Source organism: Pelodiscus sinensis, chromosome 13, assembly GCF_052426305.1.
Source record: "Pelodiscus sinensis isolate ZL-2025 chromosome 13, ASM5242630v1, whole genome shotgun sequence".
Taxonomy (NCBI): Eukaryota; Metazoa; Chordata; order Testudines; family Trionychidae; genus Pelodiscus; species Pelodiscus sinensis.
The window spans coordinates 23067567-23333365 of record NC_143064.1 but is presented as its reverse complement, the minus strand read 5'-3'; the positions used below and the strand labels follow the sequence as shown (position 1 = coordinate 23333365).

The 265799-nt window shown below is 43.1% G+C and overlaps 2 protein-coding genes across 8 annotated transcripts; one reads left to right on the top strand and one right to left on the bottom strand.

Moving 5' to 3' along the window:
* Positions 1-27071: 27071 nt before the first annotated feature.
* Positions 27072-47109, top strand: FGF16 (fibroblast growth factor 16). Its single transcript, XM_006136186.5, has 3 exons — positions 27072-27666; positions 34992-35095; positions 44825-47109. The coding sequence occupies exons 1-3, from the start codon at positions 27393-27395 to the stop codon at positions 45068-45070; spliced, it is 624 nt and encodes a 207-aa protein (XP_006136248.2). The 5' UTR covers positions 27072-27392; the 3' UTR covers positions 45071-47109.
* Positions 47110-51979: 4870 nt separating this feature from the next.
* Positions 51980-255870, bottom strand: ATRX (ATRX chromatin remodeler). 7 transcript variants are annotated; one of them, XM_006136189.5, is made up of 36 exons: positions 255701-255869; positions 229049-229161; positions 216168-216241; positions 212199-212251; positions 210192-210316; positions 207322-207441; positions 175143-175252; positions 170070-170137; positions 167882-168924; positions 166031-167800; positions 155945-156023; positions 149356-149486; positions 148689-148868; positions 143086-143179; positions 140828-140936; positions 133462-133641; positions 132735-132876; positions 132372-132481; positions 128922-129068; positions 128531-128708; positions 127564-127701; positions 126667-126842; positions 120640-120757; positions 114874-115004; positions 114472-114560; positions 114113-114285; positions 103142-103295; positions 102719-102822; positions 96667-96775; positions 85916-86093; positions 84021-84215; positions 60579-60728; positions 57432-57557; positions 56648-56743; positions 55964-56092; positions 51980-54886 (listed from the first exon to the last, which is right to left on the bottom strand). In XM_006136189.5, exons 1-36 carry the CDS (start codon positions 255718-255720, stop codon positions 54614-54616), a joined length of 7185 nt encoding a protein of 2394 aa, XP_006136251.2. In that variant the 5' UTR covers positions 255721-255869; the 3' UTR covers positions 51980-54613. The 7 variants fall into 7 exon arrangements, with proteins under 7 accessions (XP_006136251.2, XP_006136252.2, XP_006136249.2 ...); XM_006136190.5 differs by adding an exon at positions 253743-253842 and having other exon boundaries at positions 166031-168924; positions 255701-255852; XM_006136187.5 differs by having other exon boundaries at positions 166031-168924.
* Positions 255871-265799: the final 9929 nt, after the last annotated feature.

The following is a 265799-nucleotide window of genomic DNA, read 5'->3' as shown; positions in this document are numbered from 1 at the left end:
ACACAGCCCCACTGTAACTGAAGCTGAATCCCAGGAAAGCAATTCTCTGTGTTTTAATTTGTTTTCTCAGTTGCTCTATAACACCTAGCAACCCAGTATGCTTTACCAAGTATATCTTTTCATTTTGTTAATAAAATCTCCTGTTTAAGACTATGAACTGACTCTTGTGCCCTGGAAGGTAATAGGAGATCTGTGTATGCTTGCCTAAGACTGAGAAATTGGCTATCATAGACTATAGTTTGTTTTTATTAAGCTCTCTTATGGTAAAAGAGGTTGGGGTACCTCTCTAGAAGAAGTTCCCAAGTGAATCTTCCTGGGTTCAAGAAGAAAGTGTTGTTTTTTTCACATGGGTGGTAGCAGCTACCTCCCAAGGTCAGGGAACCTGTGACCTTGGTGAGTTTTTAAAACAGAAGGGTCTAGAGACAAGGTATTTTAAGATCTCTTACAGGCCCCCACCTTCTGCACTCAAAGTGCTAGAGGGGGAAAAAAGCCTTGACAACAACTAAGATATGTTTGATGAAAAAAAGACATGGTATGGCACCAGAATGAACATACAACTTGAGTTATTTGCAGAGCAGCTTATTCAACTTATAAGATAAAATGGATAAACAAACTAATAATCAGCTATAAAAGACTTTCTCTATGGTACAGCCAGGGATGAAGGCTTTGGGGTACAGCAGGGGACTCTGAGCTGGGACATAGTGTTTGGGGTTTAGGGTCCCAGAGGTGTTTACTGGGGCTTCCAGGAAGCAGCCTACAGGTCCCTGTAGCCCTTAGGCAGGGGACTAGGGAGGCTCTGCATTCTGCCCTTTAATCTACAGGTGCCACCCCTGCAGCTCTGATTGGTCATGGTTTCCAGCCAATGAGATCTGTGTAGCTGACACTGGGAGCAGAAGTAGAGCACGGAACCTCACTGGCTGTCCTGCACCTAAGGTTTGTGGGCATCTGCACCCACTTCCTGGGAGTCAAAGTAAGCACCATCAAACCCTGCACCATATCCCAAGGAGCTAAGGAAAGCAGAGAACCTGCCTAAGCCCTGGGCTCCCACTGTGACACTAGATGGATTTTTAATGACCCAGTCATCTGTGCCAACCAAAGCCATCAGAGTCCCTTTTCAATCAGGCATTCCAGTTGAAAACCAGGTGCCTGGCAACCCTACTTAGCTTGCAGTCTCTTTCTGTGAAGTTGTTCCCTGCCAGCCCCATGTTGTTGCCAGCCTCCTGACTTTATAGAAGCTAATCCAGTTCCCTCATGGGTAAGCTTCCTTCTAATTCTGCCCTCCACACAACCTAAATCTCCCCTGTTTGCATCTCAATCAGCTGATTGGGCCCATCTAGCCTAATTAAACTCTCTAAGGTAAGGTGTGTGACCACAGACAGCAGTGTGAGATTAACATTACAGAATCTGGAAAAAAGCCAACAAGTTAACTAACTTGCAATCTAGAATACCTCAACTCTCCTATTATACATGTAGTCCTGATGTTAAGAATACTTATTCCTATTACAATGCCCACAACATCCATCATCCCGCGGTGAATAAGTATAAGTTCTATTGACATGTCATCATATTGTACCGAAGAAATAAATCACATTATATGCTTCATTGATGTCAATAGGTTTTGAACAGAAAAGTATGTGCGCTGCAAAGTCTGGACATGGATTTCAAAAACCTCAAAGCTCAGAAAGTATTCAGACTGGTGGCAGGTAATGGGCTGGTTAATTTCACTTGCTTTTGAAATCCTCAAATACATTATTTTTTGGAAGAGAAAATAGCAGCTCTAGTTTTTCCCTTTATCCATCTGTGCTTTTGTCTTCTTGCAGTCAGACATAGGCCACATTTTTGCAGACATCTTTATGACCATCTCTACACATTTCAGAATACCACATAGGCTGCACGATTTCAAACCATATTTGAGAATGAAGTTGTTTTAAGGCCAGCCAAGTTACAATATTTTATTTAATCTTTCACGGCAGTGAGTTCATCTTCTATTGCCAAACTAATACGATAATCAAGAAGAGCCCATCTTCTAAGGAGGCTATGACTGAGGCATTCCTTCCATCTGCCTTACTGCCCTGATCCTTCTCTCATTTAATTCAATGTCAAAACTTAATGAGGCAGCATCCTACCCTAAATTATAATCTCTGCAATATTCAGAAAAAATATAAAAAGGAAACAGCCACTTTCTACTTTATCTCAAAATTCATTCCAGAAATAATGAAATGAGGAAGGAAATCAGGCTGGTTTAGCTGATAAAGGATCTCCATGAGTTCCAGTTCAAATCTTAGCTCACGTGTAGGAGTTTATTTCTCTGATTTCCACTATGGCCCATTTGCACTAAACTCAGCAAATAATTCATCTGAGCTACTCCAATGCACAGAACAGGATGAAGTGCAGGATGCCTCACGATCTTCCAGATGAAGGCATTAGTCTGGCAATCTATGATGAATTTGCACTGCAGATCTTTCCACCTGATTTGTGGATATAGTTTCCAGGTTTTCTCAAACAAAACACTCACCAATCTGCACTGAGAAATATATGGTTGTAATTAACAACCTCATCTTACTGTACATAAATCAGGAAAAGGGAGAAATCTCATTAAATGAAGAGCGCTACCAAAGGAATTATTTTGCTTCCTATGAGGTATATAAGGAGTAAACTTTTTCAATGACTGGCTTCCATGAGTTCTTCCTAGTTTGTTTTGTGGAAGTCTGCAGATGGTCCTTTGTTAATACGGAGCTTAGTACAATGGTTAATTTAGAACTCACTTCCATACTCCATAGGATTATGATTTTAACTAAAATGATTTGCTAGCAACATCTTGCTGTTCTCTGACTCCTGTTGCTAATTAACTTCTGATCAGTTTGCTGAGCACATTCACTTTGCAAAACTACAAGATAACAAGGAAAGTTTATGAGCTGGAAATTAGACAAAACTACTGGCTGTTGGATAACAGTTGATTTTTCTAAAAGAATAATTAACTGGACATATCCTACTTTCCTGTGTTCATCTTTAGTAGTTACTTAGCTTGCAGTTACATTTGATACATGTTTTCCTCCTTTTCACCTTTTTGGTCTTATCTGTCAAGTGTAACAGGTATGGTTAAGTTGCATGACATGCAATGGGAAGTCATGTCTAGCCAATATTTGAAGAATGACTGACCTCCGAGAAGCACTGAAGTATGCTGTAGAGAATGGTACAAGTGATTCAGAATGGGGCACTCTTGCCTCCATTTCAGTAATGAATAAAAAATGCTGCTATAGGTGTTATCTTTAAGAGCAGATGTACAATAATGGACCTTTCCACTGATGGACATTAATACAATATAATGTTATTTGGTAAACCATCTTGCATACCACTTGCATCCCAAAATGCTTTACAGAACTAAACAACAAGAAAAGACTAAACCAAAGATCCCAGATCACTTTTTGCAAATGGGAGACAATTACAAAGTCTTAATTTTGAATTTACATCTTTTTAAACTTGCCCCCACCAGTTTTAGTCTGATGAAGTACTCTAATTCACTACCGTTATAGCAAGACTAATAAGGCAAGGTTGAGAGAAGAAAGGTGATAGCAGAAGAAACAATGAAAAAACTCAATTAAAAATAGCTGAGAGTCAATGGCCATTGAGTCAGCAATGTTTAGTTTGCAAAGACATCCAGAGAACTCAACACAAAGGGTACGTCTAAACTACACGCCTCTGTCGGCAGAGGCATGTAGATTTGTTTGTTCAGCAAAGGCAAATGAAGCCGCGATTTAAATGATCACGGTTTCATTTACATTTACATGGCTGCCGCGCTGAGCCGACAAACAGCTAGTCAGCTGTTTGTCGGCTCGCGCGCTAGTATGGACATTCCCCCTGTCGACATCAAAGCCCTTTGTTGGCAGCCCCGGTAAACCTCATTCCACGAGGAATAACGGGGCTGCCGACAAAGGGCTTTGATGTCGACAGGGGGAACGTCCAGACTAGCGCGCAAGCCGACAAACAGCTGATCAGCTGTTTGTCGGCTCAGCACGGCAGCCATGTAAATGTAAATGAAGCCGCGATCATTTAAATCGCGGCTTCATTTCCCTTTGCCTATGTGTCTAATCTACATGCCTCTGCCGACAGAGGCATGTAGTCTAGACACAGCCAAAATGAGCAGCCATCCAGCTTGCATGCAGCATTCACCACAAATATGCAATGGGTTGTCTGGGATGCCTCGGGCATTGATGGCCTTGGCACAGCAAAACATACCATATCTGAACTTGTTAAGCTGGATCCAGAAGTGGCGTGGGACTCCAAAGCCAGGTAGTCATGGTCAGGTGACCATGTGGAAATTCATGGTAGAGACTGAGGCTTGCTCCCAGTCTGCCCACCACAAGAAGCTGATGGAAAAGTATGCAACACTATTTGGATGGAAAGTATGCAACATTCCCCAGACAAAATTTCTGGGGTGGAATCGGTGAAGAGGTGCATCCCACATATCACTGAAGTTTGTCATTTTCTGTACCTTAGTGATCAGTTTTTGGCTGCATTCAGACACTAGATATTAGGTGGAAGATTATTGTCTAGGACTGGTAACCATAACATTTGTTGGCTTCAGCGTGCCTGTGATAATTCTTAGGGAATGATTGAGACATGGTGTGTCTACTATTACAGCTTGGGCAGATTATTAACTAAGGGTATGTCTACACTACCCCGCTAGTTCGAACTAGTGGGGTAATGTAGGCATACCGCACTTGTAAATGATGCCCGGGATTTGAATTTCCCAGGCTTCATTTGCATAAGCGGGGCGCCGCCATTTTTAAAACCCCGCTCGTTCGAACCCCGTGCAGCGCGGCTACACGGGGCACGAACTAGGTAGTTCGAACTAGGCTTCCTAGTTCGAACTACCGTTACTCCTCATTCCACGAGGAGTAACGGTAGTTTGAACTAGGAAGCCTAGTTCGAACTACCTAGTTCGTGCCCCGTGTAGCCGTGCTGCACGGGGTTCGAACGAGCGGGGTTTTAAAAATGGCGGCGCCCCGCTTATGCAAATGAAGCCCGGGAAATTCAAATCCCGGGCTTCATTTACAGTGCGGTATGCCTACATTACCCTCCTAGTTCGAACTAGGAGGGTAGTGTAGACATACCCTAACTGAATTGTACAGAGCAAGCCCCCAAATATACAATGTTGGCACATTTGCTACCTAGATAGGCCCTCCCAATTGTTCAAGAAAGTTTCTGCTCCTGATCTTTTGAACTACTATAGTAAGATGGTATTTGTATGTGAGTGTGCACATACCCTAAATACAGACCCTAAATACAGAGTCTTTCAAGCATGTGCCAAAAAGATAAGCTCCAGTTGGCTCTGAGCATGGTGTCAGTGAACACATGTTGGCACGGTTTTGGATGTACCTGGTTTCAATCACTATTTCTTGCACTAGTCTTCTATGACAACCACATCATGGTTCAGGTTCTCTTCAGTCTTTTAGAAATCATGGTCTCTTCAGGCCAAGCTGCTATCATTATCCATATGAGCGGCCCGGATACGTGTTCAGTAGATCATGGGTGAATATGTTAAATTGGTGCCAGACTCAAGATTTGTAAGAGTCTCTTCTTCTGGACTCTCCAGGTGTTGGTTTTGTGGTTCAGACCCAACTGAAAATCTCTGCAGGTATGTCTACATTACAGAGGGTTTTTTGGAAAAATGGCCTTTTTTCTGAAAAAAACTTCAATTACATCCACACTGCAATTGCGTTCTTTTGAAAGAACAGAGGGGTTGTTTCCGATGTTGGTACTCCTCTTTCTATAAGAAAGAAGCCTTTTTCCAAAAGAGCTCTTTCAAAAAAAGTCGTGTATGAACAGGGAAGAGGGAGTTATTTCAGAAGACGATGAAAGAGGAAAAAAGCACAGGTGCTCTGGTGGCTACTCCATCCATAGTAATCACAGTTTAAATGCGAGATAGCGTCCATTCAGTGTGGACACTATATTTCGAAAAAGCAGATCGCTTTCTTGATGTGCTTTGACAGAGTGGATGCACTCTTTCATAAGAAGTTTTTTCAGAAGATCTCTTCCAGAAAAGCTTCTTCTGAAAGAAGCCTGCAGTCTAGATGTAGCTTGCTTTGGCACATCAGCTCATTTTCCACAACTACTCATAATGAAGAACTGCTGACATCTTGTACAACAGACCAATGTGCCAGATGGTGTCATTGGCTACTGTAAGGTCAAAATAGATAAGCACTAGTTTTCTGCATATTTTGAAATTTACTCTCCATGTAAATAGTAAGTGCTACCACTGGGTCACAGATGCTTCAGTTTGCTCATAAACTTGCCTAATCATCACTCATCATTCAGAAGTTGTTCTGTCTTGGGCATAATTGTCTGTACGATCATCAGCTTGTTGGAGTTTGTAGCTACAATTAAGGAATGATATTTGGTCAATAGTTGGCTAGTAAAAAGAGTGGGCTTTACCAGGTTTTGGTAAAGCAATAATCTCAAATTTTCACCATATTTTGGGTGCCATTCTTCTGTATGATGAAGGTCAGGAAGGCAAACACCACCAAGTTCATCCCATGTGTCTGCCAAAAAGAAACAATATATGATATACAAGCAGTCCCCGGGTTACGTACAAGATAGGGACTGTAGGTTTGTTCTTAAGTTGAATTTGAATGTAAGTCGGAACTGGTACATATTGTAGGGGAAACTCTAGCCAAACATTTTTCCAGAGCTCAGTTTTATTCTCCCACACCTCACTTCCCTCAGTCTTTTATTCTCAAGCTGAGGTGTCTGCTGAGAAAAGCCGCTCCGCGTCTCCCTGGTCTGCTGGAGGGGGGCGCTAGCTTCGTGTCTCCCTGGTCTGCTGGGGGGAAGCAGCTAGTGCAGGGTTGCCTCACCCCGTTTGTAAGTAGGGATCTGATGTAAGTCGGATCCATGTAACCCGGGGACTGCCTGTATGGACAAAAACCTGCAACCTCCTTAAATAATAAGAAAAATCCCATGATCCAGAAATGGACAACCACCTTCTCAAAGCCTTAATGTAGCCGAAAGAGCACACTGGGAAAAAGCAAGCACAGACATGGACGTGTCAAGATCTAGCATGAAAGCCTGGACAGTCATAAGAAAGTTTAGTGCAGCAAAAATCCAGTAGGTATGTAGCAAAAGAGGTCTTCTTACTTTCCATCCTGAACAGCTAGGAACTGAGAGCTATTAAACAACTCGACTACGTCTAGACTGGCATGATTTTCCGCAAATGCTTTTAACGGAAAAGTTTTTCCGTTAAAAGCATTTGCGGAAAAGAGCGTCTAGATTGGCACGGATGCTTTTGCGCAAAAGCACTTTTTGCGGAAAAGTGTCCGTGCCAATCTAGACGCGCTTTTGCACAAAAAAGTCCTGATTGCCATTTTCACGATCATGGCTTTTTTGTGCAAAACAAATCTGAGCTGTCTACACTGGCCCTTTTGCGCAAAAGCTTTTGCGCAAAAGGACTTTTGCCCGAACGGGAGCAGCATAGTATTTCCGCAAGAAGCACTGATTTCTTACATCAGATCGTCAGTGTTCTTGCGGAAATTCAAGCGACCAGTGTAGACAGCTGGCAAGTTTTTCCGCAAAATCAGCTGCTTTTGCAGAAAAACTTGCCAGTCTAGACACAGCCCCTGTGATTAAACATGAGCTCTCTTCTCCAGCTTGCATTACATGGCATGAAGTAAGAGAGATTGTTTTACCAAAGGAGAGCACAGTAAGAATTTTTGGCTGTTATGTTGTAGCTACATTCTATTTGGTTAAATCCCTCTTTATTTTGTTAAATTACTACCAATTTTTCAAGGTTCTATCACACAGCTGTTCAGCACCAGCCTTGGAAATCTGTGCTGAGCCTCAAGAAGTTAGTGCCCTGACAATTTCTGCCTTCCAGAGATAAACTGAGACATGCCTTTATGCGGCACCTGCTGAGGGCTGGGCACCTTTTATTGCTTTCATAACATGGAACAGGAGTTTGGCCTCAAGGGGATACTATGGCTATAGTTATTTGCTTACCAATTAACTTGTTTCCTGTGGGAGTTATGAACAGGCCAACTGAGAAAAATTTGGGGCCTCGGTATGTCATGTTGTCTGGGGCCTCCCTTTCCATTCTTCCCCACCCCCATTTCATCCCAGTTACAACTTTTTGTGGGGTCCCTGAGCTCAGGACCCCAGTACAGATGTCTTCCCTTTCCCTATCCCTATCCATGTCAGCTCTGGCCAAGAGGATGATGTTTTTGGCCCTAAAAGACTCTTGCTTTAAAATGCCCAAAACTTTATGACCATATAATGTAAGTACAGTATTTTGTACTCACACTTTTCATCATGCACCCCAAAACTCTTTACAAAGGTCAGTTTAAGTATCATTATCTCCATTTTACAGATGAGCTAACTGAGGATATGTCTACATTGCATTCCTCTTTCGAGAGAGGAATGCAGATGCAGCCAAGCGAAATTGCAAATGAAGCGCGGATTTGAATTTCCCATGTTTCATTTGCATAATTGCATCTGCCCGCTTTTTCAAAATACCCTATTTTGAGATAAAAAACACTGTGTAGACGCGGTTATTTGAAGAAAAAACCCTTCTTTTGAAATAACACTTACTCCTTATAAAATGAGGTTTAACATTATTTTGAAAGAAGGGTTTTTTCTCAAAATAACTGCATCTACACAGCATTTTTTATCTCGAAATAGGGTATTTCGAACAGCGGCTGGACGCAATTATGCAAATGAAGCACAGGAAATTCAAATCCGCGCATCATTTGCAATTTCACTCAGCTGCATCTGCATTCCTCTCTCGAAAGAGGAATGCAGTGTAGACATACCCTGAGGGACAGACTAGCTTTCCCATGATAACACAAGTCAGTTACAGGGTCCATAAGAAAACAGGTCAACTGACTCATCACACTATGCCCAGTCAGTTTGACCACAATTGCCTTGGTTTGGGTATAAAAATTCAACAACTTTTTTAACATTCTACAAAGGAATATTGGAAATATTAATTTGTGGAAAAGTTCTGAGTTTTAGAAAGTATACCTCTCCTTTGGGAATTTACCATAGTTTGCTTGAAAACTCAATATGATACATCATCCAACATAATCAATTAGCAACACCTGCTGCAATAATAAGATATTCCTTTTATAATTAACTCTTGGGGAAGGAGGAATCATTAGTAATAAAAAAGTGCTTGAAATAAAAGTTGCCTACTAAATACACTATGTAATGCTCAAAGAATATTTCATACATGCAGCACACATGATGTAGCGCATACCTATGAAGTGTTAACCTCTGCTACTGTAGTAAAACTGTCAGCCCTGATTATTTAAAAGGTGACTACCTGCAGGCTTTGCTTTCATTCTTTCTTGTAATTAGTATGTCCCACAAGCCTGAGATGACTGGCTAGTGCTCCAGTATGCTCTGTGCATATTGCATTTGGCTCCCGCTTGTGATTCATCAGCCATGCAGAGACAAAAGTTTGGCTTCCCTTTTCGAAACAGTGATTTATTCCCAAGGGCATCCATCCCTCTGGAGTCAAATAAAATTAATGTAGTCATTCTTCATCGGAGCAGAGATAATGCCCCAAACATCAATCAGTTCTCCAGCTAATACAAAGAATTATTGTCATGATAAAAGACGCATATCATACAACTCTGTTTCAGTTGAGTTGGCCACATCCTATGGATATTATATTGCATGAGCTTTTGTTTTAAAACCCCTCTTTTTCCACTCCATTCTCCTCTTTTGAATAAATATTTCCTGTATTCTGATTTTGGGCCTGATCTTGAAAGGTCCTAAGCATCTTCAACTTCCACTTGACTTTATGTCTAGCCTGTTTTCATTTTCTGCATCACTGAGAAAAGGAATAACATGTTGTCAGCCTCTAAGTTAGAATGAGACAATTGATATGGTTTTCACATGATGGCGATAAATGGGAGTAAAAAACTGCATACTTTCATTAAAGAATAATAAGCATGAAATAAAACGGGCTAGGCCCTGAGCTCAATTTATATGGTGTAAATCTGGAGCAATACCATTCACTTCAGTGAACTTACTCCAGATCTACACAGGAGTTACTGAACTTACAGTTCGGCCCTTAAGGGTTTTAAAGTTGAAGGGGACATTTACTGATTTAACTGTTAGTACCAAGAGCTTCTTTAGACACAAAGCATGTTCAAAAATATGTATTAATTACATTACCTTTTATTTTAAAAATGTTATCTTAATTTTGTCATTGATTGTTTAATGGTCTGTAGATTAGTCAGTCTATACAATTTGCTTTTATAAAACCATAATTTTTGCATTTTTTTGTAAAGAGGGATGTCAGGATTTAATGCTGCACATATGAACCACTCACTGCCCTCTGTAAAGTTCTTCACTCTAATCAACACTGTAGGTTGATGTTGCATGTTCCATACTGGTTCTGTTTTAAAAGCAGAATCACAATAGTTTACACTTATATGGGACATTTTACTTAGGCTCTTAGAGCCCTTTACAAAGGTGAATATTATTACTTTAACTCTATTTTAAAAATGGGATAAACAGATGTACAGAGAGGCTAAATGACTTATACAGGGTAAAACAGCAAGTCAGTGGCAAAATCAGGAACTGAACCAAGAACTTCTAGCTCCCAGACCTCTATTCTAACCGGTAAGTTGCACCATCCCTTGTATGCATATGAAGTAGAGATCTATTGTGAGTGGAGATTTTTTTCTATTTGAACTACTCAGCCACGTTAGGATTTTATTTTTTTATTTGTGTGTGTGTGTGCATTCATGTGTGCACACTCACACTTCCCTCCCAACCCTTTGCTCCTTAAACCTTTAGGGAGTTTTTACATGTCACAAGAGAATAAATGCTTGAGACATTATCTCCCCATTCTGAGAGTTCAGAGAATTTGCATTACATCATGGGCATGACCCCCTCACTAATCACATTATACGCTGTTTAACTTAACACTGCTAAGCTTTGTCTTATAACATTGTAAATACCATTTTATTGTAAATTAGATTATTCAAACCTCCTTGGTGTTTAGGTCAGTTCTTGTGTGAGGTCTTTGCTCTCCCTTCCCCCACCCCAAATTAAATCTTTTTGTTCTGTGAGCCAGGGTATTGCTTCAGAAGGAAGCACAATAAGAAAAGTAGTCTAGGCTATTATCTGCTTTTGACTCAACACTGCTGAGTGCAGTTTCCGAGTACACAGAAGAATGCATCTGCTCTCTCTTCCCTTGGACTAAAATCAGTAGGTTTTGTTTTCTCTCTTAAAGCTGACTAGGTCTCATTACAATCTTCCCTGTGAGGTAGTGTGTACCTGAGACCTTCTCATTTCCTTCTACAAAACTTAGACCTAGCTATTCCACTTGGGAATCATTGTGCCCATATACAGGATATCCACAGGTTTCTCATGTGTTTGCAAATAAATTTGTTAACATTCTATGAGTGTGTGTGTGTGTGTGTGTGTGTTTGCTTTTGTGTGAATACACAGGGCTTGCCGAACCGCGGCAAGCCCCGCTCGCCAGCCGCACTGTCCAGCGATCTGCGCATGCGCAGATCATTCTGCACATGCGCAGATCGCCGGAACCCAGCTCTTCTGGGTTACAATCTACTCGCCACAGTTGAGCCCTGTGTATACATATATATTAGAAGTTTCTGTCTATGAGTCTGTCTGTGAGTCTGTTTGTTCAAGAACTCCTACTAAATGGTAAAAACTAGGACCATCAAATTTGGTATACAGCTTCCTTTTCTCCTAACTTAAAGGAGGGTCAGGGTTTGGTTGTACCAGGACAACCAGGAGCCCCGGGAAAGGGACTGTTTTCCATAACATGCAATGGGAGGGATGCAATACTGAGAATGGTCACTGGGGGCAGTGAGTCCACGGGGAGAGCTCCTTCACTGCAGGCAGCCATACCACCAAGAGAGTGGCCAGGCGGTCTGGGGCTCTGCCTTCTCACTTGCCATCACACCTGCCCCAAACCCTTTACCTCTTTCAGCACTTGGCCACAGTGCCAGCCTGGGATGGGGAGAAAAAATGCCCATGGCAATAGTGGGAATAAGGGAGAAAAGGCCCATGCTGGATAGGACCCTCCCCATCCTGAGCCCCTCCTTACCCACAACCCTCACACACACACAAAGCTTTCTGCACTACCCCCCGCATACTCCTAAGGCCCTGCCCTGACTCCTGCACCCCTCTCCCCCCGCACCACCAGCTCCCTGCCCTGAAGGGCCCAAGCAATGTCAGATAATCTGCTATAAGGAAAGGGAATAGAGTAAATTAAGGTAAATCATCATCCTAACATCAGTCATGAGTCACAGCTGACACTACGTCATGTATAAAGCATGGCAATGTTTCCAAGGATATGTCTACATAGCATTTTGGAGCAAGAGTCTTAGCCTGGGGCATCGGTCTTGAATTAGCACAGGGTTTCCAAACCTATGGGTCGGGACCCAAATATGGGTCACCATTACATTTCAAAAGGGTCACCAGGTGTCTCCCCAGGTGGCTCTTAAGGAGCCATTCACACATTTTTTGAATTGCCCTGGGTCACCAAGTCTTCCTGAATTGTCAAAATGGGTCCCCATCTGGAAAAGGTTGGGAACCGCTGAACTAGCTTCCTAAATACAGCTGTAACTTCCAAGTGCTATCTATACTGCTATTTTTAGAGCACTAGCACCACTCTAGGAGCACAAATCTGTTGATCTGGGATGGGAGACTAGCTCCTGCTGGGTCCAAAATGCTGTGTCAATAAACCAATTGTCTGGGAAGGCAAGGGTTACTTTCACTTTCCAATGCTGGTACCTTCCTTATGATGTTTTGGAGAGACAATGGGAGGTTTCTAATCTGGAGGATCCCACAGCAACAGGATTTTTCATCATGTTCTGACATGATTTCTGAGAAAATCCTCCTCTTATTCTTGCCTTATTGAAGTCTGTGGTAAGTCAATTTTGCATTTCAAGGAGTGAACTAGGAGCTAAAATTCTTGGGATTTAGCTCAGCTATGCCACTAACTCTCTGTCCAAGTTAACACACAGTCTCTGATTCGGGTGTTGCGCTAAAACCTCCTCCCACCCATCCACATACAGAACCCTCTCTCCCAACTTTTGTGGTGCTTTCATCCCGGTTTATCTGGGGTTTAAGGCTTAAACCAAACTGAGAATAGAATTCCAGCTGATAACCCAGGGTATGTCTATACTACCACCCTAGTTCGAATGAGGGTGGTTAATGTAGGCATTTGAAGTTGCAAATGAAGCCCGGGATTTAAATATCCTGGGCTTCATTTGCATCTTGCTGGGTGCTGCCATTTTTAAATCCCCGTTAGTGCGGACTCCGTGCCCACGGCTACACGCGGCACGGAGTAGGTAGTTCGAATTAGGCTTTCTAATTCAAACTGCCGGTACACCTCGTTTCACCCCCAGTGACTTCTCAAAGCATGCCTATGCTAGGAAATTATTTCAAAATAACTTATTTTTAAAAAATAACTCCTGAAATAACTATTTTTGATTAGTGTGTCCACACTACTAGGAAGCCTCAAAATTAGTCCAAGGTGGGTTCCCTTAACGTGGATGCACTACCTCGACTTAGAACCCCAGGAAGCACTGGGGAGTAATTACTCTGAATGACTCTGGGGATAAGTTATTTCAAAATAGCAGCAATTGAGTGCCCACACTACTGCCATTTTGAAATAAGCTTTATTCCTTGTAGAAGGCAGGACTTATTATTTTGAAATAACAGGCTTGGTAGTGTGGACACTCTGCTTGTTATTTCAAAATAACTCCCTATTGTAGGGACACTCAAGTGCTGAGATTCCTCCAATGTTTCCCCCAATTCCATTTATGCCCAGAAAGACAGGCTATCATCTCACAGTTCACTGGGAAAGACTCATATAGAGGCCTGCTTACTGCACTGTCAGATATGCCCTCAGAAGTCCTAGTAGGCACTCACAGTTAAGTATTCCACAAAACGTTGACACGGTAACTAAGGGAAGGCTTCGTGGTGTAGCTGCTCACGTCTAGGACAAGCTAACCTTGGTTGCTGATCATGCAAGTCAGCTCTGAAGTAAAAACATACCCTGTGTGTCCTTTGGCTAAGTCACTAAACTTCTCTGTTCTTAAATTGTCTAATCTGTAAAAAGTTATAATAATGCATATCACTCTCTAAGAGATGTTATAAGACTTAATTAACTATTTATAAAACATTTTCAGATCCTGAAACTCCTCTATAAAAGTATACTCATTACTGCATGCAGTATTTATTCCAGCCTTGATGACTGTACATTCATTTGGGCATTTATTCTGACCTAATTATTTTTCCCCGTAGATTTTTTTAAAAGATATGCAAGAATGATCACAGAACCTGGAAACCAGCGCTCACAGTTATGGCATTGTATGATGTAGGATAGATACATGGTATCCACATTTGTCATTAGTGTGGCCATCCCACATTTTAAAACATGCCTGTTAAGTGATGGTAACTTAACATAGATGTACTTTTCACCATTTATGCAGTTCATTCTCTTCTTGAATTTCACTTAGTCTCATGTAGTTTCACTGTCTAGCCTATTTCATTTTTAATTTCTTTTCAGATTCACTTTCTGGTTCTCATAAATGAGTCCAGTGTTGTGAAGTTTGGATTTGGAATATGGCAATTGAATTGTTACATTAAACAGTCAAAATAATGCCAAGAAACATCTCTCGTCATTTAAATTAACTTTGTAAAACTTTTATTTTGTAACAAAACCTGGTTTTTTGGTTTTTCATTAGCTAAGTCTATGTCTAGATTATGGGGGTTTTCTGGGATACCAGAAAAACTCCGCCGCGTCCAGGAAACGCATCTGCTCTTCCACCTTTTTTTTGCGGAAGAGCAGACATGTTCTTTCAGAAGCCTTGTCTTCTTTCTCCCATGAGGAAGAAGGGCTCTTCTGAAAAAGGGTTTTTTTTCAAAATTTGGCCCAGTGTAAACAGGCCATATTTCAGAAAAGCTTCCTCTGAAAAAGGTATTGGAAAAAGGTACGCAAATTGCGGAGTGCAATTTGCATACCTTTTTCAGATATAGCCCCATAGTGTAGACATAGCCTATGAGTGTCTCTGTAAATCTCCGTCACTGATAATAGTCAAAGGGAAACCTTGTATAAGTGAAAAAGAAGCAGCTGAAGTTTACAAGTAAGTTTGGAGGTGAAGAACCAGTAAGGAACCTCCAGAAACTTTTTCTTCATATCTGCTTTAATGAGATGATTCCAAAAGACTTGAGAAATGCAGACATTGTTACAATCTTTAAGAAAAGGAGACAAGTCAGAGTGTGGAAACTATCAAGTCATTGCCTTGCTATCTGCAGCAGGGAAAATTCTTGGCTGTACCTCTTAAACCAATTATTTCCTCAGCAAGGGGAAGTATTGCCAGAATCTCAGTGCTGTAATAGACAATCCCACAGGACAACCAAAATGATCTTCATTGCCCACCAAATTCAGGAAAAGTCTTAGAACCCAAATAAGGACCTTACATGACCTTCATTGATTTGACAAAAGGCCTTTGACTCTGTCAATCGCAAAGCACTATGGAAGGTGCTGGCTAGATTTGGATGCCCTTCAAAATGTATTATGTTCCTAAATCATCTTCATGATCAGATGACTGCCCCTGTTCTCTGTAATAGCCTTGAGAAGGAACTGGGGTCAAGCAAGGATATGTTATTGTCCCAACCTTGTTTTCCATCTAATTAGCAGTCATTTTGGTCCTCACTAAAGATCACCTCTCCAATGGGATTGACATCCAATATAGAATAGATGGGCGGCTCTTTAATCTGTGACAACTCCGCTTGAAGTCTAAAGTCGTTATGGCATCCATTACTGATCTTCTGTGTATTGATGAATGAGTCATGCTCACACACACTGAGAATAACCTTCAGTCCATACTGGATTTCCTTGCACAAGCTTTACAAGGCTTAGGTCTCTCAGGGGATGTCTACACTACAGTGTTATTTCGAAATATCTTATTTTGAAATAGTTAATTTGAAATAGCTTATTTTGAAATAACACGTCTACACACAAAATGCATTTTGAAATTGCATTTTGCTATTTTGAAAGAGCACATCCACACTGAGTGGACACTAAATCGCATTTAAGACCATCCGGAACCAGGTCCAGCAGGGCAGCAGGTCAGGAGTTACTTTGTGTGGCTGCTGCCTGAGGCTATCTGAGGCCTGTGCTTAAAGGGACCCTCCCCCTCTCCCCCCCCCCCCCGGACAGCCTGTTCTCAGCATTCCCTACTTGCTTGCCTACCTCGATGAGGGACAGCAAAGCATTTTGTCTCTGCGTGCTCTGGTTACCCTCACTCGGGACACCACAACACTCTGCAACATGGATCCAGAGCTGCCCCATGGCACTCTTGTGCTTCGCTTGGATGCGTTGCTGCGAGCCTGGCTGCACTTTCCGCAGGCTGCCAACCAGGAGGTCCATCGGGGGGCTGTCAGTATTCAGGAGGCCCTGCGGGAGAGCTTCCACCCTGAGGAGCACTAAGAGCCTCTCTGGTCTTCCCCACTGGGGGATTGTGCCTCATTCCTCCCTCACATCCTTCCACTTACCCCTCCCTAATCCCCCTTTCTGATGTAAAATAAAATACATTTGTTTTCATGAATACAAACTCTTTATTTAACAAAACAGAATGAAACTCTGGTGAGACTGGGGAAAGGAGGCAGGAGAAGGGAGAAGAGACGGTAGAGAGGGGAGGGGGAAACCTGGGAGGAGGGAGCTGGAAAGGGGAAGCAAGGGGAGGAAGGGGAAGGGGAAGCTCAGGGTTGGGGGTCTTGCCAGATCAACTTGATTTTCATGTGAACCTGATCCTGGGTTTGCATGTGGCCTTTGATGGCCAGGCTGGCAGCTATCCTGCCATACACAGCCACATTCCTCCATCTAGTGTGGAGATTATGGACATTGGAGGCATCTCCCCCCCCCCCCCCCCCAAAGCTTTATAAGGTCCATGATCTCCACCCTGGACCAGGAAGGCACCCGCCTTCTCCGGGCCCTGGCAGGCTTCTGGGAGCTGGCAGTCTGCTCCTGGGGAGCGGTGAAGGGCTGGCTGCCAGTGGCTTGCTGGATCATGTTTTGGGGCCACTGGGTCAGGGGCAGTGACTGCTGGCTCTCAGCTGGCAAATTTGGAGCTGGCACAGGTGCTGTAGCCAGAGTTAACCCCTTTAAGGGCTCTAGGGAGTAGGGAGGGAGAGGAGTGTTCTTGGTTGAGGCTGGAGTGGCCACCAGGGCACCCTGGGAAGGCTGGAGGCCCCCTGTTTCGATATAAGTGTCTACACAGCACTTATTTCCAAATAGCTATTTCAAATTTGGTGTTATTCCTCATGGAATGAGGTTTACCAAATTCGAAATAAGCACTTCGCTATTTTGAATTAATTTCAAAATAGCAGTTTGGCTGTGTAGACGCTAGTAAAGTTATTTCAGAATAACGGCTGTTATTTCGAAATAACTTTGCTGTGTAGACATACCCTGAGTGAATATGGAGAAGACTAATATGTTCTATCATCCTGCTTCGGGCCTTGCACATGACCCACTACAAATAATCAAGGGTCAGACTTTGGAAACAGTTGTGTACTTTTGCTACCTCAGTAGCCAACTTTCTCAAAACACAAATATCGACAGTGAGATGCAGCATAAGATTCAATGTGCACATGCTTCTTTGGGAAATTGCTCTGGTGTGTTTTCATGAACCATGATCTACAGCAGGAATCTAGATCCAGGTTTATAAGACAAATGTTGTTTCTTCAGTCACCAAGGTGAGAAACTTGGGTGACCTATTGAGAGCCTCTCAAGAATCTGGAAAGGCAGCACCAATGATGCCTCCAGAAGTTCCTTCAAATCAAATGGTAATATTGCTGCACTAATATCTGGTCACAGGCATTGAAGCAGTGCATACACTTTGCTGGGCTACACATTGTGTGTGGATGCCAGATTCACACCTCCAAAAATGAGCCCTCTTTCCTCTGCTCACCCATGGTCAAAGTAAAGATGTGGCCTCAGTTTCAAAAATCCCACATGCCTTTTTGGTAATGGGAGTGCAATACATGATTCAATAAAATGTATTTAAAAAAAAGAAAGAACTCCTCGCGCCTTAAAATGTAAAGAATTCTATATGGAAAGGAAAATGCTTAAAAATTAGCAACATCAGGAATGCTATTTACAAAGTTTTAAAAAATATCTCTTGTAAATATGGGGCCAATCCTCCATGAATGCATGTGAGTAACTTTACTCATGTGGAATGTTTGCAAAGATTAACTCCCAGACTGCAGTGGCACAACATAAAATATTCCTGCAGAACTGAAAAGCTCAGAGAAGTCTGCAGATGCACAAATATGCTTGTATTCACACATGCTCTCAACCATAAAGACATGTTTGAGTTTGTATGCATGTTCATACCCCAGCACACTTTCTCTCTACACTCTTCTCCTCCCACGCTCATTAATAGATGAAAGAGGGTAGTTGAGAAAAAAAATAAAAAACAAATATTCTCTTTCCTCCTTGAGTTGTAAGGATCACTCAACAGAGACAACATCAATTCAAGACAGAAAAAATGGCTTACTCTGCTTTAAAAATCACACACGCCAAAGTAACAAGTGAATAAGAACAAAATATTTTTGTATTTTGTGTCATTACACAATGGATACAAGTCTAATAGCACAACCACAATGAACATAGACAATGAACACCCATGAACGTAGACAATGCAGCTTCTCTGTACATTCCTTCCTAACAGGATGTTTCTTGTTGCTCCAGATCTCTGACTACCAAGTGGCCAATTTGATCATAGAACAAAGCAATGTTAGCTTTCTAGATTTTTAGCTATGTTCAGTCTCTGCTGTTCCTGGGTTCCATGAAGAACATTTTCATGAGTGTCTCAAACTGTACCCTATAACCTGTACCCACAATTATGGCATTTATGAGTACTCAGGCATTCGCTTTTAGCTTTCTTGTCCACTTTTCTACTAGCCTTTATTTCAAGTTTTCATATGATAATATTAGTACTACCCATTTCTATAGGGCCTTCAATCTGAGACTGTCAAAGCACATTGCAAAATACAGATGAGTTCAACTTTACAACTCTCTGATGAGAGACACACACACGTGTCATCTCCATTTTACAGTTGAGGAAACAGAAATGCAGAGAGGTTCAAAGCAAATCTGGTCACAGGCAAATATAGAACTCTGACTTCTAATTCTTTGCCTCTATCACAAGATTATCTATGAACTACTACATTTACCATACAGACATGTTTCCAACTGGCATTTCTATGGATATCTGAAATAGGAAAAGATAGACATTTAAGCAGAAGAGTAGGATAACCAAACAGGATAACTGTTCAATTTCAATGCACATAAAAATCTTTTTTCCCCACTCTGGAATTTTCTCAGGTATTCTCTCACTGGAAGAGGAATTAAGATTTTAAATTTTGTTCCATTGTATGTCATGAATATTAGCAATAAGGTCAGGTGAGCCCACTCAGGAAGAAGTAGTTCCAAACTTGCCCCAGATTCCATCTGTAACCAAAACACCTGAGTGAGTGAGAGCTTCTTAACTTGGTGCACTATGATTAGGCATTAAAGTAACCATCAGCTTTTCTGAATGAGGCAACACACACATGAATCTATGCAACACAAGCCAAAATATCACAAGTCTTGCCCTAGCATACAACAAGGCCTATGTTAAAAATTGGGGCAGGGCCAAGTGCCAACCTTTAGCACAAGCCAACCAAGCAACCTCTTGAGGTCCTGTTTCTTTGGGGCTCTTGCAATGTCCAGGCCATCCTTCTCCCTCTCCAGCAGTGACATCTGAGGGTATGTCTACACTACCCCGCTAGTTCGAACTACCTAGTTCGTGCCGCGTGTAGCCGCGCGGCACAGGGTTCGAACGAGCGGGGATTTCAAAATGGCGGCGCCCCGCTTATGCAAATGAAGCCCGGGAAATTCAAATCCCAGGCTTCATTTGCAATTGCGGTATGCCTACATTACCCCACTAGTTCGAACTAGCGGGGTAGTGTAGACATACCCTGAGAGTGAAGTGACTCAATATTATTTCAGCACTCTTTGCAGCATCTTAGCTCCTCATCTATCATGAGACATCCTGGTAGAGTGGATTATTTGAGGCTTCCTTTCTTAGTTGTTCCTAGGCATGATGAAGAACCTGAGGAAATTTTCCAGAATATCTCTAGTGGCATCAGTATACCACTACAGCTTTCAATGTAGACAAGCCTATCCCACTAACACAAAAGGCACTGGGTCTGTTACTTAAATTACTAAGGCTCAGTGCAGATGCTATTCTAACACAGAGACCACTAAAACACTTAGGGTACGTCTAGACTACAGGCTTTTGTCCACAGATACTGTAGACAAAGCCTCTGTCAACAAAGACCATCTAGATTACAGCCAGATCTGTTGACAAAGCAAGCCGCTTTTTCTACAGAGAGTCTAGACGCTCTCTTTTGAAAAATCTCAGTGTGGATGCAATAACACCTTTTGTCAACAAAACTCTGTTGACAAAAGGTGTTATTCCTCGTAGAATGAGGTTTACCACCGTTGACAAAACTTCCGTGTTCTGTCGACTTACTGTTGACAGAACTCGGCGGTGGTGTAGACGGTATAATTTTGTTGACAAAAATCCACTTTTGTTGACAAAACCCTGTAGGCTAGACACACTCCCAGAAACAGAGCCTGCTATAACATGGTGCGCGTTCAGAGTAAAAAATTGTGCCCCCTTTCCTGACTGGGATTCTCATCCTACACAAATTCTCAAGCAGTTGGAGCAGGGAACTTTGGATACATGGATAAAAGTAGTTTAGGCTCCCGAGGTGTAGTAGCTTTATGGTCTCAAGCCAGATTCTGAAACCCACATTTACCCATCTAAATAAAAGGCCTGATTTTCAGAGGTGCTGAGCACTTGCAACTCCCAAACAGGGTGGAACAAAGAAGGAACTGCTGCAGCTAAAATGTCTCCTCCAAAAGGATAAGGCTTTCTTAGTCACCAGGTATCAAGAATTCCTCATCCTAGCAGAGAGGATACTAACACAGCTTCTGAATGAGCTGCACTACCTGGTGAGCTCTGTTTTCTACTTGTTAATGCCACTGTTCTTACATTTAGTCAGGTTCAGGTGCCTAAATAAATGAAAGGGTGGGCACTCATCACCTGTGGAAAGCAGGACACTTAATTAGGTGCCTCGTTACAGATTTGTTTTCTTCACTTAGGCACCCAAACAGGACAGATTTAGCCTTGGATTCTAACCCTGGCATTGCCACCTACTCTAACCATAATTTAATATTGTTTCAGGGGGTAGCTGAGTTAGTCTGTACAGAAAAAAACAACAAATGGTCTGGTAGCACTTTATAGACTAACAAAACATGTAGATGGTATCATGAGCTTTCGTGGGCACAGCCCATTTTGGGTCTGCACATCTTAAACTCTAAAACTCCGGTCATCTGAATAAGTGGGCTGTGCCCACGAAAGCTCATGATACCATCTACATATTTTGTTAGTCTATAAAGTGCTACCAGGCCATTTGTTGTGTTTAATATTAAGTGTTCATCTTGTTCATGTCATGCCTCAGTAAAGTCAGCAGGATTCGTTGGGACAGGGGCTGTGTTTTTGTTCTTTTTTTCCCTGCACTTAGCAAAAAGGAGTCCTCATTTAAGACTGGAGCCCTTAAAAGCTACCACAAAAATAAATTAAGCAACAAATTGAATCAAAGTCAATTACATGATTTAAAACAATCTCCCCCATTAAGAAAAAACTGTTTATTCACTACCTCACAGAATGAGGTTGTGACTCAACTCAGAAAAGTTTGTACAGTCAGTGTGCCAGGATCTTTGGATGGGGGTGCTAGAAAAGTGAAGATATTATTATGGTACAATGAAAAGCGCCTCAATGATGCTTCTCTATTCTCTAAATTGTCTTGTTCCACATATATGTGATTTCTTGTATGTGGACAGAGCTACCAGTGCTATTTACAAATTTTTATCTAGGATTGGCTAGGATTGTTAATGCTCCAGAATTGGCCTGGAGTCTCCAGGACCTAAAGATTAATCTTTAATTAAAGATTATATCATGTGATGACATCTCCAGAAATACATCCAACCAAAATTGGCAACCCTACCTGGATCATTTATCAATAGAATTGTCCATAGCTCTACTGTGTCAGGATGTGATTATTTTCTTCATTTTACTCTTTTCTAATTAATTTCTAACTCTGACCCCCTGTCCTGCAATTTGTTGCAAATGGGTTGAGTCCTGTGCCTATGAAGAGCCAACCGCAGGATCAAAGCCTTTGATTTACGATTAGTAGGTGAGATATCAAATGTGGCTGTTGCCTTCGGACCGCAGTTAATTAACAAATGTCATTAGGATTTTTCTACCTGACTAAATACACATTCCCACAATAGATGGTAATGGCTCTGAAAAGTCCATTATGCTGAAATGAATGCAAATATTCCTACAAACTGTTGTTTAAATAGAGAAAGCAGTCTGGCTGTAATCATTCCAGTCCCTTGTTGGACAAATACATCTTAATCAAAGCATAAACCTGGGGGGGAAACTTCATAGTTTGTAACATAAATTCAATGTATTATAGAATTACAGTTTTCCCTTGCACTGCGACACGTCTCCCTCTTTTAAGAAATCATTTAGTACAGTATTATATTCTATAATCTATATAGTACATGGGAAATGCCTAAAATGTGTTTACTCCTTTAAAGGTGTCAATTCAATCCTTGTATTTAAATTATATATATTTTGTAACAGTGCAGGAAACAAATTTCTCTACACTCTTTCATCCTCTTAGCAAAAAAACAGGAAATTAAAGACAAAAAAGGAAGTGAAAGCTACTTTCCCCTCATCCTATTGTGCCTAAACATCCTGCATTGTTGTAGTGGGCTATATAATTTCCTAGACTGTATTGCAGATGCTGCAAAAGCTAATCATAATCACCAGAGTTAAGCGAGGAATGTCAACCTGGACTGGGGATATCCCTGCTTTTGTTTTACATTAAGCACATAGCTTTGTGGGTTTTATTACATTTGATTTTACTATAATGTAATTGAACCTTAGTGCCCCAGTTAGTTTCCTGAATGCTTCACTAGTCTTCCTTTGGATTTGGTTTAAGGAAATTGGACCTGACAGTGGCGTAGCACCTGGGGGGAGGGGCAGTTGCCCCTGAGCACCACACTAGGGGAGCGCCAATTTAGTCCCCTCCACTCCCTCTGCCATCCTTTGGCTCACCTGCTCCTCTTCCTCCCCCCTGCCACTGGCTGGAGCCTCCTCCCCGCCTCTTCACCCCCAGCTCTTCCATCTCTGCTGGTGAGTTACTGTGTGCAGGGGCCCGGCCGCAAACTGGAGGAGGTGGGGAAAGATGTGATACAAGCTACTCCCTCCCCTTCCTCCCATGCATAAGGTTTGGATCTCCGCCACATAGCGGCAGTGGTGGGGGGCACAAATTTTTCCTTTCCCCCTAGCACATAACACCCTTGCTACACCTCTGGAACCTGATCCAATGTCTCTTGGAGTAAGTGGAAAGACACCTATTACCTTCAGTGGGATACGGATCAGGCCCATTATGAAGGAATCTCTCTCTCTCTCTCTTTCTCTCTCTCTCTCTTTCTCTTTCTCTCCCTTTTTTCTAATACATCTAGGCAACATCTACACTGCAGGCTTTTTGCACAAAAACGGCCATTCTTGGGCAAAAACTTGTGGAGCGTCTACACCGCATGTGCGTTCTTGCGCATGTAAATTTACAGTAAAGTGTTGGAAAAGAGGGCTTCTGCACAAGAGTTATTCCTCTCCCCATGAGGAATAAGCCCTCTTGCGTAAGATCTCTTGCACAAGAAGGCAGTGTAGACAGGCAACAAGGATTTCTTGCACAAGAAACCTCTATGGATAAAATGGCCATCAGAGCTTTCTTGCACAAGAGAGCATCCACCCTGCCATGGACACTCTTGCGCAAAAGCACATCTCTTACATTAAAGCACATGGCAGTGTGGACACATTCTTGCACACAGAGCTGGACTGAGCCATTCCGACGCCCCGGGCAGACAGTTTAACTGCGCCCCGGGTTGGGGGAGGGCGCATGCGCAGCCTCTCCCCCGCGCTGGTGCGTGGAGGAGGGTGTATGTGCGGCCCCGCCCCCACGCCGGCACATGGGAGAAGGCCCTTGCACGGCCACGCCCCTGCCTGGCATGTGGGGGAGGGCGTGCGGAGCTGGCAGCGGCAAGGCGCATGTGCCCGGCCCAGCCCAGCTACTGCTGCTGGCGCACAGCCTGGAGCCACCCAGGGCGGGCTAAGCCTGGCCGTGCAGAGCCCCGCAGCCACAGGGGGAAGGGCGCTGCTGGCCGGCACTGCGGGGGTTAACGCGGCCCCCGCCCCAGGCGGCCACTACAGGGTGGCTGCTGGGAGCCGCTGCAGCCTGCAATCTAGGAGCCGGGCGCCCCCCATAGGTTGGTGTCCTGGGCAGCTGCCCGGCTAGCCCATGCCTTAATCTGGCCCTGCTTGCGCAAGACTTTTTGTGCAAGAACTCTTGTGCAAAACAGTTCTTGAGCAAAAAGCCTGCAGTGCAGGCATAGCCCTAGGTCCTGACTCTTTAAACACTTGCTTTCAGACATAAGAGGAAATTCTGGCCTGAATTAAACCAATAGCAGAACTCTATTTATTTCAGTGGGGGTCGAGATTTCACCCACATTGCCCTCCATTATGAGTACCCTATTGTCTACTAGCATTACATCTAGTAGAGTTTGCACTGTTAGGCTAGGTCTACACTGCAATGTTAAATTGGAAAAGGAAATGCAATTTGCGTATCTTTTTCCAATTTACTTTCAGAAGAGGCTCTTTCAAAATTTGGCATGTCTACACAGTGCCAAATGTCAAAAGAAAGTACTCTTTTGACACATCCCTTATTCCTTGTAAAAGGAAGTTTACAGGGATGACAAAAGAGTGAGTTCGCTTTTTCGAAAACATTTTCTAAAAAGCGGATGTGTTCCTTGGACGTGGCATTGCTTTTCTAGGATCCCTCTGGTACCCAGAAAGAGCAATACAGTCTACACATAGCCTAGAGCTGAATGATTATTCAACTTGATAGGTTTGTTTTATCTCGGATTTTTGCCATTTTCACTCTGTGAAGTCGCTTCTTCAGTCATCCACTGAAAGATTTTTTTGTCCACCACGAGATAATTTTTCAAGTATAAGAACAGACAATGAAAGGCAATTGTTAAATTTCTGTAGATTTTACTCCAGGAAGAGATTTTAAAAAAAATCATTGTGTGCTTCAAATTTCACAGCTAACATGAGCCTGAACTCCAGTCATCCACTTACAGCCATATCTCTTGGACAAAATAGCCCCTTATTTAAAACGTATTTCTACCTCCACTCCAGACACAAACTTGGGCTGTTATTTCACTTCTTTTGTTATTCATTTGCTATGTTTCACATAAGAAAAGATGGCCCATCTAGGGAAGTGTAGAGCAGCAGACTACCAGACATAGTCTGGTAGGTTTTTTTACATGTCACTGTGCCACTTTGTACCTCCGTTTACCCTCATCATACAATGGGGATAATACCACCTCTCTCCTCAGCTCAGGGTTGTAAGGTTCTAGTCAGGTCTGTTAAGGGATTTGAGGGGTTGGGGGGGGGGAGGAAGGGAGATAAAGTGTTATGGGAAATAACTATTTTCCTCAGAAGAGCTGACATTAAAGAGTGGGGGGTTGGTTATTTTGGGGACATAAATGACCCAGGATTTTCAGCTCCCTGTAGCTATTGTTTATCTCCCCTTTGTTGTGTCTCCATTGGCTGGTTGTCTGCGTCCCCTTGATCTGTATGCTACTCTGCTGCTCTCCAGTGGGAGGCGGTAAAGAGCAGATCGCCTAGTTCCTTCGCTGCTCCTCGCCCCACGCCAAGATGACTGAGAGAAGAGGTGGACAGGGAACACGCACGGATCAAGTGGAAGGACCGGAGCGCTGCTTCCAAGCAATACAGCGAGCAACAGCGCCTTCTAGCGAGCAAGAATACAGGCACTCCTTTGGGAGTCCGCCGCCGCCTGCCCGCAAAGCCCAGAAAGTGAGGGTGGCAGGGCTAAAGCGGGGGATGGAGAGGGAACAGGAGCGCTGAGAAAATGTCCATTTTATTGCATCAAGGCAGGGTTCACAGGACCGGCCTCCTCTGCAGTTTTTTTTTCCACGCATTTTCTCGTCCTCATGTCTCACTGTGCCTGACTCTGTCTGTCTGTGCTCACCCAGCAGCTGCTGTTACAGATACAGTGTCACAGGGCAAGAGAGAGCTAGGAAACACCTGTTTCCAACATGAAAAAGGTGGGGAGAAAGCCCACAACAGGCTTGGAAACTCCTTCCATATATTCTTCTCTCAAGTGGCTTGTAAAAATCAAGTAATAAAATCTGCAGTATCATTTTTCAAAAAGATCTCTTTCGGTTTTTGCATATTTAGCTGAAAAATGCTTCTAAAGTCTTCTTACATGTTACTCCCCCTTCCTCCCTCCCTTACCACCACAATGTCTGTTGTGCAGGGCAAAAAAATTACAGATGGGTCTAATGTTGCAAAAAAACGTGTCTGAAATGCATTCCCCTTCCAGCCCCCAATCTCAGTCCCACAAAATAAAACCTTCGACTGAAATGCAGATTTCTCAATAGGAACGGGGTTTTAATTTATTTAATTTAAGGTTATTGTGAAAAATAGCGAAAATAGGATGGGGATGGAAAGTGCGTTTTGTTTCTTTGTGAAAGTTGTGTGCTTGGTCTAAATAAACAGATGCGCTGAACTGAAGGAAGGGGACAGACAAACTGCTACACAGGCACGAAGTATGTTGGATAGCCAGGAGCAATGTGCAGTCTGTGTATCAGTAGGTTTGCATACACAGGGCTCCATGATTTCATCAGCAGTTTTACAAGAACCTGCCAAAAGCTGTTATGCCTCAGTGCAATGTGTAGCCTTTTCCTGCCATTTTTTCACAATAAAAGAGGGAGTGAAGCTTCCCCCCCCCCTTTAAAAAAAAGCCAAATGGATGAGAAGAAAAAGGGAAAAAAAGCAGTGGCCAAAGGGGATGCCAGTGAGGTGTGGCTTGCATTTAAATATCCAATATGTCAATGTAAGGGGAGTGTGTATGTATATAAAGTGCAGTTTGCATCTGATAGCTGGACATATCCAGCTATGAAAGGCAAGAGGAGATCAATGCAAAGGAAAAACAATACTTTTATTCAAAGCAAGGTCAGGCGTTCAAATCAGACGCCGTGAGGGGGTAGAGAAGTTATTTGAAGGCAGTCAAGCTGATCAGTTATATTTAAAATATACACGCTCTCACACACACTTTTTAAAAACGAGACCAGCAATTTTTTGATTGTTTGCACAGACATTCACGATTCCCGCACGCACACTGCTATTGCGATGGCTGAGGTAGGGGGCTTTCTTGGATCTCTGGATTTGGATTTGCATGGATTTTCCTCCTCTCTTGGGAATGTTGCTTTAGCGGATTCTCCTGGTTTTCTGAATGAGAGATTGGGGCAGATTGAAGGAAGGCTCCAGAGGGGATCTCCCACTGACTTTGCCCACCTTAAAGGCATCCTCAGGCGGAGGCAGCTGTACTGCAGGACGGGCTTTCATCTGGAAATCTTTCCCAATGGCACGGTGCATGGCACCAGGCAGGATCACAGCAGATTCGGTAAGGAAGGGGCTTCTATTCTTTAGCGCTGATTTTTCCTTATGCGTGTGGGAGCGGCGGCGGGGGGGGGGGGGGAGAAGGGGGGCAAGGGCGGGGTGATCCAGTCTTGCTGTTCCGCGGCTCGCTTCGGGTCTGAGCGTCCCTGCCGCCCCAGACAAAGCCCGTGGGGGGATCCCGAATTCACCTCCATTTGCCTGCACATTCTTTAGCCGCGCGCGCGGGCCAGGCGTGCTTCTTGCACTTCTTCCCCTGCGCCCGAGCCAAGGCGAGCTCCGCATTCTTCGCATTGCTACCGGCCCATCCAGCGGGCTCAGCCGGCCTGGCTCGGGGGGGGGGGGCTCAAAGAGACTCCCAGCCTGGGCAGCGCAGGGGGAGAAACGAAGGGAGGGATCCGAGGAACGGGCTGCGCCGCCAGCTCGCAGCCAAGGCACCTGCGGAAGAGGGCGCAGAAAGCTTTGGTCTGAGGGGGGGCAGATTAGTCCCTAGGGGACTCGGGGCTTAGCTGCGAGGTCTCTCCTGGCGGTGGGGCAGGCTCCGAGCCCCCAGGGCATGCTAGTTGGGGAAAAGTTCGCGGGACCCCTGCAGGAGAGGAGAGGAGCACCCACGAGTCACCTTGTTAACACTGTTTACAGCCTTGAAACCCTGAACTTGGTTAGCGTCCAAACCACGTGTTGGCCTCTGCTTAGTCCTGGTTCTTTTTCGACTTTTTTTCTAACGCATCCCTGGGATCGCTCCCCCTTCCCCCAACAGTGAGGGGTTAACCCCCTTTTCTCCTCCCCTCCAAGCGCCAGACGGGTCGCCCCATCCCACAAACAGGTGTCTTCTCTCTGCTGAATACACGCGAGGGCTCTGGGGCTGCCTGTTTTCTTTATGAACGCGTTCAAAGAGCCCAGCCGCATGTGTCGCATACAAAGCTAATTACGCTGTTAATATAAATCACCCCTGCAATGGATATAATTAGCATTCTAAACAAATGCGCTCACTCCCAAGAAATTTGGGCATTTTTATTTTCAATTTCCTATTCTACCAGTGCTAAGTCATTGTGCAGGTGCACAAAAACATGATTTTTTCTAACAGCAATTTGTAGCTATGTCAGCTCTGTCCCAACCTCAGAAGCTCTAGGAAGGCAAAGGAAAGAAGAGTCTGAATACTGGGAAAACAAAGCTTCTGGGTTTTTGCCTTTGCAGATTTTAAGTCCTTTCTTTTGCCTTACTTGAATAGCCATTAATGTCCCCTAAGCAGAATCCGATCCAGACATTTTTTTATTGTTGTTGAGAAACTATTTGGTGGCTCTACACTTCAGAAGAAGGAAAAGAGAAATGAGGATAAACAGAAGGTTGGTGATTCACCTACCATTCAGGGCAAAGTTGGAAAAGACTTCAGAGTTTGTAACAATGTCACCGAAACTCACCGATCTCTAATGAGACTCTATGTAATCTTTCAAAAATGCATTTCAAGCCACAGGCACAGAAGTACAGTAAGTCTGAAAAGAGTTAAGAAAAACTCCTGCTACTTTGGCAAATAGTGCAGGTGTCTGTGTAAACTATCAACAAGTCCCAAGTTGGTGATATCAATTGTGCAGTCAACAGGTTGCAAGAAACATTCTGATGGCTCTTTGTGGCTTGCAGTAATTTAAACTCCTCACTGCAAGAATTTCTATTCTATCTTCTAAGGTCTGTTACTCATTAATTTTATCTGAAAAATAATAGTTTTTTACTATTTTTGTTATTGTTTGAAGGCAAGGATTTCAAATTGATTGGAATAAAAAAAACTCAACCCCCCTCACTGTGTACAATACCTTGCATAAACACCAGGTGCAGGTAGCATGTCCTTGCCTAAATCAACAAAAAAGTCATAACCCATAGGTCAGAGTAAGGTAGTAATAGGCTCATGGGGCAAGTGCTCTTTAATTACCTCCCGAAAGACACATATCTTTTCCCTTTCATCTCATAGCACGTGATAGGTTCCTATATTAAGGGGAGCTGAAAGAAAGTCCTTTGTGTCTATTGTGTATTTTTAGTTTAATTTGCTTCTGCTACTTTATTACTATTTTTCTGTTCACTTTTTACATATCTTTCGACAAACTGTCAGCACCTAGTGATAGAACATCACAGTTCCATTTTTGAAGTTCAAAATAAATTTGTCTCTAAATGAAGTTTAAAAACTGTGTATATTAAAGCAAGAAAGTACAGTTAATTAGTTTTGTAAGGTTAAGATTAACAGTTAATCGTAGCTTGCGTTCAATAAATTGAAACATTAGCATTCCATAAGTGTTTTAGCAGTCGGTATCCAGCTACGTAAACTAGACCAGACGTCAGATATAAAATATTACAGATTTCTCCTTCGGGGTTTTCCCAAAGGCAGTGTAAAATAAATAGTTATTTGTTGTAATTGCAGGGCAAAACCCCAGAGGATTACATTGGAATCCTCATGTTCAGATAAAGTTGGACTGAGTTTAGCTGCAATAGAGAAGCAAAGTAATAATGTATTGGCACACCATATTCACCATCTGCATTCAGTAGCCATGAATATTTAAATTCCAGTGTAACTGGTCTGGTTTGTATTAGAATTTCATGTACCAATGCATTCCTGAATTTTGCATGCACCAGTCAGAAGAGAATGAATTGTTACAGAAATAGGCAGACTGCACAATTCTTGGGATGTGAAAAAGCACGGTGAAGGACTCAGACTACAGCAGAAGATGGGATTTGCATAAGGGTACTGAGTTTAAAGTGGTCAGATTAAGAAACTCCTGAGATTTAGGTTCTAGCGTGACAGGACCAATAGACTGGGAAGGTGCACCCTGACCTCGTAAGCAGATAATTAAATGTACTACAAGGATAACACTCTGGAACACCACAGCAATGGCATCTATCCAACTGCAGCTGGGATAAGGGGTGGAACTGGGCTTGTTATCTAGCTCATAATGTTGGATAGGATTCAGGAAAAAGTGTACCGTGTCTGCACCATCCTCTGCTGATCCATCCCAAGTACAGAATGTAAATCTATGCGAGACTTTTAAGTAAGACAATGAAGCACATTGCTGTCAAGAGTAATATGGTGGCGAGCTCCTTCCTTCTGGGGATGAAGGGAAGAGTCCTAGTGTGGGATTCAAAAGATATGTTCATAGAAAATAAAGATAGTAACAACATCTTATTTATGGAGAATACTGCAGGCACTAGGTTGGAGCACATTCTCTTTGAACAGAGTTAGCTCAGAATCCTGGATAAAGACTGCAGAATTTGTAGAGCAAAGCTACGGCTCATAAGGGAGAAGTTCCTGGATGTTGACGCAGAACTAGTAGTCCTGCCTAAAGAGTCATAGATGAAACTGGAAAAATATGAAACTATGTTCCAGTTATCATTGGTCTGGCAGGACCTTTTCTTATACCAAAGAAATGGATGATTAGCAGACGTCTGAACGGGATTTTGAATTGGAATCAGCTCCCCAGGGAGAAATGTTCCTTATGTGAATGCTAGACTCACTGGGGAACTCCTTGCAGCCAATTCTTTTTTACCGTATGCCAGTTTTACAGCAGTGTTACTCCAATGACTTCAATGAAGTTATTGGTAATTTATAAGTGTAATTGAGAAGAGACTAAGGCTGTTGAAGTTTAGACTAGAGAGTAATAAGGATACTAAACTCTCCCAGGCACAGATCTTCTAAAAAGTCTTTCCTGAAGTTTGGTTTTCGAGAGGGAAGCTATTGAAATCCGTAGAAGAAGCTCTTCTGCAGACTTTGACATTCATACTTTAGTGCACCTGTTACCAAACAGTTGTTGAGGTTTTTAGCTGAAGCTTTAGATTTGTGGAGATCAGTACAACATCTGATGCTTCTACACTCATGCACACGGACATAATTGTGCAAAAAGAGACAGGTGCAGCCAGCTGAACTGTTCCTTAAACATTCATTTAGCAATGTAACAGAGAGTGGGATCTGGCCATTACAAAAGAGGTTAGAAGGTTATTCATCCCTTCAATGTTTACTTCATCCATCAAAACTTCTGGTCAAATCTCTCAGAATATTATGTAGATAGACTCAAAGAGCAAGCAGAATGAATAAACAAGTCACAAAAGAAGAGGCAAGTGTTGGAAAAGAAAATCATGCACTTCCATAAACACACTCTTCTACAGTTAGAAATTCTTGATCTAACCCCAGTAGCCACTCCCTGTGCTGGTAGAGATCAGAGGCATAAAGCTGCAATTTTGTCTAGCAATTGGAGTGAGTTAAGGACAAGATGGATATCCGCCCACATTTTTTTCAGTCTTCACTCTCTCTCCTGATTTTTGTGGGTTTAAGTTACACTCATAATGTTATTTCAACATAGTTGTCTTTAGTTTGCTTCTCTAAGTCCCTCTCAAAATTTCAGAAAAGAGGAATACTACAAGTGACATTGTCAGATAAGATTGTCATCAATATACCAGAATAAAGTTAAGTGCCGGCAAAAACAGCGGTAGACATCTACCCCAGAGTAGGATAAGTATTGATTTATGCATGCATTTAGAAAGAAGGAGAGTTTAGTGCTTAGGGTGTTAGTCTAGGACTTGAGAAACTATGGTTCAACTCCCAGGTGTGTGTCTGTCTCCCTGTTATACCTTGGACAAGTCACTTTGTCTGTGCTTCACTTCCCCATCTCCAAAATGGGGGTAATAGTATATCCCTCACAGGGGTGTTATGAGGCACTTAGATGCTATAGAAATGGGGCATGGTAAAAGCACCTTGGATTCACTATCCTCAAACATTTTCAGGCATTTCTCACTCATATAAAAATTAATCTTAGTGGATGAGAAAGAGCCTCTCAGACAGTGCTATATTCCTGTTCCCTTAATTGAGCTTCTCCTTTCCCCACTCAATTTAAAATTCTTCCGCCCCCACTTTATTTATCAATGCCTGTGTCACATTGCCTCATGTCCCATCTCAAATATTGTTGATTGTGAAACTGCCAGGGGATAAATATATTCAACACAAATGCAAGAAAACTCCAAAGCACTGAAAATTGGGTAACTGAATATTTTGCTTCAGCAACAAAAAAATAGAATAAATAAAAATGGTCTCATTCACCAAAGTCTTTGCTCCTGGGACGGGGATCCTTCTGGATTAATAGTCAGTATGTACAATAAGGAAACAAAATGGTATAGCATAACAGTTAACAATTAGATAGCCCTTTAGATCTGGACATCTCAAAGTACTTTGCAAAGGAACGGAGATTAAGTAATATACCCCTAAGTTAGGGAATTAGGGAGAGGAAGAAATAGAAGTTAGACCTCTTGACTCCTTCTGTACTGGACCATGCTTCCTCCCAGATAACATACCAGTAGTGAGAAGAAACCTCCCCAGTCTAGGGTACAAGCCAATTCTGTGTTCACTTGGCCTTTTAAAGAACCCCCTTTCTTCCTCTGCTGAGTACCAAAGACCTGTTCTTAAAGGGTATGTCTACACTATGAGATTATTTTGAAATCATAACTCCCAAAATAACAATTTTGAAATGGAAGCTGGGGATATTACTTTGAAATATCAAGCCCGTTATTTTGAAACAATTTGGCTTGCTGTATGGACGCTCATCTTGTTATTTTGAAATAACAGTGTAGACATGCCCAAAGAGTTCCCGGTATTCCCCAGACTGTCTGACTGGAATGTTTGTCTAAGGTAGGAGTTAACTCCCTGCTTTCTAGAAAATAAGTGGTTTTTGGATCCTGTCACACCTTTGTAGAAATCACAGAACATGAGGAAACAATTTGTATTTTTCCATTTTTGATAATACAATCACAATAGGGTGACTCACTTCAATGGTAGAAGTGAATCTGGGGTCATAGGAAGGATAGGTTTCCCCAAAGTGAATATGGCAGCAGATTTAACCCTCTAGAAAATGTGTGTGCCAGTCCATTAGAAACATTTAAACCAAAATTTAAAAAACAAACAAATCTAAATTTTGGCTTTTAAGCTGACATTTCAGTTCCTAAATAAGCGATCTAATTTTCAAAAGTGCGCCATACCCAGCAGCTCTCATTGACCTTAGTGGAAGTTTGAAAGAGTCCATAATTTGTTAGTTAGTGAGATGGACAGATTAAATTGGGACTGTGTTCACAGCTGACACATGTAAAAGAAGAGCACTAAGCTACCAGGCTTATAGTTTCTGATGGGATAATTCTATCACCACACAAGTGTCCCAGCACAAATTGGGAAATGAAACAAAAAACAGCTTATCTATAAGTGCAAAATGTATGCTACACTAAGAAGTCTATCTCCTTGCCATTAGTTTAGCTGCCAGCATGACACAGGTGTATGGCACACCTAAGTGTTGAGGCTACTCTATGACTGAGGGAGTGGAGGGAAAGTGAGGTGGCTGTCATGGAGCATCTGTCCTGTATGAAGCCGTACCGTCCTTGTTGTATGAGCGATACACCTGACATACTGGAAAGTACATTTCCAAAGAGTCTAAAGGGGGTGTAGGTGAGAGGGGAGGGTTTCAAGCTGTGTGTCTCCCAGGTGTCAGGTGGCTGAACTCTCTCCCCTTTCCCCCCGCTCCCCACCATGTGATGCATTGAGAATTCTGGGGCATGCACACAAGAGGAGCTGTGTGAGATAACGTGGACAGGGTGGGCGTGGGGTGTTAACCTGTGCCAGACATTCTAGGACCTGTGGCAACAGACTCAGAGCTGAACTCATTCGTGGTTAGAAGGAGGGAGATGTTCTGTCAGTGGTAATCTCTCTCCTGTCAGTTTGAACAGAAGTTTGGTCTGGGAAAGTGAACACACTCCTCTCTTCCATGCCATCACTCCCACTGAATGAGTTGAGATGTCTGCACACACACACATGCAGACACTGGTACATAACTTGTGAACTAAGAGGTAAATCATCAAAGCCCTGCCATGCAGATCTCGGAAGGGTTTTCCATTAAGCCAGTTCTCACAGACTCTCTGCAAACAAGTAACATGGAGGGAACCACAACCACCTTATTTTCAGTAGGTAATAAATATTATCACGATGGAATCTTCCAGAATGTTCAGGAACATTTACCAGGCTTGGCACAAAATAGCTTCACCCATCCTGCAGTGACTGATGAGGAAACTAATGATACTTCTAAAAACTGATTATTCTCCCTGAGGAAGTTACATGCTGCAAGGCTATAGTAATACTCTACAGGTGAGGATTTCAGTGTCAAAATCAGTGGGTAACATTTGTGTGAGCAAGAGAAGATTCAGGGTCCACTGAGGAGAGTCAGGGTCCACAAGTTCTTCAAATATGCTAGGGAAGACTGATTTATATTTGTCATTTGTACCTGATGTCAGATTTGTTCTCTGATTTGTATTCCTCTTCTGTTTTAGGGATTTTGGAGTTCATTAGCCTGGCAGTGGGGCTGGTTAGTATCCGTGGGGTGGATTCGGGACTCTACCTTGGAATGAATGAGAGAGGCGAGCTGTATGGGTCGGTAAGTACAAGGTTTTATAATCATTGTGGAATACTATAAAACTTACACGGTGCCTTTGGAGAGCTGAGCTCTCCTGAGTACTTCCTATATACTGTCTGAGAGTCCAACAGCATCGACACATACACTGCTATCCTTTCTGAAGCACATGGTCATCTGGAAGCCTTTTACAACCAATCAAATGACTCTGTACTGCACCTGTGGATGTCACATAGCTCCACCCATATTCATTACTTAGTCCACCGTTGTCACAGTGGCAACCAAAGTTGAAGCAGGAAAAAAAGCACAGAGAGAGCAGCCCAAGTGTTAACAAAACATGACAAAACATGTGGGAGAAAGACAACACAGAAGAACATGTCAGATATAATGCTTTTATTATTAGCCTTTGTTTGGGATCTCTGTGTAACTCACTTGTGGTTGTGCTGTTCAGGGGTATTGTGGTGATCATAAACGAAAGGCAAGGAAATAAATTATAGCACACCATCAGGGTGTGTGTGTGAGTTCTGTCTTCTGAACAGCATGTCACTTTGCTTCTGTGAATGATCTGGGTTCACGCTGGAATATATATATATACACAAGTCTGCAGATGCATACATTTATATTATAGCTTTTCAATAATGAAAGCTGTATTTAAAGCTATGGTGGGACTTTTATTATAACTCCTGTGTTCTCACAACCTTCTAAAATATGCCCCTTTGACATTGAAATTTTCCATTCTTGGCCTCATCCCATTGGAAAGTCACTTCAGACTGTTTTAAATTGGTGGAGAGACTTGTTTTGCTTACCAACAACTCCAGAATACCTGGAAAATCCCTCCAAATAATGCCCATGAATGGATCTTATAGAGCCGTGGTAGCTAACCATTTCTAAAGCAGTAGCCACTATAGTGGCTACTACTATAGCGAACTAGCCACATTCAACTGTCCAAATAGCCACATTGTTCAAGCAGTGGAGGCCTGTCCATAGGCGCAAACTAGGCGGTTGCCTAGGGCCATTGAGAGGTTTGGAGGCGGGGGCACCGATTGCATGCCGATCGTACGTTTCGCCTAAGGCGCCAGTTGCCAGCAGCTCATCTAGGGCCACTCCTGTGTTCAAGTCAACTAGCCACACTCAACCGGACAAATAACCACATGTGGCTAGTGGCTAATGTGTTGGACACCACGGATATAGAGGAATTAGGCCTTCATAGCACTGATTGGGAAGCGGGGAAGGACAGAAAGTTCAGTGATTGAAAAATCCTTTGACACAGATATCAGCTAAGACTTCTAGGCTACGTCTGCCTGAAAATAAGCAGCAGAACAGCTCTTGTGCAAGAGAGTTTTTTGGCGAAAGAAGGAGCAGTGTAGCCTGCTCCTTCTTGTGCAAAAGCCCCGTGTGCAAAAATGGCGGCTCATTAGGTATGCAAATGAGGCACAGAGATATTCATCGCCACACCTCATTTGCATATGTTCTTGCACAAGAAAGTGCAAGACGAAGCCTTAGTGGAAGTTTATGACGTGCCACCCTCCTTTGTGGCATCTCAGAGTAGAATGTCTAAACTGCCTGATGAATTAGGACCATGGGCTGCTGCAGGCTGCACCTTTTTAAGCACAAAATCACTTTTCAAATTTAAGTCAATCCAGGCTCTACCTCAAACCCCAACTATCCTAGCCCCGCCTCCTTCCACTCCGTACTCCCACTCTTCTCTGAAGCAATGCCCTGCTCACTCTGGAGATGAGGTACAGTGGCAGTGGGGGAAAGGGCAAACAATGCATCGGTGACTTCCTCTTCTGCCTCCCCCTCCTTGCACAGCAAGAAGGAAGCTCCTGGGAGTTAGCTTGAAGGCAGAGCAGCATGGCAGCTGAAGTGCTAGCATTTGATAGCCTCCCAGCCAAACCAGCGAGGATTACCTGTCAGAGACTGCAGGATCTATCAGTAAACCCTGATCTATTGGTTGGTGACTACTGATATAGAGACTGTAAATATCTTATTGAAATGCATCCAGCACAATCCATCAAAATTAGATTTAGTCTACATGAGAAAACTGCACTGATTTTAACTTAAATCCGTTTTAAAATTGATTAAGTAAACTGGTGCAAACCTCTTCGTGAATGATAATCTATCCTCGAAGTCAATGGCAAAATTCCCAATGACTTCAGTATGTAGTCATACAGAACAGAGTGTGTTCTTTCAGATCATCAACATAAATTAAATTGGTTTAAGATCATCAACATAAATTAAAGAAAAAAAATCCCCGTCATGGCTTGTCTGCACACACAAATTTGCACTGCTTTAGTTAATCCAATGAAAATCCATGTTTGCACTCACTTATTTTTGTTTATAAGGAACTTATTTTGGTGTAGTTTAAATCCATTCTAATCAACTGAACACAAATTGAAATAAAACTGATTCAGATTGAAACAGGACAACCCAGATTTTTACACTGATTGAACCAAATCACTTTGAAATCACACCGGCTACACTGGCATGATTTTCCAAAAATGCTTTTAACGGCAAACTTTTCCGTTAAAAGCATTTTCGGAAAAGCACGTCTAGATTGGCAGGATTCTTTTCCGCAGAAGCACTTTTTGCGGAAAAGCGTCCGTGCCCAATCTAGATGCGGGTTTTCCGCAAAAAAGCCCCGATCACCATTTTCGCAATCGGGGCTTTTTTGCGGAAAACACTACTGTGCTGTCTACACTGGCCCTTTTGCGCAAAAGTCTTTCGGAAAAAGACTTTTGCCCGAACGGGAGCAGCATAGTATTTCCGGAAAAGCACTGATGATCTTACATGAGATCGTCAGTGCTTTTCCGGAAATTCAAGCGGCCAGTGTAGACAGCTGGCAAGTTTTTCCGCAAAAGAAGATGATTTGGCGGAAAAACTTGCCAATCTAGACACAGCCACCGTGTATTAAATTGGTGTAGTCTGGGTGAAAGTCATCCAAGTAAACTCTAGGACCAAAATTCTGAATACTCCTCCCACACACACTACCACTTGGACAAAACCCATTTCTCTTCATGAGGTACACATTTCAGCCCCTAAGAGGGATCATTTAAATGCTCCTATTTGTAAGCAATTTATCCTTCTCCCCCTCATGTTCTTTAAAATATCCCTTCAAATAAAAAATCTTAAAATTTAAATGCAGAGACTTATGTGTATGCAATCTTGAGGTTATGCATTTAAACAGAAAAAAAGCAAGAGTTTAAGTAAAATTAATTCACCTATATTGCATACATTGAACTGACTGATAAGTGATTAAATGCATGTCTAAATATATAGAGCATGTGCAATAAAGACAATACAGAGTGTATGGAATGGTGATGCTCAAACCATAGCTTTGTTTCCCCAAATCACAATCTGCCACATAATCATTATTATTACGAACTATTTAAATGAGAAAAGTGACAAAAATTTAAGTGACACAAATTGTCCGTTGGTATTGGGGCCCCTTTGTGTTCGTCAGCATACCAATATACACTCTTTGCCCTACAGATCTTATTGTCTAATTTGAAATGGTAAACAGGTAAAAAGAGGAAAGTTTAGAGCAACATGGATCAGATCACATGCTTATGTAGGTTAGTGGTGAGCATAACTTAATGGTTCCAATTACTGGAAGTTAGGGTGGTTGTTTTTTTTCTTTTATAACCCACTAACAGATAATCCTGGAGTTGTATGGGTCTGTAACTCAAGTACGTTTTTTTTAAATAAAAGGAAAACGTACATGCTTTATTTAAATGCTTGTAATTTTCAAAAATACAGTGTCATTTTTATTAGGTTAATTTTTATTCTGGACGTCTTAAAAAGGGATTGTTACAAATTTTCCACTGAATTTTTAAACATTTTTAAAATGGAAATTCAATCAAGTGAAATTTTTTCTTCATCCCTATAAACTCATTCACTAAGTTTATCATTCTCTATGTTTTAACAAAAAAAATGGTTATAGTCAATTTGGTTTACAATAACTTTGTGTTCTAGTTTTCAAATCGTAAGCACTGATTTAGCTGTGCCAAAACAGAGCACTACTCCAATTTTCTCCGTTTTATCTCTTTTCTGTAAGGTTTATAGAGAAGCAATCCTATTGCAGGTTCATCCTATTTTTCTGGCTTGTCTTGGTTCGATCTCTCAACATTAACTCAGTTATGTCAATTTTAAGGACTATACTTGATTTGGTAATTCTGTCTCTTTTTTGTTTGATTTTAAGAGAAGCAAACCATGAGTGTCCATAATAGGAGAGAGAAGAGACACGCTTCCCAAACCACTAGCCTGTCCCCACCCACACTCCACCCACAGAATGCCTATTGCAGAGTGGTGCTGTCCCCAGTGCCCACCCTCCCAATGCTCCTGGCTGGGAAGGCTGGAGCCGCGCACCTTCCTCCTTCCGCGTACTCTAGGGATAGGGAGGCTGAGGCCGCCTATCCTCCCCATGCACCAGGGTTGAGGAGGCTGGGCTAGGAATGCGCTCTCCCACCTGTACTCCTCTCCTCATGGTGGTGGGGCACACGCATGGCACGCTGTCCCACCTCCTCGTGGAGAGGATGGGGAGGCAGCTTGGCTCCTATGGGAGTGGGGCCTCAGTAGGCTGGGCTGAGGCTGGGTCTGGGGGCTTGCCTCCCCCAGCCCTACCTTTACTGACCACCCATTTCAGGCGCATCCTGTTTTCCTGGCACAACCAACCCTTACATTGCTTTAGATTATGATAAGAGGAAGCTATATACCAAATTTGGTGGGTCTAGTTCTTACTGTTTAGGAGAGGTCTGGACAAAATATGGCTCGCAGGTTGGATCCAGCCTGCCAAGCCACCAGATCCAGCCTGTGGATGCTGCGGGGAACCTCAGGCAAGCTCCTCGCTTGCCTTACCCCACCTGCACACCGCTCAGAAACGCAGCTGTGGGGCAGTTTTTCTTTAAAAACTGAGAGTCCAGAAGGGAAAGGGGGAAAGCTTTAGGAGCTGCTCCTACCCCTAGCACAATCCCATTGGCCATTTTCTGGGCAGAAACTGGCCAATGGGATCTGCCTGTTTCAATAACAGGCAGCCATGAAGCACAAGGGGCTCCAGAGCACATGGCTGCACCTGTGGGGGGGCAGGGCAGGGCAGGGCAGGCAGGGAGGCTGATTCAGGAATGGCTGCTGGCTGGTAGGTCTCCTGGGTAGATCCTGCCTCTGGAAACCTAGTCTTTCCCTTCCCCAACCCTCTGCCCCCCACTCCTACTCCCTACTCCACATACCCAAATCCTCTGCCCCCCTCCTGTATCCATATCCCCTCCCAGATCTGGCACCCCAATCCTCTGCCCCAGATCAAATCCCCTCCTGCCCTAGCTCACAACCCAAATCCCTGTACCCTCTCCTGTACCCCAATTCCCTTCCCTAGGTCACATTACAACCTCCTGCACCCCAGTCCAGTGCCCAAGGTCACAACTGCCTCCCCTTCACCCAAACTCCCTTCTGCACCCAACCTCCATCCCAGACTCCACACCTCCTCCATTAATATCATGGAAGAGTATGACTCTCGCCCACTTCCCAAATTCTTGGAGTGGCCCCCCACCAAAAATTATTGCTCACCCCAGTTTAGGAGGAGTCCTTGACGAACCAGACAAATTCTCTAAAATTTATGACAGATAAATTAATAATTATCTGCTACCACCAAGAGTCCTCTACATGTCCCACATAGATGGCTAAGATTTGGTAAGCATCTTGGCGGAGGATTGCATATCAAGGCACTTCATGGTATTACACATGCATAGAGTAGGGCAAAAGGGAAATCTTCTCTCAATTGACGTGTTGTATGTTCACAGATTAGGAAGACAGACCAAAAGGATGGAATCTGCTGTTACACCTGTTACAAACAGTGAGCAAAAGGCATAGCAGAGCCTTCTGGGGATAAGGTCCAGGGAAACATAATGAGATCCTGTTGTGGGTCTATTGCCATATAAGTACTGAGAAAAATGTTGGTTGGAAAAATTAAGCCACACAACAGCAGGGAAACTAAATCTGCATTCTTGTCACGCTTGTTTTCCATTTGGTTTCATTTAATTTAAATTTAATTTAAAAAATATACCAGATAAAAAATTAGACTATACTTTAGGAAATAAGGCTTGCATCCCTTTCAGCACCTACAACTGAAATCAGAAGGAATTGGGTGTTCACCATCTCTTGGGGTCAAAACCTTAAGTTGTACTGTTGAAATGTAAGAAACTAGCTTGCATTTTTGCTTGTGCTTTGAAGTGATGTAGTTGCAATTTTAAAGCAACAGACAGTCCCACAATCAGGCCAATCAAACTACAGAATCCATTAGTATCATGCCACAGAAATGTCAATACAACAGCATATAATCTTGGTTACACAGTTAATTTCAGTACAATATTATTTAAATTTTCCTTTCTGCCACAACAGACCCCTGCATTAGAAAATAGTCTTCATTCTGGCCAGGTGGCTTTAACAGCTGTACCATCAAGCCCAAACATTAAAACACACAAGAATTTAAAATAATAAATAACAATTTTTGTATTAATTTTATTTGCCTCCAGTGTACAATCAGGTCACATTTGCAAACTTTTCTCTGCAATCTTGGAGGACTAGAAACTTTCCTTAAAAAAAGGAAAAGAAACAAAGGTGAAAACAGAGATTCTCTTGTAATCATAGAATTCCAAGAGCTAGTGCTTTAAGAAAAATACCAAATATTGGAAGCATTGTCAGCATGCTGACAAGGGTTCCCTTATTAAATGGTATAACAGTGTTCTACAATAAAGGGACATCTTGTTAGGGCCATGTTTTGGGAGATTGCTGTAGACTAGTCTAGTGTTTTTGTAAAGGTGCAATAAGGAAGTCATTTTTCTCTGTGCCAATTTTACATAAATTTGTGTGTGTGAATTTAACAGCCTCAAAGATCACAGCCATATCTGCTCTCTCAGTGTTTTCATTTTTTCTCTGTTTAATATGTCTGTATTTTGCGAAATGTAGAGGGTTAATTGCAAATCTTTTCTGAGACAGCTCTAACCCGTCCGTTTGCAGTTAGAAACATAGTACCCTCCACGCAAAGCTGTCAGCTTGGTGCATGTCACTTGGACATTGTTTAACTTCAACGCCAGCTGCCAAAAGCCCCAAGATGCAGTTACGACAGACAGGGATCAATGGGAGAAGGGAGGCCCCAGACAACCCCTATGTTCTAGTCACACCAGCGACTCTGTCAGCTGAGAATTCCCCTACGCTGAGATGATCCTCTGATGGCTGATTACACTGGCTCCATGCCCAGACTAGAACAGCCTGCCAGTAGGAGTTGTGAGGGGCAAACAACTCATATAGTTTTGAGAGAGCTGGACACATTTATGAGTGTGGTTGTACAATGGGGTTGCTTGTGAATGTGGGGGCATGGCTCACTCTTAGGATTCACTTCCAGTTACCACATGTTCCTAAAGTTCGTGGTCCACCAGCAGGAGTCAGTAAGGATTTCCTGCAATGTATTCTGAGACTTTAAAAAAAATCTCCTTCCTCTGAAGCATCAGGATGGCTAGAGCTAAAGATGGGACACTGAATGGGAGAACCAGGCATCTGAGGTGACACCAAGTATTCACGTTCTCAGATGCTTAGCTGCCTGTTCCTTGCTTACATGGTCAGTGAATAACTCAGGGGTAGTCAAAGAGGTAGACTGCAGGCCAGCTGTGGACTGCCAGGGTATGTCTACACTACCCCGCTAGTTCGAACTAGCGGGGTAATGTATGCATACCGCACTTGCTAATGAAGCCCGGGATTTGAATTTCCCGGGCTTCATTAGCATAAGCGGGGAGCCGCCATTTTTAAATCCCCGCTGCTTCGAACCCCGTGTAGCGCGGCTACACGGGGCTCGAACTAGGTAGTTCGGACTAGGGTCCTATTCCGAAGTACCGTTACTCCTCGTGAAACTAGCGGGGTAGTGTAGACATACCCCCAGATACTTTTGAACAGACTCCGTAATATTTTTAATTATTTTTTTTCTACTGTTATTTTCTGTGGAGCCTGGATCTTGACTACATTTTGAGCAAAAATTTGGACCCTGACAAAAAATAATTGACTATCACAGGTCTAACCGATCAACAAAAGTATGGTAGGGAGGAAATTTCCCCCAAGTCAGATTGTGAGTGATCTGACTGGTGGAGTGGGGAGGTAAGAGGGCATGTTGCTTTCTGTACTAGATGGGTATGAGTCACTTGCCAGGATTATCTGGATATATCTCACTTAATTTCCATTTCATCTCAATCCCTGTTATTCTCTCTCTGGGGCTGTAATCCTTTGGTCACAGTTTGGTTGTTGGGCTTATTGTGTGGGTGCTGGTAGTGGACTGGGATATGTAGGGGATCAGACTAGTTGATCAAGTGATGCTTGTTGGCCTTTGACCCTATGACAGATTTGGCTGGGTAGCTTCAGACTCTAGGCCCAGGTCCTATTATTGGTTGATGTTACGCCTGTAAGACAATGCTGTGTCACTGAGCACATAGTGTTTATAGCCTCAGAGTGCAATTCTCTGGTTCGTCCAGAGATGATGGCCTGCGTCGTGATTTCCTGATTATTATATTTTATATTGTTTTGTGCTCAGAGTTCAAAATGCATTTCAGGATTATTTAAACTTTTGAAGTTAATGCTCCCTTTTCCGTTTCTAATCACGGCTCAGCTAGAAGTATCTGTATGTTCTACACCTAATGGCTACGTCTACATTGCATCCCTTTCTCGTAAAAGGGATGCAAATTAGATGTATCGCAATTGCTAATGAAGTGGGGATTTAAATCTCCCCCACTTCATTAGCATAAAAATGGCTGCTGCTTTTTTCCGTCTCGGAGCTTTGCCGGAGAAAAGCGCCAGTCTAGACGCGGATCTTTCGGAAAATAAAGCCTTTTCCGAAAGATCCCTTATCCCTTACTTTAAAAAAAGCGGCAGCCATTTTTATGCTAATGAAGCGGAGGGGATTTACATCCTTGCTTCATTTGCAATTGCGATGTGTCTAATTTGCATCCCTTTTACAAAAAAGGGATGCAGTCTAGACACAGCCAACAAGTCTCGTGCTTAAGGCAGTAGGCAAACTGATCTCCTTTTAGAGCCCCTTAATGCCATATATATCATGCAGCATGCAAAGTACAGTGGTGCCGTCTTAGGCCAGAGCTTTCCCCCTCATTAAAGACATAGCCAAGCTGCATCTTTTTGCTGCAGATCATGTAAACTGACAGATTCACCCGGCCCCTGGGCAAGATGGGGAGGGGCTCAGCTCCACACTCCTGGAAGGGGCCAGGCCTTGAGCAGAAAGGGTGGGGCTGAGGCAGCCGACCCTCAGTGTCGCCCAGACTGCATTGCATCCCCCATGCTGTCAGGAATATGCGACCTTGGGCTCCACAGCTCACTGGGCGGGGCTCTGGTGGTGATTTAAAGGGCCTATGGCTCCAGTTGTCATCCCTGCCTGAGCCCCTTTGAATGGGCAGGATCCAGGCAGTTGCTCCCTTTGCCTTCCATTGATAGGATTGCAGCTCTCAGTTTGGATTTTGCCACCTTTCCTCTCAAAGTTCAGGGGCATGTGGATCTGGGCTTTTATAGTTTTGGGCTCATCTCTAGAAATAACAAATGGGAAATAAGGCATGTTGCCAGAGTGCACTTTACTGTCAGCAGGGGCCCTCTGCAGGGGAGCCAAAATTAGGAAGCCATGAAACTGAGGTGCAAGATGAGGAAAAGAGACTCTAAAGAAATAGTGTAAATTTCATGTCTTTTTTCTCTCCTTCTCATCATCCAACAATGCAGAAGAAACTTACGAGGGAGTGTGTTTTCCGAGAGCAGTTTGAAGAAAACTGGTACAACACGTATGCCTCGACCCTCTACAAACACTCCGACTCTGAGAGACCGTATTACGTGGCTTTGAACAAGGACGGCTCACCTCGTGAAGGATACAGGACTAAGAGACACCAGAAGTTCACTCACTTTTTACCGAGACCCGTGGACCCTGCTAAAATACCAGCGATGTACAGAGATCTTTTCCACTATAGGTGATGTTTCCTACAGCTGTCCAATCAATGTACATACTTGGGTTCCCAAGCTTTTTCCTGGAGCACTATATAATAGTCATTCCATCATTCCTATAAACTTAGATAACATAGAAAAGCACTTACATTGAATTCAACACTGCCGTTCTTCACTGTTAAAAGTGTATATCGAAGCTGGGCTACTTGTGGGGGTGGGGATGGGGAGGGAGCCCTCCATATAATCTTTCATTTTCGTTCACTTTCTTTACCTGGTGGTTATGAAAGAGGTGGATTCAATTTATGCAATGGATGATTCAAAACAAAAACCAACCCACCAACCACAACTTGATTAAAGGAAAGGAGAAGACCACAGAACTGATACAGATGCTGCTGGTAAGCTTGGAATAATTACGTTTTAAGAACATGCCCTTCAAATGGTACCCTGCTGAAGTGGCCCTGGAATTTGTGACATGGATTACAATGGACTGGTCCTGATGTTTGTTTTTTTCCCTGCTGTTGAGAGTGGGAGTGAGGGTGGGAAACATTATTAAGATGTAGGCATGGATACTGTGCATAAGGACAAAACTATTTATAAAATGTATATGATATTTATTTTATATATTTATTTATTTCAAAATAATTTTATTTTTAATGAGAGATGTTATGATCGGATTTTCATCAGGAAGAATAAGGTCCTACTGAAACAGGAAAAAAAAGAGTTTTAAAAGCTTATTGGCAATAAAATTGTCTTTATATTGTGAATTTCTCATTAACTTTTTGTTTTGGTCCCTTTCCATGAGAACAAATAGTACAGCCTTTTGGGATAAAGTGGAGGCAAATAAACCAACTAAGAGAATTTTGTGATGGCCAGCACAAATCTGTGAACCCCATGCAAATGAAAGGTAGCATTCAGAGGCAGCACCTGATCAGATCAAGATAAAATTTGTTGGGGTAAAACTCTCAGTGGAAACAGGATTTCACTCAGACTTTTCTCAGTTTCAGTAATATACGCAAAATAAAATAATATGCCAGGCAAGATTTAGCTCCATGTAATGGTACAAAGATGCAGCTCTCATATGCATGATTGATGTTAAGGCTATATGCATAGTGTTCAACATCTCTACTGCTTTTAGTATGCTAGCATTCAGTGCTTTGCATCATCAAAGCACTTTACAAATATTAACTAACCAATACTGCACACTAACAAAGAGCTTGAAAGAATTCAAAGTAGTTCTGAACAAATATGCAGTATTTACCCGTGTTGTGTTAGTAAGACTCTGATACACATGATAGGATTAAGGACTGATTAAAGGTCCATTCTAAGAAATAGAGACCATTGTGCAATCTTTTCGGCTAACCAATCACTCTAGCATTAATACTGTAAAAATAATTAAATGAGCATCAGCAGAGGCGTAGCAGAGAGGGGGAAAAAAAACAGAGCAAAAACTAAACCAGTCATTCTAGAGCATTTAGAAACATTTACCTTACAGTAATGACAATCACAGCCCTGGATATTACTTGAAAAATAAGTTTTATTAACATCTCAAGAAATGGTCATTTCCTTCCCAGTCAACTTTCATTGCTACTGCTAACAGTCTCTAGTTCAGGAAAGCACAGGAGCACATGCTATTCTGGTAGGTTTACCTGAATCAACTGACTCTGAAGAGTGCCCTCTGAAAATCACTTTATGGGATGTTTTGTTAATTTTGTCCCACTGATTCTAGGTCAAATGCATCCAGTCTTCAAGTTAAGATTCTGGTTTAGCATAGTACTAAAAAGCTGTACTGGATACAGATGAGCTGTACTGGATACAGATGAATCACAGGCTAAAAGGTAGTTTTTCTCCCTGCTCCACCTGCAAACTCAGCCTGAGCTCTGGAAAATTAAGTTAGGGTCTTCTCTTGCTCTAGCTTTTTTCCCCTGCTCCCACTATCATGGAAGCTACACCTATGGAGCACCTATGCAAATGAAGCGTGACTTACCATTTTGATGTACTTCACATAATTTATTCAAGCTGTTTTTGTGCAAGGGGTTTTTGCGCAAAAACAAGCAGTATGGACGGGGAGGAGGGGGTTGTGCAAAACGGGGTGTTTGTGAAAAAAAACTGTCCACATTGCTTGTTTTTGCGCAAAGCCGTCTTGAATAAATTATGCAAATGACATGCAGCAAAAGCTAATCCGTACTTCATTTATATAGGCACTGCTGGCAAAGTATAGACAAAGCCAGCAATATAGACAAAGAGGTTTTACAGTACAAATTATCCCAGTGTCTTCAAAGTAGTCCTTGATAACACGTGTGCTGTGCAGTATTATTGCCCTCAATTGATGAATATAGCAAACAATTCTGCTAGAGACCATCAAGATTCCAGCTCCCATTCTCTTTAGTTGTATGGCTTCAAAGGGCGGGTGGGGCTGAGGAGGAGAGGGTGCTAACAATCCAGTTGATGTTTTGACATTGACATCAGCAAGTTTTACTGTGAATACACATAGGCTGTGTCTAGACTGGCAAGCTTTTCCGCAAAATCATCTGCTTTTGCGGAAAAACTTGCCAGCTGTCTACACTGGCCACTTGAATTTCCGCAAGAACACTGACGATCTCATGTAAGATCTCATGTTCTTGCGGAAATACTGTGCTGCTCCCGTTCGGGCAAAAGCTCTCTTGCGCAAATCAGCTCAGCACTGTTTTCCGCAAAAAAGCCCCGATTGCGAAAATGGCGATTGGGGCTTTTTTGCAGAAAAGTGCGTCTAAATTGGCCACGGACACTTTTCAGCAAAAAGTGCTTTTGCGGAAAAGTGTCCTGCAAATCTAGACGCGCTTTTCCAAAAATGCTTTTAACGGAAAACTTTTCCGTTAAAAGCATTTCCGGAAAATCATGCCAGTGTAGACATAGCCCTCAGGAACAGGCCTGTTGAGTAACAATGTTCCAATGTGCCATTTTTACACAGTCATTTTGTAGAGTACACTTGCACTTTAAGTGCAAATAGCTAATAATGGCTGAGATACTGAGCCATTTAAGTCCTATATGTAAAAGAAACTCAAGATGGGTCTAGGTGTAAAAAATGTTTTGCTTGCAGCCTCATCTTTCAGTGCTGTTTTCAGTTTTGCTTTTGCCTTTAAGGAGCTGTATGAATAGCTATGCTGCTATGAGAATCACTAGACTTTAGGATTGTCCACTTTACTCGAATCTCATTGTAGTTTTACCAAAATGAGGCTGGGCAGATTAGCCTCTTTGTGTGTATTATATTGTTAGCAAAGATCTGTCTGATGCACACAGGGTTTTACCACCTACACAATCTTGCTGGTTCTTCACAACAGTACTACACTCTTCCAAACGTTTCTGAAGTTGTAGCGCAATGTAAGCAATGCAATCACTGCCACAGACAGCAGACTACTAGTGGCAAGGTAAAGATTATAGGAGCTTTACCTGAATGAGCTAGATTTGAAGGAATTTAATCCAGTGCTTGAAATAAAATGTGTACAGGCAGTCCCCGGGTTACGTACAAGATAGGGACTGTAGGTTTGTTCTTAAGTTGAATCTATATGTAAGTCGGAACTGGCGTCCAGATTCAGCCGCTGCTGAAACTGACCGCCAGTTCTGACTTACATACAGATTCAACTTAAGAACCCCAAGTCAGCTGCTGCTGAAACTGATCAGCAGCTGATTCCAGGAAGCCCGGGGCAGAGCAACTGTGCCTCGGGCTTCCTGTAGTCAGCGCTGGTCAGTTTCAGCAACGGATGACTTGGGGACGTCTGGGGACGAGCAGCTGGGGTGCTGCTGGGTTGCTCCAGTGGTGCCCAGAGCGGCGCTGCGGGATCAACCGGCAGCGCCCCAGCTGCTCTGCCCCAGGGTCCACAACAAAAGCCTGGTCTGCTGGGGGGGCCACACTAGCTGCGCCCCCCCCAGCAGACCAGGGACACAGAGAGCAAAGCGGCAGCGGGGGGTGCCTCGCCTCTGAGGCTTTGCTGTGGCCGGACCGCTTTGCTCCCGGTGCCCCTGGTTTGTTGTAGACGGTCCCCAGCAGACCAGGGGCACCGGGAGCAAACCCGCAGCCGCGGCGGGGGGTCCCCGCGCTTCTGGGGCTTTGCCAAAGCAAAGCCTCAGAAGCGGGGGACCCCGCCGCGGCTGCAGGTTTGCTCGCGGTGTCCCTGGTCTGCTGGAGACGGTCCCCAGCAGACCAGGGACACCGCGAGCAAACCCGCAGCAGCGGCGGGTTCCCGTGCTTCTGAGGCTTTGCTCTAGCAAAGCCTCAGAAGCGCGGGACCCCGCCGCTGCTGCGGGTTTGCTTCCGATGCCCCTGGTCTGCTGGAGACGGTCCCCAGCAGACCAGGGGCACCGGGAGCAGCTTTTCTCGCCCCGGAGCTCGAGGTGGCTGACCGCTGCCTGTGAGCTCCGGGGCGAGAAAGCCCCGTTCGTAAGTGCGGATCCGACGTAATTCGGATCCGCGTAAGTCGGGGACTGCCTGTATTTACCTTTGTTCTCTGAGTCATCACTGAACCAACCAATTCTCAGTACCTAAATCAGAAGTCAGTCAGTCAGTCAGTCAGTCAAATGTAATCAAATATAACTTTTACACCTCTAAATATGTTAGGAGTGTTTGTATTTTACATTCCACCAGTATTTCTTGTAGCTCGTAGTCTTTTTCACAAGAATTGCAGATGGATTCTGAAATCATTAGAGGGGCATGAAAGCCATTTGGGTGAAATATTTTTCCTACAATGATCTAATTTCCATAATGAAAATTCCACACATGAATTGACGGACAGACAAGTTCCAAGGATGCTGTTCAGCTCCTGTTCCATTGGAAAAAATGTTTGCAATACTTCAACTTGAAACTTGTTTTGAATTAGTGAAAAAAAACAACCCTTGAAATGCGTATTTTGATTGTTTATAGTTTCCTTATGTTGAAAGCTTAAATTTCTCATCTTAAACTCTCTGTAAAGTAAGGTGGAGGCAGCTGGATGCATGTCATCAGATATGGACTCCTTTCGCATTGTTCCATTTGATCAAAGTCCTGAGGATACCCACCTGAACAGGTGCTACAGAAAGAACTTAAAGATTTTATTCCTCCCTTACAGCTTCAGTCTCACATGCCTCCTCCAACTAATACTATTTTGCATGTAAAACACAGCATGCTTGAAAATAGTACAGTACCACATAAGGAAAATGTTGTATTTTACATTCACAAGAGCAAATGAAGGCACTGAGAGGTTAAAGTACATGTTCATTCACTCAGGAAGTCATGGCAGAATTTGGAACACAAGCCAGATTAACAAATTTCCAGTTCAGTTCCCTAGTCACAAGACTACCCGCCCTCTGCACCAATTTTAGTCTGTCATGGTTCAGAAAGAGCTGCATTTCAGAAGTTAAGATTCTTTCCTGCAGGTGGGAGATTCTTCCCTGTAGGTTGGGGAGCAATGGAAGAGACAAAAGTCAGAATTATGATGCACATTGCATGAGCCTTTGCTATAATAAATGGCTATTGTTATTGGATTAGGCTTTGAGTAAAGTCACTTAGTATTGAATAGTTGGTAGGTAATAAAAAATAACTATATTTGCAGTGAAAGCAAATATTAAAAAATACAACTTAGAATACCAAACTTAGGCTATGTCTACACTTGCAGCTTCTTGTACAAGAAATATGCAAATGAGGCACCATTTTTGCAGAAGAGGCTCGTGCCAGAAGGAGCTGTCTACACTGCCCCTTCTTGCGCAACAAAACCCTTCTTGCGCAATGCCGCTATGCTGATTATTTTCAGGAATAACAGCATTGCGCAAGAGGGTTTTTGTTGAGAAAGAAGGGGCAGTGTAGATAGCTCCTTCTGGCACAAGAGCCTCTTCTGCAAAAATGGCGGCTCATTAGGTATGCAAATGAGGCTCAGTGATAGTCCACGCTTAGCCTCATTTGCATATTACTTGCGCAAGAAGCCGTGAGTGTAGACATAGCCTTAGAGGCCTTATACTAAAGAGAATGAGAGAACCTGCAACTGTCATGAAGTCAGTGGCTACGTCTAGACTGGCATGATTTTCCGCAAATGCTTTTAACGGAAAAGCTTTTCCATTAAAAGCATCTGCGGAAAAGAGCGTCTAGATTGGCACGGATGCTTTTGTGCAAAAGTGCTTTTGCACAAAAGCATCCGTGGCCAATCCAGATGTGCTTTTGCGCAAAAAAGCCCCGATCGCCATTTTCGTCATCGGGGCATTTTTGCACAAAACAAATCTGAGCTTTCTACACTGGCCCTTTTGCGCAAAAGGACTTTTGCCCGAACGGGAGCAGCATAGTATTTCCGCAAGAAGCACTGATTTCTTACATGAGATCGTCAGTGTTCTTGCGGAAATTCAAGCGGCCAGTGTAGACAGCTGGCAAGTTTTTCTGCAAAAGCAGCTGCTTTTGCAGAAAAACTTGCCAGTCTAGACACAGCCACTGAGTTTCAAGAGCTCAGCACCTCTTAGCAACAAGAACTTCATCTGCTACCCCCCTCCCCATCTCAGTTTGAACAATGTCTCTTTATATTACAAATTAATCTGATTATTGAGCAAAATAGATAGTTCTTGCACTCTGATCAAAATCCCAGAAAGATGCGATAGATCCATTTGCAGAGATTCTTCTGGATAATGCATCATGAGGTTACAGTATTTTTCTCTTCCAACATCTAGGGGTTAGTGGTCATGTGGCACTCCAGAGCTCCCGAGTGCCACATCAATCTCCAGGGAATCTCCAAAGGCAGGAGCTATTTCTTTAGAAGCTAATACTTCTGGAACTATCATATTCTTCCTGTATCCTGAGCTAAACATGTGAAGAACTGTTTATACCAGAGAAATGTGTCAGTTAATGCTCCACTCACAACCAAAAGTTTGTTATTTCTAAAATGACAAATTCCTCATGCATTGTAAACATTATGGATCTAATTGCATGTTAAAAATGCAGCACCACACACGTTTATGTATCTTGGTCACTTTATTAAATGAGATATTAAATAGTTTTAAGTTTCAACTACTAAACAGCACTTTGAATGGTGAAAACACAGATAGTATATTGTCATACTTGAATGCTTCTTTTTAAAAACACATTTCCAGTCCTTATATATATATTACAAAACAGCCTTATAGGAAGAGGTGACATCTTTTCTACAGTACTTAAGATATTTATACAGAACTGAAAGCCGTCTAACAGAAACAAAGGCAAGTCTTCACAGCTGTATGATTTCAGCAGCCAAAGCTGGTTGATGGACTGAAACAGTACTATACAACTGGGACAAAACATATACAATATCACAATACTAAGCAAAAACGCTTTACATCCAAAGGAATAAACAGGTTACAAAATGGGGAGAATTTAGCAGGCAAAACTGTATTACAAGCAACATTTTTATTCATCATTTTAAGCCATTTCAACTAGTTAAAACATCTAAAACAAATATAAAAATGAGCCTTTTATTACCTTATTGATGTAATGTTCTGTCTTTAAATATTTGTTAAAGCTTCATGTTATACACACATTATGCAGCTAAAATGTCAAGTGAGGAACGTGTATACAAAGTGGTCCAAGTTTTATTTCAATGCTTTTTATCTCTGATTAATCTTCTTATGCATTAGTCTTCTGTTATCCGTAGTTTTGTCCATGGTGGAAAAATGTGCCTTCAAATGTTGCCTAAAACTTCCACATTTAAGTCTTTGAGTGAGTTATCATAGAACACCATTGAAAATTCCCAAGTCTGGTAGAACATATGTCTTATTCACGACATGCTGGAATATCAGTGACAGTTGCCCGGAATACATTTCCATTCAAATGCTCTCTCAAAAAGTCTAATTTTTTCAACTTCTTCTAAAGTGAATGCACCTTTTTTAGCTCCCTTGTTCCACAAATTAGATAAATCTGATTATGGAGCTGACAAAGGATTAGAACACAGGAGGTTTCTTGAGATGTCTCATAACAGAAAAAAATCCAAAACAATTTTGTCAGCTGGTTTTGCAGACCTAACAAATTCTAGTCATATCACACAAACAAAAATTCAATCCCCAAATGAAATCTCTCTCAAGATTTATATATTTTAGATGCTGAAATACTTGTCCTTTGAGCACATAAAATCTCAAAAAAAAGTCCTTCAAAGAGTGATTCAAGAAACCAAAACACTTCTAGGTGATGTCAGCAAATTATGTGAGAACAGTGATATTTACAGCAATTCCCTCCATCCAGCTTTCATTTCTCAAAAATACCTGATACAGTATCACCTCAAATATTCCTGTCATTAAATTTGTCTCCAATATTCTAAAAATGTTTTTCCTTTAAAAACAGTATGTATCAGCAAAAGGCTATGCAAAGAAAAGCCTTGTGTGTGTTTAACTGGATCATCATAAGCCCCAAAACAGTATTACTATCCTATTAAAATGTTGGGAATGAAGGTGTTAATGACATGTAATGAATCAGAAATTTACCTTGGTCTAGATTTAAAAAAAAAAAATCAAGGTATTTTTGTATTAAGATATATTCTTACAAAAATGAAAGAATGGGTAGAGAGAAGATCATGGTAGGCAGAGATCCTTATCTATACAAGGAAAATTATTTCACAATTCTGGCAGCACTGGAAATTGTTAAAGCACATTCAATTTAAAGTCAGTACTGGGTCTGCCAGTTTGATGTTGTTTATAAAACAGGGAGTGACCCTAACAACCACCCATATCTTAACCTCCAAAATACCAGTAATTTGATTTTCTTGGCTCATAGCCCATTGCCAGCAATGGGAAGAGACACTAGCACCAGCATCAAGGAGTTAACAGAAATGTGCTTTGTAACAGAGTCAGAAAAGAGTGAAATAACGTGTGAGGGATAAAACCCCGTCAAATTAAATTTACCAGTTATTCCATCACAAACTGAAAATAAGTGGCAAAAGACTAGAGAAGAAAAAATTCTCTTCTCAAGTCATGGTTTAAGGCTGTATACACAGTTTCTAAATAACTGCATGACAAAGTTCAGAACTGTAGTATTTAAGAATATTGCACTCAATTTTGTCTTAAGAGAATTTTTAGTTCCTATGTTTTATTCAGCACAGATAATGTAGCATGAGTCTAGACTTCAGTCAAAAGGAAACTAGATCATTTCTTTCTGTCTTATCACACCTGCGAAGTTTAAGAAACGGTTAAGTAGAAAAGTATTCCATAATTTGAGGAATCAACTCTAATCAAGAACTCAGCTGTGTATATTTTATATATGGCATACTGAAACATACAGATCTGTATTATTTCCTAAGTTTCTCATGTTTGGTATGGTTTTATGGTTACTAAAAACAAGCATAGGACTTTAGACAATAAAACTGTGGAGCGAGCTGCTACTATTATAGAAGGACTTGTTTTCACTGAAAACAATTTAATATTTCTTGTATTCAACACATGTAAGAAAATTCTAGGCAACATCACTGACACGAGAGGGAAAAATTAAACACAGTTGAAACATTAATATGGAACATGGCATTTAGGGATCCAATTTATGAAGTTGAGTTCTGTTAAGCCATTGATTCCTAAAAAAATAAAAGTTCTTTCTCTGATTTTAACAATCCTTTTAGTGCAAAATCACATTTATTTCCCTTGGGAAGGTCCTGGATTTTTGCCTCTCATTGGGGGTGGTGCACGCTGCAATGGCGGTGGCTGCATACCACCAGAAACTGCCTGATACATTCCTCTCATATCTATCTGCTGGTAGTTGGAAGGATTCATGATTAAATTTGGAGGCTTTGGCATCATGAGATGACTCATTGCTGCTTGTTGATAAGACATTTGCTGCTGCTGCTGCTGATTGTACTGCTGTTGTAGTCTTCTGTTCATAAGTATCCGCTGAACACAACTGATTAACTGTGTGGAGGGAAAGTGGAGCTGTTACAAGTGCATGACCTGTCTCAATGCAGCAAGTATCAAGTTTGGAGTTAAAATCAATTTGCTAGGGGTACCATGGCTGAAGGAAAAAGCATTATTGTTATCACCATCGCTAACGCAATGGCATTCACAAGCTGATTGCTGTAGAAACCAGTTAGTAACACCATTTAGGACTAAGTTCTCCTAATGACTTGCCTATTGTACTGTAGGTAGCATTTATGTTAGTTGCCATAGTGATATGCACTATACTGTGAAATTACTCCCATGTATTAGTTACAGCATTTGTTATCAGGTATCATTAATCATCCCTTTGAAAATCCTAAAAGTTAATGGGCAAACAAACATTTAATGACAAACAATAAAGAACACTTCCAGTTGGAGTAACCCATATTGGGAAAGTTTCAGATTTCTTAAGATAACTTAACATAACTTTCAAAGTAATGTGCATTCTATATGAGATAATTCCTTGGTGCCTGGAGTTAGAACTTTCCACTATGTGTAAATGGCAAAGTACACACCAGGAAAGAGCAATGAGAAAGGTTTTAGAAAGATGGATTGTTTTGGTTTCTGACTTGTTTTAAGGAAGATGAAATGCATGGAAAAGTGCTTTTGATTTGTTCTCCCACAGAACTAAATTGCTGTAAACTGAACCATACTGAAGAGATGCAGGTTTCACATGATTAGAAAGTTAACATTTTTAAGGAGACTGTGTCATATGCCACTGCCTATTACCAGTTATTTAGTTTTCTTTAAGCCACGTAGTCTTCAACCACTTCAAATACATGAAATAATAATCGAATTTGGGAGACTGTAGTTTAAAATTTATTTTACATGACATCTCCATAACTGAGCAATGCTAGTCAAACATTATATGACCCATCACTTTCTGACGTGGAGGAGCAAAACACAGTTGGAAATTACTGGGTCCAAGGGACTGATAAGAAGCTGGTATTCTGCAAGAACATCTTTAATATCATTTGCTAGTTCAGGTGGGCATCACTCACAGTCCCCAATTCAAATAAATATAGCTAGATAAAAGTCAGTAAGCATTCTTACCATCTGTTGTTTTGTCAAGACATCATTGTAAATTGCTTCTCTGCGCTTAACATCAAGCTCCTGGCTTGCCTGCCTACTTAGGGCCAACGCCTGTACTTGGGTCTCTGTCAGGGTCAGATTTTCCTTCCACTGAAAAGGAAAAAAAAACATTTTATTAGTCACTCTGATAGAAAGGTTCTCCCAATTGTTTTCAGAGATGCATCAATATAGTTGATGTTGAACAACAGCCCAGTTCCCAGTAAATATTCTGGGGAAGCACAGTTTTATAACAAAAAGTTGTTAGATCTTTATATTACCAATGAAAACATACTTTTTTAGATTTTCTTTTTAAAATGAAAAATATATTGAGAAGAAAACAAGGGAAATAATACTCAGCAGAGCCTATCAGTCTCATTTGGAGAGAGCCAGCATTTTCACTTTATGGTAAATAATATTGACATGGGGCTATGGGATCTAATCACTGGTTCTGCAAGATTCTACTAGGCAGATAAGTGCTATTACCCCACTTCATACTAGTAGTGCTAACAGAAATCAGCACTAATTTTAAAAGCTGCTTTATTAATAAAAAATCATGTGACAGTAAACTGGATGACTATTTACAATCATCACTTCTTTGCTTGACACTGCTTAATATTGTTCCAGCTTGTGACCAAATAAATGCACATTAACATCTATTTTACTTACTATAGCTGAAATTATATCTTCAATGGGCTGAATTCTTACTGCTGTTACATTATTGGTTGCTTCCACAACTTTTTCCCTTCCTTGATTAATGAGATCCTGAGAAAATAGCAGACAATGAATTATAAAGGGTAGGTTCAAAGCAATAGATTAAGATGTCAACACATTTAGAAATGTCTAATGTTTATTCTCTGGCCCCAATTTGGTAACTACATTTGAAACTTTTACACACAAGTGAACACCCCAGGTTGGGTAATGGGACAGAAATAAAAATCACGCATGATTATCCTTTGTAGGAATGTAAATGAACAGAAAATACAAACAAGTCAACTGAAAACAATCTGCTTATTAAGTGCTTTTTAGATTATCAAAATACTGCTAAACTAAAGTGACAAATTTTGCACCTAACAAACTTTTGTAGTTGGCACTGTAATATTATTGCAACTGTCACATTCACAGCTCAACATTGACTGCATTCAACATTACTTATTGTTTTAAACTGAACTAGTACGTCCCTAATATATACATATGCTCCAGTGATTGTTTTCAGTTATCAGGATACACGGGTGGTATAAGCATTTCAATATGCACACACAAGTTAGTAGATTTCAACAAAACAGATATATCACAAACCTACTTTTTTAAAAAATTTGACATTTATTAGAAGGCATTAACTATGACGATATTTAAAAAAAATTCAAATTACTGATTTTTAACTAAATCTGAGTATCTGAGACATGCTCAAAGCAGTGTAGACACACTGTGCCGTTTGGATTTCACTACCTACCTCCAGTTGTTGGTTACTCATTGCCGACAATGCTCCCAAATTGAACGGAATATATGGAGTTTGAGAATTGAAATTGGTAGGGGGCATATTAATCCCAGCTTGTAAGTTGAAGCGCATGGTCAGACCCTTAAAAACAAAAATAGTAGTTTGAAATATTTACAGTAACTAAAACCAAATTCTACAGCATACTACTGCTGTCGTTTCTAGGAAAGAATTGAACAAACACAAACGAAACAAATCTTACAAGGGGAATTAAACAGCTTACAGATGAAGTTTTAACCCTTAGAAGTGTAACCATTTGAGCATATTGAAAATTCTTTCCCAAGCATGAAATCAAAATGATTACATTTCCAACCATGCAGAGAAGCTTCAGTACTTATCTTGAGATTTGAGTCTAGTTCACTGTTAAATACTTGGTATAAATACAGTAAGAGAAGAAAATCCTAATAATATCCCCCATTTCTCTACAAATACACACTTTTATATTAGTGTAGTGTAGTTCGTATGTTGTCTGACATAGTAAATTAAGTTTTATAGGATACCTAGGGTTGCCAGGTGTCCGGTATTCAACCAGGCAGTCTGGTTTTTGGGCCCTCTGTCCAGTAAAAACAATTCAGAAAATACTGGACATGTGCAATGTCCAGTATTTTCTGTTTTTCTGGCTGGGTGCCCGACAGAAGCCTGGCAGGGAAAGTGGCTGGGAGGCGGGGTGCGATCGGCGCTGGGAGCCTCTGGCTGCATCTGACGTAGGAGTGACATCTTGGGGGGAGGAGAAGCTCTGTCCGTGCTCCTGAGCGCTGTTCAAGCGCGTTGTGGAGCCGTAGCCGAACTCGCTCGTGCTTCGCCGGGAAAGGCATGTGCCCGGGTCAGTCCCGCTCCAGCCAATTCTCTCCCCCCCCCCCCACCCACTCCCCTTTCTGTAGCCGATTCTCCTCCTCCCAATTTCCCCAGCCAGCCCCGCTGCCCCCAACTCTCCCCCCCCCCGATATCCCCTGGCCAGCCCTGCTTACCGCTGGCCGCCCCCGCGATGTCCCCCTCCCAGCCCCCCTGCCAGCCTTGCTCCCCGCCGATCAAGTGTGTCCAGTATTTTTTCTGAAGCTACCTGGTAACCCTAAAGATCCCGGATTTTTAAGCATATACTGAAGTACCCACTGGGATGGGCATGAGGCTCATTGGCAGCCGTCCCTGGTCATGCTCGTCTGTGTACAAGTGTTTTGCAAGCTTCCATACAGGAGTTGCACACCATGCAGGGCTGTATCCTCTCCTCTCCTCCCCACCCCCCGCATGATGTTCTTACATTCTTCAAGTGGGTTTCTTTGTCCAATGCAAATGGTACTAATCTGTACAACACATTTTTTAAATAAATGTCATGAGATATCGTGCACTATATAAAATGATAAAAAGGAACTCCTAACAGGAAAATAATTATTCAGAATCCTTTCTCCCTGATCCCCAAGGTGTGAATGAAAGTTTCTTGGTTATTTTTGTTCTAGGTTCTGTTTAAAATTAAATTTGCAAGACATAAAAAATATAGAAAATTAAGGGGGTTTAATCGCCTTTGGAAGGATCATAGGACATTTTCCTCTAATCTTACTCCCTCTGCTAGACTGGGTATGGTGTTCTTCCACAAGAACTTCTGTCTTCAAGACAAGATATTTAAAAAAAAAAAACATATTAAAAACAGATGACAAAAATGATACACAGTTCAAGACATGAGCTCATGGTCCATTTCTGGCACTACACAACTGCATATAGATGACTGTTAAATTTGTATCTCCACATGGAACCATTCAGATGTTTCAGTGACATATCTCACACAGTACTTTGGTTCCCTCAGAGAAATTACATTGCTACCAAAAATCTCCAATTACTCTACATATCTGTGAACTCCTGAAATTCTCTCTAAATGGAATCAGATGCCCTTTTAAAATCTTCAACAGCTTTCCATACTTCTCAGTTTGTGAATTCAAAGAAATATATTAGTTATCAGATATCATCAGCAACATGCAACATCTTTCAGACTTTCGAGCATTTTTCATTTCTACTGCTTTTACACTAGAAACAATACTCCCACTTAAACTAAATTAACCCATACTTAAGTTCTTATTCTCTTTGCACAGTATAACAACTGAGGCTAGTTTCAGTTTTCTTTTCTCCCATTGGGTTAAGTGAAATGTAATTATTTTCAAGATTTCTGAACAAAGTCACAAATGTATAAACATAATTTAAGAACAAGACATTTTTGTTCTCTTAAATACTAGAAACTTCATTCTACTTACTGCAATGACCATTCCCACTAAAAACTTCCTGCATTACTGTCCATAATTCAAATCAAAGTAATTGCATCATTATCATTGGATATCTCCCTTTTTTGAGTTTATGAAATCAGGGTGCATAACAACAATTTCCTTCTCTCTCTTGTTTTTTGATCTAGTAATTCCTGGGTTATAATAAAAAAATTGTCTCTAGTTTAAGAAGCTAAAACTTCAGGAATTAATAACCTGCAAACTCTCGGGCCAGTTCCAGTATTTACTTACACCTCAACTTGATTGATGACAGGAGAGGTATCACTTGATGATTTCCTGTTCTGTTCGCTTCCTCTGGGGCATCTGGCATTGGCCACTGTCAGATGATAGGATACTGGGCAAGATGGACCTTTGGTATGACCCAGTATGCCTGTTCTTACGGATTACCTTTTCTGAGGTTGGAGAATAGTGGGGGGCTTTTTTTTTTAAACCAAACAACCATTTTTCCATTAAAAAAAAATCTCAGATAGACATTTTCCATAATTTTTCAAAATGAAGTATAGTTAAGAATGTTAGCTGGATGTGTAATATAAAATGTGAATACTACAAAGCTGATTATTAATAAAAAGGTGACAAACACTAAATGAAATCATCTTGAAGCAAATACACACAAAAGTCCACCATCAAAACAGCATTTATCTTTTCATCGTCTGTGTAGCTTTTGTAGAAGTGATATTTAAATTTTCCAATTTCTATAACATTATTTAGAAGCCCATTGTCAAGCTTATAATACAGCCAAGATTTATTATGCCTACCAAGAAAAAAATCTTTTTTTTTTTTTTAAGTGAAGGTTAGTTTCCTACATTTAACACCCACTTTAAGTTAGCCCAGAAATCTTTACCTTTTTTTCAGCTTCATATTCTGCCCATGCTGCCTTCCTTTCCTCTTCAGTCAATTCTTCCTCCTCTTTATGGTCTAGGAGGGAATCATGTTCATGATAGCCCACTATATGTTCTTTGTGGATCTGAAGCAATTCTGCTAGAATTGTATCCTGTTTAAATGAAAAAGTACCTTGAATTAAAGATCAGTTGTTAAATATTTTTATCTGTAATAGCATTACAAGATTTTTTTTTTGTTGAGAGTGTGCACGCCATATTTCTCTGAGCTGACCTTCTATAACAGAACTCAAAAGCACTTCTCATATATAAACAAAACTAAAACACACAAATGCAGTTTTTCTGATAGGAGAGGTAATGAGAAACAACCTCATGCAACAGAGTCAGATCACTTAATGCACCCTACAGTATGCCCAGATTCCATGGTTGATGCAATATAAGGATCTAAATGGAATGAAATGTGCCAAATAAATGCTTCTTTAAGAGATGCTTCCATCTGACTCCAGACAGTTTCACCACTATACCACCAATAGTCCTGGAGAAGGCCACCTTTTAAAAAAGTGAGGTGCATGTTGGGATATGTAGTCTCCAAACCTTCTATAATAAAATGTCACATTTTTCGGTTCCATGCTCTGGATTTGGCCAACAGGCCATGCTTTGGACACACTCTAAATTATCCTAATACTTTTACACTTTTGTAATACAGGTTTTGTAATCCTGTGGTCCAGGACTCTTTGGTCTGGCTATATTTACGCTGGACCAGAGAGCCACAGCCACAGAGATAGCTAGTGGCTGGGAGCTCAGTTAGACATCCTGAAGAGCCAGTGGCCTGGGGGCAGGAAGCCTAGCTAGCTGAGAGTTGAGCTCCACAGGCTGGGGACACTGAGCTGCCGGCGGCTGGGGCAAGGAAGCCCCTTCAGCCAGTCGTGCGGAATCCCACAGGCCGGAGCGAGGTGGTAACAGGGAGTGAAGCCCCACCAGCGGCAGCGCACTGGGTTGGCTGTGGCCAGGAGGGGAGCCCCAGGAGAGCCCAAGGTCTGACCTCCGCTGGTCTAGTGAACGCCCTCTTTCAGGACCACTCAGGTTTCGAGGGTGCCAGACCATGGAAGTCCAACCTGTGGCTAAAATATTTAAATTACTTCAGCTGTAAATTATTTTATTACAAGTTCTGAATATCAAAAGGTCCTGAGGAATGCTGTTAAAAATAACTATTTTTCAAAAGTCATAGTAACTAACCTAAAAACCCAATAATTAATTAAGCAAATAAAAGGGAAACATGGCAGTTGATCTTTTTTTACATAATTTAAGTTTCACTTCACATATTCCTTATGGTTGTAAGACAAAGGAAAACAAATACTGCACATAAACAACATATTTAGGTGCTATTGTCCTTTCTTGGAACACAGATGCCAGGTAATTGCATAGCCATTCCCAGAGAGTAGTTATCAATGGCTCAGTGTCATGCTGGAAGGGCATAATGAGTTGGATTCCACAGGGATCAGTTCTGGCTCTGGTTCTGTTCAATACCTTCATCAATTACAGACTGAACCTCCCTTGTCCAGCACCCTTGGGACCAGAGCGGTTCTGAACATGGGAATTTGCCTGACAAGTGGAGGTTAAGCATATAGGCTCTCACGGGGCTCCCTCCCGGCTGCTTGTTCTGGCCGAACCCGGAGGCCTGACCTCCTCTGGCCCACCTACCTGGCTGTGCTCCCGGGGTTCCCCAGTCTTGCACGTGCAGTAGCGGCAGTTGCAGCTACCCCTGGGGAAAGGGTTCCCCAGCTCCACACCTGCAGCAGCAGCACCAGCTGCCCTCAGGGTTCCCCAGCCCTGTGCATGCAGCAGTAGTTGCTTCCAGAGCTATCTGAGCCCAGGACATTAATGCTGCCACCAACCAGACCAGCTCTGCTCTGAGCCGCTCACAATCTGAGGCCAGGGCTCTCTGGTCTAGCAACATTTGTGGTCCTGCTGAACCAGGGATGTTTCCGGACCAGAGAGTCCCAGACAAGAGAGGTTCAACTTGTAATTTATATGTTTGCAGACAATAAACTGGAAGGGGATGCAAGTACTTTGGGGGACAGGATTATAATTCAAAATGACCTAGACAAACTGATGGTTTGTCCAGTTTAGGGGCAGACAAGATCCGGCCTGCAGGCCAGATTTGGCCCACAGCCCGCCGGGACCCTCAGGCAGACTCCCTGCTTGCCACAGCCCCAGGCCTTTCAAAGTTGTCAACTGCTGAGACCATGTGCCTCTGAGCATCACGTACTCCTTGTGGGGGGAGGACTCTGCATGCTGCCCCCACCCCAGTACAATCATCACAACTCCCAATGGCCAGCAATGTGTGATGTTCCCCACCCCACCCCCCCACCCGGCTTGTGGCACCTAGAGACACATGGACCCAGCAACTGACCACTTTGGGGCTGCAACAGGCAGGGAGCCTGCCTGAGGGTCCTGGCCAGCAACCCAGTAGTTGCCTAGGATAAACGCCTCCCAGCCAGAGCCTGCATCTGGCACCCCATGCTCTGCATACTCCAATTCCCTGTCCCAGGTCCAAACCCCCTCCTTCCCCAGATCACTAGAAACCTACAAATCTGCTGATATCTGCTTTATATCCACAGGTATCCACATTTGTGGATGTGAATGCAGATATAAACAGCTTATTTTTGCAGATACTCTGTGGATACAAATTTTATACCTAGACCCCTGCAAATCTGTGGATATCTGTGGGTATCCACATCCACAGATGTCAATGTGGATATCCGTGACTCATTTTTGCAGATATGTACGTGGATACAGATGCAAATTTTTTATCTGCACAGGGCTCTACAGGTCACCAACCAAACTCTCTGCACCTCCCGCCTCTCCCCCGTCACCACCCCTACCCTCTGCACCCTCTTTTTCCCTGGTCACAACTCCCTCCCAGACCTTGCAACCACTTCCACCCATCCCGCAGGCCAGAAGCCTCTCCTGAACCCATCTCTCTCCTCAACCTTGCACCCTTATCCCCTGCCCCAGGTCATAATCCAGACCTTCTGGCACCCCCTTCTCTGGCCTTCCTGCAGGTGAGAATCCTCTTCTGCACCCATGCCCCTTCCAGGATGCCACAATCTCGAGCTCTAGGTCACAACCTTCTCCTTTACCCCAACTCCCTTTATGACCCTACACTCTCTCCTGTACCCCAATATTCTTCCCCAAACTCCCTTTTGCATCCAACCTCCATCCCAGACCCCACACGACCTCCATTGAAAAGTGCAGCCCTTGACCACAAAATCTTGGGAGTAGCCCCTCATCAAAAATTATTGCCCACCTCTGCTCCAGATCATTTTTGTCTACACACAAAGGCCTGAGGTAAATATGATTAAATTCAATAAGGACAAATGCCAAGTACTTCACTTAAGAAGGAACAAACAATCAGTTGCACACATACAGAATGGGAAATGACTGACTAGGCAGGAGTACTGCAGAAAGGGATCTAGAGGTCATAGTGGACCATAAGCTAAATACGAGTTAAGCGTGCCACTGCTGCAAAAAAAGCAAGCATCATTCTGGGATGTATTAGCAGGAGTGTTGTAAGCAAGACGTAAGAAGTAATTCTCCCCTCTACTCTATGCTGAGTAGGCCTCAACTGGAATAGTGTGTCCAGTTCTGGGCATCACATTTCATGAAAAAAGTGGACAAACCAGAGACAGTCCAGAGAAGAGCAACAAAAATTAGCAAGGTGTACAAAACATGGCCTATGAGGAAAAACTGAAAGAAATTGGTTTAAGTCTGGAAAAGAGAAGACAGAGAGGGGACATGATAATAGTTTTCATGTCTAAAAGTATGTTACAAGGAAGAGGGAGAAAAATTATTCTTCTTAACTTCTGGTGATAGGGCAAGGAGCAATGGGCTTAAATTGCAGCAAGAGAGGGTTAGATTGGACATTAGGAATAACTTCTTGTCAGGGTGGTTAATCATTGGAATAAATTGCCTGAGGAAGTTATGGAATCTCCATCATTGGAGATTTTTAAAATCAGGTTAAAAAACATCTGCCAGGGATGGTCTATGCAGTGCTTGGTCCTGTCATGAGTGCAGGGGACTGGACAGGATGGCCTCGAGTTTCTTTCCTGTTCTAGGATTCTATAATAATATGTCAAAAGGTGAAATAAAACCAAAAGGAGGTGAAAAGAATGGGTGGAACAAAGCTACTTGTATCTTTTATTTTATGTTAAGGTTTAACAGTCTCTTTACTGAATCAACATTTCCTTCTCCAGTTAATGATCCTTGGTACTGAAATGAAACCAATGCCTCTGAGGCTCAACAGAAATAAACATATCCCGCTCCTACTGGGAATGCAAAGTCCAGACTGTCTTCCTGTCCTGGTGAGCTCAGTCTATATAGACCTAAGATGGGAAAAAAGGACACAAATACAAGCAGCAGGTATGGAATTGATCCATGGGGAAATAAAGTGAATTGTGGCCAAGATCTTGTTGGAGAGCCAGGAACTGAACCCAGGTTTTCTGAATCCCAATCCAATACTTTAATCACAAGTGACTACTCTCTGCTTCTACATTTTAAAATGCTACACAGGCAAAAACAAATCATAATTTTGAGTATTAAAGTAGTTGTCTTTTTTTTTTTTAAAGTCAATCTTTGTTTCATCCTTGCCCTATCAACTGGCCTCTTCATATGGAAGCCACCACATTCTCCTCTAACCCTTTTCTGATATATTTGTGTGACTAAAGGGCACATTAATCAAATAATAGGATTTAGGGGAAGAAAAAAGATGTGGTAATAGGATACACAGAAAACATTTAAGGGAGGTGAGTGAGAAAGTCCAGACGGGATCACAAAATTAAGTTAACACAATAAAAGCTCTCAACATATTGTAGCTGTACATAAGTGTGTGGAGGGTTCTTATACATGCATATGCATTAGTTTCCATGGTAACACTATTACTGAAAACAATGTTGGAATATAATCTACATTCACTTGGCCAACACAGTCATCAAAATGTGGTTTAAATTACATCCAACTGTGTAGGTTTGCTTTTCTTTGTCTAAACTTTATTTTGTATTAAATATAAAGATGAAGCTACTTAAGATACTGCCATTAAATTTTCTTAAATGTTTTTACACTGAAAAACAAATTCAATTTAATCTGAAAAAAGTGCATGGATTTGCATTAGTATACCCCAAATTTTTTAAAAAAAGCATTTATCAATATAGCTTATAGCCGCGTTTCTCAAACTGTGGTTCCTGACCCTGCAGGGGATTGCAAGTAACTTAGATGGGAGTTGCGGTATCACAAAGTTTGAGAACCCCTGGCTTATAGGTTGTTTTTTTTTAAATGATATTGTCATGTAATTTTGGTACTTTACTGAAAATCTGCTTAAAAACATTTCCAAACTTCAACAATGTTTCTCCTGTCATTTTCAACTTTTCATGGAAGTGCAAGAGAAGAATTACATCTAAAAGAAGACTAAGCACATAGCCTTTGTTATTCAGTATATAGGTTATGTCTAGACTGCAGGCTTCTTTCAGGAGAAGCTTTTTGAGAAGAGATCTTCTGAAAAAACTTCTTCCGAAAGAGAGTGTCCACAGTGTGAAAGCACATTGAAAAAGCAATCTGCTTTTTTGACAGATAGCATCCACACTGAATGGACGCTACCTTGCATGTAAGCTGTGATTACTATGGGTGTAATGGCCACCAGGGCACCTGTGCTTTTTCCTCTTTCCTCTTCTTGCAAAAGAACTCCCTCTTCCCCGTCCACACGCCTTTTTCCGAAAGAGCTCTTTTGGAAAAAGGTTTCTTCCTTGTAGAAAGAGGATTACCGATGCTGGAAAAGGCCCTCTGTTCTTTTGATTTACTTTCGAAAGAACGCGATTACAGTGTGGACGTTACTCAGGTTTTGTCATTAAAAAGGCTGTTTTTCTGACAAAACACTGTAATGTAGACATACCCAAAATAAATACCATTTCTCAACCAACTCAGTGAATTATAGTAAAGGAACAGAGAAATAAAACAAAAAAGAAACAAATGACAGCCTTAAACAAGACACAAGCAATGAGGACATATAAATATAAATATATATGGATCAAGAAGCAGTCAAACTCAAAATGGTTATTGGACTACTCAAGGATGTGTAAGTAAAATAACTCAGTGCTGGAAAGGATGGAACCAAAGAAGAATTAATCAATTTACAGTGAGGAAATAAATACAGATTTTTAAAAAAAGGGCGAATTAAAGCTAAAAAGAGTAAAATAAAACCCAAGGATTAATTTTCAATTTTATAGTAATTTTTTTTAAAAGCCTAATAAAAATATTTCACATATACAATCTGCTAATATAAAACTACCTGAGAAATGCCTGAAGTTTAAATATTCTGATTGTTGTTAAAACCAGTGACAAATATCAAAAGAGGCTGCCACCTTGTGATGGCAAAGTAGGACAGGAACAAATTCACTCTCCATTAGCTTTAATGAGAGAAAACAGTATTTTTAGATCAGCCGGAATCTTAAATGATTTTTTTCTCCTACGTGTAGTTTTCTTTTCTTTAACTACCTCTCCATAGACAGATAGTATCAAGATTTTCAAAAGATGACAAGTAATTTGCACGACCATATTAGATGGTCCTCCACAGTCTTCTTTCATTACACACTTGAATCCAATCCTACTCTCCAGTGCGAGGCTGCTTGACCACGGCCCAAAATTCTACTCGTGGTAAATGTACAGCTATTTCTAGCTACTGATCCTACTGCAATGGTTTTGCAGGTGTGGTTGCTGATTTTGGAAGAGAAGAATGTAAACTTTTTATTGATTAGAAGGAGAGGAGTGGTTGAGGAAAGCTGCGAAAATTATGCAACATTCAGGCAAGGAACCTGGCACTTGTGAAAAAGATTAAACAGAGGAGTGCAAGGCAACAGATGTTTTTGGAGGAGCGTGCAGTTAGAAGAGATCATCTGATTATAGGAAAAAAATACAAAGTTAAGGCATAAAACAAAGCAACAGAAAAAATTACTGCAGAATCCAGAGTAGTTAAAAAAGCAGCAAACTGCCCAATTTCTCCCACTGAATCTAATGGAGATAGAATGTGATTCTGTCCTAATTTATGGACAGAAAAATGTCTGTCTCCAAGTGCAGAATAATTTTTCTTTTTTATGTTTAATTTTGAAAAAAAGTGCCAAATTAATTGTACAGTGAAGTCCGGATTAACCAACACCCGGTAATCCAACACTCCGCTTTATCTGACCCTGCAGCTCCCAGGGACAAAGCTGCAGGATCAGATACAGCGCGGGCTGGGAGAATGGCCCCACTTGCTGCCCCGTCACTCTCTAGGAGCAGCTGCTGCCGCTCCAGCCGGGGACACAGCGGCCCCAGCTGGAGCAACAGCAGCTTCTTCCAGAGAGCAAGGGAACAGCTGATGCCGCTCCTGCGGGGGACATTCCCAGCAGGAGCGGCATCAGCTGTTCCCTTGCTCTCCAGGAGAAGCTGCTGCTGCTGCTGCCTGGAAGTGTGCCGGCAGCTGCGGCAGCAGCTTCTCCTAGGGTATATCTACACTACAGCGCTAATTCGAACTAACGGATCCAGACTAAAAAACTAATTCGAATTAGCCTTTTGCTAATTCAAACTAGCATGTCCACATTAAGTGGACCCTGAACCGGGGTTAAGGATGGCCGGAAGCAGTGCCGGCAGGGCATCAGATGAGGACTTAGAGCGTGGAGCTGCTGCCTCAGGCTAGCCGAGGGCTGTGCTTAAAGGGACCCGACCCCCACCCCTGACAGACAGTTCTCAGGGGTGCCCCGCTTGCAAAGCAGTCCTGGCTTGGAGTGCCCTGAGTGCCCACACTGGGCACATCACAGCACTCGGCCATCAGACTGGCTGCACTTGCCGCAGGCTGCCATCTGGGGAGAGGGGGCAATTGGGGGGCTGCAGGAGAGCTTCCACCCCCAGAAGCCCGCAGAGCCAGCCCAGTCCTCCTCATCGGGGGCTCGTACCCCATTCCTCCCTCACCTCCTTGCACTTACCCTTCCTGATGTACAAAATAAAGAAAACGTGTGGTCAAAAATAGAATCTCTCTTTATTGAACAAAACTCGGGGAGACTGGGAAAAGGAGGTGGGAGAGGGGAAGAGAGAGGCTGGGAGAGGGGAGGGCAACTAAAATGATCAGAGCTTTGGAAAAGGTCCCATATGAAGAGAGGCTAAAGAGACTGGGACTTTTCAGTTTAGAAAAGAGGAGACTGAGGGGGGATAGGATAGAGGTCTATAAAAGCATGAGTGGGGTGGAGAGGGTGCATCAAGAAAAGTTCTTCATTAGTTCCCATAATAGAAGGACTAGAGGACACCAAAGGAAAGGAATGGGTAGTAGGCTTCAAACTAGTAACAGAAAGTTGTTCTTCACAAAGCAAAGAGTCAACCTGTGGAACTCCTTGCTGCAGGAGGCTGTGAAGGCTAGAACTAGAACAGAGTTTAAAGAGAAGTGAGATCAAGTCATGGAGGTTGGGTCCATGGAGTGGTATTAGCCAGGGGGTAGGAGTGGTGTCCCTGCCCAAAGTTTGTGGAAGCCTGGAGAGGGATGGCACGAGACAAATGGCTTGGTCACTGTCTTTGGTCCATCCCCTCCAGGGTCCCCAGGGTTGGCCGCTGTCGGCAGACAGGCTACTGGGTTAGATGGACCTTTGGTCTGACCCAATACGGCCATTGTAAGCTCAGGGCTCAGGGTCAGGGGTCTCAGTGGACCACCTTGATTTTCATGCACACCTGCTCCTGGGTGGCCAGGCTGGCAGCTCTCCTGCCCTAGATGGCCACTTTCCTGTGCCTAGTGCGGAGGTTGTGGACAAGGTGCACGATGTCTGCACTAGACCAGGCGGGCGCCCACCTCTAGCGGTCCTGGGCAAGCTCCCGGGAGCCGCCAGCCTGGTCCCGGGAAGAGGGGGAGGGCTGGGGGGCATCGGGTGGCTGGCTCGAGCCGTGCCAGATGCAGGGTCTGCTAGCTGGGTACTGGCAGGCTTGCACCTGGCACGGGCACTGTAGACAGCCTGTGCCGCTTTAAGGGCTCCGGGGCCGGGAGGGGGGCAATAGAGTTTTCCTGGTGTTGGCCAGAGTGGCCACCAGGGAAACCTGGGGAGGGCTAGCCTCCCACTAGTTCGAATTAAGGGGCTACACACCCCTTAATTCGAACTAGTAAGTTCAAACTAGGCTTAGTCCTCGTAGAATGAGGTTTACCTAGTTCAAACTAAGCGCTCCGCTAGTTCAAATTAAGTTCGAAATAGCGGAGCGCTAGTGTAGCGCCTATCAAAGTTAATTCGAACTAACGTCTGTTAGTTCGAATTCACTTTGTAGTGTAGACATACCCCTAGAGAGCAAGCGAACTGCTGATGCTGCTCTGCCGGGGACACTTCGTCCCTGGCAGGAGTGGCATCAGCCGTTCTGTTGCTCTCTACAGTAGAGTCCGTATCATCCGAAATATTCAGTAATCCAACCATGTGTCATGCCCATTTAGGTCGGATGATAGGGACTCTACTGTACTTTAAAAATGCACAATTGTTAAACTGTGGAAATATATATGAGTTGCCATCTATGTTGCCAGGAATTCTCAATTATTTTTTTCTTTCTGAGCGTTCCCCCCTTCCCCAAACATGCTTTAAAAGCACCATACCCTACCTGTGCCCCAATAACTGTTTTTCTGCCTATAAAAGCTAGGGCCAACATTAGTGAGTAGTTTGCAAGGCAATTGGTTGGAGCCACATGTCACACAAGGCTCCAGAAAGCTAAATTGCTCATGCTTTCACTTCCCTAGCTGGCAAGGTTCAGGGCCTGGGGCTTCCACTTTCTGTGCTTGGGGCCCAATGAATGTAGCAACAGCCCTCATTGGTGGATGAAACCTGCTTATGGCACCTCAGGGGGCCCCCAAACCTCTTGTTGAGAACTGCTGATCTATGCCATACAGTAATGTTTAAAAACATACATTAACAACAATCTTTTGACAGATTCCTGGTTTGTGCCAGTTGTGTATAGCAATGAGTATGTCCAGAGAGATTCTGCTCTCCCTTAATTCCCAACATCCCAACTTCAGTCGGAGCTAAGGGAGCTTGGTACCTCACATAACCAAGTCAAACTATCCTACCCAAAAATCTAGTTGAGGAGGAAGGACAGAAAGATGCCTTATAAGTTAATAGATAACCAGAATTCTGTAGTTAAGTGTTGAGAGAATACAGGAAAACAACACACCAGAAAGAATTTTGTGCCAACTAAATGCAGAAGCTGCTAAAATGAGGAGATTATTACTTGATAATTTATAGTCTTTCAAGTGAAAGACTACAAACATTTAGAGGTTTGTACATAGCATACAATGAAATGCATAGCCTTAAAAGAACAACAGATTGGCAACTGGACTGGAAATAGAACTAAGGAACAGCCAAGCAGAATTACAGTATACAGAGATTTTCTTTTTTTCTAGCATGGAGACTTGTGTACGAGCATGAATTCATCCTCTGACCTATCTGTGTCTAGCTGGATAAGAGAGAAAACGAATGTGTTAAGTTTAATATTTAAACTAAATGTTGACACAACTTGCTCTAAATATTAAAACCAGCCCTGAGGATGAAAACTGTTTGCTCTCAAGACAGACTGCCCCAGCCAACAATCTACTCATATAAAATAAATTTAAAACCCCCAACTATTTGAATTTTTTTCAACAAATTAATGTTTAAATTCTTAAGCTGAGTTAAATCAGTACAACTTTCCTTTGAAGTAGATTTACAACAAGTTTCTAGTTCCCCATACACTGACTGGATAATTTTTACCTTTTGTTTCAAGGTGGAAAACCTAACCTCCTGTTCTGTCTGTTTCTTCACAACTTGCCCATCACTTCATTTAGTTGATGTTTGCAAATTTGTTCTGAAGATGAAGTATTATAATATCAGTTTGTCAAATTATATATTCGGCCTTTTTTCTATTCTCGTCTCTATGTCAAGATATCCATTCTAATAACTGACATTTTTAAAAAACAAATATATATTCTTGGAATTTATTTCCAACATTTTACTGAGAGGTATTGTAGTGTTCACAAATGGATATACACTCATGTGCAATACTAAAATTGTACATAAGAAAATAAGTAACTTTCAGAGTATAGTTACTATGGGATATGGTTTGCTCAAAATTCCAAAATCACTAATCATAATCAGATTATTTAATGAAGACCAAAACTCGCCAAAATTTTACTGAAGAGGCATTTTAGCATACTATGAACTATTCTTAAAATACACAAATACCCAGAGAACGCATCAACTGCTCTTTATAGAGCTATCAACATTAGGGATGTAAACAACTAGATGACTATCCAAAAAGCAAATGCTTATTGGATAATCGACACACTAGTCAACTAGTCATTCCCAGCCACTTGCTGCCTCTATCAGAAAGTGACAGGAAAGGGGGTAAAGATGGGAGAGTGCTTCAAAGTGGCAGTACAGCATGGAGCATGGGGCCTGACACTGAGCTCCACACAGCGCAGCCGCTTTGAAACGCCACATGTGGGGAAGAAGGTGGGAGGGGAGGCAAGGGCAGACTGGGTACAGTGAGCGTATTTTCTGACCCAGCTGCAGCTAGTGAGAACAGTTTAATTTAAATTATGAAACAGATTAAGCGTTTTAACTTTCTCGTGGTAATTTATCAAACTTAATTTAAAATTAAGTAAAGTATTATGCTCGACCCAAAAGGTTTCAATGTTTTCTTTATTTATAGCAGGGTTGTGGAACTCTTTTTGGGGTGGGAGTCACTGATCCACAGAAAAATCAGTTGAGGACCACACAAGTGAGAAGAAAAAAAACGCCTCCAAAAATCCCCAACTGACATACCTCACTTCTCTGGTGGCACAGCCTCACGAGGTGAGGGGAAGGTAAGTGGGGGACTGAGGTGCAGGGCTTCCCATAGATCAGATTTACTTTTCTGGGGTTCCAGAGTTAATGGATTTTATGGACCTCCTTAGGCTCTGGGGTAGGAACAAAAATGAGAACAGTGCACAAGGCAGGGCTGCAGGCAAGTAGGATAGGGATGGGGTGTAGGGTCTGGGAGGGAAGTGGGGTGCAGAAGAAGTCTGGGAGTAGGGTGGAGGGAGCAGGAACAAGGGAGGATGTTGGAGCAAGCTGGGGGTGCCGGGTCTTGGACTAAGAGGGAAGTGAAGGGATTGGGATGGGAGGCGTCTCAGCATGAATTAGGGCCTTACCTGGCTTCATGCCCCCTTGCAGCAATGGCTGCAGCCACACTATCCTAGCTGCCCCGGGGGGAGGCGCTGCCACTGCCGTGTGGTCTAGGGCTGGCCACAGAGGCACCACTGCCACAGAAACGCAGTCTGGGGCCGACCACAGAGGCTGAAGACCCTGAACCACATGGCCGTGGCAGCCGTGCCTCCAGGGCCAGCACCGGACCATATGGCCGCAGTGCTTCTAGCCTCTGCATGGCCACAACACCTCTGGTCCCTGCTGAGGCAACACTAAAGAGCATCAGCCCCAGTGCTACCTCCTTCCACCGCAGCCGAACCTACTGCAGGGAGGAGGAAGCACTCTCCAGCAGCTGCACATGGAGGGTCAGGGCAGAACTCCCTCCCCCATGCTGCTAAAAATTGGCACGCGTGCCACAGGCTGCCAACCCCTGAGCTATGGACTAGGTCTGGAGCTTCCAGGCAGGCCAGATCAAAGCCACAAGCGGGCCGGATCGGGCCCATTGAGAGGCTTTTGCTCACCCCTGCTGTAGTATCTCAGTGTCTGACAGAAATATGTTAAGTGAGTAGCTTCTACCATGCATGGTTCTTTCTTTCTTCCTTCCTTTTCTGAAGAAGGGCATGGGAATAAAAATCATAAAAAGTACTTTTAAATTTGTTAATATTAGCACATTCAAAATCAAAAGAATATGCCCTGCAGTTGGTGGATGATGGCCTACACTGGCAGTTTACAGCATAGTAACTTTCTGGCTCAGGGTTGTGAAAAAACATGCCCCTCCCTCCGTGGGCAGCGAGTTATATGGGCTCATGGTGCCCAGGCTCCAGCAATATTCAGAGCCGGGGGCCCGGCTCCAGCAATATTTGGAGCTGGGTCTCTCCCCCGGCCCTGCCTGGAGCAGGCACCAGCCCCACCTGCCGGCATGTCCTCCCTCGCCCCAGCCCGAGAGCGTCCCCGGAGCAGAAGAGGGATTGTAGACTGGGCAGACGCCACGGCAAGCTATCACGGCAGGCTGTCCCCGCCCCCATATCCTTGCAGCGCATGCGCACACTGCGCACCAGACAGGGGTGATGGGATGCAGAGGCCTCGCCCCTGGGCGGACACTGCTGCGAGCAGGCGCAGCGGGCCAGCCCCGCCCTCTTGCGGCGCATGCTCTCACCATGTGCCAGCTACTTTAAATGCCGAGGGCGCGGCAGACAAGGGGGAGGGAGTCCACCTGGGCTGGGGCCCCAGGAGTGGGGCAGTGAGGTGAGCACGGGGAAGCGCCCACCCTCCTGCAGCAGCTGGAACCCGGCAGGCAACACCGCAGGGCGGACACTCAGACTCCGCAGCCCCAGAACAGACAGCGGATGCCAGAGTGGCCTATACTCCCTCAACGGACGGTGGGGCAGCAGGGCCTGATCGTGGACTCCAGCCCCGCTGCCCCACAAACTGGAAGGCAGAAGGTAGTGAAGGGGGAAAAATAGGTGGAAGGACTGGGAGAGGAAGGGGCTTGTGCTGAGGAAAGGGGACGGTCAGGAGAAGAAAGGGGAAGGCACCAAGGGACAGGGTGCAGGAGAGACAAATGCCAGGGGGCCAAATGGAGACAATGAGGAAAAGGGCAAGAGGGGAAGTGTCAGTGGGAGGGGGGACAGGGTGATGCTGGGAGAGGAGAGGGTAAGGGCATTGGGGCTACCGGGGGGAGGTGCTGGGAGAAGGCTTGAAATAAGGGGTGGGCATGAGGAAGGCAGGGATGGAGCAAGTCATGTGTGAGGGCACAGAGGGGAATGGGGGGCAGAGGGTGGTGAGGTGTGGGCATCAGGGAAAAAGAGGGCAAAGGGGGCAGGGGCAGTGAGGGAAGGGGGAGGCACCAGGAGGGTGCAGGAGTAAGGGAAGGTGCAGGTGCCAGGTGATTCTGGGGTGAAGCAGAAGGGCAGACACCTGCAGGGGAGGGACCAGCACCAGAGGAAAGAGGCAGGGCAGGTGTATAGAGTGAGGTGTTAGGGGAGATGAGGAGAGGTAGCTCACATGATCAGAGTGGGGCTACTGGAGGAATGGGCACAAGGGAGAGAGAAGGGCTGGTGGAGGGCGGCAGGTTGCAGGAGGGCTGAAGGCAGTGAGAAGGGCAGGAGTCAGGACAGCAGAAGAGAGTGAAGAGTTGGGGGGGAGGATAGCAGGCACCAGGGGAGCTGATGGAACAAGGGGAGGAGACATGGCAGCAGAGAGAAAAGGTAAAGGTTTAAAAATATTTATTAATAACTTGGGTGCCACAGTGGCACATCCAAACAAGCCCCATGAACTCAGTACTGGTGCACAACACAAAATTCATTCTGCTCATGGGAGGAAACTCTTAGGCTATGTCTACACTGGCAGTTTCCTGTGCAAGAAGTCTTGCGCAAGAACACGTCCACACTGCCATATGAGAACTGTGCTTTTGCTCAAAAGCATCCGTGGCAGTGTGGACGCTCTCTTGCCCAAGAAAGCTCCGATGGCCATTTTACCTCTCTTACTATGCCGTATACTGTAAATTTCCTTGTGCAAGAGCAAGCGGGTAGTGTGGATGCTCTGTGGGTTCTTGCACAAGAACGGCTGTACTTGCGCAAGAAGCCGTGAGTGTAGACATAGCCTTAGAGGGAACACTTCCCCCAGCCTCTCTGCCCCCAAGTTAATGTCACAAACATTGGGTTAATGCAACTGCAGGATAGTTGCATGCAGGGGGCTTGGTGGGGGCCAAACTAATCCCTGTTGGTAGGAGGATGGTGGGAAAAGCCCTTCGAGAGGGGTGACATGACACCATTTACTTCTGGTCATGTGTCCATCTTGCCCCGAGCGTGTTACCTCCAGAGGCATGGCTAATGGGGGGGGAGGGGACAGGGGGCGTGGCTAATGGGGCACCATCAAAAATTATACAAACCTGCCGCCTATGCCTCCCTCCCAATGCAAGCAAGTTACTGCTCTATAAAGTGCCAGTGTGAACCACGCTTCTGCGCTGGGAGCCACACACCTAACACGGCTAACTAATCCCCTTGAAGAGGTGGCTGGCATATGAGCACTCTCCTAGTGCTCGTGCTGCGGCCACACTTTCAGTCTAAAGCAGTGGCTGTGCTTTAAACTGTTAAGTGTAGATAAGGCCAGGGTTTGGGGTGATTCTTAGGTCCTACAAATGTTTGGTCCACTTTGTTTCAATATTATAAAATCATTCAATACTAATTGAGCTGAAACAGAAAAAACCCTACCTTAAAAAAGCCCCATAAATTTTCTTTAGGGACCAACTACGTAAGACCAGACTACAAGCAATATTACATTTAGATCACTAAATGTTTAGTACATAAATAAATAAATATACTACAAACAATGGCTAACTTAGACTTACCTTATTTTCAAATCTATTTTGAAAACAATGAAAATAAGCGTTCTGTGTATTTATGGCTAGAATACATTTTCTTTACGTGCAGTTATTGTAAGAATGGATTTGAACATTGAAGAACAAGGCTTAATAGCATCTTAATATTCCTGACATCCATGTAAATATATCATCTCTTTTTGAATCTTGGCCTTAATGACTGCCTGACACAACAAGTTCCACAGTGCAATCACATGTTGCGGGAAAAATGGTTACTTACTTTGTAACTGTTGTTCTTCAAGATGTTTTGCTTATGTCCATTCCACCTAGGTGTGCATGAGCTGCGTGAATGATTTCCAGAAGCTTTTTTACCTTTAGTATCCGTTGGGCCAGCCAGGAAGACTCCTGGAGTGGCACCGCTGTAACAGTGCAAATATATATCCCTGCTGGCCCTCCACCCTCTCAGGTCCTTCTTGAACATGTTTGACGAAGGGGAGGTGGCTGGGATTTGGAATGGACGTAAGCAACACATCTTGAAGAACTACTCTTACAAGGTAAGTAAATGTTTTTTCTTCTTCAAGTGTTTGCTTACGTCCATTCCACCTAGGGGATTCCCAAGTTGTACCCACAAAGGAGGGGTTGGAATCTAGGAGGATATGCATTAGAACACAGCCCTTCCAATGGCTGCATCCTCTCTCACCTGCTTAGTAATCACGATGACTGGCAAAGGTATGAACCAAAGACCAAGTAGCCACCCTGCAGAAATCCAGAATCAGCACCTATGATAAGAAGGACGTAAAAGAGGCCTGAACTCTAGTGGAATGTGCAACGATCGGGGGGCTGGCTTCCCTGACAGGTCATAGCATGCCTTAATACAAGCCATGATCCATGAAGAGAGACACTGCACCAGCACCGGGAGTACCTTCATTCTTTCTACAATGGAGATAAACAACTGCATGGACTTGTGGAAAGGCTTTGTCCCCTCTAAATAAAAAGCAAGGGCTCTTCTCACGTCTAATGAGTGTTAATGCATGTTCCTTCTGGTCTGCATGGGGGTTAGGGTAAAAGTCTGGAAGGAAAATGTCCTGTGACATGTGGAATGAGGAGACCATCTCAGACAGAAAAGTCAGGTGTGGATGGAGCATGACTGTGTCCTTGGAAAACACTATGTAAGGGAGCCACCAGGAAAGCCACCTTCCATGAGAGGTAGAATAGAGTATACGTGGCTAGGGGCTCGAACGGAGGGTGCACGAGCACTAAATTTAGATCCCACTGAGGAACAGGCTGTCTGACCTGGGGGTAGAGCATGTCCAGACCTTTTGAGAAAGGTTTAACTATAGGGTTGACAAAGATCGAATCTTCCTTTCCCTGGGTGGAAAGCGCACCAAGGAGGTGGATAAATCCTGCTGCCTAAGCTTGAGAAGGTAGTTTAGGATTAGTGGGATAGAGGTATGGAGAGGATCCACTCCTCTGTGGGCGGCCCAAGTTGAAAACCGTTTCCATTTGGCCCTTGAGGTCACCCTAGTGGAGGCATTCCTACTGTCCATTAACACTCACCTGACCTGGTCCGAACAGAGCAACTGTCCACCCCTCAACTATGGATCTTTCAAGCTATGAGGTTGAGGGACTGCAGGTTCGGGTGGCACAGATGACCATGATCCAACTTCTGAGTCAACAGGTCAGGGAGGAGCAGAAGAGTGATGGGATCCTCCACCAGCAGTGATACCAGAGTGGTATATCATTGCTGCTGTGGCCACCAAGATCGCTGACGCGCTGTACCTCCTCACCCTCAGAAGGACCTTGTGAATGAGCGGAAATGGAGGGAAGGCATACAGAAGATAAGGGGTCCACTGCATTATCGTGGCATCCCCCTCCAATCCCAGGCACTGATTGAGGTATGAGCAGAACTTGGCACACTTCTTGTTGGCCTGGGAAGCAAACAGGTCCAGGTTGAGAGTCTCCCCCTTGCAGAAGAGACGGTGCAGCACATCCCCCAAGGGACCACTCATGGGTGGAAAACACCCTGCTGAGTCTGTCTGCCAGGGTGTTGTGGATTCCTGGCAGGTAGGTGGCCTGGAGCACGATGCAAAAATCCCAGAGGGCTACAGCTTCCAGACACAGGAGAGAGGACTGAGCACCACCCTGCTGACTGATATAAAACATCGCTGTTGTGTTATCCGTCAGCACCAAGACAACTGCCCTTGAACTGGGGCAAAAACACTTGGCACGCCACGCGTACAGCCCTCAACTCCCGAACATTTATGTGCAGTGACTGCTCTGCCCGGGACTACACACTGTGTGTCCTTAGCTCACCTAAGTGGACTCCCGATCCTGTATCTGAGTCTTCCATCACCAGCTGCATCGAGAGGAGATGCGGGGTGAAGGGGACTCCTCCACACACCTCATCCTCCTGCAGCCACCAGTCCAGCATGCAAAAGACCTCTGGTGGGACAGTCAACACCACATCGATGAGAGTACAGGCTGGGTTGCAGAACTTCACCAGCCATGCCTATAGTGGGCATAGATGTAGTCTGGAGTATTGCATGACATATGTGCACACGGCCATGTGACCCAGCAGTCTCATACAGTTTCTTTCGATTGTCAAAGGTGCAGCTTTGAGAGTCTCAGAATAATGTCCCTCATTGCCACAAACCTGGTGTTTGGAAAGGACACACACCCTATTGTGGCATCCCGTCTTCCTCTCACAAATTCTATTACTTGCATGGGGATGAGAGTAAATTTTGCTTTGTTTACCAGAAGCTCTAGATGGGAAAATGTCTCTCTGGCCAGATCTATGTGGCTCAACATCTGGCTCCTGGAGCAACCTATGATGAGCCAGTTGTCTAGGTAGGGGAAGAACCGTACTCCCCTAAGACAGACAGACCGACACAGACAGACAGACAGACAGACAGACTGCCACTACAATGTAGCCAGACAGGAACCCCCCTGTAATATCCATCTTTGCTTGCCTGGAGCATACAGGGCACACAGAGCAGTAAGTCTTGAACAGAAGGCCCGGATATGCAGACTCAGTGACCCTGAATGGCTGTAAACAGAGAAACACCAATTGTTGACCTCGAGGATGCGAGAACTGCCTTGGCTGGCACCTAAATTGATACGAACACACACTATCTGGGGGGAGGAATCTCCCACCCAATAAAGAATGTCCAGTACTCACAATTAAGTTATCTCTCTTGCAAGTGTAAATTAAGTTGAAACTTGCTTGTAAGAACTGGCATCACAAAGACAAACCAGTACAATTTGGCATCTTAGATAAGAAAAAGGATACGGGCCCCTATGGGTATAAAGATGGGTCCAGCAGCACACTTACTCCGAGTGTCAATCTACCATCTATCTGCTGGTCGGATTAGGTGTTTGACCTCCTGAGGTTCCACTGGGATGCCCACCTCGTATTCGTCTTTCTTAGGAATTGAGGGACCGGCCCTGGCGTGACCCACTGGAGTCGAGAGGCACAGAAGGGGGTAAAAATTGTACCTGATGTGGTCCTTTGTCTTAAGTGTACACGTAGACTTAGAGCTCTTTAAAGATTAAGCTGTCACTTGGTACCTTATTTCTATTTTCTATCTTTATTTTCTTTGTAACCATTTTTAAGATCTGTATTTGCTAGCAGTTAAGAAATAGAGCAATAGCCATTGTAACCATATGATTTATAAGCTTCTTTAATAAACCTGTAACTGTTTAAGCTTTAACCTGACTCCTTCAGTTGCTGTAATAGAACCAAGCACAACTTAAAAGAACTTCAGCCGGTCATAAGGGACAGGTATAGGGGGAGCTTGAGCGGTGGATCATGTCACTTCCAGAGGACAGATCCGTTGGGGCATCTCTCAGCCTCCCTGGCTGCCCACTGCGAAGGGATCCGGTATCCTAGCAGTTGAAATCTGAGATGTAATAAGCTCTGGGGTGTCTGTCAGCCTGTTGGCTGCCCTCCGCGACGTGACCCCGGTCCTAGCGGTAAAGACACAGACGTTAAACTTCTCGGGGCGCCCTTCAGCCTCCTGGGCTGCCCGCTGCGATGGGACCTTGGTGTCTCAGCAGTTAAAGACTTGGGTGTGACACACACACACACACACACACACACACACACACACACACACACACACACACACACACCACTGCCCCGACCATCAGCTGACACACTGCCATACATTTGGTAAACACGCTGGGAGCAGTGGACAGGCCAAATAGTAGGACCGTAAACTGGTAGTGGTCTTTGCCTACCATGAAACGGAGGTACCTCTTGAGGGAGGAGGATAATGGAAATATAAGTCTTTCTAGATCAAGGGAGGGAATGATGGAGGTCAGAGTCATCATCCTGAACTTCGACTTCCTTATAAAGGCATTTGGCTCCCCGAGGTCTAGGACGGGGCAAAGACCACCTTTGGACTTTGGGATTAGGAATTTCCAAGAATAAAACCCCTTCCCCTGAAATTTGTGTGGAACCTCTTCCACCTCCCCCAGTAACAGGAGCGAAGAGACCTCCTGATATAAGAAGTGCTCGTGAAAGGGGTCCCTGAAGAGCAATGGGAAAGAGGGATGAGAAGATGGGAGGGACAAGAAGGGGATAGAGTATCCCACTGCCACTGTTTCACTGACCCATCGGTCCGCAGAGATGGAGCACCAAGAATGGTGGAAGCAGGATAGTCTGTTCACGAAGGGACAATCTATTCCGGGGACTGCTGCTCTGCCCTCAGGCGTAATTTCAAAATCCCAATCTTAGGCCCTGGGTCTTATTAGAGGGGCCTGGTCGAGGGTCCACCATGACCTCCTGCCAGCCCCTACCACTGTTACCTGTTATGCTGCCTGCCTGCCTCCCTCTTGTCTGGGTCCCAGCTGGTAAGGCCTCTGCAGCCTTAAGTTTAAGGGGCACGTTGCGGGATGGGAACACGTATGCTCAAGGACTTCAAGATCATTCTCAAGCCTTTCAGTCCAAAAAGAGCCCGGATCCTTCAAAGGGCAGATCTTGCAGTGTTGTTTAACTTCGGGTGGGATGCCCAACACCTGCAGCCGTGAGTTTCACCACACTGCTATCTCTGTGACCACTGATCGAGCTGCTGAGATGGCAGCATCCAATGCAGCGTGGAGGGCTATACGGGACACCACCCTGCCTTCCTCGGTGAAGACCCTGAACTCCTGCTGCAACTCCCTAGAGAGCTGGTCTGTAAACTTATCCACGGCTGCCCAGGAGTTACAGGTATACCTGCAATAGGCACTGCCTATTGGTTGGCAATCCTCAGCTGTAATCGTTAGGTGGCTGAGGCCTTCCTCCCTAAGAGGTCTAGCTTTTTAGGCTCCTTGCTTTTGGGAGTAGGCCCGGGCTGGCCCTGCCTCTCCTTGTGGCATGCAGCCTATACCACAATGGAGCCAGAGGGCAGGTGGGTAAACAGATGTTTGCATACTGACTGTGGCACAAAGTACCGACTCTTCACACCGTTCTGGGTTGGTGGGATAAATGCTGGTGTCTGCCAGAGGGTTTTAGTAATTTTGGCCACCATCTTGTTAGGGGGCAGGGCAATTCTGGCTAGGGCATCCGTCATCAGATGTCCACCAGGGAATCTGATTCCTCTGCAACCTCCTCCGCCTGCATCCCTAGGTTTTGAGCAAGTCTCCTTAGGAGCTCTTGGTGGGTGCGTATGTCCATGGTAAGCCTGGCTGAAGAAGGGTCTATCAGCACCTCAACAGGGGAAGATGACAACAAGTCTCTGGGCATCCCTAAATCCTCAGGTGGTGCCCCTTTCTGGGCCTGAGGAGGATGCTGATGGTGAGGACCCATTGCAAGCAATACAGGGATGGGCGCCAATGCTCCCACGGGGCTTGCTCTGGACTCGAATACCAGGGCCCAGGTGAGAGGGATAGTGGACGGGTTGCCTCTATGCCCCAAGACCAAGGCTGGCACCAAGGCTGACCTCAACACTCCCTGCTCCTGAGCTAGTGGCATGCCCAGAGGGTTCTAAAGGGCAACTGGTTACCACTGCAGTGGCCAAGTCTGGGAGGTGAGTGGACTGGTGTGCCTCAAGTGGTACTGCGTGTGTGACTGGTGCCGCGAATGTGACCAGTGCAGGGAGTGGGAATGGCTGAGAGATGATGATGCCCTCAATATCACTGATTCCACGTCTGACTCCTATGAGTACTCTGATGCTGACCAAGACGGTGCAGCCGGTGATGAAGTGACCCGATGCTGGCTGTGACACACCATTGCTGCTGGCTTCCCCCAGTGCTGTTCCAGTGGTAGCATGTTGGTATACGCCGGTGCCAGCCCAGAGTGCTGATGGGGTGCAAGCAATACCACATGAGGTCGAGCATGAGCCAAAGTTGAAGGCTGCCCCATTGAGGCCGGTGCTGCCAGAGGTGCCAGGCCCACTGTTGTGGCCAGCAGTAGCTGAGAGCCCCTGAGCACTGCAGTCTTTGATCCCGGTTGTCGTTCCGCATGGCATGGACGGGAGTCTCCACCCATCGGTGCCAGGCCCGGTGAAGCCATGAGCTCAATCAGCTCTTGGGCTTCAACAAATGAGTCTGGGGTCAAGGATTTCCAGACCTTCATCATGGACAGGTCCTGAACCTCCAGACTACTGGCCCTTGTGGAGCTTGACCTATGCCTGAGTGGCACAGGAACAACATAGTGGGGGCAGAGGATTCTGGTGTTCCTCCTGCAGACACACCTCTTGCTCCCTTCTAGACAGAGACCTGCCTCTCCGCATCTTTTTCGATCTTGAGACTGGGGACTGGAACCGATGCCACAGTGCCATAGATCAGCCTTATGTTGCCGAGTGTCTCGGCATAGCTCCTGTCTCACGAACCAATGCTGGTGCGTTTCTTACAGATAGTGCAGGGCCCAGTACCGTGAGTGGGAGTGCCAACTCCATGGGGAGCAGTTTCAACTGCAAGTCGTGCTCCTGCTTTGTTCTAGGCTTGCAGGACCGACACGATTTTACAAAGTCAGTCAAATGTCCTTCTAGGCACGTAAGGCACTCCTGATGGAGGTCCCCCGCACAGGGCATAGACTTTTGGCACCTTATACAGGTCTTGAAGCCATGAGGTCCCAGCACCGTTCTGCGCTCCCCTCCTATAGTGTTATCTTACAGTAGCTGTAGTTCACACTAATTTAACTGCTACTAAAGAACTAATAATTTATAAAAGTAAACTATTTAAAAACAACAAGGTAAAGCATGCTAAGGGGGCACTTGCAAAGAGCAAGACAAGCGTTCCAGCAACTGTCACAGGCGGTAAGAAGAAAGTGAGGAGGTGGAAGGCCAGCAGGGACAGCAGCCCTCCACTTCCTCTGTTATAGTGGCACCACTCCCAGGGTTTCCTTGACCGGCCCAACAGGTACTAAGAGTAAAAAGCTTCCAGAACTCGGGCATGGTGGAATGGACATAAGGAAGCACCTGAAGAAAATAAAACTCCTTTTTTCATAGTGATTATCTCATCTTTTAACTGAATTGAAGGTCCCCTTGTTCTTATGTTGAGGGTCAGGAAGAACAGAAGATCCAGTTACTTTCTTTATATTAGGAATGTGAAAAGTTAATCAGTTAATGGGTGATGCTTACCAGTTCCAGTTAACTGGCAACCAGCCCCAGCATTAGGCTTGGGATGGGAGGCCAAGAGGCCGGTGGGGAGGGGGGATTACTCCAGCTAGACCCAGATCCTGCTATAGTTGGTTAACTGGTTAAACGTTAGGTTAACCTAATGTTTAACCTGTCAACTTTTTAACTGGGATTTCACATCCCTAATTTCCCTACTTTATATCATTTGTTACTTTATCTATTTTTATCATGTCCCCTTTTATTTGTTTCCTTTTCAAGGTAAATTAATTACAGTATTTTCATAACACTCTTTCCCTTCAAAGAGACAGCACTGCCCACTTGAAAAGGCTGAAAATTTATAAAAAATGTTGTGTATTATGTTACCTTTGGCAGCATGGGTGTATCCCTCTTCTTTTTCTTTTCTGAATTAGGATCATCCAGCAAGTCTGGCTCAAAAGTATAGAGCTCTGTAAGCTCATTCATAGTAAAGTGACGCTCAACTTGCTGTTGGTCAACTACTCGGAAAGACAATGATTGCTTCGTGACTTGACGATCATATATCTTGTCCTCCATTGTTCCCTAAAAAATACAAATATTTTGTTTTTATAAATCTCAACACAGAAATGGGATCAAGTTATTCTGACATTAAAAAAAACAGCAAATGATAAAAGCAATACTACTCTCTCATCAACTTTTGTTCTATCAAACAGCTGAACAATATCACCCCCATACATCTCCAGTAGTTTGCTAAAATGTTAAAAAGTGAATGTAGTCCCTGAATGAAACATCACAAGGGAACAGAGCTGCTGATAAAACTCATGTTGCATGAGTATTTATTAGAGTAAATCAATATATTTTAACTTCTTTAGCTCCCAGAGGATATCTGCCTTTGCACAACCTCCCTAAATTATAACATGAAAAAAACTGGTAGTCCCGTTGCATTGTTCACCTTATTTTAAGTTAAACAAAACCAAAACACATACTACAGTAAAACCTGTATTATCTGGCACGCTCGGGGATTAAAGCGTTCCGGTTATCTAAAAATTCCGGTTAACTGAGGTTCCCATCAACTTAGGAAAAGCCAATGGACAATAATAGTAAAACTCAAGTTTTTAATATTGGTAGTTTTGTAGTGTGAGGCAGTTGGTCTCACATTTATATTTTGAGTTAAAGATGATTAGTACTTCTTAAACAACAAATTGTTCAGCCAATCATGGCAATCCAAGCGAGGCCTGTGTGCCTGAAGATGTGACAATATTGTGGCTGAGGGCAATGACGGTTAACAAAGTTTTCTGGTTAACAGAGTGCCGGATAACAAAGGTTTCACTGTAAATGAGAAAAACAGATGAGCCACACTCAACAACAGCTTTTAAAAAAACCTTACTGGACATGGTTCAGAGTTCAACTGAACATGAGTTGCTGGTGCAATGTGGTGGATAAACTACTGTGATCTTTGAATGTATAAGCAGGGCAATATGAAGCAGAAATTGGGAAGTATTGTATATTGCATTGGCATTCTATATAGATTTAATGGGAATTGTGTGTTTAGTTCTGATGTTCACAATTTTTAAAAGGATGTTGACAAACTGAAAAATGATTCAGATAAAAGCTACAAGAATGATTTATGGAGAAACTAAGAGTAAGAGACTAAAAAAGCCCAAACTACTAAATAATTAGAAGATTAAGAGGTGAATTGATTAAGACCCATAACCAGCTAAATGGAGAAAAATGTGTATAGCAGAGGGCTCTTTAACCTACCAGAAAAACGCACAAGAGCCAATGGTTTAAAGCTCGAGCCAGACAAAGTCAGACTAGAAATAAGGCACACATTTTTAAAACAGTGAAGTTAAACAATAATAGGAACAAATTATCTATAGATGTGATGGATTCTCCATCATTTGAGAGTCTTTAAATCAGGATTAGATGACTTTCTAAAAGATATGTTCTGGCTCAACTAAAAGCTGTGAACTTGATGCAGGAATTATGGGTGAAAATCTATTGTATGCATTATGCAGTCGGTCAGATTAGCTGATGTTAATGGACCCTTCTGGACTTAAATGTTTGCAACTTTTTAACAGTTTAGCAATATTAAGCCCCCAATTCTACTATCTGATCTATACTGGTGGATTCCCTTTCCTGTTTGCGCCCCCTTTTCCTGCCTCCCCCCTCCCCCCCGGCTTCAACAAGACTCCTTAAGAATGTATGCATCGGTCTTTACAGAAAAGACATCAGGATCTGAGCTTTAAAGGATGAATGAGAAACATCCAAAGCATACATACCTGAGCCAAGAATCTGTACACAAACACAGGTTTGTTCTGTCCAAAGCGGTAAACTCTAAAGATACTTTGAATATCATAAGATGGATTCCAAGAGGCGTCAAAGATAATCACCCTATTAGCAGCCACCAGATTAATTCCAAGGGATCCTGCTTTAGTGGAAATAATAAACAAACGGCCTCTGAAACAACAAAAAATAAAATTACAAATTTAATATTTTATAAACTGACTTCTATTACCTTGGATTTCTTAATTACTATAAACATGAAGTTTTTTAAATGCTGGCACCTAAATCCTGGGATCCTATTATGACTTATTCATAAATTATAAATGATACAAAATCTTCTAAAACCAGGAAGTTGTACAAATTGCATCTGTTATGTTCTAAATAAAAGGAAAAACTGCTAACCAGCTGTCAGAACCAAAGATCAGAGACTTAAGAAATCATCTTTTACCAAGAATTAGAACGAGAGGGGGGAAAAAACCTTATTTTTCAGACATTTGAATTTGGGATCAAATGCAAGAAAATTAGTTATACCAAGTTAAACCATCATTAAAAAAAGAATACATGATGATTGGTGTTATTGGAACGATTATCTGGAAAGCAGACTTTAAAAATTCCTTGGCATGAAACGATTTCTAGGACTTCTTTTATAAAATGATGCACTTCTGTTTCTTTACATGTCACTATCACCCAACATTAACTTAAAATTAACATAATGCAAAAAGTTTCATGTAGTGTTAAGATTGACATTTTAAAAACATAAAATGCAGGGATTTTTAAGTTCTAACAACAGTAATTGTACCTCTTTGCAAATATGTAATATTTTTATTACAGCATAAGTTTAACTTGTGACTTAACATGTAAGTAATGCAGAGCTTTGGGAATATAACGTAAAAGTTACTGGATACTGCTGTTCTAAAGTCCTAGTCTTAACACTGAATGAATTAAGTTTATTTCATTTATTTACTTTAATATACAATTGGCTGCACTACTGCTATTAATCTGAACACTGACATATATATTTGTGGAAATTAATCAAACAAAAGACAGCTTCAATTAATATGTACAATATACGTATATTCAGAGGCAGTTCAGCCGTGTTCCTGAGACACCAGGGATGGCCATGCCCCTTCTGCCATTACTTTAGATATGAGCATCTAATGCTTTCTGAAAACAATGAATCCTTATTAAATTAAACACACAACCATAATGCCTAATTCAACCGTATTAACTAAAAAAGTCAGATCCTGCAGAGACTATCATCAACATACCTGAAAAACTCATCTTGAGTGAAGTGGACACTGGGACAGGTCAGACCCAGAAAAGCAGTAATTTGGTAAATTGTCCGTTCTCAATCCTGAAAGTTCCCCAAGTCCAAGACATTTGGGATGTAGTGAGCAGGAAGAAAATATTAGAGAAAGGAAGACATAAGTAGGACAGAAGCAAACTGTTTCCCCTTCCCTAAAATGGTATTAATCTATTTTGAGACAACATAGCTTGGAGACACTTTTCTGCCTGTACTGCTATATAATAGTGCCGATGGATGACAAGATGGTAGCTTCACAGATTTCCACTGTGGCAGCTGATGCTCTTTCTAATCAGGATGTTACTATGAAATAAGATGAATAGTTTCTTCCCCTCTCTTTTGGCATCAGTCTATCTGTGGCTTAATATATTTCAGTGATGCATTATTTGATCCAACTAGCCACAGAGTATTTGGATGCATTCAAGGCTAGACATTTAGGATGAATGGAAATGAATAAAGATGTTATTTTTCTATAATGATCAGCTCAAAGGAATATTTTAATTGCTGTTCTGGCATATGCTGTACTTTTACTTTCAGGTGTTGAAGATTCAAAGTAAAAGACTAAATGATTTCCTATAAAGGCAGGAAAGAGTTAGCTTGGGTAACCGATAACTACTTTGTCATCATGGAAGATATTGTAAGAAGCTGTGTATCCAATCTGGTTACAACCAAGAAGAAAGTTTTCAAAGAAAAGAAATAAAAAGGCCATATCGGGCCACTGGATGGTTCACAACTTGTACCACTTTGGGCCAATTCTAGATAAGAAAGATACACCTAATGATTGGGTTGGACTACTGTAAGCTACTTAAATGACATCAGATATTTAGATGAACATAAGTTTATGGCATAGTTTAAAGCTGAGACATGAGATACTATGGAAGGAATCTAAGATTCAAGTCAAGGTGCAAGAAATCAAGAGAGAGCTGGTGCTGATTTTTTTTATTTTAAACACCATTACGGGCATTCTGCGTAAAAGCTTGAGTAGACAGAGCTTATGACAGCCTGAATGAGGTTAGTGTTACTTTGAAGATGTATGCCATTTGTTCAAAAGTCCCAAAGGGATAGCCATCTTAATCTGTAACTTTAAAAACTAAACACAGTGTGAGCTTTCATGGGCAAAACCCACTTCTTCAAATAAGATGATCTTGATCTAATCTTTTGTTCAGTTCTTTTTAGTTCTGAGTACAGTTTTAGGCTTAGTCAGTATGGGACAGAATGCAGAAGCAGACACTGAAACAGATCCTGCTTGCTGGAAAGATGGTGCAGGGACTTTTGTAGATTCCACTAGATCTAAATACCATTTTGGCCAATTTGCATAATAATAATAATAATAATAATAATATCATCGGTTTCCTCTTACCTACCAAATTGCTTTCTTTCTAGTGGCAAGAGAGAGAAGAAGCTAGTCCAGCTATTTGAGAGTTAGTGTGGCCTCAGTAATCTGTGATCTGCTTCCCTGTGAAGAAGAGCCACACCACTGAATTTCACTTGGATGCATATATATGGACTTGGGGTGACTTAGCTCTATCAATACCAGAAAGAATACTTTCTGATTCAGGGACTATGCTATATATTGACTGTGTGTAGATAATTTAACCAGTCTCGTTATATGTTCAGTGATTTCTTTACTTGGATCATTTTAAAGGAGGCCAGGCCATCTGAAATTTGTTCAGGAAAAAAATATGTCTTGTTGCAGCATTTAGGCTTGAACCTTTTGTGCTCTATTACTGATTTTTGTATGATAAAAATGTGGGACTTTTTGTCTGAACTAGAAACATGCTCTTTCACTTAGCACTCATAGAAATGCTAAAGAGTAGGCTTAACGATCCAGATCTCTTTCAAGTTGTTGTACAGGAATCTGCCTCTGACCTTTTTATCTTTCTTTGTATTTTGATACTACATGTGTACTCCCCAATCTGAAAGACTGCTATCAGACAAGATTTCAAGGACTAGGTAATGAAAGGACAATACTGACATCTTACGTGATTTCCAGTCATCATGGAATCATACAGTTTAAAGCCAGAAGGAATTATGAAATCAACTAATCTGATCTGATGTATATGATAGTGCCCCAACCTCACCTAGCACCCCCCACAAGCCACAGCCACCAAAATTACACCAAAGTATTATGCCCACAGGAGATTAGACTACTACATGCTACAGACAGGGAACAGGAGGGCCTGAGGTGTATCATGCCCCAAGGTCTCCCTACAATGGAAGGGAAATTATTAACTGAGGGATTGTCTTTCTTCTCCTTCCTTTACATCATCTCTTATCGGGAATGGCTCCTATAGGAATCCCTGAAGATTTGTAATGTATTGTTATATCTCTTGAGCACTGATCATTTCTTGGACAGAAGATAAATGCAAGTAAAGACAGATGTGTGGTTTCTGTTTTGTGACACTGTCAAGAATATGTAGGGATCTTTTCAATCTCTACTGTTTCAGGAAGGCACAATTTCTCCTTGTCTCCCCCTAGCTGGATGACCCCTCGTGAAAAACAGATAATGGAGCTCTAAGTTTACCAAGAATCCTTATGCTTGAATTACAGAGGGTCCTTAACAATTTTTTCTGTGGTCTCTGAAGACGATAATATGAGTCTGTCTTTAATGAAAGTGTAAGGGGACTGTTACCCCTTACTAAAACTCTGTGGGAGTTTTTGGTTTGCCAGCTCGCAGTATCTGAAGGGGAAGAGTTCATGAGACTGACTGACCCCAGAGACAATGAAAAGCAGCCAACACTCCAGCTCAGCCTGATTGACAGGTTGGACAGGCCAGTGAGGAAGGGGAGAGGCCAGGCCCCGTCCTCCCTGTGAGCTGGGATTGTTCTGGCTCTTTCTCTCTCTGAACAAACAAGCTGTGTGCAGAAGAGGTCCTGCAAAGACAGAGAGCTGAAAAGAGCAGTGCAAGCTGTATGAAGAAGTCCTACAAAAGGAACAGAGAGCTGAGACACTGCTAAGAGGAGTGCAAGCTGTGCTGAGGGGCAGTTTTTGCAGCAGCAGAGCCAGGCATACACAGCACAGGGAGTGCAGACCCTGTGTTGAGCAGCAGACTGGCAGGGCTCAGAGAGCAAAAAGGAACAGAGAAGCAACACAAGGAGCTGGAACTGGCCAAGCAGCACAGCCTGCAGCTGGATGTGGTGAGCACCTGGGACCAGCAAAGTGTGGGGAAAGGCTCTGGACTGGGAGAGGGGTCTGGCCACTTCGAGCTTGAGACTGTGTGGTCACTACCAGAGCTAGCGTGTCCAGCCTGTAGCTCCCCCTGCAGCATATCCAGGGCCTCTAAGAAAGAGACTATGGACTGTCCTTATACTCTGCAGGCTGCTGTTTTGATGTCCCTGTGCTACAGAGCAGAGCTGTGTGTTCTCATTTAACCATTCTCATTTTTTCTTATTCTTTTCTCTTTAATCCATTGTTTAATAAATTGTATTTGCTTTGAACCTTATGAAGTGATCACTGGGCCAAGAAGGCCTGCAGTGTAAAGAGAGCACCTCGGAGTGGGGACACCCTAGCTCCTGCCCCTAGTGACTACAAGGTCAGGGATTAAGCCCCAGGAAACCTGGGCCCAGCCTTGTTGGGGTTCCAAGGGCTCTGCTACTCAGGAGAATGGAGGGGGAGCCCTCAGGATCAAGAAGCCGTGGGGTAAAGGAAGTGGGAGCGGGGACTCAGATCCTTTCGCTGGTTCATTTCACCAGGGTGTATAGAAGCCAGGAAAGTTCCCCACAATAGCGGGACCATTCCCCCGCTTACAAAAGGGTATGGATACATCCCTAACTCCTTCAGTAGGTTAGTGCAATACATAGCTTTGTGAATACCAAAGGAGCACAAGACAGTTTGAAAGGTAATGTTATTTACTAAAATTGGTGATTTTTGTAGGCAAAATGAAGAAACTGGTGAAAACAGGGCCCGACTAGAAAATGCACATAAGCATCTGTTGAGCCCATGTAATCTTCCAAAGAGATTCCAATGATGGCAAAAACCAGTGTCTCCATTCTGAATTGTTTTCTTTGTCAATCTTTTCAATCTCTTGAACTTGATCTCCTCCTGTTCATTTTCATACTAAGAAAAATCTGAAATAGCACTTTGAAGCTGCTTGTTATTTCTTAATGGAGAGGGGATGTTGAAGGTGCTTAAAGTTCCAAAGTAAGTATTCATGGTGCACTATTGTCTGTAACCACTTGCCTGAAGTTCATTAAAACTAGATAACTAAGATGTCGAATAGTCTATTTCTAAATCAATTTATGGATGGCAATAATCCTAATTGCATTAATGTGAAGTTTGGATCCATTCTCTGTCCTGAACTTCCATTTGACATCTTTTCTTTTTTCTTTTCTTTGGAGAGGGGTGAGGAACTTATACTTTTACATCAAGGTTATAGTCCTCTTCGGACTTCAATGGTTTTCTCATCAAGCAGTTTTATCTGAAAGGCTTCGTCTACACTGCAGGGTTTTTGCATAAGAAGCCTTTTGTGGAAGAGATTATCCACAAAAACTTCTTGTGAAAAAGCGCATCCAGACCTCAAAGCGCATCGCAAAAGTGGTGTGCTTTTGCGCAAGAGAACATCCACACTGCATGGACGCTCTTACACAAGAATGGCCATCAGAGCACCTGTGCTTTTGCAGATAGGGGTTTCTTGCGCAAAAACCCTTCTGGATCGTCCACACCTGCCTTTCTGTGCAAGAGCTGTATCGCAAAAAGGAGTTTATTCCTCGTGGGGAAAGGAACAACTCTACCAGCAAAAGTCCTCCGTTCTTCCAATTTGCTTGCAGAAAAATGCATTTGAGGTACAGACGCGCTGCCGGTTTTTCTCCCATGCCATCACAGCAGGACCCAGCAGTGTCTAGATGATACCTGACAGATGTCTATCCTCTGTTTAACCACCATGACAGTTCAACCTAAACCTCCTTTGCAGCAGTTGAAGCCCCATTGCTTCTTGTCCTATCATCAGAGGCCAAGGCAATTTTTCTCCCTTCTACTTGTAACACCCTTTAGATACATGAAAACTGCTATCATGTCCCTCCTCTGTCTACTCTTTTCTAAACTAAACAAGACCAATTCTTTCAGCTTTCCCGCGTAAGTCATGTTTTCTAGACATTTTATCATTTTTGTTGCTCTTCTCTGGACCTTCTCCAATGTCTCCACATCTTTCTTGAAATGCGGTGCTCAGAACAAGACAGTACTCCAACTGGAGCCTAGTCAGTGCAGAGTAGAGCGGAAGAATGACCTCTTCTGTCTTCCTCACAACTCTCCTGTTAATGCATCCCAGAATCATGGGTGTTTTTTGTTTTTGTTTTTTTGCAACAGTGTCACACTGTTGACTCATGTTTAACTTGTGGTATTCTATGACCCCTAAATCCCTTCCTAGACAATCACTTCCCATTCTGTATGTGTGAAAGGGATTGTTCTTTCCTAAGTGGAGTCTTTTGTATTTGTCCTTATTAAACTTCATCCTGTTTACCTCAGACTATTTCTCTAGTTTGTCCAGATCATTTTGAATTTTGACCTTATCCTCCAAAGCACTTGCAATCACTCCCAACTTGATATCATTTGCAAACTTAATAATCATACTCTCCATGCCATCTAAATCATTGATGAAGACATTAAACAGAACCGTTAGGTTCCTGCATTTTTTAATATGCAATTTTGAAACATTTAATTGAAGCTTCAGGCAGAAATTCCATAATTGCTATTGCTACAGATTAAACTTAAGATGACTCTAAATCAAACTGGAGAAAAAAAATCTGTTTTCCAGTTTTTTTGCCTTATTTATCTGATAAACTTAGGCTTTCTCTAGGTATACAGCTTTAGCATGCTGATCACTGCTTTTTCTTCCATGAATCTGCAGCACGTGGTTACCCTGTAAGGCCGAATGAGCTTCAAAGTTCCCTCTAGGAATGGCTTCTATTTTTCTGTCTAAAGCCAGGTTGATTCTAGATCTGGAAGGTCAGCTTAAGATACGCAACTCCAGCTATGTAAATAATATAGCTGAAGTAGACATATTTTACGCAGAGCTTGGCACTGTCTGCACAGCTGGAGGTCGACGGAAGCAAAAGCTCCCATCAGCTTCCCTAGCTCCTTGTAAGGAGTAGGAGTACTGGCGCCAACCGGGGGTGCCCACAGTGTTTGATTTACAGGGTCCTTACTACTCCCGCTAAATTGAATGCCAGAAGAAGAAAATACCTTTACAAAATGTATTGAAATATACTTTAACTTTGATGCCACTGGTGCATGTATCTTAGGGAAGATAAAGAAAGAATCTTTGTGTGCTAGATAGACCCTGTGGATTTTCAAAATTGGAGGCAGAGACATTGGAATGAAAGCAGAAGGAGTCTGGTCAAGAGCCCAACAGCTTCACTGACCAATCTGAACAGCCTCCAGTATTTGCAAGAAGCATGTCATGCCTCAAATGTCTCAGACTGGGGTAGTGTCAAGATCCAGAAACGTTCGTTTCCTGCATTTTTTTCAATATGCAATTTTCAAACATTTAATAAAAGTTTCAGACAGAAATTCCATAATTGCTATTGTTACAGATAAAACTTAAGTTGACTCTAAATAAGACTGGACCAAAAAAATAAATAAATCAATTTTCCAATTTGTTTTATTCATCTGATAAACTTAAGTTTTCTCTATGCTACACAGCTTTTAGCAACACAATGGTGTTTCTGTATGGTGGGCAGTGTAAGCGCTGTTTGTTGGCACATTTGCTGACAAAATACTTCAATCCCTGCTGAGTGGAGTTCATATTGTTGGCAGAAGTGCTCTCCTGTTGACATGGAGCTGTTTACACTGCCACTTGCCCACAGCAAAACTTTTGTCTGGAGGGTAGAGTGAATTTAAGCACCTGTAAACAGCAAAAGTTATAGAAGAGTAGCCATGTTATTCTGTTACAGCAAAAGCAATGAAGAATCCTGTGCCCCCTTAGAGATTAACTAATTTATTTGGACATAAGATTTCATCAAATGCACTCTACTCAGCACATTACTTGAATCAACCATGGTTCTGGAGCTAAGGATTTTTAGGTCATCTGCAGCAGAAGGGCGGTTGCCTTATAAGCCCCTAAGAGCTTCAAGGTTCCCTCTAGAAATGGCTTCTCTTTTTCTGTCTAAGAAAGAAAACCCCACTCACAAAAGGTATTGAAATATACTTTAACTTTGATGCCACGGGTGCATGTCTCTTAGGAAGAATAAAAGATCATCCCTGCGTACTAGACACTGTAGATTTTCAAAAACTGGCGGTAGAGACTTTGGAATGAAAGCAGGCGTCTGGTCAAACCCAACAGACTCATTGACCAATCTAAATAGCTTCCCATATTTGCAGGAAGCATGTCATGCCTCAGATTGGGATAGTGAAAGGATCCATTTGATGAAGTGGGCTCCAGGCCACAAAATCTTATGCCCAGATAAATTTGTTAAGTCTCTACGGGACTCCTTGTAGTTTTAACAAAAGTTTTGCTATTCAACTGGCAGTGCAGACAAAAGTCTTAGCTTACAGCTCATTTCACTGTATAGCCAGTCTTCTTCCCAGTTTATGTAGGCCTCTCCAATTGCAACAGAAGTAGAGAAATGTTAAGAAAGAGGGAAATGCAAATATAAAACCAAAACAAAATTCACAGAGAAATTAAGGGACAAGTTTAATCAGTATGGTTTAAAGTTTATATTTCAAACTTATCAACATAAAACAAAGAAGGAACCGGAGGAGTAATGGGAAAATCAGCAGCCAGCTGGAATTTACTAGAATTTCCTCACAAAAAACAATGTCAACAACCATGAAAAATATCAAACTGTTATATGGATCTGAAAATAGTGTCTTTTCCACCTATAACTAAATTATCCATCAAACAGTGCTTACACAAAGAGAAGATGTATATTTATAAATATTCAAAATTGTACACAAATAGCTGTGAAAATGCAATACAAAGCATATCTATTACACCGAGAACAGTTTATAGGAGAAAACCTAAACTTGTTGAGAAGACATAAGTAATAACCCTTTCATTCATTTTAGAGCGCTAATTTAACAAATAAATATTAGCAAGATGCACTTATTGTCAGGTTAACGGGCCAATGCTCCAACAGAGTGATTCCAATTTGCTCCATTCAGAAGTTGGCTGTATATATTCAACATGTGCAAGTGATAGTAAGCATGCCACATCAAAGAACAAGGCATGTGGCATAGAGTAAAACCTATAATCAACCAACTTAATAGGAAACCTTTAACAAAATGACAGAAGTCCTTTCTTCTCAAATAAAACCCCAACATCAAATGCATTTCTCCTCATTAAGGGCGGAACCAGACACTATCAAACTCACAAGTCAAAACTAAAAGTTGTTTTTAATTATTTCACTGACTTAACTCAAAGTTAAGAAAAATCAATATGAAAGCGTATTTTGCTACCCCTTATTTAATTCACTAATATTTGCAGACTGGTCATTTCCATGTTTAATGTGAATATTTATCTTTAAAATTCATTCACATGGGCCAATATTGACAGAGAAAGTGTCCAAAGACAAACTGCATTACTAATTGAAATGTTAATCAGTTGATGCAGTGGCCTGGCATGTCCATAGTTCACATTACACACATATACATAGGCAGAGAAAGTTCTGTCCTAGGTTAAGACTAAAATTCCCACAGAAAAATTACATTAAGATAGAGTACATATTAATAATGTAGTGCAATTTATCTGATATGGAACTTGCAATTGCACCAAAGCCAAGAGAATATACCCAGAAAATTCAGAGTACGTTAAAATTAAAACAAAAAAATTAAAATACAAAAATACATAGAGTATCAAAAGGCCTTATTGTTGGCATGTCGTGGCATGTAATAATTTCCAACGTAAGCTTTAACACCCTTACGAGGTGTGTTATTAATATTTTTACAAAGGGGAAGCTGAAGCACGCAGACAAAGCAAAATTGTCAACTAATTCTGGGTGCCTAATTTGAGAAACCTGAAGCCTACTATTTCAGCCCATAATTAGTATTTTATAGCACTTTATATGTTCAGAACATAATTCCCATTCACCCCAGTTGCAATTCTGAGTGCTTTGTACTTCTGCAAATCAAACCCAATATGGATGCCAAGAAAATGGAAGAACGCACTGGCAACTTGTGAAAGTTTTAATTTACATGACTTGCCCCTTATCAGAGGCCAAAACGCAGCAGAGAAAACTTCAATTTAAACTCCTGAAGTTCAGCAAAGTTATAAGCACTGAAAACAATCTCATAACAGAAGGTGCTGGGCAACGTATCTCTAAAATATTAGACAAACATACACACATATGCAATGCAGATGAAGAAGGTGCAACAGTACAGGTACAAAAATATTTAAAACAAAGTTATATCACCAGAGGATATCTTTAAAAAAGTTGATAAGCTAGCACAACTACAAAATAGATACAGGAAGAAAAGAGATAGGAAATTAAAAGCTACATACAATGACCTTACCTCACATTAGTTTCATCATTAAATTCTTCAGCCCATTTCTTCCTTGATTGAGCTGTGGTTGAACCGTCTAAACGGTAGTAATCAATATTTCTGAACCATTTTCCTTCACCTAGAAATTTGAAGGGCAGGTGATTAAATGACACCAGCCTAAAACAAAAATACTACCAGTACAATAATTTAAATACTGATCATTCACAGGCAAATTGAGATTAAAAGTTATGGGTGCAATCGTGTAACCTGACATGACCAAGCTACTCTGTAACAATCAAATCTTAGTCCCAAGGATTTCCAGAGCCCTGCACACATACAGAATTTGTATTTGTATCTACATGTCCAAAAAATGAGCTGAAGATATCCACAACCACAACCATGAATGCGCACACCCATGGACATAAAGCGGATATCTGGAAACATGCAGAGTTCTAGATAAAAAGTTTCTATCTGCATCTGCAAAAATGAGCCACGGATCTGCATCTATATCCACAGATATAAAGTGGGTATCTACGGATTTGGAGTGCTCTACTGATTTTTATATCTGTGCCCCAAAGAATATGTGCACAAATAAATGAATACCCCCACAAGAGGGTACCTGTCATTGCTTTTCTCAGGTGAGCTGTGAAAATAATGTCTGGTAACTAGAGCCCTGAAAATCCACAGATACCTGCTTTATATCTGCAGGGATCCACATCTGTGGGATGCAGATATCTGCGGCTCATTTTTTGCAGATGCAGATACAAATTTGTGTCTGAAGACCTGCATTATATCCACGGATCATTTTTGCAAATGCAGACACAGGGCTCTATGTGTAACCTGTTTTATGAAATAAAATCCTCCACAAGATTACCGAAAATAGCAGTAATCATAATTTGGGTCAATAAGTATCCAAAGTCTTTAATGCCTTCCTAAACCACAGGTATCCTTGCCTAATATAAGGACTGCAGAATTAGAGTTACCGAAGAATAAAATACAATTAGTTTTCTGAATTGGATTCGATCCTCTACGTAGAGTCCAGCAGTACTGAAACTTTTCTTAGGAAAAAGACAATTTAAAAATAATTTAACTTATTCAAAGTTCCACAAGCAGCTTTATGTGGCTTGCAATTTAGAGAGACAAGGACACAATTCAAATTTATATACAGAGATCAAACTTTAATTGTAATATTTTTAGTAACCTTTAGTTATCTCTTCTAAGATTTGCATGTTTCCCAGATCCCTTGTCAGAGATCTGGACATGTTTGCAACAAAATCAGTCGAATATCTTGTTTAACCTCAATGCAAAAGTTAATTGTAAAAAGTAACTACATTTAACCTTTAGGCATTATGCCAATAACCCTAATTTTCTAATTGATCTTTGTAGTCTGTATGTTTCCAATTACTCGGAGCTGCAGTCTCTCTCACAAATTGCATCCCTTAGGTAAATGCTTGAAAGGGAATTTCAGAAAGTCAAGGTATAATCATTTTAGAACTGAAATTTAGAACAGCTGCTTGAATTTAATTAGTCTATGAGTTACAGCTACTTCTTGCCAAATGAAAAAAATTACAGCTGATAGATGCAGATTTTTTCTTCCCTTTTAGAACCTCTCATTTTCTTTGGAGGTCAAGATTTATTTACAGTAAATGAACCCCACTGGGCCATCCATTAAAATCAGGGCAGCTCTTGTAGGAAGAAACAATACTGAAGGACAACAAACTATGAGAAACTGCCAGCTAAGTAACGTCACAGATATTTACATGAAATTGATGACTTGGTTGTACATCAACAGAACCACCGCTAATAGAAAAAAGCCAAGACCATGCAAAATTAGCTCAGGTGATATGAACAGGCTGTAAAGACAAACAGCTCAGAGTTACAAATGATCAGTGTTCTGAAGCAACACACAGAAAATATTCCATAGAAGCTTGCTATATGGATAACAGAGCTCTAGGTAATATAGCAGCAGTGAGCAATAAAATCTCTCTCAATATAATTTTAGAGTGCGTCTGTCTGTCTTTCTGTGAGTCTGTTTGTTCAAGAACTCCTCCTAAATTATACGACCAAGGGCCACTACATTTGGTATGTAGCTTCCTCTTCTCCTAACATAAAAGCAAGATCAAGGTTTGGTTGTGCCAAGACAACATGAAGCCCCAGAAAAGACCGTATTCCATAAAATGCAAAGGGAATGAGTCCTAAGACAACGGTTAAATGCAGAGTTTCCACTGGGGACAGCTGCACCACCATCAGAGTAGCTAGCAGGGCTCGGGCTCCGCCATCTTGCCTGTCAGCACACCAATAAGTAGTAGGGATGTTAAAAATCATTTGTTTGTGTAAATGTGTAACTGCTGAATTTTTTTTAGCATTTACATGCAGGGGGCGGGAGGTAGGGTTGCCAGGTGTCCGGTATTCTACCAGGCAGTCTGGTTTTTGAGCCCTATGTCCGGTAAAAAAACATCCAGAAAATACCAGACATGTGCAATGTCCAGTATTTCCTGGATTTCTGGCTGGGCGCCGGACGGAAGCCTGGCAGGGGCGGGAGGAGTGGCTGGGAGGTGGGGCGCGATCAGCGCTGGGAACCCTGGCTGCGTCTGACGCCTTGGGGAGGAGGAGAAGCCTGGTCCCTGCTCCTGAGCACGTGGTGGAGCCACAGCCAGACTCACTCGCGCTTCTCCAGACCATGTGCATGCCCGGGTCAGTCCCGCCTCTCTATCTTCCCCCGATCTGCTCCATTGCCCCCAACCACCTCCCGGCCACCCCTGCTTCCTGCCGGACAGTTCTCCTCCTCCTGATCTTCTCTGGCCAGCCGTGCTGCCTCCGACCCCTGCCTGCCATCCCTCCCCCCCCCCCCATCTCCCTGGGCCAGCCGTGCTGCCCCAAACCCCCGCCCGCCAGCTCTTCCCCCTGGCCTCCCCCATCTTCCCCAGCCAGTCATGCTGCCCCCGACCCCCCCCCCCGAACTCCTGGGGCCAGCCACACTGCCCCGCCTCCCCGTCCGCCTCGCTCCTCCCACCATCTCCCCTGGTCAGCCGCGCTGCCCCCGACACCCCTACTCATCTCCCCAGACAATCCACGGTGACCCGACCCCCTGCCCACCAGCCCTGTCACCCGGCCTCCCCCGTCTCCCCCCAGCCAGTAATGCTGTCCCCAACCCCCTTCCCCCCAACTCCTGGGGCCAGCCACACTGCCTCGCCTCCCTCGCCCCCCCCCCCCCATCAAGTGTGTCTGGTATTTTTTTCTAAATCCACCTGGTAACCCTAGAGGGAGGAGCCAGTGCTCGCTGAGTGCCAGCTTTTAAGCATGCTCCCAGCAAGCACCAGCTCCTGCCCTCCCCACCCCACCCTGCCTCTGAGACAGCAATTTGGACGGGGCCGGCAGCTCTGCAGGAGCTGGTGGGGAGATGGCTTTTAAAACAGCTGCACCTGAGCACCGGCTTTTAAGCCAGCTGTTCCCAAATCCTGGCTCCCACCTTCCTCCCTGCCTAGCACTGCTGCCTCTGTGGAAAGTTGGGAAGCAGGCGGCTCCACAGGTGGCTGCATGTGTGGAGAGCTGGCTTAAAAGCTGGCTCCCCATGTGTACCAGCTCCCAGCTGCCCCCACCCTCACTGTTGCCTCTGATAGATAGCAGCGCAGTGAGAGACATGGGGAGAGGCAGCTCCACGGGGGCTGGAGTGCTGCTGCCTCCATAGGCAGCGGGAGGGTTGTGTGTAACCATTAGGATTAACCGATGAACGCAGGTTTATCGGTTAGTCATGCACATGAATACACATGGACATCCCTAATAAGTAGCTCCCTTGTTCCAAACCCTTTCCCTACTCCGAGCCCTTAGATGCAGGGCTGGGGTGGGGAACATAGGTCATGGGCAGGCTGGAGGGGTGGCCTGGGTGGGGCTGCAGGGAGAGAGGAAAAAAAGGCCTCAGAGGCAAGCTGGAGGGGTGGGCGGGAGAGAAGAGAACATGCCCCTGGCACCCAGCCTCCTGAAAACACACACACACACACACACACACACACACACACACACACACACACACACACACACACACACACACACACACACACACACACACACAGCCCTGCCCTGCCCTGCCCTGCCCTGCCCTGCCCTGCCCTGCCCTGCCCTGCCCTGCCCTGCCCTGAAGGACCTGGGCAAGCCCTCAGATAAGTCTGCAATAAATATATAAATAGGAAGCATCTGGAGATCTATTTATTTCTAGACTGCTATTATATTGTTATTTCTAAGTTCCTATATCAATTGGTATTTAATTGCCCAACATTGTGCTGCCAACACAAAATTATTTTAAGGAATGTTATATATGAATTGAAACCTATTGCAATGCAACACAAGGGAACAGGTATAGAAATGTGTATGTGATTAAAATCTCAAAGTATTAAATTTTTCAACACTGCCAGGATCATTTCTTTTACTAACCCACTCTTAAAAATGAGGCTCAGACTCAGTGTTTTTCCATTTGTAAAAATTATTTTCACTTCGTGATGCCTTCACAAAGTCTTCCTCTCCCTATTTCTATAACAAATACATCCCATCTGCTTAGAATATAATAAATACATGAAATACAGCACACGCCTGAAATCAGTATCAACAGCCTAAGATCCACAGCTGATGGGGTAGACAGCATGCAACTGGATCAATAGCCCTCCCATATTTGATGATGTTGGGAAAGAGTAGCAACACTTCTGGTCTGAGAATGAATTAGCTATTTCATCTCCCTTTCATCTAGAGTGAACAAAGCTAAAAAAGAGTAATTAGCTTTACAATTTTAAAGTCTGCTGTAAAAGGTGACAAGTTGAAATGTGAAGGAAATGCGAGCATTAGTGTCAAAGGAAAAAAGTGATAAGCAATGTGTAACCTGAGTAACAGAGCCATACTCTTTGGGTTAATACACTAGCTGTAAAATGGACTCCATCTGGACAACCCAAAATGATTAAATTTTTCCTATAGAATATCACATTCTGTTTCTATTTGTTGAGTTTAAGAAACTAATATATTGTTTCCACTTCAAATGCTCTCTTCAAATGTCCAGAACTTCTATTTCAAAAACAAGACAAAATGCAGAGTCCTTATTCAAGAGTATATATGTGTCAAAATGAAAGATTTTAAGAAAGGGCCATTTTTGAGATAATCAAATGCAAAATAAACTAACAGCTGAAAAAATTCTTAGATATAATATAGCCTCCTCAATGTGTTAAAATAAATTTAAAAATGAGTCAGACATCTGAAACCAAGCCTGAGAAAAATCACCCGCAAATGTACTTTAGTGTTCTGCATACCTGACGACCACAGGATTTAGAACGAAACTAACATCCTTACCTAACAATACACACCTCTTATATTTTACATATCTGCTTAATGTCTGTACTTCAGTTTGAATCTCATAATATTCATGTGAAATAGATTTTATAGATGAGGTACAGAGAGACAGGATAAATAACTTGCTATAGGCTCCCCAGTGAGACTATGCCAGATGTTGGATTAATATGCAAGACTTCCTGGACCTGGGGCCCATATTCAATCCACAAGACCAAGATATTTTTCAAACTATAGAATTAGCATACAAATACTCAAGAACAAATACCTTAAGGAGTTTATTAATTAATTTTCTTAATGACTTTCATAAGCAAAAAAATAATTCTTCCTTCTGCAGATGCCTCTATCTCCAAATTAAAACATGAAAATATTACAGATGCTACACTAAGTTATACAACATGTTGTCCCACAAATACAAAAACTAGCTCAACAACTTACTTTATATTGATTTTGGCAAATCATCTGGAGAATTCAATTTTACATAAATTTATCCTTCCAGAGTATAGTACAATCAAATAACATCTTTAGACCCAATATTTCATACTGTCTTTAAAATGGAGTTTAGACCACAATATGTCAAATGTTGGGTTCTCTACAGAGAATATCCACAGTGATGAGCAGGAAAACTAGAGGTACTGGCAATGGGTTAAACTGGATTGAATTAAAGTTCACACCCATACTATTTGTAGCAGTAAGTGATATTAAGAAATTCTCTCCACAATCAAGATTTTGGAAGATACAGAAATTCTATACTAACCTTTATAAATAACAGGTTTATCTTTGTCAGTTTTGTCCCTGCTTGCCAGTTCCAGAAAATCTTCTATCAAATCCAGTGATATTAGAGACTGGCTAAAAACTAAACTGAAAGAGAAACACAGAAACAGACAACATTTTTCCACTAAAATTCAGTCAATACATTTAAATTTCTGTATTGTTTTGCTTTACTTCTCTTCCTTCACTCTGAACATGATCTTTAAAACAAACAGAGTATATGTCTTTGGAAGAGTTCTAGAACACTCTTCTGATAAAAATAAATTAAACACACACACACCTCTAACACAAATTGAGCTGTAGTTCTAAGCTCAAAGTAAGTGTTAAAGGGTAAACACTAAAGAAAGCTAAGTCAGAATAATATATTTAAACAAATTCATAAATAGATCTGTAATTTGACATGGCTTACACTTTATTCCCAAGCTCCTCTGCCATGCGAAGAATTTCAAAGAGAAGAACCATTTTCCCAGAATGTTCCAATACTTCAGCGTCTGCATCAGTGACAAAATCTTTGTACCAGTCTGGTGCTGGGCTGCCTGGGTTGGAAGAGGATGTGGCTTTACCTGTAGAATAAAAGTTCTATTAAGCTAAAAAGAATCTCCTTAAAATGATAAGACTTTTCCTAAAATGCAAACGTTTAAAGATCTCTAAGATATAGAAGACTGATCCCTTCAACTAAAAATTCTGCCAGTTAGTGGTATGGAATTAAAACAAAATTCAAAGACAGTAGTCTGCTATCCTTAGAGAATCACTATCTGTCCACTTTTTCTATGTACTATTTTAACATATAGCCTTGTCACCTGCCATTTACCAAAAGTAATATCCAGCATCTTCACCCATAGCTAATATTTGTTTCCTAAAACTCAAATTACAGATTTTACAAGAAAGGTATACTTATATATTCGATCATAAGCTGAATTGTTTTGGTAAAAAAATCAAGCTGTGAAAAGCAGAGCTCAACTTATGATCGGGTCATTGTGCTTCACATTTTTTTTCCACTGGGGGGGAGGGGGTCATCAAACCTCAATTCCCAGCCCAGCAGGGCAAACCTCTGGAACACTAGGATGTTTTATGTAACTGTTGTGTCTATAGCCGTGGTCACCAACCCGTGGATCATGATCGACTGGTTCATCACAAGGCCTCAACCAGTCTATCGCGAGGCGTTCTGGGACCCCCATTTCTCCCCACCCTCAAGAAGCCCCACTACCTACCGCCAGCAACAATGGAGGTTGTGGCAGCTTCCCGCTGCATGGACAGAAGAACTGAGCTGCACGTCACTTCCGGGGGTTCTGGAAATGTGCTGGTTGCTTCCTTGCCCCAGGTCTGTGGTGTGCCGGGAGCTTACTGGGGGAGTCCCCAAAGGCGCACACTGGGACTTCCCTTTTCTGCGGGAGGGGAGGTGTCGGCCCCAGAGGGGGCGTGTGCGGGAGCTTCCCTGCTCCGCAGGAGGCTCATGCCAGCCCCGGCGGGGGTGCCCGATGGGGCTTCCTTCCTCCGTGGGGGGGAGGGGGAGAGTGTCGGCCCCAGAGGGAGGCGCATGTGTGGCGTTCCCTGCTCCGCGGTGAGTTGGCCCCAGAGGGGACGTGCACAACAGGGGTTTCCCTGCTCCGTGGGAGGCGTGCGCCGTCTCCACAGGAGGCATGCAACAGGGCTTCCCTCCTCTGTGGGGCAGGAGGAGTTCTGGGAGGCAGCGGGTGCAGGGGAACCCAATTACTTCAAACTTCCTTCATAGGCCATATTTTTTAGACCTTTAATCATTTTTGTCGCTCTTTAGATTTTTTCCATTTTTCCTACATCTTTCCAGAAATGTGGTGCTCAGAACTGGACACAATACACCAGTTGAGGCCTAATCAATGCCAAATAGTATAATTACTTCTTGTCACTTATTTACAACATTCCCACTAATAAATCCCAGAATGATGTTTGCTTTTTTCGCAACAGTGTCACACTACTGATCATGGTCCACTATGATCACCCCCATCCCTTTCTGAAGTACTCCTTCCTGGAGTGTTGTTTCCCATTTTGTACATGTGCTACTGATGGCTCCTTCCTAAGTGAAGTACTTTGCATTTGTCCTTACTGAATCTCATCCTATTTACCTCAGTTTATTTCTCCAGTTTGGCCAAATTAAAAGCATATGCCTGTTAATGGTGTCATCCATATTTGCCTTAATTCTAATCTATAGTTGCTTAACAAAACAAAACAAAAAGCAAAGGAGGAGACAATTTTCATAGAATTATTAAAAATTGATATTGTGGTAATACTCAGAGGCCTTCACCAGGAAAGATCCTTTGTACTAGGCAATGTACAAGTACAGAATGCTTGACACAAAGTGTTTACATTTTGTTTTGGAACACAAATGTCTTCCTAATTTAAGTCTACATAATGTTATTCACTTGAGATTATAAATAACTATCTAATCTTCTATTTACACAAAAGCTTTTAGTTAATTTGTCACTTCTATACCCTAATAGCTGACTTCAGTCAAACTACAAGAAAGCAATGACAGATACTGTGGCAGGGTGTTGCCCTGCCCTGGCCCTGGCCCTTTAAGGCGCCAAGGAGCTGGAGGGAGGAGAGCCCAGCTGAGGTCCATAAGGAGGGGCCAGCTGAGGGCTATAAGAACAGCTCCTGGGAGGAGAATGAGCTACCTGCTTGCTGCTCTGGAGGAGAGAGCAGTTAAGACCTGACAGCCAGGGAAGAAGGAGGCTCCCTGGAGGAGGGCAGGACTGGGGAGGCTCAGGCAGGAGGAACCCAGGCTACATGGTCAGAGGCCTAGTGCTGCATAGGAGGCAGTCATGAAGGGGTACGACGAGCATAGGAGGCAGCCCTAAAGGGCTGGGCTGCATAGGAGGCAGCTGTGGTAGCCCTGGGGGAGGCTGAGCCAGGGAAGCCCCAGGCCATAAGTCCGGGAGGTAACCGGGCAGGCAGAGGCGCACCTGTGGCCAGGGAGTAGGGGCCTAGAGATCCTGTGGCCTGCCCGGAGGGGCTGTTAAGGGGCTGGCAGGGAACCTGAGGCCAGAATGGTGCAAGGGGAGCTAGGAATCCCAGAGAGGAAGAACTGGGGGGGGTTCCCAGGAGGAAGGAGGACCCTGAACTATAACAACATGGACTCTCCCCTGGAAGGGGGGGTGCGGACAAACTATGGAGTGGTCACTGCCGGAGGGTAGTGACCTGAAGAATACCACCACACCCAAAGGGGGTGCATCAGAGCAGCTGGCTACGTCTCTCCCAGGAGGCCACCCAGGAAGGAAGAGCCGGGCAAAAAGGAAAGTGAGTGAACCCACTACAATACTTTAGGAAAATTTGTCTCACTGTATTACTGTGCCAAAATAACAGCATCCCGAACAAAACAAGCACCATATGTTTAGCTCTAGATTTGACATTCAACAAGATTTGGTTGTGAACTACAGATTGAACCTCTCTTTTGGCACCCTTGGGACCAGACAGTTCCGAATGAGGGAGTTTTCCAGATCACAGGAGGTCAGTCTTTTCTAGAAACATTACCTACACTTCCACTGATTACAGAGGATATTTAGGGGTAAATTAGAGCTAAGTAACAGCACAGAACACTGAGAGCTAGGACTGGTGGCTATAAGCAAACTACATGGAGCTGTAAACAAACTTTATGGGGCCACGGGAAATGTGGCCACACCCATGAAAAATGGACATCTAACTAAAATTATGCCGGACCATGGATGTTTCCTCCCTTCCGTCGTGCTGCTAACCCAGCAGGGATTGGCAACCTATGGCACCCAACCAGCAGCATCACTGAGGGTAAGCAGCTGCTGCTGATGGTGGGCTTATGGAGGGTTGGGAGAAGAGGAAAATTGCAGGTCTCTGGCAGGGAACAGGGCGTAGAGGCCCACTGCAGGTGGGGGCCTGGACTGCAAGCTACCTCAGCTCCTGAGCCAACAGGCACCATGTGGCAGGCGGCTGCCAGAGTTTTAAAGTGCACTGCTCAGGCAGCACCGGGTTGGGGAGAGGCGGCAGTAAGGCCCATGGCAGGGGGGCAAAGGAGGCTACGGGACATGCCTGCTGCTGTGTTGAACCACTGTTTAGCATGCTGACCAATGCTGTCTCATAGCTCCCATGTACTTCCCGTCTTTCTGTCCCTCTTTTATGTTATACTTTGATTGTAAGCTCTTCATGGCAGGGATGTTTCAAGTAAGCTGTTAGGACACTGATTTGTCTCTTGTTGTTGACCACATACACAGTGGCTCTTTCATACACTAATAATGATATGACAGACTATTTAACTTTTTAAGGAAAAGTCATATGGCAGCAGGACAATATGGATGTTAAAATGTGTTTATTTGAGCAAACGTGTTGCAAGAAGCTGATGGTGGCTGGCAGCACTGAAAAGGATGTTGCAGAAATCTAGATGCAAGATGAAGCAGCCTGTGAGTGTTTTCTGAGTGGATAGGAAAGGCAGTAACTTTGAGATGTTATGAACAGGGAATGTGCAAAATTTAGATATTGCTTGGATGTGAGAAAGTAGAGGATGAATTTAAGTTAGGGGTAGGCAAAATCAAGCCCGGAGGCCAGTTCCAGCCTGCCAAGCATGTCTCTTCGGCCCACCCAGCTGATTAGCAGAGTGTACATAATTATAGCTGGGAGTGCGTGTTAATCTGCCCCTCCCCCCACTTTCCTCTGTCCTGCACCAGAGAGGATTCTCCTGCTAGTGGGGGGGGGGGGAGGAGGAGGAGGAGGAGGTGTCCAGGGAAGAGAAGAGGAAGATCTAAAGGAGAGGGAAATGCTGAAGTCGAGGTATTTCCCTTGCCCCTGTACCCCATCTCTGCAGAGCAGGGGTTGGGAATATAACAGAGCTACTCCAATCTGAAACGTGTGGTAAGTGACTCAGGCTATATCTAAACTGCAGGCTTCTTTTGAAAGAAGCTTTTTTCAGAAGAGATCTTCTGAAAAAACTTCTTCCGAAAGAGCGCCCACACACAAAAATGCATCGAAAAAGAGATGCACTTTTCCGAAAAAGAGTGTCCAGACTGACTGGACACTCTCTCGCATAAAAGGCCACCCAGAACCGTTTTAGGTCACCAGTTGCTTCCGAGTGCTGGTACCGGAGCCTTGCAGAGACGCACTTCAAGAGACCGCCCTCTGGACAGCTGTCTCTCTGCTTCTGCTGCATGCTTGCCTACCTCTTCGAAGGACAGCAAAGCTCTCGGAGTGCCTGCTGTGGTTGCCCTGCTTTTTTGGATACTTTTCCTCTTGGTGCCACATGGCCATGCTGCAGTTATGGCAGCACTTTTTGTCAGCTGCCTTCCTGGTCCTGCATGAGCTCGACCCCGAGCTCATTCTGGGGACCCTCTCCCTGGGTGCGAGAGCTACACTCTGGTAACCACAACCCACTGTGAAGAGGCATTTCAGGAGGCTTGACACCAATTCGGACTGATGGGACCAGCTGGTCATGGAGCAGTGGGATAACCAGCAGCAGCTCCAAAACTTCTGCAAGTGGAAGGCCACCTTTTTGGAGCTGTGTGTCTGGCTCGCCCCTGCCCTCCAGAGATGCAACACCCTGCAGGCCCGCCATCCCCTGGAGAAGTGGGTCGCAATCACCCTCTGGAAGCTTGCTACCTTAGACAGCTACCAGTGGGTGGGCCCTCCTCATGGAGGTACGGCACTTTGGGGCTGCAGTCCTTGCACCAATGGGAAGGGGGGGGGGGGAGAAGAGAGTCCTGTTAAAGGGGCACCTGCGGGAAAGGGGGGTTGGGAGTGGGGGAGGAACCGCACCCCTGGGGGGTTGTGCTGTCCCGCCCTCACACAGCCCTGCTGGGGAGCAGCCTTCATAGGGTGTGGCTCCTGGAGTGTTTGAGGGGGGTGGACAACCCCCAAGAGCTCAGGCACTCCCTTTCATTCTCTGTTTCTTTGTCTCTTTCTGCAGGTTGTGAGGGTCATTAACTCGATCCTGCTGCGGAGGATCATCTGCCTGGGAGACTTGGATTTGCTGCCCTGGGGTTCCCAAACTGTGGGGGAGCGACTGATGGGACCCACATTCCCATCTGTGCACCGGAGCATCAAGTGGCCCAGTACATCAATCATAAGGACTACTCAACCGTGTTGTAGACCCTCTTCTACCACCATGCACTGTTCACGGACATTTTTGTCGGGTGAGGCATATGATGCCCGCATCTTCAGGAACTCTAGCCTATGCGGGAAACTGGAGGTGGGCACATTCTTCCCCCGCCGTGACTTTGTGGTTGGGGACGTGCAAATGCCATTGTGCATGGTGGGGGACGTGGCTTACTCCCTGATGCCGTGGCTAATGAGCTATACACAGGTCACCTGGACCCCAGCACTGACCAATTTAATGCCCACCTCATTAAAGGTGGAGTGCGCCTTTGGGCACCTGAAGGAGCAGTTCAGGTGCCTGCTGAGCCGCCTGAACAGGGGGGGAGCACAACATCTGGAGGTGGTCGCAGCATGCTGTGTCCTCCACAAGATTGTGGAGAGGAAAGGGGAGGCCTTCCTCCCGGGGGCGGGGGGGGGAACAGATGGTGGCAGCGAGAGACAGGCTTTCCAGCAGCCGCAGACAGATGCCATCCGCCAGGCCCATCAGTCGGGGGTGCACATCCAGGAGGCCCTGAGGCAGAGGTTCTCTCAAGCACCCCTGTAACTCTCCCCAGGGCCTCCCCAATAAAGGCCTCTGGCTTGCAGCCCTATCCCTTCCCCACCAAAACTCCTCCCTTCACCCCTTCCCTGACCTCTCAATAAAAACACCTATTTGATTTTTAACAAAATGAAGTCTGTATTGATATTACATTAAACAAAAGGGTGCAGGGGGAGAGGCGCTCAACCTGGGGGGGGACAGGGACCTCGTTGGAATAGGTATCAAGTGGGTCCAGGGACTGCAGGAGGGGGAGCTGGAGTGGGGTCACGGATGACAGGGGGAGGGTGCATAGACATCACCGGGGGAGGGAGCAGAAGCACCGCATGGGGGGCAGGTTGAAGGGGAATGGGCATAGCAGGGGGCAAGGAGGGTGGAAGCCAGGAGCAGCAGTATCAGACGGGTGTGCCATCATGCACAACATGATGGCACACATGTTGCCACACTGCTGCATGAGCTGGTCCCATGCGCTGTTCCACCACTCAGCGTCATCACGTATCTTCTGTGCCAGGGTCTGCTGCATGTCGTGCAGGATGCTGACATGCTGGTGCATGAGGTCTTCCTGGACACTGGCGAGTCTTCAGGTCCTCCAGGCTCTGGCGGCTGGCTGCGGTGGTGTGGCTCTCCCCTCAATCCCAGCTGGTCTGGCTGTGAAGAACACAATGAGGGAGAGATGGTCAGTCATCCATGCAGACACTGTCCCTGAGGCCATGCCCTTCTCTGTGAGCAGCAACCAACAGTCCTCGGCCCAGAAGAGGGGGATGTCCTGGGAGCAAGGCCATGTGTAGCCTGCACAGTGGGCCGTGCCTCATAGGGGCCCCAAGGTGCCCAGGGGACCATACTTCCCACCACCACAACTCCTCCAGCACATGGACCAGCAGGCAAGGCAAGTATCTGCCCACAGTGATAGCCCCAATGGGCATCAGAGGAGCTGGGAGCAGCCTGGCCCTCCCTGGTGTCTGTACACACACCTAGGGCTTACAGCACGGTTGGCGGGAGCGGGTGGTGCCTTGCACATGCAGGCATGCCCTCATGCTGTGTGTGGCATTCCTTGGGGTGTCTGGGATTGTCATGGCAGGTACTGGGAGTATGCCCTCCTCCCCCTACGTGTGGCAGGATGTGTGTGGCCTCCCCTGAGCCTGGCAGCAGGATCCTGCCTGTGATCGGGGCAGCCTGCTGCGTCTGTGTGCCACACTAACACTGCACATGGTTGTACGATGTCCAGCCCAAGCGACACTTGCCCCCCGCCCCGTGTGTGCCTGCCTCCCCTGCCCTGTGTGTGTGACAAAGCGAGAGTACTCACCTGAAGATCCCTCCAAGGCAGCCTGGGAGACGTCCTGGCTGACCAGCAATGGCTCCAAGGACAGCGATGGTCTCCTTCTCCCCCTCTGGCTGGCTCTGGACCTCCTGCTCTTCGTTCACCATGACCCCTGGCCAGGCAACAATGGGGTCTCGAGGCTGGAGTCCATGATGATGGGTTGGGAAGATGTTTCCCCACCCCACCCCAGGATTTGATGTAGCTCCTGATAATAGTGTGCCCCTGAACACTCCTGGGGCTGTTCCCTGAAAGGACCATTAAGGTTGCGGGGGGGCTTGAGACTCTTCCATGGGTGGTATGTCCTGTGGCAGGGAGAGCCATGCTGTAAGGTGCTGCTCTCAGGCCAGCTTCCTGCCACAAGGCTTGTCCAGGGTGCCCTCATCTTTAAGAGGGGCCAGGAAAAAGGAATTAGAGTCCTGATTCCTTTGGACAAAATGTTCACCAGGGCACCTCTGCTATTTTCTGGAGGCCTCTTCTTTTGATAAAAGCCTCTCCTCCCTGTCCACACACATCTTTTTCCAAAAGAGCTCTTTCGGAAAAAGGCTTTTTCCTCATAGAAAGAGGATTACCAATGCTGGAAAACCCCTCCGTTCTTTCAATTTTCTTTCACAAGAACGCGATTGCAGTGTGGATGTAATGCAGGTTTTGTCAGAAAAACAGCCATTTTTCTGAAAAAAAATCTGTAGTGTAGACATACCCTCAGAGGAATTAAAAATGGGGGAGGGGGGAAACAACAGAGCAGGGCAGATTTCCCTTAAGGAGACAGAGCATGGCTTCTCTCAGAAACTTACCCAGCAAACACACCATGACACATACACAGCTGCATACACTCAATCTGTGTCGAAGTCAGTCAGAGAGAGAGAGAGAGAGTGTGTGTGTGTGTGTGTGTAGCCCTAGCTCCAGCCCCACGCCCTCTATCCGAGGCCTGGAGCAGGCACACAGCCACATATTAAAACTCATGAAGTGCCCCGCCTCTCCCCCCACCCCGCCGTGAAAATTATTGCCCACTCCTTATTTAAGTCCAAATGAATGAGAAAGGAGTTACTCAGGAGGACTTGGGGCAAGAGATCTGATGAAGAGCTCTATTTAAACTAGTCATGTGGCACCTTATAGACTAACTGAAGTCTAGGAGCATAAGCTTTCGTGGGCAAAGACCCACTGCTCCAACACTTCAGTTAGTTTATAAGGTGCCACAGGACTCCTCGCCGCTTTTGCAGATTCAGACTAACACGGCTACCCCTCTGATATTTAAACTAGGTGAAGCTTCAGCTGACAGTTAAACATACATGAGGAGATGTCCAAGAGACGTTAAGATTGGTTGGACAGAAGGAGGCACATCTGGGACAGAGGCAGATCTGAGAGAAAAAAAGTATAGCAGGAGAAATGATGGTGAACAAGGACAAAGCCCTGTAGGACAAAACAGAAAACTGGGGGCAGTGATGAGGAGGATTCTCCAAAGGATATGCGGATGCAGCAAACAGAGAAGGAGAGCAGTCACAGAAGCCCAGGAAAGATAAGTTTTCAAGAAGAACTTTTTGGCCAATGGTGTTAAAAGCAGCTGACAACTCAAGGACACATATTAGTTCAGACCTTTGGCTAGAAAGAGGACAATTGAGATACTGGCAAGAATGGAGCGCAAGGGTCAAAAAGTGGACTGGAGAAGAATTCCATAGACTGTAAGCAGCACTTTCAAAAGTTCAGAGATTGAAGGATGAAGGGAAAGGGGGCAGTACTTGGAGCCACACAGTTCAATTTAAATTCTGACAGCTGCCTGCTCACGTGGCAGCTGCCAGTGGAATGCTCAAGAGCTGGTGGCATGTGAGGAAGGCCTTACCCCCCCCGGCCTGTGCTGCATGGAGTCGGCAGGGGCCAAAGCCTGAAGGTGGGGGGGTGGGCTTAACCCCTGGCCTGTGCAGCAGGGAGCCAGTAGCATGGGGAAGGGGGAGCAGGAGGAGGCCATGCAGCTGTGGGCAGAGGGAGGGGCTGCGGGACGCAGAGTGACGCACGACGTCACACACATCCTCCAGGAAAAACCTTTTTAAAGCATAGTAAATTAATTGCCAATGTATATATTGTCCACATATAAAAGGACCACCACCCTTTTACAACTGTATTTTAACCACAACTGTTTATAAAAACACGGGAGCACATAAATTCACAAATTTATTTAAAATTACGGATTCGATTTCATTACCGAAGAGTTTCAGAGGGGTAGCCATGTTAGTCTGTAACTTTAAAAACAATGAGCAGTCCCTGTCGCACCTTAGGGCACATCTACACTACAGAGAAGATCAAAGCTGTTGCAGTCAATCTTCCAGGGTTCAAATATGCAGGTCTAGTTAAGACATCTTATTCAAACTGAGAGGGGCACTTCTGTTGATGCCAGTAGCCCTGCTTCCACGAAGTGTAAGGGAAGTCGAAAGGGAGAGTGTTCTCACTTTGACTTCCTGTAGTGTGGACAGCGCCAAAAGTCAAGTTAAGCTACATTAATTGCATAGCTGAAATCGATATACCTGAAGTTGTGTATCTTAATTTGACCTTATCCTGTAGTGTAGTCATACCCTTAAAGACTAACAAAAATATGTATGTAGCATCATGAGCTTTCATGGGCAAAGCCCCCGTCCTCAGAAGGCATCGCCTTCTAGTAACAATAAAAAGATTAATGAGCATCTGAGGAAATAGCTTTTGCTCACTAAAGCTCCCTCTCAATAGAGAGAGACAGAGACAGAGAGGTAATTTATCTAGGAAAAGTTATTAAGCCCCTAATCAAAATGTTCACTTACAAAAGACTCTCATCACTCAGCCAAAACAGAAAACAAGGTTTTTTAAAAACTATTTGAAAGTGAAATCTACAAGTGCATGCACGTAGAACAACAATCTCAAAACAGACACTTTATTCTAGCTATTACAGCCATTTGCTAGCTGAACATTTAAATCAGATTCCAGATGCATCAATGATTATGCAGACTATTATTGTTTCTAATCTTTCTGTTCAGATTTCCTCACAGACCCCCTTTAGAAGGTGAAAAGTAACATCTTTCTCTATCATCCAGCAGCACTGTTCATCTCTAAATTCTACTTTGACTTGACCTTAAGTTTTACAATAAAGCAGTTGGTTTGTCTCACCTAAAGCAGACTTACAATGTATTTTGTTTAAAAAAAAAAAAGTATTTGTTAGTAGCCGAGTCATAACACAAAAGCTTACCTATAGATATTTTAGAAAATGAAGCCTATTATGACAAGTATATCTATATTAAGGTCTGGGTTTTTTTTTGGGGGGGGGGATGAGTGGGGGATATGACTTTATTTAACTGATGACTCACCAGTTGTAACCGGGTATAGTGTAAACATGTATTGCACTCATTTCCAGCTTTGTCAAGATCTCCTTTTTTCAAAATGATGCAGCATCATATCCAGGTTTATGTATGTATGATACTCACCTTCCTCTGACTTTGCTGCCAATGGAGGGTTGTTTACAAGTTCCTCTGTATTTCCTTCTCCTCCCCCACGGGATCTTGAATTCCAGACTTTAATCACTTCAACATCATTATCACTTCCACTTCCGCTTGAGCTACTATCTTTCTTCACTTTTTTCCCCTTGGATTTTTTTTTCCTAGAAACATAACATAACGTATGTTCACTATTTAAAAATCTGCTGGTGAGAGACCCAACAGTTGTAACAAAAACAAAAACACAATACCACCCCAAATATTGCTTAAATTTTTGTAACCTTAATAACAATAAATCTAACAGAATTTAAGTTATTCATATATTTTTCACGCAGAAAAGCTTAATTTACTTAGCATAATCATCAGAGCTTAAACTCATTGAAGTTTCATCTGAATCTGAAGCTATGAACTCATCCAAACTGTCTTCATCAAAGTAGCCCTGAAAAACAAAAATACATATTTAAGTACTATCATCTAGCCTAATGCCTCTATTGAACAATTAATCTGCCTATTCCTCATTAAAACAAATGAAGAGTTCAGTGAAAGAGCAACATTTCAAAATGTTCCAATAATGAAAAAATTTCAAGAAAAACAAAATACTGGTCATAAGTGAAACAGAGAACAAAAATCACTGTACCCCAAAGTGAAAGAAATTTCCATTAATTCACAAATACTCTAACCTATCATTTGTCACATCTTATTTGGAAAGTTTTCCATGGAGCCAGAAGTATGTATTTTGATGCATCATTTACCTTATTTTCTTTACTAATATAGTCCAGCTGTAAACACCAAGGGTGAGTCCAGATTCTGCTTAACATCTGGAAGTCCTGGAAGAGCTTAGCTCCGGCTTTGCCTCTTCCACCTTCACTGCTACAACCTACACCTGACAATAAAGTTCAGATTATAGAATGAAAGCTTGAAAAAAGTTTGTTTTCCCCTATGAACACCACATTTGTTTAGTATAGTGTGTTCTCTCCATGTGCACATCTCAGTGTAATTTCTTTTTTGCAGAGGTAAATCACTAGGCCCTGGTCTAGACTAAGCAGTTATTTCGAAACAACAAGTGGAGCATCCACACAACCAAGCCTGTTATTTAAAAATAGTTATTTCAAAATAGCAGTAGTGTGGACACTCCACTGCTGCTATTTAGAAATAACTACACCACAGAGTCATTCAAAGTAATTGCTCCCCAATACTTCCTGAGGCTCTAAGTCGAAACAGAACATCCATATTAAGAGAGCTTGCCATGGACTAATTTTGAGGCTTCCCTGTAGTGTGGGCACATTATTTCTAAAGAGTTATTTTGGAAGTTATTATTTCAAAATAAATTATTTGAAATAATTTCCTACTGTAGACATGCCCGTCGCTACAGGATTTTTTTCAAATTAAACTGATCAAAATTAGATTCCCATCTCTTTCTTGAAAATGAGTTACATGATAGCATTTTTTACAAAGGAGCTCATTCTCTCCTCAATGGGAGTTCATATAAATCCCAGTGAAAGGGCACTTACATCTCCAAGTCTGTAAAAGCAATTTTTTATAAAACCTAAGATCAGTATAAATATTATGTTTTGAAGTTTCAATTAATTCAAATCAGTTTAATGTAAGTATTTCCTTGCACATTTTGTAATTTTTGTTATAACTAGGTTTAAGTACCTGGTCTATTTTCATTGACCAACCTGAATTTGTTGCAAAAAGTGAACAGCATTTGTGGTTAACGACTGAAAAAAAAAAAAAAAACCCTTATTTTTAATAGCCTAAAGCAAGGGTGCCCAACCTATGGCCCACCAAAGCATTTCCTAAAGGCCTGACGCCTGTTTCAACAAAATATACTAATAGACAACTCATTAGCATTAATCAGGTTTACATGAGTTTATTGTTTTTTGCCTGTTTTCTATAGTGCACATTATATGCACTGATGCACATTTTATGCATCGTCTTTCTCTGTATTTAAACAGGTTGTTTCTATGTACAGTATTGTCTATTTAGATATACAGAACAGAATCTGTTGGCTCATGCAACGTTGCTCCTAGGTTCATGTGGCCCTCCTGCATAATAAGGTTAGATCTAAAGCAGCGTTTCTCAAACTGGGTCCATGGACCCCACTAAATAACTCCTCCCCATCTCCCTCTCCCTCCCAACACCTCCCACTAGGGTTCCCTGAGGATGCAACACTGGTAGGGAGGAGGAGGAACAGGGACTTTGGCTCTCTGCTCCAGCCCAGAGCCTGGATCTCCTCTGACACAAACTACTTTCCAGAGCCTGCACACCCCCCTCCTGTACCCCAAGCCCCTACCCAAGCTTGGTCAAAATGAGTGAAGGAGTAAGAGCGAGCGAGCGAGCGAAAGGGGATGGGTCATCAGCGAAGGAGGCAAGATAAGGGCTGAGGAGTTGGGCCCCCTAAAAATCAGAATGGGGATCATTGGTTTGCTAAAGGTTTGAGAACCACTTGCCTAAATGGATGTCAAAGAAACACTGTTAACTTGAAGTTCTTGAGAATAATTTTGTATTTATCTGTATAGTGAGGCCCGTTTTAAACAAAATAATTGGAAAAACCATACATTTTCTGAATTGCAAAAATAAATGCCTGTGGGTGAGCTAGACTCTAAAGCTTATTCAAGATTCAATCAACAGGCTATAGAAGAATGTAATAAAATGAAGGCATAATGGAAAGTATGATAGCAAGCTGCCTTTTGCCACACTACCAAGAATTATACTTCAGTTATTTCAATGTAATAATTATTCTTTTATGTTCCAAATTAAATAAAAAAAATAAAGCTATGATAGATGGGATAGTTCTCATGGAAAGAGTTGCTACAAAAGTGCTCAGACCAGATGGACTAACTCCAAGTTATAGAAACAGAAAAGAGCACCACCTCTAAAATCTATCAAGCAATTAACAAAAATTACTACATTACCATATTAATGAAAATTAGAAAACATTTTTATTATCTGGAATAAAACCTAACTTTCAGATTGCATATTTTAGTGGCAACTTGTGCCACCATTTGAAAGTACTTCAATAAAACAATTAGCTTATTACTTTTATTTGTATTTGCAGGCAAAAAGATCCCACTAGTAGGATTCAGTTTTCAGATATTTAACTAATACAAATAAAAATTTACTTAGTTGGAAATGCTGGAATACCAAGCAAACACAGAGTGGCACTTAACATAGGTATCAGTCAAATGAGTCAGAACAGCGGTGAGGAGCATGTATCTCACTGGGGTTCCATCGGCAGCCCATGGACTCCCTATCTGCCCCCCAACCTCCACATCCCTCTCGCACAATTGGGCACTGGAGCCCTCCCAACACTTCCAGAGTGCCACAAAACGCCTGATTCCCACTCCCTCCAAGAGCTGGAATGCAAATCAGCTGTTTGTAGCTGTTCAAGCTCTGGGAGGGAAAGGGAAGAGTTGGGACAGAGTGAGAATTAGGCAATTCATGGTGCTCCTAAGCGCTGGGAGGGAGGAGGAGCAGCAGTTAAGTGCAGGGGTGGGGTGAGAATCAGATAGGGGGTCTACGGGCCATATGCAGCTCACTGAGACAAAGGAGGGCCACTCGTGCATCCCACTCACTAATCTTGGGTGCCCACCACTGGCTTAGAAGGTAGCAATATAGCTGAATATTAACAAGGAAGACTCAAGATCTAGAAAGAGTTGTGACACTATCAGCCCTTAAATGTGCTGGAAAGATGTAGTCCCTATTTAAAAAAACCAAAAACTCTAAAGATTTGTCATAAACATGGTACATCCCTAAGGCATGATTAAATGCTCACTGAAATACATAGGAACCTTTCTATTGACCTCAATGGGCACTGGATCAGGCTGTTTGCTTACTATCAGCTACAAGGTAAAAGGTGTGCAAATAATTGCTGTACAGTAAACAAATAAGGAATTCTTCAGTGGCAGTACAGAATGAGAAGATTCTAATGGATTAGTCATACTGGGTTATTTTTTTCTGTCAGTCTGTGCCCCATTAGATACATATTAGGGATGAAAAAGGTTGACCGGTTAGCATTAGGCTTACTGGCATGCTGACCCAGTAATCAGTTAACCAGCCCTGCTCAAACCTGGCAGCAGGCTGCACCCAGCCAGCAGAACCCTGGCTACAGTAAGCTGGAGCAGCCCCAGCCAGGCTGCAGCAGCCCCCAGTAGGCTGGACAGCGGGACCCCAGCCACAGGCAGCCCCTACCTGAAGCATCTTCCGCCACACCTGGCAGGCAGGATCTCTGCCTCACAGAGGCCCCCGATGCTCTGCACCAGCCCTCTAATGGTTAACTGGTTAAACTATTTAATTTTATTCATTAAACTAGTTAGCTGTTTTATCAGGTATTTACATCCCTAATACATATTGTAAGGATATATATTTTTTGTAACTTGGTAGGTTAAAACACAGTTTATACCAGGAAACCTGAACATTTCCAAACAAACAAACAAACAAACAAACAATGTATAAGAAGCCAGCAAAAGTTTTGAAGAACTCGAAAAACTACTTCTATTGCTCTGAGAGAAAATACTTGTTATGGGGAAGAAAATACTTGTTATGGGGAAGCAGCATGTTTTACCTACTGAGCTGCTTTGATAAAAAAAGCTGACTTATTTTTAAGCTCACTACTAACTTTAAGAGGAGAGGCATCTGGAACGTTGCAGTAAAACAGAATACACATATATTTTCCTTCACTGAATTTATATAGGTGAGACACAATATAAAACAGACTAAGTTATAGGCTTGGTTTGTGATAAGCTCTACAAGACTACTAAAACAAGACTATTAAAAACTCCGGTCATCTGAAGAAGTGGGCTATGCCCACGAAAGCTCATGATACCATCTACATGTTTTATTAGTCTATAAAGTGCTACTGGGCCTTTTATTTTTTTTTTTTTAATTAAAACACCGTGTGTGTTCTGCTTTCAAACACACTCATGTAGATTTTTTTTTAAATTAAGTTTTTACTGCTTATTCAAAAAAACTAAAAAAAGAGCTTTTGGGTTTTATACCTGCCATTTTTATAAATGAAATGACCAACACCGGTCCATGACGACTATTTAAATTAGCATTTAAACTGAAGAAAACAGCCCACAAAGTCTGAAAAAAACTCTAGCTAACACACCAAAATACTACACCCAACTATAATCGAAGCAAGTAAGACTAAACTGAGAATATCTTAGCCAAGTTCAACATCTGCTGTAAATTACAATTAGATACAAAATAAAATTACATTTATTTAATCCTTTTCTTAAATTAAACTTGGAAGGGTAAATGCAATAACAAAACATCATGGGCAGTCACCGCAGCAGTAATGTACAATCAATTTAAACCGTTCAACATTCTTTAGCCTATTTAATGTTAAAAAGATTAAATTAATACATTTGCATAATGGACTAAGTAGCAGTTCTCAGAAAAATGTACGCTAGATTATTCATTAGATAAAAATATGACTGCATCATAATCATCATGACTCCATATATTCTGCAACTACAGAATTTAACAAAAAGAATATTTCATTAACATGAAGTAGTGTTGCTACAGAGTTTAGGAGCTGTTGCTGTACAACTTCAGAGCTGCTGCGGTCGAATTTTGTCCAGCCGGGCCATGCAGAACACATAAGGCCTTGGCTATCTACTTCAATTCCCACTATTGATGGTAAATACAACACTATCACTTTAAAAGTGCTGCTGACATTCAGGTCTTGCAAGATGCTGAACTACAACTACCAAGAAAACCATCAATGTTTTAGAGTCAAATGCACAGCAGTTCATCTCTCTTGAACATGCTTTTGCTCAAGATGTAAGATTTTTCAATTCAATAAGTTTATGTATGGCCTCACATCTTCTAAAATACTAAGAAAGTTAAAAATTACAAGGGCAGACTGGTCCTAAGACATCAGTGAAATCTGATGACAAACTAAAGTTTTTTCACACCAGAGCAGTGGGATGTGGAATGAGACAGAAAAGACAACTGCGTATCATGTGTTCAAAACATGAAATAAACAAGTATTGCTCTGGGAACAAAGGTACAATGCAAGATTCTGAAATACACTTGTGTCACTGCACCTCAATTCTGAGTTTCTCTTGTGCCAACCTTTGTGGTAACTGCTACAATGTAGGGGACAAATTAGGTCTCAGATGAGATAAACTAATTTTCTCTAGAAACAAATTGAGGTTTCCAGATTTAAGGACTTATTTAATAATCCAAAGTCTCCTTGAAAGAATGTTTTTGCTTAAAGAGTACCAGCTATTAAATGACATAATGAATGAATTACTTAAAGTTATATTTTTGGGAAAGAAAAGAAAGGAAAGGAATAAAGAATCACAAACAAGAACTATAAGTATTCGTATTCTTCAATAAATATTTAGTTATATGTAACCCAGTCTTTAGCAAGTTCAAGTTTAAGTGCCAAAGTGAACTCCTATAGCAAACCAAAGGGACCACTTGTAGCGTGTTATGAATACATGGGAAAAAACCTGATTAAATGATGACTAATCACATTACCCAACAATATTTGAGTTACCTACCCGTCAAGTGATCCAGGTAGTACTGATAGAGTTTACACTGAATAGGTGTCATTCTAACTGCTAGAACATATTCATATTTTGGTGGCAGGAACTTTGTTAATGCTGTATAATCTTTCCTCTGTAATTTTACAAAAGGACGTTAGTCAAACAGATAAGCATGTATAAAGCAAGTGGATTATCAGTTTAAAAAATGTTTGTACTGTTACACCTTAAAAGACAAAATGTACCATCCCTAGGATGTTTTCCCACTATAAAGGAAAATATATAAATACAGACTGAAAGCCATCTAAACCAGCCCATCTGCACAAGACCATTTCATCTAGTATATCTGGTTACACACTATATTTTTCACTCGCACGCACACACGCACACAAAATTTAGGGTTCTGCTTGTCAAATGCAATTTCAACAGCTGTTTCCAGTGACTGCTTCTCTTCAGCATAGTTATCCTTGTTAAAATCTGGATAAATGAATCCCAAATCACAGTGTTTGTATTAAGGACACAGATTGTGACTCCAGAGGGAAGCAACTAATGAACGGAGGGGGGTTGTGTTATTCATGATTTTTTAATTGATTTTTGATTGTTGATGCTATTTCTAATCCTTTTCCTCATTCACTTTCCTTGAATTACTGCTTCTCTCTATCTGCCTCCTCAGAATGATGGATGTTGACAGTTTGGGTGCTGACCACTGACCAGGCATGGGACATCTAATAATGCTTAAGTGTTAAATTATTTGAGTATTAAGATTTTCATAGTTGCTCTCTTCCTTCTTTCTGATATCTTCATCTGCTTCCTCTTTTTTCATCTCTTTTGATTCTCTCAAATGGAAACAGTTCTAAGACATTTCTCTATGGACCAACACCTTACTATCCAGTTTTAGGAATCAGTAAAAGGCAAGCTGGTTTTTAAGTTTAAATTCAGATTATTTTTTAACTGAAGAACGGATATCCTACCCTATAATATAAATTACTTGTCCAGTAAGTCAGGAAAGAGAATTACTCACCTTGTGCAGTAACGGTGGTTCTTCGAGATGTGTGTCTCTGTGGGTGCTGGTGTGTCCTCACAATGGCGATCGGAGATTTTTCTAGCAGTGTCCACCATGCCGCACACACACTGTGACACCCCTTTGTGCTGTTAAGTGTTTGTTAGACACGTGCGCAGCCTCTCCGTTGTTTCTCTACCTGTGCTAGTACAGCATGGGGCTCCAAAGCAGGGGAAGGATAGAGCGTAGTGGAGCACCCACATCTCGAAGAACCACCATTACTGCACAATGTGAGTATCTCTCTCTTCTTCGAGTAGTAGTATCCCTGTGGGTGCTCCACTCTGAGTGACTATAAAACAGTAGTCAGATCTTGGAGGCTGGTTTGGAGCCCTGTTGTCATCACCAAGGATAATACAGCCATAGAGGATGCGATGGAGGATGCCAGAGTGTAATGTTGTGCGAACGTGTGCTCTGATGACCAAGTGGTTGCGTTGCAAATGTCCTGGAAAGGTACATTCTTGAGGAAGGCAGTTGTAGAAGACATGGCCCTGGTAGAACGGGCAGTGATTGTGCTAGGTGATTCTTTGTTATGGATGGTGTAACATATGTGGATGCATGAAGAGATCAACTTGAAGATCCTCTGAGAAGAGACAGCCTGTACTTTGGATCGTTCCCCGAAGCATAGGAAGAGTCTAGGAGATATTCACCAGGCTCTTGTATGATCAATGTACAACGCAAGAGCTCTACAGATGTCGAGGGTGTGCCATGCCATGTGTGATGGATTAGTGTGTGGCTTGGGGAAAAACGCAGGTCAGTGTAGCGGTTCATTGACGTGGAAGAAAGAGAATTTTTGGGAGGAATTTAGGATGAGGCCGAAGTGTCATTCTGTCTTCGCTGAAAATTGTAGTGGAGGGGAACGGAGGTCCACCATTAGGGCTGCAATTTCACCTACTCTCCTGCTGGAGGTTATTGCGATTAGAAAATTGACGTTCATAGATCAGTATGTCCAAGGGCAGGTCGCCAAGGGCTCAAGGGCAGCTTTGTCAGGCTCTTAAGTACATGCTTCAGGTCCCAGATAGGAAGTGGTGGGTGAACACATGGAAAGGTGTTTTGTAGACCAGTGAGGAATCTTTTGGTGACTGGGTTCAAGAGGAAAGAATCACCTTCAGTGGTGCAATGGGAGGCTGCAATAGCAGCTGCGTGAACCTTGATAGTACTTATACCTTAAGGAGTCGGGTCTGGCTCTAAGAGGTAGTCCAATAGGAGTGGGAGGGGGAGGGGCGGTTTCAAGGGGCATAGTGAGAGTAGAATAACGGTGTGTCCCATTTGATGGAGAAAGCATCCCCAAGGGAGTGCTTCCTTAAGACAGCTCTGGAGCAGTAAAGATGGCATTTGCAATTGTTCCTGGTCGCAAAGAGGTCTGTATCTGGCTGACCCCGTTGACGGAACACGTAATTGAGGGCTTGCGTGTCTACCTCCCATTCATGTTGGTCATAGAACTTGCAGCTGAGGGCATCTACTATAACATTTAGCACCCCTAAGAGGTAAGTGGCAATAGGGATAATCTGGTGCACAAGGCACCAGTCCCATAATTTGAGAGCTTCCAAACAAAGGGACGGGTATCATGCACTGCCTTGCCGATTGATATAATACATACAAGTGGTGTTGTCTGTCATAATGTTGATAGTCTTGCGTGCTATGTGATTTAAGAAATGCTGACATGGGTACTGCACCGCTCACAGTTCTAAAAGGTTGAAATGGAGCGTTTGCTCTGTAAAGGACCATTTGCCTTGGGCCGTGAGGGTTCCTAGATAGGCACCCCATCCCATGAGTGATGCATCGGTCATCATGGTAAGTATAGAGTTCAGTTGATGGAATGCTCCAGTTAAGATGTTGTGTGGATTTGTCCACTAGTGCAAGGAATTGAGGACCCGTGGCAGAATGATAACTGACTTAAAGAGCATGTCTCGGGACAGGGTGTAAAGTATGGCAAGCCACGAGTGAAGGCATCTCATGTGGAGCCTTGCCAGCTTGACGACGTAGGTTGTGGAGACCATATGGGTCCAAGATTTTTAGGCATTTGCTAACTGTTGTGGTAGGGGTCACCAATGCTAATGCTATGAGGTTGCATAGGGCATCGAATCTGTGCATGGGAAGAGTCGCTTTGGCTTTGACAGTATCAATATGTGCTCCTATAAACTCCTATGTCTGAGTGGGATCGAGTGTGGATTTCTCGTAGTTGATATGGAAGCCCAGGCAGAGCAGGAGGCTTGTGGTAGTCTTGATCGTGTCCCATGTCTCTTGAAAAGATGTGTCTTTTATAAGACAGCAGTCTAAGAATGGAAATATGACTTCCTGACAATGTAGGCATGCCACTACGACTGCTAGAGTTTTGGAAAACACTCTGGGAGCCACTGAAAGGCCAAAAGGGAGCACTCAGTATTGGTAATGGTGACGGTCAACCCATGAACTGCAGAAAATACCAGTGGGCAAGATGGATTGTTATGTGGAAATATGCATCGTGAAGGTCGAGAGCCGAAAGCCAATCCCCTTGATCCAATGCTGGAATTATTGTTGCTAGGATCACCATCTTGAAATGTTGGTAAGCGATGTGTTTGCTGAGCTTCCTTAGATCCAGAATGAGCCTCCATCCTCCATTCTTTTTCTGTGTTAGAAAATAAGTTGAGTAGAACCCTCAGCCATGGAACTCTGTTGGTACCAGTCCTATGGCACCTAATTGGAGGAGGTGAAGCACCTCTTCCTCAAGGAGAGTCTCATGAGAGGGGTCCCTGAAGAGAGATGGAATGGGAGGATGGATAGGACGACGAGAAATGGAAGTGATGGAGTAACCATGGTGGATGAGCTCTAGGACCCACTTGTCCGATGTTATTTGAGCCCACTGTTGAAAAAAGGGGCAGGGCCAGTGTTTGAATTGTGGATAATTGGGTGATTGTGTGACCACAAGGAAAGTATCTTTTTGGCTCCTGACCAAACCTTCAGATTTGCTGTTTGGATGCGGAAGGTTGGGCTGCTGCTGTTTGATGTTGTTGCTGGCATTAAGGCCTATGTCATTGGGGCCGTCATTTCTGTTGGAAGTCATACCTCGGTTGCTGTCTGTATTGCTCCTTGGGTCTCTGGTAGTTGGTTATCTGGCGCTCTTAAATGGGGGCTTGTATACCCCCAGGGTCCTTAGGGTGGTACGGGAGTCCTTCATCGAATGAAGTACTTAATCGGTTTTTGCAGCAAAGTGATTAGTTTTATCCAAGGGTAGGTCTTCGACTTTCTGCTGCAAATCTCTCAGAACCCAATGCTTGGAGACAGGATATTCTCCAGACCACAATAGCTAAGGTTGTGACGCATGCAGCTGTGTCTGCTACATCCATTGCGGACTGTAGTGTGGTGCAAGAAATTGTATGGCCCTCCTGCATAATGATGAAGAGGATAGGCCTCTTGTATTCACATAAGTAAATGTATAAGCTCTTGAAGCTTAAAGTAATTAGTATAATTCACTGCTCTAAGGAGCAGGGTGGCCGAGGAGTATGCTTTACGACCCATAATGTTATTTTTTTTGTGGCCCTTGTCCTTTGGTGTTGATCTAATATTGGGTTGTCTGGCTCTGTCTAACAGAATAGAGACTACCAGGTTGGTGGAGGGTGAATGGTATTTTCAGTCCACTCTTTTTTTGGTTGAAGTTGTGGATGCTGGGGTCTGCCAAATGTTGTCTGCTGGGTCCATAATAGCCTCGTCCATAGGGAGGGAGATCCTGGAGAAGGTAGGAGGTTGCAAGATTTGCACGAGGTGATGCTGTTTTTCCTAAACTTCCTGTAAATCTTGCTCTTGTGTTAATGCTACCCTTTTAAAAAGTTCTTGGAACCTTCGAGTCGTTGGTGGCATGGTGGTAGATATAAGCACCTCGTCTGGTGAGGATGAAGAATTATAAACAGGGGACCTGTCTTCACCCTTGGACAAAGAGTCCTCCATCTCAGTCTGGATTGGAGAATTAGGCGCTGTTATAGATGTCATGGATTGGGGAGAACGAGGTGGTTCGCTGGATGCTGTAGAAGGTGCAGTATAATGGCTCTTCCTATGAAGACGTGACTCCCATGATTGCCACTGCCCTGGGTAAGGGGGTGGCGGATATGTGAAATGATGCGCACACCAGGGTGGTAGATATGCGTATGTAATAAGCCCAGTGTCCTAGGATGGAGCTCTCTGTGTTGAGCTGGAATGTTGGGAAGAAAAACAGCTGCGTGGCTCCATGACAGCTTCGCTTGGGGAGTGAGACAAGATCAGTGATCTGCGTGAATGCACTGATTTTGTGGAGGAACCTGGAGATAACAGTGCCAGTGAAGGACGGCTCCTGTTAGGAGACTCATGTCGTAGATGTTCCTGGGATGGTATTGGGGTACGTGTGTTACTCAGTGTTGTTGGTGGTTGTTATAGGGTTGGGTAGAAGGGTCTTAGAACTTGGAAATGTGAGAAAACTGAAGAGAAATAATTAGGTTTTTTGTTGTTTTTCTACAGAAACAGCAGAAAGGAGAGAAGCTCTGTCTGCTGCCAAGGATGGTAGAGAAGGAACTGAGGGGCTGCGCTGCGCACACACCTAGCAGACACTAACGGCATGAGAGGGTGCCACAGCGCGGGCACAGCATGGTGGACAAAGCTAGAAAAATCTCCGGTCACTGGCACAAGGACTCACCAGCACCCAGAGTGGAGCATGCACGGGGACACTACATGAAGAAGAAATAGCTAATTGTCCAAGTTTCACATTTCCTGCCTAAGATACATTGACAGTGCTTGTAAAGATTGTGAAGTATTACAATATTTTCTATTTATATGGGATTTCTGAATTATTCACAATTTAAACTAATTATGAAAACTATACATTGAGCAAAATGATAACGAGATTACAGGACTAAGTATGTAGCAAGAGTAGATACAAATTTAGCGGTCCCAGACCTTAACATTTTTTTTAATTCAAAGGCAAGTATTTTACTATAATATTAAGTTACTTAAGTTAACATGGTGATAAAGTATTTACGTACCTGAACACATCCAGCTAACATCTCATACAGTATGTGAGCACGCTTCTTCATTACTCTAACATCTACCATAGTAGAGTCTGCGCACTGTCCATTCTGGATGGGATTTATAAACCGATTTCTGAATTCCTTAATTGATCCAAGCAAATTTTCCTTGATAAAATTAACCATGCAGTGATCTGAAAGAGAAAAAAAATCAACTCCAATTCTTTAAAATTAAAATTATATTCTTCAATAGTTTTTATTATAGTTGAAAACAAAATTATGGCAGTCAGTAGAGGCACGTATTTAGGGATGTTAGCGAGTTCTCAACTGGCTGCCACATACAGGGGCTGCTGCATTCAGTGCAAGTCAGAACCAAGGAGTCCTGGCTCTTGCTGGTCCAGGACGCTGCACCTCTGCATTTTTAATGTAGGAAGAGCCCAGCAGCACTTACTGTATTTAAAATTTAACATCACAGCACAGGTGGCTCCTGGAGCCAGAACAAGCTAGGACTGCTCAGTCTCAGCTCAAGCTGGCTCCTGGAGCAACCCCCGCTTCAAATCTGCAGAGCGGTCCTTATTGACTAATGGTGTAATCGATACAAACTGTATCAACTACAGGATTAGCCAGATAACCTCAATTTAACATCCTTACATTCATTACCAGATGAGTTCATTCTAAATTAACTAGACTTCTAAGAGTAACTTTGTATCAGAATTCTAGAGGAGTTTACGTAGCTAAAACATCTCTCATATGTTTATCCAAAAGGCAAACTAAAAAGTAATGAAAAGGTATTATATTCGCTATAAAGTGTGATCTCGTAACAACAGAACACATTTTCTCCTACATTAAAACTAAATATATTGTAATATTACTATGACACTGTTTTCTGCACTGACAATAGACACATTTACTTACATTCTATAAGATTATTCTGCAGCGGTGTTCCTGTAAGAATTATCCTCCTCCTGGATCGGATAGAATTCATAGCCTTAGAAACAGCAGAAGCTTCATTTTTTAATATGTGCCCTTCATCACATACAACGAAGTCGGGGCCTAGAAGAAAATCAAGATGTCTAATGCAATTAATTTTGTCATGGGTAATCTCTAGGAAGATGGCTATCTACAAGAATCTGACTTTGCTCTAGTAACAGGCAATTACATGCTATTTTAAAATAAAGTTCTCTAGATTCAAGGGCATTAAATCCCATATTTTTTACTTGCAAATGAATTCATAATAGTTGATTTTCCAAGAAACAGTGTAGTGATGAAGAGGATTAAGCAAAAAGTTTTACAGTATATTCCTATTAAAAAAGTTTCAACATACATTAGAGACACAAGATGGATGAGATAATGTGTTTTATTGAACCTGAGGAAGAGCCTGTGTAGTTCAAAAGCTTGTCTCTCTCTCCAACAGAAGTTGGTCCAATAAAAGGTATTACCTCACCCACTTTGTTTCTTTAATATCCTAGGATTGACATGGCTAAAACAACACTGTAAAACACATTAGTGATGCACGTTTTTCTTGTGAAATGTCATAAGCACACATTTTAAGAGTCAGATTACACTGCCATCTATTGGTAACTTATAAGAGAACCAAAGTCCAACAGCAGTTGGACATATGAAAAACATTTTCCACTTGCAAGAGTTCTAAATTCAGTCCATCTCCTTAAATGGACAGTTTAATTTCTACTCTGACTCCTTACATTAACAATGAACAACACTGTGGTGCCTTAAAAACTAACAAAAATATGTGTAGCATCATGAGCTTTCATGGGCACAACCCACTTCTGCAGATGAGATGATCTTAAGTGGGGGAGAAAAAGGGGGACCCTAAGAATAAGAAAGGAGAGAAGAAAGAAAAAATGTTACCTGTCACACTTACCTGGATCAACCAGAGCCTTGTTAAATATTTCCTTAAGTTTTCTACTTTTCACATTCCTGCCTTGTGCAAGATTACGGTACATCTCATAGCCTATGATCATAACTCCTCCATCTTCCTGCCATCGCTGCAGCATATAGGATCTTTCTTGAGGGCGTTTTACAGTTGCTAGTTCAGAGACCTTTCAAGAGAGAAAACTGGATGTTGGACTCTGCTTTTAACCAAGACAAAACAGAAGCCTTGCAGAATACCACTTAACTTTTACATACCTAGATCATCCCTACAATATTAATACAATATCTATGGTGTACTTTGAATGGGTAAGTTTATTACAATTACTCAAACTGTTCAGCTACATAAAGGACAAAAAAAGAAGTCTTAAAAAATGAAATACCTCTAGTTTCTCATCATCTTCTAAACCTTCTTGCCATTTTTCAAACTCATTCAGCCAGTTCAAGGCAGTGTTCAGTGGACACACCACCAGAGCGGTGCTAAAATCCAATTTATCACACAACAGAACTGTATGGAGAAAACTCACCACCTGTAAGAGGAACCAAGCAAACTACTAATTAGCATGAGAATAGTTAAGTGGAAAAAATGTTTCACATTCACATCCAACTTTCCTTTCCTCTAAATAATGCATAAAGTGCATAAACACTATTCTTCCTACCCAAACAGTCTCTCTCTTTTTGGGGGAGTATTAGCTAAACAACTCACTTTTCTACTTTAAACAATCTCCTTCAGTCCTCTCATTTTCAAGTCTAACTATCTCTGGAATTGGGTGCATCTCAAATTTCCTTTGCTGGTTAACTTACAACATACCATTTATTATTCTGTGCATGAAATAGGTCCTCAAAACTTCTTCATTTATTCACTGCTTCCTAATTTTTGATATCTCCAACTAGTTGAGCCATTTCTCAAACATAAAAATCCTTTCACAATTTCATTAATTATTTTTGTAATGTTTTCAAGATTCTATTAGGTCATGTTCAAGGTTCCTTGCTTCCTCAATGAGAATAAACCAAATTCCTTATGAAGAAAGATTAGAGTTTCTTGAAACTTGGCACCAAACTTGCATTACATACTGTCCAATTTAACAATTTCTTCAATATGGTGACCACTTCTAAACACCATATAACAGTTCATTACACATTTCAGGACTGTGCTTCAAATATACAACATTCAATGGACACTGGGCAGCCCTTGGACTACGTTATGTGTCATCAATAAGGGGAGAACTAGCAGATTTGTTCTTTGCTATTAACATCTTATGCTAAAAATATTCAATCAGGAAAGGAAAGAGTGCCTAAAAACATTGGTCATTGAAGCCATCAGGTGACTTTGAGTACTCATTTTCTTCTCTGCTCTTTACCTGACTTTCATCTCCTTGTTAAACTATTGCAAGTCATTGTATAAAATCTCTTAAGATCTGCCTAAATCTGTTTCTTACAATTGGAGCACAAAATAAACATCTAAAAGTTAGAGAGAAGTACTGAAAAATAATTGAAAAAATGGGGGGGAAATCAATTTCATTAGGATTATTAAGAATGCCCATAAAGACACAATGCATGTTTGTTACTGGCCTTCTTTTCAATTATAAGAAAATTACGTACATTAACTCCTTAATCATGTGAACAGTTATACGTGACAGAGAAAACGAAGTTTTCTGCTGTGAAAATATTTTGTAATGATATATAATTGTCAACTGAAAGAAGAGAGTTATCAGATATCCAACAGCACATTTGTCATATTAATACACTCCAATATTTTGCAATGTCTAGTATTAGGTACTAAAGCTTTGCTTAAAAGTTAGATTATGCCTAATTCAGAATTGGGTGCTTTCAGAAATATTAAAGTCGATTTCAGGAATTGCTATGGTTCCACATAAATCTTATGTCTTAAAACTGACAAAATAATCACGTGCACATATCCATAAATGCTGATACTCTTAGAAGCATTGTATTTTCCAAAAGGCTGCTCCTTCTAAAGACAAGTCTCTTCAAATTGGATACAAGACTATTATTTTAATATATTAAACCCTATACTGCATCCGAGTTGCCCAACTTTAATACAACTTCCCCTTCAGAAAATAAGGACTAAATCGCTACAGAATTCTGCTATAGTAACATCGCAAATGAAATCACTGACTGAACAGACAGGTATCTCAGACGTATCCAGGGGATAAGCCAAGAGCCACTGAGGAAAGGAACCAATTTAAATAGCGCACACATTGAAGAAGGAATGTATCAGAGAGCACAGCCTACTTGAAAAGTAAGAGTAATATTAAATACATTCAGAATATGGGTTTTAAATCCATCACAATGCCTGGGTCTGTAAGTTTCCAAGGTGTGCCCCTCAACTTAGGTTCAAGTTGTCTACAGTGACCCTGGTGAGAACGGTGTTGGGGTTGGTCCACCACTGCAGCATGGTGACAAGTGCAGAGGGAACGGGGACAACACTGTCCAGGTAATCTGTGGCCGAGATGTAAATTGTGGACAATCACTGTTGAAGGGGCTTCATATGGAATCTTGCAAAGCCTATAACATATGTACATGCTGCCATTTGGCCCAGAAGACAGACATGTGCATGCCGTAACAAGGGGGAACTTGAGGGGGTCTGGAATTAAGTTTATCATCTGCAATCTTTCATGGTGGACAGATGCCCTTGTGTGGATGGAGTCAAGAACTGCTTTGATGAACTCTATCCTTTGGATGGTAACTAATGTCAATTTCTCTTTGTTTATCATCAGGCTGAGATGCGTGTCCATTTCCAGCTGCATCACTATGGCATTCTAAACTGGAGACCTGAAGATACAAGACATCTTGTGCTGCCTGCAGGGCCTCTGGGGTTGACAGCATTTCTAAGTGCCAGATCCCTATGCTGCCATCCAGAGTGGCTGATGCATACCTAGCAGGGCTGTCCTGCTCACCAGACACTGAACCCCTAACTCCCACTTGGAGGGGGAAGAGCTACTCTTCTTGGGTCCAGGCTCATCTCCAGCCCAAACCTTGCACTGGCAAGAGAAGGGAATGTCCTCTGCTGGGCTGCTTCTTCTTAGGAGCCAGTGTTAGAGTTGCGAGGGTGGCTTCGCCAAAAGGTCTATGCAGAGAACCCAGCCAGACGTGGTGGTGCTGTGTGCCTAACCCAATCAGTATTGGTTTGGTTCCAGGGTCTGCGCCAACTTCATCAGCAAAGCTTTAAGCCTGATATCCTACTCTTTTTTGGTGCATGGCTTAAAGCTTTTGCAAACATGACACCTGTCACTAATATAGACCTCGAACAGCCAAGGCAGCTGGTAGGAGGAGCACTGACCAAGATAGGCTTTCTGCACACTAAACTTTAATTTAAACACCAAGAGAAAGAAAACTACTAAAACAACTATATACAGAAAAAATGTGTACGAACAAGGAAAGGCAAAGACTCTGCTAGAGTAAAGGAGCATTCTGAATACGGCACTGGTGATTAGAAGGAACCATGGGTGAGGGAAGCCTCTTATATTGTGCCAGAGCCAGTCCCCTATGGATACCAGTAAGGGAAAAACTTCTGGCACTGGTTCCTGTGGTAAGCACACACCCTAACATGAAATGGACATGAGTAAGCACTTCAGCAACATATTTTATACATGACAAATACATATTCACTCAAAATCTTTCAGAAAAGAGAATCAATCTCTACCAACATGCACTCCCTCTTTCTAGCAACCTCATCAGACCACTGGCCAGGAGAAGGGGTGGGTCTTGTACCATGCCCTGAAAGCCATTAAACTTGGCTTCTGGTTGGACCAGCTGAGATCATGCATTCCAGTGTACAAGACATGCTTCTCCAAAAGTCCTTTGCCACTTACCTGCAAAGTTTTCCCCAGACCCATGCAGTGGGCAAGAATGCATCCAGAACCTGCAGACTTCTTTGTTTTTTTCACAGATTCACAACAGCAATCCCACATGAACTGAACACCTAGAGAGAATTTTTAACAGCTCCTTTAAAAATACTAAACATTTTAAATTTACTAAAGGACTTGTCTGAAAAAAATATTCTATATAAAAATTAGTAATAAGATTAAGGCATTTCCAACACAATAAAATAAAAACCCAAGTTAGCAGAATTTCCTTTCCCAAGTAATTGTACATAAGACACCAAATCAACATATAATCCCTGCCAGTACAAGAAAAAAAAAAGTTCAGTTAACATAATTCTCTTATTTTCTTACCATCTACTTGATGTGGTTTCAGTTTGGTAACTATGTTTCTGTGAACCTGTACCATAGGTTCTTTGGTTTCTTCATCTTCATCTAAAACCAGTTTAGTTGTGATAGGACACTTTAGAGGCGAAGCATCTTCTATTTCTATCACCTGGAAACAAACAACATAATGCATCCTAGGAATGCTTTGCAAATGACTAACTCGGGCCCTTTTGAAACACACACTTCAATGAAATAGCAATGCTCCTATTTGCTCAATTCAGAAGGAAATATTTTAAGCTCTACTACCCCTCAGATCTCAGTTCAAGATTTATCTCCATAAAAAAATCATTTGAGCCACTAAACAATAGTTCCATAGTTACTGATCTCTAACCTTAAACAGAAGAGCCTTATTATGCAGCAAATTATTAGTTTAAGTGTAATTGGATGATTCATGGTTTGACTGTCCCTTTTAGGGCTATCAGATAGTACATATATTTTGTGAATGTGGCCCACATAACAGAAAGAGCTGCATACTTGGTAAATAGGTTGAGAACCACTATTTTAAGATGCCTGACTACTAATCCTTACTAGTTTTAAGGGAACAGTCATCCTATTACACATGGTTACAAAATCTATACCTTTTAAACATTACAAATTCCTTACCGTCAGCTAAATTGATTATGTCTTTCCACACTATCAGCAATTAAACTTTCAAACAGTATCTCATACAAGGCTAAAAATAAATGAGACGTACCTCTCTTAATTTTTCTCTCTCTCTTTCTCTTTCTGCAATACGTTTTCTTCTCTCTTCCTCCTCCTTCAATGCATTCTGCGTTTCTGTTCTAAGCTTATCATCTTTAAGAATCTTTCGTATTTTCTTCCGGCCTTTTCCAGGAGATTTTGAATCATTGTCATCTTCATCCTCAGAATTACTCTATTGCAATTCAAAATAATTAATCATTAGTATAAAATCTGAAATACAAGGACTAGTATAATCTTGATTTATGAACAAGTGATCAAACTTTCTGACACACAGTTCTTACCTAAACAGAAAAAAGAGTTTTCAAACTCAGTTATCAAGCAACACCTTGCGTTGACAGTTTAACACATTTGTAAAACATAGCTTACATGATTTTAAACAATGTTAAGGAGTGTTTTCAAATGACATTGCTAACAATTAAAAAAGAACTTGCTTTCTCTTCAACTACACATATCCATGCTTCTGCAACCAGCAATTTCAGTTGTGGTAACAAAAGGGAAACTTATAATACTTTCCTCCTCGTTATTTCTTTCATTACTGCTACACAATGTAGTACAGCCAGGGAAATCCTACAAGACCTGGGTTAACTCCTCTTCACTCCAGCTATTGCCACTGGTCAGGTGTATAATGACACTTCCAAGTTTGGATAAGAAATTCCACTGTACCTAAAAGCCATAGTTGTGTGCCTTCACTGAATTCCAAACTGCACCTGGTTTTAGTTTCTATGAATGGAATTTTATCTAGCCTACTCAAAGTGTTTTGTCATTTAAGAAGAGAGAGTTACTCACCTAACGGAGGTTCTTCGAAATGTGTGCCCCCATGGGTGCTCCACTCTTGGTGCTGGTGCGTCCTCACGCCAGCGACTGGAAATTTTTCTAACAGTGTCCCGCTGCACCGTGCGCAGACCCTGGCACCTCCTCATGCCATTGGTGTCCATTAGCCATGTGCACAGTGTGGCTCCTTCGGTTCCTTCTCTAGCCTTGCTAGTAGAGCATGGGGCTCCAAAGCAGGGGAAGGGGGAAGGATAGTGGAGCACCTACGGGGACAAGCATCTCGAAGAACCACCATTGCACAAGATGAGTAACTCTTTCTTCTTCGTGGATTGATATCTCCATGGTTGCTGCACTCTGGGTGACTATAAAGCAGTGGTTGAATCATGGAGGTGGGCTTGGAGCCCTGCCATTGATGATAGCACTGCATGTCCAACAGCCATAGATGAAGCAATGGACAATTCAAGTGCGTAATGCTTTGCAATTGTGTGGTCTGATTACCAAGTGGCTGCTTTGCAAATGTCCTGGAGAAAAGCGGTTGTAGAGGCCAGGGCCCTAGTCAAGTTGGCAGTGATGGTGTCTGGTGGTTCTTTGTTGTGGACGATGTAGCATGTGTGGATGCATGATGAAATCCACTTTGAAATCCTCTGAGAAGAGACAGCTTGGCCCTTGGAACGCTCAGCAAAGAATAAGAACAGTCTAGGGATATCTCCACAATTTTGTTCGATGTAGAACATGACCGTTCTGCAGATGTCGAGGGTATGCCTTGCAGCTTCGGATCGATCAGTGTGCGGCTTGGGGAAGAAAGCAGGTAACTTTGTGAGTTTGTTAATGTGGAAGGGAGAAGGGACCTTCGGGAGGAATTTAGGGTGGGGCCAAAGCGTCACACTGTCCTTACTGAAAATTGTAGGGGCGGGGGAGGGTCCATCCATTAGAGGAGTGAGCTCTCCCACCTTCCTGCTGGAGGTTATGGCGTCTTGAAAGGCAATCTTCATGGATAGCGTAGCCACGAGCAGGTTGCTAGAGGCTCAAAGGGCAGCCTTGTCAAGCTCTTCAGGACATGATGAAGATTCTAGATAGGGACTGGTGGGCAAACCGATGGGAAAGTGTTCTATAGGCTCATTGGTAGTATGATGAAAGGTCGCTACAACTGCTTCATGTACCGTAACCTTACTAAAAGAGAGGCTAGACTCCCTTAGATGCAAAATTAGGGGAACGGGGGTGATTTCAGGAAGCATGTGGTGGCTACGTATGAGCCACTTGGAGAATCTAGTCCATTTGTAAACTTAAGTTTTTCTGGTGGACTCTCTCCTACTGTTGATATTTGTTTCACTCATTCTGAACAGGTGTTCTTAGCATTTTGGAACCACGAAGGAGCCATGCGTGGAGGTAGATTTTGTGCAGTTCGGGACAGAGAATTCTGTCATGATGTTGAGTAAGAAGACTGCATTGCGGGAGCAAAAGTGTATGAATCCGTTATTGTCATTCTGCACTGGTAAGGGAACCATGTTTGTCTCAACTAAGCTGATGCGCTGAGAATCACATGGGCTTGTTCTGCTCTGATTTTGGCAATGATCTTGTAGAGCAAGGGGAGGAGTGGGAATGCGTAGAGTAAAGGCGCATCCCATTTGATGGAGAAAGCGTCTTCCAGGGAATCCTTTTATAGGGCTGCTCTGGAGCAAAAGAGATGGCATTTGCGGTTGGCTCTGGTTGTGAAGAGGTCTGTCTCTGGCTGCCACCATTGGCAGAAAAAGTGACTGAGGGCTTGTGTGTTTATCTCCCATTCGTGATGGTCATAGAACTTGTGGCTGAGCGCGTCCACTGTGATGTTTAGTATTCCTGGGAGGTAAGTGGAAATGGAGGTTATTTGGAGGTTGTTGAACTGTAGATGATTGGTTGACGGTCTGACCACAGAGAGAATGTCTTTCCGGCTCTCAACCAAACCTTCAGATCTGCTGTTTTGATGCAGAAGGTTAGGATGTTGAGGATTGATGCTCTTATTGATGTTGGGGTCCACATCGTTGGGGCATGTGTTCCTGACTTAAACACTTCATCTGTTTTTGCAGCAAACAGGCTGGTCTTGTTGAAGGGGGGGATCCCTGACTTTTTGCTGCAGATCCCTCGGTACTCATGATGCTTGAAGCCACAATATCCTGTGCATCACAATAGCAGAGGCTGTAACGCGGGTAGCAGTGTGGGCGATGTCCATTGTGGACTGTAATGCCATACAGGAGATCGTGTAGCCTTCCTGCATGACACTGAGAAGGACTGGCTTCTTATATTCAGGTGGAAATTGTACGAGCTCCTGCAACTTGGAATAATTGGAGTAATCGTAGTCTGCCAGCCTCGCAGTATAATTTGCTGCCTTAAAGATCAAGATGATCTTTGTCCTGTGGCAAAGACCTCATATTAGGCAGTCTCATATTGTGTCTGACCAAGTCAACCACTAGGGAATTTGGGGGAGGATGAGTAAAGAAGTCGTCCATGCCTTTTAATATAATAAAATACTTGTGGGTCAGCCCTCTTTTTAATGGGAGTTATAGGCGCCAGAGTTTGCTAGATGTTTTCGGCAGGGTCCATAATGGCCTTATTCCTGGGGAGGACAATCCTGGAAGACATGGGGAGCTGTAAGGTTCACAAGAGGCATTATTGTTTCTCCTGGAGCTCCTGCAGGTCCCGTTCCTGCGTTACGGCAATCCTTTAAAAAAGTTCTTGAAACTTTTTAGAATTGTCGGGTGGACACAGAGTGCTAGAGATAGCCACCTCATTCGATGAAGAAGAAGAATTGTGCAGGGGGGACCTGTCCTCCCCTTCAGAGAGGGAGTCCTCAACATCAGTTTGGATAGGCTATGGGGAATTCAGTGTTACAGCGGCTGGTGAGGGTTGGGGAGAGTGGGGTGGTTCTCTGGACACTGTTGAGGGAACCATGTGGTGGCTCTTCCAATACGATTGAGAGTCCCATGGGTGCCGTTGCCTGGGATAAGGGGGAGGCGGGTAGGGGTAGTGTTGTGCATACCACACTGGTGGTGGAGGTGGCTAGGGATATGTGGCAGGACCAGACTCTCAAGGTGGACATCTCTGAATAGGGCCGGAGTGCTGGGATGAGAAGTGTCTGTGTGGTGTAAGGATGTTAAATATCGGTTAATTTACTAGTCGAGTAACTACTCAACTAGTCACTTCTGCATTCCTCCTTCAAAGTTGGAACTCCGCATGGAGCCCAGAGTCAGTGGGACTTCCTGCTGGCCCTGGGCTACATGCGACATGCCAGCTTTGAAATGTATGAGTGTCCCTAGTGGGGGGCTCTTGTGCATTACAAAGCGTAAGTGCCCGGATGGAGCCTGGGGTCAGCAGGGGACTCCAAGTCTCCAGCTGACTCCGTGCTCCATGCGACGCCACTGCTTTTAAGTGCTACGTGGAGCCGGGGTCAGCTTGGGACTCCACAGCTGATTCCAGGCTCCGGTGGGAACCTGGGATCTGGGGACTCCCCAGCTGACACTGGGCTCCGCGGAAATGCCACACAGAGCCTGGGGTCAGATGGGGAGTCCCCAGCTGAGCTTGGGCCCCATGCGGTGCTGCCACTTTGAAGCGGCGTTTCAAAGGGGCAGCGCCACACAGAGCTAGGGATCAGCGGTACAGCACTGCCCTTTTGAAATGCTGCAAAGTGGCAGAGCCGCATGGAACCCTTACAATGCTCTGATAGAGGCAGTGGGGGGGGGGGGGGGGGGGGGAGTGACTAGTCGATTCAACTATCTGATAAGCATTTGCTTATCGGATAGTCGACTAGTCATTAAACATCCTTAGTGTGGTCCAGTGCCAGCTTCACTAGGGGAGATTGGTGTAAACGGTGATCTATGAGAGTGCACGGAGTGTATCAAGGAGCATAGAGATGGAGGTGCTGAAGAAGGATGGCTAGTCAGAGGAGACTGGTGAGACTCTTGCGTCGGTTCCAAGCTTTGATGCGTAGTGGTCGATGCCACTGGCACTGTCGATAATAGGTGCTTTAGAAAAGAGATCTCAGGGCAAGGTCTCTCAGGTGCCATGTGCGGTGCCTGCTTTGGTGCTGGTCTGTGCCTCTGAAGTGTGACTGGTCTGGCCAGTATGGTCGGTGCCAACTGCTTTTGTTTGGGCTTTGAGTGCACCCTCTGCAAGAATGCACCAGCACCCACAATGGAGCACCCACGGGGACATGACTCAAAAAAGAAAAAATAGTTACATAACACAGTTCTGGTTTTGCTTGTTTTATGTATGGTATTTGTTTATACTGTTCATATATTTTCCTATTTGGTCTGTTCAATGGCTTAAAAGAATATAAATCAAATTCTGAAGAGAAATTAAATATCTCTTAAATCAAATAATTTAAAAATAGAGGTGTTCCTGATGATAAAGTCAGTCTGATATCTGAGACCCACGCCCTTCCTTCACAGAAGTAAGTAGCTATTTCTAAGAATCAACGATTAGAAAGCCTAAAGATTATGACAGAAAAAAATGTCTTCTACTATACAATCAGGAGATTTAAAATCTGAATATTCTGTTAAAAGTTAGAAGTGGAGAAAAGGATTATTTTCAAACATACAGAATGGGAAGTGATAGTCTAAGAAGGAGTACTGCTGAAAGGGACTTAAAGGTCATAGTGTTAAACAAATTAAACATGAGTCAACAGTGTGACACTTGCAAACATGATTCTAGGATGCATTAACAGGAATATTGTGAGCAAGACACAAGAAGTCATTCTTCCGCTCTTCTTTACCCTGATTAGGCCTCAGTCGGAGTAATGTGTCCTGTTCTGGGCACCACTTTTCAAGAAAGATGTGGAGAAATTGGAGAAGGTCCAGAGAAGAACAACAAAAATGATAAAAGATCTAGAAGAAGTGACCTACGAAGGAAGACTGAAAGAATTGGGCTTATTTAGTATAGAAGAGAGAAGACTGAGAGGGAACATGACAGCAGTTTTAAAGTATCTAAAAGGGTGTTACATGGAGGAAGGAGAAAAACTGTTCTCCCTTGGCCTCTGAAGATAGGACAAGAAGCAATGGGCTTAAACTGCAGCAAGGGAGATTTAGGTTGGACATTAGGAAAAACTTCCTGTCAGGGCAGTTAAGAACTGGAATAATTTGCCTAGGAGGGATTGTGGAATCTCCAACACTGGAGATATTTAAGAGCAGGTTAGACAGATACTTGTGAGGGATGATCTAGACAGTGCTTGGTCCTCTCTCGTGAGAGCAGGGGACTGGACTCAATGACCTCTCAAGATCCCTTCCAGTTCTATGATTCTGATTCAAAGTGATCTCTATAGACCAGCAAGTTGGGGATCTGCAAGTGAAATTAAATATTGGGAAGAATTTTCACTCTTTCACTGCAAATTGCACTGTTCATTGTAAGAAAATAAAATTTCTTTGAACTCTAAATGTGAGTCCTTGGAAAATACTCTGAAAAACAGAAGATTCAGGGGGTAGCTGAGTTAGCCTGTTCAGGATAAACTTTCAGGATAAAAAACAACAAATAGTCTTTAAAGTGCTACCAGACTAACAAAACATGTAGGCTGCATCTAGACTGGCAAGATTCTCAGATGCAGCTCTCTACACTGGCCGCTTGAATTTGCGCAAGAGCACTGACTTTGTAATGTACAAAATCAGTGCTTCTTGTGCAAATACTTTCATGCTCCCGCTCAGGGATAAGCCCTCTTGCGCAAGGATACCTGCGCAAGAGGGCCAGTGTAGACAGGCACCTTAATTTTTTGTGCAAGAAAGCCCGATGGCTAAAATGGCCATCGGAGCTTTCTTGCGCAAAAGCGCGTCTAGATTGGCACGGATGCTTTTGCATGTATGAATTTGAAGACTGGGCTTTATGGATTAGTTTGTAGTTATAAAAATGCCATCAGCAAATAGGAGCATTTAGACCAAACTTTTTCCACTGTGATAATTTAGATTTGAACTGAAGTCTCAAAGCAGAGCAAAGTTCAAACAAAGATTCTGGAAAGACTCCAGAAGCTGAGGTATATACTCATCTGTGTTTGAAGTTTAATCTTGTTTGGCGACTTATTCACCTACTTTTAAATTTAAAAAATGTAATTGTAGTAAAGAGAATATTTGAGTTAAACATTGTAAATGTTGCAAGACATACAATAAATGATGATTCCTTATCTGCGTGGGAAAGCAAAATCTAGTTATTATTAAGGCTACAATTTTTTCACTGAAGTCACAGAATATGTGACTTCCAGCAACCTCCATGGGTTCAGCACTCAGCAATCGGGGGCTACAATGTACCCTCATCTGGCAGCAGCGGGTACCCCACAACTCCTAGTGTCCACTGGCAGGAAGTGAACTTCAGAGTTCCCAGACACTGTGGGTGACAGGGAGACCCTAGAGTTGCCTAGCCACTGTGGGTGCTACAGGAAACACATACCCTCCCGAGTTCCCTATTGTGTCATGGATATTTTTAGAAAAAGTCACACACAGGTCACAGGATTTGGCCTTTTTCTTTATGACCCATGACTTTTATTAAAAATACTGATGACAAAATTTTAGCTTTAGTAGTCATCTGTTATTGTATTAAACAATTTCGTCAGAACATAATGCATTGCTTTATAGTACCTTGTTATTATTTTCACTAGAAGAATCCTCCTGAACCTTTATTCGTCGTCTTTTCTTTTTCTGCTTGTAACTGCGCTGATTTTCTTCTGCCTCTGCTTTCTTAGCAGATCTGAGAAATGGAAAAAAAAATGTCATAGATAAATAGGACAACACTGATGAATCAAATGTTTAATTTTTCATCTTATAAAATACTCTACTACCCAGAACAATGGTATATTTCTCTCTCTTCACCCTATAGACTCACATCATTTTACAACATGTACACCTGTCTATTTTATCAATTTTCAGTTTAGCCATTATATTCAATATGAAACATGCAAAACAATATATTCTTTTGTAATGCGGACCCCTTTACTATCTCTAGCTATTTGACAATGTTGAGTTATTGACCTTAGCAGGCAGTAATGTAGTAGGTTTACCAACTGGATCCCATAATTTCTAAAGGGAAAAAGGACCTATTGTCATTTTATGCTGAGTACTGTGCCACCTACATCAGTGTTTCTTAAACTTTTTAAGACCGAGGAACACCAAACAATATTTTCTTTTAAACGAGGAACACCAAGGATTTTTTTTTGTTGAGTTTAAAAAAAAAAAAAAGTCGGGGGAGGGGAGTTTTTGAGGGGGGAAAAAAAGGGTCAGGGGAAAGTTATTGAGAAGAGGGGGAAAAAGGGTGGCCATTTTCAATTCTGTTCTCCGCGACACACCTCCAACTGCCTCGCGTTAAGAAACACTGATCTACATTGTAACTAGTTTGCACCCATGAGTTCCATAGCAACATAGAATCAACTTTAGTGGTTTATTTTCTAAATGTTTTCACACAACACAAACAATAAGGTTATATCCTAGACAACATCCAATAAAGTCACTAAAACTTAATACTTATTTAGAACCCCACTGTTCCTTAACTGCAGCAAACATCTTAGAAAAACACCAAATGTTTTAATGATCTTAACCTCTTGCTTCCCAAGTCTTCTAATTACACAGATATAAAGAGGAAATTTGAATGTTGACATGAGGGATGTTAATGTATACTTGTGTACAGTTAACCAATAAGCCTGAGCTCACCGGTTAACCTGCACGGTTACATACCATGACCCCTGCTGCTTCTGTATCAGAGGCAACAGGGGGGAGGGGAGGTGGGAGCCAGTGCGCATGGGGAGCCAGCTTCTAAGCCGGCTTCCCACCTGACAGCTCCCAGAGCTGCCTGTCCCCCACCTCACTGCCTTCCACAGAGACAGTAGTGGGGGAGGTGAGGTAGTGATGTAACAGTGTAACCGATAAGCAAAAGCTTATAGATAAATGCTATAGACTACACACATTTCCACCCCCTGCAGTAAATTTTTTTAGCAGGCTGGCCAGCAGCTCGGCTCAATTCTGGCTCAAACCGGGTCCAGAACCTACCCTTGCTGCGGCTCTGCATTTTAAGTGTCGTAGGAGCAAAGCAGATAGACAGCCCAGCTCCGTTCAGGCTCACATTGGGTCCAGGAGCTCAGACCCACCCTAGACAGAGGCTGCTGCCACCCCACACTGCTGCCTCTTTATCAGAGGAAGCAGTACTGGGTGACAGGCAGTCAGACCACAAGGGGAGCTGGTTTTCAAACCGGCTCCCCTCGTTGACCAGCTCCCGTCTGGCACCCATCACTGCTGCCTCTGATACAGTGCCCTGCCCCCGGGGACTATAGAAAAAAAATTCATGAGGTTACTCGACTGTTAAATTAACCAATATTTAACATCCCTAGGGTGAGGTGCTGCTGCTTGCATAGTGTCAGCTTCCAAGCTAGCTCCCAGCACATGTCAGCTCTCACCAAGCTGACTGCCCCCTTCCCCAGAGGGAGGGCAGACAGGAGCTGATACATGTGGACAGTTGTCTTTCAAGTCAGTTCCCCATGCATACGGATTTTTGTAGAGTCACTGCTGCCTCTGTATCAGTGCCTACACACTTGCATGTAAATGTGTAACCACTGAATAAATCAGCAGTTACACTTTTGCAAAAACAAATGTATTTTAACATGCTTAGTTGACACTCAATTCAACTTCCAAGCTTGAGGTAAACCGCAGATTCTGAAACTCTATAACTTGAATAACTAAAATTTAGTATCTGATCCCAAATCCACTGAAGTCAATGTCAGTCTCTGGTTCAAGCTCTTAGAGCACACCTGAATACTTCAGACAGGGAATGTGACTGGACTGTAACTTCTCAATAACCAAATAGGGGGAAAAAAAGCTCGCCTCAGACTAGAACTAAAATTGATTTATACCTTGTTCTAGGACGTTGCTCATCTTCAGATTCACTGACTTCTTCACTAACTCCAGATTCTTGAAATTCTGAGTCATCAGAATCATCACTGCTCACTTCAAGAATAAAAAAAAAGAATAAATGGTACTCTGTTGTAATCTGGGGCTACAAGAGCTGGCAGCTCTGGTAGTCCCCCACAGGGCCAGCAGCCCTGGCAGACCCAGAGCAGTTAACTATGTAATCAATATAATTTTTATCAGTTACACTGTTAATATTTTTATTCATTTATTACATCCCTAATGTGAAATGAAAGCAATTTTACTGCTCCAGGCCAGGGTTGATGCAACTGAGGAGGCTTAAGACCAATGGGTCCTAGAGACTGGTCTGGCCATGCCTTAGTCTGTCATTTTATTTGCTAAAATAACATCTTAAAAGTAACAACCATATCACAAGAGACACAAAAATGAGAAGCTTTATGAGGGAACACTATTAACAATGCAATATAGGATAATTCATCCTTAGATACATGGAAGATTACTGATATTACTGTAACACTAAAAATATTACTACACTTTCAAATTGTGCAACAGATAATTTGCTTTCAATGTAAATAAACCATTTTCACTCTGAAATGCCAGGGTTATTGGTGTTTGCAGTGTTGCTATAGTAGTGTTGGTCCCATTTGATCCCATGGTTATTATATGTAAGAGAGCTGTACTAACAGTCATTCCCTTGCTCCCCTCTCTAAAAAAGGGTAGAAGCGCTGCATTCTTAGCTTACGACAACAAGAAAAATAAACCAAAGTTTAATTGAACCGTTACACTCGCAGTCCCATTTTTAATCACCTTAAAAGAGCTTAGGGGAATGTAGAGTTTAACTCTCTATGATGAAGGATATTTCTGGTGACACAAGGTCCATGTCTAGTGTGAGGAAGAGGTAGCAGTTACAGCAGAAAGAGAAAGAGAAATTGGTTTCTCCTGAATTATACCTATTTGATTTTCAGGACTGGTATTAAGATTTTATGGGGAGAGTACAGGAGAAGGGAGAGAGATTAAATAGAGTAAACTATACTGGAATATTCACTGTGTTTTAATAAACCAAGTAAATGAACAAAAACAGACAACAACAGAGTCTGGCACAACAGCACAAGAGGAGGTGCATAAAAATATATTTTAAAATTCCCAATTCAAAATTTGAGTTGTGTCCAAACTGTTCTAGTTTTAGATTGATTTAATTTAAATGGACTTCAAGAATATGGATTAAACATCATTATCTAATATATAAAGAAGAATGTTTGTATGTTTGTGCTCTATTAACTTAGGCACTATAAGACCTACCGCAACCAAACTTTCCATGGGATAACCTTTCCTCCGGAAGAAGGTTTTAAGGTACTTTTGGACCCTATCGGGCCCAATTTCAACCTGTAAAAATAAAAATAACCCGCCACGCTGCGCTGCAGGAGCAGCCCCGCCCACTCTGTCACGTGCCTGCCGCCTGTGGCCCCCAGCACCATCCGGGACTTGCTCCACCCCCATGCGCACAATGGCTCAGGCACCCGCCCTGCCCCCCATGGCTACAGTTACCAGATAGTCTTTAAAAAAAATAAAATAAAAAAAAATAATAATAATTAAAAAAAAACCACCACCCAGTGGAGAATTAAACCTTTGGTTTCCAGATACGTGTACCAGAGTTTGGACCAAGGACGCCGCTTTTAAGAAAAGTACCCCGATCAAAATTGAGAAACCCAGATGGTTTATAACCTAAAGTGACCCCGTAAGGGTCCTTCTGAATCCTTTGCTAGTAGAAATCAGATTCACTATGGATTGGACTCAGTTGAATGTGTCCAGAACGGAGCCGAAATATTTGCCCTACTCCCTTCCTATTTTACAAGCTTGGGTAAAGACACACCAAAGCCCCAGAGTCGAACCAAGCGAGATTTAGCAGACACTATATTGGGAGGAATTGGTGCTGGAACAAGAATTATGAATACAGTAGATCTAGAGGTAATTAGAAATAAACTGAGTGCCTTGTCAAAATTACAAGACAGTTTGATACATGAGCAGGCAGATACCAATGTGGATTTAGTGAAGATATGATTAGGTAACTTTAAAGCAACACAGAATTTATGGAAATGGTTAAATACCACCAGCTGGCTGACACAAAAAACAGCTGGAATTGGGAAATAAGACTGCCTTAGCTATGGGTTGCACGGAAATGCAAATTCTCAGTTTATCATCACTTGAACATAAAATGTTCTGGGTAATATCAGGCAATGTTAAAGAACTGGAACACCTTTTAAAACGAGCCATGAAGTAGGGCTATATCACTAGGCACATGTGTCTGGGATGAACTAGAAAATGTAACCCGTGTAATGTATAAATGGACAATGTGTATGTGTTGTATTCCGGGAAATAATATTTTGGGAGGATAACAGCATTAACCAACCACCAGTAGATGAATGTAGGTGCAATGCAAGCATCTTGTACACTAAGAATCACACTTATATCTTCCTAAGCTAGAGAAAACTCAGAGCACCCTGACTGCCCCCTTTGTCAACTTCTTTATCTCTCTCGGTTTGAATTGGGGAGAGTTAGTAGATCGTTTGCTATTAGAAGCAAAAGTCACACACCGTTTTTACAAAGAACTCAGCAGAATGTGGGAAGGCAAGTTCTCCAAATAATACATGCAAATGGAGATACGATTAAAATTGCTGGTGCTGAAAAAACTTACTGCTTATCACTGGTATATTTTTACAGGTTGGTCTCCCACATCTATGCTTCACCCATTGATGATTGTACTCATATTGTGTTGCATTTGCCTAATTGGAATGATATTCATGTGTTGCTGGACAAAAAGAATGTTTGTTAAATTGCAACCACTAGCTCAGATTGCCCCCCAGTATATAGCCATGAAACAATTATATAAGATATGATCCACTGAAGAATGGTTCTTGAGGCATCAAAAGGGGGATATGTTAGGACCGAAAGTTTTATTCTTTTTATATTTCTTATCTTAGGTTTAGTAATGTAAGGTAATATATATAATCATATTTAATATAGTAGTAATGTAGCAATAATATAGCAATATAAGGCATATATATTAACATACATTTAATATTTTACAAATTAAGTCCTTTCAGTTGGAGGTCTATTTTCTTTGTTCTGAAGTTTAGTAAATGTCCTAAAGTAGAAAAACAGTTCTGGGTATTGTGGCTGTGTTAATAAGATTAGAGGAATTCTGCTAATGTGCAAGGCCAAAGCCTTAATTGCTTGATTTACAATTGCAGATCTGTAATTTTGAAAGTCCTTGTAACATTGCTCATGTCTGTGAGAGGAGTGTGAATGTGTTGGGATGAGATGCAAAGTTATATCCAGATGGCCAAAGCAGGGGGTGAGTGAGTGTGGGGAAAGGCCAGAGGACGAGACAACCTGACTGCAGAGGAGCCATCTATAACCACTGATGTATATCCCCTACTCACAAGATGATTGGATAATTGGCAGATTGACGAACCATGAAGCAGAGCAGGCACCCCCAAAAGACAATTGATTACAGGATGAACCTTGGAAAATGTTTGGGAATGATTGACATCAATAAGATAACATTCCGGTCACAAGCTGACAGAGGAATCCATGGATTTCAACAAAAGAAAAGGATTATAAAAAGCAAGATGCTTTGCTATGGAACTTTGGGTTCATCTGCCATCATCTTGAGAGGAGTATCGGATCGATCGACCAACAAGGCCCTGCTGCCCCCTGTGCTCGATCTAGCCGGCGGGAAGCAGAGCTGGTTGGGGGAGATCAGGGTGGGGGGGTGGCCAATGGAAGCAGGGCTGGCCGGGGGAGATCGGGAGGAGGAGAACCGGCCAGCAGGAAGTAGGGCTGGGGGGAAACAGCCGGCAGGGAGAAGAACCGAGCCACGCCAGGTAACTCCAGCTAGTCTAATATATAAAGGAGAATGTTTGTATGCTAGTAACTTGGACACTATAAGAACTACTGCAACCAAACTTTGCATGGGATACCCTTTTATCCAGGAAAAGGTTTTAAGGTACTGTGGGAGGAAAGAGATGAGAGACTGACGCCTCTCCCTGGGGCTGCACGGGGTTTGGCAGTGTGGGGAGAAGCGGCTTCCCGGGGGAAGCTGCAGGGACAGTCGCTCACTAAGGCCGGCGGTGGGCTCGGATGCTGGCAACAGGCGTGCGGCTCTCTTCTCCCTCCCTCCCCTCAGGCTTCTCACCTCAGTTATATCAACTGTCTGCAACAGGTTGTTTTATACTTTTTTCTTTAATATATTTTAATCCCTATAGAACTCAGTGCAACTTTTCTACCAGTAAAAAAAAACGATAATGGACTACAAGCAGTCCCCGGGTTACGTACAAGATAGGGACTGTAGGTTTGTTCTTAAGTTGAATCTGTATGTAAGTCGGAACTGGCGTCCAGATTCAGCCGCTGCTGAAATTGACCGCCAGTTCTGACTTACATACAGATTCAACTTAAGAACCCCAAGCGTCCCCAAGTCAGCTGCTGCTGAAACTGATCAGCGGCTGATTCCAGGAAGCCTGGGGCAGAGCAACTCTGCCTCGGGCTTCCTGTAGTCAGCGCTGGTCAGTTTCAGCAGCGGCTGACGTGGGGACGCCTGGGGCAGAGCAGCTGGGGTGCTGCTGGGTTGCTCCAGTAGCACCGCTCCTCGGCGCTACTGGACCAACCCAGCAGCACCCCAGCTGCTCTGCCCCAGGCGTCCTGATTCAGCCACTGCTGAAACTGACCAGCAGCGGCTGAATCGGGACCTGGGGCAGAGCAGCTGGGGTGTTGCCGGGTTGGTCCAGTAGTGTCCAGAGCGGCACTGCAGGACCAATCGGCAGCGCCCCAGCTGCTCTGCCCCAGGGTCCACAACAAAAGCCTGGTCTGCTGGGGGGGGGGGGCACACTAGCTGCGCTCCTCCCCCCGCAGGAGACCAGGGACACGGGGAGCAGAGCCGCAGCGGCAGCGGGGTGCCGCGCCTCTGAGGCTTTGCTCTGGCAAAGCCTCAGAAGCGTGGGAACCCGCCGCTGCTGCGGCTTCAGTCCCGGTGCCCCTGGTCTGCTGGAGACGGTCTCCAGCAGACCAGGGGCACCGGGAGCAGCTTACGAACGGGGCTCTCTCGCCCCGGAGCTCGCAGGTAGCAATCCGCCACCTCGACCTCCGGGGCGAGAAAGCCCCGTTCGTAAGTGCGGATCCGACATAAGTCGGATCCACGTAAGTCGGGGACTGCCTGTACTGTTTTTCTAAATTTTGTTCCTCCACTTTCCCAAGCAACACCAGGTAACTCCAGCTAGTCTTTGAATAGGTTAGCTTTTGCACTTCTAATAAATCTTTCACAATTGTTTCATAGATAAAGTTTTTGAAAGACAATTTATGGACAAAAAAAATCCAATGACAACCACGCTTTTTTCCCTTATCTGTTCTCAATCTCAACTGCAAAACAAGAAACAACTAACAATGTAAAAGTGAGAGAGAAGGTAAGGGAAAGACATACCAAGGAATTCCAGGAAAACTTTTCCTCACTGTAAATCTCCATTATGCAACAAATCTGCATATCATTTAAGGAAATACAAATACATCTTGCCACACAAACATTTAAATGTTATACCTTTCCTTCTATTTTTGCGTTTGCCTTCTTTTGTGTCCTTAGATTTTCCCTTTTTTTCTTCCTCAGATTCTCCATCACTCATACTTAGCTTGTGTCTCAGCAGTCTGTGTCTGTATCTAGGCTTCTTAGATTCTTCATCATCTGAATCCGATTCAGAATTATCTTCCTTTTCATGATCCTCTGTTAGAGAGAAAAAGCAACACAGAACTCATACAGATCGCTATTTGCTCATTTGAGTTGCATTTCATCTATTAAGTAAGAAATATGTAAGCCAAGGAATACACACATGCACCTCCCCCTTTTATTTTTGCAGTGGAAATAGTTTGATCTTAGAGTTATCACATGGATTAATCAACAATGGCAATTTTATTTTCCAATCATACATCTTGTATACTTGAATGTCTTCTTGTCTTTTATTAATCAAACATTGTGTAGCACATACTTGGCTCTAAACTGATTATAAAGATATGATCACAAAGTACACTTTTACAGAAGTCAAACAGAGAAACCCAAAGACTGACTAACTTCAGTTTGGCAGGTGGCATCAAAAAATGTATGATGTTTGGGGACTGTTCACTGATTTTGCTGTTATCTTTCCCTGAAAGACTTCTGAAATTATGACAGATTCTAAAGCACCATTTTTTTCCTGCCATATTTTGGTGCTCACCGTCATCTTCTGCGTTTTCATTTTTCTTTCCAGTTTTCTTTTTTCCTTCATCTGATTCTTCATCTGAAGATGCATCCTCATCAGAGGAAAGATTGGCTTTGATTTCTTCTAAAAGCATTTTCTTGGCAATTCTTTGAAGTAAAACAAAAAATATGATGTATTCCATTGCTTACATAAGATTACATTTGTCATTCATTGATTTATGTAAATCAGAACTTCAGTAACAGCGTTGTGAGCTCAGAAAGAATTATGAATGAAGAGTAATCATGGTGGTAATGGGGGGATATTCTAAATGAAATTTCATATGTTAGACATAATAATTTACTTTTGAAGAAGTTTTTTGCAGTGCTCCCAAATAAGTACTTTCAAATTTAAACCATGTTCATTGCAGATTTTGTTCAAATGTGTTCTTTTAAACAACATCTAATAACTTAGGTCTATTTTATTCCCCTGCATTTGTCTCACCTTCAATATCCCTCATCTTTTCTAATCAACTGTGATGCAATATTAAGCTGAACAATTTTTAGTTCTATTGACCTCAAGAAAACGTAAATGTTGTGGGCCAAATCCCTAAACGATTGTTAGCAAAAACAGTGCTAAAGCAATGGTGAATCTCTGGACACTTTCCTCTATGCAATTAATGAGTGGTAAATGCAGCATTAAATCAACTCCTTAAAATTCTGAAAGTAAACAATATGCAGTAAACCACTCAATTTTTTACTCTCTCTCTCTCCAAATTTTGTTCCTAAAAAGCTCTTCCTGAGACGTGTTACAATCTTTCATGTCTGCGGATCTTGTGTTTCACAAATGATGCAGAAGGCGTAAGTGCAGTGTTTTATAGTACACCCAGGGTCTCTCAAGAAGATGGTTTAAACAGTTGAGAAAAAAAATCTACATCAGTAGAAAAATCACAAAAAGGGCCTCAAATCCCCTCAAACATCTGCCAGCATTATTTACAAGATCTTGCAAAAAAGGAAAATATAGGACGAAAATACGTACAGCAAAAAGTGATGAACAACAAATGGACAAGAAAACTGTGGGCTTTATCTGAATAAAGTTCTATAGTTCAAGGGGGGGGAGGGGGAATTGTCCCTCAGGTCCTATGGAATGCAAAACGAAAAGAATATTTTAAAATATTTCTACTGTCTCCAATGTTAACTGTAAGACTTCATGTGTTTTCCCATCAGATCCAATTATTTCAGCTGTAATGCTGACATTGTATACATCATACATATAAAAGTGTCTATGCCTAGTCAGAAACCCAGGTCATAAGCCAAGAAACTGAACAGATCTATGCTTCATTTGAAACTGGCACAGAAACAACTGATCCTGATGAGTTATTTTTTATGTCACACAACTAAAGTCAGTAATAGTCACTTTGGATTATAAAAAAAAATAAATTTATAGTTTATTTAATTTTCCAGGAAGCAATTTGTGCCTCAAAAGCAATGCAAATTTTTCAAAATCACTGTATTGTATTTTCCCAAAGTTTTTCCAATTACACTTCAGCTACGCAGTATTTTCCCTTTTAATACATGTTAATGTATTTTCAAATGAGAGTTCAAGACTAGTATATTTTGGTTATTCGTTTAAAAGTAAAGGGGGAATTTTTAAAAAAATTATCCGAGAGCATGAATGTTTGTAGTTTGTGCACCAAGACATGCTGATTTTCAGCATCCAGAGCAGAAATATGTCTACATTAAAGAATTATTTGACACATGTATAACAAGATGAGTCATGATGTAAAGCTATTTTAAAAAATAAATTTACCTAAAAAGTTGCTTTTAATTACTTGTATCAACTGACTTCACTTTGTGGACCTGACCCAAAATTTATTGAGGTCCTACTGACAAAGTCCCATTAATTTCAATTAGCTATGTATTAGTCTGTGTAGGAGAAATAAGATGAGAATACAAATTTTAAATGTTAATCAATGTAGCATCTAGCAGATGATTTTCTGTATTAGAAAATTAAAATCTTCCCTGGTTTGTAGCGTTTATGTACTTATTTACCCAGAACAGGTGCAATTTTCTTCAGAATGCAATGGTTTGGATTCTCAAAAAAGGGGAACTTTCAAGTATTTCCTTATTTTTAATTAACTTATATATGAAAGTTACAAAATATTTTAAATTATCTAGGCAATGTGGACACCACCAGTAGGCTTGCTAACTTTTACAGAAAGAACCCACTCAACAATGGGAAAGGAATAAATTTAGAAATCCTAATTTTAAATTTAGAAGTCTCGACACACTGTCCTGTAGCAGAGCATTCAAATGATTTCACAATATCCTCAATAGTGCTAAAAGAGTTAATAAAACTTGAAATTAGATAATTCTTACCTGCATTGCAAGCCATCTTTTAAATGTGCATGTATGTGTGTTTCTAAATAAAGTGGATTTTGACACTTTCACATTTACAGAATGTTTGGTGAGAGAAATCTAAAGAATACATTCATCAGAATTTCTTCATATGCATGCACTCTCGTATGTACGCACAGAATGCTATTTCTTCTCTATTCCAGAGTGCTTCTAAAGATACCAAAGTCACTGTCCACTGTACTTTCATCATCTGAACTTCCTCAGGTTGAATCATTTTAATGATCACTAATTAATAAGCATTTTTGAAGTTAGCATATTAATAGCTACATATTTCTATGGTCCACAAGGTACTTAAAAACACTCATTTTTCAGCTCCTGAATGACAGTTCAAACACTTCACATCAAAGGAGATGCTACTATTTATTTAGCGGAAACCAGATACAAATTTTGGTCCTCTAAAACTAGATTCTCTCTAGTATGTTCCACTGAAGTGGTGCTCTAGCCTGAAAATGTAAAGCATGTTTAGAAAGTAAGACTAAGTTTTCTACTTTTAATGTAATCCAAGGATTAAATATAAAGAAACAGGTCAACAATACCAAAGAGACAATGGTGAATAGATCAAACCCTATAAATGCTTCTGATGAATGTTTGCCATAACAGTATTCACATCATCATGTGAAATTAGATGTTCAGTTCTTGAAATTAGTTTTATTAAGTTAAATTATGTCTGGTCTCAAAATAATAAAAATCCATTCCAACTTCAGGTTCAACTTCTAAATCTTTAGAAAGCAATTAAGATTCAGGATTAACAGTTACCTACACCAACAAACTTTTATTCTTTTCAGCACTTGTTTCACCATCAAACTGTCAAAGTGCCAAAACAATACAGTGTGAAAATTTCTTCTCCCAACAAACCTGTGGGGAGGGGGGTATTAATTTTCTTGGAATCAAGGATTTTTAGCCAACATGAATTATAATGAAATGCTATAAAACTTTTAAATGAAAATAAAAATAAAAGTACAAGGTCACACAATCCATTTGATAGCACACTAGACTGCAAGTGAGGAAACTTGGATGCTATTTACAGCTCTGCCATTGATCCGCTGTGTGATCTTTAGCAAGTGTTTACAGCTTTGAGCTGTTCCCCACTCCCTGTAATATCTACATAGGCAGTAACCTCTGCGCAAGGACTGTTTTTCAAACTGTGTTTGCACAGTTCTTCACAAAATGAGGCCTCTGATTTCTATCAGGGCTTCTAACCACTAATGTAATACAAAAAATACTCTATGGTGTAATTTTAAATAAGTCATGGTTTAGATAGTCTTACTCTAACAATCGTGTTCTTGAAATATTCATTTGTAAATTATATTACAATTATCAAATTATTTGTTAATTTATGCCAGAAAAAAATTTAAGTGGGTAAACTGGCAATAATTTTGGCTTCATAAACACAAGGTAGTGCTACCTTGAGGTTATTCTGTAGACATTCCAGCAATAATGGAATAGCAGATAGGTCCACATGATAAATTGTACCTTTCTTTGTTCATGAATGTTAGAGCCAAAATGACTGACTCATTTATAGCTTGTCAAAAATCTTGAGGTTATAATGTTGTGTCTGTAAAATAAATTTAATTATGAATATAGGAATTTAATCATTACAATTAGCACTATTCCTAATTCAATTAAATCAACTCACAAGTCATGTCCCTCAACATATTAGTTATAGTCTATCAAATTGTTCAAATTAAGCCACTAAAGATACAAAACCATAAGGCTGTGCAAATTAGAAGGCACCATTCTTTAAAACTATTAGAAATGTAATTAAATTTAATATTTAGCACTCTGTTAATATTTATTATTTAGCTGTATGTTTTCATAGTATTATATACATATGTTTGACTGACATTTAGTACACAAAATATTTTCTTCAGATGAATAATATACCAAATACTTGTTCTAAATACTGTACTATGCCTTTGTTTCATCAATCTGATTTTCAAACTCAGTTATATTACAGTTAAATTAAATGCTTGGACAAGAAAAATGTTTTACAAAAATTTATTGCATCCATCAAATACTTAAAGGCATTCTGCATTAATACACTATTTACCTCTTAATAAACAAAACTACTGCAAACATTAACAGTACCATTTAAAAGATCGGAAGGACCAACAACAAACAAATACACAACATAAAATGACAGCATACAGCACTGCCTGTCATTATGACCCACTCAGATATTGCGCTTTGGCAAAAATCATGTCAAGATTTCTTTAAAAAAATTATTCATGCCATTCACATTCAAATGTATTCCAACAATAGAACTTCTAAGCTAGAGACTTGCAAACATGAGAGCGCCCACACTATAAAGATCTCATGGGTACTAGATACCCTCTTTGGCCTGGCAAAAATGAGGCAGCATTTTTAAAACTTTGTGATGAATAAAGAATAAACACCTTTTTATTAATCTTCTCAAAATGGGCTCCCTTTTAAAAAAAAATTGTACCAGTGAGTATAAGACCCTGTACAATGCATGTTGAATGTAGTGAGTTCAGTTATCAATTACTTCCTGAAGACTGAAAGGAATATTTGGGAACAGCCACCGCCCCCTAAATATCAGAAATATGTATTCAGAATACTTCCGAGATAAAAATTTAAACTATGTTTCAGTCTGAAAAATTACACAAACTGATTTTAAACCCTAAAAAAATTATATATAGTGTTTAAATCTAATTTGTTCAAGTTCTATTGGGGTTAAATTGAAAGACAGAAGATAATCCCCCCAGATAAAGATAAAAGATAAAATCTACCACTTAACATGTGAACTGTAAAAAGCTGAGCTTTCTATGACAAATATTTGCTTTAAACCAGCTGAATCATCAACCAGGAATCCTCAAAATGTAACAAAGTTAGAGTGAAATTAAATCATAATTTAGAACAACCCTTAATAATGTTTATATGTTGTGCTTATGGACCTGTGCTGTCAGTCCAAAAAAGTGATTATTTAAAATTTAGTTTAAAATGTTTTCTTAATTTTTAAAACTAAACATACAGGAGAGCTAGATTAGCAGCAACATTTCTGTACCCAACTGAGGTCCATACAACAAAATCATGTTTTTAAAATTCACTTCAGTTATGGAACAAAAGGTAGTTACTTTGTGGAATAGACACCATGTTCTATGCTACTAAGGCTCAGAAAGGCAGAAAAGCAGACTATCAACAACAGTTGTGTTGCAAAGTTACAAAGTCGGCCTCACATTTACTATAGGACAAAAAAAAAAAAAATCAGTTTCAGAAATACTGTATAAAGGTTTTTTGGAGAAACTTTAATAGCTTCCAAAAAGAAACTCCTGCTCATAACTGAGTGTTTAGCATAGAGTCGCTTTAAATTAATACTTTGTTCATGCTATGTAGTAACTAATTAGAAAGACAAAGTCTTTGACATTTTATTTTATTATCTATCCAAACTACTTTTTGATTACTACATTATATTAGTAAAATGTAACATGCGTTTGAACAAAAAAACCCTAAAACTAAAGATACATCAATTAATTATTTTTTATAAATTTTCATTGTAAAACTAATTAATATATAGGGATAGATCCTGAAATCACTCAAACACATGCTTTACTTTATGCACGTGAGTAGTTCCCTTGATGGCAAGTAAGCCTATGTGTTAGCACTTGTAGCATCAAGACTAACCACCACAACTAATTTCAGATACTCATCAATGAATTAAACCTCAACTCAATTAGCAGTCTGGGAAATCCATGAAAATGTTTTCTTCATATACATGTGTTCCCATACTTTTAGTTTATATTTCTAATGAGAATAAATGTTTTAATAAAAAGAAAATATTAGCACTAATAGTCATTGTATATTGCACAGATGCCAATTTTTATCATCTATTCATGTAAGTAGCTGAAATTCACATTTATCAAAGCAGGCTTTTACTTGTTTCAATGAAAAAAACTTATCACAAAACCCACATTTTACATAGGAATATAAAACAGACAGTGCTGCAATGCATTTATAACACACCCTATGCAAGGTGTGTTAGTTAACACTTCTAAATATTTTTCTTTGCTTTTCTGGATTTTGGCCTCTGTTTTCTGGCCTCTCGTTCAAACTTGAGGGAAGCCTGTGAGCGAGTCTTTACAAGGCAGGCAGTCCTGGTTTTTACAACCTGCTTGCTCTTCCGTTGCGCCGGTTTGCGCCCACGCTTAGGGTGTGTTATAATCTTTTTAAAGTCCTTATGGATGGAATCATACCTATTCTCTGGATCGTCATCCTCCTCCTCATCCTCATCTTCCTCTGGAACAGCCCCTGATTTAGTCTCTCCTTCATCTCCTGGGAATAAAGTCAGACAGATTTGACATAAGGATAAAACCAGCAATACACATGAAAGCTTTCTATTATATGTGACCTGTTGTATCAAACAATTTAAAGATAACATGGTACTAAATATCACAATGCTACCTTTAAAAAAAAATCTTGAGTAGACAAATTTTCCCCCATAAAATATCTAATAGGAAGCTCTTTGAAACAAGAGCCTAGTTAACATAGGTATCTGCTACTGTAAGTGACAAGCAAATCATTCATAGTATAAAAAAAAAGGAAGGCATAACCTGTCTAGATTTTACATCGAAATGAAGAATTGCATACTCCATTGTTCAGGTATTTTAAAAACAAAAATTTAAGATTTTATTGTCCACTTCACATTACAGATGTAAAATCCCATTTAACAGGCTAACCAGTTAAACATATTGTTTAACTGGTTAAATGACTAAAGTTGAGTTAGCAGAGGATTTGGAACGCCCCCACAGGAAGAGGCAGCACTGGCTCGGACACCAGAGCAGCTTCTGCCTGCGATTGGCCAGGGTGTTCCACAGGCAAGGGCTACTGCAGTATCCTGGTCAGAGCAGCTCCTGCCTGCAGAGTACCCAAGTCCCACTGCAGACAGAAGCTGCTCTAACTAGGATGCAAGAGCAGCCCCTGTATACAATGGGCTTTCCCTCTCCTCCCCCCAGCAGGATTGGAACAGCCCCCTGCCTGCAGCAGGTGGGGAGCTGTTTCAGCCTCACCCGTTAACCGGTTTAAACTGTCACATCTCTACTTCACAACTGGATTCTCATCACCAAATTAACATATAATGAAAAGATGATGGGAAACAGCCCTAACAAATTCATAGCCATGAAAAACATGTGATGGACCATGAAATCTGGTATATTGTGCGTTTTTATCCTATATTATAGAGATTTCACATGAGAGATCAGCATTTCTCATATCTGGGGTCCTGATGCAAAAGTTTCAGGAGGGTCAAGGGTTATGTTGGGGGGTGGGGAGGGTTATACTATCAGTGCTACCCTTACTTCTGTGCTGCTACTGATGGCTGTGCTTCCTTTGGAGCTGGAGCTGGGCACCCAGAGACTGGCAGCTGTTGGCCAGGCATCCAAATCTGAATGCAGCGCCCCATCATCAATTGGGCATCAGTACAGATTGCAATACCATACCACATCACTCTTACTTCTACACTGCTGCCTTCAGAGCAGGTGACCAGAAAGTGGCAGCCGCTGACTGAGGGCCCAGCCCTGCAACAGCAGCACAGGAATAAGGAGGCAATACAGCCGGGCCCTGACTTACGAACGAGTTACATACCAAACACCAGGTCATAACTCCATCTGTTCATAAGTTCGATTACATTCACTTACATACAGCCGCGCTATTTGTAAGTAAGGACTTCGTTCATAACTCGGAGACCGGCTGTATAGGAGGTTGGTTGTAAATACGAACGGCCATAAGTTGATGCGTTTGTAACTCAGGGACCGGCTGTACCATACCATGCCACTCTTCTATGTTGCTGTTGGTGGTGGCTCTGCCTTCGGAGATAGGCTCCCAGCCAACAGCTGCTATTCTCCAGCAACCCAGCTCTGAAAACAATAGTGCTATCACCAGGAGCACAGAATTAAGGTTAGCAGTACTGCAACTCTCCTACAATAACTTTATGACACCTCTCCCACAACTTCTTTCTGAGTCAGGATCCCTACAGTTAACACCACCATGACATTTCAGATTTAAATAAAATCCTACATCTATGACATTGACCAAAACAAACCATGAATTTGGTAGAGACCTGCAAATAAGCAACAACGCAACAGCACTATTAACTTCCCAAGTATACAGCAGCTTACTTACTCATAACTGAGCTGCCTAGTCTTCACAAGAAATACTTCAGCAGGAAAAGTTTCTCCTGCTGACCTATTTTCCTTTCTGTACTGCCAAGAAGAACCATTCAACATATATCTATCTTAGAGCATGCACATTTATGTATGAAGACTTCGTTCTCAAAATATATGCTCATTAGCCTCAGAGCAAAAATATCAACATTCAGGTTATTATTTAACATGCCTCACAAATACAGGAAGTTAATATACTTTACTTGTCTATTAAAACCACAAGTCAACTTAAGCAGAAGGAAATTTTCTTCTTCCTTAAAATTACATATGAAAGAAGGGAGCTATACATTCTTATATTGATCCTGCTACCTACCACTGTAGTTCACACACTGTATTTTTTCCCTTAGATGTTTTTTAGTCTTTTAAACACTTGCTTACAAATGGAATTATAATGACACAAGAGTATCTGGTAAGGTGTACTAAAATGCTTCCAGTATAGTCTATGGACAGTCTACACACTGGACATTTTTTTTAACAATTTTCTCATGGTCCAGTGAAGTCTAGCACTGATACTAACACTTTCCATTTACACACGTCAATACAGCTGCAGAACACCAATGAGAAGAGGAAATGGTTCATAAAGGATCAAATAGGTGTTCTTTGTTGCTACTTCATATGGCTTTCACAATTCTCTGATTGATGTAACATTTGTCACAGAGCAGGAGCCAGCCAGCAATTAGCAGTAGGACTGGATATCAGGGGAGCTACTAAAGAGTAAAGTGTCAATAATTCATGTGTTCAATGCTTCTTTCTGCATGGTTAGTAGGGACATTCAACAGGTACTGCTAGTGTATTGGTGGACTTTTAGAATCCACCTATAGGAGTTCAAAGCTTCCATATCTAGGTAGTCAAAAACTTCTCTCTTTAGAAATCATACTCCATGCATATATTACTTTCACGTCTGTTTAAAGTCCCTTTAGGATTTTCAATTCTCATGAAAATCACCTACCATTTCCACGTCCTTCAATCTCCTCCCCCCACCAACCGCTATAAACTTTGTTCAATATACAAGTATAAGCTTCAGACACTGACTCCTATTGTTGCCTGACCCTTTTTAAGGTTAATGTTTAGATTAATAATCAATTGATCTGACTGCAATAAAATTCTTCCCCCCAGAAACACGCTACACAGAATTCACATTATGGAATTCAATATTTTGTGGGGCATTTCAGAGGAGGTAACAAGACTACTCGCGTTAAGGGGAAAAATAAACCTTATATGCCTTTAGTAAAATAATGGTGAAAAATAGAAATAATCCAAGTCATACAGCAAAATAAATATAATGCAGGATCAGGGTAATGTGCGGTATCATTCTATGTATAAGCTTTAGAATTGCATGCTCACAACATAAATTGATGACTTGGTTGTAATTTTCTTTAAAAGAACCAACTCTGTTTCTGGTATGAAGTGCCCAAAGGTACAAGTCCCTCAATGAGTTAAAGGGTCAAGTAGAAAAAAAGTAGACAGCAATGGAAGACACCCAGGAAAGACCACGGTACCTTCCTAATTACAAGGTTCAGTCCTCCATGCCCATACGTAGCATCTTTACTAGTATAATTCTGAGGTGTATGTAATTCTATATATTAACACACTTATATGTAGGACTACCATTTCAGCACTTGATCATACCATCCTCCTGCTTATGTGGATTTGCGATTATTCCATATTCCTTGTGAGAACACTTACTGGAACATTTCAACTCCTACAATTGAACAAACTCTTCTTAGTTCCCAAAATCTAAAAGTAACCCCAGATGTGTGCTATGTGAGATGGACTACTTAACCACACTTACACTAATTTATGCTCCAGTTAATATCTTACAGGATACAGGCTTGTAGTTTTCTTGCATTAATAACAGCACAGAAAAGAAGTCAAGACAGTGCATATAATGGGATAAATATCATGAGGGAAACTTGCCCTAAGGGCTACACTGTTCCTCACTTCTTTACAATTCTTTGATATCATTCCTGTAATAAGATTGACAAAATCATGAGCCATTTTCTTATAGGCTATCACTATTAGATTATTTAATGTAATTTTATGTAAGGACATGGGGAAGAGGATTCTCACTTTAAACTGTATCAACTTCAACTTATTTGAGATATGTTGCTCGTGTCCATTCAACGTAGGTGCGTGTGCTCGCCACATGCACAGGTGCCATAAGATTTTTCCCTCAGCAGTACCTGAAGGGGCCTGGATCTCAGCACCCCCTGAAGTGATGACCACATGCCACACCATACAGAGCACTCCCAGGCCCCTCCCTCCTCAGTTCCTTTTGCCAGGAGACTGACAGTGGGGAAGGAAGGTGGGAGGTTGAACAGTCATGAATAACACATCTCAAAGAACATCAGTTCCAGAAACAGGTAACTGTCTTTTCTTCGAGTGCTTGTTTATGTCTAGTCAACATAGATGACTGCTAGCAGTGTTCGACGAGGCAGGTAGGAGACTCAGGAACATGCAAATTGCAAAACAGCTCTACCAAAAGCTGTATCACTTCTCACATGGTGTGAGATCGTGTAATGGGCTGTGAAAGAGTGCACCGATGACCATGTTGCCACCCAATAGATTTTGTGTATTGAGACATTCACCAGAAAGACTGCAGACGAAGCCTGAGCCCCAGTCAAATAAGCCTTGACCAAATCCAGGGCTGAACCTGCTAGGTCATAGCACATCTGGATGCAGATGGTGATCCATCTGGGACGATACCAGATGGCCATTCATCCTACCTGCATAGGCTAGGAACTGCTGTATGGATTTACGGAAGGGCTTCGTTCTTTCCAGGTAGAAGGCCAGGGCTCTTCTGACATCTAGAGCATGCAGACATCATGCCGAAACACCGAAACATCAAGACAAAACACCGAAAGTTGTCTTGGCCCATGTGAAATGCCAAAACTATCTTCAAGAGGAATACCAGGTCCAGCTTGAGCTGCACTTTATCTTTGAAGACAACAGGATATAGTGGCTCCAATGTTAGTGCTCAAAGCCCCCCCCGGCCAATATAATGGCAACGAAAAAGGTCTCCTTAAATGACAGTAGTGAAAGAAGGCAAGTGGTCAATGACTCAAACAGAGAACCGGACCGGACTCACTGAGCATGCCAAGGGAGGCTCTGGCAACAGAACAAGCTGTCTGGAGATGAACCTGGAAACCCCAGGGAATCCAAGGGCACCAATGTGCTTGTCACGGCTGCTGAGGCCAAGGGGCGCCATCTGTGATACCATGTGGTACTTCTCTGACTGCAGTGCTAAAGGCTGCCCCAGGGGTAAGAAAGCAGAGTCTGAGATAGCACCTGCAGAGCAGACACTGGTGGAGGCCCATGATCCAGAGAGTGCCCTACGCTCCCGTGGTGCCAAGATCCTGATGCCAATGGTAATCTTGATGACCGAGTACAAGGCCTGAAGCTTCTGGTAAGCAGGCTCCTCTGGTCCCTTAAAGTGCTATGAGTGCTTGATGGACAGCATTGAAAAGGTGAACTCTGGTGCCAGGACACAGATCTAGACTAGTACAAGTGGGTACAGAGACCAGAGCTACTCAGCGCCAGACAGTAGCAGCACTGAGGGAAGCAGAGTTGCAAAGAGAGCAAGTAGTAGAGCTTGGTGAGGTGAGAACCGTATGGGGAATCTCTCTCTCTACAATATCACCGCAGCCGTAGAGCATGTGCCTCCAAAAAGGCCTGCGCTCCAAAATATGGGACGCCAGTGACTCGGCATGACTTTGTGGGGAGACCTGTACTATCCCCGTAGGACAAAAGGGGGGCCTCCTGTCCAGGCATACCGATGAGCACAAGTGTTGTGTGCTCAGAGACGAAGTTGTAAGCTGCAACTTCCCCCCTGTGACTGGGCACAGTCAGCTCCGCTGACAATGGTACCAGCATGGTGAGAATGTTCCACCTCTGGCATGGATGTGGGCTGTACATCCAAGGCAGTCAGCAGTGACTGGGTCGGACTGGGGCTATCTGCCTGCACCAGGTATTTGTCCTTGGAACATTCCAACACACAGTCCCCTTTCTTGGCCTTTTCCCTTCAAACTGAAGGGCCGTCCTTGGCAGCCTTCTTAGGCTTGGTACCTAAAAACACCTGAGTACAGTTCTTGCTGCACTAAGGAAGACTCCATGAGGACTGCACTTAAACACCCCTCTCTCTTACTTCCGTGTGGTGAAAAGAAGTGCAAATTTTGCACGTGGAGGAAATATGGGATTCACACAAACAATGAAGGCACGTGGGTCACTAATTAGCACAGGCCTGCGACATGCAGCACAGACCGCCTGCCCAGCACCCAGGCTGAGTCCCAACCAGGGACTAACTGTTAACTGCTCTATTAATGCTAAAAGGTAAATATTTACAATCAAACAGTGGGAATGACCAATGCTACAGCTAAGTCTGGAGCAAAGTGTTCCAAGCATCAACATTGGCAGCAAAAGGAAACTGAGGAGGGAGAGGCCTATATTGAGCGGCTTGTATCAGGTCCCTCCAGGTACGGCTGAAGGAAAATCTTCCGGCACCAATGCACATGGTGAGCACGCATACCTACGTTGAATGGACATGAGCAAGCATTCGAAGAAGAAAAATGTAATATTGTACATTACCATTATGGTTTGCTGTATGCTTCTTTTCCATATACGTATGTTTGAAATCCTAAATGCTCTCAGACACTGAGATAATGGTTTGAGTTTCCATTTGTCACCCTCAGATCCCTGTCTGAAAAGCATTCTGAAGTTTATGGCTCATTTAAGGAAGAAAAACATTTTATACTTTTAGTGCTGTTGTATTTACATTTTTATATTAAATGACATGAAGTGTTAATTTAATAGCCCACTGGAAAGTGGACTAATGGTACTGGCAAAAGAGTCAGGTATAGTGAAATCTTTTATCAATGCCCCACAATATTGATCTATATATCAAAGAAATCTCACTTTTAAACCTCTACTCAATGAAGACTGTACATCATGTCAAGTTGTGTAGTGGTTTTGCATAGGGATGTACCCAATTAATCGGCAGCCCAGCCCAGCAGGAGCAGCCGCCCACCTGTGGGATACAGTTAAGCAGTTAACTGATTAAACAGGATTTTACAACCCTAGTTTTACAGTGTAAAAATATACTCTTTTGGAGACTAAGATTTCCAACTAGTTAGGCAGATGATTGGCAAAATAAAAATTGTTGGGCAGAATACTCAGCAAATTTAAATTAGTAGTAATTCAGACACCACTGTTCTCTCTCATTCCAATGGGTGTTAAGCGGAATCGAGGGATGGGCTGTGGCTGCCTCCTGATTGTAGCATGAATAGACACAGGGCACATAACATACATGCCTCCAAAAGACATTTCTAATCCAAAGAGTCCAATCTTACAAAGATGAAACACATATACAACTACACTGGAATCTATACCAACACATACTTGAAGATCTGATTATCCTAAAATGACCTCTGGAATTTGGATAATGGCTCAGTGTTAAGTAACTTCTATACATACCAAATATCCTCTAAGGTACTCTTTAGGTGGAAAACAGAGAGATACAGAAAAGTTATATCTTGTTGCTTACTGCATATCCAGGGCTGAATTAATCACACTGATTCCAAATCAATAGCTTCACTCACCAAACATAAATAAAACAAGTCTCCTGAATTACCTACAATTTGCTAGACTTTTCTGAATTGTCTAACTTCGTTATATAAAAGAGCTCACTGAAGAACCCTAAATTTTTAAATTAAAAATGGTTAAATCAACTCATTGCATTTCATCTGATGAAGTGGGTTTTACTCATGAATGTTTATGACCTAATAAATCGGTTAATCTCTAAAGCCATGTGTCTATACTGGAGAGTTAGTTCAAAATAACTCCACTTATTTCAAAATAACAAGGCAAACCTCCACACTACCAAGCCTGTTATTTCAAAATAATGGGATGATTATTTCAAAGTAACTCCTCCTCCTTGTGTAGAAGAATAAGCTTACTTTCAAATAGTTATTTCAGGAGTAGTTATTTCAAAATAACCTAGTAGTGTAGACATAGCCAAAGGTGTCACATGACTTCTTGTTGTTTTTGCAGATACAAACAAACATGGCTATCCCTGAGACTGTTGATACGAGGTAAATTGTGACTCTCTGATATGAAAGAGTCACTCATGAAGCATACCCTAGGTTGCTTTTCATTACATTAGGTAAATGAGCACTAACTGGACACATGAAAAAAATCAACTTTTTACAAGATTTCTGCATACATTTTAGATGTTGACACTATTATAATAAAAATAATAATAAATAAGGTGTATCATTAATGACTATTCTAAAAACAATGCCTCAATATATTGTTAATAAAACTTTGTTCTTTGGATAGAAAGCACCGTAAAAGTGAGATCTCAAAGTAACTTACAAATATCACTGAATAAAGTACTGTAGCACCCTCATGAAACAGACGTCAATTCTCTGGATTTTACATATATAGAAAAATAAGCACAAAGTTATTTAACTTATTTTTCTTTATTTTTTTCATATTTTATTTTTGTATTTTGATTTAACTTATTTTACTCCTCTAAAGTAAAAAATGCTATCACAGAACTTGCAATAGAACTTGGGAGTTCCTGGGATCTGTGCTTTATAGAAACACTGTCAACTTAAGTTTTCTAAATTAACTAAAGTTTTAAGATATTCTATTTTTGGATACAGTATTATTAAAAATACATTCTCTTTTGTTGCTATTTTATGTTACTTTTTAAAGAAGGAAAATCCAAAAGCAGCAATCCAAAAGCAGCAATGCCTTCCTCATCCTCATCCTTCCTGCTTTGTGCATATTCCTGCCTACTGAATCTTCTGCTTCAGCTTCACAATCCAGGAGAAGGGTGTGCATCAATGCAGTGAAACCAAGTACTATAGAATGTCAAGGAAAACAGTCTGGGAAGAGTTTCTCTCTCCAAGTAATATTAGTAACAACAGTAGTTATTAATTGTTCAAATGGAATTGAACTTGATAATGTCCCTTTAACCTCAAAATCATTCTATTTTTAAGTTCTCCCACCCTTAAAGTTCCAACTGTGCTGCTTTTAATTTCTTTATTCCTACAAAATAAAAGACTTATTGAATGTTAATCAAAAGGGGTCTCCTCAAGTCTGGAGGAGGAAAAGAATTATCCCCCACACTCTGAGAAGCACTTTAAAATGCAGAAAAATCAGCTCAAGTAATAAATAGCTAAAATCTATCAGGCCTATCAGTTGTCACTTTAGTTAAATAACATTACTGAAATCTATTTTATAGGACACAAAGATAATCTACCCAAATGTGCACATACGTAAATACAGCCAAACCCTACACCACAAGACTTGATACTCTTCTCCATTATATGACCCTAAATTGCAACATCTGATGTGAGCTCTTCTGATCTCTACTACCTAAACCAAACTCGTGTTCTGTATTCATTAGGCAGACAAAACCAACTAAGGGTGCATCTACACAGCACCCTAAACTTGAAATAAGATACACAATTTGCATAGTGGAAATTGCATATCTTATTTCAATTTAATTTTGAAATCGTGTATTTCAAATTTTGGCATGTCTACACAGCACCAAATTTTGAAATAATGCGCTATTTCGAGACATCCCTTAATCCTCGTGGAATGAGGGTTACAGAGATGCTGAAACAGCATGTCCACTATTTCAAGACCTATCTTGAAATAGTGGACGCATTCAAAAGACACGGGGTAGCTATTCTGGGATATTTCGAGTATCCCAAAATAGCCCCGCTGTGTAGACCTACCCTAAGATAAGCAAGCCAATTTGCAATGCAACTCACTACAGACTAGGGCTCCAATTTCTCAAAACTCTTTCTAGAAAAGACATTAAAAACTGAATAAAGATTACGGAGATTTGTAAGTTAAAGTAAATTCTGTTTGTCCAAGTTAGGACAAGCAAAATAGTAACTGGCTACAAGGGATATTACAAAAACTTCTGTACATCACATTCAAAAACAGGTTTTAGAAATATGGGTCAAGTTTTGGAATTCAGAGTCACATTTATGGATATTTTCACTCCAGCATTTGCACTACTAGTTTATTAAATCAATAGGACTACCCAACTCATATTATTGACCTTCCTATGTTAAAATGCTAATCAAATTGTAGACCTTTGCACACCTGAAGACTGACAAAATCCTGTGTTGGAGGATAGCATTAGGCTTTCAGTCACTGGCTTAATCTTCTGCTCATCACTGCTTCCGTCATCTGAATTCTGGTCATCATTTTCTTCTTCATCTGATGAGGAGGAACAGGTGATGTCTTCCTTCTGTTTCTTAGAAATTCTTTTTTTCTCTTTAAAGTTAGCCTTTTTATTCTCTTTAGCAGACCCCTTTTTACTCTTCTTTTGGTCTTCATAAGGCTCCTCATCAGAAGAGGATGAGTCATTCTGTTCTTTCTTGGAAGTTTTCTTTTTGTGGCTTACTTTTTTCTTTTCTTTAGCTTCCACTCTTTTTTTATTTCGTTTAACATCTTCAGAAGAACTCTCCTCTTTCTTTGGGGATTTATCAGCATCTGAAGATGAATCATTCTGCAACTTCTTTGATATTCTCGTTCTCAAATTTCTCTCTCTTTTTTCCTCAACAGCCACTTCATTTTTACTTTTATTTTCAGAGAAAATGCAACTCTCTTTCCCCGGGGATGATTTATCTCCATCAGAAGAACCACCATCTTTTTCTTTCTTGTAACTTTTCTTTTTCAAATTTTCTTTTACTTCTGTTCCTTTTTTATTTTTGGTTTTGTCTTCTGAAGAATCACAACTCTGCCCCTTCTCAGTTCCATCCAAAGAAGAATTGTCCTGTAATTTTCTCTTTTTCAAATCTCTGTTCTTTTCTTTTGCTTCTGCTCTCTTTTTATCATCAGAAGAATGGCAACTCTCCTCTTTCTCTAAAGATGATTTCTCAGTATCAGATGTTTCATCATGCTTCCCCTTTGAAGTTTTTTCTTTTAAATCTCTGTTTTTTTCACTGACTGCTGTCCCCTTCCTAACTTTATCATCAGAAGAATGACTTGTATCCTCTTTCTCTGGGGATGATATCTCACCATCAGATGATTCAACCTGCTGCTTCTTCAAATTTATCTTTTTCTTACTAGTAGATCCTTTTTTACTCTGCTCACTTTCAGAAGAATCATAATTCTCTTTTTTTCTGGGGTATTTCTTTTTGGCTTTTTTTGCAGACTCTATTTTACTCAACCTCTTTATCTCTCTTTCTAACTCTGAATCATAATTGGAAGAATCTGAAGGGTTCTGTCGTTTCTTCTTTGCAGAAGTGGAAACTTTAGCTGATTTGCCTTTTTTGGCATCTAAATCCGAACCAGAAGTGGAACTTTTTCTTTTGCGTTTTCCATTCTCATACTTCAATGGTTGTTTTGTTAGATCATTAAAAGCATTCTTCTGAACATTACTGTATGTTTCACTATTGCTATCAATATCTGAGGAACTATGACTCAACATAGCTACATTTTTAAGGACTGCTGGCATCTCATCTGAACCTGAACTTTGTTCCAATAGGTCTGATTGTTTGGATTTAGAAAGCTTATTAGGTTTAAGATGATCAGTAGTACTGTCAGAAGAATTTCTTTTATCTTTTTTTCTCCTTGACTGGGTTGATGATTTTTGCTTGCGCTTTTCACAATACGCATCATTACTGTCCTCTTCTGAATTAGATGTTAAAGGATTTGTGTCTGTTGGACGCCTCAGAGGTGTGGTCTTCACACGTGGGGACCTCCTGAGATCAGATTCCTCTATAAAGGGGACACTTATATTTTCAGGTGAGTGTTCATTACCAGTGTAATGATTTTCTTTTCCAGAATCACAGTTTTCTGCCTTGGGTGTTACCTCTGCATTCTTCTCTCTCTTTACTGGATTATTGTCTTGATCTTCAGCTTTAACTGGAGAATCAGAAAGGGAGACAGGAGTCAGTTTTACAAACAATTCTTTTCTTACTTTAGCTGATGATTTTAACTTAGTACCTCCTTTAATGTCTTTTGAAAGCGTAGTACATTTTATATTCACATTTACTGTCTCCAACTCTGTTGCTGTATTTCCATCACCCTGTTCATCAGATGCACTCTGAGTTTCCATAGCTGATTCTAGAGTCTCAAAAATATCTTCAGGGACTGATGAAGGAACAGACACAATATCCATGTCTAAAGCCTCAGTACTATTTGGTTCATACTGAGGTGCTTCTTTTGTCTCAGACTCTTTATCTTCACTGCTAATATTCTTTTTTTGTGTTGATGGAACATTTTGGTCCATAGGCTCGTTGTCAGGCTGTTCTGACACAGCTTTTTTCACTGACTTTACAACATCCTCTTTCAACTCTGCATGTTCCTTCCTTTCATCTCTTTTCACCTCATTTTTTTCTGGTTTAATATCAGGGGTTTTTTCTTTGGTATTCTTCTCTTTGATTTTAATATCCAAAGCTTGAATCTCTCGAGTCAGACCTTCTTCTAATGCTAAATGAGTTTTTTTTATGTCACTCAACACAGATTTAAAAGCTTTCAGTTGACGTAGCTGTATAGAAGGGTTTATTTCTGAATTTTCTGCTGCTGTTTTCAAAAAACTTACAAAACTAGCATTCATATTAGTTGTGGTCTCTACAAGTTTTTTTGTCTTTTTAAGCAAGTCTTTTGGCACCACTAGTGCTTTATAGGAATAGGTTAAAGAACCAGAATATGAATCATCTAATTTCTTTTCTTCTCCATTACAATTCGAAATATTTCTCTTTGGAGAAAATTTAAGTGTATGATCATATATTTTACTTTTTTCACTCTCAACTTTGATCTTCTTTTTGTTTTGTTGCAATAACTGTTCTAAATTTTCAAAAACACTGTCACATGCAGTGACCAAGTCCAACAAAGGTTCTGGGTGGCAAATGTAGCAATGCCATTGGTTATTTTCATCCATTATGGCTGACAGCTCCTTTCGGCCCAGGTTCCGCAAAATGCACTTTTTGCAGAAGGCATTATGGCAAAAGTCACAGCAGATTAAGTTTCCACCTTCAGCACACCATCTGAAATTATGATTGGGACATGTTAAATGCTACCCCAAAACAAACTGCATTAATTGTTCAGAAAAATAAAGTTTAACAAACAACTTTAAAAATTTGATTTAAACAGTCATAATATTAAAATGTAGTTACTAATCAAAGGCAAAAGCTTCACTTCAAAAGATGGCAAGCAGATATTTACTAATTTAGATTATTAAAGCATAATAATTAATAAAAGACTTTGAAAGGCAGTAGATTAAAATGTTCAGCTAACTGTTCAGAAAAGTCAAATATATTTCCAAAAACCCTTGCCCAGCCTCCATACATTAGCAGGAGAACAGAAAATATTACCACATGAAAGAAACTTAAAGTTTTCCCCATTCAGTACAAGAACTACAAGAGCACTGTCTTTGGTTGCAAAATGATATAACCTGCACCTCCCTTTCTCACCTACATCACAGATACAGAGCTATTGAGGCCCATTTTGGAGGAGTTCATAAGGTACTGGGTGGGGAGTAAGGTGTCCTGAGCCATGAATACCCAGTGTATATAGGAGGAACACATTCTTTTTTAAACACATCTGGAACTCAGTTTGTGACCAAGACTGGAAAGTAACAGGACAGAATAAACCTATTCTTGGCTTACCAGACACAGCTGCTCGACAGATGCAAAGTTCTGAGTGGACTGTATCTTGACACTAATATGAGACAATGTAGCCTCTGACTGACAACATAAGAGCAAGTGAAGGTTTTAGCTTCCACCTTTTATTATAAATTTTTGTATTGGTCTATAAACTGCAAACTCACTAAATATAAATATAAACATATGTTTATATTTTAGTAAGTTTGCAGTTTATAGACCAATATATCACATTTTCTCTGGGACAGTTAATTTCCATGGCCCATTGCTATCTAGGGGATAACGAACAGAATCTGCTCATTTACAATGTGGTGTTGCAAACTATACATAAACTGATGTTTGGGGTTTAGTCATGTGATGTGTGACTTTGACCAACAGGGATAATTACTTGATTTCCTTATGTTTTCCTAGTTTGTACTAAAATTTAAAATTCAAATACCATAATATTATGGGTCTGCTGATTGCAGAGTGACATTTCATAACTGATTTAATTCATTAGGGTAATATCACAGAGGCGTTTACATACTTACCTGCACTGTTCATCCATTCCATCTGAATCACGGCTAATGTCATCGCTCATATAATATTTGAAGCAAGTCTGCAAGGAAATAGTTGGACAAAGAATTTTTTCAGTTCAAGTCAGATGCAATTTCATCTAATGAATACATTAAAGTCAGACTCTTAAAAAATGTTTTTAGAATTTCAGATTACAGTCTATAAATGAACACTAGAAACCTCTTTAAAATGTTCTCTCCCATTTTTACCTACAGTTTACAAATCTGAACCTAATCTTGGCTAAAATTTCCAAAGATACAGCAGCTTTTAAACAATGACACTTCTGAACAATGGTACAGGACTTATTTGAAAATTAAATATATTTGCCTTCTTTTGAAGGCCACAGGTTTTTCATATTATAATACTTACAAGTTGAATATTGCTTTTTATATTCAGTTAAGGTCTACGCTTATGTATAAATAGCTACATTGGTGAGGAGTGTTAAAAAACCCAAAGCCTTGACGAACACAGCTAAACCAACAAAACCCTCAGTGTAGCTGCAGCTATGTTAATGGAAGTGGGCTTCTAATGTCACTTGGAGAAATGGTGTTCCCCCACAAAAGAAAAATTCTTTTGGAGTAGGTATTCTGTATAGTTACAGCAAAGACAGATGATTCAGAAATTAACAAGAAATGCCAGAAAATAGGAAAACTTCCACATTATGAGATATTGAAAAATCTCAAACTATTTACCTTAGTTAGGACACTAATAATACAGGCATAGAAAATAATGAAAGAATTCTTGATCTGATCCCTTCTCATCTATTTATATATTTTAGAGATGTGTGTCTGTAAATCTGTGTCTGTGAGGGAGTCTGTTCAATAACTCCTAAACTGTAAGAGCTAGCAATACCAAATATGGTAAGCCACTTCCTCTTATCCTGACAAAGCAAGGTCAGCATCTGGTTGTGCCAAGAAAACAGGAAGTGCTGGGACTGGGACTATTTTCCATAACATGCAAAGGGAAAGGCACAGAGAGGAGGCATGTGATACTGGGAGTGACCCACAGGGGAGAGCTATACTGCAGAAGGACCACGGGGGGCAGTCACACCACCAAGCAACTAGCCAACAGGAATGGGGGCTTTACTATCTTACCTGCCACCAGACCAGGTAAATAGCCCCCTCTGCCCCAAACTCCCCAGCACTTGGCCACATCCCCTGATGGCTGGGAGAGCTGAGGGGGGAGATGGGGAAGAGGCAGAAGACCCATGCCAGTAATGGAGGCAAAGACAGAAGGTCCATGCCAGCCAGGGAGAAGTGGTGGAAGGACTGAGGAGTGAGACAGAAGACCTAATAACCAGTATAATTCGCTGCCATAAGACAATCAAAATTGACGAGTTTTGGAAAGGATTCAGAGCTCTCCTGGAGTTTGGAAGCAACACTCCTTGAGGACAAGTTATTCTGTAGCTACTTTCTATAGAATATTTGTAATTTCATCAAAGGCAGTTGGTACTGGTCCTCTGACAGAGTCAGGATACTGGACAAGACGGACCTCAGTTCAAATCCAGTGTGTCAATTCTTAAGGATATAGTGATCAACTAAAATACCAAAAATCCAAATATTGCCGAGAACGCAAACCCTTATATGCCACTCCAGGAGCTTGAAGGCACTGACACAACAAGACAAGGTTGAATTTAAGCCACCCTCCTTCAAAGGCTTTCACATATGGACATGATGGAATGGACATGGCCTGGAGATGATCTACCCATAGTGGTCAGTGCTATAGAATTCTGGACTGTAGCACAGCCCATATATAGCCAATGGGAAAGCTGCCATAAGTTAGAAGGGACTAAGTTGTTACTCTAATTTATATCAGGGCTGTTTGAGCCCCAAGCAGCTGCCTAATTCCAATGGTGCAAAGAAGCCTCTGAAGTCATTTTTTCTTCCTCACCTGGGTTCTGAGCCTTCTGTGCTATGGCTCTTAGGAGAAGCAGACTATGACCTGGAGCCCCTTATAGCACATAAAATTGTGGCAATTGTCTATTGAGATACTATCTCACTGGCTAGGGCTGTGGTCCAACCAAGTGCCAAATTCAAGTGTCTGTACTTGACATTGGGTGGCCGGGATAGGTTGGGTATGCTGCTTGTGTACCACCCACCTCACTCTATGGCAGATGCTCTGCTCGAGCTGGCCGACGTGGTCTCGAGGTGGCATTGAGGACGCCGAGGCTTTTGGTCTTGGGGGACTTTAATATCCACGCCGAGGCTGTTTTGTCTGGTCTGGCCCAAGATTTTATGGATACCATGACCCACCCTAGGATTATCCCAAGAAATAAGTGACCCAACACATGTTGCAGGTCATACGCTCGATTGGTTTTTTGGACTAAGGGAGATACAGTTCTTGGGATAAGGGATATGGCTACACTCCCTTTCTCATGGACTGATCACTACCAGGTCAAGTTTAGACTATCTGCTGACCTTCCCCTCCACAAAGGGGGAGGACCAATTAAGATGATCCGCCCTCAGAGACGGATGGATCCGGAGGGTTTTCTGAGGTCCCTGAAGGATTGTTCAGCCATTATGGCAAATAGTTCTGTAGATACCCTAGTCAATACATGGAACACCGAGGTAGCCAGGACAGTTGATATGACTGCTCCTAAGCGCCCTCTTCGGACCAGTCGAGCCAAGTTTGCTCCCTGGTTTTCTAGGGAGTGATAGCAGCAAAACAGTCTGTGCGACGGCTAGAACACTGCTGGAGGAGAACTAGAGCTGAGTCTGATCAGCTGTGGATTAGAGCTGAACTGCGAGCTTACTCTGTGGCGGTGCTGACAGCGAAGAAAAGCTACCTCTCCACCCGTTTTGCATCCACACAATGCCGTCCAGCGGAATTGTTTCGAGTAGTGCAGGGCCTGTTGCAGTCTCGCACTCATGACGAAATAGAGGAGCCTTTGGCCCCTGGCTACAATCTGTTTGCAAAGCATTTTGCTAATAAGATCGCCCACATCCGGTTGGATTTAGACTCTGGCTGCTGTGTAAGTGGGGCACAGAATGTGTTGAGTGCACCACCCAGTCTTTTTTCTCTGGATCAGTTTCAGCTATTGCAGACTGAGGATGTGGACAGGGTGCTTGGAGGAGTGCAACCAACCACGTGCTCACTTGAACCCTGCCCTTCATGGCTTATTAAATCTAGCCAGGGAGGGATAACTGCCTGGGTCTTGGGGATTATTAATGCATCTTTTATATCTGGTATGGTTCCTGCTGCCTTGAAAGAGGCAGTGATAAAACCACTACTCAAGAAGATCTCCCTGGACCACATGACAAATAACTATCGCCCAATTGCTAATATTCCCTTTTTGGGCAAGGTACTCGAGAGGGCAGTGGCGTTGCAACTCCAAGCTTTCTTGAAAGAAACAGACTACTTAGATCCATTTCAGTCTGGCTTTAGGCCTGGTTTTGGAACTGAAACAGCCTTGGTCGCCCTGGTAGACAATTTACGCCAGGAGATAGACAAGGGGAGTGCATCCCTGTTGATTCTCCTAGACCTCTCAGCAGCTTTTGATACCATTGACCATGATATCCTTCTGAGACGCTCAGCAGAGTTGGGTATTGGAGGCACTGTTTTGCAATGGTTCCGGTCCTACTTGTCAGGATGCTTTCAGAAGGTGGAGCTAGGGGGCTGCTATTCGACCATGTGGTGATTGTGCTATGGGATCCCGCAAGGTTCCATCTTGTCCCCTATGCTGTTTAATATCTACATAAAGCTGCTGGGAGAGCTCATAAGGAGTTTTGGAGGACGGTGCCATCAATATGCAAATGACAACCAGCTCTATTTTCCTGTGACATTAGAACCAGGTGTGGCAATGACTGATATAAATCGGTGTCTGGAGGTAGTGATGGTTTGGATGAAGTCAAATAAGCTGAAGTTGAACCCAGATAAGACTGAGGTCCGGTGGATCAGGAGGCCATCTGTGCGTGAATGTGGCATGGCACCTGTTCTAGACAGGGTTACTCTCCCCCTGAAAGAACAGGTACGCAGCTTGGGAGTCCTCCTGGAACCTTTCTTAACATTGGAAAATCAGATTTCTTCGGTGGCCAGGAGCGCCTTCGGGCAACTTCGTTTAATCTGCCAGCTGTGACCCTTACTGAACAAACATGACTTGGTCACAGTGATCCATGCTCTTGTTACATCCTGACTGGATTACTGTAGTGCACTTTATGTAGGGCTGTCTCTAAAGAGCCTTTGGAAACTTCAACTGGTCCAGAATGCGGCTGCTCGAGGTTTAAACAACACTAGTTATACGGAGCACATTATGCCAGTGCTTCAGCAGCTGCACTGTATATTTCCGGGCACAATTTAAGGTTTTAGTTATGACCTATAAAGCCTTAAATGAGTTGGATCCAGTGTATCTGAAGGACCGTCTTCTCCCATACGAACCTGTCCAGGGATTGAGGTCAGCTGGGGAGGCTTTGCTTCGTGTTCCTCCACTTGTGAAGATAAGATTAACATCTACACAGAACAGGGCATTCTCAGCTTTTGCTCCCAGGCTGTGGAATTCTCTTCCTCGGGATATACGCATGGTGCCAACGCTAGCGTTGTTCCGGCGTCAGGCTAAAGCCACCCTTTTTACTTGTGCTTTTATTAATGTTTGAGTCTGTATGTGTGTGTCCCTCCTCTCTATATGTTTTTAAGCTCGTTATGTCCCTCTGAAGTCTCATATTTTAAATTCTCATATTTTAAATTTTTATATATATATTTGTATTTTGTTTGTTTGTCTGTTCTTGTAAGCCGCCTTGAATATTTTAAATAGAAAGGTGGGATACACATATTTAAATAAAATAAATAATAATAAAACCATAAACACCAAAATTACAGTAGTTTTATGATATAGTCCAAATTCATTAATTTTTTTTAAAATAAATTCCAAAGAAACCACAATAAATTAAAGATGTGATATATAAGCTTTATACAAGTAAACTTCACATTGTAATTTTTTTTTCTTTTTCTGATATCAGTTTGTAAAGTTTAACAGGTTAATAAGAGAAAACAATCTACACAAAACACAAGGGGTGACAGAGGTCTTTTAATACCATACACTGTTTATTACATACCTTACAGATAAGGACTTTCAGTGTAGGATGTCTATAGATTGAATCCTTTTGAAAATGGTTCACCTGTTGCCCACAGGCTGTACAGCTTACAATTCCATGCAGTCCTTCCTCTATAGAGGATTATAAACCACATATTAGGTTTTTTTTTTTAAAGAAACGTGTAAACAACGAATATGTTTCCTTCTTAAAACATTTTAGTTTGTCAAATTTTTGTTTATCTGAAAACCCACTCCAAAGCTATACCACGCATCTTTAAAGGAAGCCTTCTATTTCACTGATGTCTTTTAAAGGCTAATTAAAAGGTAGTTGGTCACTATCTACTTTCTGGATAAAATTCACCCAGGGGAAAGAAAACCTTCCTTTGTGACATTATGCATGTGGATTAAACTGTTATTTTATGAGGGCATATCTGACTTGCCAATAAAAACACATTTAATCATGGTTCTACATTGTACATTAAAATCCCACAACTTTCAGTTATTCTTCATAAAATACTACTGCAGTTCATAAATAAACATTTTAACTATATTTCTTTCCAATTTTTTAATTAATTTTTGAATGAGAAATAAGAAAAACAAGTCTATGAAACAAGTTAAAAACATAAGAATCCTTTTTGATGTCATCTGAAACTCTTGCATTATGTAGTCTCAAAATAGATTAAGACAATTCTTTGAAGCAATTGTACAAGATCTCCAGACCATTCTGGTCAAAACACTGTTCTGGAAGTCCACATTATCTCGTCACCTTCAAACATTGTCTGTATTTAAAATGATAGTTTGACAAAATACTCCTACACTGGGAGTAGCAACTGCTCCAGTTTTCCAGTTGGTTTAATCCTGTTTACTGTGGTAGGACTTCCACCTGCAGTGGGGTCTTTTAGAACAAACTGTTGAATTTGACATTTTTTATTCTTACTTAAAAGCAGTAACACTACCATGAAAAATGGGAAGCCACCTGAGAAACCTCACAGTCACTGTTTTAAGCTGGTATCAAACAGTAAAGAAGGAGAAGGCTGCCAGGTGCTTTATCTCAACTGCAGTATGCCTGCATCATCAGCTCAGGAGGCTGTAATTCCAAGAATGAGACTTTGTTCAAAGCCTTTAAAATACACATAGAATCAAGCAAATACCAAAAAGAGTTCAGGAACCTACTGAACTTTTCCAAAGTGACATACAAACCATTAGCAAAGATTCAGAGATTTTGAAAATGAAAACAGATACTTAAAAGGACTGAGAACCTATTAGGCTTAAGTAAAGAGAAATAAACTTTACAAAGCAAGAGGAAAATAACAAATCCCTCATTCAGAGCCAGAAATATTCAGCTGCTGGGTACAAAGAGGATTAACTGACTTGAGAAAAGAGATTTACTCACCTCGTACAGTAACTACTGTTCTTCGAGGTGTATGTCCCAGTGGGAGCTCCACGCAAGGTGTAGGGATGTCCCGGAGCCATGGAGAGGAGCTTTTTCTAAGCAGTGACTGCAAGTTCCTCTTCTCCATTCAAGTAATTAGGACTCCGAATAAAGGGTAGAGAGGGTCATGGAGCACCCACGGGGACATACACCTCCAAGTACACTCGTTACTTCATGAGGTGAGTAACTCCCTTTTCTTCTTCAGGTGATTTCCCCATGGGTGCTCCACAGAAGGGGACTAGCAAGCAGTATCCAACAGGATGGTGGGAATCAGAGTCACTGCTGAGAGACTGCAGATAACACCACCACAGTCAGTGCTGAATCAGCAGCCAATTGTGGCATAATGGCGTAATGCCTAGAGAAAGTATGGTCTGAGAACCAGGTGGCTGCCCTGTAGAAGCCTTTAAGTGGTATGTTGGTAAGGAAGCCCATGGAGGTTGGAGCTGCACAAGCAGTGTGTGCCTTCCATAGAATCATAGAACTGGAAGAGACCTCAGAAGGTCATCAAGTCCAGCCCCCTGCTCTAGGCAGGACCAATTCCAACTAAATCAACCCAGCCAAGGCTTTGTCAAGCCGAGACTTAAACATCTCTAGGGATGGAGACTCCACTACTTAGACTCCACTACTTCTCTAGGTAACCCATTCCAGTGCTTCACCACCCTCCTAGTGAAATAGTTTTTCCTAATATCCAACCTGGACCTCTCCCACCACAACTTGAGACCACTGCTCCTTGTTCTGCCATCTGTCACTACTGAGAACTGCCTCTTTGAAACCTCCCTTCAAAGTCCCCTTCGTCCTTCAAATGAGTTTGCAAGGGCTTGTTGCCGAGGGCATAGCAACGTAGTATGCAGGATGAGACCCATTTGGAAATACATTGCATTGAGATAGGCGTGCCCTTTGCGTGTGGTTCATATCCACTGTACGAGCGTGAAGATTTATGGAATGACCATCTTCTGTCTATATAGAAGGTCAATAGCTCATCGTATGTCAAGTGTGTGGAACATGGCATCCCTGTGATCGGATGCATGAGGTTTTGGAAAGAATGCTGGTAGCACTATAGGTTTGTTGATGTGGAAGGACGTGAACATTTTGGGTAAAAATGTTGGGTGTGGGCATAACGTAACTTTGTCCTTAGTGAAGACTGTATACGACATCTACCAGGACAGCCCCTATTTCATCAACCCTCCCTGCGGAAGTGATGGCTGTAAGGAATAGCACCTTCATTAGTAAAAACTGAAGTGGGCAAGTGGGTCAAGATTTCGAAAGGAGGTCTCATGAGACAGTCTAAGACAAGATTTAGATCCCATGTAGGAGGAAAGGACAAAAAAAGGTTTTGGAGACCCTTCAGAAATCTTCTCATTGTGGGGTGTGCAAATAGATGAGCCATCTATGCGTTCATGAAGACCTGATGTCGCTGTAACGTGTACCTTCACAGAGGGACCTGATAGACCCCCGGTTTTAAGATAATGTAGATACTTGTGAATCTGAAGGAGCAGTGCGGTGCAAGGATCCACGTGGGACAAGTGACACCAGGCTGAAAATCTTTTCCATTTTTGTATGTAGGTAGCTCTGGTGGATGGCCTTCTGCTCTGTAGGAGGATTGCTTTTACATGATCTGAACATAGGAATTCCATTCTCTGGAACCAGAGAGGAGCCACACGTGAAGTGTCTGTGGTTGGAGGTGGAATAATCTGCCTCTGTTGTGAGATAGATGTCATGACAGGATGGGAGAGGATATGGCATGACCACAGACACTGGGTGCAGAAATGGGAACCAGGTCTGTCTGGCCCATGATGGTGATGATAGTATGACTAGAGCTTTGTCCATCTGGATTTTGTGTAGAACTTTGGGTATGAATGGAATAGGCAGGAAGGCATAGTGCAGTGGCTCATTCCAACAGATGAGGAAAGCATTGCCCTGAGATCCCTTGCCTAGACCAGCTCTCGAGCAAAACCGAGGACACTTGGTATTGTTGGGAGACATGAAGAGGCCTATAGTTGGGACTCCCAAGCAGTAAAAAATGGAGATGAGTATGGCAGGGTGTAATTCCCATTCGTGGTCAGAACTGAAATTGCAGCTCAAGGCATCCGCCCAAACATTGTTTATTTCAGGTAACTATGAGGCCTTCAGGATGATACCATGATAGATGCACCAATTCCAAAGGCAGATCGCTCTGGCACACAGTGACAGGGAGTGCGCTCCTCCAAGTCTATGTAAAACATGGTTGTCATGTTGTCGGTAAGTATGTGAACAGTCTGGTCAGCAATGAGGGGAAGGAAATGATTGCACGTATTCATCAGTGCCTTGAGCTCAAGAAGGTTGATATGTAGTGAGGAGTTGTGTGTTGACCCCCTGCCCTATACAGCGTGTTGAAGGATATATGAGCTGGGATGTACAAGGGAGGCGTCTGTGATGATCTGCTTGGATGGTTCAGGCTGGTTGAAGGGGACGCCTGTTAGAAGGTTGGTGGGAATTGTCCACCATATAAATGAGTCCAGCACCTTCTCTGGGAGCATGACCTGTTTGTTCGGGGGGAGGGAGGGCCAGGCCTGTAAACTGACACTATCCAGTGTTGTAGGGCTCTGAAGTGAGCATATTGCATGACGTAGGCAGTAGCAGACATGTGACCCATTATTTGGAGGCAGGTAAGAACCGTAGTGGTAGGAGTGGCTAGTAATATCGTCACGAGATTGCATAGTGCCAAAAACTGATGAAGCGGGAGATAAGCTCTGGCTGTCAACAAATGGAGGTGGGTCCCAATTAACTCTATTCCCTGTGTGGGTAGCAGGATCAATTTTTGCTCATTTATTAGGAGGCCCAGACAGTTGAATGGTGTTAGAGATCATGTCAGCAGCAGCCCTGATATCGGCCTTTTATAAGACTTTTATAAGACAGTCGTCTAATTATGAGATGATGACGATGCCATGTTGACGCAGATAGGCTGTGACTATGGCCAGGACCTTTGACAAGACCATGGGGGCTGGTGATAGGCCAAGGGGAGGACTCTGTATTGGTAGTGGTCGTCTCCCGCAGTAAATCGAAGGTACTGTCTGTGTGATAGGTGTATGGCGATGTGAAAGTATGCATCCAGAAAGTCAAGGGCTGCGAACCAGTCCCCTTTGTCCAAATCTGGTATAATTGATGTCAGTGTCACCATTCTGAAGCGTTGTTTCCGCTGATATTTTTTCAGTTTGCTTAGATCTAGTATGGGTCTTCATCCACCTGTGTGCTTTTGTCAGGAAGTATTTGGAATAGAATCCTCTCCCACAAAAGGGTTGGGGGACCCTCTCTATTTCTCAGATTTCCTGTCTGAGAAGCATCTCGTGAGAGGGGTTCCTGAAGAGGGACGAGGAAGGGGGATGGGCAGGGGGAAGCGATGTAAAGGGAATGGTGTATCCTATGCAGATGATCTCCAAGACCCATTGATCTGAAGTTATGACATCCCACTGATGGTAAAAGGGATAGAGTCTGTTGGTGAAGAGATGGTACTGGTTTGTTGGCAGAGGTAGAAGTGGGAGGTCGGGCAGGCCCCCGACCAAATCCTCAAACCTGCTGTTCTGTTGCCTGGGAGCCCAAGGAGCGGGTTGGAGATGGGTGTCTCCTCTGAGGGAGTTGTCTAACGTGACTGTAGTCATACTGTCTTTGCTGGACATGGTTGTAGTGGCTGTCCCTATTTTTGTTGTATGGGATATAATGCCTTTGACGGTATGGCGGGTATACATGCCAAGCGTATGGAGGGTAGTGCAGGAGTCCTTGCTACTGTGTAAGACTTTGTCCATGGTAGCTGCAAAAATCTTGATCTTATAAAAGGGGAAGTCTTCAACCTTGAATTGGAATTCTTTGGGTACCCCGGCTGATAAAAGCCAAGAGGCTCTTCTCATCACCATGGCTGTAGCAGTTGCCCTGGCTGACTTGTTGGCTACATCTACTGCAGAAAGGAGTGCTGTACAAGCAATCAAATGACCCTCATGTATGACTGACCTAAGAATGGAACTTTTGTATTCAGGGAGATGTTCCATCAAAAAACGAGGAGTATAGGGTCTTTTGAAAAAGCACCCTGTTGTCGAAAAAAAGGTATCTAAACCGTGGTTTCAGTTTTGATATGGCACTTGTTCAAAACAGCACCATGACGCAATTGTGCAAATGAAGCTCGGGATATTTATATCCTCACTTCATTTGCGCTTTCGAAACGTCTAATTTACATCCCTCTGCCGACAGAGTAGTGTAGTTAAGACGTAGCCTGAGAGCTCCATTATTGCCTCAATTAGGAGTGCAATTCTTCCCTGTGAAGAGGGGTGGATATTTTTCATAGGTTGGTGCTGTTTATCCTCCACTTTCTAGAGGTGGATCTCTTGTGTTGTTGCCACCCACTTAAACAACTCCTGAAATTTTTATGTCATCCAACGGGTGAGTATCGTTCGGTATCACCGCCTCTTCAAGATGTGAAGGAGCATGGTCGGGGGCAAATCCACTTGGCATAACTCAGTATGTTCGTCAGAGAGTTGACCTTCCTCCTCTTCGTCGGAGTCTGCAGTGACTGGCACAGTGCGAGACGGGATGGGTGGAGGCAGTCTCCTTCTCGAGGTAGAGGATGAGGCATCTTTTCCATACACCCCAGTGGTCCCGCAACACCCAATGGGGTGGGTAGTGGGGTGGAGGGTACAGCCACTTCGAGTACCAAGGAGGATATGGTGGCTTATTATGGTAGTAGTAAGGATGGCAAAATGTAGTAGCAGACGAGTTCTGTGAGGAAAAAACACTATTGGTCCCTCCAATTAAAAGCATCCTGTTCTGACGGTTCAGGAAATCTGGGATAACATGGAAAGAGTCTTGAGGAGGGCAGCATTGGGGAAGCTCCTCTGGAGCACAGGGGTGAAAGCTGTCATATTCAATCTGCGCCTGCATCATGTTGAGACTGAGCTGGAGCCTCCATGGGGGGAGTGATAGTTTCGCATCTAAAGCCCATTCCTTATGCGAGGGCTTTTTAACTGTCTGCAGCATAGGTGTCGGTGCCGCGTCTGATCATGAGTGCCAGGAGGAGCTCTCTGGTGTTGAGGCTGATTTTTTCGGCACCGAGGCTGAGCGCGACTTGGAGAGCACAGTGCTGGTCCAAGCAATTGATTCCCCAGTGCCAGGGATGCTCATCTTGTCCCCTCTAGGCACTCAGAAGGCTAGTGTAGGGAGCAGGGACTTAGACAGGGATGGTCCCTTTTCAGCCCATCTGTGCGGTCATGGTGAGGCAGCTCTCTTTCTTGCTGACTCTGCTGCTGGTAAAGAGGCTTGGGAGCATTCAGGCTGCATCACCTTGTCAAATATAATCATGCGGAGGCAAAGCTCCCTGTCTTTTCTTGCTCTCTGAGAGAATGGCAGAGCTCGCATTTCTGGGGTACATGCACTTAGAAGATACAGTCCGCATGTTTATCCGAGACCAGCATCGGCTCCTGGCACAAGTGGCATTTCTTAAGCCAGATGAACCCGGTATTGTTCTGTCTGTCAGGGTCATAATGAGCGTTCTATTGGGGGTTGCCCCTGTGACCGTTACTGCCATTAAAGCTATGTTGTTAAAAAATGTTTTTCTGCTTTTCTTCTCTCTCTTTTTTATTTTATTTTATTTTTTTTTTAAAGGAAGGGAGTGGCTGGGTTAGCAGCTGCCTGCAGACAAGCACCTGCCAAAGCGGGGAGTCCGCGATAGGCTGACAGAATTTTGTTTTTGTTTTAAAACAGGAGGAAGCAAAACTTAGCAAATAGATAGAGAAAGCGAAATGGGAGGGTTTCTCACTCTCCCTCAGGAGAAGCTGAGGAAAACGAAGAGCTCCTTCCATGACCAAGGAAGGTATAAGAGGAACTGAAGGGGGGAGTGACCCCGTGCACGAAGCACCAAGCTGAGCACAGCTCAAAGCTCCCCACACAAACACGGCTCGCAGACGCTGCTTGAAAAAGCTCTGCTCCATGGCTCCAGGACATCCCTACACCTTGCATGGAGCACTCATAGGAACATTACCCAAAGAAGAATATTCTAGGATTTTTAGAACAAAGTACTTGATATGAAATGGAAAGGGCATTTCAACCAACTCTGACCCATATTCAGGCTTAGGATAGGCTTTGTAGAATAAATACAGCAAATCAGTTTTTTGGCCCCTCTTGTATACTCTTGGCTTTTCATTTCTTTGGCTAACAAGAAACACATTTTTGTGACTGATGAAAAATAAATTATGTATGTATTTATCTATGCTGGTACGTAAGTCCTCAACACCACACAACAGGATATACAAGTTTGACTTGCTCAAGCCCATTTTTTCCCAAGTACTAGTCTAGTGACAAAGATGTATGGTGTTTTACCATGTGGAACTGCAAATTAGATTTGAATCAGAATCAGTATATTATCCTTAATTTTCACAAGATTGCAAGATTTCTTAATTGACAATTCAGCTTACCAGGAAGAGGACTAGGAACATTTGGCTGATATTTTCACTTTTTAAACACTATTCAAGACCACATCCATAAAAGGAATACAGGCCAGTTGCACCATTTCTTTAACATCTCAAACATTTTGAAGATTTTATCCCTTCTATAGTGTCTAAACTTGTTCTTATAAAGGACAAAATCAGAAAAGAAAAAAACCCTGTAGTTTTATAACACCTTTTATAATACTGGTTTGAACCCAAACATTTCTGGCAGCAAAATTTCACAGTTGACATCATGTTATAAAGGAACTCCATGCACTCAAGCCTCATCCTTTAGGACCTTTAGCTTGATTCACTAGATTGATATGAACACAAACTCTGTGGCAGATCAGAGTGTGGAAGGCAGTTCTTGATGGAGATGCACCTCTTTGAAAACTGTAATTAAAATTCTGAATTTCATCTAGATATCCTTTGTTGCCAAAGCCAGGTATGAAGTATATATTTAATATTCTCTTGCTGAGAAGGTAAATCGTCATATCCTATACTAAGGTGGGAGCCGGATACAGCCTATTACAATACTGTAGAATAGTGTAGATGACCATGACAAGATAGGAATCAGAGAAGAATATTTTCATTAGTATATCTGGTCAGTGATTTTATACATTTGTTATTATCCTTCTTGTACTTTCATAATTATCAGCAGTACCTGCATTTGTTTTCATTCAATCTATACTACAAAGTTACACTATTCTTTAAATAAAGGTTACAAGGTCTGTGTTCTTGTTGAAATGGTTTATATCACTACCAATAAAAATATTTCAATTTAAAAAGGTCATATCTTATCTGCATGTCTGCAGGCAGAAAAAGTCTCAAGAATATAAAGTTTAACAAAAACTTGTATTTTGAGAGAAAGGAGGAATAGAAGAACTAGAAGCTTCAGGGCAATCAGTAATGGAATACAGAGCCTGTCACAACATGTAGCCCAAGACAATAGTTGTCAAAAGTCATTACCAACAAATGAGCGGCTGGTATATAATGTGAGATGAGTTGTTTATCTCTGCCCACTACATAGTGGAATTATAACACAAAATATTACCAAAACTGTCCTTTTTAGGAGACAGCCCAAAGACACAATGGGCACTATCTAGAGCAGTAGTCATCAACCAGTAAATCAGGATAGAACAGTGGATCTTGGAGCCTCTGACAGGTGATCCTGACTCATTTGTCCAGGGAGCTATCAAGCGATGGCACTTCACTTGCCCCTCCACCGACTGTCATGCTGCTCCTTCCCGCTGCCTTAGAGCTGCCCCCCGGAAGCCTCCTGATTGCTGAACAGGGTGTGAGAGTGGAGGAGGCACTGATGTCGGGGTGTCCCTCCACCCCCCACTTCTATACCCTATCTCCACAGAGAGAAGGGGATGGAGGAAGTTTGGCAATGCAAATCTCTGTTACTCACACACTGTGTGTGCTTCTGTCGTTCTCAGAAACATAAAATATCCTTCACTCATCTCCCAACCCAAAACATACATGAGGGGTTGTTGTTTCTTTTACTACTTGCAAAGTGTGTTATTTTTGGTTTTTTACTGGTCTGTGCATTTCGTAATTTTAATTTCTCTCTCATGCTTAAATTTAATTCTTTGAGTAGTGAGTTCTAAAATGCCTAACCTGTCATGGCTGGAGTCATTATTCCTATGGAAATTTCTGCTCCTGGAAGTGCGGGGCATGTCCCTGCAGCCCCTGAGAAAGGCAGAGTATGGGGTCTCCACATGCTGTCCTTGCCTGCAGACACTATTCCTACAGCTCCCATTGATCAATAACGGGGAACTGTGCCCAGCAGAAGCTGTGGGCTCGGTGTCTGTAGATATGGGTCAGTACATAGCACAATGGACCCATTGCTGTATATACCAGCTGCTTTCAGGAGTGATGCAGAGCCAGGTCAGGAGTAAGCCTGCCTTGACTCCACTGCTCCATCATCCGGAAGCCATTTCAGTTAAACAGTGCCTAGCCAGAGCCTGCTTCCTAAACCCTGTCCCAGCCCTGAGCCACCTCCTGCCCCAGACACTAGTTCCCCTGCACCAAAACTCCCAGAGCTTGCACCCTGAAACTCCTCCTGGACTCCAATCCCCCGCTCTGGGCTACGCCCAGATCCCCCTCCCACACTCCAAACTCCGTGGCCCAAGACCAGAGCCTGCACCCCAACCCCTACCCCAGCCTCGTGAAAGTGAATGAGGATGAGAGAGAAAGGGCATGGAGTGAGCAGGGTGAGGCCTCAGAAAAGGGGTGGGACAGGGACAGAGCCTCAAGGAAGGGGCAGGAAGGAAGTGGGGCAAGGGTCACTGCACGTAAATTGAAAAAGTGATCTTGTGGTTATAATAGTTGGAGACCATGGATCCAGAGGTTAAAAGGCTAATGCACATAGGATCCCTCCAAAGCAAGGTGGACACATACTACCCTACCAGAATCGGAAAATCTGCACTGCTACAGACTGTGCTGTGTTTGTCTCATGGACAGACAGTAGGTTTTCATTCGCAAGGGTACCAAAATGGCAGTTTTCACAAGTACGACATTCACTTAAATAGATGTTAGAAAAAATAGCATTAAATTTCCACAAAGCAATAAATGCTATTTACTATGTAACATTTTACATAACATTGCACTTATAACTATGTTATTTATCTACACAAAGTGATCACTCACTATTCAGCAGAGAATGGAAAAAAACAGGAGGAACTACCCCCAAAGACAATAATACAAAGGCCTTGTCTATATATAAAATTGCACCATTTAACTGATGGTGTGTGTAGCCAGACAGACCAACCCCCCATATCATCCATCTTATTTGCCTCTCTGAAGCATACAGGGCAGAGAAGGAGCAGTAAAATCAGCATAGTCTATGCTGGCTCATCTGATCCTGAGAAGCTGAAAAAACAGATATGTGGAGAGCGATTAAGTCAATAAGCTGGCTTCGAGGCTGAGAGAACTGCCCCGGCTGGCACCCATGTTGATTCGAACACACACACACAGTCCCTGGGAGAGGAATTTCCCACTGAGAAAAGAATCCCCAGTAATTCCAATTTAGTTATCTCTCTTACAAGTGTAAATTAAGTTCACAACTCCCTTGTAAGAACTGGTCTCACAAAAGACAGACCAGCCCCATTTGGCATGACAGATAAGAAAGAGAAATACGTGACCCCATGAGTATAAAGGTGGTACAGCAGCACACTCTCTTTGAGTGTCATTCTACCCTCTACCTGCTGGTCGGGTTAGGTGTTTGACCTCCCGAGGTTCTATGGGGACGCCCACCTCGTATTTTCGTCTTTCCTAGGAATTGAGGGACCGGCCCTGGCCTGAATGCTGGAGTCGAGAGGCACAGAAGGGGGTAAAAATTGTACCTGGATGTGGTCCTCTGTCTTAAGTGTACACATAGAAAGAGTAAGCTGTTACTTGGTACCATTATTTCTATTTTTCTATATTTATCTTCTTTGTAACCATTTTTAAGATCTATATTTTGCTAGCAGATAAGAAATAGAACAATAGCCATTGCAACCATATGATTTATAAGCTTCCTCATAAACCTGTAACTGTTTAAGCTTTGACCTGACTCCTTCAGTTGCTGTAACAGAACCAAGCACAATTTAAAAGAACTTCAGCCGGTCTAAAGGGACAGTTATAGGAAGAGCTTGGGCATTTGGATCAGTGTCACTCCCAGGAGACAGGGTCCACTGGGGCACTTCTCAGCCTTTCCTGAGCTGCCCGCTGTGAAGGAACTCCCCCCCTCCCCTCCCCCACCCGTTCTAGCAGCTAAAATCTGAAGTGTAATAAGCTCTTCCTACACACTGGGGTGTCTGTTAGCCTGCTTGGCTACCCTCTGCGATGGGACCTCGGTCCTAGCAGTAAAGTCACGGACGTTAAACTCTCAGGGCTCCTTTCAGCCTCCTGGGCTGCCCGCTGCGACGAGACTTCGTGTCTTAGCAGCTAAAGACTTAGGAGACACACCCACACACACTGCCCTGACCGTCGGCTGACAGTGTGACAATTTAGTATCATCACATCTTTAGTTAAACCCATGCATCTCCTTAGTTTATAAAAGCTTAACAATTATGAGAGAAAATTAATGTCTTTCAGAATCAAAATTAAGAGGGAGTTCCTACATGAAGCAATATGGAATTTCCAGAAAGATGCATGAAAAACCAGAGTTGCTGCAAAATTATTCTTTCCACTTCCACTCACCCCTGGCATGTAGCAGATATGTTTATAGAAGCAGCTACCACCAAATTCTGCATCTATATAAATACACTCTATAAAATGGACAATAGAAGATTACTGTCCCCAAAATTGAATTCTCCAAATGCATTACTGCTGCAAACCCACAAGGTAGGAATCAGTTTCTGTTTCACACATACAGAATGGAAAGTGATTGTCTAGGAAGGAGTACTGCTGAAAGGGATTTAGGAATCATAATGGACTACAAGTTAAACATGAGTCAACAGAGTGACACTGTTGCAAAACGAAAACAACATCAACAAAAAATTCTGCTGGGGATGTGCTACAGTTACATCTTTTGTCCACCAGGAGCTGACGTGGCACAAGGACAACAGTTGCTTCCAGGTAGGAGCAGCCCCAGCTGCACATAGGGAAAAGAAGAGGCTCTGTTCCTCATAGCACAATCTTTGAGACCAAGTCAGGAGACATGTATGTGGGGAATAGACAGCATAAGGCACATAGGTCTGATGAGCAGGGAGTCATAGATGGATTCATAAAAGCTAATGAGAGGAAGACTGAGATGGGGTTTGAATGGGAGTGAGGGTACAAGGACGCTGAGGATGGGGAAGGAGATAGATAAGTGAAGGTGTAGGGACACATGAGCATAGAGGGAGAAAGGGGTAGAGTGGGGTTGCAAAGATACATGGGGACAGGGACGGTGAAGGACCACATAGGAGGGAGGTGGCTGAGTGCAGGTGCAGGGCCATATGGGTACAAGAGGGTAGAGTGACATATAGGGACAAGAGTAGATATGCTTGACTGAATGAGAGGGGCTGGCAGTCAGCCAGAATATGCACTGAGGAGGCTCCCTAACAATCCCATATTCCTCCTGCTCACATCCAACAATCCTTAAGGTTCACTCCCAGACCCCTTCCCTCTTCCTCAGCTCCTCTGTTTCCCACTCAGTCTCTAAAGCCTCTGCACAGTTTCTGAGTGCAATAAATATGTCTGTATTCTATTTCAAATGAATTTTTACTCAAAGTTCTGTATTAATATGCCCAGTAAGAAATCTATTTGTCAACAAATTTCCTCAATTTTTTTATACTCTGTATTGGTACAAACATACTTGCAGACAGGTATTTTCAATTCAATTACCATAATAATTGTAACAACTATGCTCATATTGTGCTATTTGACAAAGAACAAAGCCATTCTGCTGAATTTTAAAATGTGCAGAATTTTTAATTTTTTGGCACACAATTCCCTCAGGAATTATTTTAACAAGGACAGAAGCAATCCTCTCTACTAAACAAACCTTTTAATCTAGCTCTAGACTCAAAAGACTAATACGTTGTGAACTGAACACAAAGGAGATTTTTTTTTTCCAATGGAAAGTGGAGGCACTCAAGAACTTAAACTCAGGTCACTTCTATATAAATACCTAGAAGAATTTAGGAGCTTAACTTTAGCTTAAGTATCAACATTTTGACCTCTACTGAGTTCAAAACTGAATAATGGAGCATCATTAAATTGATGAAAAACTCTTTTTGAACTTCTAGGCAAAAGCTGAACATTTTTCTGATAGACACAACATCAGAAACTGATGTTAGGATGGAGGTGGTGTTTATGGCTAATCCCCCTTACGCTGTACTTTTGCCTGAAGTAATATTTTTTCCTGGCTCATAACTTGCTAGGAGATGGAAGAATTTCTTATTAGATCAAATTAACAGGCAATCTGTTAACTAAACATTTTTATATGTAATAACTTAGATGTCCAGTCTTATCTTTACTAGGATGTTCGGAAACTAAATGAAATCGGGAGAAAGCATGTGAGTCCTTTCACCCACAATACATCAATGCAAACCTCAATGATGGTCCTTAGCTGCCCTTGAACAAGATAAGATCAATAAATATAAATTTTTGCCAGGTTAAAACACAAACAACTTAATATAATCAATGTTTGCTCTGGTGAAGGAAAGCAGACCCAAGCCATGGAAAGCTTCACAGATGCCAAAGCCAGAAGGGACATTTGTGATGACCTATTCTGAAATCTTGCATAACACAGCTCCACAGGACTTCACTAAATTAATTCTTATTTCAACTAAACCACATTTTAAATCAAGACTGTAACTCTTCCTAAAACATTTCCATGATAAAACTGATCACAACCCTTAGCAAACTGTTTCGACAGTTAATTATCATCGCAGTTAAAAGGTCAACTATATTTTGAGACAATTTATTTCGCTTCAACTTCCAGCCACTGGATATTGATATATCTTTGTCTGCTAGAAGCAAGATCACTCTAGTATTAAAAGTCTCTTCCATACATAAGTACTTACAGATTGCGATCTAGTCCCAGTTCACCACTGAAAGCACAGTTCCTTTAGTCATTCTTCATGACTCTCCTCTGAAAAACTGAAGATGGTTCAACATCTTTCTTGAATTGTGGAGACCAAAAATAGACACAGTATTTCAAGAACTATTTCACCAAATCTAGACATACATGTAAAGTAACCTTTTTACTCCTGGATATTCCTTTTAATATGCATCCAAGGAGCACATTAGCCTTTTTGGTTACAGTGTTACACTGGGAGCATACATTTAGTTGATTATCCACCACGACTCTCAAATCTTTTCACAATCACGGTTTCCTAGGTTAGAGTCCCTTAATCTATAAGTATGATCTACATTCTTTGTTCCTAGATGTGTGACTTTATATAGGCCTGAACTGAAAAAACATATTTACGTAAGACCATTTTAGGAAGCAATCCAGATAAAGATGACACTGACAAGGAGTTATTATTGTACTACCCAAATCTTTGTGTAATTTGCAAACATTCTCAGAAATTCTGTTTTCTTTCAGGTTACTGATAAATGTTAAATAGAACCAATCCCCTGCCTGTTGATGATTCTTCATGTACTATTACATTTTTTGACCTATTAGATATTAAATGGATTAAAACTGTGTGCCGTTAATTTAATATCATTTTAGGTTTGTTTGTTTGTTTTTTAAGACACTGTATGATGTGGGCTCCCTTCTGCAACCTAAAAGGATGCTTTGTACTGCTGATGAATATTCCCATACTAGAAAAGATGCCCATCCAAAAACCAAGCTCCGAGGTAAAGAGTCTCTAGATCAGGAGGCTGTAGCCTTGTGCAGTGTTGAATAAGAACTTTCAGGAAAGATGACAGAAGAAGCAGGGAACACGATGTGGAGAAGGGGAAACCGCATTGGGGGGCCATAATGGGGACAATCAGAATAACTGTCACTCTCTCCCATATGATTTTGTGAAGGACACATGGCAGGACCAGCAAGGGAAGAAAAGGCCTATTTTATTTGGTCCAACCAGCAGCAGGCTAGGGCACTGCTTTGGGAAAGGGTGCAGAGTCTGCTACAGAGGAAGGCGAGAGGCCCTGGAGGTTTTTTGCCTTCCTCTGTAGCATGGGGTACAGATCACAGCTGGAGGATTCTCTGCATCTTGGGGTCTTCAAAGTATTTGAAGGCTTCAATATCTGAGATATAGGTAAGAGGATTATTCTAGGAGGAGTGGGTGAGATTCTGTGGCCTGCACTGTGCAGGGGGTCAGATTAGATGATCATAATGGTCCCTTCTGACCTTAAAGTCTATGAGTCTCCCCGCAGAGCAGTACTGGATGCATTTGTGTTGGCTTGAGAGGCAGAGTTGTCCTAGGCCAGTAACCCCCAGAAGTCAAAAGTGTAGGCAAATAAGGAGTCATGGAACTCCCATTCGTGTTCAATCATGAATTCCCTGATGCAAAGGTCCACAATTACAGTCTGAGTTCTGGGAAAATACGTTATGAACAACAGGATCTTATTAGCAATGTTTCAATCTGAAAACGAACCATTTCAACACAAACCACAGGTGACCTTGTGACCCCCTTGTTTGTAGATGTAGCAGACGCTGGTGGTGGTTGACATGATGAGAACTGGACGGAAACAAACAGATGGGTAAAATGCACAACATGATCTCTGTACTGTCCGAAGTTCCAGGAAGTTGATATACAGGCAGTCCCCGGGTTACGTACAAGATAGGGACTGTAGGTTTGTTCTTAAGTTGAATCTGTATGTAAGTCGGAACTGGCATCCAGATTCAGCCGCTGCTGAAACTGATCAGCAGCCGATTCCAGGAAGCCCGGGGCAGAGCAACTCTGCCCCGGGCTTCCTGTAGTCAGCCGCTGGTCAGTTTCAGCAGCGGCTAACTTGGGGACGTCTGGGGCAGAGCAGCTGCCAGGTTGGTCCAGTAGCGCCAAGGAGTGGTGCTGCGGGACCAACCGGCAGCGCCCCACCTGCTCTACCACAGGCCCCGGGCTTTGCTCCACGTCTCCCTGGTCTGCTGGGGGGGGGGGGGGCACTAGCTGTGTGTCCCCCCCGCCCCCAGCAGACCAGGGAGACGCGGAGCAAAGCGGCGGAGGACCCAGGCCAGACCGCGGCGCTTCCAGATCAGGGAGACGCCGAGCAAAGCCGCGGAGGACCCGGCCGGACCCGCGGCGCTTCCAGCTGATCTGGAAGCGGCCGCGGGTCCAGCCCCGGGTCCTCTGCCGCTTTGCTCCCCATCTCCCTGGTCTGCTAGCTTCCCCAGCAGACCAGGGAGACGGGGAGCAGCTTTTCTCGCCCCGGAGGAGGCGGGCGGCGGGACCAGGCGTCCCGCCGCTCCAGTCCTCCGGGGCAAGAAAATCCCCGTTCGTAACTGCGTCGGATCCGCGTAACTCGGGGACTGCCTGTATATGCAGGAGACCAAATCCCTTAAATCATGTGCTTACCCATGTGGGTGCCCTATCTGACAAGTGACACATCTGTGATGATCATCATGCATGGAGAGGATGGAAAGAATGGTATCATGGTATAGAACTGACCTGGATCTATTCATCACTTCAAGGAAGAGAAAACCTCATGGGAAACAGTTAACAGGAAGTCCTTAATGTGACATGTGAGAGAACAGGTCTTCTGAAGCCACAAAAGTAGGCAACAAAAAGCAAAGACAAGTGAAAGTGGTAACATATATGCAAGCCACCACATGGCCAAGAAAAGAAAGGAAAATCCTGGACTGAACAGACGGACTGGAAATCAGCTCTTAGAGGGTCTAGAATCTGTCCTCCGGTAAGTAAATGTATGCCAAAATTGTATGGACATGGGCCCCAATGAATTCTGGAGACCATATAAGATCCAAAGTTGGTTTTCAACATTTGCACTCATTTCCTATGGAGAAGTGGAGTGGGAACAGCATGGAAGTCAAGGAGCAACCCTCCCCTTTTCATTGTGTTGACAGCAGCCACTCAACAAGATAAGGGAATATAAGAACCCCATGGTGCTGGAGTGGGCTGCCACTAGCAAGAGAAGTTGATGATCCATGGAGCAGTGGTGAGTCCGAAGAGTAGAATCATACATTGGAAGTGACAAAGGCCTGCAGTGAATCACCTGTGGGCAGGATGGATATCCATGTAGAAGTAAGCATACTGCATATCAAGGCCCATAAACCGCATGCCTCTTTCTGATGAAGTAATCGTAGCTGCTGGAATGACTATATGAAACTCTGGCTTGCATATAAAAAGGTTGAAAAGAGAACTGTAAGATCAGTCTCCATCTGCCCTGCTTCGGGACTAGGAAGTAAGTGAAATAGAACCTTGCATCTACACTGGTCATAGGAACAGGTTTTATTGCTCTCCTTTCCAGTAGTGAGTCCATTTCTATAGCAAGTGTCAGAGGGGTAGCCGTGTTAGTCTGAATCTGCAAAAGCGACGAGGAGTCCTGTGGCACCTTATAGACTAACTGAAGTGTAGGAGCATAAGCTTTCGTGGGCAAAGACCCACATGCATCTGACGAAGTGGGTCTTTGCCCACGAAAGCTTATGCTCCTACACTTCAGTTAGTCTATAAGGTGCCACAGGACTCCTCGTCGCTTTTTCTATAGCAAGGATACTGTAACGACACTGGACCCTGAGGCCAAAGGATGTAGAAGAGGTAGCACCATGAACTCAATCATATTGCTATGCCATTTATCTATTGTTACTGCATTTCAAATCAGAGTGAAAAAAATGATTATTTTTTAAAAGTAAGTTCTTTATATAAAAATCAAATTTGATGTGAAAAAAAATCAATGCAATAAATTTCTCTCTCATTAAAAAAGTAAGTTACAGTTAAATCTCAAAAATGCTAAACCTACACCTATAGCCTCATAAAAATGAATAGCCTTTCCAGTCTAACTACAAGCTCTTGTTTCTTGAAAATTCTGGGCTTTCACTTTCTGTTTCTCAGCAGATGAAAGCCATATGTGCAAAGAAAGATACATGCTGGATAGGATTGTTGCTTTGTGCTTATGTGGTGGAAGGTGGGCCAAGTGAGGCAGAAGAGTTAAGACAGTCTTAAGACTGATCTTGGGGTCTGTGCAGCACTGCCCCTTTGAAACACTGCCACAACATTTCAAAGGGTAGTGCCGCCCGGAACCAGGGCAAGTGCTGCACAGCTGATCCCGAGGACGGTCGGGCCCAGTCGGGCGCTGGGGGAAGCCTGGTGGCCTGTGTCGAGACCGGCACTGATGAGGCAAGCGGTACTGGTCCCACAGGCGAAAGTCCCGCTGCATAAGTGGCTGGAGCCGTCCGGTCATGCCCATGCGGCGGAGAAGCCAGAGCCAGCACGGCCTCCAACGTAGGCGACCTCAACCCTTCCGCCTCCACTGACGACAGAGGGGAGGTAGTAAGACTAATGAGGTCTTGTGTCGCCTCAAAGGTGTCCGGCGTGGAAGAGCGGTGCGAGGGTAACTGCCCTGGACTGGACGGACGTCCCGCTCGCTTACGCCACACCGTGGAGGATGTGGACTTGTGCACCGGTGACTTGGCACCGTGATGTAGGCCCGACTTGGACACTCAGCTCGGAGACCTACCATGAGATGTTCTTGACCTCTTCGGTGCTGGAGAATGAGACCGGTGCCGGGCCCTTGACGCCGAGGCCCAGCTTCAGGATAGGGCATCCTGCATGGACGCTAGTGCACTGCACACCGCAGAGTGCCCAGCCGGTGCCGGCTGTAAAGCCGCCTCCATGAGGAGAAGTTTTAGGCAAGAGAGTCTCTCTCCCTCTTACTGTGCAGCTTAAAAGACTTGCAGATTTTACAGGCGTCCGTAAGATGGTCCTCACCCAGACACTTCAGACAACTGTCATGAGGGTCTCCTTTGGGCATGAACTTTGTGCAGACAGCACACGCCTTAAAGCCTTGCGGCCCTGGCATTCCTCACCCCCGAAGGGGGAGAAGGAAAACAAAGAGACACTAACTATCTAACTAAGTGAACTATTCAGAACTATCTACAATGCTAAGAGAAAACGGGAACCATTAACTGATCTAAGAGAGAGACACGCTCCAACGACCGTCACGGACGGTAAGAAGGAACTGAGATGGAGCAGTGCCAGCAGGGGTACTTATGCCCCGCCATGGCAGCGCCATTCCAGGGGGCACCCTGCCAGCACTATGGGTACCGCTAGGGAAAACGCTCCAGAAGACACAGTGCGCACACTTAATTCGAATGGACATGAGCAACCACTCGAAGAAGAACAAGAGGATCCAAACTAATTCTTCCCTCAAGATGTTCAATGGAATTTGGTGATTGATTGTTGTAACAATTTATTAAGCTGGCCTATTCTTATAAAACGTTGTGAAGAAAACCATGATAAAAATAGGTGGAAACTCATCCAAAGTACCTAACACTGGATTAAAGAGGAATGTAGAGGATATGCTCAACATACTGAAGCCTATATCCATAGCCTTACACTCACTTCAGAGAGATTTCTGTTGCATTGCTGATACTGTCAAAATTAGAAAGGCACTTCCAGAGACATTGGATGAAAGAAGAACCTCACCAGAAAGTTAAACTGAAGAGAATAAAGAAGTTAATGAGTCCAGCACTAACACCACTTCATTTTCTTGCAAACATTCTTGACCTTGGATATAAAGGTAAGTGTCTAACTTCTATAGAAGATACTGCTGCCGTGGAATGGACATCTTTTTAAAAAAAAAAAAATCAATCGCTCCTCGGTTATGCCAGTCATAATAAATTGCAGGGCTGGAACAAGACCATTTAATCAGTACATTTATTAATAATGCTATGAACCAAAAGTCATTCCACTGAACTGGAGGAAATCATTAGCCAGGCACCTTGGTAACCCAACTTCCCACAGCAGTTGTTTCTTCTGCAGGCACAGAGAGAATATTTTCATCATTTGGTATTATTCATTCAAAGCTAAAAAAACTAATTTGAAATTTAAAAAAGCTGAAACTCATTCTTCTGTTTCAGTCAATGAACCAAAGTGACAGAGGGAGTGGAGAAGGTAAGAGCTGGTTATAGAAGTTTTAGGACACCACCATACATTTAGTGTTGTGATGACTTGTCTGTTAGAGATAATATCATTTGAAAGTTTAAAAAAAGTTCAAGGACATCTGTCAGCCAGCAACACAAGAGAGTGCTGCAATTGCAAATGTGACACATTTATGCAACATTTAAGATTTAGCTTAATAAAATGTAAGTGCTATTGTGTGTGATTTCCTAATGTACTGCTGCCATATGTATTATTTCCTATTTAATCAAAATCTAGTTATTTAAAACATTACACAAAGTATATCCTCCCAAATGTTGAAAAATGCAGAACTGAATTATAAATTAACATGTTTAAATGATCAGATTTGTACCATTGTTTAAGAAATATAAGTAGTAGTATCAGTGAGAAACTTGATCTAAATCATTGATTTTTCTCTTGGTGATTTAAATTGTAATTTAAAAAAAAGTGATTTAATAATCTTAATTTACATCAATCTATCCATCTCCAAACGCGGCAAAAAAGAGAGCTAGATGTCCCCTGAATGGGGTCATTCAGACATATGGCATGAAGTAGGGTGGTTGACCGCTCTTTATGTGCCCTGAGAATTATCGTTCTACAAGGACTGAGTATGAGATGCTGTAGGCTATGATGAAGAACCTGGATGGCAGGCCGGTTGGGTCTTTTTCCATTTGTGAGGATGCTCATTGGAACACAGGAGGAGGAAGTGGCACGCTCTAGAATGTTGTACTTGTTGAAGGAGGTAAAACTTGCATTTGGGAGTTGGTATGTAGATATCCTAAAATTGCAGAGTGGCCCTGAAGTCTTTAAGGGAATGGAGGAACTCTCTCCTCTGACTGAAGAAATAAGATTAATCGAAAAGGAGGTCCTGTAAGGCAGTGGTGCCCAAACTTTTCCCATTATGACCTCCTTACCAGTAATGGAACATGTCTGTACCCTCCCCACCCCCCATTACTGCACAGTTGGACTTAGCAGAGGACATTGAGAAAGAACTGGGGATGGGGAAGGAGTTAGGGCTAGAGGCAGAGCTGGCCTCAAGTCAGAGTTGCAACTAGAGCCACAGCTGTGATTGAGTGGTGCTCCCTTCCTGCCCCCCTCACCAGAGCTAACCTGGGCCCCACCATGCATCTTCCTAAATGTTCCTCCATGTCCCGTGGAAAGGGCATGCCCTACAGTTTGTGTACCATTGCTCTGCCATTCTGGACTTCCCTTGAGAAACCTGATCAAAGCAGCTATGACTCCCTCCAGATGGCAAACCTACAGCAATCATCTACAAAGAAGCACATGCCACATCGTAAAATCATGTTCTTGCAACTAGTTTCCCACCTCATAGGATAGCCTGAACTTCCTGTTGGAGAAGTTTGTCTTTAAAGTCTGCCAATTTTCTATATGAAAAGGAAGTTGTACATAAGGAAGTTGTATTTAGCTAACAAAGGCAAGTAACTAGAGATACAAAACTGAATGCGGACAAGAGAGTACCTTGTGACCCAGAACCAGTCACTTGCCTTCTTTCTTTGTCTGCCAGGGTGAAGCACACATGTTGTTGCTGGCCCCACTGATTCACTGTATGATGAAGTAATTGGGTGGAAGATGAGAGAACAGAAGCTCAGACCTTTTTTCAGGTATCCGTACTTAGGGGTAGGTGTACAAGTGTCTGCAGGATGCCAGGCAGTCTGGGCAGCTACAAGAATGGCATTTTTGATCACCAGAGCCACTGAATGGTAGCAAGATGTACAAAATGTCAAGAAGCTGGGGCTGTTTGTCCTGTACCTCCTCCAGTGGAATGTAGAGGGCATCTGCTACCATACATAGAATCACAGAATACTAGAACTGGAAGGGACCTTGAGAGATCAAGTCCAGTCCCCTGCCCTTGTGGCAGGACCAAGCATGGTCCATATCATCCCTGATAGTCTGCCTAACCTGCTCCTGAATATCTCCAGTGACGGAAATTCTACTACCTCCCTAGGCTATTTATTCCAGTGTTTAACCACCCTAACAGTTAGGGGCTGTGTCTACACTGGGCCACTTATTCCGGAAAGTCAGCCACTTTTCCGGAATAAGCTGCGAGTTGTCTACACTGGCCCTTTGAATTTCCGGAAAAGCAACGATGCTCTACTATACAAAATCAGCCGCTATTCCGGAAAAACTATTCTGCTCCTGCTCGGGCATAAGTCCTTATTCCGGAACACTGTTCCGGAAAAGGGCCAGTGTAGACAGCCCAGTAGTCTTTTCCGGAAAAAAGCCCCGATCGCGAAAAAGGCGATCGGGGCTCTTTTCCGAAAAAGCGCGTCTACATTGGCCACAGACGCTTTTCCGGAAAAAGGGCTTTTCCGGAAAAGCAGCCTGCCAATGTAGACGCTCCTTTTCCGGAAAAACTAAAAACGGAATAGTATTCCGTTTTAAGCAGTTCCGGAAATTCATGCCAGTGTAGACACAGCCAGGAAGTAATTCCTACTGTCCAACCTAAACCTGCCTTGCTACAGTTTAAGCCCATTGCTTCTTGTCCTATCCTCAGAGGCCAAGGAGAACAATTTTTCCTCCCTCCTCCATGTGACACCCTTTTAGATACCTGAAAACTGCTATCATGTCCCCTTCTCAGTCTTCTCCTTTCCAAACTGAACAAGCCCAATTCCTGCAGCCTTCCTTCACAGGTGTTCTCTAGACCTTTAATCATTCTTGTTGCTCTTCTCTGGACCTTCTCCAATATCTCCACATCTATCTTGTAATGTGGTGCCCAGAACTGGACACAATTCTCTGAGGCCTAATCAGTGCAGAGTAGAGCTGAAGAATCACTTCTCATGTCTTGCTCATAACACTCCTGTTAACGCATCCCAGAATCATGTTTGCTTTTTTTGCAACAATGTCACATTGTTGACTCATAGTTCGCTTGTGGTCCACTATGACCCCTAGATCCCTTCCTGCAGTACGTCTTCCTAGACAGTCACTTCCCACTCATTGTTCCTTCCTAAATGGAGTACTTGGTATTTGTCCTTAATAAACTTCATCCTATTTACCTCAGACCATTTCTCCAGATCATTCTGAATTATGACACTATCCTCCAAAGTACTTGCAACCTCTCCCTGATTGGTATCATCTGCAAACTTAAGAAGTGTTCTCTCTATGCCTATATCTAAATTGTTGAAGATATTAAACAGAACCAGTCCCAACACAGGCCCCTGTGGAACCCCACTTGTTATGCCCTTTCAGCATGACTGTTAACATTAATAACGATTCTTTGAGAATGGTTATGTAGCCAGTTATCTACCCTCCTTATAGTAGACCACATCTAAGTTGTATTTCTCTAAAGTAAGACCATATCAAATGCTCTACTAAAGTATAGGTATACCATGTCCACTACTTCTCCTTTATTAACAACATTTGTTATCCTAGGAGGATGAAGTCAAAGGATGAGCAAGAATGCAGAATCTGAAGTTCTGGCAGTACCTCTGGAATCAGACTAATCAGAGGATGCTCGAACATTGGTTTGGAATGCCTACTCGATGATGGTCAAACAGGTGAGATAATAAGGCTTCTTTTCTTTCAAGTGAAGCAGAAGCTTCTGAAGGTGGATACTGCAGCCATGACCCACAGTAGAACCAGCTGGGTAGACTGAGCAGGGAAGTTTCTCCATTGGCTGAACTCATGAACATAGAAGTACCATTCTTGGGCCCAGAGGAAAACATACTGCCACAGTTATATGCATGCTTCCTTTACTCACAACTAGGCCCCAGCATAGGCTCCATGGCACTCCAACAGAACCAGACTGAAGCTCTGTGGTAGAAGGCAGGCTCCTCGATTGCTCAGACCAATCTAGAAGGGGAGATCCCTGGTCTGGATTTGACTGCAGCTTCATGGCAACCTCCATAAGGTGTTTGTTGAGGTAAAGCATGCAGCCTTTCACAGGTATGGCTTGGGATACAGAGGCAGCTATTGCACCTGGATGCAGCCTAAAGGTAGCATTGGTGCTCACCACTGACTGAGAAGGAGCGAGAGCAAAAAGCACAGATCTTGAACCCCAGTGGCAGTGGGGGGAGGAGGGAGGGAGAGGAAGGAGAGGTTACTCACCTTCCGTGCAGTAATGATAGTTCTTCGAGGTGTGTCCCCGTGGGTGCTCCACGTCTGGCGTCGGGCTGGTCCCGGTGCCGCGAATCAGAGCTTGCCAGAGCTGTCATCGACCGGGTCGCGCATGCGCGAGCAGCGTTCGCGCCTTTGAACAGCCACGTGCGACCCGGTCCCTGCCAGTTCCTCTCACCGCCATCTGAAAGAGATAATACAAGAAGATTCCGTAGCGGGAAGGAGGGCGGGTCGTGGAGCACCCAGGGGGACACACCTCGAAGAACTATCGTTACTGCACCGAAGGTGAGTAACCTCTCCTTCTTCGGGTAGTCCCCGTGGGTGCTCCACGTCTGGTGACTCCGGAGCAGTAATCCACTAGACGTGGGCTACGGAATCACTAATGCAATGGTTTGACAGCACTGCTGAGGCCAGGGCTGAGTCGGAAGCCAAGCGCTGCACAATCGCATAATGTCTTGAGAATGTCGTGTTGGAAGACCATGTAGCCGCATGACATATGTCACGTAATGGAACTCCTCTGACAAAGGCCGTTGACGTAGCCATTGCTCGCGTAGAGTGGGCTCTAGGCTGTGATAGAAGCGGCCTCTTAGAAATGTTGTAGCAGGTAGTAATACAAGAGATGACGATCTTTGAGATGCATTGGGCAGATAAAGCTTGACCTTTAGAGTGCCCCGAGGTGGAAACAATAAGACGATCCGTTTTCCTAAAATCACGGGTTCTATCTATATAGAAAGCTAGCGCCCGACGGACGTCCAGAGTGTGCAGGAGAGCGTCCTGCCTCGACGCGTGAGGTTTTGGGTAAAAGCATGGCAGAACGATCGGTTCATTGATGTGAAACTCAGTACAGACCTTCGGTAGAAAGGCTGGGTGAGATCTCAATGTTACAGCGTCCTTAGTAAAAACTGTGTAAGGGGGTGATGACATCAGTGCTGCGAGCTCACTCACCCTGCGTGCCGACGTTATAGCAAGGAGAGAAAGTACTTTCATTGTAAGGATCGGCAACGGTACGGTTGCTAGGGGTTCGAACGGAGGTCCTGTTAGAACGTCTAAGACCAAGTCAAGACTCCATGCAGGTGGCGGGGGCCTGACTGGTGGATTGAGGTTAACGAGACCTTTAAAAAATCTTGTCACTATGGGATGGGAAAACACTGACTTCCCTTCGATGGGAAGGTGGAAGGCCGCAATTGCTGCTGCATGGACTCTAAGCGATGATATGGAGAGACCAGAAGACTGCAGCTGGAGAATATAATCCAGTATGACATTCAGTGGTGAGATAAGAGGATCGAGGTCCCTAGGAGCGCACCAGCGAGCGAATCTCGACCATTTTGATAGATAGGTCTTTCTGGTAGATTCTTTCCTGCTATAGAGCAAGATGCGCTTTACCTGGTCTGAGCAAAGCATCTCGGACGTGCTGAACCATCTACCATCCAGGCTGTTAGGTGTAGGGTGTCCAGCTTCGGATGAAGAAGGGAGCCGTTCTGTTGCGACAGCAGGTCCAGTAGGTGAGGAAATTGGTGCGGTGTATGTGTCGAGAGCTGCAGGAGGGTCGAATACCATGGTTGCCTGGGCCAAGCAGGGGCTATGAGCAGTACTCGCGGCCTGTCCATGACAATCTTCTCTAGGACCCTGGGAATGAGCACAACAGGAGGGAATGCATAGAACAGTGATGTTCCCCAGTGAAGAAGAAACGCATCTCCCAGGGAATGAGTGCCCACTCCCGCTCTGGAGCAGTAAGTTCTGCATTTCACATTGGACCTTGTGGCAAAGAGATCTATTTCCGGGTGACCCCAGCGGTGGAAAAGGGGTAGGAGGACATCCGTGCGAATTACCCACTCGTGATCCTGATAAAAATGTCTGCTCAGCGCATCCGCGATGGTGTTGTGTGCACCGGGTAAGTATGCAGCCACGAGAAAAATGTCGTTTCCAATGCACCACTTCCACAGTCGAACTGCTTCTGCACAAAAGGACCTGGAACGAGCACCGCCTTGTCTGTTCACATAGTACATCGCTACGATGTTGTCTGTGAGAATTCTTGTCGTTGTGCCTTTTATGTGCTTCTTGAACCGCCTGCATGCATGAAATACTGCACGCAGCTCGAGGAGGATGATGTGCAACAACATCTCTACTAGGGACCACCGGCCTTGGGCCTTTTCGGCACCCATGTGAGCACCCCAGCCCATGAGAGACGCGTCCGTGGTAACCTCTCACTGGTTGCGGCGCGTGAAATGGAACTCCTGATAGCATGTTGCTGGGGTCGGTCCACCAGTGTAGGGACCGCTTGACTCGTACAGGGATCGTCACGGTTTTGCGAATACTGTTTCTGACGGGATTGTACACAGTAGTTAGCCAGTGTTGCAGGCACCGCAGATGTAGTCCTGCGTGCCGCTCGATGATCGTAGTAGCCGCCATATGACCCAGGAGCTGCAGGTATACGCGGACTGGCAGTATAGGGGACTGCAAGATTGTCGTCACCAAGTCTTTTACGGCTTGGAAACGCTCGACCGGCAGATGTACTCGCTCTTCAAGGGAGTTCAGCCGAGCTCCTATGAAGGTAAGGATTTGTGTCAGTTGTAGTCGGGATTTTACTGTGTTTACGACAAGGCCGAGGGATTTGAATAGAGCCAGCGTGGCCATCACCATGTGGGAGGTCTCTGCGTAAGTGCGACCCTTGATCAGGCAGTCATCTAGGTAGGGAAAAATTGTGACTCCTGTTCTGCGTAAGTGGGCCGCTACCACCGCTAGCGTTTTGGAGAACACCCTTGGTGCTGACACGAGGCCGAACAGAAGTACTTTGAATTGGAAGTGATCGTCCCCTACCACAAAGTGTAGAAATCTTCTGTGTGCTACATGGATTGAGATGTGGAAATATGCGTCCTGTAAGTCTAGGACTACGAACCAGTCCCCTTTGTTTAGTGCTGGTATGATGTTGGCCAGCGTGGTCATTTTGAAGCGCTGCTTGCGGATGAAACGATTTAGACCTCTTAGGTCGAGGATTGGCCTCCAGCCCCCTGACTTTTTGGGAACCAGGAAGTACCGGGAGTAAAACCCTTTTCCCCGAAACTCCCTTGGAACTCGTTCTATGGCACCTACACTTAGAAGGTGGAGGATTTCTTCCTGAAGAACGGTCTCGTGAGATGGGTTCATGATAAGTGCCGAGGTGGGAGGGGTAGTGGGGGGAACTGAGATGAACGGAATCGAGAGGCCTGATGTTATCAGCTCTAATACCCATCGGTCCGACGTGATGCTGGCCCATTGATGGAGATAGGGTTTCAGCCGATGATTGAATACGCTGGAAACAGGCTTTAGTGTGATGACCTCTGGGGACATGTTCGAGTCCTTGGCGCAGGAGTCAAACCTGCTGCCTAGAAGCTGGTCGGGTTGGTGGGCGATTCTGCTGTTGGCGCTTGCGTTGCGGACGCTGTCGGAATTTTGGCTGCTCAGGTCCACGTTGCTGTTGCTTATACGACGAATAATCGTACCTCCTTTGGAAAGGGTAGTATCTCCTTTGCCTGAAGGGCGGCGTGTACATACCCAAAGTTCTGAGGGTAGTGCGCGAGTCCTTCCCCGAGTGTAGAATTTCATCGGTTGTGGAGACGAACAGCTTTTGTCTATCGAAGGGCAAGTCCTCCACTTTGGTTTGTAGCTCCTTAGGAGCTCCTGCCGACAATAGCCATAAGGCTCTGCACATGGCGATACCTGATGCCATGACTCGAGCCGCGGTGTCCGCTATGTCAGCGGCGATTTGAAGGGATGTTCTGCATGCCGCGAATCCTTCTTGAACTACCGCTTTCAAAAGAGGTCTCTTGCTGTCCGGAAGGTGTTGCATGAGTTCGGGGAGCTTGGAATAGTTATCAAAATTATGGTTTGATAAGAGTGCAGCATAGTTAGCAATTCGGAGGAGGAGGGTTGAGGAAGAGTAGACCTTGCGTCCAAATGAATCTAGTTTCTTAGAGTCCTTGTCCGAAAGGGAGTTCTTGAAGTAAGGAGTCTTTGCCTTATGGCGGACTGCATCGACGATCAGTGAATTAGGCTGGGGGGGATTAAAAAGAAAGTCCAGCCCTTTGGATGGTACGAAGTACTTCTTATCCACTCTTTTATTAGTAGGTGGTACTGATGTTGGCGTTTGCCAAATCTCCTCTGCCACCTCCATAATGGCTTCATCTATCGGTAGGGCAATCTTCCGCTGCTGTTTTGGGTGTAAATTTTTGAACAGTTTATGTTGTTTGCCCTGGGTATCGGTAAATTGCACCTCTTGGGATTGTGCTACACATCTAAAAAGATCTTGGAACTCCTTGAGATCATCAGGGGGTGACGTTTCAGCCGGAGTTACAGCTTCAAGTGGTGAAGGTACGGAGGAGTTAGCATTAGGTGACCTGTCTGGTTCTGACTCAGAAAGTTGTCCCTCCTCCGGGTCAGACTGCTGCGATCGAGGGGTGGGGGATCGTGAAGGTAATGCCGGCCTGAGCGAGGACTGCTCGTACGGTCTGGAGTGTGTAGAATACGGACTGATTGACCGACAGGAGCATGGCGACCTACGGCGAGATCGCGACCGGCTATATCGAGAGAATTCGCCATAGTAGCGACTATGATAGTGCGAGTCGTGTCGGGCCGAGTCTGCAGGCGACGAGTGTCTAGAAGATCTAGCGCTGCTGAGTCTGCCATAGTACCATGGTGAGTGTGTTAGGGAATGTCTGGGAGGAGATCGAGATATGGAACACCTGTGATGAAAACAGCTACGCTCCCTATGGTAATGATGATGCGATGACGCACTGCGAATGTAATGTTTCCTGTGTGCCGCTGTGCGGTCAGCATGAGTAGATATATGAGGTGATGCCTCCGGAGAGGGTGAAAAAGAAATCGCCTACGCATCCGGTCTGCACGCTGCCTTAGAAGGCTGTGGTGGTAGCTGTTCCTGACCTGAAAGCTGCAGAGCTGCAGGTTCAGTGGAATGTGCTGAGGCAGGTATTTGCTCAGTAGTATGCACCCCCGGTGCGGGCGGTGCTGAGGACAGCTCCCTGAGGCTTGGACATGCCGGGCGGCTTTTTTGCTGCCGGTGCGCAGGCTGCCCTGGAACCAGAGGCACCCGGCTTCTCTTCTGCGCTGCCCCGCGACTATGGGGCTATTGGCAGGGACCTAGCAGGAGAGGCTCTCTTCCTCTTTGGTGAAGGCACATTCGGGGAAGGAGCCCTCCGCTTTTCCAAAGTGGGGTCTGAGGCAGAGGAGCCTGATGAAGCCGAAGGCATCAGTGCCTTATCAAACAAAATTTCTTTAAGTCGCCGTTCTCGCTCCTTGCGAGCTCTAGTCGTGAGTTTAGCGCAGTGGACACATTTTTGGGGAATATGTGCCTCCCCAAGGCAACGAACGCAGGCAGAGTGACCGTCTGACAGCGGCATAGACTCTCTACACATGCTGCATTTTTTGAAACTGGGGGAACCCGGCATTTTGACCGGTGGAGATGGGTTTGTCTCGCACCTCTCTATATTAACTAGCTCTCTTCTTCCCGTTTCTTTTATTCTTTCCTTTTCTTTTCTCTCTTTCTTTTTTTTTTTTTTTTGAATGAGCCGGCGAGGCTAAAAGCTGCCGCGGCCACAGTATTGGGAACCGCGGTCTAAACTGACAAACTTAGAAATTAAATATATCAGAGTGTTTTGTTGGGGTTTTTTTTTTGTTTTTTTTTTTTTTGAGGTAAATGAGGAGATGAGGAGAGCTCCGTCCGCGACCAGGGGCAGATGAGAGGAACTGGCGGGGACTGGGTCGCGCGCGGCTGTTCAAAGGCGCGAACGCTGCTCGCGCATGCGCGACCTGGTCGATGATAGCTCTGGCAAGCTCCGATTTGCGGCGCTGGGACCAGCCCGACACCAGACGTGGAGCACCCACGGGGACTACCCGAAGAAGAAAGGGAAGATAGACAAAAATGGAGTCCCAAAGTCCTTAAAATCCTAAAAACTACACTAATACTAGGGATGTTAAAATGCATTTAATTTTGTAAATTTGTAACTCCAGTAAATTTTAGTTATACATTTACACACAGGGGAAGCAGGCGGAGCCAGTGATCATGGGGAGCCAGCTATATAAGAGGCAACAGTGCAGGCAAGGGGTGGGAGGGAGGAGAGAGGCATAAGCCAGTTCCTTGCTAGCAACAGTTTCCACCTGCCCCCACTTACACTGCTGCCTCTGTGGTAGGCAGCAGCATGGAAAGGGGAGAGGGAGAGGCAAGTCTGTGGGAGCTGGCACATGCAGGGAAGGTGGCTTTAAGTCAGCTCCCCATGGGTGCCTGCTCCCACCTGCCCCCTCTCTCCGCTGCCTGATACAGAGGTATCGGGAGTGGGGGACTTGCATGTGACCATTAGGATTAATCAATGAGCTACACGTTCACATTCCAAACTAATACTAACAAGTATGTCACAAGAGACAGGAGAACACTAGAGGCTCTGACTTGTATCATATGGCAGTGAGAAGGAACTGAGGCATCATCTCAGACAAAACCTATGAAATTAGGTTCTGAATGCAACATCTAATTTAATTTAAAATAAATCATGCAGCCCTTCAATTAGTCTATCTAGTTAAAGGACAGATCAATGTTAAAAAAACCTCACACATGCACATACAAATGAGTAAGTCAACTTTTTCATGGTCATTATTTAGGGTTCCTGTTACATACCCAAACTACATACAAGGAAGTTATTTATATAAACTACTACAATAAAAAAGAAGGAGTAAGTAGGCCATAGTAAGTTACTGATTACTATTTTTGGTATGTGAATTATAAAACTGCCTGTACTGCAAAGGGGCGAATGGTATGTAAAGTCACTTTTCCCCCCCCCCCCCAGAGTAGTTTACGCATAGTCTCTTGCTTATTCTTTTCTATTTGCCAACTTCATTAGAGATTAATTTGTATTATCCATTAGCATCAATATACTTGCATATCAATTCTAGTAGAGGTTAAGGAAATTTGGCTGGCACAGCAACTTTCCACAGATGACCTGAGGTACCATAACCAATAGTCAGGGAATTGCTGAGAAATTCTATTAATCTGGGAATTCAAAACAAAAACCTCTTCCTCACCAACTGACATTCTTTCTCTACCTACATGTATATGGATTTCTTGGCGCCTCAGAAAATACATTCACTCGAGTTCCAACATCATTCCCCAAGAGTGGCATGACATTTTTAAAAGGCATGCAGTTCTATACCTGCATGCCTTAGGAGCTCCAAAATGGCATCCTCTACACACCATGACATTGGATGTACCCTATATGCAAGGTCACCTTGTGCGGAAGACACTATTTTGTTCTACAATGTGTGTTCAGGAGTCAGAAGGCACTCTCCTGCAGGTGAGATTCAGACCACGGGTTACCAGATTGACCATGAGTTTTGGGGTTTTTTTGTTTTTTATAATTCTGGGGTATGCAATGGTATACCACTGTTCGCTAAAAAAAAAGATACAGTAAAACAGCAGAGTGGAACCAAACTCTTGAGAATAGAGCGAGGATAATTTACACAGAATACCTAATGAAGCATGTTATGGCTACCCAAGGCAAGATGTTTTACAAAAACTAATTTTAGCTTTCATTGCTGGGCTTCAGAGACAGCAATGGAGGCTAATTTCAGCAAGCCGGAACTCTTAGTGAACTAAAAGCCAGAAGAGTGGAGGTATTTTTAGCAAATACGTACATTTTTTTGGTGTACCAAATGTGGCCATAAATAGCAGATTAAACCCATTTTAAACATGTTTTAAAATGTATTTACCTCCACGCTTTTTGGGAGCTTCAGGTTTCATTTTAACGATATTTCTGCTTCTAAATTCAGGCCCTTTAAAATCATCTTTGTCTTCATTCAGCACTGGCTCTGGTTGTACAACCACTGTACCTAGAAGGATTTCATTTAAAAGTTCGAAACCATTACTCATCCAAGTGACATTCAAGTGAAGTGAAAGTCTCTTATGTAAAGTAAAGCCAACATTGCATATATTTTCTCCCCATAAACTATACTGATAAAATCAGTACATATCCTACTACATAGGTCCATATCAAATAGCAGTACCACACAGCTCAAAAAAGGCACACATATTGCAATTATGGGACACAGATTAAAGATTGAAAGGACCCTGGAAAGTCAGCTAATCTCTCTACCCCCAGATGCAGTCCATGAAGAACATAATAAAGTATTACAGTAAGACATAGTGGGGAGCTTGCAACGCAAGTGTTCTGTGGTTCTAGTTGTTTTTTTAGAACAGCTGAGCATCTCTCAGAAGCCTTAGAAGTTTCGTCCCTCCTATGTCAACAGAAAAACTCATTTTATTTTACAAAGTTCTTAAATTTACTAATGTTTAAACAAAACAGAACAATGCTTAACCAAACTGAATTTAAACAATAGTGTAATTTTACATTTAAAAGGTTCTAGTACAAGGGGCAGTACTTGTCACTAATTAAAAATCTTACTATGGTTTATATAGCGCTAAGAAAAGCAAGTTCTTTTGTTATTGTTTTTAACCACGCTAAAACTAAGAATCTTGTGTGTGAGGAGGAAGGAGGTTGTACCTAAAATTAACCTAATGCTGACAATTTTTTTTAAAATCACATTTCAAATTTAGAATAACCTCTAATGCTTTTAAACAGGCAAAAAAAAAAAATCAGTCACTTATGAAAACAATCCCATTCTCAAATGGGACTTAGGTACTTACGAAAATTTTACCCAGAACATTTACAACAAAACCAAATACCATTTCCTGTTTCATTTTGTCTTAATTTCTACAAAAATATATATTTCAATGCATATTTTGAAGTAATCAGTTCATCTTTGTAGATCCAGTGATTTGTGTGTGTGTGTGTGTAGTTAGGTGGAGTGGCCACCCACTAATCTAGAGGGGAAGGAGCCCCTCCCCAAGCCTTGGTGAAGCCCCTCCCCAAGCTCTGCCCCAACCTATCACCTGACCGGAAGTCAGGAGGTGGAACCTAGAGATATAAAAGGTTGGTACGGGAGCCCTGTCAAGCCCCAGCTGCCAGAGGATCTGGATGTCTGCCTCACACTCCCAAGCTGAGAGACTACAGAAGACCTAAAGAAGGCTAAGGACTTGCCAGGAGCTCAGACAGACTTTGACCTTGACTAACTGCCAACTCTGCCAGAGTTTCCAGCCCCCAACTCCCCAGAGGGCCTGCACTGAAGCCAGATATAGCTGATGGAGATGAGCGAAAGAGAAGGAGAGAATGGAAGTAGCCCAGGGACATCTGGCCTTAAGTGTGGCTGAACCAGAGACTGAGTTAGCATGTTGTATATAGGATCCCCGCTGAACCAGTGGCAGACGGACAGATCTGCCACCACTGTTTGGCCCCTGAGCTGGGATGCAGTGGAGCAGCTGGCCTGTCCCCCCCACCGCCATCCAATCCATGGTTGGCAGTCTCTTCCCCACCCACTATTCTAGGCCAACCACCTGCACTTGTCGGCTCTCTGCCAGAGCTAGGAGACCTGACAGTTTGTGGCCTCACCCTAAACCTGGGCCTGGGACTAATGACTGCTGCTTGGCTAAGCCTGAACTATTGAATTGGCATGGTTTGCTATGAGCTAGGGCTTGGGCCTATAGACCGCTTACTTAAAGGTCCATCCTACATACAGGTCCAAGCTTCTGAACTGTGACTGTTTGCGGTACACCCTGAGTGAGCTTGGCCCAATCATAGGTCTGAGCCCTGGACCTACTGCTGCCAACCTGGCATGAGAACCGGGGCTTGCTGACTATGGATGCAGCCGGATGACAGGCCCAAGCCCCAACCAGGAGGTGTAGCTGATTCCATGTGACACACCAAGTAGGCATGTAGTGAGGCGGTGTGTAGGGTTGCCAGGTGTCCGGTACTGACCAGGACAGTCTGGTATTTTTGCCTCCTGTCCGGTAAAAAAAATTCAGAAAATATCGGACACCTAAAATGTCCAGTATTTTCTGATTCCCTCCCCCCCTGCCCCCCCCCCCCCCGCCAGGAGGCGAAAATACTGGACACCTGGCAACCCTAGACACACACTCAGCAACCGGGCCCAGACCCCAGCACCCCGCCCCCCGTTACCTGGTTCCGCAAGGAAGCGGTCTTCTGGCTCGATCAGGAAAACAAGAGGCCACCAGCAAAAAGCTTCAAAGGCTTTTCCTAAAGGGGTCATGCTGTTTTATTTTTTATGCTTATCTCTTGAGGTCCTTTTTTTTTCCCCCCCTCAACAACTTTGTTCCCCCCCTTCCCCCCCCCAACAGAATTTTTTTCCCCAGTGGTGTTTTTTTTTTTGTTTTTTTGTTTTTGGAGGGAAGGGGAGGATTCAGGTTCAGTATTTTTAGTTAAACCATCTGGCAACCCTAGGAGTGTGGCCACTTATTGAACCAGGAGAAGCCTGTCTGAGCCCTGGTGGGCTACAAATGGGAGTTCAAAGTAGGCATTTAAAAATAAAATATTTTACCCTTATGAATGCTATATTCACAGTAGGTCCTCAATATCCTGCTTTCTAAGGCTGGAACTTCAAAGAAAACAAAACAAAACAAAACAAACGATACAAGTATACATTTCCTTTTGTAGCAGTTAAGCATGTTCATCATAATCTTGACATTAGTCTGTAGTATTCAGACCCACACAAAATGCATGAACTACCTTTAGGTAAGCTTTTCATATCAACATCATTTTCTGAGTTTTCATTTGAAACATCTTCATTTACTGTTTCAGTTAAGGTTTGCTCATCATCTGATCCAACATATTTTGTTACAATTGTAGGTTTCCTGTATGAACAGAAAAAAAAAATCTAGATTTGTGATATTTTATAGTAATACAAGTGTATTTGCAATCAAACACAATGTCCTTGTGTCAGATGCCTTGTAATTTTAAGTTCTATTTTCTTTCTAATCTAACCTGCATGAAATGACAAATCAGAGAAAAATAGATTTTGGGAGAGTGACAACAGAAAAGGATTGTTCTAGAAACATAGTAGTTTTAGGACTGTTCTAGAAATAGAGAAAAACTATTGTTCTTAGAGATATAGTGGATTTTTCAATCCACTCAAGAAAAGGATTACGTGTTTTGTTTTACGTATCTGAAAAGCACATAAGGCCAGAACCATAAAGTTTAGCAAAAGACAAGGAATATGATAAATGTAAAGTTGCTAAAATGCAGTTATTTTTGGCCATACAAAGAATTTGTTTTCTTTAGGTACTAACTGATAAGCAATGACTTCAGTGAATTACTTCTTGAAAGAGAACAAAAAACGAAACAAAAAATTAAAATGAACTGAAGTGCATCAGACTGGTAATGTTTAGCTAAAACACCCCATAGAGCTACCAGGTATTGATTCTATTGGTAATGAGTCAAGTGTGTCTCAGTGAATCACTAATACAGTAAAGCTCATAACCATTTGGATTTTTTTTTAAAACATTTCCAGGGTAAAAACCTTGGGTGTGTGATGAACAATCCTGAAGGAGGAATGCCATGAGCATTTATGCCTGATAAGCCTTGCGATAGTATTTATAGTACAGTAAAACTCCATTAGTCCGGCATCCAATGCTCCCGGACTCCTGATGGTCGGGCACCATCAGGAACCCGGAAGTGCTGGGGCAGCGGGACAGGCTTCCCCCATTCAGCTGCTGCTGAAACTGACCAGCAGCTGAATCGGGGAAGCCGGGAGCAGAGCAGCTGGAGTGCTGCCAGGGTTGGTCCCGCAGCGCCGAAGGACGGCGCTGCGGGACCAACCCGGCAGGACCCCAGCTCCTCTGCCCCAGGGGACCCCGATTCAGCCGCTGCTGAAACAGATCAGTGGCTGATTCCAGGAAGCCCGGAGAAGAGCAGCTCTGCCCCAGGGCTTCCTGGAATCAGCCGCTGATCTGTTTCAGCAGCGGCTGAATCGGGGACCCCTGGGGCAGAGCAGCTGGGGTCCTGCCGGGTTGGTCCCGGAGCGCCGTCCTTCGGCGCTGCGGGACCAACCCGGCAGCACTCCAGCTGCTCTGCCCCAGGCATCCCCAAGAGCAGCTGGGGTGCTGCCGGGTTGGTCCCGCAGCCCCGAGGGGCAGCGCTACAGGACCAACCGGGCAGTACCCCAGCTGCTCTGTCCCAGGCGTCTCCAAGAGCAGCTGGAGTGCTGCTGGGTTGGTGCCGTAGCACCGCCCCTAGGCGCTGCAGGGCCAACCTGGCAGCACCCCAGCTGCTCTATTGCAGGCATCCCCGATTCAGCTGCTGCTGAAACTGACCAGCAGTGGCTGAATCAGGGACTCCTGAGGCAGAGCCTGACTATTGTAAGGGGGTGTTATGAGGGGTCTGGGGTGGCATCCCCTCCCATCCCACTCCAGACCCCTCATAGCCCCCCCTTCAGATAGTCCGGCATATCTGATAGTCCGGCACCCCCTGGGTCCTAAAGGTGCCGGATTATCGGAAGTTTACTGTATCTTGTTTTCTTTGTTAATAAACTCATACTTCAGGAAGGAGGTAAATTTAAACTTGGCACAGTAAGCCTACTCAGCTGGTGTAAATCAGCCTGAGGTAACATAATATGGCTCTATGCTAATCTACACTATATGGTAATCTGGGACCACATTGTTTGTTTCTGTAGACTAAATTAGGAAAGACACCTAGGTTACAGAAAGTATTAATTCACATTTTCCTTTTCAAACCAACCTTTTTGACCGTGATGATCCTAAAGATTTGGATCTTTCTGAAGAGCTATTTCCCTAAAAACAAGGAAAAAAATTGAAGTCACAAACATCTGTTCGTATGTGACCAAAGCATACATCGATGAAAATTTAATCCAATCAGAAGTCAGTTTCAACATAAGTTTAAACCAATCATATCCCATTTCTTGTACATTTCATGTCAAGCAGAACAAAAAATAAGTTTTACTTGTAAATGTACAGTGTTGTAATCAGCAAAATTCAATGAGACATTTTAGTTTATAAATTACTACCTGAATTAAGATCTCTTAAATTAGTATGTATTTTGAACCCCACCAAAGATACACAACATCAGAAATTATAAAGGAATATTTTTGTGATCTGAGCAATTCACAGAATCATAGATTATATTTTTTATGCACTGAATTTGCAGGAAATTGAGCAAGTATTAAAAACAGTAGAGGATCCCTCCATAAGTTTTTATTTTCCTGCAATTCAAAAAAGGTCCATTTAACAGTTACGGCTCACACGTCACAACTTTAGATTAAGAACAGTTGTGGCTCACTCAAGAGCATATCATCAATATTCCTGGGTCACATGAGGTGCTCCCAAACAATAAGAATGTCTTCATTACAGAGTTAATTCAGGTGAAGGTGAGAGCACTTGGGCTGGCTTAGCTCCTGGACAAGCAGCTACAATGCAATGCCATAATTCTGTATGTCCATACAACTGCATCCACACTGGTGCTCTATAACTCATGAAACACCAGGTCAACTTCTGAGGTAGTTTCCCATGATTTTTAGTGCTACTACTGTAGCATTAAACTGATCCACTCTGATTCTTTACCAATGAATAGTAAGAGAAAATCTATGCCATTCTGGGTACGGCTTTTTAAAAAAAGCAAAAATTAGTAAAAACAACATACCAGTGAAAGTTTCTGCTAAAATCTCATTGAAAAATTTTAAACATTATTTAGGACAATTCTACTTATGCAAATACAATACCCCTGTATCTCTCTCAATCCTTTTTAAAAATAAGTATACTTTCTAAAAGACGTCAAACAATTAGGGTTGCCAGATGTCTGGTTTTCACCCGGACAGTCTGGTATTTGTGGCCCTTGTTCGGTTATATATATATATTACTATTACTATTACTATTACTATTACTATTACTATTACTATAAAAAAACAGAAAATAACAGATATGTAAAATGTCCAGTATTTTCTGTTTTTTCTAGGATGGAAGGCCAACAGGGATATTCTTCCCCTGCCACATCTGGTGGGGGTGGGGAGTGTGTGTGGATTTAAAGGCATAGTGACTTTCCTCTCCCCCCCCCCCCCAATAAATTTTTTCCCCCACCATGTTCGGGATTTTTTGTGGAAGTTTTGGCAACCTTACAAACAAATAAAAAATATTTGTGACTAATCACAGTTTTAATCACACTTAACAGATTACCAATTAAAATTACAAATATTTTTGAATGTATTTATAGTTTCAAAGATATATTGATTTCAATTACAACACAGAATACAAATTATAACAATGCTCACTTCCTTTTTTACTAATCAAGTTTGTTTGCATTTATGGGAGACAATGCTGCCCACTTCTTATTTCCAGTGTCACCTAGAAATCACCTAAAAGTGAGAACAAGAATTCACAGGACACTTTTATGGACAGCACTGCAAGGTATTTATGTGCCAGGTATGCTTTGGCCACACTTCTAGAAGACAGGTTTCCATGCAGATGAGTCATCAAAAAATAATGCATTAATTACATTTGTGATTGAACTCCTTGGGGAAGAACTGTCATACCTGCATTCTTCCATGTATTTCGTGTTACAGCAGTCTCAGATGTTGACCCAACATATATTATTCCATTTAAGAACTCTTTCATTGCAGATTTTTCACGCACACGCACACGAGAGAGAGAGAAAGCAAATAAGGAACCCAAGTGAGATTACAGGGTTATCGGAAAAGTCTTCCAAAGTTTGAGGGGGGCAAGACTGGAACATGCTGTCAGAAGTCGTAAAAGAGCAACACTATAATGAAAACTACAGAACCTGAAGTAGCAAAAAATAAAATCAACTTTATTGATGGCATCTTACTCAGATGATGAAAATGAACATGATCAGTCTGCACTGCTTTGGATTATTATAAAGCAGAACCTGTCATCAGCATGAAAGTATGTCCTCCGGAATGGTGAACAAAGTCTGAAGGAGCATACGAATTTTTGTATATCTGGTACACACATAAGGCTACAAAAGTACTATGTGAACATTTATTCTCCTCATCAGGTAATGGTGTAAATAAGAAGCAAGCAGCATTCGCTCCCATAAATGTAAACAAATTTGTTTGCTTTAGCAATTGGCTGAAGGAGGACTAATGGACTTATAAAATCTAAAATGTTACTTTCCTTTGTTTTTGAGTGCAGTTATGCCAGAAAAGAAAATCTACATTTGTAAGTTGCACTTTCACAACAGCGATCGCACTATACTATTTTTCTGAGGTGAACTGAAAAATATTCTATCTTTTGTTCATCTCTTAGGGCTCATTTAGACTACGCGGAAGATTCGAAAGAGGATATGCAAATTCCGCGGGAATTTGCATATCTGCTTTCGAAAGTGAAAGTAATCAAGACGTGTTTTTTGCGGCAAACCCCCAACTTTTTCAAAAAGCCACAACAACCTCATTTTTTTGAGGAAAAGCGGCTTTTCGAAAAAAGGGGGGGTTGCCGGGAAAAAACGTGTCTTGATTACTTTGGCTTTCGAAAGTGAGATTGAAAAAAAGATATGCAAAATCCTGCAGAATCTGCATATCCTCTTTCGAATCTTCCGCGTAGTCTAGATGAGCCCATTCAGTGCAAATATTTGCAATCAAAAATAATAAATGAGTTCTGTAGTCTTTGTATTCCGTGTTGTAATGAACTCAATATATTTAAAAGTACAAAAAATCCAAAATAGTCATAATAAATTTCAATTGGTATTCTATTATTGTTTGACGGGGCTATTAAAACAGTGATTAATCACTATTAATTTTTAATTGATTGAGCTAATTGCTTTAGTTAACTGTGACTGAAAGCCCTAATAAGAACATAACGGCCGTACTGGGTCAGACCAAAGGTCCATCTAGCCCAGTATCCTGTCTGCCGACAGTGGCCAGCACCAGGTGCCCCAGAGAGGGTGGACCGAAGACAATGATCAAGCGATTTGTCTCCTGCCATCCCTCTCCAGTCTCTGACAGACAGAGGCCAAGGACACCATTTTATCCCCTGGCTAATAGCCTTTTATGGACCTAACTTCCATAAAATTATCTAGCTTCTCTTTAAACTCTATTATAGTCCTAGACTTCACAGCCTCCTCTGGCAAGGAGTTCCACAGGTTGACTACATGCTATGTGAAGAAGAACTTTCTTTTATTAGTTTTAAACCTGCTACCCATTAATTTCATTTGGTATCCTCTAGTTCTTCTATTTAGGAAACTAATACATAACTTTTCTTTATCGGCCCTCTCCACACCACTCATGATTTTATATACCTCTATCATATCCTCCCTCAGTCCCCTCTTTTCTAAACTGAGAAGTCCCACATGAAAAGAGGTATAACTTATCATTATGCAATTTAGCAAAACTGCAGGAGCGATCCATTGCTCAGCAAAGATTTACTGGCAGTTCAAAGCCGTACAGCATGATAACTTCCACAAAATTATATCTATTCATGCATTATTAAGTACCATAGGAAAAATACAAAAACAATCAAAATGAAGGAAGTGCACTGAATCTTATTCTTACTTTTTATTTTTAATTTGTGACTGCTTACTATATTGTGGTTTTTTAATTCAACATTTAGAAAAGTTCCATAATCAACTTTCACATTCAGCAGATATGGTAGTGTAATTCACTACAGATTCAAATTCAAATGTAATCATGAGCTTCTATGCCAGCCATTTTACAATAATGCTAGTAATACAAATCTAACTCACCATATACTTAATTCCTACCTCTTCTCTGTTGTTTTCCATTGGAATTGGACTATTTTCAGGGCCACTAGTTTTATCTGTAAAGAGAGGGGGGGGAAATGTAATTCACTGAACGGTAGAAATCATTAATGATTCTTTAAAGTATAAAAGATGTTTTAGTATCAACATTTTATGAGCTTGATTAAAACATTACTAAACAGACAATTAGTCAGCGGCGATGAGTGAATTTATATATCACCACAGAAAAAGCTTTGCATAAAACCACCATTCCATTTATTGCATATTTGCCAAATAATTTATAGTAAACTATATTTAGATTTAAATTTTATTGCTACTACGTTTCAACCTTTTTCCACCAATAAAGAAATAGTATTAAAAGGAGCTGGAGTGTAATTATAAATATTTTACACAGAGGCGGCAGTGAGTGCTAATACATTCATAGGAACAGGACAGGAAAGGATGTCTAGAGGTCATCTAGTCCAGTCCCTGCACTGATGGCCCACCACTAAAAGGCAGTAAGCATTTGCAAAATGACAATGATAACTTTTTCCAAGTGATTCCTGGATGTAAGCCAAAGCTGGAGTGGCCACATTCGGAGCCTGGTCTGGCACACCATGTAAATGCACACTGCCATACGTCCCAAGAAGGCACGCACAGATTCTGGACATGATCAAGGAAACATGGACACCTGCAGTTTGAGGCTTACCAAGCCTTGGAACCTTTTTAGGGGCAGGATCGCTCTCACACAGGTCAAATCAAAGGACAGAGTTAATTGGGGCACTACTTAAACTGGTAATAACACGGATTTTTGTGTCGCTAACCAGGAGATGCAGAAAACAGCAGTTGTCTGGGAGAAGCACTATGTCATGACAGACCTGGGTCCTGGAACTGCTCTTGAAAAACCAGTCCTTGAGGTAGGGGTAAATGTTGACACCCCAGCACTTGAGGTAGGCCACCACTACCCCATGAGTTCTTGTACATTTCAAAAGTAGAATTGCAGCAGAAGCGGCACAAGCAAAGACTGCTTCAGTCCCCGCTCACACCGTTTCCTGCTATGCCTTTACTTCCCCTCCCCTCTGCGGAGACAGTGCTGGGGAGGGGGATACCAGCTTTTAAGTCAGCTCACCCCAGCACTGGCTGCTGCTCCTCCACTTGCTACCTCTCTGATAGAGGCAGCAAGGGTGGGGGGGAGCAACTATTTGGATCACTAGTCAACTATCCAATAAATAGTCAATAAATAGTCAACTAGTCGCTTACATCCCTAATACAGGGTACACTCATGCCAAAATTGTGACAACTAATGACTTGAAATTTGGCTGAGGGATAACATCTGTTAAGGAAGTGCCTCCTGGCATCCCCATTAAAATTCAGCTAACTTGGTTAAATTGTAACAATTTCATATGCTAGGTAGAAAATACTTTGATTTTAACAGCCCAAGTTTTTGAAGATTCCAACTTCACTGAGCATGCTCAACTCTCACTGCACGTAAGTGTGTCCAGACTGATCATACACACACAGTGACTGACATGCACCATCCCCACAGAAACCAAGCAGGCTTTCCCCAGTCTAGAAATGCAAGCCTGAGAGAGAGATTTTCCTCTGTTTACTCTTGCGAGCCAGAATGGGGAAGTAAGAGCAGGGAGCTTGCATTTCCTATTCTCTCAATGCACCTCTACTCCTTTGTAACACATCCAGGCAGTGCAATATGGAAGAGGAAGCTGTCCAATTCAAGTATACAGGAGACAGAAGCAAGATTGGACAGGAAAGAAAGAGCACACAAAGTCTGGTGAGACAGAGACAACAGTTATGGAGCTTGAGGGAAAGAGGTTGGGGACAGGATGCTGGGTAGGAATAGGGATGTTAAATGTAGTTTAATCAACTAATTGACTAGTCGATAGAATTTCCATGAACTAATCAATAAGCAGGGGAGCTGCAGCAGGGTTAGCTCCCTGCCCCGGGAGTTAACCCCGCTAGGGCTCTGCCTTTTAAATGTATTAAGAGCTGGCAGACTCTTAATACATTTAGAAGAGTAGAGTGCAGCGGGAAGGGTACCAGGTGCAAGCCAGAATTAGCAGTTTCCCTGGCTCACGCCTGGTTCTTGCTACTCCTCTGCCTTCCCTGCTCCCCGGATAAAGAGTGCTGGGGGGGGGGGGGGGGGAACCGGCTTTTAAGCTGGCTCCCCACAGCACCGGCTCCTGCTCCCCTCCTTGCGGGGGGTGGGAGAAACGACTAGTTGAAGGGCTAGTCAACTGATAAGTTTATGCTTATCAGCAAGGCTTGATGACCGCAGAGAAAACCCAATCACCAACCCCGCACTGCGCATGCGCCAGACCCACACTGCACATGCGCACACTGCCGGTGAACAAAGCGACAAGCTGAAATCTACTCGCCACGGGCAAGTAGATAAGCAGATTTGTCAAGCCCTGCTTATCAGATAGTCAACTAGTCACTTACAGCCCTTGGGAGGGAGACAGACTGGCTGTGGAAGACGACTAGGATTCATGGTGAGGAAGAGTAGACAGGGATAGGCTAAACAAGCAGAGTGCAATGAGGAGCTGGAGGAGTAGGAGGAAAAGAGAGTGGGCAAGGAGCTCGAAAGAGTGAAACAAACTGGCTGGGCAAGGAGATCATGACTAGGCATGGGGACGAAGTGAGAGAATGAAGAAGTCAGAAATCCAAACGGACAGCAAGCCTGGGGGGAGGCAGCGTAATAAAAACTTTCTAAGCATGAAAACTGGGACAAGAAGCTTGAGTAGACCCTGGGACAGGGTAGGTAACAATACTAGGACTGGGGCAAGGACCAGGGGGATGAGGAGACAAGACCTGGAACTCCTTGGAAGGAGTGTAATAGAAAAGAGTGAAGTTTGGAGAACTGGGCAAAAACAACCGTGACTACTACAGAACACTCCCCTCCAGAGTTTGGCATGGCAGATGCCTGAGTCGCACCAATCCTCCTCTGTCAGCAAATATCTGTGAAACCCACAGGCTAAATGTGTGTCTGTTTCCCTAGTACTGATGCAAAAAAGGACAACTTACTAGTGCTAACAGTTATTTCACTAGTTCAAGTAGCAGAAGCATGTAACTTAAAATGTCTGTGTAGAGTAACTAAAGATTCCACCTACATGGTGTTAAAATGCCACCTGACAGCAAACTGAAAAAGCAAAAAGTTCTTTAAAAAAGACAGTCACACACACAAAAACAGTTATTCACCTTTCATAACTGTCTTTCTTCCAGATCTGTTGCTCATATCTATTCTAATTAGACGTACACGCACCATGTGCATGACTTCCTGAAAGTTTCCACAGCGACTACATGGGCAGTGGAACACCCTGGAGAAGTGCACTATATATGGCCCTGATAACTCGACCACGCGTCAGTTCTTTCTTACAGGTTACTCTGACAGAGGAAATGGAGGGTGGGTATGGAATAGACATGAGCAACACATCTCAAAAAACCACCATTACAAAAGATGAGTGTTTTTTTCTTCAAGTACTTGCTCATATTAGTTCCAATTAGGTGATTTACAAGCCTCACCCAGGAAGAGGGGTTGGAGTCAACAGGTGGCTGACTTGAGCACTCCAGTGTTAAAGACTAGTTGACTATCCGATCAGCATTTGCTGATCAATCGGATAGTTTTTTGACTAGCCGACTAGTTGATAGGCTCTTCCGCATTCCCTCCTTTGAACTGTACAAGAGTCCCAACTCCATGTACAGCCCAGGGCCAGCGGGAAGTCCTGCTGACTCCAGGCTGCATGCTGGTGCCTTCTTTGAAATGCACAAGAGTCCCCAGGAGCCCAGGATCAGTGTCCCCTGCTGACTCCAGGCTCCATATTATGCTGCATGCTGCTAGGAGCCCGGGATCAGATAGGGACTCTCCAGCTGACCTTGGGCTCCCTGCATCATACAGATCCGTGGTTCAAAGGGACAGCAGCCGCACAGCTGATCCACGGATCAGATGTTTGGCGGTTGTTCCTTTAGACCACATATCCACGCTATTCAGAGGAGCAGCTGCGGGGAGCCTGGGACTCCCCAGGTGATCCCGGGCTCCTGCAGCATTTCCCAGAACCCAAAATGCCACGGGAGCCTGGGACCAGCTGGGGAGTCCCCCGCTAATCCCGGGCTCCATGGCTTTGAAATGCACAAGAGCCCCCACTGGGGACTCTTGTACATTTCAAAGAAAGCACCCTCGTGCAGCCCAGAGTAACTGGGACTTCCCACCGGCCTCGGGCAGTACACAGAGTTCTGCATTCCTCCTCTGAAATGTACAAGAGCCCCCGCATTCAAAGGAGGAATGCAGAAGTGCCTATCGACTATTCGATGAAAATCCAATCGACTAGTCAATTAACCGCATTTTAACATCCTTACTCCAGTGTTGAACACTGCATCTTGCCTGGATTGGTGAAAAGCGGTGTAGTGCAACGTGAAGGCATGGACAGAGGACCAGGTCACAGCTCTACAGATTTCCTGGAGCGAAACAAGAACCAGGAAGGCGCATGTGTGGAGTGTGGCATAAGAGGAGCCAAGGGGACCTTGGCCAGGTCATAACATCCCTGGATGCAAGCTGCAATCCAAGCAGAGATACACTGGAAGGTGAGGGATCTCCTTATGTCAAAAAAGTGCCATCTCTGCTCCCATAGGGACTTGTCTAGCTATGGGTAAAAAAAATAGGCAGAAATGTGTCCTGGCTGGAATGGAAACTGAAGACCATTTCAGGAGAAAGGCTGGGTGAGGCCTAAGTTGAACTTTGTCTTTATGGAAAACAATATACAGAGTCTCCGACATTAAAGTACAAAGCTCTGACACTCACCATGTGGATGTAATGGCTCCCAAAACCACTATCTTCCAGGAAACATAAAATAAGGAACACGTAACCAATGGCTTGAAAGGTTGTCCCATGCCCCAAAGAGCATTTGGTCCGTGGGTGTAGACTATCCATATTCTTGAGGAAGAGACCAACCAAGAAACTCACAAACACAGAATGACAGCGTCCTATGGATGGAACACTAATATGTTGACAAATGAACCTTGAGGAACGAGGTCGATAGGTCCTTACTGCTGAAGAAACTTGAAGAATGGAAGCAGATGTGAAACCCACACTATCCTGGGAACACCAACAGGAGAAATGATTCCATTTAGCAAGGTAAGTAATCCTGGTGGATGACTTACAATTGCCAAGGAATACATGAGCATTCCCTCTCCACCTGGTTTAGCTAGGCAGCTTCCATGCTGTCAGATGGAGGGTGGGGAGATCCAGATGGTAGAGGCAACTGTGGTCCTGTGTGATAAGATACAGAAGGAGGGGCAGGGAAACCAGTGGTTTACTGAGCAGCTCCAGTAGAGTGGGGTACTAGCACTGGTGGGACCAGGCCAGGGCTGTCCCTGTGGATTTTGAGGAACACCTTGTGAACCAGTAGGAATGGTGGAAATGCATACAGGAGGTCATCCCGCCACAGGATCAGGATGATAACCTTTAACAACCCATGACTGAGGCACTTCCTTTTGTCCGTGGTTGCAAAAAGATCTATCCATGAAAACCCCACTTCTGGAAAATTATCATGGATAATTGGTCATTTTTAAGCAAGGAAGGGTAAACCAAGATGGTCTGCCAGCTGGTTCTGGTCCCCAGGGAGATACAATGCTTGAAGATGAATAGAGCAGGCTATGCATAACTAGAAGAAGGACTTCAACAAAGAAATGACAGTTGGACCCCTCCTTGCTTGTTAATATAGAACTTGTCAGTTCTGGTGTTCATCATGATCACCACATAGTGGCCTCAAAGGTGGAGCAGGAAGGCCTGACACTCAAGTCAGAGCATCCGGAGCTCTTCTATGTTGATGTGGAGCAACAGCTCTTCCCTTGTCCCCAGAGCTTGGATGGTGAGATCCCAGAGATGAGCTCCCTAGCCCAAGTCAGATACCTGGTAAAGACACAGAGAAAGTAAAGGCCTTGGAGGGTGAAACAGGCCTCTGACTGTGACTGACTGCAGATCTAGCCACCAGTATGTCTGGATAACCTGGAGGGGAGGGGAACATCACCACCATGTTAATGCAGTCGCAGTGCGGATGATACACTGACATTAGCCAGGATTATAGCAGTTGAAGGCGAAGCCTGGGAACCAGAATATATATATGTAAGACCTCATGTGACCCAGTAATTTAAGGTACACCCTGACCTGTTGTGGTAGAAACACCTGGGCCTGGATGGCATCCAGTACCACCCCTATGAACTTGATACATTGCTGAGGCGCAAGTGTAGATTTGTCAAGACTGATTAAAAGACCGAGTCAGCTGCATCCAGCGACACCTGGAGAGAGGTTCGAGCTCTGCCATCTTGAACCAATGCCACAAACTCATGCCACAACCCACAATGTCTGAGGCAGGAGTTTAAGTTCCTTAAACTTAAGGAGAGAAGGTCAAGAATTGCAATCACATCTGCTGGGGATAGTCTGCCGATTAGCTATCCTGAGTAGCAATCCCCCCCATGGAATATACTTTGAGTCCAAGCACATCAAGGTGCTAAATCTAATTCCTTGATTTAGGCACCGAGGCCAAGTGACCCTGTCTTTCTTTTTCGTTTATCGCCTCTACCACGGCAATGGCATGGCAGAGGGTAGATAAACAGAAACTGAAATCCCTAAACAGGAACAAAGTATTTCTGTTCTACCCCCTTTTTGGTAGGGGAACTCGAAGCAAGAGTCCGCCAGATGGTCTTCACCATAGATTAAACCGTCTTTATGGTAGGGAGCACCATCTTTAGGATATCCACTAGCTCCAGAAGGTCCATCCTGCTCAGCCACCTTATTGATTTACAGGTTGAGACTAAGGGCCACTAATCTGATGAGCTCCTTTAGGGCCCTATAGTCCATGGGCAATGGTCCTGTAACCACAGTATCATGACACCATCTCATCCTAGATCCTGAGTCTCGTCTGGCTGGGGCTGGTCAGGAGCCTGGGGAGGCTCACAATAGCCAGGTAGAGAGTGAGACTGCGGTCATTTGTTCTGTAAATCAATGAAGTGGCTGGACCATCGCACCTGGGGCATGGGATTTGGAGGGGTCTTGCAAAGGAGCCAGAAGCTGCATGACCTGGACTTGGTTGAAGGCTCATGGGGTCCAGAACTGCCATTTGGAGGCTCAAAGTTGGGTTTTCACAGTGAAGGACTTGGGACTGATGGTACCAAAAGCCCCAAAGTTGCAGATACCCTCCTGCAGAAGATGATGGTGATACCAAGCGGGGGTAGGGAGGGGAGAGCAGGACAGCAGTGACATTGGTACTGCGGAAATATGTTCTGGCACTGGACCCAGACAGCATACCCTAGACTCCGCTCAGGAGGACAACAGTGACCACCATCAGAAAAGGAGCAAAGAAGGCGCGTGGAAAAACAACGCTGGCATGATGATCAGTGGACAATCAACAGTGTAAAGACTGTGATCGACACAGAGAATCAGCATGGAGTAGGGACCAACATGTGGAGTAATGTCCCCACAGCAAGACGCTGCACTCCAACAGAGACTGGAATCAAAAAGAGCAGTGCTGAGGCAGGGTGCAGTGTCTGTGTGCAGCACACTCCCTGGAGTGACTGGCGGAGTCCAAGTGGTGCCAAGATTCACAGTGCTGTGATTTATATCAGTGCCAAGAGGTCTGGCTATCCAGAGATACTCTGGAACAAGAGCAGTTCCACTATGTCCTACTTCGGGACCACTGCCGCATGTCTGACATGTTACTGATGAGCAGGGCTCGACAAACTGCTGAATCTATTCGCCCGTGGCGAGTAGATTTCAGCCGGTCACTCCGTGTGCCCCATTTTCCAACGCTTTGCTTGAGACTGGTGGTACCAAACCCAGTGCCGGTCTAGCGCATGTGCAGTGCGGGGCTGGTGAGTAGCTCTCGCCAGTGTTTGTCAAGCCCTGCTGATGAGAGTGGTGCTGGGACTCCAAGCAGCTGGGTGCAGGTGCTGGCATCTGCAGGCCCATTATGGCAGGCTTCCCAGTCAACCTTCTACACCGGCTCGACTGATAGCAGTGTGTTGGACACTAAGGTACTTGGCACCGGGTCCTGTCATTGCGGGAGAAGAGCAGACTCCATGAAGAGTTGTTTAAGTCTCAAGTCCTACTCCTAGCTCCAGGTTTGAATGCTTTGCAGATCCTGCACCAATTAGCCTGATGGGCTTCCTCAGATGCCATAGGAATGAATCGTGGAGTCATTTGTAGGCATAGACTTTGCTCAGGAACTTCAGGGCTTGAAGCCTTAGGACTGGGATATGCTCTCAAGCCCCTGAGGGTATGTCTACACTAACCTCCTAATTCGAAATAGGAGGGTAATGTAGTCATACCGCAATTGCAAATGAAGCCCGGGATTTGAATTTCCCGGGCTTCATTTGCATAAAGCCGGCCGGCGCCATTTTTAAATGCCGGCAGTTCGAACCCCGTGCCGCGCGGCTACACGCGGCACGGGGTTCGAACTGCTGGCATTTAAAAATGGCGCCGGCCGGCTTTATGCAAATGAAGCCCGGGAAATTCAAATCCCGGGCTTCATTTGCAATTGCGGTATGACTACATTACCCTCCTATTTCGAATTAGGAGGGTAGTGTAGACATACCCTGAGAGAATACAGACAAGAAGGGAAACCCTTCCGACCACAACAATTAACAGTGAATAACTAACTACGAAAAAAAAAAACACCACCTCAGAACGCTAGGGACATGCAGATCAGTTGTGACGCAAGAGAACCACAGTTCCAATAGCCCTCACTGGCGGTAAGAAAGACCTGAGGGGTGGTTGGTTTGAAAGGCTCATATTTAGTGCACCACACCAGGCCCACTCCCAGGAGCTCCACATCCAACCCAAGGGGTAGCAACAAGGAAAAAATCTTGCTAGCAATCATGCACACAGCATGCGCACAACTGGAATTGATATAAGCAAGCACCTGAAGAAGAACTATGTTAAAGATCACTAAGACTGGCATACAAAACTTAGGAAGTGCAAGCATTAAGCTTCATTCAGCCCTCTTGTGAGTATGCATTACGATATAATGTTAAATTGGGAGCAACCCAGCAGCACCCCAGCTGCTCTGCCCCAGGCGTCCCCAAGTCAGCCGCTGCTGAAACTGACCAGCGCTGACTACAGGAAGCCCGAGGCAGAGTTGCTCTGCCCCAGGCTTCCTGGAATCAGCTGCTGATCAGTTTCAGTAGCAGCTGACTTGGGGAAGCTTGGGGTTCTTAAGTTGAATCTGTATGTAAGTCAGAACTGGCGGTCAGTTTCAGCAGCGGCTGAATCTGGACTCCAGTTCCGACGTACATACAGATTCAACTTAAGAACAAACCTACAGTCCCTATCTTGTACGTAACCCGGGGACTGCCTGTATTCAATATTTTGAATATTCAATATTTTGTTTTCTTCTCGCTGTTCAAATCCTGTAATGAAAACAAAATTATTTCCACGTGAAATTTTCTATTGTGTTCCACTTCACAGAAATTTTAATCTGTCTTCTCAAAACCCTTCTGATGTGAGCAGGTGATATTATCCCACTTTTACAGATGGAGAACTGAAGCACAGAGATTGTAGTTAAAAACATCCACTAATTTTGGAGGCCCAATCTGAAAATCCCAAAAATCTGAATTTTCAGAATATATTCAAAAGGACAACTCCCACTGATTTCAAATTCAGTTATGAGTGTTCAGTAGAGATGTAAAAAATAATTTACAAACATAACTGTGTAACCGCTAAGATTTTTAGCAATTACGCACACAGCAGACTCTGCAGTATAAACCTTATCTGGCTAAAGCAAGGGCTGCAGCAAAGCCACCTCCGCAGGAGCGGGATGAGGAAGCGCTACCAGCCCTACTCCTGAGGAGGCTTTGCTGTGGGCTCTGCAGCTGGCTCCCCACAAGCGGGTCAGGAGCCCCGGAGTGTAATCTATGGCAGGGGCAAGGGAGGAAAAGGGGCCTGTACTGAGCCTGCCATGAACAGGAGCTGCTCTGGCTCACGGGCTGGAGCAAACCTTGCCTGCAGTGGGCTCTATGGGGCTGGAGCAGTCCCCGGCCCAGACTTCAAGGTATCAAGCTAGGTACTCAAAGTGAGAAACACACAATTAGCAAGCACAAAGCACCTCAAAGGTTTGCTTTAAGTGGCTTATTTAGCACCATATAGGCAGAGGAAGAGCTAAAATCAATTCTTCAACAAAGACCACAAGACCCTCCTTTCTCCTTCTACAACTCTCAGCCTCATTCATTACGTATGTTCCAAGAAATGAGGAAAGGGTCTTTTAAGACAATCTCTTTAGTTACACAGTTCATCCACAGAGCAGGCCATCCTGGTGCACTGAATAAGGCAGAGGTCTTATGAAAAGACAGCATGTGACCTGTGACTGGGTGCTCTCAAGGAAACCTGAGCCAGCCTCCTGTCATGCCCTCTCCAAACAAGAATGTGGAATTAGAGCTGGCTGAATAAGCCAAGGCCTGACTAGCAAACAGGGAAGCTCTGCTAGCCTCTTTAGCCAAGGGCTACATAAAGATTGGCATGAAACAAGCCAGGGGAAAAGGAAAGGGAGGAACCAGAGAATTAGAGGGAGTGGGAGCTCTTCTCTGCTGGGAGAAGAAGCTAGCAGTTCCTGAGGCTCTACCAGTGAAGCTGTTTGTAGAATACTGTAAATGAAGAGCACTGGTGATAGCACCAAAAAAGAGATAGCTTGTGGACACAGCAAGGGAAGAGCAGAAGGGGGCCCGGTTACAGACCATCTGTTAAAAACTATCATAATAAATATGCACAAGGGGTAGTAATTTGCTTGTAATGCTATATAATTTTCATAGGTGCGCACTTATACCCTTGACATTTGTCAAAAGGACTAAGCCAGTGGTGCACCCTGCTCCATAGTAATTCTCTATTTCATGGACAAGAACCAGAGTCACATTTGCAACTACCCAGGACTGGGAAAGAGGTGCTACGAACAGTGTCCTACCCAGAACAACTTCACAATGACAGGTATTATCTTCTTGTCTATGTCATAGTTTGGTTTTGGCAAAGGTTCCCTGAAATAAAGCACTGAAGCACTAAATAGAAAAATTAATCCTACAGCCAGTGCTGACACGATAATGCAGTGACAAGGAGACAAGTATAGCATCTCTGACAGCATTAAGATGAAATGTTAAGTAGAACTCCAGTTAAACCAAAGGGATATCATCGAGTAGCGCAGAAGTTTGTGTCTTTAACAGAAGTTTTACCTAACCCAATGTCAGTATAAAGGCGTAGATCTTCAGCTGATGTAAACTGTCTTAGCTCCCCTGAAATCAATGCTGAGTATACGACAGAATACTTCTTTTATAAAAATATTTTTTCAAATATTCTAAGAAACATTAGAATGCAAAACACAGTTGGACCTTGTTACATCAGGAGAACAAAAAGCTCAATGACTATGAAGTGAGTATGTCCAGCCTTATTTCACTATAATGATCTAAGTACCACCATAATTTAGTGAATATACCTATGGGTTATATTCGTTTTTACAAACCACACACACACACACACACACACACACACACACACACACACACACACACCCCCCCCCCCCCTCCAGGGCTATAGTTGTGTGCAGGTTATATAGCCTTTTTTTTTTTTTAAACCCAACAGCGACTCTCCAGGCGGTGAACGCTCCCCCGCATGGAGGCCAGTGGTGGTTCCTGTGGCTGTTCAGGAACGGAGGGAAGAGGGGGGAGAAATATGCGCTCCCCCATCCAGAGGCTGGTGGTTCCTACGGCTGTGGAGAAACCAGGGGGATGAGCGCTCCCCTGCTCAGAGGCTGGCGGAACCGGGGCAGAGTGTGGCTGGCTAATTCCTGCCGCGCCCCCCCTCTTCCCCATAAGTTAGCAAATATACCTCCAGCACAGAAAAGTCTTGCATACCCCGCCGGTTATACTCGTGTGCAGGGTATACACGATTTTTGTTTACTCCAACAGCAAAAACTGCGGGGTATATTCCGGGGTGGGGTATATTCCGGGGTGGGGTATATTCGCTAAATTACGGTATATGAGGAAAAGCTGTAGGTGGAAATCAAGTCAAAATACACTTTAAATTTCTGTCAATTTTAATAAGGTAATCTAAGAAGTTAACTATTTCTCTTGATTGCATCCCTTTAGAGATCCCTTGGATCAGTCTGAAAATAGAAGAAAGTAAGTTTCTCTGCTAACAAATACAAGTTTCCTCATTTCATAACAGTTTTTAAGTGCATTGCTATGGAAAGTGTTTTAGGAAATTTGGAGACTGAAAAGTTCTGTATCCATAACAAACCCAGATATTGATTATATAGGAGAAAATTATAATCTAATGTATGTTTATTTTGAAGGCTTCCTTATTTACAGTAATCAAATTCACGTCTGTTTATTTAAATTCATTATTTACCTATTCGATTTTTTTAGAAAGGCCAATAATTTTCAAAAAGCAACCTAATCATTTGCTTTAGAAGAGCCTTTTCGTATTCAAGTAGTTTCTGACAATTGTGGAAACATTTTTGTGAATTAACATAAAAGCAACTGCTCCCCCCATGCATAATTGTAAGGGTAAAAAGATTTTAACTTCAGCAGAGAAACAAGATATGTCTGTAACACAGTGTTAATGCAGAGAATTGTGAAAAATCTGAAACAAAATCATCCCAGAAGACGACACAAATACCCTCCATCCCAAGGACACACAGATAGTTTATACTTCCATGAAACAGAAGACTGAGGAACTAATACTGGGATATACTTTTTTGTTGTTTTTATAGGAAGGAAACAGAAAAATCAATATGGCTTATCAGTTACATCAAGATGTATTTTTACTGCACTCCATCCCAAGATGTTGAATAACAGTGTACATTTAAAAGAGGGAAATTATATATATATATTTTTTTTACCTATACTTTTGCTCACAGATAGTCTTGGAGGAGAGTTTGCGTCTTCAGATTCTTCAGATGAGTGAGCCAAAAAGTCATGAAGCTTCTGCACCAACGTGTTCAACTTGCTTTCGCTGATAAAACACAGAAGTGTCACTTGAAATTATCTCTCTCATGCCTCTTTAGTATTATATTATGCAAACTTAAAATGAATACTGCTAGTTCTTCAATACTATATCCATAGTAACTGAAGAGCTTCCAAAGCAAGGCTTTGGGTTTTTTTTTTTTTTTTAAACAAAACATCTATCCTAAAAAGAGATACCAAAATAATAAAAAATAACCCACATACAATTCTTTCAAAATTGTAAGTACAGATATGGCACTGAAATATAAGCATTTAAGACTACATTAGTATATAGTAAACAATAAAGCAAGTCCTATTTTAAAAGCTGAATTTCATGTAATTAAAATTTTTTTACAAGTGTCAAGAAAAGTACGTTGCTATTCAAAGAAAGGAAAGAACGTAACTTAAAAAAAAAAACCAAAAACACTCTGATCTAAGAATTTCCTTAAATAATAGCTAAAAATCAAGGTGAGAGAATCACTGACACAAATATTAGTCAGTCTGTAATGCAAACAGCAATTGCTAGCAGTTTGTCTCTGTGTCTTAAAAATAAGTTGTCAACATGCAATTATGAACTGAGTGTTTCATACACAATAACCAGCAATGTGTGTATCTTGTCAGAAGACTATTGCTTAGGATTAGTATCTTTATTTGAATTAGTTTATTGATGTTACCACTAACAGATTTTTTTCAATTAGTCAGTTTTACAGAACAGTACCCATTGGTCATTTCCCTCCCATGTACCCAAGTTTTCTTATGAATAAGGCAAAGCTCTAATTCACCAGGTACCTTATTAGTACTTCCTATTTAAAAGCGTTTGTCTCAGGCCCTCCACAAATTTTTCTCCTGAGCTCATATGCCTTTTCAAGCTCTTGGTATAGTAATTGAAAAATCATACATAATCAACTATGCTGGTCCATGGATTAAAATAACTCCTTAACACGGTCATAGAAAGGACACACATGAATTGCATTTTTTAAATTATTTTCAAGACATTCAATTGTTTGATAGTGCACACTTCAAACGGTAATTTTTAAAAATGTATTAAGAAAAAAATTAAGGGTTTTCTGCTCTCCTACTTACAGTTTAGACAGTATTCAGCATAGATACAGCAGTCAAATCAGCTCAGGCCCACAAATCTACAAGTCAACCTGCTGCCTTTTGAATTTTAAACTTTAGCTAATGCTGCTACTGAACTACAACCACTTTCAGGGCCTGGGGAAGAACATGCTCTTCTAAAAACAATGCATGAGAGATTTAATGCTGCTGGCACAAATGACCATCATCAACAAAACAATGAAACTGACCATATACAAAGTGCATCCAGCAAACAAAAATCTCTGCTAGTCATCTGAGATGTTTATAATGTTTTTTAAACAAATGTTCATATTAAAATCCATTCTATATCATCACACACAACTTAAAGGCCAACAGTATAAGCCAGGTTCTTCTCACTCCAGCAACTTGCTGTCCTCAGGAGTTTCCTCTACTAAATGTCCCACATCACTTCCTGCAGCCCCATTGGCCAGGAATGGCAAACTGCAGCCACAGGAGCTGTCAGCAACCATACCTGCGTACACTCAGGTAAATAAAGCATCTGGCAGCACACCTGTAGCTAATCCTGGCGAACCATGTCCAGCTTGCAGGCCACTTATTGTCCACCCCTGCTCTAGGGAGCAAAAAAGACCACAAAATGACCCTTTCACTTTTAAGACACCCCTTGAGAAGCTGTTCCTGAACCTCTCAAAAAGTCTTTCCCTCTGATCCTTACACCTCTCTCCAATCCTGCCAACCTTCTGGCTAATAAGCAAGGTTGAAAAGTATAACCACACATTAAGAAGCATAATTTAAAGACAAAATGATTCAGTTCTACTTCTACTTCATTAACTCTAAATCAAAATATATACCTTAGCATTGTCAAATGAGAGATGGCAGCCATCTCAGAATGCAACTGAATAAAGAAATCTATCCCCTATCCAGTTATTCTGACAAACTAACGTAAACAAACTTTTGTGTGTAAAAATCCACTAGCGAGTTCTGATAACTTAGTATTTAAAGCGAATCACACATGCAGAAAAGCTTTTCAATATAAAACACAATGTAAGTTCCATCTAAATTATATTTATATTGAAATCTTAAGGAAGCTTCATTAAAACCTGAGTGGATTTGATTTAAATCGTTATTTAAATCACTATTCAGGAAGACTCAATTTAATCATGGTTTTCTACATAAAAGTGCATTCTTGTTGGTCGTTACAATCTTAAAACATTCTTTACCATTCAGAGATAGATGTAGGTTTCATTTTTAGAAAATATACACTGTATATTTCTAAACCGTGATTTATTTTGAAAATTTCAAGATTTTACAGCTATATCAGAAAATGAATGACTGTTTGGTTATTTCATTTACCAAAGGTAACTGAAGCAGATATTTATGAAATCATTGGGAGGTGAACTATCATTAATATTTATAGGAGTTTCTTGCCATGCTGTATTAGGAGGAGAACATCATTTGGAGCACTAGCGAGGCTTAGAGCACCAGCTCCTGATTCCAGACACACGGGAGGGGGGAGGCAAAGAAAGCCCCAACTCGTGTCTGTCCCCAGTGTCCCCGAATCGCAGAGTCACCCTTGGGAGGGGTAGGGTCATGGGGGCCACAGCAAGGAGCAGAGGAAGAGGGGGCCAGGGCAAGGAGGTTATGTGGGAATTGGGGACTGGGATGTGATGTGGTCAGGCTCAGAGGGTTGGGAGTTTCTGGAGTAGTTTTTTTGCTTCTTACTTGTGTGGTCCCCAACTGATAGTTCCCCACCCCTACCATGAAGAAAGAAAAACACTGAGATCTTTTGTGTTGGACATAAATTAATATTTTATTTTATTTTATTTACAGCGAAATTTGATAAACCAACATGAAAAAGCTAAATAGTTTAAATTAAACCATTCTCCCTAGCTACAGCACTAGCAAAATGGCTCAGGCATAATTATGTAATTAACGGTGAGTTTCCATTAGCAACTGGTGGTCCACAGAAATGTGTTCACTGAGCCAGGCGGTACACTGACCAAAAAGAGTTTTGAGAACCACTGTGCTAGAGAGTGAATGCTGTCCAGGCTGTGGCTCTGGGGTTGGGCAGTGGCAGGGGGCAGCTGAGAGGAGAGGAAAACAAATGGAGGGTCCTCCTGCCCCAAAGCTGCGTTGGCCCTTCAGTCCATGGCAGGAAGATAAGGGCCATCATAGACCGGACCCCAATGAGACCACGCCCCCCCAGCAGACCTGGACACTCTAAGGTCACCCACCTACCCCTGCATCACCCATATCCTAAAAAAGAAAAAAACCCAGAGCCATCCTCACCCCAGCCTATGTTGGCAATCCACCTTCGCATCCCCCCTGCAAGATTGAAGCCAGCACCATCTTCCTTAAGAGGGGGCATGGGGAAGCCCCAATGCTCCGCATGGCTTCCAGGGAAGCACACACATGCTAGTCCTCCCCTCCCCAAAAGGAAAAGCAGGAGCAAAGCACAAGGCAAGAGATCAAGCAGGGTGCACAGTGGAGAGAGTCCCTCCCCCTCTCCCTGATGAGCGGCATAGCCCTGGGTAGAAGGGTTAAATCTTGGCACTTGACTTTGGAAACATTGCTAACCCCTGCTCTAGAGACTTTTTGCACACTGATGAATTTCTTTCATACACTTTATCCAGCAATTTGTCTATGATATCTTCTCTGTTGGGTGAACCATCTTCATGACTGAACCATGTTAATGAAGTATAGGTTCTCAATTATACAGAAAGGAGAGTTTGTTTCATAAACAAACCAGCATTTAATCAATTACCTCTTTTTTGTAAATTGCTGGTTCTGATCACAAACTTATCTGTGGTTGTTTATGGATGGTGAAGATTTTTTTCTTTATTACTACAGATGATATATACGATAGGACTTAAACACTACCTTTGGCAAAAAACTCTAAAACTATAGAAAACAATGGTGATCTTAAAGGTGAATATTCTTTAGAATCCTGTATGTTGAGAAAGGATTCTTCTAAACTGCATTGACTTACTCAATGAGCAATATGGTGGTAATAAACAAAGTATTACTCATTGGCACTCAGTACTATTTTAAAACATGAAATTGAAAAAGGAAGATCTGTCTATTTCAACTATTTACTTTATCACAACAACTATATTTATTGCTCAAACATGAGAATTCAAGAGTAGTCCAGAAGGAGGACAGGCAGTCCTGAAGAAAAAAAAGTATGAAAAAGTTTACCAACCTAAAGATCTTGCATGTTCAGACATGTTCCTTACAATCAACTTAAACACAACTTTCTCCTGAGAAGGAATACTTCTCATGATATTGTTTCATTCAGGCAACTTGGCCTTGTATTTCTTTGGGTATGTCTAAACTACATTCTATTTTCAAAAAAGGATATGCAATTCCACAGGATCTTTCGAAAGTGAACGTAGTCTGGATGCATTTTTGGGGGGGGAAAAAACCCCGTTTTCAAAAAACCACATAAACCTCATTTTTCGAGGAAGAGCGGAGAGTTTGAGGTTTTTCCCCCCCCTGAAAAAAAACGCGTCCAGGCTTTTTCAAAAGATCCACTTTCGACAGTGAGATTGGAAGAAGATACGCAAATTCCAGCAGAATTTGCATATCCTCTTTCGAAAACAGAACATAGTCTAGACGTAGCCTTTGTTGTACTGTTTGCATTTTGCATGCATGCCTTTCTTACCCACAGGTAAAGGAACTTCGTATAAAATATTCCCATATTGGGTCTCTTTTATGGACTGCTGCCATTATAGGTTTTCCCTTCTAGTGAGAGAATGTTATGGTAGATCTCAAATCAATGAAGGCTACACTCAGAAAGACTCAAGACTTCTGGAATATGCTGCTCAGTTTCAGTTTTGTTTCTACTGCCTGTACCTCCCTTCTCACATTTATCTCCAGACTTCTTCTCCTTGTCCAGATCTATTCTGCTCCTTGTCCAGTGTTTCCCAAACAGGGTTCCACGGACCATCGTCAGGGGTTTCCACAAGAAATCGTGGAATAAATAAAAATTTTGAAATACCGCTAACAATTCCAAATATCCCTCGAAATATAGCAAGAATTTTTGTCTGGCTATTGGTAATACTGGAGTAATCTCTGTATGCTGCCAACTGCCTCTTTGTTTTGTTTTGGTCAGTTCGAATCTAAGGTTCTATTTAGTTGTATTGTGCCTACCCTTCTGCTGCCCAAAATTCTCTGCGTTTCTAATCTTTTCTAGTGCACGTTACGGTCTTTCACTATTTTGTAGATTTGTAGTCTTTGCGCAGTTTTGTAATTAATGTTTTTACCAAAACTGTGGTTGTTTTCGTGTATCTAAAATCTCACTTACATAACAGTATTTTCATATGGCCACTGAAAATAAAAAAATGTGGAAGTATATGAAAAGGTGGCATGTTAGTGAAGATGATAACATTGAAAATTAATCAAAATTATCAGAGCCAAGTACTAGTGAAACAGGAAGAGAACTGATATTAAAAAAAATTCGCCTTTACAATGACAGTTACTTGGCCACGGGTTTTACATGGACTGGAAATGAAAATTGCCCCATTCCATTGTGCATTGTTTGCGGGGAAAAACTAACACACATCTATGGCCCCAGCCAAGTTAAATTAACACTTCACTACTAATCACAGCTACTTGTCAAATAAAACAGTTGATTACTTTCAACGACTTTTGGATTCACAAGGAAAACGTAAAGTTTTTGAGAAGGTAACTATCAGTGAAAAGGCTCAAGCAGCAAGCTATTTAGTAGCTGAGCTAGTTGCACAAAAAATGAAAAGTCACACTGTTGCTGAAAGCCTAATAATGCCTGCTTGTAAAATAATAGTGAGTACGATTGACAATTTCACTTTCAGCCTCTTTGCCTAAGTTCCTGTTCCTAATAATACTATTAGTAGGCGTGTGGATGACATGTCACACGACACTGAAGATGTCTTGTCTGAAATACTAACTTTGCTTTTCAAGTCAACAGACATAACAAGTAAAGCTCAGCTGTTGGCATTCTTACGATTTGGAAATGAAGGTGAAATAATGGAAATTTTTTGTTGTTGTAAAGAGCTGCCAGAAACGACCAACGGTCAAGACATTTTCAACATCTTGTCTTCTTATTTGGAATCCTGTGGTTTGTTATGGAGCCAGTGTATTGGAATTTGCACTGATGTTGCCCCTTCAATGATCGGCTCAATAAAAAGCTTTGTTACACTCGCCAAAGAAAAAAACCCAAATGTCTTAACGACCCACGGCTTCCTCCATTAGGAAGTTCTTGTTTCAAAAACTACTGGGGAGGATTTAAAACAAGTCCTTGATGTAGCTATGAATATGGTCAATTTTATAAAGCGCCCTCTTAAGTCATGCATGTTTGCAAAGCTGTATGACAATATGCAAAAAGACCATGTGATTCTCCTTCTACACACCGATGTTAGATGGCTTTCAAGACAAAGTTTTAACAAGGCTATTTGAGCTGCGAGAGGAACTACTGCTTTTCTTCAAAGATAATAAAGCCAGTTTTTCTGACTTCCTTGAAGATACAAAATGGCTGTTGAAACTAACCTACTTAGCAGATATTTATCATCACTTAAATACCTCGAACACCACCATGCAGGGCACAAAAGAAAACATTCTAATTTCCACAGACAAACTTCTTGCATTCAAGAATAAACTCAAGGTTTTGAAAAGACACCTTTCACGTGGAAATATTGAAACGTTTCAACTCCTATTTCAGTTTCAGAATCAGACAGATTATAAAGAAGTCATCCCATTAATTACCAGTCATTTGGAATCCCTACAAAAAAGCTTGACCAATACTTCCTTCTTTGTCATCAGAAATGCATGACTGTGTTAGGAACCCTTTTGTTGAGTTCTCACAAAATTTATGTCTGTAAGAAGTACAACTGACTGAACTACAGTGCGATCAAACTTTGAAGATAAAATTCAATGAAGTGACACTTTGTGGCTGTGTCTACATTGGCACCCTTTTCCGGAAAAGGGATGCTAATGAGACAAGTCGGAATTGCAAATGCTGCGGGGGATTTAAATATCCCTCGCGGCATTTCCATGAACATGGCTGCCGTTTTTTTCCGGTTCGGGGCTTTGCTGGAGAAAAGCGCCAGTCTAGACGGGATCTTTTGGAAAATAAAGCCTTTTCCGGAAGATCCCTTATTCCTGAATTTAAGAGGAATAAGGGATCTTCCGGAAAAGGCTTTATTTTCCAAAAGATTCTGTCTAGACTGGTGCTTTTCTCCAGCAAAGCCCCGAACCGGAAAAAAACGGCAGCCATGTTCATGCAAATGCCGCGAGGGATATTTAAATCCCCCGCGGCACTTGCAATTCCGACTGGTCTCATTAGCATCCCTTTTCCGGAAAAGGGTGCCAGTGTAGACACAGCCGATGTATTTTGGATTTCAGTAAGAGAGTATCCTGTGATCTCAGCAAAAGCAGTGAACATCTGACTCCAGTTTTCAGCTTCTTACCGCTGAACAAGCTCTCTCATGTCTTACAAAAAAAGCAAAGAAAGAAATCATCTGCTGTCTGTCGACGAAGAACTGTGACTGTGTTTGTCAAAAATTCAGCCAAGAATTCAACATTTGTGCAAAAAGAAACAAGCCCAAGTGTCACACTGAAAGTAAACTTTATATTGACTTTGGATGTGAACTTTATTTTGATGTTTAAGTAAACTTTATTTTGATTTGATATTTGAAAAAAAAAGATTAGATAAAACAAGAGAGGAAAAATGCTCCAATTTTTTTTCTTACAATGTAAGCTCACACACGCTCTTTACAAATACATTTTCATGACAATAATTTAGCAATAATTGAATTGCACTCCCCGCTGTCAACTTTTTCTGGCCAAGCAAATGTTTTCATAGGTAGGAGTTCCTCAGGATATGAAAAATTATTTTAGGGGTTTGTCCATGGGAAAAAGGTTGGAAATCACTGTTCTATTCATTGAAATTCATTGAACTTCTTGAAACTTTGCATTTTGAGAGAGAAGTCTCTGTATACAAATTTGGAGAGGGAAAAAACAGGGTTGAGGTTTGGTTTTTCCTTACCGCTATATATTATTTAAAAACATTTTTACTGTTAGCAAGCATGTTCTCTCTGGAGACACAAATCCAGTTTGAGAACTGCAAAACTAAACATTTCTGATGCTATCTTCTAGACTGAGTCCTATTAGATAGACAGAAATATTAACCTAAGTCATCTATACAGAAGCCTCTGGAACCCCATAAAATTGGGTCCTTAATTCACAATCTCTTGGAACTCACATTTTCTTATACATTACATGCATATATTGTCTCATAGTATAGAATTAATATTTATCATTCCTATTTCATGATATTTGATTTTTCAAAGATTTAATTGATTTGTCTTCCATTGATGTATATCCTGCCCGATTATAAAACTTACATAAATGCTCTTGACGAAGACAGATGAGGAGTATGAGATATAGTATCTTTTGTTGGGCCAAGTTCTGTGTTGATTTCCATTCCAAATGGCAAAATATGATATCATCCACTGTTGTATGCAAATGCTTATTCCATTAATAAGCATGGTTGGTTCCATTACCCTGGAACCAACCTAGCTACAACGCTGCACTCAAAGGCGGCACAAATTAAGAAGCACAAAAAATGGTGTGATTTTGATTTTTGTGTTTAAAAATTCAGCATAATTCAGTCTTACCTGTCCTCACTAATATTACATACCAGCTAATAACTTAAACAACAAATGGTCTGGTAGCACTTTATAGACTAACAAAACATGTAGATGAAACAAAATACAGGACTATGTAGCACTTTAAAGACTAACAAGATGGTTTATTAGATGATGAGCTTTCGTGGGCCAGACCACGAAAGCTCATCATCTAATAAACCATCTTGTTAGTCTTTAAAGTGCTACATAGTCCTGTATTTTGTTTCAGCTACACCAGACTAACACGGCTACATTTCTATCACTATAAAACATGTAGATGGTATCATGAGCTTTCGTGGGCACAGACTCTGATCATCTGAAGTGGGCTATGCCCACAAAAGCTCATGATACCATCTACATGTTTTGTTAGTTTATAAAGTGCTACCAGACCATTTGTTGTTTTTTAAGTTACCCTGTACAGACTAACTCAGCCACCCCCCTGAAGCTTCTGAACATACCAGCTAATGTTAGTATTAATATTGGCTCTTTTCAAAGTTAAGATGCCCTCGAATTCCTTTTCTACCTGCTTATTTTTTATTTACAGATTGCACCTCCCTGAACCAGCACCTTCTGGCTAGGTTCCCCTCCTGTACATTGACCCCACTGTCTGATTCTTACACCAGGCTCCCTAACCCCCAGCTGCCATCCTGGCTCTCCACCGAGTATGATTCTGCTCCTGGACAGCAGCCTGGCTCCGCTACCAGACCTGGCTGGGCCATGTGGCTGCTGGCCAGACTCCAGCTGTTGGCTCTGCTCCCGGTTGAGCTCTAGTCATCAACACCCTCCCCACCCTGGTCCCTCTGTGTTGCCGACCCCTCTACTGACAGACTCCCAGCCAACCTCAGCTCTTGGTCCAGTGGCTCTCATATCCAGCAACTTCCAGGGTCCTGCTAGACCACAGATGCTGACAGGCTAGAGTCGCAAACCAGAAAGGTTCAACCTGCATCACTAAAAAAATTCTGTATTTGTGGAGTGCATTTTCAAAGGTAAATTAAGCTGCATATATCAATGCAATCTGTTATAAAGACACTTTATTTTACGGATTTGTCATGTAATCATGTACAGATATTTGTATATAATATATGACAATTCTCAATCAAAATATAAAAAAAATACAACCCGATACACTTGAACCTATTTAATCTGGCAACCTTGGGAAATAGACTAAGACACATCACAGAATTTTCCAGACCATGGGCATTCACTATAATGAAGGGTAAACAAAGTCTACTACTAATGGTTTGTATATACAAAAGCTTTATCAAGTACTATACATGTATAGCATGTCATAAGATAAATCCTTGATGAACTGTACTTCAACTGGTTTTAATTATATGTAGATAATTAAGCACTAATTGTACTGTAAAGTGCCCTGCCATTTGTGTTTACAAGTTAAATTTGTACTAGACAGTACAGTATGTATACTTTGTTTTGCTGCACTATATTTCAACTTTTTATCATTAGGTAGATACAGTAATTAAACAGAAAACTAATACTGTAAAATTGTACATTACAAAGCTGAACCACATATGTTGTTTACCTGTTATAGTTGTGCCAGACAGTATGTATACTTTGTTTTGAAGGTGAACATGAAAATGTTTTATTTAACATGTACCAGTCATACAATAGAAATACTTACCTGTAGAAATGTAAGCTGATAAATACAGTACAAATGATATGAATGAAAAATATATTTAAGTATTGTACTTACATAAATTAATAGCTGACTAGAAAAATAAAGTTTCATGAAGAGTAACTAGGGGGCTGCACCCCTGCTCGCCAACCCCACACTCACTGGGGATAGGCAGCCCCAGCTCTGCCACCAGCTGCCAGAGAGGACTAGGCTGAAGCATGGCAGCCCTGATCAGCCCCTGCCCTCCCTCCACCCATTGGGCAGGGCTGAAGCCACACCAACCCTAACCCTACCCCTTTCCCTCCTTCCCTCCCCCTCAGCCTCGCCAGGCCCAGCTCTCTCCCCCTAGCTGTCAGGTGGTTGGGCTGAGCCAAATCCATGGTGCAGGAGGCCCAGCTGCAGGTCGCACAGCTCCCGCCCGAGGACAGGGGAGGGGGAAGCGAGTGGCTATGGGATGCAGAGCGATGCATGACGATGTTTCATACAGAAATTGTTCTTTTGGATACAGTACAAATAAAAGTGATCAAAAAACCTTCAGAACACTAATACTGCTTTTACTACACAACAACCAACAACAACATAGTAATACTTCACACAAAACGTTATACGGAACTTCTGCTAGGTATTTCATCAACAGCCAAGGATGAAGCTTCTGGACTATTCGTCACTTCAAATGTTTCAAAAATATAATTGACTGAACATTTCCATTAACCATGCTCGTTTCATACATTTTGGTTTTTCACTTAACAGATTTTGAATTATGTAAAGATTCATAATCTGCTGTTCACTTATAAAGTTGCATTGCTCAAGGCCCAGCTATTAGATGAGTGTAAGTTTGATTCATTCATGAAGTTCTTTCTTCAGTCATCAAGTGGTCTTCATCTTCACTGTCATTTTCATCTTTATCCTTATTCTTTACCATTTCCAAAATGTCCTCATCAGCAAAATGGACAATAGGAGTATCTTTGTCAACATCAAGCCATTTCTTAATATTTTCTGCATGTAATACTTTTAAGTCAGTTAGTAATGTTTTTCGCATATTTAACCAACTCAGTCACCAGCCGTTCCTCATGTAAGATAGAGAACCCTGTAAAGTCAGCCTTTTCACTGTTACTTCGTCTTCTAATACTAATAATGGCCAAAGCTTATGCCATGCTTTCTTCAAAATGGATCTTGGAATACCGTCCCAGGCACAAGCAAGCCCCCAGATTACATCCTTCAATTTATATTTCTTAAAAATTTCATTCTCTGATTTATTACCATTTATGTCACCCAAGAATTTACGCAAAAACTCCAACCGATATCTGCACTTCAGGGAATGTAATATAGCTTGATCCTGGGGCTGAAATACTGAAGTTCAGGAAGGACATAGAAAAACACAAAAACATTATCTTTCACTAAAGTGTCTGCTTAGGGGTAGGCTGAACAATTGACCAAAGTAAGTAAAATCTTGCAATTTGGGTCCATCCCTAAACTACTGCAATGTTGACGAGCTTGTGGCACAAATTTTTTCAAACCAATCTGTTAATATTTGTCCAGAGATCCAACCATTTTTGCTTGCTTGGTATTTCACAGGAAACACTTTAATGCCACTGAATGCTCTTGGATACAAGCTTTTTCTGATCACCAGCAACTTTATCTTATGTGTTCCAGCTGCATTTGAGCAACCTAAAACAGCCATTTCTTCCTTCAATTCCTTCATTCCACTATATGTATTATCTTCAGTACCCAACCTTTTCCTGAGCGTGCATCTCCAATATAATGCCATTTCATCTGCATTATACACTTGTTCGGGACATAGTTTTTCATCCACTACTAATTTTGAAAATTCTTGTATAAACTTTTTCAGCTGCTTCTTGATTGTCAGAGAGTCTTTCCCAGCCACACTGTAGAGAGTGATACCATGCCTTTTCTTGAATTTGTGAAGCCACCCTTAGAAATACTCACATGCAAAAGGAAGATGAAGCGGTGTATAGAATATTTTTGCTTGTTCCATAATCAATGGACCGGAGATGCTAAGTCCTTCACTTCATCGTAGCTGAAACCACTCAATTAGTGCTGTATCAAGATCAACACTTTTCCTTTCTTTCATTGTTCTATGTTTTCCATGCCTTTTTTTTTTGACTCCCTTCCTGCATAAAAATTGAATAGTTGTTCTTTTTGAGATCGTAGACAGTAGATGAACCAACACCGCAAAACTTCACTGATGCACCAGCATCTAGCTTCTTGAGTAAACCCATCTTCTCCTGTTTTGTAAGCGTTTTGTGACATCGCTTAGCTGCTCCAACATCACTTTGGGTTTTAAGTTGACGCTTATTGGCCACGATGACAGTATATTACATGATGCTGGAATGCTGTGGAGGTAATAATGCTGTATGTTGGGGTGAGGTACCTTTTTGGGATTGGGGCCACTGACCCACAGAAAAATCAGTTGGAGGCCACACACAAATGAGAATAAAAATAAACCCTTCAAAACAAAATGAGAGACACCACACTCCACTCGCACTCCAGTAGGAGCTCACTGGGGTGGGGGGGATCTGGGAGAGAAGGAGGGTGCAGGAGTGTGCTGGAAGTGTGAGATCTGGGAGGGTGCAGGAGCACAGGAGCGAAGCGGACAGGGGACTGCAGACAGGGGAGTTGAAGAGGGAGAGCAAAGCGACCCCACCGCCGAAGAGGCTACCCGGTGAGAGTACACGCTGTGGTGTGAGTGTGTGTGTGTGTGCCTGACTGTTTGAATTTTACAGTTTGAAGTGTGAATTGAGTCTGATTCCAGGGAGTGCTAGCAGTTTCAGTTTCAGCTTCTGTGGCAGTTGGGACTGAGAGCCTGCCATTGTTCCCTTGATTGCCTCTGATTAGCCTCAGGCTCAGCCTTCCCCTGTGTGACTCAGAAGGGGGCAGGCCTGACCTAGGCAAGCAGGCTTTAAAAAGCCAGAGCAGTGCGACCAGGGGAGCGAAGCGGACAGGGGACTGCAGACAGGAGAGTGGAAGAGGGAGCTGAGCAGAGGGAGTGACTGATGGTGATGAAGACCCGTAGCACTTGTGCCAGTACTTCTCCTGTCTCCTCCACCTGTGCCTCTATCCAGACAGAGAACCTGAGCATGGATGCCTCTACCCAGGTCCTGGTGTGGTCTTGCTGTATTTGTGGCTTGCAATTCCCACTGAGTGATCTCCAGGCTGGGGGAGACAACCGTTGTGAAAGGTGCCTGCTGGTGGAATCTCTCAGGCAGCAGGTGGGAGAGCTACAGGAGGAGGTGGCCAGGCTGAGGAGCATTCGAAGCCATGAGGAATTCCTGGACAGTATTCCTGTGGAGTCCATGGAGGTCACTGTCCTAGGATGTGGGACTGTTGACCAGCCACTTATGGAGGAGGCAGTGGTGCAGGGTGAGCACTGGAGCTGGTTACTTCCGGCAGCAGGCAGTGTTCCACCCCTGCGCCTAACCCTCCCACTGTGTTGTTACATAACCGTTACACTTTACTTTCAGCAGGAGACAAGGAGTCACCCCCCACAGTGGAGGAGACCAGGCCTTGCACCACCAAGGTTGAGCAGTCTCCTGCCACCACTGCAAGGAGGAAACGTAGAGTAGTGGTGGTTGGAGACTCTCTTCTGAGGGGAACGGAGGCACCCATCTGTCACCCTGACAGCTCATCGAGAGGTATGCTGTCTGCCAGGGGCCCGTATCCAAGATGTTACGGAGGCATTGTCGAGGATTATCCGGCCCTCTGACTACTACCCCATGCTACTCATCCACGTGGGCACAAATGATACTGCCAGGTGTGACACTGAGCGGATCAAGTGTGACTACAGGGCTTTGGGAGTACGGGTGAAGGAGTTTGGAGCGCAGGTGGTATTCTCTTCTATCCTTCCTGTCAAAGGTAGGGGCCCGGGCAGAGAGAGGTGCATCCTGGAGGTGAATGCCTGGCTGCGACGATGGTGTCGCCAGGAGGGATTCGGCTTCCTTGATCACGGGGTGCTCTTCCAGGAAGGACTGCTTGGCGGAGATGGAGTTCACCTTTCCAGGAGCGGGAAGGCCTTGTTTGGACACAGACTGGCTAACCTTGTGAGGAGGGCTTTAAACTAGGTTTGTCGGGAGCAGGTGAGCAAAGCCCACAGGTAAGTGCTGAATGTGCGGGACTGGGAGATGGGTTGGAAATGGGGGGGACTACGGCCTATAATGGCAAGGAGAAAGGAGGGTCAGGGCACAACAGGGAGGCAAGATCAAATCAGTATCTTAGATGCCTATATACAAATGCGAGAAGTATGGGTAATAAGCAGGAAGAACTGGAATTGCTAACCAATAAATACAACTATGATATCATTGGTATTACAGAAACCTGGTGGGATGGGACGCATGATTGGAATATTGGTATGGAAGGGTACGGCTTGCTCAGGAAGGACAGACAGGGAAAAAAGGGAGGAGGGGTTGCCTTGTATATTAAAAATGTACACACTTGGACTGAAGTGGAGATGAACGTAGGAGATAGCCGTGTAGAGAGTCTCTGGGTTAAGCTAAAAGGGGTAAAAAACGAGGGTGATATCATGCTAGGAGTCTACTACAGGCCACCTAGCCAGGTGGAAGAGGTGGATGAGGCCTTTTTTAAACAATTAACAAAACTATCCAAAGCCCAAGATTTGGTGGTGATGGGGGACTTCAACTATCCAGACATATGTTGGGAAACTAACACAGCGAGGCACAGGCTATCCAATAAGTTTCTGGACTGCATTGGAGACAACTTTCTGTTTCAGAAGGTTGAAAAAGCTACCAGAGGAAAAGCTGTTCTGGATTTGGTTTTAACAAATAGGGAGGAACTAGTTGAGAACTTGAAAGTGGAAGACAGTATAGGGGACAGTGATCACGAAATAATAGAGTTCATGATCTTAAGCAGGGGTCTCCAAACTACGGCCCGGGGGCCGGATGCGGCCCGCGAGGCCCTCTCATCCGGCCCGTGGAGACCTTTTTGGATTCAAAGGCAGAAGAAGTGAGATTGTTTCAAAACCCATTTGAAGCAGATGTGGCCAGTTGCCCAGATGAACTGCAGCTGGAAGTCATTGAGTTGCAAGCAAATGACCTCCTTAGGGACAAGTTCAAAATAGGACTGGTGGGTTTTTACCAGTTTTTGCCCAAGGAAGACTTTCCTAATGTCAAAACTTTTGCATCAAGGTACCTTTCAATCTTTGGAACAACATACCTGTGTGAACAAACATTTTCAAGAATGAAATACGTGAAGAACAATTTGAGAACAAACTTGTCCGATGATAATCTCAGGTCACTGTTGATGTTAGGGACAACAAATCTAAAGCCAGAAATGTCTGCTATTTTGGCATCCAGGAAACAATTTCACCATTCACACTAATACAGGTGTTCATGTGTAGTATATGAATGTGTTATTAAATAATAACTGAATAAAATAATATTAAATAAATAATTAAAAACAACATCCATGTTTTGATTGTTTTTTATTTGGACCTCAAGTGTGTAGTCGGCCCCCGAACTGCTGTTTGATAGTTAATGCGGCCCTCGGGCTGAAAAGTTTGGAGACCCCTGATCTTAAGGAAAGGTAGAAGGGAGACCAGCACAATTGAGGTTATGGATTTCAGGAAGGCAGATTTTGATAAGCTCAGAGAACTTGTAGGTAAGGTCCCATGGGAAGCAAGACTGAAGGGAAAAACAACTGAGGAGAGTTGGAAGTATTTCAAAGGGACGTTGTTAAAGGCCCAAAAGCAAACAATTCCGCTGTGTAGGAAAGATAGAAAATATGGCAAAAGACCAGCTTGGCTTAACAAGGAGATCTTCCATGATCTCAAAATTAAAAAGGAGTCATATAAAAAATGGAAACTAGGACAACTAACAAAGGATGAATATAGGCAAGCAACACGGGAATGCAGGGGCAAGATTAGAAAGGCAAAGGCACAAAATGAGATCAAACTAGCTACAGGCATAAAGGGAAACAAGAAGACCTTTTATAAATACATTAAAAGCAAGAGGAAGACCAAGGACAGGGTAGGCCCACTGCTTAGCGAGGAGGGAGAAGCAATAACAGGGAACTTGGAAATGGCGGAGATGCTCAATGACTTCTTTGTTTCGGTCTTCACCGAGAAGTCTGGAGGTGTGCCTAACGTAGTGAATACAAGCAGAGAGAGGGTAAGTTTAGAAGATAGGATACACAAAGAACAAGTTAAAAATCACTTAGGAAAGTTAGATGTCAGCAAGTCACCAGGTCCTGATGAAATGCATCCCAGGATACTCAAGGAGCTGATAGAGGAGGTATCTGAGCCTTTAGCTATGATCTTTGAAAAATCATGGCAGACAGGGGAGATTCCAGAAGACTGGAAAAGGGCAAATATTGTGCCCATCTATAAAAAGGGGAATAAGAACAACCCAGGAAATTATAGACCGGTCAGTTTAACGTCTGTCCCAGGGAAGATACTGGAGCAGGTAATTAAGGAAATCGTATGCAAACACTTGGAAAGTAATAAAGTGATAGGGAATAGCCAGCATGGGTTTGTGAAGAACAAGTCATGTCAAACTAATCTGATAGCTTTCTTTGATAAGATAACGAGCCTTGTGGATAAGGGAGAAGCGGTGGATGTCATATACCTAGACTTTAGTAAGGCATTTGATACGGTCTCGCATGATATTCTTATTGATAAACTAGGCAAATATAACCTAGATAGGGCCACGATAAGGTGGGTGCATAATTGGCTGGATAACCGTAGTCAGAGAGTTGTTGTTAACGGTTCTAAATCCTGCTGGAAAGGGATAACAAGTGGAGTTCCTCAAGGGTCTGTTTTGGGACCCGTACTGTTCAATATCTTCATCAATCATGTAGATATTGGGATAGAGAGTACTCTTATTAAGTTTGCAGATGATACCAAACTGGGTGGGGTTGCAACTTCTTTGGAGAATAGGGACATAATTCAAAATGACCTTAGCAAGTTAGAGAAATGGTCAGAGGTAAACAGGATGAGGTTTAATAAAGAGAAATGCAAAGTGCTCCACTTAGGAAGGAACAATCAGTTCCATACATACAAGATGGGAAGCGACTGTCTAGGAAGGAGCATGGCGGAAAGGGATCTAGGGGTCATAGTGGACCACAAGTTGAATATGAGTCAACAGTGTGATGCTGTTGCAAAAAAAGCAAATATGATTCTAGGTTGTATCAACAGGTGTGTTGTAAGCAAAACTCGTGAAGTCATTCTGCCGCTCTACTCTGCACTAGTTAGGCCTCAGCTGGAGTACTGTGTCCAGTTCTGGGCGCCACATTTCAAGAAAGATGTGGAGAAATTGGAAAGGGTACAGAGAAGAGCGACAAGAATGATTAAAGGTCTAGAGAACATGACCTATGAAGCCAGGCTTCATGAACTGGGCTTGTTTAGTTTGGAAAAAAGAAGATTAAGGGGGGACATGATAGCGGTTTTCAAATATCTAAAAGGGTGTCACAAGGAGGAAGGCGAAAATTTGTTCCTCTTGGTTTCTGAGGACAGGACAAGGAGTAATGGGCTTAAAGTGCAGCAGGGGAGGTTTAGATTGGACATTAGGAAAAAATTCCTAACTGTCAGGGTGGTCAAATATTGGAATAAATTGCCAAGGGAGGTGGTGGAATCTCCCTCTCTGGAGATATTTAAGAACAGGTTAGATAGACATCTGACAGGGATGGTGTAGACGGAGCTTGATCCTGCCTTGAGGGCGGGGGGCTGGACTCGATGACCTCTCGAGGTCCCTTCCAGTCCTATTATTCTATGATATGGAGTGGGAATTTGGAAGGGAGAGTGAATTAAGGGAATGGGGTGCAGAGTCAGGGCATGAGGCTCCTAGTGCTCCATTCCCCGCCCACCATACCACTCCCAGGTGATTCATGGCCAATGGAAGCGGTGAGGGAAAGACACCAGATAAATGCTTCACTGCACTGTTCTTCTCCTAGATGAATGAGGGGGAGTGGCAGCATGCAGAGCTGCATTCTCCTCCCCCTGCCAGGGAGAGCCTATGGGCCAGATCTAGCCTGCAGCTTGCCTGGATCAAGCCTGCAAGACCTAGTGCTTCCTCCCACTGCAGCAGGGAGCTGTCACTGGTAATTCAGCTATGCTGGGTTTCGAACCACAGGTGTTCCCAGATCATGGACACCCAGATTAAGAAGGTTCAAATGTAGCTTTAAAAAGGTACCAGGATTACAAACCAAAATTTTAGGCCCAGTTTATTGCAGATAATTTTCAATAAATTTATCTTTGAGAAAGTTATACAGAATCATTCCAATCCCCAACTGACCTCAATAAGCAGGTGAGTATGGAAGGGGAGAATCAGACCCATGGAAATCAGAAACAGAATAGACCATTAAAACTTAGTCTATTCCTATGCCATGTAGCACTGTTCCCTACAATGTATTTGCTAGTGACATGCATTCACAGTTGTGTTCTAAGTCTTAATTCTGTAAGGATAGTCTAGAACAGTATTTTCAAACTTTTTCTCATGACCCAGCTGAAGAAATTTGTTGATGCCCATAACCCAGCATGATTTGATTAGAGTGTGAGCTCCATGGTGGAGCTGAGCATGAGAGCTCTGGCTATAGGAAGGGATCCAGCTTTGGAGAAGTGTGGAGGACAGAGTTAAGGCAAGAGAGGCTTACCTTGCCTCCCAGTCAATGGTGCAGCAGACATGCTAAGGCAGGTTTCCTGCCTCTCCTGGCACTGCAGACCATGCTGAGCCCCAGAAGCAACTAGCAACAGGTTCCCAGCCAGTGGGAATGTGGAGCTAGTGCTCAGTGCAGGGTCTGAGTGCTCTCCTTTCTCCTATCTAGGAGCCAGGCCTGCTACCACATGCTTCTGAGGCCAAAGAGCCAAAGGTTTAGGATATGTTTTTAACAGTCTGCAATGTCAGGACAGGCAACACACCCACTGGTCACCTGATCCCTCTGCAGCAATGAGACCCAGTGCCTGAGATTCCACAGCCCAGAACTGCATCGCAACCCACAGTTTGAAAACCACGGATCTAGGATGTAACTTGCATGTTTTAAAACTTTAGCATACACAGAGAAAGTTAAAATACACTACGGTCATAAAACATGTTCGTGCCTTACACGCATTTAGAGTATACCTTGACTAAGATAAATGAGTAAAAAAAACCTCCTGATATAGATATGCTCCAAAAATTCTCAGATCCTTACATGGGAAATGCTTTAAAAACCACAAACTATTAATCTGTTACTTCCAAAATGTATTATTTATAATTACTTTCTTCACATATCTTCAAAATGCAGGTATGGACCTCATAATTAAATTATTTTCAGCAACTGGAACCGTGTTGTAATTATAAATTTCTATTTACCCTTCTTTTTCATGAACAAATTGCTTCCCCATTCCTCTTTGGAACCCCACTCTTTTTAGCTTATCCACACGTAACAATTTTGAATGGTTCCTGACAGTCAAAAGTTTAGGATCTGTTTTTAAATTAAAACTCTTTTAAGAACATATTTTTGAAAGCAATGTTTGTGTTCTTCATTATTTTATTTAGGCAATGGCAAAATGTTAAGTAATTATCACTTTCCAGTTTAAAAGGTAAAATGGCAACTTGCAGCATAATACAAGGACTCAATGATAACAATTTAAGTAGCACTTTAATGATTCTAAAAATCATGCAGATTTTTTTTTTAATTGCAGTTAGATTTTGGGCAAATTGTTTTAAACAGGAATACTAAATCACTTTACTCTCCAATCCTCTGTAACTGCCAGTTTACATAAAGGAGAGGCAAGGTAGATGAGAGTGTACAGATTGAACCTCTCTAATCCAGCACTCTCTGGTCCAGCATGATTTTAGTTACCCAGATGTCCACTTACCAAGGGTGTTGCCAAGTTTCTCCCATAAAGTTTGTTTACCAGTCATCAGCCCTGGCTCTCAGTGTGCTGTGATGTTATTTAGCTCTAATTTACCTCTAAATGTCTTCTAAGAGCCAAGTGAGCAGTGAACGGGTTCATAATGCTGCGAGACAATAAACCTCATGTGGTTTGGCAAATTCTCTGTTTGGCACTGGTCAAGTCCCAAGGATGCGGGACTAGAAAGGTTCAACCTGAATCTTTGATCTGAAGAAAAGCACTGTGTAGCTCAAAACTGTGTCTCTTACCAACAGAAGTTGGTCCAATAAAAGATACTAACTTACCTGCCTTGTTTCTTTCATGTCCTAGAACCAAAATGGCTACCACACTGCCATTTCACACAATTAAAATTCTGGGGAACTGGATGTGACCAGTAACAAGAATGTTTTTTTTCCCCCACCTCAAAAGTCACTGATGTGAATGAAGCCCATATAAACTAGTGATCAATGTCTGTCCAGAATACTTACAACTATTAAACATGTTCACTTCCAAAAATGTCAATTAAATGGTAAAGTCAATTACCATATGATGGATTCTGCATCTACAACTGGGATTCTAATAAGATGACGTAGGGAAATATAGCTTTAAGGGGTTGAAAATGAACTTTTCAAAATTAACTCCTTTGGTTAAAACATTCACACAGGAGACAAAGAAGATGCAAATGAGTTCTGAAAAATCTATTATGGCACAATACACCTTCCAAATAAATACATGAAAAAGAAAGGCAGAATAAAATAAAACAAAACCTCTCAAATCTGTTTAAACAAGACCAGTGAATGTTAGAATGTATGACTTTAAAATATACAATTATTCTGCCATAAAAGATGGTGATGACTTCCCCCCCCCCAGAGAATATTTATGTAACAACTCTGAAGTTTACCCAGTTTGATAAGTGAATCATAAAAAAGGAGTCAAAGTAATAAAGTGAAAGGGGAGAGTGTGGAAGAGAAGAAAAGTGAAAGAGACCCTGAAGTTATGTCTTTACAATGTTCCCTGTGTAAGAATTGCAGACAGGTCCTTGAAAAAAAAAATTGAAAGTATTCCTATTTCACTGTAAGTAAAATTGTAATGAGGCTACCTAGTTAAGGTTTGCAGTTTCAAACTGGACTTTATGCATCATTATTGATTTTTTCTCTAACCTTTATAAATCTTTTTTAATGAGACCATTACTTCCATACAGTTGTCACAGAACTTTCTCATGCTCATGCAGGGAAACCACTTACACTGAAGAGAAACACTGAAGATAAACTATACTCAGAAGGAAAAATGTCTAGAGCCTTACCCCAATTCAGAGGTCCCCATCAAAAGGGAAGAAAGTAGGGTACTCTCCCATAAAACGTGTCAAGGTTATGGTCTGACAGATGGACACAAAAGCAGACAATGTGAACAAGTATTTTACTCATTTTCTGATACCCAGTCAGAGCGCAAGTGAACAAAATAAGTACTTAACACATAGCACAGTATACACATAGTTTTCCAAAATTCATTTTAAAATAATCAAACCATCCTATATAAAACATACTTTTTATGTTAAAGATACTGGAAGATTTACTCAGTGTTGCTGGTGTCCTCAACTCAATATATTTTTGGCTGTTGGTAAATAAAATGAAAATGTACACACTTCATTTGAATCATTGCTTTGGGGAAGGACCTGGAGATAATAAATTGCGAGTAATTGACTAGTCAACGTATTTTGCATTGACTATTCAATTAGTTGATAGGGCACTTCCGCTTTTGAACAACCTTAGGGCTGTTGTTACACTTGAAAACACACAAGCACCGTGAGGAGCCCAGGATCAGCTAGGGACTCCCCTGCTAGCCCTGGGCATTGAAATGCTCCAGGGAGCCCGGTTTCAGGCTCCTCACGGCATTTAAAAGCAGCAGTGCCCCATAGAGCCCGGGATCAGCTGGGGACTCCCAGCTGACACGGGGCTCTATGCGATGTTTCCACTTTGAAATGCCGCGGGGAGCCCAGAGTCAGGCTCCACGTGGTGTTTCAAAGTGGCAGCCCACATAGAGCCCATGTTCAGCAGGGGAGTCCACAGCTGATCCCGGGCTCCACATAGCACTGCCACTTTGAAATGCTGCATGCAGCCTGGGGGTGCATGCAGCATTTCCACGTGGCGCTCAGGGTCTAGCCCCAGGCTCCATGTGGTGCTGCAGCTTTTAAGTAGCCCCTCCTTCCCCACCCGTTGCTGAATCTTTCTGATAGAGATAGCAAACGGGGAGGGGAACGGGACGGGACTAGCTGACTAGCCTGTCAACTATCTGACAAGCATTTGCTTATCGGATAGTCCACTAGTCCTTCACATCCCTAGTTCAGAATGCAGGGTGTCCGAGGGAGAGAGAACTATCCCTGCCCTCTCTCACCACAGAAACTTGGGGTCAGGTAAGAAGCGCTTCTCCACGGCCGCTTCAACATCAGTAGCCACAGCCAGGGGTCTAGGTTCATCAGCACCTTGTGCTCCTCAGCCAAGCGAGGAACGCAGGAAACTGTGCACTTTTCCCTCGTTCCCTGACAAAAGGGGACAGCCAGCAATGTTCCTGTACATATCAGGGAATGGGAGGGGGGGGGAAGGGAAAGAGTTCCTCCCCCCAAAGTGCACCTTGGGTTAGGATGTTCAGGGCTGAGGCAGTCCTGGACTGGGGTAGGTAGCATACCCCCAGCTATTCCCTTTCATTTGACTGGTGATTGTCTTTTTTCTGTATGGTTTTATGAAAAGCAATCCTATTCCAAGTATATTCCATTTTCTGACCCAACCAAGCTCTTACCCTGCTTTAAGGTATGACAAATTTGGCGGTCCTAGCTCTTACTGTTTAGAAGTTCTTGAACAGACACACAGACAAATTCTCTCAGATATATAGTAGAGATAATAATAAAAACCATTAAATTTCAGAGAGATATCTGTTAATCAGTTTCAGCAAAAACAAAAACAAAAAGAAGTCCAGTGGCACATTAAAGACTAACAAAATTGTTACGGTATTAGAGCACTCTAATAAATTTGTTAGTCTTTACAGTGCCACCAGACTCCTTGTTATTTTTGTAAATGATTTCAAAAGTTTATGCTAATTAAGCAATTTCAAGACAGTGTTTGCTTACATCTGTGACTCAATGAGCAGGTCAATTTAAATTAAGTTTACTGTGGTAGCAACTTAAAAATTCAAGCCAGAGATGCCCTAAAAATTGCACACTATCAAAGTTTTATAAAGATGATGCCCCATTCTACAGTATTATATCATTAACTTGTTACTTGATTAACCTCTCATTTGGTAAGAATTAATTTTATAATACACAGGAGTTTAATCAAAAGATACCCAGCAAACTTTAGGACATTTGGGGACATGCCCTCAGAGTATATTGAGTCAGGAAAGCAAACACCAGAAAAGAGTCTCTAGAGACACTAATTGCTCATAAAAGGGAAATGGAGACCAGGTGAACAAAAGTTCACTAAGAGACTCTCTATTCAAAGAAGATTGGATACCATCTCAATAAAAGTAAATTGTCTAAACCATCTGAGAACAGCAATGGGTATTCCTGAATGTTGCATTATTCTATTAAAGGGTAAACATTTCTGTTTTCAGATAACTCAAGTTGAGAAGATAACTAGGAAGACTAATTAGAACAAGCCTGAGAATAGAAAAACAAGTACTGGAGAACAAATGTATGAATTATAACAGGTGGGGAACATTTTTCAGGTTGGGGGCCCACACACAAGCGAGGAACAAAAAAGCAAACAAAACACCTTACTGACATGGCCCCCAATGTTTCAATCTCTACTATGCATAATGCAAAGAAATATGAAGACAAAGAAAACTTTGAAGGAGAGGTTTTACAATTTTACTTCTGCAATTAGAAAATACACGAACAGATCATTCCCATCTTCTGATTAGTGAAGGGGCCTTTTTCAAAGCCTTATGGATGCTACAGATAACGCATAGTTCAATAGAACTAACAACTTTGCTTTAGCTTTTAAGTTAATACATTTAATATTTGCCTTGTGCAGTGCCATATGGTGATAGATTTGTCCTAAAATCTTGTTGGAAAGCCTGACCACATTTTGCTTTTTTAATGCAACTTGCATCCATTTATTTTGAATGAGTGATGCTGCTGCATGACATGATGCATATTATGTAAAACAGCAATAATCTAATTTGAAATAAGTCAGTAGCAGCCATTATGGACTAAAATTATCATTCCAAAACTACCAATCTTTCACCCATCCTACCAGCACAAAATAATCTGTAATTTCTTCAAAAACATAACTGCAACCTTGTTACCATATCCCATCCCAAATCACCTCCACCCCAACCCAAACCATATTGCTCATAAGGTTCCTTTGTAATTTCTTGCAGTGACTACACTACTTCATACTGACTTTTCAAACCAGTGTTACCCAAACTTGGGTGATGATCTCCAAAGACTCATGGAGGTGTCTAAGAGGACAGGATGAGAGGGGTCTGAGGAGATCGCTCATTCTGTAAAATAATAAATTAATTTATAATAAAAAATATATATACACAACATAGGCCTTGTAATGGTGTATCTATTTAAGGCTATCATATTTTATACTATTGCATATTGCAGTTTTTGCTTCTGGATTTGGTTAAACTTTCTTGATGTTTCCTCTGTTAATATTTCTGTTAACACTGCTACAGCCCTTCAAGCTAGGATATAATATCCCAATTAATTGGTTAGCCAGTTAAACATAATGGTTAACTGACGAAAGGCATTGGGAAAGGGCTGCTGCAGTCTACCCACCAGGCACAAACTGGGGCTGCTCTGGCTGGGCTGGAGCACCCCAGACCCTGCAGAGCTGGAGCAGCCTCCTCCCCCTGGCGGGAGAGGAGACACTCTAGCCCCCACCAGTGAAGCAGTTAACCAGGTCACATCCCTACTTCAAGCACAGCTAACCAAGAAATTAGAAAGCTTTCAGGGCAGGGAACACCTTTGGGAAGAAAACTACCATTCCTATCAGTATTGATAGAAACTCTTCTGGAATGTTATGGTATAATAGAAACAACTACTCAGACGGGAAAAAATTCAGCCCCCTCTTGCTTTGATCAAAAAACAAAACAAACAGAAATGTAATTTAATCCAAACTTCACTAGCAGGATGCCATACTGTTAATTACTACCCACTGCACACATGTCAAAAAGAGTTGGAACTATGGACAAAAAAAATCCATGTAAACAACTCCAATTGTTTAGGAATCATAATTAGAAGGATCTTAATACAGGATAAAGGTGATGCTACTTTTATTTAAAATTTTGTTTTGATTTTGCAAACGAAGCTAGTCAACATTCATGATGCTTAACTGAGAATCATTTATTATTCATATCGCATTTTAAGCATTCAGAGTGCTGTGCAGTTTCTGGACAATGCTGTTTGCTCACACTCCCCTGAAATGTCTGTATGTCGGAGAGTGCATAAAACTAATTATGTATTAATGGTAAAATATAGCATCTGTCTGTCAACATTGAAGCTGATTTGTGGTATGGCAAAGCACAGTTTGCTGTATGGAGCAAAGTAAAGGAATTTTACACAGTAGAGCAGAGCAGGTCCTAGAAAGCAAAATCTACAAAAAGCCTCCACTCTCAGGAGGGTGCAGTCTGCAAGCTACAGAAAAGTCTGCTTATAGACCAAGATGCTTAAAGTGAATCCCTTGAGTGAAGATCAGCTCTCCTGGAGTCAGGCACACAAACCGTGATGTAAAAACACACCCTTTACGGTGGAGGGACAGTAAGGAGAAAGGGACTTTCACACTGAGATAAACACGTCGGGTGCGGGAGAGGGGGAAGAGGAGGCAGGACCACTATGGCACCAAAACATTCGCTGACGCAAAAACACTATCCAGGGATTGGGGCGATAAGGGGAGGGCAGCGCCCCGCTACCTGCTCCAGCCAAGGAAAGAATAGAGACGAAGCCCCGCTCCCCTCCCCTCCCCTCCAACGTGCCCGCTACGGTGGGATTGTGGCAGAGGGACCAGGCCGCAGCACCGGCCCCAGCACACCGGCAAGAGGAACGTAAGCGTCCGCGGGCCCCTCCCCCTCAGCCCAGCCGGGTTTAAGCCCCGCACACACAGAGGCAACAGCGAGGCCGCACTTAACCTCCCTCCCGCCAGTCCCACCCCCTTCCCGGCCTTTACCCCCGCAACGCCTTAGTCAGCCCCCGCGGCCTTCTCTGCCAATCCCTTCCCCGGCCTCCCCCTCCACCGGGACCGCCCGCAGAGGGGAGCAGCCGCCCCTCGTCTTAGGGGGGGAGGAAAGTATCCCCAGCTGCCACTCCTCAGCGCGGGCTGCTCCGAGCCTGCCAGCCGAGTGTCCCGGGCCGTACCTCATGGGCTCTGCGGTCATCTCGCCGCCGCTCGGTGCCCCCGGCCAAGCCGGAACCGAGCTCAGGCGCGGAAGGGACACAAAGCCGTTAGTGCCGCCATCGCCAGCGCCGCCGCCATCTTGTCAGAGGGAAAAATGAGGGAGACGGCCTCCCTCCTGCCGCCTTCCTCCCTCGCCGTGTCCCATTGGCTGCCTGCCACCCCCCATCGATTTTCTAATTGGCCCACTTGCACCGGGCCTGTTGCTAAGGTCGTTTACGTCATCTCCAGAGCTACGATTGGCTGGATGCATGGTTACGTCACCCGTAAGGCTTTGACGTCAGCATATTATGGTATGACGTTGTCCATGAAAAGGGGAAGGAAGCTTCCTCACTTTGTTCGCTTGGCATCTACACTGGTAAGATGTCTCATTCAGGGAAGCAAAGAGCAAGTGGCAGCTGCCACCTCAGGCATTTATCAAGATAACAATGGGTCTCAAACTTCATTGCACCATGACAACCCCAGGAAAAGGGACTGAAGCTAGAGCATCAGCATCCTGGGAACATGCGGGAGAGAAGGCAAAGCTTAAGCCCAAGGCTTAAGCCCCAGACAAGGGGCCTTAATATGAGCTCTAAGACTCAGCACTGAAACCATTATCACATCCACTCTCAGTCTTCTCTTTTCCACACTAAACAAATCATATATTTTTAATCTTTCCCCATAAATCATGTTTTCTAGATCTTCAGTCACTTTTGTGACTTTTCTCTGACTTTTTCTAATTTGACCACATCTTTCCTGAAATGTGGTGCCCGGAACTGGACACAATACTCCAGTTCAGACTTAATCAGCACAGAAGGATTACTTCTTGTGTCTTGCTTACAATGTTTTTGCTAATGCATCCTAGAATGATGTCCACTTACTTTTTTTTTAAAAAAGTGTTACACTGCTGAATCATATTTAGCTGTTTCTTTTCACAAGTGTTGCACTGTTGACTCATATATAGCTTGTGATCCACTATGATACCCCGATCCCTTCCTGGAGTACTCCTTCGTAAGTAGTAATTTCCTATTTTGTATCTGAACAGCCGATTGTTCCTTTTCAAGTGGACTACTTTGCATTTGTCCTTATTGCATTTCATCCTATTTATTTCAGATCATGTCTCCAGTTTGACCAGATAATTTTGAATTATAATCCTATCCTCCAAACTTCTTGCAGCTCCCACTCCAGTTTTGTAACTTAAGGTGCATCTACGCTGCACCTGTAGCTCAAAATAAGCCATGCCATTTGAGCGACCTTATTTTGAAATAGAGCACTATTCCAAAATGTCCCTTAATCCTCATGGAATGGGATGTTGGAATAGCACACCCATTATTTTAGAAGATATTTTGAAATAACAGGCATGCTGTCAAGACACAGAAAACGCTATTTCGGATACCAGAAACATCCTGAAATAGCACCACCGTGTAGATGTAGCCTAAGGCTACATCTACACTGGCATGTTCTCAGGCAAAAACTTTTGCAGAAGAGTTCTTTTGCAGAGTTCTTCTGCAAAACCTCTTCCAGAAGAGAGCGTCTACACTGGCATGTGCTTTTGCGCAAGAGATGTGCTTTTGCGCAAGAGCATCCATGCCAGTGTAGATGCTCTCTTGCGCAAGAAAGCTCTGATGGCCATTTTAACCATAGGGCTTTCTTGCGCAAGAAATTCATGTTACCTGTCTACACTGGCCTCTTCTGGAAGAGCTCTTGTGCAAGAGGGCTTATTCCTGAGCGGGAGCGTCAGAGTTCTCGCGCAAGAAGCCCTGATTTTATACATTAGAACGTCAGTTTACTTGCGCAAGAACACGTGGCCAGTGTAGACAGGTAGCAAGTTTTTGCACAAGAGCAGCCGCTTTTGCACAAGATCGCGCCAGTGTAGACACAGCCTTAATGTACTCTCTATACCCTTGTCTAAATCTTTGATTAAGATGTTGAACAGAAGAGGACCCAGAGTTGATCCATGTGGGACCCCACTCATGCTTTTCCAGCATGACTGAACTATAGCTATTCTCTGGGGACAGTTATCCAATCCATTTTGCATCCACCTTATAGTAGCCCCATATAGGTTGTATTTCCCTAGGGCATTTATGAGAAGGTCATCCAAGACAGTATCAAAAGCCTTACTGAAGTCAAGAGAAACCACACCTAACACTTTGCCCTATCCACAAGGCTTTTTACCCTGTCAAAGAAAGCTAGCAGGTTGGTTTGACACAATTTCTTCTTAAATCCATTTTGACTAACTTATCACTTTAATATTTATCTTCTATGTTTGCAAACTGATTGCTTAATTATTAGCTCCATTGTCTTTCCTGGTACAGAAGTGAAGCTGACAAATTCTCTGGATTGTTCTTATTTTCGTTTTTATAGACAGACACTATATTTGCCCTTTTCCAGTCTTCTAGAATCTCTCTTGTCTTTCATGAACTTTCAAAGACCACATTTCTAATGCTTCATATATCTCCTTAGTCAACTCCTTCAGTATTCTAGGATGCATTTCAGCAGGCCCCGAATCCAGAAATCTCAAGATCATCTTATCTGAAGCTCTAAGGTGACGCAGGACTACTAGTTTTTAAAGTAACTTTTCAAAGTAATTTTAACTTGTTCTTTACCTATTTTAGCCTCTGCTCCTAGTGAATGCCAGTAAAAATTCGATATGTTAGGGGTCTAATCACAACCAAATTTCTTGGTGAAAACTAAAATGAAGTCATTAAGCACCTCTCTCATTTCCACATTTCCTGCTATTGTCCGCCACCCCCAACCCTTGACATTGAGTAAAGGGACTAACATATCCTTGGTCTTCCTCTTGCTGTTAATGTATTTGTACAGGTTGAACCTCTGGTCCAGCACTCTCGGAATCTGGCAGCTGCCGAACCAGAGAATTTGCCAAACCCTGGAAGGTAAATATTTTCTAGCAGCATTACCTACACTTCCACTGCTCACTGGGCTCTGAGAAGACATTTAGAGAAATGCCGATCCATATCATTGATATGGAACTGATTATAGATTACACATAACAAATACTGAAGATAACTGAATATTTGCCCAGTTATGCACAGAAGTTGGCTTTGTTGTGTTGAATGTTCTCTCATCTCATTTTTCTCTTTCTGTTATTCTGATCTATACGTAATATTCAACATGACAGTGTGGCATCTATTCTGTAGCTGTCTGTGCCCAATAATAAAGGCAAATAAAAGGAAAGTTTAGCAGTGAGAGAAGGAGGAGAAGTAGCATCTCAAGGTCAAATGCTGGAAGAGAACAGTCTACCGTAAAATTGTGAGTATAATGCGCACCTATGTATAATGCGCACCCTGACTTTGGAATCTTAGCGTGATGAAAAAATCTGAACTCCTATGTATAATGTGTCCCGGGGTTTGAAGCCATCGAGCTTAGCAGCCCCACAACTTCTGCCAACAGGTGGCTGTCCTGCAGCCAGGAGCCCACCCTCTAGCACCAAGCCCAGACTTGTCCGCTTCCCGGAGGTGGCCCCAGGCTGCAGGAGAGCTGGAGGGAGGAACATGGAGAAATCCCTGTGATATATTTTGTATTTAAGATCTTGGCCTTTTAGATATCTTTGTTAAGTGTTCTTATAGAATCTCTGTAACATTTCTCCTATAACTTTGTATTAAGATATATAGATCTTGTAAGAAAAAAATGTCTTTTGACCTCTCCCCTTTTCTTGATTGCCCTGTTGAAATGAATGGGGTGTGAATGGAGAATGAAAGGTGAACACCTCCAGCAACAGTTGCAAGGGTGGAGAGGGTCTGGGAGCCAGATCCAAGACAATACCTGCAAAGTGAGCTCATTAAGAAGACTGGACAGACAGACAGACGCCTTGGGAGTCAAGCAGCAAGTGCCTGCCCTTGGAAGAACTCTCTCTGAAGCAGCATTAAGAAAGGCAAGCTGATGACTAATTGGCTGCATGAGAGGGATAAATAGGAGGCATCTTGCAGAGGGATCCCGGGTTTTCATCTTGTCAACATGGGAGTATCGATCTGGATCTGCAGAAGCCTGGCTCCACCCCCTCCCCCATCTAACTCACCTGGCCAGTGAAGTTAAGGGGAGCAACTTTTGGTAACAACAAGATGGAGTGTGCTTGTGTGTGTGTGTGTGTGTGTGTGCATGAGTGTGATGTATCATATGCATATGATAAGTATTGATTATTCTATGTGTGATCAATAAATGTGGCGTGTTGCCTTATCCCTCAAAAGAAGTACCCGGGATCTTTTTCAAAGTACAACAGACACACCGCTTCCACCAGCAGGCTCACCCAGGAAACACATGCGCAGCCCGGGAGCCAGTGGCGGAATTTAAAACCTGCCCCCCGGACAGCTGCCCATGCGCCGCACCAGCACCAAACCCAGCCTCACCTACTTCCCAGAAGCAGCCACGGGCTGCAGGAGAGAGGGACATGCCACTCCCACCTGCAGGCTCGCCCGGGAGGTTCGGGCTGCACAGCCTCTTCCCTCCCTGGTGCTTGCTAAGCTCGCGCCTGCCCCGGGGACCCCCGGGCGCAGCCTGAAGGAGCACCAGGCAGGCAGCAAGCCAGGGCGCTGCAGCCTGGCTGTGCTGCTGGCTCCTTGCCTTGTCCGGAAGCCTGGCAGGACAGCGACCCCCACACCGCGCTGCAGCGGGAAAGTTTCTGGGCGCAGTCTGAAGGAGCACTGGGCAGGCAGTGAGCCAGGGTGCTGCCAAAATAAAACTTAAAAAAAACACTTATGTATTAATGCGCACCCCGACTTTGACCCCAAAAAAAGTTGGGAAAAAAAAAAGAGTGCATTATACCATAAAATCGTGAGTATTTCCAGTTGATGCTGTATGCTAGGAAAAAATGGTTACTTACCTCTCGTAACTGTTGTTTTTTGAGATGTGTTGCACATGTCCATTCCATGCAGGTGTGGGCATGCTGCATGCACAGCTTGTTGGAGAGTTTTCCCTTAGTGGTACCCATTGGCCCTGCAGGGAGCCCCCTAGAGTAGTGCCTGCATATAAGCCCCTGCCAGCATACCACCCCCCTCAGTTCCTTCTTGCCGGCAGACTCTGACGAAGGGGAGGGAGGTGGGATTTGGAATGGACATGAGCAACACATCTCAAAGAACAACAGTTACGAGAGGTAAGTAACTGTTTTATTCTTCGAGTGATTGCTCATGTCCATTCCATGGAGGTGACTCCAAAGCTAACCCCCATGGAGGTGGGGTCAGAGACTACAATGAAACAGACTGAAACACCGCTCTGCCCACAGCCACGTCATTCCTGGCCTGCTGCGCTATGGAGTAATGACTTGTGAAGGTATGCAACGAAGACCAGATGGCTGCCCTGCAGATATCAACGATGGGCACCTGAGCCACAAAAGCAGTGGACAAAGCTTGGGCCCTAGTGCAGTGAGCTGTAATAGAGGGAGCTGGCACATGAGCCAGCTTGTAACAAGTCTGGATGCAAAAAGTGATTCATGACAAGATATGCTGAGCTGACATTGGCATACCCTTCATCCTGTCAGCTATGGAAGCAAATAACGGGGGACTTACAAAAGGGTTTTGTTGTATCCAAATAAAAAGCCAAGGGACATCTAATGTCTAAAGTGTGTAGAGCCTACTATCTTCCTGACTCTTGAGGTTTGGGATAAAAAACAAGTAAAAAATATCCTGATTGATATGGAAATGAGACATTACCTTAGGCAAAAAACGCAGGGTGAGGGTGAAATCTAACTCTGTCTTTGAAGAAAATGGTGTAAGAGGGGCTGTCTGCAGTCAAGGCCTGCAGTTCTGAAACCCTCCTAGCGGAAGTAATAGCCACAAGCAACAAAACCTTCCAGGAATGATACAACAGTGTGCACATCGCTGATGGCTCAAAGGGAGGCACCATCAACCTAGTGAGCACCAGGTTAAGGTTCCAAGGGGGCAGAAGCTGTCACACCTGGGGACACATCCTGTCCAATCCCTTGAGAAAGCGATGCACCATAGGGTCAGAGAAGACAGTCTTGCCCTGGGACTCCAAATGGAAGGCCAAAATACAGCCAGTCCGAGTTACAAATGCGTCAATTTACGACCATTCGTACTTAAGACCAACCTCCCATTAAGCGCATTACACTGGTCCCCGAGTTATGAACGCATGATCCGCGCTTATGAACAGCGCGGTCACATTTAAATGAATGGGGTCCGACTTATGAATAAATCAGCTACGACCAAGTGTTTGGTACGTAACTTAGAGTCCTTCAGCCCATACAGGCTAGTCCTGGGTGTGTTCTGAGAACGGACTTGCACCCTCAAATTGCAGGTCCTGGATGGTGTTCTAAACCTCTGGTGGGATGCTGGAAACCTGGAGCCAGGTACTACTGCACAATCCCAGGCCAGTCACCATAGTGCGAGCCACTACATCCAGGGCCACCTGGAGCACTGTTTGGGACACTAACTTGCCCTCCTCAGACAAGGCCTTGTACTCTTGCCTGGAATCCAGGAGCAACAACTTAAATTTGTCCATTGCCATCCAGGAATTGAAGGCATACCTGCTCAGGAGCACCTGTTGGTTGGCAATCCTGAGCAGGAGTCCTCCTGGGGCATAGGCCTTATGACCTAGAAGATCTAATTTCTTGGCCTCCCTATTTTTAGGGGTAGGCAAAGACTGACCCTGACTGCCACTCCTGGTGGTTGGCCACCTGGACCACAAGCAAGCTGGGCAGTGGGTGCGAGAAGAGATGCTTGTGGCCAGCTTGGGGGACAAAATACTTCTGTTCCACCCTCTTGTCAGTGGGGGGGAATGGAGGTGGGCGTCTGCCAGAGGGTCTTTGTAATTTTACCCACTGTCTTATTCAGTGGTAGGGTCACCCTAGACAGGGCTCAGCATTCAGGATGCCCACTGTCGGGTTGAAATCCTCCAACACCCACTCGAGCTGCAGCCCCAGACTTTGGACGAGGCACTTGAGAAATGTTAGTGGGCATGGGAGTCCATTGATGGCATAGATGGAGATGCCAAGCTGAGGGCCTTGTCAGGGAGGACGATGAGTACTCTTGCATAGTAGAGTTCTCGTGCACCTGGAGGTGCTCCAAGGATTGGGATGAGGCTGGCTGGTTTGGTACCCCCCTAAGACCTTGCCCGGCAATCCCCTCCAGGCAGGGTCTGAGAGACTCCTTATGGGCTGAACACCCTTGGCCAGGTTTTGGGGAGTGAAGCAATGCCACAGCTGAAGGCAGCACCCGAGGCCCCCAAATAGGATAAGCCCACCACAGTAGGAGCGCTCTCCTGGGCCAGATGATAGGCCCACAGGACCAGGTGCTGCCACTGTGGAAGCCAAGATCGCTGCACTGATTGGCTGGAAGTGCTGAGGTGTTGTGAATGATGACTGGAATGGGAGCGGTGCCAAGAGTGGAAGTAGTGCCGGGATCAGGAGCTGTGTCGAGAATGGGAACAGTGTCAGGAATGGGAGCAAGAGACAGTGGCCTGGGACCAGATGGACTCGATGTCAGAGTCAGAAGAATAGTCAGACCTCGATTTAGAGGACGCCTCAGAGACTGGTGCAAAGAGCCTTGCCGGATCATAGCTGCCAGCTTGCCCCAGTGCCGAATAGGCAGCAGCAGCAGCACTAGAGGTGCCATGGGCTGCACCACTGAAGCAGAGGTGCTTGGGGCCGTGCCTTCCCCCAAGGCCTGGGATGAGTCCACAACTGGTACCAGTGCCAGGTCTGGTGCAGGTGCTGCAGGGCGTGGCATGGGAGTGGGTGCTGTCATCCTGACTGGAGCTAGTGCAGGCCTTGAAGAGCACCAGCTAGACTCTGGTGCGGGCACCTTGGTGCAGGCACGGGCCTGTGAGTCCCTCTGTGGTGTCAGTTCCAACAGCAAGGCAGGGGAGGAAGCGAGTTCTATCGACTCCCTAGCTGCCTCAAACGTGTCCAGGGTTGAGGACTGGTCCACCTCTAAGGGATCTTCCTCAGGATTGGGATCCCAGGCCACGCTCAACTGGACCCGAGATGGCCCTGGAGCAGTGGGCCTCAAGGCCGGAGCAGCAGCATCAGAGTGTCCCAATTGAGGGTGCACTCTGGATATGTGCTGCGATGGAGACCTGCCTCTATCCACCCTCTTCTTCTTTTGAGGCACTGGAGACTGAGAGCAATGCTGGGCACAGGGCGTCTCAATGATGTCAAGGCAGCAGACATCTTCAGTGCCTCCTGTACCCAAGACAGTGCACTGTGCAAAGCTGGGGCCCGATCAGCACATGGTGGCAGGCAGAGTGCTGAATCCATTAGGAGTATTTTCAGGTGCCAATCTCTCTCGCACTAAGTCCAGGGCTTAAAACACCAACAAATTTTACAATTTGCCTCTCCCCAACACTTCAAGCATGATACCTGCAGTTCCCCACAGAATATAGGCTTAAGGCAGTCCACGCAGGGCTTAAAGCCTTAGGGCCCGGGCATGCCCCAGGGAAGGGGAGGTAAGGGGGTGCAGCGGGCAAACTCCAAATCAACAGGAACTCAAAAACCATGACTGTGAAAAACAGGGAACTTGGAAAAAAACCCTGGTGGCAGTTTTCTTAGGCTTTTTTTTTTTTGCGAGTTTTTGCAGCATAAGGATCTTATGCAAAACGGGTTTTGAGCAAATGGCTTTGTCTACACGACAAGTTTTTGCGGCAGAAAATATGCTAATGAGGGACTCATAAGCATAAGTTGCGATATCATTAGCATATTTTCTGTCATTGCTTTTTGCTCAAGGGGTTTTTGTGCAAAAACAAGCAATGTAGCCACTTCCATTTGCTCAAAACCCCCATTTTGCACAAGATCCTTATGCTGCAAAAACTCACACACAAAAAAAAGCCTAAGAAAACTGCAGCTATCATACTTGCAAGCAAGCGAGACCGGAGCTCCAACAACCACAGGCAGTAAGAAGGAACTGAGGGGGTGGTGGGCTGGCACGGGGATTATGTGTGTGTATATGCAGGCACCACTCCAGGGGCTCCCTGCCAGCCCAACGGGTACTGCTAAAGGAAAACTCTCTGACAAGCTGTGCACGTGGTGCATATGCACCTACATGGAACGCACATGAGCAATCACTCAAAGAAGTCCTTTTTTCACACTGGTGGAAAACTGGGGAAGAAAGAGTGTAGTGATAATACATCTTTAGAAGGTCTTGACCCTCCATGAGTCTTTTGCTTAGACCTGACCATGCTACAGTTGAAACTATATTAGCATGATGACCATCCTGATCTTTGAGGATGATGATTTCTCCTGACAGTGGCCTCTGCTTGATTATAGCGGGCCCCACAATCTACAGCATAATTCTAGAGCAGGGGTGGAGAACCTTTTTCTGGTCAGGGGCACCTGACCACCAGGCAAGTAGATTGTGTGCTCCAGCCCCGAGGTGGGATAGTGGGAGAGCTGGAGTGTCAGCGCAGGCTCCCCAATGCTGGGGGGGCACCCCGAGCCTTAGGGGCTGGATCCAGGCAAGCTGTGGGCCACAGGTTCCCCATCCCTGTTCTAGAGTATCGGTAAGATTTCCAAAAGCACACAAGTGATTTGGGCACCTGTAAAGGGGCACGCTCCCCTCAAGTGATATCCCGCGGTCAAAGCCTCCCATGGACCCGCTTGCCAGCATCCGTACAGCCCAATGGCCGAAATCCAAGTCTCAGCTGCCTGTACCAGAATATCTACTGCCTGGCCACCACAGCCCCAAATAGTGGTCCCCTCTATCAGAGATAATATGTCTCAGCAGCCTGCATCCCAATTAACAGTCCCCTCTATAGGGGTTAATAAGGTCTGGAGACCTAGACCACCACAGCACTTCCCTCTGTACTGGGTAAAATATGGCCCTGAGGCCTAGTCCACAGGCCCAAAGGAAACTCTATCTGTCCTGGAGCACTATGGAGGGAGAGTAGGGGGATCTGGGTCCTCCCACTCCACCGGGTCCCAGCCCAGGGCCCTGTTGGCAGTGGTTCTATCCACTGCTTACTCCGCAGGGATCCCACTGCAATATGCTAAGCACTCGGGGGTTTATGCCCTACCCTAGGCTTCTTCCTACCGCCCCCTGCATCTCCCCATCGCCGTACCTCCAAACTGCCTCCTTGGTCGTGGCTGTGGCTGTAACAGTGGCTGCATTGGGTCAGGCT

Excerpts from the sequence above, each read along its gene's own strand:
- FGF16 (XM_006136186.5), top strand. The coding sequence starts at position 27,393 with ATGGCTGAGGTAGGGGGCTTTCTTGGATCTCTGGATTTGGATTTGCAT. Across the intron at positions 27,667-34,991 it reads GCAGGATCACAGCAGATTCG|GGATTTTGGAGTTCATTAGC; the intron begins GTAAGGAAGGGG and ends CTTCTGTTTTAG. Across the intron at positions 35,096-44,824 it reads GAGGCGAGCTGTATGGGTCG|AAGAAACTTACGAGGGAGTG; the intron begins GTAAGTACAAGG and ends CCAACAATGCAG.
- ATRX (XM_006136187.5), bottom strand. The coding sequence starts at position 255,720 with ATGACCGCAGAGCCCATGAG. Across the intron at positions 168,925-170,069 it reads GGAATGGATGAACAGTGCAG|ATGGTGTGCTGAAGGTGGAA; the intron begins GTAAGTATGTAA and ends TCATAATTTCAG. Across the intron at positions 86,094-96,666 it reads AATGATGAAACTAATGTGAG|AGGCCGTTTGTTTATTATTT; the intron begins GTAAGGTCATTG and ends TTGTTGTTTCAG.